A 244,248-nucleotide genomic window follows, 5' to 3' on the forward strand; every position below is an offset into this window, starting at 1 on the left:
TAAAATACACTATTTAAAGGGAGGGGATCAAATAATCCAAGAAAAACTGGCTCAAAATGGGATTATTTGCACACGTGTTGCCAACTCACAGGCAGACGCTGAATTGCACACGAACGTTAATGTATTGAGATACTGAGGCAGAATTGTAAATATGATCCGAGTCAAAAATCAATGCAGCAGGATGAGCAGACAGGCGGCTCCTCTGCGTCACAGTGTGTGTGTGTGTGTGTGTGTGTGTGCAACAAGAACAAGGAACAAAGTGAAACACACAGAAGTGTCAAATAAAGTCAAACTGATGCAAACATCAGCACTGTCTGATTTTTAAGTTATTGATAAATAAAGGTAATATAATTGGACATAATGTGTGTGTGTGTGTGTGTGTGTGTAGTCTGCACCACTGCTCAACAGCTGCAGCTGCTCTCCTCTCCATGTTCAGCTTTATTACAGCGTGAGCTACAAGCTGTGAGCTCCCCCTGCTGGTGGCAGCAAAGTCAGTCCCTGTCTCAGTCAAGGAGGCTGTTTGAATAGTGGCCCCTTATCAAGTGGTGTAATAAGCACACGCACGGCGAGCGATATATTTGGGCGTGATTAATGTCATCAAACTGTGTCCTCACTTTCATTTATTAAAAGTTCTTTTGGTGAAGCAGATTTGATCAATGCCACGGTCAGAGAGCTCTGTCGTCGCGACACATTCATTTACAGCGGCGCGTGATCAAACCTACGGGAGGCTGACGCATCACTTCAGCCTGACTAAGCCAAACCAATCAATCAATAAATGATAATAATCCACTGTCTTTGATTTACCGTGTCCACAGAATATGCTGAGTATTATTAGGATCTGGTATGGAAAATAAAAGCATTTTCTTTTTAATGACAGTGACAATAAAACAGTCAATTTAACGGCAATTTCCTCTGAGACTGTTTTACTTTAACAGCAAAAGAGTTAAATAAAGTCTATTAGCGCCAAACAAGTTAACTTTATTACTATTCTGGTGAATATTTGGTCTTAATTTGAAATTGGTGAGTTTTTTTTTTGAGTTTCTGAGAGGCTTAAATTTCCCAATTTATGATTTACATGAAAATCAGACAAGGAATCACGATCTTATTCAGAAAACAAAACAGCCGGAGCTGCAAACAGCGTAAAAAGTAACACTGACAAAGTCAATTTAACACATAATTCCCTTAAGGACCAAGAACATTCTGGACTAGTGTTATATTTAACTCTCAAAGTGTAACTTTAACGCTGCGAAATTCTGTGTAAAGTCCAAATTCAACAAGTTCCCGTCACAACACAAACTTATTTCCCCATTTTGTGATTGTCATCAAAGTCAGCCTCATGGAACAAACAACAAAATCATTATCTTAGAAAACAAAGGCCTCAGCTGTGCAGTTTTTTGCAGTGTGAAAGTTACACTAGAAGAATCAATTTATCACAAATTGCCATGAGGACCAAATACATTCTGGAATATTGTTAAAAGTAACTCTTTAAATGCTGCACTTTCCCGTCTTTGTTTTTTAAGCGAAAAGATTGTTGAACTCTTTTAGAGTCACTTTAGCGTCAAACTAGTGTTTTCTTTCTTACTATTGAGGAGTGTGTTTGGTCTTAATCAAAACTGGTGTTAAATTTACACTTTCTGAGTTTCTTGACTGCAACAAAAGTCCAAATACGGCAAGTTTCCCATCACAAAAACTAAAAGTCTTAGATTTGCCATTTTATGATTTACAATCAGAATCAGGAACGTAAAACAAACAACAAATCATTATCTCATCATAAACGGCATAAAAAGCAACAAGGAAAGAGTCAATTTAAGGACATTCCCCAAAATACATTGTGGACTAGTGTTAAATTTAAGTCTTTTGTGTTTTCAGTTAAATGGACACACAAAAAAAGTGTTAATTGAACTGTTTTAGTGTAACTTTGACAACAGACTAGTTTGTTTTTTTCTTAATTACTATTGGGCCTTTATCTGAACTGGTGTTACATTGACTGTTTTTGGGTTTCCTGAACGCAGCAAAATTCAGAACTTCTCCAGCTTAAAGGCTGAGCTTCTCCCATTTCCACCACAACCAGAACATTCTGAAGCGGTGTTCAATTCACTGGGAGGTACAATTTCAACACAGCTAAACGAAGGCGACGACAACAGCGGCAGCACAAACGCACTAAAAAGGCTCCGATTTCCCATTTGTATGATTTACATCAAAGTCAGCCACACAGAACAAAGCCTGCAAACCTCACAGTAAATGCCCTGAAGGTGTCTGTGCGTGTGAAAACCATACTCTTACCAGTAAAGAAAAAAGAAGAGAGCACTTGTGTTGGCTTTAATAACAGCTTTGGCTGCTCATGGGTTTGTTTGTCAGGCTGCGTGTTGAGTCTTGCCCTGTAAAGGTCTAACGTGTGACATGTTGCAAGTTCGGCTCGTCTGCTCCCGGGTGCAGGCAGCGAGCGCTGTCACCGAGCCGCGCTCAGTGATTTGTCTCCACGGCCTAATATGTTTGTGAGACGCATGCAAATGCTGCCTTCTCTGTGCCCTAGATTCTGCCAGATGTGTGTAACACACACACACACACACACACACACAAATGTGGTCAAAGTAAAATTTATGGTGTCATCAGCGCCGCTGAAGGTTTGAGGGGAATAAAAGAGAATCAGAGGGAAAAAGGTCATTTACGAAAGAAGGAGAGCCCACTTCAAACATAAACAACACGAGCGTACGCTTCCACTGATGGAAACGTAAAAGGGAAAAGTTTCGAGTGCGCCGCGTTCAATCCCCGCCTCTGTGGCAGCCGCAGTGACATTCTAAATATTAGCTGAGGGTGGATTTATTTTAATTAAAGCCGAGGCCGTGTTTACTCAGCGGCACGGCGCGCAATGTAAAGACGAGGGTGGGCGGAGGTTAAGCCTCACGGACGCCGTATTATGATATTATGCTTTGTTCCATTGTTGGACGAATGTCGCCGATCGCTAATGAGCGCCGCGTCTGTAATATCACAGACAAACATGTTTTTTTTAACGCTTGTTTAATTTCATGAATGAACGGCATCGTCTGGCACAGACGCACAAACAAGTGTGACGTTTAAACCATGGATGTTGTGTACAAAGTGGATATATTCGTCCAGTTTGCTGGGTGAATCTAACCAGGAAGTAATACTTTATTTAACAGCCACCAGGGGGCGATACTGCTAGCATTTTAGAGAATGAGCTTCTACTTCTCCGTTAACTTATAACGTCAGTAATCTGTAACTATTACTATTCTGATAATCAATGAATCATTATTGGATGTTTTTGGATGTTTTTCTGATTTGTCAGGCTCTTAAAAAGAAATATTCTCTTGTTTCTTTGCTCCATGTGATGAAGAAAATGTTCAAATCCAGTCCCAGTATTGATCGCTCTTCTTCAATAAAACATGATGTCAATTGTGTAAATTCTGTTCACACTTAGAGGCAAAATAGATTGAGTGGACACCAGTGTGATTGACAGCTGCTTTCGTCCAATAGGACCTTTGTGAACATCCAGGTTTCAAAATCACAAACCTCAAGGCAACCAAATTTTTGCAAAAGGAAGTCTACGCCCACTTCTTATATGTGGTTTAATTTAAACAGTGTTTTTGTCCAGTGCAGATTCACACCGTTCCAAAGACTGACGTTAATGACAGCTTTAAATGGCATATTTTTAGATCTTGGAAATCTTGGACAGAGCTCAATATCCTTGATTTCATCTTACTGATCATTTTATTGTAGTTTTTTTTTTGAAGCTCTTAATGGTTCGGCACCATTTCAGCTCTCGGTTGTTTGATTAAAAACCAGAGGCAATCGCTTGGGCTCTTTTCTGTGGCGGCCTTAAAACTTTGGAACCATTTACCCATGGAAACGAAATCTGCCCCCAACCACTGAACTTTTTAAATCACGTTTAAAGACCCCACCTCGTCTCCTTGGCCTTCACTTCAGGATAAAAACCTGGACACTTCAAGATTTTACCATTTTTCTATTTGACTTTTATGTTTTTATTGATTTTATGTTTGATACCTTTTATGTTGCTGCGCCTTTAACTCTGTAAATCACTCTGGTCGACCTTGGTTGTTTTTAAAATGTGCTCTAGAGATAAAGACGGCTTGACTTGATTGAGTTGAAAGATCAAGTGAAAGAGGGACCAAAGAAAATGACATAAAATACTAACCGCGGTATCACTGTCACTGACATCCATGGTGTTTATGTTCTTCCTCTAAAAGACTAGTTTGGTTTCCTGCGCATTCAAGAATAATCCCAGGTTTTACCATCTTATTCTTCGAGTTTAAGATGCTTCATACATGCGTTTACCAGCAGATGTCGAAACAGATCATTTGTTTTAACCTAAACTCATCATGTCACAATTAGTGTCACGTTCTTCTGCAATTATGTGTCTTTAATTGGTCAAAAACTAATAATCAATCAGATAATTTCCCATTATTGCTCTCAGAACATCTGCTCATTGATGGATCCTGGGGTGGAGACCACTTATTTGGGGAGGTCGGACCCCTCCATCCTCCATCCATCCTAATCCACTTTTTAAGTGACAGGACTTCAGGCGGTCAAGTTTAATCCCTGACAGCGAGGTTAGATTATTTCTTCTAAAATAAAAAAAGTAGCAGCGTAAGATTAAAGGGGTTAATGTGCTCACTTTACACAAAGTGCTGCAGCCTGTAATTACTGCATCCTCTAATCGTCCCCGTTAATGATTAAGAATCAGGTGGTTCCATTTAAAACGTGAGCACAACGTGCGGCAGTGTTGTTGTTTTTCAAAAAAGCACAGCTGAGGATCAATAGGGGGTCCCCGAGTGGAGTGAGGGAGCTATCGACGACACAATCAGCCGCGTGCGCAACAGCGGAACTCTCTGCGGGGGTTTGGAAATGGCACATTCCAGCACAGGCGCACTTCCTCTGCATTTTAATTGCCACCGCAACTCGCGGTGGCAATTCAAATGCGAGCGATGAATCACGGGGGCCCCGGCAGTGACAAAACGCACCGTTGCCACGGAACCCTAAACCCCTCCCCGCGCGTGTCTTGGGGAGGAAGAGGAAAGTGTTTTTAATTGTGCGCCAGGTCAGAGGTTCAGGTAGCAACATCACTCACGATCACATCAGAGTGGTATTTGGGGAGCTCTTAGCTGGAGATCTTTCATGGACGAGTATCCCCTTACTGGGTTTTGGGTCTGTGTGTAAGGGATGATTAGGAGCTGGAGGTTGGTGGGGTAGATGGTTGTGTGGAGGGGGTGATTAATGTAGATGTCAGTAGTGGCCCTGCCTCTTCTGCTCCCTCCCCAGCATCCATAATGACACCTGGGGAAGGCAGAAATGAGCCTGTACCTGCGGCCCAGGCTCCCTCAGCAGGGCATGATTCTTCCCCATGATCCTCCTCTGTCAGCAGTCCTGTCACTGGGCCGGGATCAGGCCCTTATTAATGGGCCTCTATGTCAAACATAGATATTAAGCTGTGCTCTGCTCTGCGCTATCCGCGGCAATAACACCCACAGAGACGCGCACACTCACACACAATCGTTCTTATACAATACGGTGACAGACACGAGCTCGACACACACACACACACACGCGGCACAGTATACACTCATAACTCAAACACATCGCCTACACGTGCGCTAACATCCGGCTGAGATATCACTTTCTTATTTAGCAAGTTTCACGTCACAGATGTGTGAGATATCTGTGTTTGCCTCCCCTCTTTTGACTCTTTAATGAACACAAACCCGCGTCGAATTACGCCGGGAAATAGTGACAGACCTCTCACTGCTGGTGATGTATCGTCCAGCAGTGCACGCACACGCACCTGCGCTTTGTAAATTCAATTGTTTCCGGGATTTCACAGGCTCCGAGCGTAAACGACTCAAATAAATGACATTGTGATCATTCCACAGGCTTTAGCTGAGATCACTCACAATATGATACCGTGTTTATGTGCTTGAATGTGAAATAATTACAGGTGTGGCTACTCTTTTTATATTTAGAAATGTAGTTAATGCAATTAAATACAGTAGTTATGCAGGAAAAAATCTAAGTAATATGGCATATTGAAGTGTATGGTGGAAAACAGTATTTATATGGAAGATATTGCTAATCACAGTATATACTTTTAAATAATTACTTTCTTTTCGCAGTAAAATACTGAACGTATATGCAATTACTGTTAAATTACTGTAATGTGACATAATATGTGGTATTACTATGAATTTACAGTAAAAACATGATTATACCGGAAGAAATAAGACTAAAATACTGTTTTTATTCAAGAAATACTGCTAAATTCTACTAATACTACAGTATTATGGCATAATATATGGGTAAATATTGCTTACCATTGTATATACTATGATGCAATTACTTTAAAGTTAAAGTAAAATGCATTTTATTATGCAAAAACTACTGCTTAATCACAGTAATATGACAATTATATGGCATTACTGTAACGTTCTACTAAGAAAAACTGTGTTTTTATAGGAAAATATTGCTAATCACTGTATATAGGATGACATTTGTGCTTTGAAAACATTTACAGTTAACATGTGTCTATTTAAAGTCGTTTTCTGTAAAAACGATGCAGTGATGAGGAAAGTAAATATAAATATTCATGGTAATTTGCCGTGAAAGTAAGCAAGTGTTGACAGAGCGACAGTATTTGTTGCTTTCACAGAGCGGGGAGACATTTAGAAGAGCCAAAGGTTTTGTAAACACCGGAAAACTGATGTGTTTTCTTTTTGCTTTTGTTTTTTTCAGGGACATAAAACATTTAGTGGATGCCAGAGTGACACATGTAAAACTCTGAAGTCTCTGCATCCCCCTCAGAGAGGCTTAAAGAGGAGAACGGACAGATGGAGAGAAAAGTACGGAGGCCGCGACACCTGAGCTCGGTGTGGAGAGAGGCTTCTATCAGCGGGACGTGAACTCTGGATGTAATGCATCTCTCTTCCTCCCCGTCTCCCTCCCTCGTCTTCTCCCACAGTCACTGACAAGCCACAGGAAGTGAGATAGAGGCTGAGGCGCCCGATCCAATGTTGCAAAAATGGGGATAACTGTGCAGGAATTTGCGCTTTTAACACAGAGTCATTTCCTGTTCTTCTCCTTCACTTTCTCTCCCCGGGTGAATAACTGAATAAATGATCTGTTTGTGGGATTTCTGTTACAAATTCTTCTTAACGTGCGATCGCTACGAGGCAGTTGTGTGTTTACTAACTGCCACAAGGTGAAGTAAGGATCCCTTCCCTCAAAGAATGGTAGTTTCCAATCAAATATTCATGACTTCACCATCAGCTCAGCCTTTAAATGTTTAAAAGGGTCTTTTTAGATAAGTTTTATTAAGAATTTAACCATAAAAACCTCAATTCATCAAGATTTAGAGGCTGTGGTTCGATCAGGTTTCTTTAAGAGAAGTCCAGAAAGGTCGAGAACAACCTAGTGGTAATGTTTTCCAGCATTTTACTGCAGATTTATGTGTACGTGTTAGAAATAATGCGTGCATTGAATAAAGCTGTGAATCGTTTGTCAAATACGCCATGAAAATGGCTGCTGTAGCGTCTCAAAAATAACATTATGTACAAGAGAAGTGGCCGTAAAGTCGTCAAAGGTATGCACAAATTTGCTCTTGCCACATTGTATATCGTGAATGTTTATGTTAGAGCTGTATTTTGGCAAAAATGTGGCGATACAATACAAATATTGGGATATTACAAGGAGCAAAAATGAATAAATTGCTATTTATTTGACCACAACATAGGCCAATTGAAGAAAAGCTCTCATTGTAACAATAACAATGTTATTTTTAAAATATAAAATATACAGTTTTCAGTAAAAGGAAGAAGCCTAAATCTGCTGCCAACTAGTGGTCAAAGGCTTAAATACAACACTAAACCACCACCATAGGAATATGTTAATTTCCTGTGCATCATTTAAACCGTGTGTATATTACTGACAAAAATGAATATGAACAAAATGAGAAAAAGAAAAAACAGAATATTTCCATATTGATATGACACTTTAAAGAATCAACGCAGGTTCACGTCGTGACATATCGCGACGCTTCATGACATGATGAGAATTTACGTATTTTCTTTCCTCTCTATACGATGTTAAAAAATGATTAAGTACAGTGCAAAAAACACTCTGCTGTGGAATAATAGTATAATTCTACTGTGCCCTTGCGTCTCTAATGAAGCTGCATTTATTCATGCACTTATATAACAGTCTATTTAAATCCTAACCCACTTTTACACAGTTGTACTGCATATACTGTTTCAACATGTATATATATATATAGATATATAAATCAACTTACACTTTTAAACCAGCGTTCCAGCTGCTGTATTTACAGTTTCTATAAAACGTATATTTGTATTTAAAGTGATCCAGTTGCTCTTCTTTTAATCCTCTTGTTTCATTTCTGATTCTGATTTCAAGAACATGTCAAACAAACTCACTACAGCCAAATAAGAGTGCACTAAGAGATGAGTTCAGCTGCAGGGAATCCACACAAAAAAAGATGACACAAGATGAAGCAACTTCTCCCTCCATTATTGTGAACTATTCCACGTCAACCTCTCTTTTTTTCCTCCTGCACTTCTTCTCCAACTACATTCCTGTCATTTATGGAATTTCCCTGCATGTCGAGGTGAAAAACAGTCGACTCCCTGAGCCCCGAGAGCTGCAGCTAATTAGCCGCGGCCTACTTTTTTTTTTTTTTTCCCCCCCTGAACACAGGCGCGTAATCTTCCTCTGTGGAAACTCATCACAACTGTCATCCTCCTCCTCCTCCACCTACAGGGCAGACCTTGATAACAGGGCGCTCGTCACTGTCATGACAGGACGGGGGTAAACAGTTTGGGCCAGTGAGTGAAGGGCAGCAGCCGCTAATGAGTGAGAAGTGAATACTTGAGCCTTGACGAGTCAGAGGAAGAGGAGGAGGAGGAGGAGGGAGGAGAGTTTCTCAAGTGTCTCTCCAACCGCCTTATCAGTTAGGACATTGTCCTTCGCCTCTGCCTTCCTCCTCCTCAGTCCTGCAGCTACAGACATCATTAGTCAGACTCTGTTGCCTCTGGTCTGCAAATCCTGCACAACTGACCAAACTACATATATATATATATATATATATATATATATATATATATATATATATATATATATATATATATATATATATATAAAAGAAACTGATAAGATAAGGTTCCACTGTGTCCACCTTCATTTTCATTAACCCTGAAGGAAATCCTGGGAAAACAAACGGTTACATAAACAAGGCGTCTCCCCTCCCCTCTCATGAAACTCTTTCGTATTAGGACTCACCAAAACTGCCATCAATCACCGAGTTCAAGACTTCACAAGTCGTGTTCGGTTGAATTAAAGAGTTTAACGAGACGGGAGCGACCACACGTGTACATGTCTGAGGTGTTACTGTGTCAGCATAAATATGGCTTTAACTCTCCTCACTTCATTTTGCCCTCGTAAAAATACAACCAGCGCACTTTTCTTTCCGTCGCTAGGGCGTTTTAGCTAAAGTCGCGAACAAAAGACACACGTGTTTGATGAGAGGAGAGAGAGAGAATCTAATTAAAATTCAATTTAAAAAGCCAAAAGGTTGCTGAAGAATTCAATTATTTCTTTGTCTTTCACAGAATGAACGCTGTGAAAAAAAAAAGAAAAGATATATACATTAATATGTGCAATTGTGCCAAAGTATGAGTGCCAAGGAGGGGGTGGTGATGTGTGTGTGAGGGGACGGGGGATGAGTGTGTGTTTACATGTGTGAGGACGAATTTTGATACAAACCTACACTGCGGGGACCTTTTGACCTAGTGAGGACATTGTGTTTGAAAAGACCTGGTTTTAGGATCAGCATTAAAATCAGGTTAATGTTATGTTTACTCATTTAGTTGTGAGTGTTATGGTAAGGGTACCCTAAAACAAAAAGCAAGCGTATTCACCTAAACCCGTTTGCATGTGGACGGCCCCTAAACCTCTTTTGCCAGGCCTCATCATGACTGTTCAGAAATCAGCCACTTTATTAGGCACACCTGTCTAACTGCTGGTCATCACATATAGATAGATAATAAATTAGCCAGTCTCATGGTAGCACCCTTAGGCACGATGTAGAAACGGTCAAAATGAATGAAATGTGATTTAAGTGACTTTCAGTGGATTTTCATATCTGTCGTTTACAGAGAAAAAAGGAGAACATATCCAGTGAGTAGCAGCATTATTGATGCCAGAGGTCAGAGGCCCAAAGTGATGATCATTAAAAACAAAGCGTGTCAAACCTTAAAGCGGATGAGCTACAACCCCTGCCACTTTACCAGGCATCTGGTAATAACCTAATTAAGTGTTTAATTAACTAATTTATTTATAAAATGAAATGAAAATAAAACTAAATTACATGGAGTCATGGTGCGGCAGAATGAAAACTACACCCACAAGAATAAACACATGGTAAAATAACAGATGCTCTAAAATCATAGACACATTTTTAATATGTTCATTAAAAAATACACCGAAAAATGACTAGGGAGTTATAAAACAAAAACCCCAACAAAGGTGTGCTTTTTTAACTCTGGTCCCATCTGTAACTTACATGGACATAATTAATCTGTATCCCTGAGCAATGCTGTTTATAATCTATACTGTAAATATACATTTGTTAGCTGTTGTACATTAAGTTCTTCTTATTATTTTACTGTGTGAGTGGGTGTGTGTGAGCAAGAACTCTGAGTTTAATTAAACCTCCTTTCCAGTGGTGGCATGTGATCGATAAATGGTATGAAAGAAATTTCTCCAGCTGCTGAGTCATGTAATTCATTATCTGTGTGTTAACATACAGCAAATAACAGTTTAAGTTTAGTACATTGTAACATTATATTATTGAGTGATGCTTATTCTGTCTCATATGGACCAGGAATGGAATAAAAAAGCAGACCTCCCAGTGCTGGCCCAAGTCTTTATGAGGCCCTAAGCAGAATTACATTTGGGGGCCCCCCACCTCCACAGGGAGTATTCTGTGCTTCACTGTTATTGATATAAATGGAACACAATAAATTTCATTAACCCTTTAACACCAAAATATCCGTCTGGACTTTTTTTTTTGGCTTATTGTTCCCATAAAAGGTCCAGAAAATGGCCTGTGAGTTTAGTGCTTTTGCCCATTTTTCAAGAACAACTGTCACTATCTGACAGTTATTTACAATTTACTGCATGTTAAAACAGTGCATTAACAATTTAAAATAAAAAAAACCACCATAGTTGTACATGCACACCACATTGTGCGAGTTAGATTAACATAAATTAAATAAAACATATTTAAAACAACATTTGTTTGAGTTTTTGTCTCAATGTCCAAAAAGTTTCGACTCTCTGGTGACAAAGACGCGGATTCTCCGGCTTCCTGTAACAGCGCGGACTAAATGACCATAATAACCACACGTTTGCTTTGATGTGCAACTTCTCAGCTTTCAGACACAGCTGAAATCTTTCGGATAACAGAAACCGTCACGTAAATACGGAGATGCAAAGTGCGCTCGCGCAAACCTGTCGTCTGCTATACGCTCGGTGTTAAAGGGTTAAATATAGTTGCATTAAATACACTAAACCAGTGTCACACCAGTGTTTTGTTTTTTTACCTTCGAAGGATGTGTGGTACACTGAATAAAAACATAAATAAATTACAAAAAACAACAGCAGACATTGTACACCAGTTTCAACCTCTTATGACCATCAAGATATTCAGTTTGTCTGGATTGATTTTGATTTTATGTTCAAAATCTAGATGTTCTGTTTTCTATTTCTAGATATGACAAACGGTTGTTACGGAGTTACGGAGTAATGAGAAGTATGCATGCCAAATACTGTCGGCGACGACGAGATGGTCACTGAAGGGTTAATGGCTTTAGTTTTTAAAATCTGCAATTTCTCAAGTGGTAAGAAAAATGTAGTATAAAATAAGACATCTAAATATATCTGGATTTCCTATATGGTAAAAACAAAAATGATCCAAATGCTTGAAAAGAAAATTCAAACTCAGAATGATTGAGTTCATCTATAGTTGTTTAACGAGACAAGGTTGTAATCTTAAAATAATCCCTGTCTTCAGCTGGAGTAACATGATTTATCAGTACATACAGTATATTATTATGACTAAAAAGCAGAATATACGACCGACTATTATGCTTCATTTTTCAGCACTCACCTCAGAGTCTAAACCTCAATATTTCGTCCAAACCGCAACAAGAGCACCGCGTGTTCCATTTTCAAGGAATGTGAATGTGTATAAACAGTTTTTTTTTTTTTTAATGAAAGTCAGCTTTTATCTGCTAACAGGCTGCACCGTTAAAGAAAAATAAAATAAAATAAAAAAAGATTAAGCTCAAAAGATGTAGTGTGCTATTACACTCTGGCTAAGCATTCGTCGGTTTTTGGAAGAGAGCCCAGAATTCAAACTGCTTCTGTCTCGTCTCCACTCAGACCTTTTCAATCACTCCAGTCCCCGTTTGAACGCTGTAAAGCAGCTGTAATGACGAATATAAAAACGGTATTTCTCCCATCATGGCCTTTAAATCATGTGCCTTGCTCGTTACCTTCGGGCAAAATTTTTAATCTCAATATTTGGACTTTAAAAAACCCCTTTTGGCCTCGGAGCAGCTTGGACATCTTAAAATTCAAATGATGCACAGTAAATAATAACAGTAAAAGTGTGAGTCTCACACGCATTTTGTCTGATTAAAGGACAACGTCCACATTACTGTTAGCTTAAGGCAGCTAACGTGGGTCTTGATGATTAGGCCCGAATATTGAATTGCTTACAAAGAAATTGGCCCTCGACCACATTTACTTGCCGATCCCTGGTCTATGTTTTCTCTGTGTTTCTCAGTGTAGCCGTGTTTAGCTCCAGGGTTGCCTGGCAACGTTCCCGAACTGCACACAGGAAGTGATTCCATTGCGCCAGTAAAGTGAGACGACTGCAAACACGTTGGTTTGTTGGTTCGTGTGACGGAAAAACACAAAGAAGAAGCGTCAAGAAATAAAAGTAGAATCTACTGAACAAAATTGATAGAATTAACACCCACTCATGTCTGTTCTGCTGCTGTATACACACAAATGCTCCCTTCAGCTTTAAGTGAGGCTGTTAGAAAGGAAAAAAATAAACCCACCTGGTGCCCAGAGACAAATAGTTAATGTGCGGTTAAAGGTCTGTGATGTTGTGATGAACAGATACATGGATTGATGTGCAAATTTCCCCAGGTTGGTGAACCAGGGATGTGACACGGCTGTGACACAACAATAGCAAACTCCACTCCCTGGAACATTTATATATATAAATGACCACGGCGGCTCTGGAATACAAAGCGCTATAGTGTGACACGTGACAATTTTAGCTGTCTAATCGACCACATTTACTCTAAACCATCAATACATGTGGATTGCGTTGAAGCAGTGAGTTGAATAAAACACATTGGCTCTTAAATTGAGGGCTATTCCACTTAAACACACAGCTCCCCCCATGCACGCTGAGTGCTATCGACGAAAATCACTGGAAGCCTGTGCAAATCAGAGGTTCAAACTTAATTGTCCCCCGGAATGGAAGGTGATTTAGAGCTCTGGGTCAGAGTCGGTCCCAAATGACACATTAGGGCACACCCCCTTCCCCATGCTTGACCAGAGACACGATGACCCTTTTGGGAGGCGGGCAAATATCCAGACAGTGGTGGGAGGGGAGGGCCCCCCGGGCACCCCAACTGCCATAAATGCCTCAATGTCACCAATCTGAGCTGAGTGATGGTTGGACACAGAAATGGCCTTGATGGACTATAATTATTTTAAAGGCATGAACGTGGAAAGTAATAATGTTTAAAGGACCATTTTGTAAGATTTAGGAAAAAAATATTCTCATTTGGCAGAAAGGGAATATAAAATAGTTTATTTGAGTGCACAATCACCTAAATAGTATAATTTGTTGTTGTTTTTTTTCATCATAAAATGAGTCCTTGCCATTGAAACTAAACACCTTTGGGGTTTTAATGCTAACACAGATTCTCCTACATGCTTGGAATGGAAGGTGAGGTGAGAGATATTGATAGCTGCTGGTAAATCCTACACACTGCACCTTTAAGGGGTCTCTCTCTAAAGATTTCCTTCCAAAATGCCCTTAGAGGATGATTCCGTTTGTATCTAGACACATGAGCTACAATACAACTCTATTATGGAACATTTCCATACACGTTTACCTTCAAATAGATATTTCACAAAAGACGAGAGCAGCTTATGATTATTTTTGACACACAAATCATTTCAGAAGTAACCACCTGTCATTGTGTTATCAGAATCAGAATCACTTTATTAATCCCCCGAGGGAGGGGGGATTGCTTTAAGGTTATATGTACGTGCTAAAAAATACAAATGGACACAGGTCTGTGTGATTGCTTAGTGAATGTGCTGCTGAGGCAATCTAATATCAAAGTAATTTGATTTCTCTTTTTGAATGGGTGTGTTATTTGGTGGTATAGCTAATGGAAACGCTAAAAGAATACATCTAGTACCGTACCAAACTGAACCGTTCCTCTCTGCACTCACTACCTCCCGTTTCCCAGGGAACTACGGTGGCCTTTGCACACCAGAACTCCTCCAAGTGCATCCTGTATTGCTCTAGGTCTAAAATCAGGTGTAGATCACAGCTAAGAGATTCAGCGGTGATGAAACCTTTTCTGTCGTGGCTCATCCAATTTAAAACACTTGGTGCTGGCTTTTTGCACTGGTTGATACTTTGGTTTTACTGAGCAGTGTTAGGGTTATTCAGAATTAACTTGTTTTAATGGTTCTTCTCCTTTTCAATTGCTGATTACAATTAGTTTTATTTGCATTTGTATCGTCCGTGCAGCACTTTGGTCAAATGAGGTCGTTTTTCTAAATGCGCTATATAGAAATAAACTTTACATTTACTGTGCAGTTCACTACATCTGTGGTTCTCAAACTTCTTATTATACCACCGGAGAAAATAATGAACCCTTGAAGTAACACCTTTTTCCCCTACATTAAAATACATGGTGTAAATAGTAGTCACAGGAGGCAGATTTATTCCCAATAAGATCATTTCCTCTCTCATCCCCCTCCTCTTCCTCACATATACTTCACCCACTGGTATAGTGACATTAGATTATGGATGCAGTGAGAGATAAGGTGACTCTAATTATTATTGTTTACTTTTTTTTCATTTTCTACAGTAGAAACTGGGATAAATAGCAGAACAGTATTTCTGGTTTTAGTACCACCAGAGGAAGCTTGTGGACCACTCGTAGTACACGTACCACAGTTTGATCGATACCGTGCTCCACATCCTAAGGTATTTGTATCTTTTACTTTATAATCAATTATTGATTTGTATCTCCATTGTGCCTGGCCGGTGAGTTGGGTTGGCACGTAGCGAGCAGCTTCACCTCAGCTGCATCGTTCAGGCACAGGTCTCACCGGTCTAGTAATAAAACAATGGAGGCATGTAAGTGGATTCCACAGGGTGTAAGTGGATTTCGATGCACGCAAGTGTCCACACGGGTACTCCCAACCTGTGACCTCTCTCTGTGTTTGCTAACTGTCTTCCACAAATAATTCCCGCCCCCGCCCCCCCCCGGCTGAATGAATTACGCCGACAGTATGGATCGTCATAGTCTCTTCAGGCTCTAATGAAACTGGGCTTGTGCCCCTGACATTTTCATCCCCCCAGGGCCGAGCCTGTGCACGGCTGCAGCCTCGTACCCTGGCCTTGCCACTTCACACTCTAATTGCAGCCTCATAAGCAAGCGCCACGGCAACAAATCCAGTTAACGACAGTGGCATATTGATCGCTGGCAGGCAGGCAGGCGGGCAGGCAGGCAGCACCCTGTCCCTAGGTACGGGAGGAGGGGCACTGTGGCTTTTACAACCTGAGGGATGGCCTGCACCCAATAAAGAGCAGGTCTCGGTGACAAAATAAAAACCAAAAGAGGGTCAGAGTGATACAATTACTGCTCCGAACCCAAACTGTAGGTGAACAATAGACTGCAGGGTGGTGGTGGAAGTGTGTGTGTGTGTGTGTGTGTGGGGAGGGGGAGCAGAGAAGAGGGAGGCCCTCATTACAGAGCCAGGCTGGGAGACCTGTTCAATTTGCTCCATTAATGAGCGCTGAAGAAGCACTTTCACGCCGTCCCAACAGAGCCATTACAGTGTGTGCACTTTTCGCAACACACACGCCACAAATACTGCCGGCAGCATCGGGACATTAAAGCCAAAACACTCCTGAAAGCTATATGGCTGCACAGCGGCGGCTTCAAACAGCCGCCGGTAAATCCCGCGGCGTCATCGGTGCTTCAAGTGCTTTACGGTGAACATAGCGTGTTCATCCGAATATCACTTATAGATTCACGGCGTTTTATTGTGTTTTTAAGTGTCGCAAACAACTGTAAACGTGTTTTACGGCGGTATCAGTCAAACACTCATTTATGTTATTTCTAAAGTTTCCTGTAATTTGATTATGTGGCAATAAAACAAAAAAAATAAAATGGCAAGCTGAGAGAACCCGCAACTTTAATCTGTGTTATTTTGAACAAATATTATATATTTCTACATTAGCTAAACATAATCATAAAATCCATTTTAATGCAACATAAATTGCAGGTTTTCTTCCCCCTTTGTACAGGACTTTAAACGCAGACTGTTACACACACACTGTAACTGTCTTTTCTTTTATTGCAGTCATATTACAAGTTCTGCCTCGGGCGTTTATTATTATACTAGTACACAGCCATAGTTTGTCGTCTGAATGCTCATTTTAAATGTTTGCAGTCGCATTCTCATCGACTGAGCTAATTTCTCCAGGAAAGAACTCATCAGAGGTTGTTCGGTGGCAAAAAAAAAAAAAGAGAGCATTTTATTTATTTAATGAATTGGGTTATTGGGTCCCAGTGGAAAAGGAAATTACGGCTAGAGAAAGTGGGTGAGGTGGAGATGTGGTGGTCGCGCCGCAGAACTAAAATATGGTCACATCTGGACTAATAATAGTAGATGCTGGTTCCTTTGGGTAAATCTTTGTTGTTACTACATAAACTAGACTGGTTTCTGGCATCATGACGACTTTGTCTCTCTGTGGAGCAACTCCTCTCTCTCTCTCTACATATATATAGATTGTATATATAAAGCGTTGAAGGGATAGGTCAGGCTTTTTGAATAGTGGTTGTATGAGGTGTTGACATATTACTAACACTGACTTCGCTGCACATGTCGGCGTTTCCGTGGACCCAGACACTTCCTCTCACTGATAACATGGCTGCCCTTCATAAATTCCCCCCATTGTGGGACTAATAAGGGTTTATCTTATGTTATTGCAAGAATATTTTTCTCCTGAACAGCCTTTTTTTTTGCCTGGAAACTAAAGTTTGTAAAGCGCTCACCCTCCCAAATCAAAGTCCTTAGAGAAAATCAGGGTTTCTATTTTTCGAGACACAGGAGTTACTGCTCGACTGCTGCCTCCTTTGGTAAGTTTGTGTCACTTTAGTAAAAATCAAACAAAGGTTTTCAAACACAGAAGTCACAAGACAACACATTTGAACTTAGTGATGGAGGCAGCAGTGGACCAACAACTCCTGTGTGCCATGATTGGTAGAAATCGCTGATTTTCTCTATGGACTTTGGTGTGGAAGAGCGTCCGGGAAAAACGCTGTCCAACTCTTAACAGAAGTGGCAAACATATTCAAAGAAAAAAAAATACTGCAGACTTAAGCAGATGTAGATTTTATTAGATGAGCCGAAAAACCAATTTTTGCTTCTGTCCCTTCTGGCAGCCGTGTTATCAGCGAGAGCCAGTGTCCGGGCGCCAGGTTGGTTCCCTGAAATGTCGGCCCACGCTTGGCAAATTCATTGTTGATAAAAAATGTGTCAATACCTCACACAACCACACTTGGGAAAATCTCTTTGAGCCATACCTGGTTCATGCGCTTACTCTACTGCACCTTATTTTAAATTTCATTTCATTTATTTATTTCTTTTTTTTTTTGGCAGGCAGAGACTTGTACAATAAAAGTTATTTCAAATTTATATCTGGCGAGCGTGTGGCTTGGCTGTCGCAGCTGCTTCAAAGGACACCTCTCTGTCCCCCACCAGGACCCTTTTTTTCCCCCCCAATTCCCTTTTTCCATTTTCACCACAGAGCAGTGAGACCTTCATGCTACATTTGAACCGCCGAGGCTTTTTAAACCATCACAGTCACACATGTATATATATGCCGTGTGCCGAGGCTTCCATCGACTGCAGCCACAGTCATCCTGACAACGCCGGTACATATCCATCACATCACACACACAAAAACAAAATAACTACCTCCCATTTAGCAGAGGTGGAAAAGCTGACAAGATGGAGGAGGATTGAGACGGTTTTAAAAATACACAAGGATGCTGAAAAACCTGTCGTTGCGTCTTCTTCTACTTATTATATCCTGCCACCCACTGTTACATGTCATCTACTCCACCACAAAGCCAAAAAAGTAGAAAATGAAACCGGAGAAGACGTTGTAAACATTAGATGCAATAACAGAAACGGAAGAAAAGGGAAACTGGGACTGCACATAGTCATGATAGTGCAGCAGTTCCCTCTAGCTCATTTACGTAGGGTGCAAATCACCAAAATGGATGCCAACATTCAAAATGGTCAACTTCCTGTTGAGTTGAGGCCACGGTTATGGTCGACTTTTTTGTTCGCCTTGGTCTGTAACATCTTCCCACCAAGTTTCGGGAAATTCGGTGGAACTCAATTTTGCCTCTGTGTTCACCTTAAGGCGCGCTGTAGAGCCCTTGAGCAACGCACGGGTCTAGGAACTATGCCAATATCGCATTTTCGCCAGACCTGACCTCCATGCCAAATTTCAAGAGTTTGTATGCACGTTAACCCCCTCAAAAATGATGACGACTGATGAATGAACTAGTGACTTTCCGTCGTACACCTACATACTTTACGAGAACGCACAATTCTGCCGCACAAGTGAGATCCATCTAACTAGAGTCGGACACACTTTAGGACAAAGCAGCATTTGGATGGACAAACATTTCGAGACAGAGGAATGTATCTTGTTCCTACACACTCAGAGCTGTTAATGCATATATCTGTGTTTGTGGAACGCTCCTCTTTGGCATTTCGAGGCATCTCATGCGTTACATAATAACACACTATACACTACAAACACTTTCACCTGCAGGAGCCGATTATGAATTCAGAGCGGAGGCAGAAACAGAAACGCCATGTGGGAGCGAACAGGTTCTGTGAAGAAGATCGGGGAGGAAAAGAAGCTGTTTGAAGGCTCCTCGTGTCCACCGTGTTGATACGGTTGCCATGGTCATGGTGACAAACATCCAGGAGGAAAACAGAAAGAACGTGTGGGCATGTGGCCTTCCCTCAAACAACATTATTTGGACTTTACTGTGCTGGTGAGGCTGTGCAGAGAGGCCGGCCATGACACTTTACTGTGAGACATAAAATGGAAAAAAAAGGTCATCGTTGCTCTAAAACCGCAAGGTTGTTACCTTTACAAGAAGAGAGGAAGATAAAGATAGAAGTGTGCTAAACTTAAAAATAGTGTGTAAAGTATTGAAATTTTAAAAACCAAAATTCTTTATATAAATCTGAGGTCACACCATGTTTTGTCCTGTATTATTTATGTAAATTTACATCTTCCTCAGCCTTTTTGATCATTGAACGATTCATTCAGTCACTCGGCTTAAATGGATCCCTCTGTGAGTGAAAAGAGCTTCACAAATAGAAGTGTCCTGCCTTTACGTTTGCAGCAGATGATGATCACGGTCCCACTATCTTCGCGATCGAAACGACAACAGTGGAGCGAGCGGGACAGGATGCGCGGGTCAGGAGGAATTGTAACAATTTAAAAACGTGGCGGACAGTTTGAGCAGAACTTAATGATTTCTGTGCGACAGCGTCATCCAAACACCTCACAGGAAAAAAAGGACCTGTTTTAATAAGGCTCCTTGTTCTGAAACTACCTATTGATTTTCACTGTGGCAGGTTGTGGGCCACTGACCTGAATGGGTTCCTGGCTCTCACAAAAGCTAAATTGAGCCATTTAGAAGTCGGATCTGTCTTTAGAGACTCCGGCTCAGGACCGACTCCGGCAGGCAATTTATTTCCATCAGGTGGAACTTTTCTTTTTTGTGGCATAATTTCACCACAATGCCGAAAAAATCCTGCCCAACAATCTTCTACTTCTTTCCATCTGCCCAAGTTCCGGTTTCCCCACCTTCGCATTATTAAAGTTCAACATTGGACTCCCTGTAACCTTTGACCCCGCAGCAGCACAATGTGTACCAATACAACAGAGCCGGGTTTTCCCTTGAAAACGCTCACAATGAAGTATTGTGGGCAGCAGAAAGCGGGAGGGGACGCTGTGAACTGCAGCTCATTTCCACTCACCCACTGCAGACTGTCACAGCTAGTGGACCTCTGCAGTGGGAATACACCGACTGCTCGACTTGACAAACAGATCCAGGGAGAGCGGAACAGCCGGCGCCGAGGGAACAATGCGACACAGAAATGATGAAGAAATACACACACACACATGCTTTATATGTCATATTACCCGTATTCAATCTGACTTTCCTAATGTATGAAACTAATACATCATGAATGTAAACAACTGATGGAGGAAATGAAAAGGGTAAAACTGTATTAAATTCATACAAGAGAACAATCCCATACACAAACACAAACACATACACACACACACAGGACACTGCATTGATTCCAATTCATCCCCAACTGTACTCATAACACAGTTAATGCCTACCACAATTCAAACACTAGCCTTAAATTTAGCCAGTTCCATAGAAATAATAATGTAAAAAGCACAAATACACCCATCCCCCAACCAATCCATATCCCTTTCTCATGCTTGGTGTCCTGGAGCCTACAACCTAACCATGAGATTGTCCACTGTCATAGTTTTAAAACAAAATGTCGTGCGTAGTTAAAAGACACCAGTTATGTTATCGACGACACGCGGCGGGAATAAGAGCGCGTGGGGAGATGAAATCACAGATGTCTTTGGCTGTCTCCTCTGAAGGGATTACAGATCACTTCAAATGTGTTCTCCGTCCTCGAGCAACGAAAGATCCAACAGGTGAATCCTTTCCAGCGCAACCAGACACAGGATTCACTGTCCACAAACAAAACAATCAATCAAGAACAACGGAACATCCAAAGAACACACTTATACCAAATATACGAGATTATATATGTCCATCCTTATCCTGTCAAGTCAACATTTACAAACAACCAGGGATCGCTTTAAAAGTAAGTAAAAGGTACAAAGTAAAACTGTGACATAGTAAGAAAATGGAGTGAAATATGTGTGGGTAGAATGTTCTCATCCTTGAGTGAAGGCCATGGAGAAGAGTGAGTCTTTGAAAGTGATTTGAAATGTTCAATAGTGGGGGCAGATTTACTTTCAATGACGAGATACGACGGTGCCAGTTCCATTAAGAGCTTTCAAAAACCAACAGTAACATTTTAAAATCAATCGTAAAACTAACTGACGTTAGAATGAGTGTTAAAAGGCTAAAAAATAAGAGCTCATGTCTGAGTGCCTGAGTATGCTTCGTTCCCTTTCACCACAGGGTCACAGTTTGCTGTGAGAGAGAGAGAGAGATGTGCAGCCGTGTGCCGCTGAAATCCCGGTCAAGGATCACGCACACAAACAAATCACATAACATCCTCTCTATTGTTGAAAGAGAGACGGGATGAAAGGAGGCAGAGGAATCGTCGCATAACTGATCTAAACCTACATTTTCAGAATAGAGCGTGTCATTCGGGGTTGAGACAACGGGAACAACGCGGCCGTTGGTCACCTGCGTTACAGCGTGGGTGTGGATATCAGAGGAACCATGAAACTCCGCTGAAATGGAAATAAAAGCCGCAATGAAAGTAAGAGAGGAGAGAAAAAAAAACCCACTGAAGGTCACCCTCACACTTCTTTCCCTCCAGGCTACAAAACATTTTCAGTGTACAGTGCTGCAGCACATTCATTGCTCAAACCAATTTTACCAGAGGAATCAATATGGCTGAAACATTGGGCTTTTATGAGTTGCTACATACATTCAGCTGGGGGCAATGTGAGGGAAGTAACGCGTTCAGCTAGATTACGTTCAAACAGCGCAGACGCCGAGAGGAGGAGAGACAAAGGCACGCACAGAAGGGCGCTGATTATTGAGATTTTTTTTTTGCTTGTGATTTTTTATCGCATTGATTACATCAATACACTCGTGGAGCTCACCTACAGTATATCACACCGGAGGCGAGCTGCTCGTGCTTATCAAAACCTAAAGTAAGAAAGTAAGTTATGTGAGTCTAAAGAGACGCAAGTGCAGACGTGCAGACAGTGTTGTTGGTGTTGAAACCCCCGCAACCCCGTCCACCACCACTTTAATTGATTGCCATTCATTTTTGATGTTGTTTAATTAGATAAACACAAGGCCCATATTTCCTTTTGCGATCCATTATTTATTGAACTCCACTTTCATGTGTGTCAGCACAGCGCTGCGAGGCGAGGGCCTAATGATTCGTGGAGTTTGTCTGTGTTTCTTTAGGCGCACCTTGATTTGTCCGCCTCACTCTGTGTGTGTGTGTGTGTGTGTGTGTGTGTGAGAGAGAAATAAATAAATAGGACACACATCAGTGTTCCTCATACACTATAGTGAGCTACAGTAAACACGTACAGTATCCAACACCAATTTAATGTCACAAAAATGAATGGAGATCGATGTGACTTTAACAAAAATAAATAAGAATGAAAAAACACTGTCTACATATATTCTTTTTTGTTTATTTGTTTGTTTATGTCTTTCTTAGTGACTTTAGTTGTTTTGTTCTATGTCCAATTCCTATGAAAAGTACATAACATTGGTGATAATGTTGTTACAATATTTTCTCATGTGGTTCTTGGTATAAAAAGGTTTCAGAACCACTGATCTGATGAGTATCTACAGCCAGTGTCTGTATCTCCAGTGTGTTTGTCGTCACGCTGTGATGCCCCGCCAAAAGTAAAAAGTCTCAACTCATATCTGAAAAGAGCAGCAGAGGAAGAAGCCATTACACGGCCATAATGCCAGAGAGGGGCCCCTACAGTGGCAGTGCTACAGTCATTAATGCCCTCAATTTGCCTTAATGGCTTTCTCAATCCCAGCCCTCAGTTCCACTCCCCCCCATGCCAGACTGTATTTCGTCTCCTCTCACTGCCTGTAATTAATCCATTCATCTCTGAAAGATCCGATCAATGCTGCCTGGAATGAAAGTTGCCACGCTGTGGGAAAAACATGAAGACCGCGCTTTGGTCAAACAGTGTCGGCCGAGCTCTGACACTGAGTTAAAGATATAATATGTAACATTTTTGCATTTAAATATCAAAAATATGACAAGGCTAATGTTACATATCCATAAAATCCGGATTTTTTATCCAAGGTGCAGTCACTGACCATTTCCTTTTGCTCATATTTAATGATGTTCACTCACAGGAATATATTGGAACCTATCAGTGATTGTGTGTTCTCTTTTGTTTTTGGGGCCATTCTGTTTGATTTGTCACTAATGGATCGCGTTGCCGCCTCCTAAGCTCTCGGCGTAAAGTGCAAACACACAAACACAGACAAACCAAATGAGACAGCAGGAGACAACAAACTCCCATGATGCCACGCTGCCTCATCAATCTCAGGGCTTCTTTTGTTGTTGTTTTGAAAGACCTCCTATAACAGCAGAAATACATCTCCACATACTGCGCTTTTAAACTTAAATTGTGGATAAAAGATATATGCAAATGCACATTTACTGTGAGACATCTGTGACATATACAATAACCAAACTGCTCAGCACCTGGGTGAACGTCTGACCTCCCACAGTGAGCTATTACAGAGCTCAATAGGATCATACAGTGAGCCATTCTATCTACTGCAGATGATTTTTCAATTCCACTCCGATCATATTACTTTTCTGGACTAAATGTCATGCACAGTGTACCTTCATATATCTGTATCTATATATATATATATCTATATGTATGTACAAAAATCAATTTCCAATTTATGTATCTTAAGAGGAAGAGGTGTTGCGCGCCTGCGGAGCTTTAAAACCAGATCCAGTTACCATTGTTTATTACCAGGACTCTTATAAGCAGTACATGTTTGGGCTGTAACTGATTCATTTTAGAGAGGGGGTTGTAATGCATGTATATATTTATGTGTGTGTGTATGTTTGCCATTTTCATGATTCACAAAGGTTGGCGAACAATCATGCACCACAGGCACCTCCCTCTGACCCCGCTACTAACCCCCCCCCCTCTATGTTCTGGCCCGGGATCAATAAGTAATTTTTTGGAGCTGATTAGTTTGCAAAAGGAATGTGGTCACTGTCTGATCTGTCCTAAGGATATAATCAAGCACTAAAAAAGAAAAGAAAAGAAAAAAAAAGAGTGGCATTATTGCCGCAGTAATGTGAGGAGGGGCGGGTGTGAGAGTGTGACGTGACGCCATGTTCTCTTGGAGATGGGGATTATGGGTCGTGATGTTGGAACTGACGACCGACACCACCCTCACAAAACAAGCTCTTCGGCATTTACGGAGATAAATATAACGCCTCTGAAATTAAAAAAAAGAAGCAATAAAAGTGAAGGATTCTTTTAACCCTTTAAACCTAAGCCTCAAAATGTCTGCCTGGACTTTTAGACTTATTTTAGCCATAAATTTAGTGAAAGAGTAAGTGCTTTTGCCCGTTTTTTCCAGAATAACTTTCAATATCTGGCAGTTGTTTACAATTTACTGCATGTTAAAATAGTGTCTTACACTGTAGTTGTACATGAACACCAGCCTTTGTGTGTTAAATTTGAAATCTGAACAGTATAAAACATATGCTTGAGTTTTGAATGTACAGGCATTTTTCCAACTCTTTCCTCTCTGGTGACAAAGATGACAACAGCGCGAGTCGACTTTGACATACGACTTCTCAGCTTTCAGAAATGTTTCCAAACGCACAAATCGTCGCGTAAATGTGGTCATGCAACGTGCACATGCGCAAACGTGTCGTCTGTGATACTCGGTGTTGAAGGTAGAGTCGTTCCGATTCCAATACCAGTATCGGAAATGCCTCCGATAGTGCCAAAAATGTGGGCATCAGTATCGGCGCGTACTGGAGTCCATACACCGATCCGATACTACGTAATTTATTAGACCTCCGTTAGCTCTGACACGGTTCTTCTTCGCCGCCCTTGAAACAGTTGCGCTGTGCTGTTTTAGAGGTGTGAAGAGGAACTGATCACCCGACACCTGTAGACAAGGAGCTAACGTTAGCTCATCATGTCGGCGGTTTGGCAGTATTTACCAGTTAGCTCCGTTAGCGTTGTTAGCTGCGCTAGCTCCGCCGCGCGCCTACAGTCAAACTGGAGCAGCCCGTTTATTAAACGAAAACAGCAGCGCTACAACTAACCAGCGTACCTGCGTATGTATGCTTCTGTTTTTACAGTTTAGCGTTACTTCAGAGACTCATTTTAACAATCTGGAGTCCCGCGTCTGCGTCCTTTCCCAGTCAGTCGTCATGGAAACATGGAGCTCTACGAGTGCTGCGGTGTTTGGACCAGAGTCAAAACAAACGTACAAGCTGAAAAACGAAATAACATATCACTGGTAAAAATAAATGGTGTCCATTTTTTGTATTCGTTTATGTTTTACAGAGAGTTTAACCTGAGCCAAACCTTACCACCAATGATAATCATATCACAGTCATGCAGGCGTAGTATGATATATATATTTTTTTTTATAACACACTGGTATCGGTATCGGTACTCTGTATCGGCCGATACCCACAGCACAAGTATCGGAATCGGTATCGGGAGGGAAAAAATGGTATCGGAACATCTCTAGTTGAAGGGTTAAAATCTGGTTTTAAAGGACAGAATATAATGAAAGTGACGGCCTCAAGGACGTTATTTAGAGGCTATAAAGCAATAAATCCCACCTTTCCGTTCACGGAGAGACTCTGGCGTGAAATAACTGTGGCGTGGATGAATATGGATGAACGAATGAACGAACAACGAACATCTCCTTTTAAGCACGCGCACATGTTTTTGTTTATCCAATGACACGACTTCATATAATGTTCAAAATAAGTGCTAACTTGTCTTTATTGCTCTTTAATTATCATACAGGCTGCAGTTGAGTTTCACAGTACATGAAAAATCACTGTGTATGACACAGAAAAGTAGGACACTTATTTGCATGCACACTTTACATGGTGGTGACCTGATTCAAACAAACTGAGGGAAAAAAAAAACCAGGACATACGCATCTGCATTTGCATTTTTATTTTATTTTTTTTCCACACTATGGCTACAACCAGATAAGTCAATCCAGATGAGACGCGATTAAACTGATCCAAGTCATTGGTCCATAAAACGTTGAATTTTAAATACAAGAAAATAGTTGTTTTTAAAGGCGTTTTATTTGAGGAAATAATGTTTTATGTATAGATAATAAAGATGCCAGGACTGGGTTATGTTTAACAGTTTGTTTCCTTTAAAGTCAGAATGCAAGGGCTGAGTTCACACTGAGAGAGTGAGAGGAAAATAAATGAGTCTGTTCTGGAGACTCTTACATTGCTTTTTTTTTGATTGATGAGTATCTGCTACAACTGTTGATTACAAACAGCAGGTCGTCTTACACGGACTACATTTCCCAGCGTGTGGAATTGCACTAACAGGCCACTTTATTAGGTACACATGACACCAAAAAAGAGAGGCAGGAGTCTGTTTTGGTGGATTCATGAATTATTATTTATATTTTATGTACATTTTTTATTTTTTAAACTGACTAAATGTCATAAAAAATCTGTCTTTTTATATTTTGGAGTTTTGCAAACAAATGCAGCCAAATCCAGAATTAAGGAAGAAGCAGACCTGTGTCAACAGCATTAATTGTTCATTTTTCATTCATTCATTGTCATTTTTCCTTGTTTTTTCATGTCAAATTTTGTCCTCTATACTTATCTCATGAAGGTTGTTGCTGCCAATAAAACTATTAGTTAAATAAGACTGTGTTGGTCTGTTGTTGTGACTTAGATGAAGATCAGATCCCATTTTATGACCATTTTTTGCAGAAATCCAGGTCATTGCAAAGGGTTCACATACGTTACTGTATGTACTTAAAGGAAGAAATCTATTAAGGAATCCCTTTTAACGTCAAATTACTTTTCCAGTATGAATATGACCATGAATGCAGCAGATACATGGTTGTACACATTCATATCTTTACAAGACAAGTGTCTTGTAAAGAAAAGTATTTTATACATCTGCCCTTATAAGCTGCTGCTTTTCTAGCTGGAGGCCAAACTGCAAACCCACACAAATATCCCTTTAAAAGGCCAGTGAATCTCCACTAATGGAGGCCGTGAACTCACAGGACCACGATCTCCATAGAAAAGCTTAAACACACAGAGCACATGCCGAGGCTTTTTTTTTTTTTAAAGTTCAGCACTGAGAATATCTCTGTGAGGTTTTACAGATTTGACTTTCAGGCCCCTGTGACAGAAAGGTGCCGCGTATTTGCCCTTTTTTGTGTTAGATTTCTCTCATTCTCTCTCTCTCTCTGGAGTCCCATGACGGTCGGTCGTAAATTGGGCATGTTTATAACAGAGAGGTGGCCGGGGGGGCAACGATGCTTCTCATATTTTAACCTTAATTCAGGTACACCACGGATGATTTACAGGCGCACTGTTAAAATGTCACATAAAGGGAAGTTTGGAAACATTCTGGACATATGGGAAACCTTTTTTTTTTTCTCTTTCCACGTCTTTCCCTTTCTTTCCTTTTTTTCTTGCTCACTCACACACCGAACTATAGGTCCTTTCAGCCCCAATCACAGGTTAGTATAGACCCGGAATAAAAGTGAAAATGAGAACTAACTGAAAGAGAATTAACTAAACTAACTACTTTCTAGTAAATTGGGTTGTCATGTGCGTCCAGGGGTAACGCCAGGGGTGTCAAACTCATTTTTAGTTCAGTGGCCACATACAGCGCAATTTAATCTCTACTGGGCCGGACCAGTCAAATAATAGCATAATAACAAAGTTTTTCACTTTGTTTTACACTAAATGAAACATCTTTACACAAGACCTGAAATTTCTTTAGAAAAAATAAGTGCAATTTCAACAATATTATGCTAAAGTTAACCATTTACAAAGGCACAAAACATTTAGCCGCAGGTATCTGGAACTGAAAAATGTTATAATTTTTACTTTATGATTGGATTCAAATCATAATCTGAAATATTCACAAATTCATCCTGGGGGGCCGGACTGGACCCAGTGGTGGGCCGGTTCTGGCTATCGGGCCATATGTTTGAGACCCCTGCGGTAGTCTTTTATTGGGTTTATTGTTGTTGTTTTTTAAATTCTACTCGTGTATTTTCCTCAGATTGAGCTGAAGGTGATTTATTACTACTATTAGTATTATTATTATTATTGTTGTTATATATTGTTATGTTCATGTGTGTCTTTACTGCATCCAACCTCAGCACTATGATGCACATTCTGACACTTCTTGTAGATTGTTATATTTGATTATATTTGATTTCAGGGATGGTTGTTCATCATTTGTCCAAATAAACTTTTCAAACGACATCTTTGCTGGGTTTTTATGGTGCACTTCCTACAGAATCATGACTTCTTTTAATCTTGTACCTGCCAAAAACTCCATATTACAAAAAAAAACAAAAGTCAAAACTAAACAAAAACTAAAACTAATGAAAAATCCCATCATAGGTTTGACCTCACATAAAGAAAGCGAGAACAAATAAAACCACAAACTGTGTTTTTACTCCATCATGTCAGCTTTGTGACTTCTATATCTTCCTTTACAAGCAGTCACTGCAGAGTGAAGAGCAGAAGGGAAGAAGTGACTTCCAATTAAAAACAATGTGTAAATGAAGAGGAAACCAGCAAGTGACATGTGCCCTCTACTGGATTCTGACTGAAATGTTTACAAACACAGATGAGAGATTCTGTTTTAATATAATGGTTCATGTGCTTATATATAAGACTTTATTCAAGGTTACATTCTGCGTTTCTGTTGAACTTTAAAAAAATACGTTCTCCACGTTAAAAAAAAAAAAGAAAGAAAGAAAGAAAAAGAAATTGGCCCTGCGAGAGAAAAATGGACTTGATTGAGGAAAACAATAGAGACAGGAAGTCTCCCGCTTCCACTGCAATTGTTCTGTGAAGAAGACGAATGAGCGGCTCCAATCTTTGACAAAACAATCTCACTTGATCAGGCGCGAGAACAAAGAAGACTTGCACTCAGCCAAGAGGAAACAGCTAAACTCTGCACTCATGAATCAAGAGTTCAAATCAATTAATCAAACTGCAATCAATAACGGGCTGAACGCGGTGCAATTTGGTGTCCATGCTGCGACGCTTACTCACCGGGTTAACAAATGCTCCGCGATACCTCTTTTTACGTCAGGCCTTTCAAGTTTATCAAGTCAGGGCTCATGAAAATGAATTTAATGACAGCTTAAATGTTTGAATCAGGGTTTAGTTTCTTAGCAAAACTGTATAAAGGCTGACGATAACTTCAAAGACAAAAGCCAAGTCATTAAAAATAAAAACATGTTCTACATGAGTTTGTGTTAGAATAACAAGCTTTTCGCAACAAGGAAAAACAAGTTTGAATGTTCCATTAATGCACTAACGGGGGGGAAAAAAACTTTGCAACCTTTCCTTGAACCCTGAGCCTTTTAAACCAATGTGTTTACATTTAAAAAACACACACAATTCTGTAAGTAATATTACTTCTACCAAAGTCATTTTCTGGTAAGATACTTGTACATATACTCCCTTTAAGGTACTTTATACAATACTTAAAGTACCAGATCCATATCAGAAACTCTAACCCCTGATGTGTAATCCCCACAACTGCGGAGTTAATATTTTGACAGGAAGTTGCGTGTAACTTCTATGAATAGGCTCAACAACATATGGAGACGTACAGAAAGTACTTTGTTAAAATGAAATGCGTACAACAAATTTGGTTCCAGGTACAAATTAGTTGTGAACAGAAACAAATACATGTGAGGGGTTAGGGTCAGGCTTTCTTCTTTCGTCGGTACCAGGGGGAAGTTGCACTTTTGCACACGTATAGAATGGCTCAGGTTGCTCCAGTTGCTCCAGTGTAGAGCACAAAGGTCTTCACCAGTGTTTAATCTATTCAATGTCAGGAGATCAGGCCTCAGGAGAGCCACTATACAGGTTGTTTCATGTGGTACACGGTCAACGCATGCACACACACACACACACACACACACACACACAGGTTTGCATGGCTATTCTTCTCCAGGCCACTGCATTGACTTCCATTCATTTGGACTTAACAAAGCCTTATCCTGAACTCTAACCATAACCAGTTATAGCGTAACCTTAACCTAACCACAATTCAAATCTGGGCTGTAAATTGAATTAAGCTCCTCAGAAATTAGGTTTTGCTTCATCAGGACCAGGTTTTGGTCTCCATGAGGACTACTGGTCCTGACAAGGTCAGTGTTTATGCCACAGAAGGTCCCAAAGAGGTAACAAATACAAGCGCGCACACACACACAGGAAAAAATACAAATTCATATTACATGCATGAGAAGATACAACAACAGAATGGAAGTGAATTAAGGGATTTTCTCCGAAGAACGATAGAAAGAATCGTGCGCCATGAATAATTGCGATCTGCACCTTCATCTCTGGAGAGGAAACTGATGAGAGGCACTTCTTCTTCCTCCTGCTCACCTACAGTCACAGGGAGTCAATGTAAGAGTGGGGGAGGTGGGGGGTGGCTCTTCTTTGAAGTGATGTGGAGACGGTCTGAAGAGCAGCAGCACCACCATCACCACAGGTTTGATTTTTACAAGCTGGATCCGAATCAAAGCAATTAGACCATAATGTGCTCCATAAAGCTCAGAGAGTGTGGGGCCACTGAGGGGAGAGGGAACATTTACATACTGTATACATATATATACATACGTATATATGCGTCTTTAAAGCTTCCTACAGACGGTGCAATTCCGGCAGATCTTATAACAATCTTATAAAAATCACACCGTGCGACACTGATCTAATGAACTTTTGTACAACATCTGGTAATGAAAACACCATTGACTCTGAGGCTACAACTCAAGGTAGTGGGTATTCAATAGATGAATAGTGAAATGATTCACTGATGAATCGTTTCACATTTAAAGACAAATATTTTTGACTAAAGCAGGTTTAATGCAGGACTAGAGACAAAAATGGGGAAAAACAAGATGATATTTTCACGGAATTTCAAAGTAAAAGTGCTTGTTGTGATATAGAATGACGTGAACTTCACAATAGAAACTCATAAATGATGTAAAACTGAATCTATCAATGTTAAAAACAGACAGAAATAAATCTAAAATGGTGTAAATATAAATATAAATGTGTATATATACATACATACACATACATATATATACATATATGTATATATATATATATATATATATATATATATATATATATATATATATATATATATATATATATATATATATATATATATATATATATATATATATATACATACACATATATGTATATATATACACACAAATATATACATATATATATACACTGTTCAGGAGCAACAACAACAACAACAACAACAAAATCAATACAATTGTTTCGCATTGATTGTCCCTTGTCTGGGATAGACCAAAATCATAAAAGTGCATACTGGGCTTGAATGGATTTCAGGCCATTTTAATGAGAAGAGGAAATTGATGGAGTCACAGCTCTGAGGGGGAATTCTTGGCTTCGGTAATGTATCACCACGCAAAAAAAAACACAAGCACTGCATCCCCTCTAACCTGCTGTGTCCCCTCGACACAAACCACAGGGGTCCAAATGTGACGAACAGGATTTCAAACAATCCGGGCTGCCATTTAGGGAGGTTAATTGGTTGCTCTGGTGCCAAACCGATCGGCTTGAAGCTGAATCTGAGCCGAGACTGTAAAAATTTTAACTTCAAGTGATGTAGGAATGTCAGAACGCTGCTACAAAGCAATCAGGCGCTGGCGAGCGTCCACGCGTCGCATCAAATCCCTGCACTCTTCTTAACGGCAACAGAGGATAAAAGGTCACGGCGCTCAAGTGGTGCTGTGATGTCTGACCACATCACAGATAAGTTACTGATAACTCAGTTAGTGACAACAGAGCGTTGACCAGTCACTGAGTGATTTGCCAAATAGAGGTTGCTTCCTTGCAGTGGACCCCCACCTCGTCCCCGGCCCTAACTGCAGCCATAAACCAAGACAGACTCAATAATGATGACAGGCTCGGCCCTGAGACAGGAGCAGGACTCTGTCCTTTGAAGACACAGGACGAGATTGTAAAATCCACAACAGTCACAATTACATACGAGTGTGGTAGAGTGTGTCTTTAAAGTGCCAGAAAAGTGATGAAATAGCTCTCGTGACTTTGTCACCTCACAGGAAGAATGTGTGAGTCACCACCAAAACAGAACTGAGTGATTAAAAAAGTGTTTTTTTTTTAAGGATTTTTAACCTCATTCAGAAGTTTAGGGCCAGATTTGTTATTTTTTTAACATACAAATGCACTGTTTTATAATAATTTTATTTCCCTTAACATAATTAGCATTTTTAAATGGCGATGTAACCAAATCCAAGCCACGCAGGAGTGAATTAAATGAAAGAATTATGCCTTTCTTTCACCTCTGGAGTCAGATAACAGCAAATCCAAGACTCTGGTTAAACAATATGTTATAAAACTGAAGCTGCGGGGCGTAAAAAATCCAGACTTTGGACACGCCTGCCCTAATTTAACAGCTTCAGAGTCACTGTGATGGTTAAATGGCTTGTTGTGGGGAGATTGCGGGGCTGTCTACGCTGCCCCCTACTGTCTGTTAGCAGAAAACTAGCATTGCTGCCGGCTACAAGTCCTCAGAGAACTCGCGGGAAACACAAATTCTTCACGGCACTACACACACACAAACACCCACACACACACACATGTTCGACATTCATGACTTGGGGGGACATTGCATTGACTTACATTCATTTCTTGGAGACTTACTCTAACCTTAACCACAATTACTACTGGCCTAATCCTAACCCTAACCCTAACCCTAACCTAAAAACATATCTTCACCTTAAAATGTAGTAATTTACGTTATGGGGACTTGCTTTTTGTCCCCACAAGGAGGACAAGTCCCCATAATGTGACTGTGTAAACAGGTTTAGGTCCCCACAACATTAGTAATACCTGGACACACACACACACACACACACACACACACACACACACACACACACACACACACACACACTCTCTATCCACGTACCAGCTATAAGATCAAGGCTGTGATTGCGTTATTTTATAATTTACAGAATGACCAACATACAGACATAGTGATTTATTTTGACGTGCCACGAGAGGGAGCCATTTCAATAGCACATGTTTTACATTTATTTTTTTTCCAGTTATCAATTGTCATTAATATTATTAGGAGTTTTTCCTAATATTTTTTTTGCAACATTTGAAACATTAGTTCATCCGTTTCCTCAGTATCTTTGCCATTTCAGATGTGCACAATTACAATAACATCGCAATACTATCATGAATTGCAATATTTCGGTCGGGATAATCGTGATTTTTTTTTTTACATCTATTTGATCGCTCAGAAAACATGTTCGCTATTTGAGATGCAAAAAGAAAAAAATACATTTGTTTTCTTACCTACTGCATATGTCAGAAGTCATTCCTACATTTATAGAATGCAAAAACATACATACGTTAGCTAAGTTAAGAGTTCAACGCATTTTTTTTTACAGTAATATTATGGTGAATTGTGATTATTTCAGTCGGTATAAACGCAACACACACACTGTGTTTCTCTGGATTCCGGTTTCCTACATTGCTTTGATGATAAAAAATAAATAAATAAATAAAAAAATGCTTGTTGCAGACACTTATACAGTATGTCCTCAACCTGGTCTAACCTCAACCCCACGTATAACTACAGTAGAGGTAGATACATAGCAGAACTCCTCGGCAGAGGTATTACATTTCTCCTAATCACTCGCCCGCACAATAAGAACCATAACAGATAGAGGCCACATCTCCTCCATGCCCTCATTCAGGACTGCACCTTATCTGCAGGGAAACACATTTCAGCCGCACCGGGTTTGTCCTCAACGCAGGAGAGCGGCCCTGCTGACGCCGGGCTCTGCGGGCTTAACCTGGACTTACTGCGACCCCCCGCCCAATAGATACTGACCCAGCTCTCCCAGAAATCCCCCGCACCTGTCCCTCCACAAGGCAAGAAACCGGCTCTGCACAAAGGGGGGTATTTACAGAGGCTGTCAAGTTATTAAACTTTAATCCCACTAAGAAGAAAAATATTCTGACAATGAATTATAGATGACACAGGTTAGAGTGTCCTGTGTGACCTCCATTTCGCCAAACACGCCGCCGCGGCTGGTTTTAATAAACTGCATTATCAACCGAGTAAGGCCGCTGCCGGCACAGAGATGGAGTTTCATATATTTTTATATATAAATATATACTATATACAGAGGCTATAGAGGCATGTGTGGAAATCTAATCCTGATGTGAATTACAGCTGTGGGAGGTCAGATTCCGGCTGAGCTGAATCCAGCAGCGGCACACACAATCTGGAACAATTACGAGAGCGCTAACGTTAATTCGGTCGCATAAGCTCGTCAGTGACCCCGCTGCATTTTATTTGTTTAGTCTATAGGGAGCTAAACAGAATTGCCACTTTCCCATCTGTCAAAAACTGGCAAAAGAGAGAAAATTAGATTTTAGGATTCAGTGGAGACCAATTGTCCTCGCGTGAAATTATTTTATCTGTGCTCCCACGAGACGCCGGACGCCGACTGTTCTCCTGGCAGAGCCCGTGCAGTGTGTGACTCACATTTGGAAAAGGTTGTGTTTCCAAATATTTGATTCAGTGTTTAAAACTGTAATCGTATTATAAACCACAGATTTGCTCCACGTCAGCTGTGTTGATTATTCCATCAAGGAATTACACAATTGTTCCCGCTTGCTCGTCGGATCTGCCAGCAGACCTTCAGCAAGTCTACATCATGTTTTAGACATTTTGAAGCTGAAACTTTGACATTTTAAAGGTCCAGCGTGTAAAAAAAAAAAGAGTGGTATCGAAAGGTGAAACGGCAGATTTCATCAAACCTCCCTTCCCAAGAACAACACAATCAAGATTGCGAGATGTCTGCCAATGAGGTTACCATAGATACAGCCGTTTTAAAAGTTGTGTTACATATTGGGTTTATGTGAGCAGAGCTGCTCACACGCTGTAAGCTTCCACTTTAAGAGCAACAAACACACTGTTTTCTGTTCAGGCTGCTGAAGAAACAGGGCAGCACAGGATGACAGATTCCGTTAAAACTCCACAATAATGCACTCACTCACGTGGTGCCAGCAGTTGCCACAGAAAATGTTGCACAATGGACGTTTCGAATAAAAAACGAGCTAATAGAAAAGGCTTTTTGAGACTTAATGTCATCATTGTCTAAGAGAAAACAAAGCCTTCTCCCTCCAGTAAACAGTAAAACACCACGACATCAGTGTGCGATGACTTATTCCTTAAATACGAGTCACAGTTTGGCTGAAATCACTGTGATTATTGGTGATTACCTCATAATTGTATTTTAAACATGCACTAAAACCAAAGTATTTGGATTCTTGGTACATGACTAGGTCGAAAAAGACCGAGATTATGAATGCTGTGACTCATCTGCGAGCGTTCACTGAATGGGTGGACAGTACGCCGTCACACTGAGGTCAGTGTGTTTGTTGTGTGACCCGGAGCCCGGGGTAACGTCCCGCGTCACGTGACTCTCCCATGCCGTCCATAGCGGGGCCTCTCATTACAGACCGGAGTCCTGCTTCTAAATTGCAGGGCACGGATGTCGACTCCCTGATCCTGAAGTAACAGGAACCAGGGTCATCATTATCAAGTACACAGGACCTACATCATGGAAGCATTTACCATCTTCAAACAGCTGCTTTTTTTTACCACTAAGAACCACATTTGACTCCCATCCCCTTTTTCGGAGAACTTCCCTTCCCCGCAGTGCTAATCCTGGCCAGTTGAGGAACCTTGTATTTATGGAAAGGACCAGGAGTAAACGTCTTGCAGCTGCAGGAAGAAGGGGAAAAAAAAGACATGTCGTGGAGCTCGTCGTGATACTCGGGACATTACAGTCAACTTGGGGGAGTCGAGTGTCTTCCTGTGTCTCAGTCGCACGGTGGCGACACAATTTACAGGAAGGAAAAAAAAGAAGATTGGTGACGATTTTGTACATATGTGTAAAAGCAAATACTGGAGAAGCACATATGGTACATATGTTGAGATGAGGCAGTAGCTGTCACCTCTGGACACATCAGCGTGGCGGAGACACAACAGTGTGGCAAACACAGTAATTACCTAGTCAGAGAGCAGGATTGTGTTTGTGGGTAAATGGCAGGTGGTTATGATAAGTGGTGAGGCTCCATTGTGCCAGCGGGTCTTGTCTAGTCCTGGTTAAAGGTGGGGAGTCATGCAGGAAACAAGATAAACACTGCAGCTCTGGCTCCTGGACTCCCTGCATGTGAGTCTCAGGAGGAAGAGCGGAAGGGGAGGGGGGGATTGATAGCTTGATAGATGTCATTATCATTTCAATAGTCAATTTAGAGGCAAAACACAACTTCATCAGCCGCTCCTCCCTCTGGAAAACTAAAAGAATGCATGTTTGACATTAAAATCTCAATCTCATTGGTAGAGTTTCACAGAGGGTCATAACTGTACAATTTCCATTTAAATGAGCCTCGCGGAACACTGTCGGGGGCTAAAGTTGCTCATGCTCTGACAGGGAGACGCGCTACGAACGCCGGCAAAGACGAAATTACCCTTTAAAACACTAGAGAAAAGTACAAACAAGGCAGAATCTCACGGCGTGACAAACGCAAAAAAAAAAGGCTAAGGTCATAATATCAATATCACCTGTGGGCATGCTAAAGAGTTAGCATCTAATTCTCCCTTAATACTGTCTCCCGGTAGACTGTGCACTTTCAGCTCCTGCACAGACAGAGAGCAGTGGGGGGGTTGCAGCGAGGCGGTGGTGAACAGTCCTGCTCAGAACACAGTGAGTGTGTGTGAGAGCTGCACAGTGGGGCTGCTACAATTGGTTGTGATCTAAACCCCAAGAGGCGAAACCAGAGCATGATCCTTAGGTCAGCTGTGCTCACCGCTCCGGTCTCGATGCTCTGCAGTGCTGTGCTCCTTTCATCCAGCTCTCTCTTCTCTCTCGACTAGTCATTACAGGAGACTTCCATTTCCCCCCCTGAGATGGAGGTGGAGACCAAATACTGCACGTCCCCGTGCTAGATGTTCAGTGTCAACACCAATTCCGCAGCAAAGAAAGACGGAAGGAAGTCCACAGTCGATTACGGGCTTGACTCAAGCGGCGCGGGGGAAAAAAAATGGCTTCTATTTTTAATGAGGTGCATGTGGTGGATTTATTGTAGATATAGACCAATTTATCATCATATATATGATAATTAGCATGTGTGTTTGTACGATGTAAGTTTACACATTTGTTCAGTGGAAAACGTGATGAATGCTGCTGAAACTTTATTTTCACTGAATCAGATATTGTAATAAAAAAGGAAAGAGTACCATAAAACATCAAATTTCACACAAAACACTTTACTAAATATAGATTGCAACACCGGGTGTTTATTTCCCTTTTATGGCGCAGAATAATTGTTATACAGTTGGGGCTTTATGTTTTAGAATGCTTAGTTTAAGGCCAGGTGGTAAATGAAAAGTGTTTTTGTTTAAAGTATGGTCGTTAAACAGAAGTAAAAATAACTGTATCAGCCAAATATCAGATATTGTGAAAAGGGTGTGAATGCACAAGGTGTTTAATATTTTAGTATGTATTGTTTTTATTGAAAATATGTAAGTGTAATGGAGCACCGACACATAATAAAGATTCAAAGACAGATTATAAGTGTGTTTTAACATAAGTTCAGCAGTGTTGCGTATACTTTGTCATCATTTAACTCTGGATGTTATGATCAGACGGAGTTAAAATAAGAATATTGGCTGCAAAGACACAAACAGCCTCTAATTCTCAAAGGTGCACAATGTTGCAGAGAACAAACGAAAACATATGGAACGTATTAATTTCGAGTGACGGGGGCCTGATGGATTGTTTAACACGACAGCATTTAGAAAACACACTGCAATAATTTCAGCTCTGCTGCAGCCCTGTGTGCAAAAAAAAAAAGTGGCTCTAAATTGAGCTGAGGATGAATTTGTGTTGGGGAAGAGAATCCACACTTTATGGCCAATCAATCATGAAAAAACAGTGAGAGGAATACAAATGCATTAACATACAGACAACGCGGAGGGGTTTTCTTTTTAGATGCACGGCTGGCTCGGGATACTGTATATGCAAAAACGCAACAACAATCCCCATCTGAACGCGCCGAGCGCCGCTTTCCCGCCCGCACAGATTTATCACAGATCTTCACCGCACTCTGTAATGGATGCCTCAAATTTATGGAGTCACAAAGGAATTTACAAGGTTGTGCATACTAGGACAATAAAGGAGCTTTCTGGATTCATGAAGCTGTCACTGTTACAAATCTAACGACTGAGAGAACGAGTGCCTCCCATTTTGCTGCTTTCAGCAAAAACAAGTCTGATGGAAAGATTGGGATGTAAAGGAGACGGAGGAGGGAGGGGAGGGCGGGAGGGAGGAGAGTGAAGACACCAAACAGCCATATCGTTAGATTAGAGAAAATTATTTTTCCTTGCATTACGGCTATTTTATCCCATTAATCGCTAATCACTCCATATGTGCGGCCTATAGCGAGATGTGGAAAATGTCCGTCCTGTGTCAATAATCTTCTATCAGGAGGCAATAAGGCAGCGTTAGCCCACCTGCCCGATGCTAACCCTCTGCTCCAGGATTTCATCAGAGCCTGAGCCTCGGCGAGCAAAGGAGCACACACCGTGGACCCCCTGCGCATTGCTTAGCCATATTACCCAGCATCCACCAGGCAAAATTTCATTACTTACTCATTACTGGATCCAGCTCAGCCATGAGAGAGCGGCACTGAATCATAAAGCGCCCATTTAGCATTTAGCACCACATCCAGCCACACATTATCTTTTATATTGGGGGGGGGATGGAAGAACAAAAGACAAATCATGTTTATTAAAGGTGTGGGAAAAAAAGAGTGTAAAATAAAACATCTAATGATGTAAGAAGTAAAGAGACAGACTTGGTTCTATGTGAGCTTCAGAGATTTGAGGTCTATTTTCCGATTTTAAACGAGTGCTTAGTTTGTGTTGGTTTCACAATCGCGTCAATCGGACGATTTTTGAGTGTTGCAGTTTCGACTGAAAGAGCTAAAACGTAGCACTGTGTCGTGACAAATCGCTATTCTTAAAACCACTATAAGGCTCAAAACACCGCTTCTCTTCTGTGGTAGAGAGGAGAGAGCTCCTACAGACAAACCACAGTGTCTATAACTTTGCAAGTGTGCAGACAGATTCTGTAGAAGGCTGTCTATGAAGCCAGTACTTGAAGTACCTGAAGTTGCAGTTCCGATCTTCAAAGTCCTTATAGCAGTCGATTGCAGACTGCATCGAGTGACATTTCACGACGCTACTGCTCGAGCTATCTCCACACAGACTATGCTGTTCTATGCAGCTCCCTTTCAATTCCGACCTCAATACTTAACTTAAATTGAAATATGGAAACACTCTCTTGCACTGGTGTCCACTGAGAGAGTGTCTGGCGCTGCAGTCTGCAGTCGACCATGGACCATCTTTACTGTCTTTAATAAACAAAAACAAACATGCCGAAATGTTGAGGAAAAAACATTTACGAGCACAAATGACCACAACATATTTACCGTATGCTGAATCACTCAATGGCCTCCATAATGAAGGCTTTGGAGAGGCCTCGTCATAGCACGGAATTAAATCTAATTGAAATTCTGTGGCTTGACCTTAAACCCTCCAATGTAGCTGAATTAAAACAAATCTGCAAAGAAGAGTGGGCCAAGAAGCCTCCACAGAGTTGTGGAAAACTCATTAGCAGTTATTGCAAATGGTTGATTGCAGTTGTGGGTGGTACAACCAGTTATTTCCAGGTAGTTTTAGAAACTTTTTTTTTTCCGTTAATATACAAAATCATAATTTAAAAACTGCATTTTGTATTTATTCGTGTAAGAAATAAGCAAAAATGGGAAAGGGGGCACATACTATTTTCATGGCGCTGTATCTCCAATTACACAGGACATTTCAAAAAGCTTGCGTTCCAACGTTGGAGATGTTATAATCTCAGTGACAGATGTGAATAAACCCGATGAAATGGCTCGGATTTGTTTTTTATGGCGCTCGGGGAAAAAAAAAGACAAAAGCGGCAGATTAACACCACAGTGGCAGCCATTTAGAATCAGCTCTAACAATCATAGGTCCTGCCCTCTCTCCACTCTCATATTTCATCAAGTGAAGGCAATTCTCCCGTGTTTCCTCTGGTTTATTATGCATATCAATAACTGTCACAGTAATGGAGCATGATGACTTACCTGGTTGGAATTAGGTCCACAGAGGAGCCATCCAGAGGCAAAACATAGAAGAAAAGGAAAACAAAGGAAGATTAGTGATTGGCTCGATGTCACGCACAACACATGAACAACAAGTATTAACGGTACAGTGTGTAAGAATTAGTGACATCTACTACAGTATGCAACAAACGAAGGGCTTGTATGTTCAAACCACACTTTATCAAACAAGGTACGGTGGCCTTCTCTGCCATTTTCTCCTTTATTACTGGTTTATTCATCGAGTTTTTGTAGGCAGAGTCGTTATACTTTGTTTGAGAAGTTAGCGTCCACTTCAGAATGTGAAATGCACACCTATACAGCCTCTGTAAAGCAAGGCCCTTGCTAAAAGCACATACAAAAGGCAAATTCCTAGTCTAGGAAAACCAGACACTTCATTTTAAAGCAATTATCCACTTAAACAAAGATAATTATGGGGAATATATTACATTTCTGCCAATAAACCCTCCTCAATGTTACACACTGGACATTTCATGCAGGTATGGAGAGCTGTTTCAGGCAAATTCCAAAGACATAAAGCTCTGCACATTAGGCTACTATTTAAAAACCACACAGTCAACTTCAAATTGACAGATTTCAACAAAAAGCCCCAAGAAGATTATCATCATAACTATGCATTCAGCGACACGATCAAATCAAGAACACTTTCAGGTCAGATTCCACAGACGTCCGGAATAATGAGTACACTAAAATTGGGAGCTATCGGGAAAACTACAGGAGGCTCACAGAATATGTTGGATTGCTGGAGGCAAAGGTAGAGATAGGTGTGCACACATTTGCCGTATGATTGTTGTTTCCATACAGTAATGGTCCCTTCATCTCAAACAACCTCTCAAAATTCACAGCATCTGCAGTTTACCAAGTGCGGCGCAATAAATTTAGGAAAATAAGCATTCTGGGGCTTCTGTGTGGGAGCAAATAACTTGTGAATATGAGGCACCAGAGGAAATGTGTGTTCAATCTCTACACGGCTCTGGGAAAATGACAGCAATTTTATTTTACTACAAAGGTTTGCACAGCGTCCAGAGCACGAACCGATACGAGATGTTTGGGAGGAGGCGCACATCATGAATGCAAGGCAGGGGCGGAAAATATCTGTGAAAAGAATCCATGACTTTATCATGTCAGCATGGAAGCTGAAGAAAAGTGTGTGAGAAGGTAAACAATTTCAGTTTGTTTGAAGACAAGAGGCGAAGAATTTTAAAATAAGAAAACACTTATGCCGTGGTTTGGTACAGTACAGTACAGTACAGTTTGGAAGGGTAAAGCCTTGGGTCAGGCTTGTATTTTGACTGAAAACAGTACCTTTACTTGATAGGTGGGGTGTGGGCTGTGCCGCGTAGCATGAATGGCAAACGGTGACAACAAACGACAATGGAGAACATCCAGTAGCTCTTTTTTTCCTGGTCGGTTTGTGGTTGTTTGTCGTCAAGACGTCAACCATTGTATGAGAATAGACTGTGTGCATTGAAGAAACACCGGTCACAAGGGTGTGACGTTTTTCTATCGGCCAATGAGCTGACTCTCCGCCCTGCAGATCAACCGTACCATTTCACCCTGGTGCCCCAAGGAAACGGCGCCAAAAATGGAAAAATCGATTTATTGAACGACGCGTGTCTGCCTCCACTACACCAGGTGGCGATGTGCTCCATTTCATCTTGTTTGTACAATAAGCATCACCTAGAACTTATGCTAAAATATAAGGCAACTCCTTATCTTCTTGTCACTAAGGGGAAAACTTGGACTTTGTAAGGTAAAGAGAGTGATCAAAACTCTCAATATCTATTGAAAACATTTACATGTTCCTTTAATCGTTGTTTAAGCATTTAGCCCTGAGGGATTTATTAGACGAAAACAGTTAGACGATTTAGACGAAAACAGCGTTTAAATTTCAGCGTAGTGAGGGAACAACAGCGTCCTCTAAATTCTACAATTTGTCGCTAAATACTTTTCCTGCCGACAGGCAGAAGTGGCCTCGTTGTCACAGACAACAATTTATCTGACGGCTAGCTGTTAGCATGTTGGGCACATTTCATGTCGTTCTACCATCCATTCATTTCCAAAATATCTAATTCTTTAGGTTGACAGACCATACATTATTTATTCTCGTCAGTCCGTTCTTCTTCTGTGTGCCTGCTTCTTGGGCCAAAGGCCTGAGGCAGGAACTGTGGAGCATGCGCAGAGTCTGACTGAACATATACTCTACATGCAACAGTAGTTTGATTCAGTCCAATTTTATTTTCTTCAGTCTGAATAACATTTCCACATGTATTTTAAGTCCTTGTTTAGTCATGACGAACACAAGAATTCATCTTCCTCTTACGTCACACAGACGCACCGACTGTCATCACGTCAATTGATACCTAAATGATGAACAAGACACTTTTTGTGAACCTCTGTTGAGACATATTGACTCATCAGACGATGACATATCTTCACAGAATGAAGAAACAATCCTCTTTTATGTTAGTGACCATTTCCCATTTCCATTTTTATAGCCGGAAAAGATCTGTTTAAAAGCCACTGTCCGTTCTAATGAGATGTCACTTGATTTAGGGCGAGGCCGCTTGAAGACTACAGTGTTTCACACAGGCCGCTCCCACAGTCAATAGAAATCAATACGGCCGATGCAATTATTAATACAGTCCTTGGCAGTTTGATGTGAATGAGACAGATGACATTAAGCCAGATTGATCTAGAGGGAAATGGATTTCATAAAGCACTCAATGCCTTCATTATATTCCACACAATGGAGAGTCTGGGGAGGCTCAAAAGCACGGACGAGGCAATTCTATGCTTCACAGTACGCTAACATGACGGGAAATTACACTGTTAAATCTAAACGTGGCATTATGGCACATTGTTAACGTGCGCTGTTACTTTTTGTTGTTAATCTTGTCCTTGTTAAATCAAACTGTGTTGCTGTATTTTTTAGCATTTAACCACTGTAACGTGGTATTTTTCCAGTCGCGTGTCACTTTTTACCAACCTTGCGGCGCTTAACAAGCCCATTTATACCGAAGCTTAACAATAATGATAATAATGTGGAATTAGAACTGAGGTGAATATGAATAAGTTGCCTACGGTGCATATCACATCTCTGAGGGAGAGCGAGGACATGTGTGTGTGTGTGTGTGTGTGTGATGGGGGGGGGTGAGTCTCAGGTGTCAGCCCCAAATGAATATTCACCTCTGAGATGAACCTTGCTCCCTGCAGTCTCGCGGCACCAAATAACAGAGCATTAACGCTGATCAACAAAAACAGAGCTGTGTGTTTGCTTTGAGGGGGGTTTGTGGAAATAACCTCTGCCTCTTCAGCTCAACCCAGAGAGCACAGCAATAAACCCCTGCTTATTGTCCCCAAATCCCTGAAGCTTCATTAACAATCATATGTATGGATAGTGAGTGACAACAGTGAAACTCGGCGTCCCCGTGTTTTTTTCTGTGCGTCTGAGGCTTAAAAGCAGCAGAGGCAAACGCATCAATGTGTGCAAGTTAGCCTCAAAAATCAGAAGATGTTTAATTAGTTAGTTGTAGAGTTTGCTCTGCTGCCGCCAAGTGGTTGAATTCAATTACATTCAATTATTCAATTATAGTGCAGATCAGTGCAATTTGGCAGCGGTATGGATTAAAAAAAAAAAAAAGACTGAATTGTGAGCCGTTATTCTACTCACACTCAGTAATGTCAGTTTGGTAAAAGCCTGGGGCGGTGTGAGAGCAGTGATGGGTTTAAACAGAATGAGTCAGAGTGTGTCGTGATATACGAGCCGTCCGTGACTGCTGCTCTGCTGTGGCCGAGCAAACAGTGTGGCTGCTGTGACTCTGCACAGGTACAGTAAAGATCGTATGAGCGTTCATATCCAGGCACACTAACAGATGTGTGCAGTCGCGCAAATTAAAAATGGTCACCATGTTCCTGCAAACTCCTGCAAGCTGCCGACATTTCCGCCCCGGCGCTAATCCAGCGTTTACATTTAAATCCTGTGTTGATGAAGTCTTACTAAAACCCAGTGATTCCATTTCTGCTGAGTCAATTTCCCTGAAACCTTCTCTTGGACAAAAAAGGTCTGAAAATCTAATTAAAATAGGACAATTTGCATTGTGATTTACATTAAAATGTAAGGCAGCAACTAATTGGCTGATTCATCTATTGATTATTCCTCAGTGATTAGTTGCATCACAACGTCAAAAATAAATGCTGACCAGTGTTTCCCAAACCTCAAAGTGATGATGCTCTCAAATGTATTTTGTCCACAAACCAAAATGATCCCAAAGAGCAAAAAAAACACACACAAATCACATTTAAGAAGCTGCAAAATCAGAAAACTTGTTCTAATTATATGACAAACATACTCCTAACAAATTAATTAATTAGTTGGTGATTAATTTAGTTATTGATTAATAATAGATGACTTGTTGCAGCCCTATTTAAAAGCCTGTCTGATCATTTTGAGCTTTGTAAGTATAAACTACATTAACACCATCATCCATACTTAATTTACATATGTATAACTGATGTTCCATTCAATTGGGAACTGTTTTAAATCAGTTTTGATTTAAAATAGATTAGCTGAAAGTAGGTCAGGTTTGCTTTTAACAAAAGTCAGTCAGTCATCATCTAACCGCTTTATCCTCAACCAGAGGGTCGCGGGGGGTGCCGTGCCAATCTCAGCTACATCGGGCGATAGGCGGGGTACACCCTGGACAGTTCGCCAGTCCATCGCAGGGCCACACACAACTAGAGACAAACAACCATTCGCTCTCACACTCGCTCCTACGGTCAATTTAGAGTGTCCAATTTACCTAATCCCCACATTGCATGTTTTTGGACTGTGGGAGGAAGCCGGAGAACCCGGAGAGAACCCACGCACACACGGGGAGAACATGCAAACTCCATGCAGAAAGGCCCTTGTTCCAACCGGGGCTCGAACCCGGGTCTTCTCGCTGCAAGGCGAGAGTGCTAACCACTACACCACCGTGTGGCCCCTTTTAACAAAAGTTTTTTAGTTAAATACAACAATGTGTCAAGAATCAGAACTTGTGTCTTTATTCCAGACGGAGGCAACATGTATCCCCATGTGATAAGTGTGACTGGCGGCGTTATCACTCAGCCCAAACACCATTTTCACTACAGACTAAACTTGGATAAGTCAGTGGCAGCTCGCGTTTAAATGAGATGTTTTAATGTCAGCACAATTCTAATCTAAATGATAGCACAGCTGTAATTATGTATCAGACGCTCCGTTTCAAAGATGAGAGAAGAAAAAAAGCTCAACATCACTTTTTTTTTAATCACCAGTGTCTGAAAACATGTGGAACAGCACTAATAACACAGCAGCGCTAATAATTCTTTAATTAAGACGCTGAAAAGAAAGGGCAGAGGGCGCCATCATGCTCCCCTCCCCCTGCTCACGCTCATGTGTTCTCTGTGTCATACAAGTACAACACACACACACACACACATTTGCACAGCTATTCTTCTGAGGACACTGCATTGATTTCCACTCATTTGTTCTGAACCACAACCGTGTAATGCCCAACCTTAATCCTAACCTAACCAGTGGTTCTGCCTCATAAGGACCAGGTTTTGGTCTCCATGAGGATTACTGGTCCTGATAAGGTCAGTTTTTGTGCAAGAAAATGTCCTAAAGAGGTAACAAATACAAGAACAACCAAACACGGTTCTATGTTCTTGTATTTACTGTACAAATTAACTGTATAAAGGTGGAGTTTATGCCTCAATACTACTGTCACAGCATTTGCTGCCACATTCATTCGACTGACACTCAGCATTGACAACATCAATATGCACCATTTTAACCATTTTGTGTTGACGCAGGCTTTTGCGCCACCTACTGCTCATCTCAGAGAGCTACGACCCAAACTGGCATTTTCTTTTAAAATGGGGTTTGACTTTTCCAATATATATATTTTATTTGAAACCCGGTGACACCGAGGTTATAGAGCTGCACATTCAGCCATGTAGGAACACGCGGCAAAGGCAAACCACAATTATCAGACTGTGGTGTAAACACTGCTCCTTTCACCCGCTCCGTGGTTGAGATGTTTTCAGGGTTAGTCCTGCCACAGCATCTCTGCACTGCATTTCAATCTCCTCCTTTTCTCTCCTCTACAGATGGGAGCAGAGAGCAGCTGGTGAAAGGAGATAAAGTCGTGTTCTGAGTGCTTCACTCTTCTCGTCTACCTTTGCACAGCACAGGCACGCTGAATACCTGGGAGGACAATAATAGAAGCCAGAGAGCCAGAAAGTAGATTAAGGCAAGCAGAGGTGCTCATTCCCATTACTGGCTGAACGTGAACGCTGTGAACTGGCGATGTTCCCTCCCTCTGTGATTCCTGCGGTCTAATCACGCGCACACACGCAGCTTGATTCCACTCGGCCAGCAGGTTCCCTGTTTTGGTACGAGCGCCTGCAGAACTATGTACTGATCATCCATTTCCTCTCTCACTCCAGCGCTGAATAAGTCTTTCATGATATAACTCTGAGGCAAACACAAGCCCCCACCCCCACCACACACACACACACACACACACACACACACACACACACACACACACACACACACACACACACACACACACACACACACACACACACACACACACACACACACACACACACACACCACGTCTTAATGAAATTAGCTTTTGCTTCACTGGAAAACGGTGCTGGTGGCAAAGCGAGGTGACAAAGAAGATCATCTTCAAAAGGTTACTCCCCACTTTCTTTGTTCTCGCTGCCTTTTCTCCCGCAATCAGTGCAAGTTCATCTGTGGCCTAAAGCTACGCTCAGAAATATGAAGGAGGCTTAAATTACTCCAATAAAACATTTTTATATGATTCCAGCGCATGAAGTGAATATTGAGAATGGTATAATATCTCAATAATCACATTCCTGTTTTTAATATTTTATGTTTAGCAGTCATAAGAGATCTATCCTCAAATGGCTCATAATTATGTGGATGGATGTCGGCTCTCCTGGGCTCATTACGACATCAGTCATGAAATGTGGCAAAGAAAGAAAAAAAAGAGAAAGATCTGATTAAACTTTTGCTAAATTGTAATTAAAAAAAGGGACATTATGAAACAGATGGGAGCAAACGCAGGATATGAACAGCCACAAAAACAGCTATAACACAACATGATGCCGCTGAACGAAAAACAACTCATTATCCTGATCAAAAAATTATTAAAGCAATCCATTAATTATGAATGGATTACTAAATGAATCGTCAATTATTTTGACAATCAATTAATTGATTTGAGGATTTTTCTTTTTCATTATTAAAAGAAGTTTTCTGCTTTCTTTGCTCCATACAACAAAATATATCATTTTTAGTATGTGGGCAAAACAAGACATCATCATTTCCAGATTTCATAAACACGGATCAACATTTTCTGACATATTATGGACCAAATGATTAGAATTGGGCAGAATTGCCCAAAGTGGGGCCCGAGGGCCATAAGTGGCACGCAAAAGGGTTTTATCTGGCCCGCCAGACTTATATTCAAAAAAGTAAATAGGTATTTATAGTAAAAAATGTGTGTATAAAACATAAAGGCAGAGCCATGAATGCTACGCAGGAAGTCGGCTCCACTCCATGTATCCCACTGGTGGTCAATTGGTCTAACCATATTAAAGCTAAAAGGATATTTAATTAGGGAGCCTGGGATCCCAGTACTAACTTGCTTGCATCAATATAATACAATACAAAAGGTGTTTATTTTGGTCCCACAGCCCAGTATGAGGTTTCCATTTTGGCCCCGTCAGGGGACCAAAAGATTGGCTGGCCCTGATTTAAAGGCTACTGCAGTTCAAAAACATGGCAGTGCTGAAGAGTCAGTTACTGAACATCTGACTTTATTGGAGCAGACATGTTTGGACCCAGTGGACTATAAATGACCCTGTGGGAGACAGACCCTCCCAAATGTAGCCTTCTGTTGATTAGCACATCCTGTCACTGAAGCAATCACCTCACACACTCGGATCCAGAGCTGTTATTGGATTCATTAGTCCTTGTCCTGGGTCCAGTGGTTTATACGATCACCTACTGGCCACTTGGCAACTGTCCTGGACTTCGTGCTAACACTTTACTCGATAGTGAGTGAGGGCATCTCCTCCTCAGCTGAGGCAGATGTTGGTAAACAAGCAGGTCGGCGGTTGAATTAATCTGCACCTCTGTATCAAGGAGGATTTTCTTTAACCGCTGTTCATATGAGCTGAAAACCTGGTGTCAGAAATGAGCACATATGTGCGGCGCAAATGGGCGATTTATCTTCAGTAGCCTTCACTGTACTGCCAGAATGAGCCGTTACTATAGCAACAAAAGAGGGAAAAGTCATTCATATAGCACAATATCTGATCCAACGGCAATGTCAATAAATATTTGAAAGATTATAATGGTCCGTCTTATTCTGGTGGATCAAAGTTTAGACGCGATGTCCTTGTAACGGTTTATGTCAACCTCTTCCCGACCTCTCATGTGCTTCATAAATGTACTCTCTGCTCTTCAAAACAGGGGTAAAGACAATAAAAAATGTACTTAATCTGGAGCAGTGGTGGAGTCTGCGCTGCCAATTATCAGGCTATAGAATATATTGGCTGTTATTTTATGTTGCTCTGCAAAGGGCTTCAGAGTGCACAAAAAGTGAAGGATTTCTTTTTTTTTTAGAATTTAAAAATAGTTCATATTTTTTCCACTATCATTTTGAATTTACTGATGCTTTCAAAACTCCTGTGAGCCGTGAAACTCGATCCTCAAGTGGATGTTATGAAAACATATTGCTGTTTTAGTTGAACATAGTTCAGAACAGTTTCACTCAAGTAAAGGAAGAGTTTCCCAAAAGACTATTTCTTTACATTGACATGACCCGCAGGCTACACGGCTACATTCATCCAGTTTTCACAACTTCATCATTTGAACACTTAACAAGTTGTTTTCCAAGATCCAATGGTGTAAACACAAATCCATGAGAACTGGACGTGAACAACGTAAAGAAGACAGTAGATAGTTGTGGTATAAAGCTGCAAAACAAGTTGCTGAAAGTACTGAGCTTCTGTCATGAACTGAGCTTCTGCAGTGAGTGACTGAGAGGAAGACATGTCTCCTCACACACACACAGAGGCAGAAGCTGTCTTCATGAGTGAGGGCTGTGAGGATTTGGGAGAAAACTTTTCATTCGAGCTTCTTCTTCTTGGTGTTTTCAGCAAAGGGAGGCGGGACAGTGACATCAGACTTTTCACACTCCTCAGGTGAGACTGCAGATCTTTCTGAAAGGACAAGGTCCATATTCCAGCCACTGGCAGCCATTTCAAATCTTGCCCCATCAGTCACGGTGCCAGGCAACAACATCAAACCCTGCTAATGTGGAGCTGATAGACTTCTGGCACTTTTCCACTACACAGGTCAAGCACGGCTCAACTTGGTGCTTTTTTTACTACCTGCTCTGATGAGGTTCCACGAGAGCTGAGCTGATACAATACGTGACATCATCAGAGTGCCGGCTACTGATTGGTCAGAGAGTGTCGTCACTGGAAGAGTCATGAGAGCGACGTACGACACAAGAATCAAACCGAACAATGCCAAACTGTGGCAAAAAAAAAGACTTAAAAATCCTGAAAACATGCGCTAATATCCAACATTTAGCAATGACATTTCTAAAATCTAGAGTCTGTCGTATTTGGTGACAGCATTGCTGAAAGCGGCGAATCATTTCATTTCAGCGACTGTGTCAGACGGAGCAGTACTAAATGATTCAGTTCTTAATGAACTGAGTCTAATGATTCAGTACACCGAAAAGAAATGCTTTACAAGTCACTCGACACTAGTTTGTGTGTGTCATGGCAGTTTCATGTAGCCGTGCTATGATGACTCCGCCCACATCAAGGAGGTACTACAGTAATGAAAAACCAAACGCAGAGTCGAGGCGAGCTGTACTGGAACTGTGCAGTGGGAAATTGCAGTATGTAATGAACTGAAGTGTAAAAGTTACGCACTACAGCTTTAACATGGATCCTGGAAAACCAAATCTGCTTTTGAAGAACTGAAAAAGCCTCTTTGATGAGAGGTAAAACTATGACCTGGATTTACGAGAATCTACACTGACAATCTGCTTTTGAATGTCATGTCATATAAATTAGAGTCATGAAAACATGACGCACTAAATTATGCTTCTATCTACTTTTTTCTGTTGTTTTTTATTCCTCTGTGTTTTCTTTCTCTAACCAGCTGTTTGCATTAATTGCTCCTCAAGTTGCCACTGTCGGACCCACATCCAGACTGCTCATACATCCTGAAATAGTCCATAACCTTTCTAATAAAACACTTAAGCTATTCCACAGGAAGACACCCAGTTACTCTTCCGAGTCACACGTCTGCATGCTGAAAAACAAGTCTGCTGTCGTTTTGATGGCAATCACTAACAAACACCAGGCAGCAAAATCTGCTTCTATCAACATTTAAAGTCCCAGCATGAGGAAGCATTTGCACTGTCAGTGTCTGTTTTTTTGTCCCTCATGGATGACACGCTCTCCGTCTCTTTCTCTAACCAGCTGTTTGCGCTAATTGCTTCTCAAGTCGCTACTGTCAGACTAACATGGCACCATCCTAACTGCCTGCGAATTGATGACAACAATGGGAATCAGCGGAGACAATGGAGCGAGATTACGTGCTGAAAGGGCTAATTCCTCGGAGCGGCGCGCATCGGGGTCCGAAAAAGGACGGCGTCTTCTAAATTTGAGCCTTTTTCATTACATGCTAAGCAAATGCAACAGCTGTAGAATTTAATCCTAAATGAGGGTATATAGCTACCACTTAGACCATCTGGCTCGGCCGGGGTATGTTAAAATGAAGAATGAATTGGCTGCGTGGAGCTGATGTGCACAGAGTGAGGACGATGCTTCTCTGGTTGTCAGTGGCTGCTCGTGGTGCGGAGAGAGTTATTGAGCACAGCTTGAATGCTGACTAATGGAGGTTTGTCACCGTGGTCATTTGAAGAGAGGCAACAACGGTGCCCTCTGTCTGGCCCGACCACAAAGAAAAAAAAGGAAAAGCCTCAGACTAAATATCAACAGAGATGCAGACGTGGATACAACTCAACGAATCCGGAAGGAGAAAATTAATAACGCAGTGAATGAGGGAGTTTAAGTGAATAACAGATGAGGCACAACACCGAAGATGAATCTAAATGAAAGTATTATAGTGGATGAATGATGATGTCATACACAATTTAACCGAGTACGGTTATTTAATGCTACAGCATGGGTGATTAATCTGGCTCATTTTAGCCACCATTTTATGTGATTGTTGTTCCTAAAGTTCAAATTGAGTTTTGAGGTTTTTGGCACCTGATACTGGGAATAAAAACAGCCTGATCATTAACTTCACAGCAAAGTAACGCTGAATGAGTGTCTGTGTTTTATATGAGCAGATTTTAACGCTGTTAATTTATGTGTTTCTGACGTTAACAGTAAATGTGCTGCTGTGATCTTGGCCAAATCTCCCTCATAAAAGAGATTCTTTATCTCTATGGGACCAACCTTTTAAAAAATCATGATAATAAACTAACAATTTTGTTCTCAGAAAATGACCTTTATCTTTCCTGTTTTGGATAACCTGTTTCATGTATTAAAAGCTGCGGTATGTAACATTTGTTGTTGTCATTGTGCGACACAAGCTCTAACCACAGCTATACTGCGAAACACAGAGACAGTTGTGTGGAGCTCGTTGGCTATGTCAGCATGTGAACTGATTTGACTTGAATCTAATGAACATTCGTTTATATTTCCTGGCTTTCATGATCAAACTATTATCATTTATCAGATGGCGGATGAAGAAAAACTGACCGAACAAAGTGGCATCATGTATCAGCCCTGATTTCTTAAGATTAGCATCTGCAATAGTAAAAGTCAGACTGTGACCATTAGCTAATGTTAGCATTATTGCTAATAGCTAGCAAGCTAATTTTTCTGCATTTCTCACCCACAACAGCGACTAACTGACGCCGCCGACAGTCCACCTCCGTGTCCGTTTATATTCTGAAGTCACATTAAATCATGTGTGTTTCTGTGAGATCCAAAATCCCCGAAATCCCCTCCCTGATATCATTTGATTAAACGCAAACTAGATCGTCTGAGCGTTTCTCAGTTTCTTGTGTCTGTGAAAATCCTCTAGACCAAAATGTGGGGGGAAAATAATACGAAATGACTGTTTTCACATTTCTCCTGCTCAGAGCAGCTATCGTAAACTGTAAAATCAGGGCGTGAGGAGTCTGAACAAGTTGACGACTTGGAATTACAACTCGAGGTGGCGCTTTAATCGAAACGCCCTCCTCCTAACTGGTAAAATACGACCTCCGAGGACAACTGGAAAGCACTATTAGTCCGATAAATGGCTTTTGGGTTCAGTAACCCTTGAATGTGCCACTCATCACACAAGGGTTTGGCCTCTCGAAACCCGTTTGCCAGTGAAGGAATCAGAAAAACTCTTGAGCACAAGTTTTCTTTCAGCCAGTGTTGTAAATCTGCTTCGTAAGAAATGAATATTACATGCGATGTGCTTCCTCACCCAGTGTTTTGTTCTCTTCTCCACCCTGCCAGGCAGACACAAAGAAGCAGAAGATTGGGTTTGGCCCATCAAGGACATAATGGTGCTGGTGGAAGAATATTAGATCTCAGCTACAGCTGGGGTACAATGAGCATGTGGCTCCTCCACAGGGACTAACTCCTAGCACCTAATGCAATCAACCACACAAATCACACTTATGTACGTGTGTGTGTGTGTGTGTGCGCGCGAGCGAGCACGTTCACCCGCACACGCACAGCACACAAAGACTTCTCAGCGTGTCTTGCTCTAACTCAAATCATCATCACTCAAATTTGATTTGGATCCCGAGTGTTCTGACTGCAATTCCCTTTATTAAAACAGTCGGATACACATCGAGACCTGTTCAGAGAGTTTGGGTTGAGCGGCGTTTTGCGAAATGAAAGGACAATCTGGAGGAGCGGGTTGGGCGGGTGGGGGGAGGGCAACAGATGTGTGTTTCCCAAGCTGCTTGATGACAGTTTTAATAGTGATGTGTGGCTCTAATGCGCACAATGCACTCGTCGAAAGAGTGAGAGCATCTGTCATTTTGGAATCGGAGATGCAGTTACACATGATCTAACAACACGAGTCAAACTATCTTACAGTGCTTTCTGGCACCGTGCTCGCTCAACACAAATCATTACTGCTGTTGGCAAGTGTGCTCCTCTTTAATTAAATGAGCAAATAAGGAAGTCGCTGCCTGAGAGGAGACGTGGAGGAAGAAGCTCTTGCAAACTTGCTAATACAGTATGCTTCCTCTTACACAGCTGTATTTATGGGATTATAATGTGCGATTGGGCGTTGATGACAATTAACCTCCAGAAGGTGTTGAATAAAAACGTCTGTTTGACCGAGACAGTAGATCATTTTCAGGGTAAACACAACAAAGTGACCCCCATCGCTCTCTTGATTATAAAAAGCACACAACAACCCCCTGAAAAGTGACCGCATTTACCATGCATCCAATCCCATGTGCCAGAACGTCCATCTGTTGTTGTAAATTATGAATAAACCCATTAAAGTTTCATCACCATTAAATGTCTTCAGTTTTTTTCATTAATTATGAGACATTGGGCATTTTCACAACCCTATGAAAATTGGATTTTTAATTTGAAATAGAGGAAAAATCAAAAATCCTTTGCCAAGCTGTAGAGTCTATAGGGCTGAGTGCAGCTCCAGTGAAGCTCCTGCCTACATTCTGTACATAAATACTGCCACCTGGTGATATATCACAGGCACAGGCAGTAAAGAAAAAAAAGAAAAGAAAAAAAACCTGGGCTGTAAATCTGTGAACAGACATCACGCACGGATCTGATGCGAGCTTCGGCGCCATTATCGTCACATGGAACGTGTCCACCTTTAATTGGAGGAACGCTGAGCAGCTGAATACAGATTAAAAAGGTCACGGCGAACCGACCACCACGTGCACACAAACACATTTCCTGCAGACTGCAACCTCAACTTCAAAACCTGCTCTTTTTCCGTCCCCGTAGAGAAGACGAGTGCCCATAATGTGACTGTGTAAACAAATCATTAAAAGAGTAATACTTTCATCACACACACACACGCTCCATTCACTTTTGTTCTCCCATCAATCAAAATGGCTGCTTTGGGAGGTAGGGTTAATGGTATTATTCGTCATGCCAACCAAGGACAAGTGCACGCGTGCCCGTTGGATGTGATGTCTTTATTAGCAGACATGACAGCAGCCAACTCACCAGTCTCTCTCCCTCTCTCTTCCATGTGGAGCGATGCCAACCAGTTCAACCCTCGGGCTTGTTTAACCAACACACATCTAAATCCGAACTGAGGAAATAAACTCATTCCCAGGGAAAAACATGTATATTTTGCACATCCAAAACAGATAAAGAAGAGATAGAGAATGTCATTTCCTTGACGCCGCAGAACACATTTGTTAATATGCATAAAAACCGATGTTGGTGAGCTCAAACATGGACGTTTTTAGTGCCCATTTCAACTACTGCCTGGATATATAAATATAAAAAAAACGTATTTACTCAAAGTCTGCCTCGTGTTGGATTATATCAGCCGTGACACAACCATTTTTTTCTGGTTTGATTCATAACACAATTGGCTCTAATGGTGCCTACTGGTGCAAAGCTGCTGTTTATGTGGACCATTTTTGTAAGTGATGTTTTTGTGTCTACACCTGTTGTGTTATTTTATGACTCTGTTGAACTCGCTCGCAGTAAGATGACAGAGTGTGGCAGCAGCCCAGGCTGTATTTACACAGATCAGGCATCACTATGTGTATGCGTGTGTACTTTTATCATTTGTTTATAATTTGTGTCTATATTTACATTCAAACATAAGACAATGAAGTATCTATCCGTTTGTTCTGCACTGATAAAAACACCAATATCTAGGTTTTTTGAGTCTCAGCCAATTACTTATGTGATACGAGTGTTTAATCAATAACCGACAGGCTTCATTGTGTGGTGTTCTGTAGGAGACTGTGATCTTTAGATGGATAATGTAAGGCTTTAGCTGAGCAAACTTTAATCATCGCTCCAATATTCCTAGTAATTCAACATGTATATGAGCAACAGAGACTGCAGTTGACATTAGATCTTCACTATACTTCAGTTTGAGGTGCTGCCAGTGATCTTATAAATGTTGTCTACAACATAATGTTGACATATGACCTCTATGTCGACTTTGATTATACCATCTATAAGGTCAGTGAAGGTTCTCAGTCATCTTCAGCAGTGAGCTGGAGGCGACTGGACTTGCTTATGTTGGAAGACGTTTCACCTTCCATCCAAGAACCGTCTTCACGAAGAACTGAAGGAGGTTCTTGGATCAGAGGTCAAAGGTCTTGATGACTAAATTATCGTATATTAGCTTTAATAAAAGTGTATGGTTTTTGTATAGCCTTAGAAAAAGCCTTTAATATGTACTTTTGTCTTGCTTTACAGAGGACTGCCATTTTGGAGTGACACGTTCCTACAGTACAGCCTGAAAGGGAAGTGTGTTCCACGTTCTGAAGCAGAAGTTTACCATGCAAACACAGAAGAACAGCTCCGCCCACATAATCCCGATGCATGTAAAGATAAAATGAAAGAGGAATCAGATGACAGAGCGGGACATGAAGGCCGCCGTATTCCCTGATGTGCTTAGGAAAGTGAGTGAAAGAGTTCTGCACTACTTCCTGTCAAAACAATGTAGGGCAGTCTGGGATTTAAAATATAATATTATATTTCATTTTAGAGGTTATACTTATACTATACTCTTCTTTCAGGTGGCAACTACACATGTCATAAAACAATGGCATAACAGGTAGTAGCTGCACTTGTAGTACATTGTAGTACTTGTACATTTGTAGAACAAATTAGATTTCCGTTATGAATTGGATTCTGCAGTATCACCACTAGATGTCACTAAATTTTATACACTGGACCTTAAAATGTAGAACGACAAAGAAAATAAAAACCTGCTCTGGTGCGTTTTCCAAGCGAGCTGAGCTGATACTAAAATGTGACGTCAACAGACTGCAGGTCACTGATTGTTCAGAGACTATCGTCACTTGAAGAGTCATGAGCGTGACGTCCCGACACAAGAATCCAACCCATCAGTTTTAAAAATGGACAAGAGCGCTACAGCAAGCGTTCATGGCTGCCGTCCACAAAAACACACCAAACAGTACACCATCTCCTCGATGTCCTCCATGTGTGTTTTGTGTTACGTATAAAACAACGTCACGGCACTTTTACAAAGTGGTGCTGTGACGGCCCCGCCCACATTGTACAGGTACTGTAATGTAGCGGAGAACGACGTGTCTGACACCAAACCGAGTCGAGTCGAGTCGAGTAGAGCCGAGAAGTGCTAGAGCTGTATAACGGAAAAGTGCCATGAAGACACTGGAGAAATGCATGTGTGTGTGTGTGTGTCTGACAAACAAACAACAACAACAACAACATAGTCAGCCCTCATCTGGCAGAGTGACAGTGTGAAGAAAACTATTTGGGAGGCTACGACCAGGAGCGTACACCACATACATCTACTTTCTATGTCCCCAGTGTATTACATTTGCATCGCTGTTATTTTTACCCCCACATTCACAAGCATCATGAATATGACCTTTATGAATGTGCTGTAAAAAAAAAAAGTAATTACAAGAACAATGACAAGGAAATTAACAAGGAAAGACTGCTGTCTTATTTTTAGAAATATTAAATACAAAGATGTTGTAAATGGAAGTGAGATAGAAGATGGAGATTGCCCTGAAATGATTGACTATCCTTGGGCTCTGCTTTATCAACAGCACGGGCATCAATTCCTTTTCCCATTGGAAAACTAAAAATAGTAACAAAAATGAAACAAAATGAAGACAACAAACACACACACATTGGTCATTGTTTTTATGGCTAAAATGGCAAATTATAGAAGGTTTTTCCATTCATGTAAACAGGATATTACCATAGAAATGGCCTCTTTTCTGCACATGTGACGGCCAAAGTGGGTGAGTGGGGGGATGGAGTTGTTAATCCTGTGCCTCTGAGCAGCTCCCACCACCAGCTAACATCCTGGGAGGACGCACACAATAATAACCCAGAGACAGTCGAGCACTGGTTCTCAGGTGCGACGGCTGCTGCAGGCTCAAAGTCAGCCGGTGAAAACTGGCGTTTCATTCCTCCTTGTTAATATGCAACTCTGGATTTCTCAGCGATTTAATGGCCGCCGAGCGCGGCGCAGCGGATCCCGCTGATTGCTGGATTCGTGTTTGAGAGAAAACCACAACACATATTGCAGGATTTCAGTCATGCTGTCAGGAAACTGCACAGTCAAAGTGCGTTTTTATGTTACAAAAATGGCCCTCGGGAAACTTAAAGCTGTTTTTCTGATTTTTCTTGGAGCTGCATTTTGAACCACGAGCTGCACTTTGTTCTGAAACTATATGAGCAGCCGTAGAATTACACAGAGCCCAGGGTAGAAGTCACACCTGATTATTGATAAAGCCATAATTCCCCTAATCTTAATCAGATTCATTCACTGATCTCATTGAACCTCGTTAGGTTTGACAAAAGCAGACCAGTGTGTCAGGTGATCGACAGGGAAACTGCAGCGAGGAACCAATAAAACGTCACTCAGGGAAAACTCCAGGGATCCATATCGATGATTGATAAATTTGACTGCTGTCACGACGCAGACACACCTACACACAGACCTTGTTATGCAGCTCTTGTTGGGATGTCAGCTGTCTCTGTCTCTTCACTGCACGTCTGACAACTGCTTTAAGCAACAGCCTATTTGAATTCCATCACGATACATGAGACGCGCACCAGAGAAACAACTCAACCACAAACCAAACTAAAAAACACTTATATTTAAGGACGGCTTAATATCTCATTTCAAGGCTAATTACGTCACAAGAGCATGTTGCCTGTGTTTAGTGTAGCACTTACATTATATTTTGGGTTTGCAGATTGAATCCAATGTCCAGTCTAAGGATTTTGGCCGGTATCGGACCCATACTGATAGAGAGTGTTGTATTGGCTGATTTCTAAACTGCCCAAAAAATTCCCCATATGAAGCAAAAATTATTAATCAACTGAGGAGAAAACTGCATGACCTCACAGATAATATATAATATAATAATATAAGTCAAAGAACTCAAATTGTGGAACAATTGCAATAATATACTGAAAATGCATCATTTAACAGATATATGATGGAAGTGAATGTGTCACTCTTTCTTCTCTTCCAGTCGTTTCCTGGTGAGTCTGAATAATTTATATTATAGACTATGGGTAACTGGAGTGGGAAGCTTGAAAAGTATTGTTTAATATTAAAGTTAAAAGACATAATGTAAAGAAAGGGGTGGGGCTTGGTGAGTTCCAACTCCTTCCAGACACAAAACAATGGAGTTATTGTTTCTTTCATTGTCTATGTTTGAGGAGTTAGATCTCTTATTTTTGCTGTGACTTGAATGTTTAATATCTCTTCGCCATTGATTACTTTGGTCTTTTTCTTTTAATATGTCTGAACAAAAATTAATTTAAACATTAAAGCAGAACCTGATTTCACTTTACTCCTCAAGTACTTGTTCTTTGCCGTTTCATTGCCTTTGAATGTGTGTGTGTGTGTGTGTGCGTGTTTTCTCCAAGCACATTTGCTAATGTTATTTATATCAGCATGTACATTTGCTGTTAGATGGATTGAGAAACCAAAGCCATTAGTTGATAATATGCTGTCTGTTTCTCGCCGGTGCCGATCTCTAAATTGCATTAATGTGGCACGCTGATGGAGGACACAGTTTGTCTTCCTTTCTTGTGTGTGTGTGTGTGTAAGTGTGTGTTTTTGTGTGTGTGTGTGTGTTTGGCCATTGTTCAGCCCTTTCTTGTTTGCGGCTGTGTTAATATGTCTCTTGTCAATTTTATGAAAGTTAATGTCAAACCAAAATTCCGGCTGAATATTAAATGTCTCAGCGATAGTTTAGTAAATTATAGTTTAGTGTCAGTCCCAAGTCATCGTTTAGTAAGTCGCCCAAAATGTGACAAAGTCAAGTTTAGTTTAGTATGTCGTCCAAAATGTGACGAAAAAGTCATAGGTTAGTATGTCGTCCAAAATCACTCAAAAAGGTCAGTATGACTTTTCTGTCAAAATTTGTACAATATACAAAACTATGACTTTTCTGTCAAAATTTGAACCACATACAAAAGTATGACTTTTTTTGTTAAAATTAGGATGACACACTAAGCTGTTACATTTTGGTACTTTTTGGGATATGGGACTTGAACTCAATCTCTACCTTGGAAGGCCAGTGACATAACCATTACTGCAATGTGACTGATACTCTCTTTGACACATTTTTTTAAACTATGACATTTTTTGTCAAGATTTGAATGACATTCTAAATATGACATTTTTGTCATATTTGTGTTCCTATCACTCCAGCAAAAAAGCCAGTCATGTTGGTAAAAACAGTCTCTTCATCATCATTTTTCCTCTTTGTGCAGATCCTGACCAAAGACTCAGTGACCGTCTCTGTGGACGGCGTGGTGTACTTCCGCATTCACTGTCCAATTTCAGCGGTGGCCAATGTGAGTAACGCTCACTCATCGACGCGTCTGCTCGCTCAAACCACCCTGAGGAACGCACTCGGCACCAAAAACCTGTCGGAGCTGCTGTCTGACAGAGAGGGCATATCTCTCAGTATGCAGGTGAGAGACATGTGAGCTGTGGAAATATTCAGTTTTGTCACGATTTGTTTGTTAGGAAAACAGTTGAACATAAAATCATAAAAATAATTGTCCATGGTCACTCACTGTTAAACTCATTTCTGATTTTGTGAGGGCAACAAAACAAATTCAAATCAAAACACAATTTGTTAGTTCACTAATCAAATGGATTATTTACTCCTCCTCGTGTAGTATGTCGTCCAAAATCACACAAAAATGTCATAGTCATGTCTGTCCATCTCTTCCACTCAAAGAACAGCCTATGAACAACCTCATTCATAACCATAAGCCAAACACTAACATTAACAACGCCGTAATTCACATCTCACCTCAACCAGAGACCACAAATGAGGTTCTGCCTCATTAGGACCAGGTTTTGGTCCCCATGAGGACTAGCGGACCTGACAAGGTCAGTGTTTATTCCAGAAAAGGTCCTAAAGAGGTGACAAACACGTGAAAACAAAGCATAATTGGCCCGCTGAAGGGATAAAACACTGTGTTCTCTGCAGGAATCCCTGGATGAAGCCACTGATCCGTGGGGCATTAAAGTGGAGCGTGTGGAGATCAAGGATGTGAAGTTACCCCAGCAGCTGCAGAGAGCCATGGCAGCTGAGGCGGAGGCCAGCCGCGAGGCCAGAGCCAAGGTCAACCACAGTTCATTCTTTCCAAATTCCAACCACAAGACGCTGGTTATGTGTGGGTAAAAAGTAAACTTAATAGCGTATGTACGTACATTTATGCTCTTTCAGATCATTGCTGCAGAAGGTGAGATGAAGGCGTCCCGCGCTCTGAAAGAAGCCTCTCTGGTGATCGCCGAGGCTCCTTCTGCTCTCCAGCTGCGATACCTGCAGACGCTCAACGCCATCGCGGCAGAGAAGAACTCCACCATCATCTTCCCTCTGCCCATAGATATGCTGCAGAGTTTCATGCCGAGCAAGTGACGAGTGAATCCTGTGAGGGTTGTTATTTTGCACTGATATTATATTATATTATAATGTTATTACAAGAACCTGCCACTTTATTAGGTACACAGGACAGCTCACTGAAACACGTGGCACCTGTGTTCTGCTGCTGAGGCCGAGCTGCTTTGAAGGTTTGACATGTTGTGCGTTCAGGACCCTCCGTCGTTGTGAGTCTGACGTCTGGAATCAACAATGCACTTTTACAGAGAGTGATTTGACGTCACTCTGAATTAGAGCTGAAACAATTACTCGATTAATCGATTGCTAAATTAATCGTCAACAATTTTGATAGTCGATTAATCGGTGTGAAGCTTTTTTCATTATTAAAGCAACGATTTCTGATTGGTTCAGCTTCTTAAATGTGAATACTTTCTGGTTTCTTTGCTCCAGATAACAAAGAAATCCTTTTGGTTTGAAAACAAGACTTTTGAGAACCTTATTATTTCCAGGTTTGACATTTTATGGACCAAACAATTGCTCGATTAATTGAGAAAATAATCGACATATTAATCGATTATGAAAATCTTATTGTTTCTTCTCTATTTTTATGTGATGTTTCAATTGCTGTGTTTTTATGCTTTTTTTTTAATTGCTTACTTTTAACTTTATTGAAGCATGTAAAGCACTTTATTTTGTCTTTTTAAAATGAGCTATATAACTAAATTTGACTTTTGATCTTAACGTGTTTAAAAGCATTTGAACAAGAACAATATTGAAACCTTGTGTTCCCAGTTTGTCAGCACAGCGCCACCTTCAGTATCATTACACTTTTATAGAAATGGTACGGTCTTTAGAGTTTTTTAAGGGAGTGGGGAGGTCCTTATTTTTAAACTTCACAACTTACAGACATGAGTTAAATGACTATATAGACTATATATATATAAACAATCACAATTAGTCAAGACAAATATCTGTTAGCTAGAGATTAAAAGTTAGAAATGTGTCATGATAAGTGGTGTTAAAGACAAGAAATTATGCAACAAGTAAATGGAAGAGTAAAAGTCACTTAAATCACCTTTCTTTTTATCCCGATGCTGAGTTTAAATCACTGCCGTGTGATTGTCTGATTGGGTTTTTGCATTATTGAGCAGTTGAGTGGGGGTACCTAATAAAGTGGCTCGTGTGTTTTTATTTTTTACTATCAAATAAAAAATCACATGTATCATATTTATGTTTATATATGAATGCGTATCCACTCTGAGTCTCCAGTTGCATGTTACTTTCATTCATGGTGATTTTAATACTTCAATACAAAGTGCAACGATAATTCGTCCAGCTAAAGCTACAGTTGCAGTTCTGGAGGAAATAAATAAATACATACATGTATGAAATGCAAAAGAAATGATACAAAAGATGTAAATTATAATAAATACAGTACGGAACCTTTTTAAAGACATGCTTTTCTTATAAACACATCCAGAGGGTGGATTTCTGAAATACTGAATACAATCTTGACAACATTGAATCTGGAGGTGAACTGTAAACAAAACCTCATTTTTTTTTTGTTGTTGTTGTCAGTTTGGAACACACACACACAATCATTCAGTAAATGAACACGTCGTTGTCGTCGTCGTCGTCGTCGTGTCCACAGGACACAGAGGCAGATCAGTGCAGTCACATTGTCCCTGATGGAGAAATGAATGTCCACTTCTGGTTTTAACACAGTAAAAACTCCATAACCAGCAACTGACTTTACATTTGAGCAGAGTTCCGATTTCCTTCAAACTAATATTCTGCAGCGTATTTGTTAGCTGCACATTCTGTACATCCAAATAATGCAGGACAGACATTGTCTTGATGTAAACATGAGTAAAATTAAGTTGACGTGATACTTTGGATGATTTGTAATCCTCTGAGCACGAACAAAAGCAAAGGCGTGATTCTTTGTTCTTCAAACAATATTTGGCATCAAGGTCGATCCCAGACACGGTTCTGGTTCTGGAGTCTGAGAACCTTGGTGCTTTCTGACAAACCAGCCTGCGTTAACACCAGTTTAAGAGAAACCAAAGTGGGAGGACCTTAGCACTTTTTTTCCCTCCATACTTCCTGCTTATCTATCTTAATATGACACGCCCACTGATGATGTCACAGTTCATGAGGAAGAACCAACTATTTTTGTTTGGTTCCAGCTGAGACCCGACTTCGGAGGTTCGGAACCGGAAAGTGCCGGTCGGTTTGAAATAAGAACGTACGAACGAACGTAGCCCTGCCAAAACCTCAATATTGCGATAAAAAAAACACCTACATTTGAAAAAAAAAAACTCTCAAATATCGCTAAAACATTCTTCCGCGTTCACTAAGTGGTTTTAGACATGTCGATATAAAAGTTTTTTACGCAAAACGGAAACACTTTTTCCGCCTCCATCTTCTGTTGAAAACAATCATAGCAAGTAGAAGTAGCAGCGTTCCGAAACCATGGAAACGCAAAAATGCTCATCGGCCATTTTCCTCAAAGTGGAGTCACGCGGGACGAGATATTTTTTCACGAGAAAAATGGGACGTCGCGAGACTAGAATTACAGAAAAACACCCTGCAAATAGCAATTGTACTTTGTTGAAAATTCGCGAAGTGTCGCTTTATTTTGTAAGCAGCCGTAAGAGCAGGGGTGTCAAAAGTACAGGCTGTGGGCCAGAACCGGCCCACAGGATGAATTTGTTAAAAATGTGTATATTTAATAAACAGCATAGACGAGCATGGAATGGGTAGAATCTAATTAGAGTGTGGGAAACTATATTTTTCAGTTCCAGATACCTGGGACTAAAGGTTTAACACGCACACGTGTAAATGTTTAAAAACGTAGGCGTAATATTGTAGAAATTGCACTTGTTTTCTTTTTGTTTATCGGTTATTATGCTATTATTTTCCTGGTCCTTACTACACTTCAGGGTTAGAGAGACAGGACCATTTCTAAAAACAGAAAATGTGTGTCAAAATGTGCTAATGTGACATGATGAAGAGATGTTGCATGTGCATGTGCACAAGTTAAATACTTTTTTGCACCATTTATGGCTGATTTCGCAACACACATTTTATGATTTCATCTTTGGTGAGAGGGGGGAATGAACTCACGGCATAAATGTGAGTTTCATCTAAAATGTGAAAAAGAATCTCCTGCTCCGTGTTATTACTGTAGAGGGAACTTCACTCTGTGTCGTCACAACTTAAAGTCCAACATAACTGGAAGACAGAACAATACATGAGCAGGATTTCTTTTTTTACAAATTATAATCTAAAATATAAAGTGGTTTGCATTCGAAATGGATAGATAATACATTTCAGGTCAGAGTTGAAAACTGGTCGCAGACTGAGGTTCGATGAGTGGTTCAGTCCTTCATCGTGTCCTTCCTGCTGTTGCTGGTGGCAGAGACGGGACAGCGAAGGCGCTTCATGTGTTCATTGTTGCTACGTCACATTAATCCTGAGCGCTGGAGATGAAGGTGGAGGCGATAAACGTGGATATGAGGCACTGTGACCTGCTCGTTTTGGATGGTTTTTGCTTCTTCAGAGTGGAATAGAAAAAGAGACGATGAAAGGAACGGCCACTTTTTAGAAATAAGAGGCGCGGTCATCCTAACGGTAATTTCAGATTAAAATTGAGATTAAAAGTCCTGTGGTTTGTTTTTTGAAAAATAGTGTAAAACACTACATTATTAGAACCAAGAAACACATTCATCAAAGTTTTGTTGTCCTTTTTAAAACTGGATTGCTTCCAGATAAAAGAAAACAAGTGATAGCAGAGAGAGTTTCCTCACATTGATGAGTGGGAGTCATTGATGGTAGGAGTGTGGACGTGCAGGAGATCCTGATCCCGGTGGAGGTCGGTGGACGGGGGAGGAGCAGGGGGACGGACTGAGCTCGCCCGTCTGAAGACGCCACATCAGCTCCTCGTTGGTGCGACTCAGCCGCTTCTTCTCTTTGCTCTCCTTCTCCACGTTCACCTGCAGGTTTGCATTTTCCTCAGAGAGTTGCCTTTGGAGGAGGAGACGGGAGAAAAGGAAAACATGGACACCAGATACAGAGCACAGATTAACCTGGAGTTACAGTAACTCCTTAACCTAAACTTACATGTTTCATTGCACTCATGTTTCAGAGAACCAGAGTTAACGCCTTAACCTAAACTTAAATGTTTCACCTCGTTCATGTTTCAGAGAACTGGGGTTAACGCCTTAACCTAAATGTACATGTTTCACCTCACTTATGTTTCAGAGAACCGGAGTTAACTTCTTAACCTAAACGTACATGTTTCACCTCACTCTTATTTCAGAGCACCGGGGTAAATTCCTTAACCAAACCTTACATGTTTCAGAGAACCGGACTTAACTCCTTAACCTAAACTTACATGTTTCACCTCACTCCTATTTCAGAGAATCGGGGTTAACTCCTTAACCTACACATACATTTGTTTCACCTCACTTATGTTTCAGAGAACCGGAGTTATTTCGTCAACCTAAAGTTCTGTTTCATCATCCGTTTCACCAGCGATCTTTAAAACTGACCTGGACACGGCGACGTTCTTGTAGATTTGTTCCTTCAGGTCCTCGTTCTGCTGCTGCAACACTTGCAGTCTCTCCTCCAGGTACACGTTCTTTTCAGCCTGCTCAAAGACACAGAGCAGAGGATGCACAACATTAAATTCTTCAAATGACCAAATGGAAAGAGAACAGACAAATACACCAAAAACAAACCCACTCATGGAATGCAAGAGCGCCACATTTTGACACATTTACGCACCTCTATTCTCATCATTGTACATAAAAGCCCTACTTTACTGAGTTATGTTCATTATAACACATAGGAAACATGAGTTTTGTAATTGTATGCGCCATCATGAGTAAATTTAAATGCACAACAGCTCCAGATTCCTTTGTTGCTATGAAAGAAAGCAGAAATTTGAAGCCTACTATTTTCTCCAATTCTGTAATCTTCAGATCCTGCTGATGAATCTGTTGGTTCTTCATCTCCAGAACTTCTTTGAGACTCTTCAGGTCCTCCTCGATGTGTTTATAAGGCGCCAAGGCGTCCTGGCAAAAGCAGATAATGATAATGCTTTTAATTTATTTTCTGTCTCAGTGAGGACACTGTCCTGTGTCGTGTGTCACGTGGCTGTTACCAATATCTGCTCATCTGTGCTCTTGCGAAGAGCTTCCTCAAACCGCTTGGCTCGATCTCTGAGGCTACGGTTCTGGAACGTCAGCGTGTCCACCTGATCCTGTGGACCCGAGAGATGTTACTGTCACTAACCACAACATGTGCCATTCTATATGTCTATAAAATGATATCATCATATTAGAGAAGTGTGAACCTGCAGTGACAGTCTGATCTTCTCAAAATCCACCTCCAGAGACCTCCTCTGCTGTTCGTGGGCCATCTTCAGATCTAACACATGAGATAACAAACTTATTTTTATTGCAGCATCTTTTAAACTGCAGCGGAGCGACTCCCTAAAGGGAGAGTGACGTGTTCTTCTGTGTCGCTCTTACTCTTCACAGTCCTGGTGTGCTCCTCCTGCAGAGTAGCCAGCGTGTCGCTGTGAGTCGCCTCCATCTCCACCAGAGACGCCTCATGGTTCTCAGTCATCTCCTCCATCTGAGGGTAAACAGTTTAATACATACAGACAATAAAGGATTAGGTTTTAATGGGGACACACAGAGATCTTTTAGTGGGAGTATGATTCTGGAAAGTGCAGATGTTCTTAGCTACATTATTCTCAAAGGTTATTGTAGAATTATTGATCAAAACATCACCTTTAAATGCTTTGAGGACCACACACACACAGACACACCATCAACATGTCACACCTGCTCTTGCTGCTGGTCCTGCAGCTCCTCCATCTCGGCCCTCTGTTGGGTCTGAAGGTTCTCCATCTCGGCCGCGTGCTGCGACCTCAGCCGCTCCTCCAGCGCTCCCAGCTCCCTCTGCTGGCGAGCCCGCAGCCGCTGCAGCTCAGCCTCGAAACGCCGCTCCTGTTCCTCCTTCTCCCGCTGCAGTTGCTCCCAGTGTGCGACACTGAAAGCTGGGACACGGCGTGAAGACACAGACTGAGTTTTGAAATTTGGGTCACACACACACACTAAAAATGAAGCAACTTTGTTTCAAGACATTCAAAAAAAGTTCATTTACCAATAACAATTTGTGTATTTAATTAATTTGACTTAAAGGTCCAGTATGTAAAATATACTTCGTCAAAATATGACAGAATATAGACGTACGATCACCTGATTGTATGAATTGTTGTTTTTCTTTAGGTCAGAATGAGCCTTTTGTATTTATATATATATATATATATAGGAGCAGGGTCAGCTCTACAGAGGCTGCCATTTTGGACCCCTACGTGTTTACAATAGCCCACAAGGGACAAACTTAATATCTTTCGATCATTCGAACTGAAGGCTACACAGGTTCACAAACACAAGTGGAGGAAGAATGAGGTGAGGGACATCCAGCTGCAAAAGGTTGTTTATATAAATGTATGATTTCTGAAAAATAAGCCTTATATAAAGTACTTTAGCTAAGAGCTTTGCTTTCCAGTGCTGGCCATCTTCACTTACCCACTTCATCCCTGATTCTGGCGAGCTCCAGGGACAGTTCCCTCTCTTTCACAATGGCACTCTCGCTCTGAAACACGAACACACAAACACACACACACACACACACACACACAGAACAACCATGAACACTTTGGTGCAACTGTACAAAATGGCATTTCTTGCACATGACAACAGCGACAGTGAGTAAAAGGAGGGTCGCGGCAGTTGTGGCTCAAACTGAAGCTGCAGCGAAGACGAAAAGGAACGGGATTTCAAAATGAACAGTATGACACAACAGTATGTTTTAATGTTTCACCAATGTAAATGAATAAAGAAGGTGTTAGGAAATGTTGCAGATTTATTAAAATGATAAATAATAACAATACTCAAACAAATATATTCCGCCTGTATAATTGTTTTTTAAATACTGTGTTAAATACTGTGTTATTCTTATTATTCATCACACCTGTTGCTCCTCCCATTTTAGAAATCTTATTGTTGGTTTCTTCAGACTGCTTCTCCTTGGCCTTCACTTCAGGATAAAAACAGTCAACCCGGACACTTCTATGCAGATTTTACTGATTTTTACTATTCTCTTATGGCACTCTTTTACTCTTTGACTATTTGTATTGATTTTATGTCGCTGTGCTGTGTCAAACTTGACTTATTAGTGTATAGAAGCAGTAAAAGCACCGGTAAAAGAAATGTAATTAAAAGTAACGCTTTTTTTAAAAAATAGTCTACATAAGAAAATGCATATATATGTAAAGTATATACAGCAAACAAAAAGCAGACCATCTTCTACATCAGTGAATGTTAGATGTGTTTCCACCTGGGACTCTTCATGCTCTTACGACCTCTGCTTCACACGTCCATCAGTTAAATGACTATTGATCACACGTTTAAAACACGCAGCAACATGTAGAGGATTTATGCACAGTGCATATACTGGATGTGTATATATATATATATATATATATATATTTAATGGCTTGCAGATAAATCTCCGTGTAACAATGCAGCGTCTACAGGAGACGCAGTGAATGCGGCACAGACAGACAGACGGAGAGCAGTGGGTGAAATATGTATGAGTCAGTCATGAGTTTGTCTCGCAGAGATGATGTCATCCTCTCCGAGAGGTTTTACTTGGAGCTCAGTCATCAGGGAGGCATTGCAGTGACCTCATGGAGGAGGAGGAGAAGGATGGTCATTTCTTTTATGACTCTCCAGCTCCACCTCTGCTCTTCACTCTCCTTCTGCCAAAACAACGACTCCCGACTCCTCTGATCACCAGAGATTTATGTGTGACATGAATTCTAATTTTTTTTTCTAACCCTCACCCACACACGCAGCATCAGTCATTTTACGGCTGCACCTGGCAGCTGATTCATCTTCATATTGGTTGTGCCGTTGATTGTCTTTCAGATTCATGAAAAGAAGAAGAGCAGCGTGTGTGGGTGAAAATCTGGAGGGTTAGGGTTATGATATGATACAGGAGTGACAATACAATAATCAAACAACCCTAACCCTCCCCAAAATTTAATTCAACATAAAACTGCTGTCAAGAAAATGTCCATACTGATGCAGCATTTCAAAGAATCTATATAACATTCAGTCAAGAGATATCACAATATTTTAGTGTATCAATAAGAGCTGAAACAATTACTCGATTCATACTTGATTAAATCAAGATTTCTGTTTGGCTTAGCTTCTTAAATGTGAACATTTTTTTAATTTCTTTGCACCACATAACAAAGAAATCATTCAAAGTGAATCATTTGAACGTTTTCTGACATTTTATTGACCAATCAAGTACTCGATTAATCGATTATGAATATAATCGTTAGTCGCAGCTCTAGTAACACAACTAGAAAACAACTTCTATTATTTATCTATCAGCATCTTTCCATCTCACCTCATCATTTTGCAATTTTGGTTTTATAATGACAATAAAGACCTTTCCTTTCCATCTATCAACCATAAATAAGAAATAAACAGCATTACAGTTCATACAAAGTGAAGTGGTGAATGTAATACGTAAGATTTGTTAAAAAATACATCAGATTTTCCTTTTTTTTTCCTTTTCCAACATCTGATCAGATGACTTTAACTGATACCAATACTGAATATCATATTGTCTCATCCCTGCAGCTCATTATAGGACCAACATGACACAGACAAACATAATTAACAACATAATCAGCGAGGCTTTGGACTGTGGCAGGAAATGTTCAGGCTGAACTATTATTGTTTTTTTTAAATCAAATTCAAAACAAGGCATTTAGCAGGTCACAAAGGCTCTGATTCAATCCTAAAATGTTTATTTGCTCTGTGTTCCAAGCCAATGTAGCACACACAAACTTAAAGGTTAAAAGCAAAGTTAAACTGCACAACAAACAGAAATCTCTGTCAGAACTGAGTACAAACAGAAATGTTACCCACATTATTCAGCAATACACAGATATGCACAGAACATGCAAACTCCACCCAGTCAGATCAGGATTTGAACCGCACACTAGTGTTAACCACAACACCACCGTGGCCCCTGATTACTTAACAAACAAATACCACATTCAAGAAGCTGAAAAACAAACAATCTCTTTCTCTTAATTATCATTTCCTCCTGGAAAAGGTGCTCAGGCTTGAGGAGATCCTGTAACGACCTCATTAACATCTCTGAAGACTGAACACTACAAGTAATTAGTCCACATTCAGAGGGACAATAAAGCTCATGTGCGACTGCTTTTTTTAGATAAAGACACTCCAGTGGACACACACACACAGGAAAACTGAACACGTGATTTCTCGAAGCTGAGGAAAATTCAATAACGTGCATCCCGTAAGTGAAAGTTCCCCAAATACAGTCGATGATGGAACACAGAGAATATAATGAGACAAATGCAGGGGAGACGCCAGCATCAGAGTCCATGTTCATGTCATTTCAGCTTTGACTCAGCACAATCCTGCACGCACACACACACACACACACACACACATTCACACCTCACATACAAGTGCACATGAAGGAAAACAAGCCTCTGCCGCCTGCGCAAGATTCAGTTTACTGCCTTTTTACCGTTTGCTCCAGACAGCGCAGTGGGAGGAGATGGAGGCTGCAGCAGCAATGGCCCATAGCAGGCTAACAGAGAGCAGCAGCATCAGCAGCAGCATCAGCATCACTGAGCCGGCCCGGGGAGGCAGCAGTGACACATGAAAGTGTCAGAAAAACACAGAGCAAGAGGTAGAAGTGGGGGAAGGAAGGAGAAGGAGGGGAAGGAGGGAGGGAAAAGCAAAGCCTCACCTTCTTTCCTGCTCACATTTATCCTTGCTAGAACAAAGACGGCTGGTCCCAGCCCCAGCTCTGCTGCCCACTGATAAAACCCCCGCCCTGATTCTCTCTCTCTCTCTCTCCCTCTCTCTCTCCCACACACACATATATATGGACATGTGTGGTGCGTTGCATCAAAATAAAAAAAGGACAGAGTGGAGCAGAGGAAGATGGGGGAGGGAGATTATCAATAAGAGTCCAATTATGTGCTCTGTTGCTCAGGGGAAAAGAATGGATTACAGCACATATCAATTTCATCTGTAATCGGGGAAAATCCCACACTAACACCAAATACCAAAACTGCAACTATACAAACACACCACAAATGACACAAAGCACTTTACATCAACAGTTAACCTATAGGCAATCTTCATTTTCACCAACTATATAAACACCTGAGCAAAAAGTATTTCAAATTTGTGAAATTTGGGAAACACATCGCAGTTCACTTGGCCCGTTGGCACGAAAAATGGTTTCTGATTTTGTGACTTCTGCACAAGTATTGCTCCTTTATATCATATTATGAATACAACAACACATAAGAAGACAAAAAAAACACATTTTTTAAACACACATCCCCAGGATGTCCATATAAAGTGAGGCCGTGTGAACACTAAGGGTTAATATCTGGCTCATTTTCTGCATTTTTATAAACTGTTCTTCAATAATTTTGTGGGAACTGAATTATACAATTATACGAAGTTGTGTCGTGTTGTCTGTATGATCTTCAACAAAAACATGTATGTACAGCCAAAGATACTATGATTTAAAAGAGCAGCTTCTGTTAATATTAACATGTGTTTTGTACAAATTCGATGGACCAATATATGGACCTGTGAAACGTGCTATATAAATAAACTTTACTTACTACTTATTTATATACAAATAAATATACAAAAACTAATAATTATGATATTAATCACTGAAACTGTACTTATTTACTGCAATTCATTCAACAGTGCTCGTTAAGTAAAGGAACATATACCTGCATAGGTATTACTTTCAGGGATATGTGATATACGCTTGTGGATGTTCTGCCTGTAGCCGACAATCAATCTCATCAACCAGACCCAAGCACGCAGCTCTAATCAGATTAGTAATCTCGTACTCTGGAGACAAACCCGTGGGTGGAGCTGGAAAATGGATGAGATGGTAAGCAGACGAGCAGGAAAAAAAGGCCACGATGAGAACTCTGGATCCTCAGAAACACGAGAACTCATCGTCACTATATGTTGCACTGTATAAAACAAATGTATGTGATATCACTTTACTAAAAGTCACTGGAAATCCTCAAACACGAGCGGTGACGTTTCAGGTTTCACGTGAAAACAGAACACTACACTCTGTAGTTTCTACTCTGTAGTCGATGACATCTTTCCTCGTGTCTTTGCTTTAATCAAGTCTTTGTTTTAAGGAAGTCTGTCTTTTCATCTCATTGTCAAATAAAAAAAGCAGCACAAAGAGATAAAGGCCTTGCTTTTATAGGCCATCATTTTCCAAACCTTTTAAATTGGGACACACTTTTTTTTAAAGATAAACTCTCATGACCTCATTCACAATCTAAACTGTTAAAAGAGCAAATATGTGCATTATTCAACATTTTCTGACTAGACAAACAAGTCATTTCCATGATATTTATTCTACTGTTTGCTGAACAAAGGACATCTTCCGTTTATGCACAAGTTATTGAAATTATATATGCATATAAAACTGCTGTGAGAAATATCATTTAAATGTTCATTGGAGTCAAACCACAGTCAAGTGAGTTCTGTGCTCTTTGATATGAAGACTGTTGGGTCAAAATTAACTGTTTTTTAAATTATGTTTTTTTAATACTGAAGTGATTCTGCTGCCTTTATTTTGGACTGAGTCAATTACTTTATGAGCATGAGGGCCAAAAAAAGAGCAAAAATAATAATATTTTGAGAATAAAGTAGTTATATTACAAGGAAAATGTTGTAATATTAGGAGAATACATTTGAAATATTATGAGAATAAAGTCATAATATTTCAAGAACAATGTCGTAAGATTAGGAAAATAAAGTCATAATATTTTGAGATTAAAGTGGTAAAAATGATGAGAATAAAATGGTAAGATTAGGAGAATAAAGTCATAAAAATAGGAGAATAAAGTCATAAAAATAGGAGAATAAAGTCATAATATTATGAGAATAAAGTGGTCAAATTATGAGAATAAAATGGTATGATTAAGAGAATAAAGTCATAAAATTAGGAGAATAAAGTCATAAAATTAAGAGAATAAAGTCATAAGATTAGAAGAATAAAGTTGTAAAATTAGGAGAATAAAGTCATAATATTTTGAGATTAAAGTGGTAAAATTAGGAGATTAAAGTCGTAATATTGCGAGAAACAAGTCAAAATATTATGAGAAAATATGTCATATTCATGAACTTTCTCAGGATGCAACAAAAATAATATTACATCATTTCTGAAAAAAGCATCAACAACAAAAATCTACAAAAAGTAGAAATTGTCAGCATTTTTGTTTCCTACCTACCAAATTGTGACTGTAACAGACAATGATGAATTAGATATTAACTTTCACTAGATAAACTGTTTTTATTCACTAAAATATCAAATTCATGACAAACATGAGCTTCTTTAAATCACAAAAGAGCCTCCAAAAATCGTCCGCAGATCATAAATCACTGGATCACCATTCACAGCTGCATTACATTCATGCACATTCAGTCAGACATTCATACGGTGAATCTACCACATGTGCAGCCGTTTTGCTCTCATACTCTTTCATAAAGTCGGGGATCAAACACACAACCTGAACCAGCTGAAAGACGACCCGCTCTGACTCCCCGTGGCTCGGTTGTGACGTACCTTGTGACAGAAGTGCTGTGTGGTGATGCTGAAAACATCCAGACACAGCGACGCTTTCTTCAGCTGAGCCTGGAGAGTCTGCAGCTGCAGTGTCTGCTGCTCACAGCGTTCACGCAGCTGCAGGATAAGAACCCGGTCCAACTCCTGCCCGGCCCGGTCCACCCGAACAGAAGCGGACACTGCTGCCGTCCGTCCACGCACTGGTCAAGACACGGAAGAGAGTGGGAATGTGAATGAATGAATGAACGAACATGTACTGTTTTTAAAAGTGTTTTAAATCACATGAAACTAACTTTAAATCTTAAAAGCATTTCTCTATTTGATGAAATATTTGACACAAAATTCCAGTTCTTACACTTGCTTCCTGTCAAATAAATTGATTTTACAAATTCAACACCTAACCCAATGTCCAAAATGACCTTCTGGACTATTTTTTTTGCTTATTTTCACCATAAAAGGACCAGAAAATGTCCTGTAACTGAGTGATTTTGCCCATTTTTCCAGAATAACTTACAGATTTATAGATTACTTATAGATTTGAAATTACAACAGTATAACACATATTTACAATAAAATTGTCTCTCAATGTGCAAAAACAGGCCATGAGAATGGAAACTATGTACAGCTGTGAAACAGAGCGAGTGAAATTACCATAATAACCACATGTTGGACTTAAACGTTTAAACAAGTAATAATTCAAGAAGAAGTTGCACGAATATACGAATATGAATATTACTAACATAATCTAATAATTTGAATTATTACGTTTAATTTAAGTAATAATTATTTAAAAAAATATTTTATTATATTATTTATTATAATATTCCTATTATATATCTCATGCCATTCTGTATCCTGAGTTTTAGTAGCCCATATGTGTATGTATTCAGTGGACCTTTCTGTTCTGTTTAATGTTATTTGAAGCCCATGCTTATAATTATTCATAAACATGCAGTGTCATAATAACTACATGAAAACTGAGCATGTTATGGTCATTTAAAAAGTCCATGTACCACTACAACAGTTATGGGTGAGCGAGCTGACCGTGGCAAGATGGCCGCTCTATGCGGACGTTCGACACTAGCCTTTAAATCTATGACAACAACAGCGTGTGCTAAATCAGAGGCTACGAAGCCGCACAGCGAGCGCGAGTTAGCCATTAGCACCACGCGAGCTCATCCTGAGGCGAGCTGCTAAAACAACATTATTTCATAAACCAGCGCCACCTGTCGACTTTCAACAGCCTCCGTTTGTTAATTATAGCCCAAAAACTAGCCATGCCAAGAGCTTTCTGTGTTTTAAATGTGTCCTGAAGCTCCGGTCCTCGGGCTCCGGATTTACCTGCCGGACGAGTCACTCACTCTGTGTGGGTTGGGCTAATCCAAAATAGCACTTGGTACTTTCCTCCTGATGAAATTAACCATCGACTGTATGCAATTAAAATGGCAAAAAATCGAATATTCTTGTGTTGAAGGTTAAAATGTATGTAACCCATTGGTTAATAAGTTATTCCTCATACCTACTGTTACTGACTATTGTTCTCTGTTTAAGTAATATTACTTGATCAAGCCTATTCTAACATTCCACACAACAAAATATGTAATTAAAGTATGTATGATTTGTGCTGATATTGTATCGGATCAATATCGGTATCGGCCAATACTCAAGGCTGCAATATCTGTATCTATTTTCTATATATCTTCTATATCTGGAAGTGAAAAAGTTGTATCAGGACATCCCTATTTTTATTTCTTTTAAAGTGTCTTTAGTATTGGTGTCAGTCTGATATTGGTCGAAAACACTGGATCGGATATCAGAAAGATAAACTTGCAAAACAAATCCTATATATAGCATGCTTCTGTAAATGTAAATTAAAAAGCAGCAGCAGCAGTGTTTAGCTGCTTTAGCTAATTTCTTCTTTATGAGAATAGAGGAGAAGAATATGTGTTGCACAGTTGGAGAGTTATTTTATTTAAAATGGCTGTAGGAGGTAAAAAGCATGAGCACAAATGTGTTTTTTTAACAGCTTTGTAGTTTAAAATGTGTAAAATAACAGATACAAGAAAAGTGATAATGAGCCATCTCTACAATTCTATTTATATATTTACGACTAATCATCTTGTATGTGGACCATGAAGGTTTGTCTTTGTCTTCACTGCTCACACTGATCTGCAGTCACGTCCACGTCTGAGTGTCTGTCTGTCAAAAGGACAAAATGATGACTCGTCTGCTGCTGCTGCTGTTGTAATCTGACCCAGCAGGATTTCCACCGGTTAACAGCTACTGTGGGGCTGTTGCTATGACAACAACACGGCTGCCTTGGGGCGTAGTAATAAAGTGTGTGGAGAAAAAGAGACAGTGGTGATAAATTTTAACGAACGCACACGCACACAGTAGTGTTATGTATACAAGACTCACCTGGAGAATGAGGTTTGGGTGAAACCACCGCAAATCTTTTAGGGGAGGATGATTTTGGTGTAGTCGCCGCCTCTGCATCTTTCAGTATCTCTCTTCTCGACGCTATGTAGTAAAAAAAAAAATGTTTTAAATTACATCAATTTCAGATTATTCAATTGTGAATCCATCCCTTTATTATCTATTCCCTTAACCTAGAGGATTTTGTATTAAAGTCATATATATTATACTGTATATTAGTATTTTCCATACCTAAAATGTAAATAAAATGTTAATTTAATACAATTATCTTAAATAAAACCATGATAAATGGACAAACACAGGTTGTGTTCTTTGATGGCCACGAGGTGAAGCTGCTGCTCCACTTGTTCTCACGGGTTCTTGTCCACGCTGACACAGAAGTACAGTACACGTGTGTGGCCACTGGGTGATGCTGAAGATCCACATTAACCACAGAGACACTGAGCAGCTCCCAAGGAAACAGCTCACAGAAAATGTTGCATATGGTGTTTTATCAGCGATATGATGCAACGATAAGCAACAGTGAAGACGCATGAAAGAAAGAAAGACTTTCAGGTTCAATATTTATCTTCCTGAAATTAATGTCAAATGGAAAACTTAAAATTCAGTTTTCAGACGACAGATATTGTGTGGGAGCTCAAGTGTGTTTTATTTTCAGGTGATGTATGTGTGTAGAATTCAATGAAATTAGGACATATTTTGTTATTTTTCACGTTTTTGTTGTTGTCTTACACTTGTACTTTCCTTTTGTTTATTGTCTTTACCGACTTCTCCGACTGTTATTTTTAGTCTTTGCGCTCTTTATTTTCTGTGAACACAGGCGACTCATTTAGAGACTTGGACACAGAAACATCTGTCCGTAGATGTTTTGCTTCACATTCTGTGTATTCCATCTGTACCTTTATTTTTGTATGCTGTAATATTGTTCTGAATAGTCTAAAACCTAAATGTACAGATGCTTTCCTGGTCAGGACACAAGGTTTTTCATTTTAATGACCTTTAATAGCGATCATTCTACATTAAATAACCTTAGTACATATGTGAGTACATTTTATGTAAGTGGTTGTCATCAATATTCTGTATTTGGGTTTGGAAACTCTTCACAGATGCAAGTTAAAAAAAATCTAATGGATATAATTGTTCATTACAAAAATGATTTTGCTAAAAGTATTCACATTTACCTTGTGATTAGCTTTCAACCATTTTGTATTTGAAACAAACATACACAAATACAATGAGTACACTATTAGATTTAATTTTTTTTTATTTTAAAAACTGGGAACAAGTCTTTTGTCATCCAGTTCAGTCCTGGATAACTGTGGAAATGTCAGTTTAATTCTAGACTAAGAAAAATCCCCAACACAGACAGCATTTCCACTGTGAAGTGTCTTCCTGTTTCTGCGACTCAGCGACGTCACCAAAGAGAGAAGTCTTTACATTTTTTTTGCACAGAAATCACAGCCAACGTGTGAAGTGAAGGCTGTGACTGTATGTGTGGTCACGAGCTGGTGTTGGACGGTTGACGCCTTCCTGTTTCCTAGCACATATTCACTCACACACTCACCCACTCACATGCTCACGCACCCACTCACACGCTCGTACACTCACACACCTGCACGCTGACTGACCTTGAATTGGGAGTTATGGAAACAGCAACAAGTGTGTTGTTTTTGGAGCGAGAGGAGCAGAAAACCAGACGTGGATACATGAAAATGTATTTCAAAATAAAGCACCAAATACCCAACTAATCAAAATAAACATAGCAGCCACTCCATGTATCAAAATAAAATACATTTTCCTCCTTCTGCCTCTGGTGCCATCAGCGGTCACGTGTCAGTCTGTGTGTGTGCGTACGTACCCACAGGAGAGCAGCGTTGTGGGGGCAGAGTGCGGCGCTGCAGACTGGGGGCGTTTGGAGGTTGAGTCCTGCTGTGACCATGAGAAGCTTCAGCAGCCGCCGCTCTGTGTGCAGGTGCTTCATCGCTGCCACTGCTCTGATCTGTAGAGAAGGAGAGGTGACAGGGAACGGACACACGGTCAACGTTTGGAAAGGTTCATTTGAACGAGTGAATGAGTGCATAATTTAATTTGAATACTTAATTATTAGCAGGTTAATTGTTTGAAATGTGGTGAAATGTCCAGGGTCCGACCTTCTCTTTACTCAATGTCAGCGTAAAGATCCTCAAAGATTGACTCACATAAGTCAGAGTTTATTAATCTTTTTTTAAAAGATGACACACTAACTTAACCCAATTCACTAAAGAACTGTGACAGAAGGTTTTCAATTTCTGTAAAACCAAATATGACTTTATATACCTATATTTGTTAGATAATAAGTTAACCCTTAGAACACAGAGCAAGTTGCTTTTTTTCCAATTTCTATATTGAAAGATACATAGGCGATAAGAATGTGCAATATAGAGTTTCTTATTGCCTTTTTTTCAGCACATCCTATAGGAAACTGATGATCTTATATCCATATAAATATATGTATATGTATGTATGTATGTACATACATACATATATATATATATATATAACTAGTGTATATAAACACACCTGAGCAAAATCTACTCAAAATCTTTAAAATTAGACTGAATTTGTGAAATTTGGAAATCTGTCATCATTCAAAGTTCACTTGTTTTTATAAAAAAATAGAAAGAAAATGTATCCATTTTGTGACACAATTATCACTATAATGTGATAATTCCCGTATAATGTATTATCACCAATGTTAAAATACAGTGGTGCAAATTGACTGAGCAAATAGCGGTGTACTTTTCACAAAGGCAGATTTATTCCCAATAAGATCATTTATGCTCTCTCATCATCTTTCTCCTCCTCACATATACTTCACACACTGGTATAGTGAAGTTAGATTAAGATGGGGCCAGTAATGAGGTCACTCTAATTGTTATTTGTTTCATTTTCTACACACTTTTCTACACACAAAATTCCTCCAATTTCCGATGACATACCCTGGTATAAAGAATAAAACAGTATTTTGGAGGATTATCCTCCAAGTGCCACCAGAGGAAGCTTGTGTACCACTGCTGGTACACATACCACACTTTGAGAACCAAGGATTTGGAATCAAGGCTTCAAAATGTGAGTTAGTTTTGCAACTGGAGAACTAGCTCTGTCAGTGAATCACAGAGGTATGGCATATCTAAGGTGTTTTCTAGGTATCAGCCTTCTTCTGCTGATACCTAGAGTCGACCTTGGGAAGAACTGCGTAGCTGAGTTGTCTCTGTCGTCTTCTGCCCCAGTTAGGTTAGGTTCAACAAAGATATGATAAAGTGGATAGAATAAAATAGAATAAAGTGGCTGCTGTAGCCCTCTTTATACCTCGGTTCTTGTCTGACCTTTGTGGCAACAATAAAGCATTTCAGTGCTGCTCACTGGATATTTTCTTTTTTTCCACACACACCATTCTCTGTAAATCCCTGGAGACGGTTATGTGTGAAAATCCCAGTAGATCAGCACTTCCTAAAAATACTCCAGCAGCCCGTCTGGCCCCAACAACCATGCCACGTTCAAAGTCATTGAAATCATCCTTCAGCCTCGTTCTGATGCTTGGTTGGAACATCTACGGGCCTAAATGTACAGAGATGCTGCCATGTCATTGATATTTGCTTTTACAGAGGTGTACCTAATATAGTGACCAAGATTGTGCACATTAATATTTCAGTAGAGCTAATTTACTTTGATAACACTGAGGTGATTCTGGTTGCTGACTTGAAATTGCTTGACTATGGTCGTAGTCTTGCAGTTATTTATCTGAAATGTTTTAGATGTACCATGTTGATTTATTTTTGTGTTTTAAGGAATAGCAGATCCCTTTCCTTAGAGAGTAATTTTTTCTTCATAGACTCCAGAAAAAAAAGCAGGCAAACATCTTAATTATTCATAACAGCTGTTATTACGCCTGAAGCTTCTATCTGTAGATAAAAAAAGGCTTTGATTCATTCTGTTTCCAACAGGAAAACAACATCAACGGTTTTAGATTCCCTGTAAACCGTCAAACATCAACGTTATGCTTTATAGAATTTCATCAGGACAAACTCTTATCTGTTTCTCAGACAACAATAACTCAGCTTTTAGCTCTCCTGTGTCAGTCTAGCTCTAATTACTCATCATTAAGTATTTAACTCCTCAATCAATTACTTTGTAACGCAACACCCTGGAAGAAGGTAGAGAACGACAGGATTGTGCCTTAAAATCATCACGATTCTGGAGGACGATTCAAAGATGCTGCAATCGCATTAAAAACAAGAAAGAGAATCAAACTTTAATCACAGCTTCATTCAAAACTAGAGCAGATGGTGAAAAAAATAGTCGGTTAAGATGCGAAAGACTGGTGTAGAAACCGCCAGTGGTTTCACAGTAACGCGTCAGATTCATCTGTGAGAGTCAGATTACAGAGACGAGAGTGTGATTGGCTGTGAGAGACGACTGGAGACTGACTCACTGCTGAAGTCAGCCGGAAAAACTCAGAACAAATCCATGCCCTGCTGTAAGAATCCTGTGATCAGTGTTAACACCAGTGAGAGCGAGGAGGGCTCCACTCCACTGGTAACTCATTCATAACAATTCAGATGATGAGAAAAGAAACACAAGCATTCTGTTTTGGATTTGCAGTAAGGCTTTTCCTTATTGTATTTTCTTCTTCTATTTGCTAATAACTCTCATTTTATCTGATTTAGAGTACATTTTGTATGATTCTACTAAGAAAATGAATGCGTTTTTTTTAATTAGGCTGTCTGGAAAATTGAAAAATCTGTCCAAAAGACAATATTGGTCTTACATATGTATTATTGTTAAAATTGAATGTTATATGTTATGCTATACATACCACATTTTTACGCTATGTTACATTACATTATGTTGCATTATTGTAAGTATACTATCATGTAATGTTATCTTATGACATGGCATGCTGTTATTTTATATGCTATGATAAATTATGTTGTGCTATGTTATTTTATAATATTGTATGTTAAATTGTTATGTCATATTATATTATCTTAGCTCATGTTGTGCTACGTTATTTTATGCTATGCTGTGTCATGCTATGTTACCTTATATTGTGCTATTCTGTGCTATGTTATTTTATAATATGCTATGTTATATTATGTTAGCTTATGTTGTGCGTGTTATTTTATGCTACTGTATGCTATGTGATGCTTTTATTTTGTATACTTTGCTCATATGTTATTTTATCTTATGTTGTGCTATGCTATGTCATGCTATGTTAATTATATAGTTCTATGCTATGCTGTGTTATTTTATAAGCTATGCTATGTCATATTATAATATGCTGTTGTTATCTTATGTCGGGCTACGCTATGTCATGCTACATATTTTTATGTTATGCTCTTGTGTTATATATGCTATTCTGTGCTATGTTATGTTATAATATGCTATGTTATATTATGTTAGCTTATGGTGTGCTGTGTTATTTCATGCTACTGTATGCTATGTGATGCTATTATTTTATAATATGCTACGTTACATTACACGACCCGGACCTGAGACTGGATGAGCAGATGAAGATGAAGACATTATGCTAGGTTAAGTGTTTGATAAGTTACCTTATGTTAATCTTATATTATGCTATGCTATGTCTTTATGTATCTTATTCTCTATTTAATCTCATTTTCTTGTCACTGTGTTTGTTGTGCACAATCAAACAGAGTCTAGTTAACTGTAGCTATAAACATAAAGAAATAAAGCTTGTCAATATCACCACAGAACAACAGACACATGAGCATACACTGGGCTCACGCTCAAAAAAACTGCACAGATAAATAAAGCGTGTCATCAACAGCCTGAAGTTCATTACTGCATCATCTTCCCCTGAGAAGACAGACTCACTGTCAGTCACAACGTTTAACTGGAGCTCATCCTGCAAACATACGGCTATTTACGAACAGAGCAGAGTTTTCTGAGCCAAGAGTCTGACGGGAAACACAAGCTGCCAGTCATATTCAGAATATCCTGTCGGTACAGTACATCCTCCCATGGACGTAACACATGAACACGCTCCATAAACAAACGTCAACAACAGGCACTTACATGACTGCAGGTCATCATCCTGAGCTGTGCTTGTTTTCTGCAGAATCAGCGTTAAAAACGGCACAAAATGGCCCAATAATGTGTACATCAGAGCCTTTATGGGAGGAGACTGAAGCCGGAGACACCATCATCTGCGCTGACTCCAGAGAAAGTTTGAGGAGAAGATCCACAGGCGAGAAACAGGCGCACCAGAGGTGTGTGGAATGAAAACAGCTGCAGGTGGAACTCGTACCACACCCTGACATATACTGTAGTGCAGCCACCGAAACCACCACTTCTTCATTTCAAGGATTATATATAGTGAAGAGAGGACTGTCACACACACAGATATGTGAAGCAGCAGCTGTTTTTTTTTTTTTTTTACAGTCTGAGGAGCATTTCTGCTCCAGCAGCTTGAGGAATCTTTTCTATCAGCCAGTCTAAGCAGGGAGCAGAGGAAAGCTGCAGTCAGCTGTCAGTGAGTGGAACAAATGTGGTGACACTTGAGCAGAGGATGCTGACGACGACCCATCACCATATACATATTTATATATATATCTACTGTATCTGAGGAGACACTGTGTCCGTGTTCATGTTAAAGAAACACAATGGAGACTGACTTTTGGTAAATGGATACATTTTGTCATGGCAATATTCACATCTCTTATTTATCATAATATAATTTTCCTCAATAGTTCAACAAATGTAGATATAATGTTGAACTGTACACATATTGTATGTGTTTTTGTTTTTATTTATTTTAGTTTTGATTGTGTTTTATTGTATTGCTGTTAATTTTACCCATGTTCTATATCTTTTAACATATTTTTGTTGTTTTGTTTAGATGTATTCTATTGCTTTTATGTCTTTTATTTACTATTCTGTACAGTACATTTTGTCCACTTTACAGTGGTTTACACATAAAGTTGGATTGGACACACAGAATAACCAACAGAAAATTACAGATATGGTTAAGTATTACACTTAAATATTAATTATGTTACATATATATATATGGTCCCCACATCATCTCAAACACATCATACTTTAAATTGTTAACCCCTTTTTTGTCTATGATCCAATTATGATTATTGTTATTACAAGTTTGCATCAACATTTGTGAGAAGAGGCACATGTTTAATATGATAAATAATATCAATAATTACTTCAAATGTCTTATCTCAGATTGTTGTTTTGTGCACATACAATAAGCCTGTTTTCAACTGTGACTAAGTTTAAAGTATTTCATTCAATAATCTTTTGCGTTGCATTTGACTGAATCCTCCATTGTGGGACTAATATAGGATTATCTTATCTTATTTTGAAAATAAAACTGTATATCTAAGCATATTCAGACAGAGTTGAGTTAGCATTATGAACGAATGCATCTGCAGCAGCTTCATTTCCGGAGCCCAACTACTAATACGGCGTTAAAGCTGAGTGTAAGAACAGATTATAGGTGTCATGACTCATTTCTCTGTGATCCCCATTTCACACAGACTCATAATCAGCTCATCAGTGGATTTCTTTTTTTTACTACTGCTGTTGATTCTTTTTAAATGAAAACTGTGGGAAGTTTATGAGAGAGAGGGGAAAACACCAGAATGTGACTCAGTGTGTGGATTTATTCCTCGAAGGCCTCTGTGGTGCAGCAGCGTTCATCATCTGCTCGTGATAATGGAGGAGAAATGAAATGAAGTGACTGGCTGTTGCTATAGCAACAGGGGAAGCCATAACTGCTGGAGGACATGAAGATATGATAAGACATTTGATGGTCTTTTAATCAGCCGGTAACAATTATTAGGTCTTTTTCTTAAAGCTGAGGCAGTAGTAAAGAAGAGTAATGACACAAGAGTGTGACTCACGCTGAGAGGGTCGAGAGGAATCGCTGTGGCCGCTGTCATTCGACTGGTGGCTCGACACAGATGAGATGCTGGAGCTGTGGACGAAGCCGAAGGCGGCCAAGCGCGCGACTGGCAGAGCGGAGAAGCCCGGCGGACGAAGACCGGACTGACCTGGTTTGAGCGGAAAACTCTTGGGCATAGTTTCTGGGCCGGACCTCTTTTGCTCTCCTGGAGGTAGAAGGGAAAATAACAATAATAACAAGTACAAATTGTCTAGTGTGCAAACTGCCAAAATGGCCCAATTTACTTTTTTGTTCATCTTGGGCGATTAAAAGTTCCCACCATGTTCTGTGAAATTTGGTGCAACTTAATCTTTGCTCTGAGCCCTATGCCAATATCGCATTTTCGCAAAACCTGACCTCCGTGCAAAGTTTCAAGAGTTTTTATGCACGTTAACCCCCTCAAAAATGGCCGCAATGACACGGAATAATAATAACAATCTGAAGGATAACAATAGGTTTCTAGTGAGTCCAAGTTCCATATGTGTAGTGAGAGGGAATTCCAGAGGGTAGGGTCAGGGGGTTGGAATCGGTAGACCAGAGAAGGGTGGGGGGATGGCTGTGGAAAAGCTAAGTGAGGTAAGAGGGGCCAAGGTTATTATTGAGGGTACTTTGTAGGTGATGAGGAGGCGTTTGTAGGGAATACTGAATTGGACAGGGAGCCAGTGGAGCTGCTGGAGGATGGGCATAATGTGGTCTCTGGAGTGAGAGCAGGTGAGTAACTGGGGCAGCTGAATTTTGGATGTATTGCAGTTTTTGGAGGTACAGTAGAGGGAAGACCATAGAACGTTGTTACAGTTACAGTCAAGTCTGGAAGTTATAAAGGTGTGGACGAGTCATAAGCAAATAAATAGGCAACACATCAAATGTGATCATCTTCTCCCACTGAATCAAATCTCACCTGCAGAGTCCTGGGTGGAGACAGCGGCAGCCTGAGCAGATGAGCTTGGAGCCAGGGTTGACTTCTGACCTGCTTGCTGGACTCTGGTCTTTGCTGGAGGCTGCCTGGAGACGGCCCCTAACCCCAGCTGAGGCCTCAGAGTTCTGGGTGAGCGGTAGACATTAGTTCCGTCTTGGGAAACATGCTGTTGAAGGGCATATCCAAAAAAATGAGGGTTAGGGGTAGGGTTCCTAGGTTGATTTCTCAGAGGACACTGAAGTTGATCTTAAGTAACTTTTCTAGCAATGTATTTTTAGCATCACTGTTAGCATGACTGGGTCGAATTTTGACTTGACTGTTGAAAAATATCATAATTTTAGCCTAAAATGAGATGTTTCCCAAAATACTGTTACAAATTTCCAGGTCAAATGTGACCCACACGTATTCAGGTGTTTTTTAGATCCACTTGTTTGAGTAACATTCATGCTACACCAACGCAAACTCCATACAGAAAGCAGTGTCATATAGTCTATTTAAATGTTACCTCTTGAGAATATTTCTCTGGCCCCTCCTCATGAAAGTTGCCCGACTTCCCAGTCAAACCTCGAGTGCTTGGAGGCTTCACTCCAGACGTAGTCATGCCTGGAGGAAAGTACCCCGTCTTCTGCATCTCCTGTCGATATTTGTCAAACAGCAGGTTGGAGGAACACAGTACCGGTGTTGATTTCGGTTGGGGAGGAACCTTTGGATCTTTATGAGCTGGTGGGCTGGAGTAAGACGACAGTCTAAGTTGGGATGCGGCAGCTTCATGTGGGGAATCTGTGACCTGCGGTTTGGCTTGATTCGCACGAACATAGGTGATGATTTTCGGTCTAATGTTTTTCGCCTTCTGCGGAGAAGAAGACCTGCTGGGTTCAGGTTCTTTGTGCTGAGCCATGACCGGTTTGGGGATGCCACTGCTCAACATCATCTTACCCGGTGGTTTAACTGTTTGACTGAAACCTCTCTGTGGAGAGTCACTTCGCTCCAGGCTCAGGGCCCTAATGCCCTGGACCTTCGCTGGAGAACCAGACGGTCGTCTCTTAGGTGAACAGGAGGTAGCTTTGGAGGGAGGAGGAGTTGCCGATCGACTGGGGCTTCCCCATGGCTTCCTCCGTTCCAGACTTGCTGAGCTGGAGGCAACCGTGTTCTCAAAAGAGCCCTGCTTTTTTATGGAGTTATCAAAGGAGAGCTGCTTCTTGAAAGTATTCTCAAACGATGGCTGCTTTTTAGAAGACCGGTCAAAGGAGTTTTGTTTTTTGAGCGTGTTGTCAAAAGATCCTTGTTTCCTTATGGCTTTGGATTGAATTGACGACTGAGTCTCTTTTGTACTCATTTTGGACGGACTGATATTCACATCAGGGGCTTCGTCAGCTTGTGTGCTTTTATCCATTTTGGTGTTGCTTTCCTCCTGGGATGCTTTGGTAGAAGGTAAAGTCTTGTGCGGACTTGTGCTTTGATCACGCTCTCCCTCTGAGATGGAACTGTCTGCCTTATGTCTCTGGTTATTATTGTGCTTCCTGTGCTCATCAAAGACGTCCTTACACGGAACAGCTCCACTACCCACTTGTTCCGGCAATACCACGTCGTCTAAATCAAGTGTTGAATTCAAATTAATATCCGTTTTGTGCATTGTGCTTTGTGTTGAGGAGAGACAAGGGTTGTCTGCCTTGCAAGTTGGAGAAGCCAGAGTCAGGTCCTCAGAGGCGGTCGAGTAAGGACCAGAGACGATGTGCCAAGAGTCTGTCGTCTGGGACCTAACAACAGGGTCTACAGCGGTGGTCATGCTGGAAATGGTGGACAGACAGGACACGTAGGCATCTGTTTCAGAGCTTAACTCAGTCCTGGATGCCTCTTTGCCCTCAAAAACCTGAACACCACTGGATACCTGCTCACCGGCACAGTGAAGGAGGGACGTCCTCTCCTCCCCACTCTTTAATTCCTTGTGGTCTGCAAGCCCGACAAAGTCCTCGCCGTCCTCGGCCAGGTACGCCTCCAACTCCTGACACTCCAGCATCTCAAACTCCGCCAGTTCTGGATCGTCACACTGGGAGTCCGTGCCCCAGATGATGACTTTGTCTTGCTCTGCTGTTTTGGTCGTCTGCCCCGACAGAGTGACGGTGTCGCCCATCCTCCCGCAATCTTCGGTCCGGATCTCATTAGCATTGGCGTCGCCATCAGACAGCACAGCGTCCTGCTGGTTGTTATTCCTTAGCTCGCCTCCGCCGAAGGGTTCTCCACGTTCACACATTTTGGAAACAGTTCTGGAAAAATCAGCACCCTCAAGAGAAGAGCACTTTAAAAATCAATCATCCATGGCATCGGTTTACGAGAGAAGTCCAATCAAAGTGTCTCGCTGGCACAGCAGGAGACGGGAGCAGATTTCCACATTTCTTCTCAGTAATCACACTCTTGAGTATCATGACAAATTTTAGAGGTGGAACTTCATGATGCCTGGAGTCCTTATCCTGTATGAAAACATGTGGGAAAGAAAACTATAGATAAAGTGACTTGATGAGAAACAGGCATCATCTCATTAAGTGTTGAACTGATTTGGGTTTTTCCCAAGACTTGGCAAAGTTAGTTCCAGGAGAGCACCATGAAATGATTATAATAATAATAAAAAAAAAGTTTTGTCACAGAGCACCACATTTGGAGCGTGACTTTCATTGTTGGATGATAACATGCTTGTAAAAACACCAGGAACGTTCACAGTCAACAATATAAGTCCCACTTTGACATGAAAAGAAGTGTCTTTTTTAACATCTCTGCAGAGGAGCTGCGGCATAATGACGGCGTGCTGTGCCGTGGAGATTTCTCATTTCCCCCATTTTGGGTTTTCACTGTCTTTATCTGCATTTTTAAAAGGTTTTGTTACGCGTTTATCTCTGGACATGACACACACTGTTAGCTCCACGTCATGTGACCTACCCATGCCAGAATTTTTTTTTTTTCCAAATTTAAATTATATACAGTACTTATGTATATTTACAGCAGTATCATGTGGGACTAAAGAGATGGAAGTGAGAGAGAAAAGTCCAAAAATTCTGCTTTATTATAATTATAATAAAGCTTATACATCGCTTGTGTAAATTAGAATATAATATATTTCATTCTATTAAGAAAATGGGCTTTTTTCTAAATGAAATTGTCTGAAATAGAGACAAATTCTCTCCACAGCAAAAAGAGCAATCGGTCTATACACTAATGCCTGCCTCGACGTTTGTATATATTTTAAACTTTATTTAATTGCTGATAAACACGACAGGCAGAGCGATGGACTAAACCTGTTTAAAATATGTGTTTTTTTAGCAATACAAAACCTAAAATTTGCCATGGGGGGCAGCCCTTGGCCAAGTGGAAAGGGAACCTGGCTTGTCGCCGGTTCAAGTCCCCACCAGAGACAATGCAGAGAAATAATTTACCTAAGGGGATTAATAAAGTGTATATATTATATTTAAATTTGACCTCACGTAAGTTTTCTTAATGAGGCGTTGATAGTTAGCTTCACTGTTTAACCTTTACAAACACTGTTTGGCACCTAACATTTGACACCAGGAATTGTGGCAACATATACAAAATAAAGTATTTGTATTAGAATTTTCTACAGGTCAAATTGAACCTCATCAGATGGATTTTACTGCTGACAATTTACACAACACACACGTCAGGGCCTCAGGTTTAAGGTGGAACTCAACTGTGCCTGCACTTTCTCCACCATCACAGACACTAATCGAGCAGAGAGAGGACATAAAATGTCAAGTCAGACGTGTGTGTCTGTGTGTGTGTGTGTGTTGCTGCTAAGGACCTGAGGAGCTCAGCAGCAGCAGCGAGTGTGAAGAGTGTGAAGCTGGGACTAAACAGAGGCCGAGCAATCAGTCACTGCGCTGCAGTTTCTCTTCAGCCTGAAGCACAGAATAGAAAACTGTCTGCAGCTAACATATTTCCTCAGTGGAAACACGGCTGCACGGCACAGAGAAACCTGACGGACTCATGTTTTTAACTCACACACCTCAGGTTGTGAAGTTCAGAAATGCACCATGAATCAACCTGAGAGCAAAGTCGCTTTTTTTATTCATTTCTTTCACTTTAGAAAAATATGGAAAAACATGCTTCAAACAGCTTGACGGGCAAATAAAACTGGCGGATTCTACGTTTGTTCTCATCGGATGGATACGTGAATACGAGGGACTAAAGCACACATGGGCAACATAAGGGCCTGGGGCCGGATGTGGCCCGCAAACCAGCTCTATCCGGGCCCGCAAAGGCCTCACAGGTGCTAGCTCAATTCGGACATCTAAATATAAAGTGAAGAGACAACGCTCGGGATCCGTGGAGCGCTACACAAACCAGACTTTTATTTTGAAATTTTGACATTTTATATGTATTTCAACAGCATTTTTACTTTTACGAAGTATTATGTTGAATATACATATTAGTTTAATGATTGGAGAGTATGTTTGCAGCAAAGACCAACAGTCTCTGGAGTAAATGCTGTTTCAGATTCTCGTTCTTCCCTTTGCTGCCTCACACAGGCGGTTACTCTTTACTCGGACATTAAAGAATCTTGGATATCTTTGGTCTCGTTTCAAATGAGAGAGAATCTGGAAATGACTTGTAATCCTTTCATCTTTAGGAGGTGAAGTGTGTAAGAATGTGACGACCGCCATCGTATTTTGTGTTTCTTTTCTCTTTTTCCTCTTCTGAATGAACGGGTGTGTGTGTGTGTAAGTAGGACAAAGTAAGACTCCATTAGGCCGCGGTCCAGTTTACAGCCACATTGTTGTGACTCATGTCATTCTATAATAATTCTTTGGACCCATTTTCCTCCCGTTTATATTTAATTATGGAGGTCGTTTGCTGTATTTCAATTTCGAGAATCGTCAGAGAAGATTATTTTCTGGTTTGTTAGATAGTTTTTCTCATTTTTTTTTATCCTCACTGGTGGGCAGAACATAGGTGGTAGGAGTAAATAAGCCTGCTTCTGCCAGATGTTTCTTCCCGTTAAGAGGTCATAAGGTCACCATGTACAGTGACCTGGTGCTGCACAAATGAAATTAGACTTCTGATTTGATGAACGTGTTGGCCAAATCATTGTCACTGCATCACAAATGAAGATGGACTCAACGTTAGAGCTTGAAAATCCGTCACAACCCTCTCTTTCTCCGAGTCATCGATGACACCTTGCCTCTGTTTGTGCTTTTAGAATTTCATTTTATCGTCATCTTCCAACATAAAATCAATATTACAGACATAATTAAACACCTCTTCTTCTGTCTTCTTCTTCTGAAAAGTCTCCCGTCTCTAATTCCACTTGCAATTTCTCCCACACACTCACAGCACACACACTTGTACAGTTTTACTGTACACAAAGGCCCATTTCTCATCTCCTCCCCCTTCTTCTTCTTCTTCTTCTTCTTTATTGTTATTACCTTTTTTCATTTACATTCCCCCGGCTGCTTTGCTCTCATGTTTCCTTCTTCTTCTTCTTCTTCCTCCTCCTGCAGCAGCTGATAATGTTCCTGCCCGTGACACCATTATTCACACAAGGAGGGAGGAGGAGGAGAATATTGAGGAAATGCATGTATGTTCTCACGCCGTGCAGCAACATGCTTCCCTGAGCATGATGACGTGTCCCCATCCCCCCCTCCTCTGCTCGGCAGCTCACCCTGCCACCTGCCTCCTCATATGCAGCCTTCACCGGGGGCCTCTGATGAAATCTGTGCATCCTCACACTCGCACACACTGTGACACACACTGTGACACACACTTTGACACACACACACACACACACACTGTAACACACAGTAAAGCTGAGGCTCCTCCAGCTCTTTTTTCATAACGCAGAGCACAGATCGAGGCTTTTATTCGTCCGCCGATTGCCTCCAACTTGACGCTTTAACCGGAATACTCATGAAATATTGAGGACGAGGAGGGGAAAATGGAGGAACCCCGATTTTAATGCATGAGTAGCTTGTGCATGTGTGTGTGTGTGTGTGCGTGTGTGTGTGCGATTGGAGCAGAAGCAAAGGTGAGAGAAACCCAATTTAGTGCATATACATGCATTTTAAGCTCCTGCTGGTTCACCACCATCTTATACTACTATTTTTTTAAATGTAATATTCTTTTATATTGTATATTTTCACATTATTTTTTCATGTATTATCTTTTCCTTTGATTGTTTTTTGCTGTTAAAACAGTGTTAAATTACTAATAAAGGACTATTTTATCTTATTTTGAGAGGGAAAAGAATGGCATTATTTTCCACACTTGAGCCTCCACCCATCGCAGGGCAACTGAGGCCTGAGTGGGTGTGGACACTGCACACATGCTCCTCACTGTCACATCTTACATAACACAACAACAGCCAGGTGTGTGTGTGTGTGTGTGTGTGTGGAGAACTGGAGGAGCAGAAGTCTGACAGTGACACTTCTCCATGATTACTAATGCAGCTTTTTTTCTTTTTTTAATGGAGCAGATTTACGCACATAATCCCCCACACGAGCAGACGATATTTAACAAATAAAGAGATAAAGAGATTAGAAAACACACACTTACAGTGTCAGGTCAGCCTTCATGTAAACACGTGCAACATTCAAACTCCTGCAAACTGGACAAGAACCTCAGATAACAGGAGGATCTGCAGTGACACCAGCACCAGAGGGGACGCTGCAGCTGTGCCAAAATTAATCCAGTGATCTGTGATCACTGCCACCGCTGATCTGAGATTGAGACTAAGACGGAGAGGTTTTTAGACAACCAAAGGCTCCCTGCAGAGAAATGAATCCTTACCTGGTGGATGCTGGTGATGATGATGAGCTGCTGCTGCTGCGGAGGAGGAGAAGCTGCTGGACAGTGAAGAGGAGCAGAGGGAGCAGTGATGGAGAGGAGACCGTCTGCAGCATCGCTCCTGCTGCTGCTGATGCTGGAAAACAGGGAGGAGAATGAGGAGAGAGGAGAGACTCGACGCCCAGCTGAACATGTGCCCACGTCGCCCCCTGCTGGACAAACCATCACGTTATCTCCCCTTCAGTGTCACACATACAAACCCAAGTGAAATGGAAACCAACAGCAGCAGTGTAACTATGTTTTTGTGTGCAATGAAAGTAAGTGACAACTTTCAGTTTCTTAAATGTGAATATTTTTTAATATATTTTCCAAGAAAATCATTAAAACTGAGTCATTATAGTAGTTTGTGGACAAAAAACTAATATTTTGTGGTCTGGGAAAACATATTTCAGCAAATTTCTGACAGACAATCCACTAAATGATTATTTAAAACAGTTTGTTGTGGCACTAACCCAAATACAAACAGATCAAACACTCTCTCCATGTGATTTGCATTTTATGTTATTAGTTAAATGACCTTACCTTCAGCAACTTAGTTTAATCCACCTTGTTTTGCATGACTGTGAGTATCTCGCATCATTTTTGAATATTTTATGCCGTGACACACATCATTATCAAGTCAAAACAGCTTTTATTTGAGCAACTTAATCATGATTGTAGATCTTTTCTTTGGCTTTTTTATCTTAGTTTGTTGTTTTTGTTGCTCACGTGTACGAATTATAAGTGATAGCCACCAGTGTCAGACGAAAGATAAATAAAGTTAATGTTTGTACAGTATAAGAAATGCTGTATAATTGGAGCGGCTATAAAAACGTGGATTTTAATATTATTCTTAGGAAGTAAAAGCTTTGTAGGAACAATAATCGTCTACGTACGCTTCTCTTCATAGTCTTTTTTATTTTACACCCACATCCCCTTTTAAAAATTCAAATTTTCAACACACATACAAAAAAAACAACAACATAATACAACTTAACCCAAAGGAAAAGTAAAGAAAAGAACAAGGGACTTTCAAAATAAGAGCCAATATGTTTTAAAAGTTAAAACTTAAGAAATGAAAAAGTCAACGACTTCAGGACATGCAATGGTGCCAGAAAAATAAAATAAAAACAGAATAATCAACACTGTATGTTTACAAGATGAATTAATTCTGCAGACAATACAAAGTCTTGTCACTTATCTCTTCTAAAATGTATCCATATATTAACTCCAAAGTTAATAATAACTCACAAACGTTCCCAGTTACTTTATCAGGTAACGCAGGAAAAGTGGACTAAAAGCAGCGCAAAGAAACATTTAAATACAAACTTGAGCAGCACTTTATTTACAGCAGAATCTGTACAAACAGAATAGGAGCATTATCATATTTAAACTTTTATCGTCCAAAACCATAAAACTCACAGCCCAAGAGAAACCAAACAAACTGGTTTGAGAATTCATTTTTTTGATGTAACATGAAAAAAATAAGACAAAATATGAGTGAAATTGTACAAGTGAAAGTCAATGCGTCACTTCAATACTGTTACCAAACGTCTGTGTTTAAAATACGTTTTAAAGCACGCGTATTTAAGAGTATTTACATAAACATAATTTAACACTGGAGATTTTTACGTAAGTATTTAATGTGATTTTTTATCCAAGTTTTTTTCCCCAAAAATCATCTAGATTCTCTCTTGTTCAGGGCTATGAAATAATAATAAAAAAAAAAACAATCTTGCAGCTTTATCTTAACAGTGATAATTATATGAACGTCCACTTTGTCTCATTATAATCCAATTTGTTTTACGTGAGACGTCAGAAGAGCGACAACTAATTAACAGCGAGACGGTCAGTAGTTTTCAGATATTTAATTAATCTGTACATTCTCATTATCAGTAACCAGCATCTGACACATCTGTAACTGCTGGAGGTAAAGTTACTGTCAGTGTGATAGGCTTCTGTTTATACAGTTCTCAAAATGATGTATGTATGTATGTATGTACAGATATATATATATACACACACACACATATATACACGTGTATATATATATATATAAATATATATATACATATACACATACATACATATACATGTATATATGTATATATATATATATATATATACGTATGTATGTATATATATATATATATATATATATATATATATATATATCTCACTGTATATATAAAGGGCCCCGTTTATATCTGCTTCTAACATTTGTCCAAACTGAGAGATCTGATCACAAGAGGGCAGCGTTGAGTCCACACGTGTGCACGAGTCTCCTGTGACATCACATGTGAGTTTGTGTCACAGAGAGAGAGAACGCTCTAATCACGCTGATGAACAGTTCAACTACAGTGCTTAACACATTTATTAGAGCAACAACCAAAGCTACAGCTGCACTAAATGAACAAAACTGGAAATTAGATTATCAAAATCATTTTTTTTTTACAATTACAAAAAACTAGCACATTATTATTTCTTGATTAAAAGGCTAAATTAAAGTTATTTACTTGCCTTTTTAAAGTGGAAAATGTGTTTTAGTGGCTGAATGTTATGCTTCATTTCTCAGAGTAGAAGCCCAGTGAGTCTGCATGAACACATGTATTAAGTTGCCAAATAAATAACAAAAATATTTTTTAGTTTTAAACCAGTTTTTGAAATATTTATTCGTTTCATGACAGGACTGTGCTGTAGGTCAAAATTAGGACATTTTAGAAGTAAAAATACTGCAGTAAATCAGAAGATGAGCTGGTGATAGACTGTCTCTGCAGACACAGGAATGTCGTTAAACCATTAAAAACCTCCTAATGTTTTTTTTATGATCAAATCTTACGACACACTCAAGCGTGGACTTGGCGCTGTGATCGGATTACTCAGGCGAGGACGTTAAGACCAGGTCTAACCGGGGTCCGAATTCGTTCAGTGTCACCGACCATTTGTGCCTCAACCCATTTTTACATTCTCTTTACACATAAAACGATACACATTCTCTCTCTTATTCTCTCTCTCTTAACAGTCATAGGTGATCACACCTCTCGAGGCTCGACATTCACTTGGGAAATCAGAACTTACAATACATTCATTTTAAAATATCCAATAAGATTTGCTTTTCTCGGAATTTAAAGTGCAATATCCCACGAGAGACGACACCGGTGAATCTGATTAATATCAACCAACTAGAAGACACTTATTTAAGATACTAATTTAATGTAAAAATGGCACAGATGTTTGTTTTCTATACCTTTACTCAGTAACAGTTAAATAACTCTTAAACGTAAAGTTGCACCATAGGAGATGAAGATACAGTGAAACTTTCAGCTGCGTTTAAGGATTAGAAATGACCACTTCTTTTATAAATTTATAAATTATAAATGACCACGTCTTTACCCGAGTAATTAAAGCTGGGGTAGGCAACATTTTTGATCAGTAATTCCATAGAAATCAGCATCAACTAAAATCATGTGATCTGAAAAAGACACAGTTTTCCAGATTTGGGGAAACTTGAATCGCGATGACAGATTGTGACCAATCACAGGGAAGAACAGAGACGGTGAGGGCGCCTCCTACTGGCTCTTCTACTTTACAGTTTCAGCAGTTAATGCACAGACGCTTTGGATAAAAGCGTCTTACAATAAGTGCATTTCTAAATGCTAAATGACATGTTATGTAATGTAACGTGGCGCACGATTGCAGACTCAATATCGAGCAAGTATTTACAGATTCTGACAGTCTGAGCGACCTCACAAACCACGACAGAGCCACTCGTCGCAATAGTAAAAACACTGTAATTAGCACTTCAGTCTCAGGCCACGTCCACACGGAAACGGCACAACAACGATATTTTTTCTTTGCCCAGTTTCAGGAAATATCTCCGCCCACACGGAACCCCCGACGACTCAAAACCCTGACGTGCATATGAGAAAATGACGTTGTACACATTCAATATAATAACAGAAACCCCCGGCCACTTTTTTTTTGTTTTTTTCAAAATAGAAACTTGTTGGGGCGGCGTTTAGCTCTTGGTAGAGCTGCAGAATAAAAAGCCCCAAAAATATACGTTAAAAAAAGAAACTTGCGACATATCTAGCGACTTTCTGTCGTAAACCTAAACACTTTCCGAGAAGGAAAAGCACAATTCTGCCGCACGAGTGAGATCCATCCAATTGTATTAACTGTGGGCGGAGATTCAGACACACACGCACAGACAAGAGTGAGCTGTGGATGTTCAGTGCACTCGACTGAGTGTGGAACTGAAGCTGAAAGCTAAAAATAGCTTTTGTTTTCTCCTGTCTTTATTTTTTACGATTCAACACTTTTTTTTTTACCCCTGTGTGTGAAATCTCTAAAGACAGGACGTGTTCTAGTGATATCTAGTGTCAACATTTTCCTAAAAGTAGCGGGCTGGCGTTTTTGAGAAAAATACAATTTTCACATCCCGTAAAACGCTGTTTCCATGTGGACGGAATGCATCTGTAAACATGTTGCTACGCTGTTTCTATGTGCAAAATATCACGTAACTGGTATTTCTAAGATTAGCTAGGCCCGAGACACGTTCGTCGGACTAACATACCCGAATAACGTAATCCATAGTCCAATTACTGTATATTTTTTAAATGGGATTACCACTGTGCCGACTGAATGACGGAAATATAAACTGGTTTCTGCAAACAAACTACTTAAAGATGAGCTGCAATAAAGACTTTGTAATTTATAAGAATAATTAAGATAAAAAATTAACCACTTCCCATTGTAACGTTTATCAAAACCGCAGCTGATAAAAGTCATGTCTAAAGTTCTATTACTTGTTGATTTTGTGCTCCATCCAACTGTGGCTCTGCTGCGCAGCAAGTATTGAAAATAAGTTTAAACTTAAAAATGTAACAATAATAACAATAATAATAATAATAATAATAATAATAATGATAGAGTTTATCCTGTGGATTTAGGAACCAAAATGAAGTTTAACATTACATACAGTCAACACACTGCATAGCTTTAAAAAAATTGGTTCCTTTCCACAGTTTAATTTCTGTTTACCGAAGTGGCAAAAACATATCAAATTGTTTTAATTTAGAAGCTAAAACTTTTCATCCACTAAAATCTACATCCTGTTTCTTCCCTCATGTCGTCTCATATTTGGCCGCCAAACTAAATGAGACAATATGTCCGGCTGAAATTAGGAAACGACTCAACGCGCCGAGGACAAACACGCCGCCGTATGTCTCCAGGATTTGCAGCCATTTTTTTGGGGGGGAGAATTTAACATATGTCAGTGTTTGATGAAGCGATCAGAGCCAAAATAAATTAGTGAACCTCCTGTTTCATCAGCAATCTGCGTCATCGTCTTTGGCGGCGTTGGCCGTTTCGCGTAGAAAGGCTTCCTTCTCCGTCGTCATGGGCTGGCCTTTGATGGTGCACGCCGGCGCGTACGCGTCGTCCGACCTAGTCAGCGACGCCTCGGCGCTGTTTCGAATGCCGTAGCAGAAGTAGATGATGAAACCTACAGATTGTGTAAACACACAAACGCAAACGTATTCCTTTTAACAACAACTTATGAGCAGTGCAGGTCATTTTTACACCACACACGGAAAAAACCCCACAACATAAGTACCTAAGGCCATCCAGATGGCAAAGCGGAGCCAGGTTCCTTTGTCGAGCTGCATCATCAGGTACACGTTAATAAACATACTAATGACGGGCACAAAGGGCAGCAGGGGAACCTGTGATGAGAGAGATGATAACAATAGATCAGCACGTCACGTTGACACTGAAGATTTTAGCAGTGGACGCCTACTTTACGAGCAGCCGAGGTCCCGAAAATCCATGTAAAAAAAAGAGTTTAAAGCCTGGAAACAGCTGCTGGAAGTAACATTGGGTTAGGTGTTAAAGGGTTAATAATATTTGTATTTATAAAGCACCTAAAACGCAGTCAACATAAACATAAAACATGTGAGAAGATATTACGTGAAGACAAACAGACATCAAAATAAAACAAAAACCCAATAAAAAGGTAAAAAAAATGGTCTTTTAAAAACATATGAAAACATTTAAATTACAATAAATTTCAGCTGTTTCTAAAAAATATCAACAGAACCATTACAGTGTTATAATACAGTATATTTGAATCCAATAACAATATGTTCTTATTCCAGTGTTGCATTCAAGTACAAGAACATTTGTGGGAAATAATATTTCATAGCGTCTTTTTAATAATTGTTGCAAACATTAAAGTCGCAGCAAGCTCGATGAATGAAAGACGTCGCTGTAACAGCTGAGGATTGTGGGTATTGTAGTACTCTTTACCATAACCAACACTAAACAACTGTTTTTAGTGCAACTAAAGAACTGTGATGATGTAAAAGTCAATACGTGTTCAAAATGTTAGGTTCATGCAATTTGATTTTAACCAAATAAAAAACATGCAATTAATCTTTAAAAAAAACATGAATTCCATAAACAGTCAGTATAAATGCTAATGTTGACACCATTTTTAAAGGTCTAGTGTGTAAAAATTAGCGACATCCAATGGTGAGAGTGCATTTATTTTTATTCAAAAGCAATACGTCAATATAGAGAGACACAGCGCCACCTACGGAGGCGGAGTCAGGCGTATAATAACTATATTTTACGTGGATTTCTTGTCAATAATAATAATAACAACAATAATAATAATAATAATAATAATATTCTTACACACTGGATCTTCAACTTTTGAAAAAAAAAGATGCACGTGTCATTTAATTTATTCAGTTGATTCATTTAGTTTGGGTCATAAAAGTGTCTCATTTTCTAGTTTTTCACATAAATTAAACAAATCTATCTGATTTGTTTAATTGAATCATTACAATTTAATTACAATAAAAGATTGCACCGAGCTATTTGCTTTAAATGTGGTGAGAGAACAGACTTTACCTTGAAGGAAAGCTTGGCCTTGCTCTGCGGCTGCCTGCACACGACGACGCACAGAATCAAACACATGAGCATGATGATGACGAGGAGAGTCACTGACCAGGAGGCCAGGCCTCCTTGTACCGCGATGACACTGAAGACAAACACCAGCACACCTAAAGTGGAGAAAATAAGCCAGGAAAGATTGAACATCAGTGTATGTGCAGATGAATCATTCAGAGATAATCCAGTTTTTCCTTGGGCTGTGTGTTTTTATGGGTGCGTGTCCCCCTCTCTCACCGAGTATACTTGTGCAAATGTTGACGGCAAAGCCAGAGAGCGGTGTCGGCTCCGTGTTCGCAGGGCAAAGGAGATTCTTGACGGTGAACCGATCTTCTGGCTGTGGCAACATGTCCATGTTCACCTCGTTGTACGACTCGGCATTTTCAGGCTCGTCCTGAGTGTTGGCCATCTCGTACGCGAGGTTGGGCTGCTCAGGCTGATACCTGAAAAACAGCAAACAACAACATCGGTGCGGTTACGTGCAGGTTAAAAGTCTGATATTAGTCTGACTATTAATAAAATAAATAATAATGTCACGTATGGCTGAAAACTAAGTGTTTTGAGTTTTCTGATATTGGTGATCAAAGACGGGATCATGGCGACATGATCTCAGTGTTAAACCTTAATGTAACGGCTTCAGAATCACAATGGTGCCTCTGTAGTTTAGTTCTTTAGTAGATCAGGTGACATCATTTTATCACATATTAGTCATTTTCAGTACAGTTTAATGGAGCCAAGGCCGTAGTGGATGTAAGTCGGACTAAAATCAAGCTAGTCCTAGTCTTAGTCAGACTAACACCTGGATAATGTGATTTATTGTCCAATTACACTTAGTCAGACTGGAGTTGGACTTGGCATTCTGATCTGTGCCCGCATCAAAATTTGCTCCCCTGATTTGGACCCGAAAGTAGAAGGAGACGACATATAAACTGCAGAACTGTTGCCGGAAATCATACAGCGGCGGCGTCTTTCTTCGGACAACACAGCAACCACAAAGGCAATGCTCTCTATCTCATTCAAATTTCAATATGCATTAAGCTTATAGAGAGAGATACAGCACCACCTATGGAGGCGCAGTCAGACGTATAATAAACCACCAATATATTGATTTTCCTCCGCATGTATTCTCAGACTCCGCAAGTTGTCCGATTGCCTGTCTTAGTCAGACTATGGCCTTAGCTTGATTAAACTGTACATGTAAACGTACTGACTGTAAATATGCCATAAAATGATTGTTGATGATTGACTGTTCTACAGTTATGTGATCCACAGTTCAGCATTTCTCTTGCAATTGCCAGGCCTCATAAGCTGCATTTCTCACAGTTACATAACACTGAGAACTACAGAGGCACCATAGTGATTCTGAAGCCGTCATATTAAGGTTTTAACGCTGAGATCATGTTGCTTTAAAGCCGCCATAATCCCGTCTTTGATCACCAATATCAGAATACTCACAAAACCGCTTAGTTTTCAGACATGTAATCCTTCAGCGGTGTATGAAACCTAACCTCTGCATGTAGATAGAGAGAGTGAGAGAGGTGAAGAATACCTGAGGACAAGCACACAGGCAGCAACCAGAGTGTAGGCCAGCAAGGTGCCAATGGACATGAGGTCAACCAGGTCCTTCAAGTCGAACAGGAACGCCATCACAGCTGCAGGAAACACAAGAGAAGAAAACGCACATCAGCAAGAGGTTTAAATATAAAGACACGGACATTTAATTTTGAGAGAATATTCAGAGTTCTGCAAGCGCGTGTGATTTCACCATCCTCCTCCCACAAGAGGGCACTGTTGCGACTGGCCTCATCTCAGCCACCTACCAGACATGAGCCCGGCCATCAAGGTGGAGATGATGGGCGTCTTCTTCTCGCCGACACGGGCCAGAAACGAGAAGAGCAGACCATCGCGGGCCATAGCAAAGATAATGCGCGGCAGTGGAAACATGGAACCAAGGAGACTGAGTCAAGGGTGAAGCAAGAGGGAGGAGGAGGAGGAGGAGGAGGAGGCAGAGGTTTACAACGGTGAAAAAGAAAATGTTACTGAACCCTGGTTTCTCACACATGAACTCAACTGCAGCCTGATCGAGACAGAACGCTGGACTCAGGTTCCTGCAGCGTCACATTTAGACTAAGCAGTGTGGTCTTGGTCTTGTGTTAAGACCACGTGCACGCAGACTCTCACAGCTTTCTAAGAGTAAGACCCCCACCTACTGAGGACGTTAGTAGTTTTAAGTCAAAACCTCACCTGCCACAACGCCTGATGTTATTGTAGCTGTTAGAGGGGTTTTGGTTCGTTCACTGGTTTTAGCCAAACATTTGAAGAGCAGACCATCTTCTGCCATGGCCCAGATCACTCTGGGCATTGGGAACATGGCACCTAGTAAACTAATAAGAAGACAGAGAGAGAAAGAGAAAAAAGGCATGCTGTGTAAGTGAATGCACACAACTAGCGCAAAGAATAGTCATGGATTCATGGATTGTTGCCACGGATCTCTCATTTCATTTGAAGTCAGAACTTTCATTTGAGGTCAAATTTCCAAGGTCAGATGGCTGAACTCTGAGCTCTGACTCACAAACTGCATTAATCCATTAATCAGTGTTTTAAATTGTCCCAAAGGACTTAGATGAGTTTAAGGTCAAGACTTTGTTTGTTGTAGCGTGTATGTTAAAAAAAAAGTGATTAAAACCTAAACATGTGAGACCAGAGAACTCATCCAAGGAATAACATTATAATACATGAATTTTACTCCTCTTATAAAGGAACACATACACTAAAGTTTGGCATATAAAGGTTCAAAGTATGTGAATGATGGATAAGGACAATAAAGAATAATGCAATTCTCAAAAATCCAATTTTCAAAGTTTCAAAACTAAATAACAATTTTTCTGTGACTGCGAAATACACTAAATTTAAACCAAAATGAAAGCAGTGTGATATTAGTTATTAACTGATTAGTTCACATTAGTGTAAAAGCGACAAGGAATTCTACCCACATATACAGGACATGATCAAATCACAACATTATTCTATAAACAGATTATGGGGGTGAATATGGGTGGGTGGAAAGACTTTTCAATTTACTTCCAGTTATATTTAGATAGATATGTAAACTGTTGGCTGAGATTGTACAAAAATGGCTATAAATGTCTCTCATTTTCAACTTCACTGTTCACAAGGTGACAGGAAAATAGAAGTCTTAGTGTGGATATCTGCCGAGTAGCATTTAATCGCCAGACGATATAGCTAATGGGTTCCATTTCAAGACTGGCACACCATTAGAATGAGAGACTCTTACCTGGTTGACAGGGCACACAAAGAGCCCACAGCCACTGCATAGGTGGCTCCATCCCAGCCCACGTATTTAAATGCCACCGGCAGAGGGCTGTTTTCGTCCAGCAGGTAGTACGGCATCATGGCGGTGAGGGCGGCGGACACACCGAAGTACGCCACGAAACAGATAAGCAGCGAGGCCACGATCCCAATAGGAATGGCCCTCTGGGGATTCTTCACCTCTTCACCTGCAGAGGACACAGGCGAGGAGATATCAAAGGGATGCTGTTCACGAGTGTGTTTATTATTTATTTGACTGCATTTCCTCTTACCTGTGGTGGCAATGCAGTCAAAACCGATGAAGGCATAAAAACAGGTGGCTGCACCAGAGAGGACTCCGGTGACGCCAAAAGGCATGAAACCACCTTCACCAAGAACTTCCTTTGTTGGTACAAGACCAGATTCACTGGAAAAAGAAAAAGAGTATTTGTTTAGAAATGATTACATCAGCATTCTGACATTTTTGTGGAACACGTTTTTGATTGAACTGACTTGAGGCTCGAGTTTCTGGTGGCATTGAGGATCTTCTCAGGATCCAAGTTCCAGTTCTCTAGGTTTCCTTTGATGATGCCAGAGATGAAGACAAAGAGCAGCACCAGCACGTTGACGCAGGTGAACACTTTATTTACCAATGCCGACTCCTTCACTCCAAATACAAGCAGTCCTGCAAACAGTCAAAAAAAGAAAGACAAAGTGAAGATGAGTCATGTCTTATTCAAAAGGGTTATACAAGATAACAAAGTACAAATAACACATCAAATCTGCAACAGCATTAAAAGCTGGAGTTGTAAGAAGCAGGACCAGCTCAGGAAGACCATCATCTAAGCAGTTATTAAGGATAGGAAATGTTGTTTTGTCTTTCTGGTACATAACACTGAGTGTCATCTGCATATCAATGAACAAATATATCTTAAGATAAATAAAGTTAAATAAGAGAATAATATATCCTGACCTGTCAAAGTTATTATGATGAGGACAGCAAATATGTCTGGATATTCTGCCAGGACACCGGGGGCCCTGATGGTCATGTATCTTCTGCAGAATTCCTCAATGTGTCCTCCAATCAGTTCATCGAAGGTTGCACTCCACGCTCTGGCGACGCTTGAAGTTCCTGTACGGAGGATAAAAGTTTACATCAAGTCAGTATCTGGTGAAGGAGCCAACTCATTTCCTTCCCTATTTAAAAGTGTCCTACCAATGACATAAGCGAGGATGAGGTTCCAGCCAGTGATGAAGGCCCACAGTTCTCCCACCGTGACATAGCTGTAGAGGTAAGCGGAGCCTGTTTTGGGAACACGGGCTCCAAACTCGGCGTAGCACAGACCAGCCAGCACGGAGGCCAAGGCGGCAATGAAGAAGGAGAGGATGATGGCGGGTCCAGAGTCGGTTCGCGCTACGGCGCCTGCAAGCACGTAAACGCCGGCCCCGAGCGTGCTGCCCACACCCAGAGCCACCAGGTCAAACGTGTTGAGGCATCGACACAAGCGGGACTCGTCCGTATTATAGTCGACAACCTTCACCCGCAGGAGCTGCTTCCCGATGCCTTTCAATGTCCCCAGAATCATCCTGGCTGGCACGTGGTACCAATGCCCGACAGTAGATAATTGTCCTGTTGACACAAATACACAACAGCCAGAGCAAGGACGTTTAAAAAAAGAAGAAGCTCACTATGTTCCCGTTGACTCTGACAAGATTTAGATTTTATGAGACCAAGGCTCAAAGATGTCCATCAATGTCATACTTGACGGTACCGGTTCTGCTAATGAGGGAGGAGCAGGAGGAGATGGACCCAGGTATGGGGGAGGAGAAATACTCCGAAGTCACTAGTTACAGTAAGTTTCCATCAGCTACACAGTTACAAAAATTGAAACGTGTTAGTCTGGTTTTTCTCATTGTTTCTGGTGGGACCACTCAGGGGTTGCCTTTGGGCCACATGTGGCCTGTGGGCCACCATTTGAAATGGCTGACTGTGGACATTGTCCCATTACAAGCCCACAGCTATGAAAACTTCAAAAAAGGATGACATAATCTGATTTAGATGTGCACATGTGACCAAGATCAGTAAAATCAAACCACTGAGTCAGACTTTACTCCATGTAGAAATAATTCAGACTTGTGTCTAAATCTGGTTAATATCATAACTATGGATGCAATAAATATTTAATTACTAACTTAATTGTCAACTATTTAGATAATTAAAACTAGGTTTCTGACATTTTATGGATCAAACAAGTACTTGCTTAAATCGACACAATAATAAGACAGATTAATAGATGATGAAAAATAATCGTGAGTTGCGGACCTAATCAGAATATCAACGTAAACATGTAAACAGTGAACCAGAGGAACTGTCCAAGTGTCCTCTCAAACAGAACAACGACTAAGTACTCACTTTAACTCAATACACCGCAGGAGCTTCTGTCGCTGATGAACTTTCACTTTATAAATCCACTCCACTGCTGTCTCTATGGCGTCACTGCCGTCAGGTTTGTGACAACAAAATAATCAGAGCAGAGATGGACGTTTCACAAACAGTGCCGCCTTCGACATGTGACTCCTCTTTTGTGTACAAACCATTCAGGTTCCCGGCTCTCAAATAGAACGGTGACACATGACGTGGCCTTAGGGGCCTGGACATTGTAAGGAGTGCCTTCATGTCCAAAGCTGTCGGACTCTAAGTGATTATCACAAGGTCATAAATTATTTCTTAAGGCAATAAAAGTGAATATAAAAAGACGTGGATGTGTCTACCAAAGATTATGAAGTGTCAAATACTTTTCCAAAGATAACAAGACTGAAGGACTAAACCAGCCAAAGCTGTTTTGGTTACGATGACCTGGCCAGATATTAGACGCAGTTGTGGAAGCCAGTAAATGTCAATAATAGTACGTCAGGCAGGAAAAACACTGTGTGTCCTTTTACATTGTGCAAGGTTGAGGTTTTTTTTTTTCCATCACAGTCAGAAGGAAAAAACAAAGGGGGGTGTGAACAGCCAGTGGTTCAGGACTCAATCACAGACACGCGCTGTAGTACGCACATGACGAGACCAGCAGAGGCTGAGCTAAAAAAAGGAAGATGGTGGGCAGGTCGAGCCCTGCCCACCTGTCAGCCAATCACAGACAATCACCATCTGCTCGTGACACACAAGGGCATGTTGGAGAATATGAAACAGCAGCCGCTCACATGCTCGTCTTCACCCTTGTGAATTGGTGTTTCAGTTCCTTCAAACGTCTCCCGAGTTGGCCGCGTTCACGCTCGACATAAATCAGGCAGGTGAGAGCACATTCCTGTGTCAACAACGCGGCGCTGACAAACTGCCAGAGCCACTTTTGCTCAACACTAAAGAATTAAAGTTAAAGCGTCTCCAACTGAAGAGGCTGAAAGAAAATCATGCTTTGTTTTCCCAGACAATTGTCAAGTCGCAGTTGAGAACTCGCTTTGTTTTTCTCACGTAATGGAGGAGACGGGTATTGCATATACTGCAATTAGAATGGCAACAATTAATTGATTACTTAAGTATTCGGATTTATTTTAATAACTAAAACAGCCTTTTAAGCTGAATATTTTCTTGTTTCTTTGCTCCACACACACATTGAATATTTTTGGTTTGTGGGCAAAAGCGTCGACTTTTGAGATTGTGAAACATTTTAGCCGTAGGAAACACTGATGAACATTTTATCCCCAATTACGAGATTAATTCAGAAATGAATCGAAAGATTCAGCCGATTATCTAATCCAAATTTATTTAGACAGCATATTTTTAGATCACATCGCATACATCCATAAAATAGACATGATTTGAAACAAAAACAACAATAAACACAGTAATAAAACCACTTGTGTGTGTCATCTGTCTTTGTCATTTTCTGGCCTGTTTTTGGACACTGAGACAAAGACTCAAACACATGTTGTATTGTTTATACTGTTCACGTTTCAAATTTAACACACAAAATCTGGTGGTCATGTACAACTACAGTGTTTTTTTCAACTTAATTCTTCATATTAAATTGTTAATAAACTATTTTAACATGCAGTAAATTGTAAATAAGTACCAGATATTGAAAGTTACTCAGGGAAATAGGCAAAAGCACTTACTCGCAGGACATTTTCTGGCCCCTTTATGATTAATATAACCACTGTGAGACATTTAGAGGCTTAGGTGTTATATAATATAATAATAGAACATAAAAACAATATATGCAAAAAAAAACAACAACTTGATTTTTGCTGACACACTAAACGAGGCCTATAAACATTTTTCCAAGCATGAATTTGAGAAAAGTTGCAGAGAGTTGCTTTGATTACAACTTCCCTCTAACAAATTCAAGAGACAATTACTGCCGGGAGCCAACTCAGACGCCACTGCGCTCCTGCTTGGCATGAGAAGGGCATTTAGCAGTGCGACAAAAAGCCCACCTGTTCTCGTGGTGTAGCTGGGGAATGAGCAAACTGAGTGCCATGTAAAACAGACAGCTTACACAAGCCAAACTAACTTTTCCTATCATGGGGGATTTGAGCCTTTGTGACTCCTCTAGGGCCACAACGACCTTGTTATGTTAAAGCTATGAAGTGCAAAACCAAAAAACAACAACAAAACCGTGCTTTATCATGAAAAGGAAAATAACAGTTTCTATTTGTTGCTGCTGCTACGTTCGTAAGTTCACAGTCAGGAGCTTCAGTGCGTCCCAAATCCAAATAACGTCTGTACTAGGGCTGCAAATAAAGTCCGACACTAAATAAGAATGTCCACATTCACAAAGGGCACTAAATTAAACTGTTTCAGTTCTCTTTGTCACATGATTAATATCATTTACACAGTGTGCAGCCAACACACATGTTGTCACCTTGGTTTTAAAGCGGAGTGTAATGTCACAGCGAGGCCTCACCGTCAGAGCTCAGCTGACATGACCTTGCAGGCCTTTCCCTGACTCTGTGTTTACACTCTATTCCTTCCACGTGGTTTGTATTTATAAATGTCAGGCTGACACCAGACTGACAGCCTTTGTCCCCCCCCCCCAAATACTGTCACAGACACAGACATTTACTTTGCAAGATCAGTGGCAGAGTTTTTAACATAAATGACGTAAATGGTTATTTAAGCCACACAAACGCTTTAAATTTATTAAGACTGGCATATAGAGGTCGACAGATTAATCAGATGTTAGCATTAGTAATTGTGCAATAATTGAAATTGCAATATCTAATTCCAAACTCAGACAATGTGCTGCTGACTGACTGCACGCAGAAATGACCTTGACATGAAACATGTGGTTAGAGGTATAACATGTTACACCCTCTATAATAATGCATATGGTCAAATTGACCGCTATGGTAATTAAAAGGTAGATATTACCAGAACCTTTTTATAATATAACATTGTTAAAATGAACAATATACACAATTCTATCACACAACTATCTTTTTGCCTCTATTTGATAAAATATAACAATTAAATGTTAAAAAATAATTCAGAAACAATTGTTTGACTTCACTAACCAATTATTGAACAACAGTAATGGCTATTTCTCAGCTCTTTCCTGCCATTTTTAGACTTGTCTAGTTTAGTCTAGGATCATTGGTTTTATGTCATGATAACTCGTTTGCATACATAATATCATTCACCACACATTAAAATATCGCAAAGTTTCACTATCGATTTCTCCCCCCACCCCTTTTTTTAAATGCAAATTATTAATACACTTAATATAGAATAGAGGAAATCAAGGTAATCAAAATTGAAAAAAAACAAAACACCTTTGCATAAAAGAATACTTAAAGTTTCTGGGAACAATAATTATACAGTAATAATTGGCAGAATAATAAGAAAGTGACCAATTTTAATCTTAGTGTTAATGACATATTTATTTTATTTTATTTTAGATTCTAGTTGATACAAAGCTGGAGGGTTAGTAACACAGCTCAGTAACAGCTTTGTCTGGATTGTCTAGTTACTTTTAAATATTAAAATTACTTTTATTGCACATCCTTAAAATTCATGCCCTGATACAAAAAAAACAAAACCCTGATAAAACAAGGCGTCAAAACCACTTATAACTGAAGCGTCACTAACATGGAATTATTGCAACCAAAACTCAATGAGACACTTTTCTTCTTATCGCTCAACCCTAACAAATTTCAGTTTTTATGGATCGGGCCACTTAATCAACAACAAACTTTAGGCAATGTATTTAATCCCTTTTACACCTAAGCCTCAAAATGTCCGTCTGGACTTTTTTTTTACTACTTTAACTATAACAGGGCCAGAAAATGTCCTGTGACTAAGTGCTTTTTCCCAATTTTCCAGAATCATTTTCAATATCTGGCAGTTATTTACAATTGACTGCATGATAACATTTTGTATTAACAAATGAAATAAAGTTTTAATTAGAAAAAAAAAAACACTACACAAACACCAGATTTTGTGGAAAAAAATGGAAACTATGCACAGGAGTTTCTTTCCTCTCTGGTGACAAAGACAAAAGACACTGATTCTCCGTCTTCCTACAACAGCGCAAGTGAAACTACCGTAATAACCACACCTTTGAAGTGCAACGTCTCCACTTTGAGAAACTATTGGAATCTTTCCGACAGCACAAACTGTCACTAAATACACCAGACTCCTCTGTTAAATATTGAGATTTTAGACATTCACCTAGTAATTGTTGTAGATTAACCCACGTTGTTAGGATTGTTACTGATCTACAGCTTGGCACTGTACGGCTTGATTTCTGTGTCGGACGTCTCTTCCTGTGACGGCACTCTGGCCAGTCAGTGGCCAACAGTCTGACGTATGACGACGTATCTGCGCTCAATTGTCTGTCACAGTAAATTGAAATTGAATTGTGAGAACTGAATGTGAAAATATATTGAATTTTCCCAATGTGAGTCCAATTAATCAATAAAAATTTAAATTATGTGATTCAAATTCCGTTTTTTTGAATGCAATTATTCAAGTTTAGCAATTTAAATTCAAATATAAACGATTCAAATTCATTTTCTGTGCAGAGACTTCTGCCAAGGCTTTAACACAGACTTTGTCAATGTTTACATTGCATCTACATGGCACTTGATCTGCGTAAAATATTACCTGCTACCATCACCTTTCTATTTTAACATAAGCATGACAAAATACATCCTGATCTGTCAAGATATTACTGATTTTATATATATATATATATACATATATATACATATATATATACACACACACACGTGAATTTGTCAAAAATTGTGGACTTGTGCGTTCAATTTAAACCGGCGCAAAAACCTGTAAACTAAATCAAATCCAGGTAAAACTTAGTCTGAGGGTAGAGCGTCTGATCCTACACAAACTAAATCCCGTTCAAATCAGATGACTTTTCACAGAGATATCACTTCTTTTTATTTTAAACTTTTGTCAATTATATTTGTGATGTCATCAATGAATGTGAACACACTTGGGTGATCACCGACCCGTCACAAAAATTTCAGACTGATGAAGACACTGATGAAGACATAACGCCCTTAGTGGACAGAACCAGGCTAAACAATTTGAGGCTAAGTGCGTTTCACTGCAGGAAAATGACAATTCGTTCAATTCATTTAACTAAGCTGTTGGTGAGTAATTGTTGTCATGGGAGTTCAAACAAACTAATAATAAAGAAAATAATGACACAACATGACATCATTACTGTTTAGATTTGTGTCATCTCTTATTTAAGTAATAACATATTAATTTCAGGGTCATTTATCAAACATAGATCTTTTGGAAATGTCAATAATATTGGGTGTAAAATAATAGAGACGTTTTTATCATGCACAAATTTGCTTTTGTCAAGATTCATAATCAGTGGTGGTCAGAACAGGCGTGCCAGTTTTGGCCCACGAGCCACCAGTTGCTGACGTTATTAATATCTGGCCCAGTAGATCTTTCTTCACAAAAAAATCTGTCAATAAAATGGAGCATTTTCATTTGTACATATACACTGTAAATAAAAGCTACTATTATAGCATTTTACAGTTTTTTTTTACAATAATCGACTTTCCTGGTTCGTTTTGCAGAATTTATGTAGAATTAACTGGACCTGACTCTTGTTTCAAAGACCAGGTTTGTGGACAAAACAAAGACATGTGAGAAAATCATCATTTCCACGTTGGAGAAAAACTAATCAGCATTTTATGGACCACATGATTACTCGATTAATCAAGAAAATCTAATACATTGTGAAAATAATCGTTAGTTGTAGCCCTTTATCGGACTGAAAAGTGGTATTGTTTAAACCTACACGTCTCTTCAATTTACCATTTATGTACAATATTAAATTAATTTACAATCATTTTGCCCTAATACAAAATTGACTAATAAACCTGGTTTATAATACGACATGGTTCTTCATAATAAGTTGTGGAAACACTGGTTTATGTCACATTTTCTCAACAAACAGAGAGAAATTAGAACGACACAGCGATGCAGGAAGTTACGTGTATTTACAATGTGTGTGTGTGTACGTGTGCTGTGTTTTCTCGTGGTCAGACGCGTGTTCGCGATACTTCGACGCGCGGGGAAAACTTTTCTTTGGTGTTGTTGCATCAGCCATGTGCTGCTAATGTTGCTGCTGCTCCTCGTGCGCTACAATGAAACCGCGGCTTCTTTATTTTCCCTTTCATTTACATTCAACGCTACATTTTTTGTGTTTTGTAATACGTTCAAAAATAAGTGTCAGAACATGAGCGTACGTCTTACCTTCCTCAGGACTTCCCCGCGCAGCGCGTTTGCTTTGACTCACTCCGCCTCTGCGTGAACGTGCCTGATTTGTATTTTAGTGGACTCGTAACCTCCTCTAACCTCTTCCTTTCACTGACAGAGGGAAACCCCGCCCCCCTCTCTGAGGCTCCACCTTTTTGTTAGGTCTTCTTCTCTTCCTTTAGAAGCCAAACACATTTTTATCAAGAAAATAATGACTGGTTGTAATTATAAGGTAATATTTGGGTCAGAATGATTCAAACGTACACATCCCATCAATATATTATACCTTATTGGTGGGAGTTTTTCTGAAATAGTGATTATATTTGTGTACATTTGCTTGTGTTTTTCATTGTAAACATTTTATAAGGTGGCGGTGCCATATCCACATGCTTTGACAGGGAAATTTTGTCTCACCTAAAAAAAACTTTGTGGCACATTTTTTCCACAAAAGAACAACAAACAAGACAAGAGCCGACTCGTTTCGTGAATATCACAGCTCTAGTGGAAAGAGTACTGACATAGTCTACTCAAGTAAAAGTACCACTATTTTGCTTTTTAATATTTTACTTGAGTTCAAGTAAAAGTACGGGTCTAAAAATGTACTCAAGTTAAAGTAAAAACAGAATCTTGTTTAAAATTTAATCAGGTTATTTCCTTTTCTATCAAGGTTCTTTCTTGTCTACCTACCTACAGTACCTGCTTACCTACCCACCTACCTTCCTACCTACCTACCTACTTACCTGCCTACCTACCTGCCTACCTTCCTACCCGCCACATTTGATCATAATTAGACTCAGAGGTGTCTTTTCCCCCCCTTTAGTGAGGAAGAGAAGGTCCTATTGAGATCTCTTCTTCCAGGGAGTCCTAGTTAAGACAGCTGCACAAATAGTACAAATAGTTATAGAGACAATACAATTTCAGATCTAAAACTCACAACAGAATATAAATTAAAGTAGTTATAGGAGAGAAAAAAAAGTGCAGAAGTATACAGGCCATACCAACAGTATCCTTAATCCAAATCTCTTAAAGAGGCAACTTGGTCCTCAACAACTACCCCAACAATCTAAGGTTGACTTCATACATCAACTGGGACAGCGTGGAGACGGTCTCTAGTTTTAAGTTTATGAATTTGCACCTGGATGATGACCAACACAGTGACTTCACTTCCTGAGTGTCCTGAAAAACAACGACAGGTGTCCTTCTACAGATACTGCGTCCCAGTGCGGTTCACCAGTCACACAGAGGAGCTGCACATGTCCCACTGATGCAGAAAAGCCTGCTGTAATCCTGAAGGACACGTGTCACCCGCACATCACCTGTTCCAACCACTGCCCTCAGGGAGGCAATACAGGCCAATAAACGCCAGAGCAGACTGTAAAACAGCACATAATCCCAGGGCTGTTATTATGTTACTAATAATAAATGCACACTGAAGGGTTTAACTCTTTTTTATTCTGCATGAGATTAAACTGTTCAGAAAAAAATATGTGGTGTTTTAATCCCTAAGAGAACAGTTTTAAACCATACAATATGAGAGGTAGTATCCCTGCTAAAAATGTATGTTCCTTGTCTATAACTCAAAAACATTGTTTTTACACATATTTATTTATACACTGATCTATTCATTTTTTATTAGGATTTTTCTCCTTTTCTATTTTTAATCCTTGTACACAGTTTTAGTAATATAATTCCAAGGCTGTTTTCAAATTTTTTTCTTTTATTTAAACATTTGTCCCTAATCCTCCTCCGTACTTTTGAAAGCTGTCAGCACATGATTTACAAAACAAAAACCTCTTAAAAATATCAAGAAAAACACATTCATCTGTTTTTCTTGATGTTTGTCCTAAATGTTGTTGTTTTTTTGAACATTTAATTTCCTCTGAGTTGATCTTGTTTCCCAAATTGATGTCCCTCATTCTGCAGGACCACCGTCTGCCATGAGGTGGCACTATGTACAAGCAAATGTCTCCCGCCCCTTCAGGTCTCTGTGAGCTTCTCATTCAGCAGCAAACAAAGCCTGTAGTGTTGTCTTCATTTTAAATGAGGCTCTAAGTCGTCAGCGCGCTTCACTGTCGCCCGAAAAGCACTCAGATCACGGTTATTGCTTGTGAAGTTGCAGAAACTCTCAGTGGGAGAAAACAAAGCTGTTACGCTCCGTTCTCCTCCAAGATCCGTGATCCTCTTACTCTTAGACGTAGATACACAGGGAGCTAAACCCCTTCACCAGGATGTGTGGGATTTATCAGGAGAAGGTGATCCGATCGTCAGCACAAAAAAAAAAAGGACCTCAATCCAGAGATTCCCTTCAGCTCGATCAGTAACTTTTAGGCCCAGAGCTGCTGAGACTAACAGCAGGGGTTGCTGAGATGAGCTGGGTATTGGCTGCTTCATGATTCCCATCTTTGCTTTGACTATAACTGCTACATGTATCAAAGCTTTGCTAAGACATAATTGGTGAGAGGAGCGCCCGCATACTCTGCCTTATCTGACATTTCGAGATTTACGGTTGACTGCCGCTCACCCTGAGGGCCAATTGTGGCTCGCCTTGATAAATGGGAGTCAGTGCTCTAAGGTGATTTTTGAAGTAATGCCGCTCCTGTGGGACTCTGGAGAGGCGAGCGTGTGCTTCATAAGAGATACTTGCACACTCTCACTTTCCTGGTTATTGCAGCAATTTTCTTTGCTCCTTTAAGATAGAGAATCTGTACATTTGTGACGGAGCGCCTTCCACATAGCATGAGCTAATCTCAGACACTTGTGTAAGTGGCAGGTCAGCTGATTCTGTGTTAATGCATACATTTTTGGGATTATTATGGGATATTAGCTTCATTTTCTGCTTTAAAATGGTTTCAATCCAAATCAAAGTTTTTTTAAAACTGTTTTAATCCAGATCGAAGCAGTTTTAAAACTGATTTAATCCCAGCGCAAGATGTTTTTGGGCCGTCTTAATCCCAGTGTAAGCAGTTTTAAAATGGTTTAAATCCCATTTGAAACTGTTTTAGAGCTGCCTTAATCCCAGTGGAAACTGTTATAAAACAGTTTTAATGCAAATGGATGCTGTTTTTAAACTGATTTAATCCCAGTGGAAGCTGTTTTAATCCAAATCGAAGATGTTTTAAAATAGTTTTAATCTCTACATACTCTTCAGTATGTCCACAGCATGAACTAATCTCAGACACTTGTGTAAGTGGAAGGTCATCTGATTCTGTGTTAATGCACTTTCACAAGACATTTTTGGGATTATTATGGGATATTAGCTTCATTTTCTGCTTTAAAATGGTTTCAATCCAAATCAAAGTTTTTTTTAAAACTGTTTTAATCCAGATCGAAGCAGTTTTAAAATTGATTTAATCCCAGCGCAAGATGTTTTTGGGCCGTCTTAATCCCAGTGTAAACAGTTTTAAAATGGTTTAAATCCCATTTGAAACTGTTTTAGAGCTGCCTTAATCCCAGTGGAAACTGTTATAAAACAGATTTAATGCAAATGGATGCTGTTTTTAAACTGATTTAATCCCAGTGGAAGCTGTTTTAATCCAAATCGAAGATGTTTTAAAATAGTTTTAATCTCTACATACTCTTCAGTATGTCCACAGCATGAACTAATCTCAGACACTTGTGTAAGTAGCAGGTCCTTAAATGTTGTAGCATTTTCCCAAATGTAGTGTTTGCTATAGCGTTTTCTTAAATGTTGTAGCATGTTCTCAAAAGTAACGTTTTCTTAAACGTTGTAGCATTTTCTTAAATGTTGTAGCGTTTTCTTAAATGTTGTAGCATTTTCTCAAATGTAACGTTTTCTTAAATGTTGTAGCATTTTCTCAAATGTAGTGTTTCCTTAAATGTTGTAGCATTTTCTCAAATGTAAATGTTGTAGCATTTTCAAATGTAGTGTTTCCTTAAAAGTTGTAGCATTTTCTCAAATGTAACGTTTTCTTAAATGTTGTAGCATTTTCTCAAATGCAGCGTTTTCTTAAATGTAGTGTTTCCTTAAATGTTGTAGCGTTTTCTTTAATCTTGTAGCATTTTCTCAAATGCAGCATTTTCTTATATGTTGTAGCATGTTTTCAAATGTAACGTTTCCTTAAATGTTGTAGCATTTTCTCAAATGTAGCGTTTTTTTAAATGTAGTGTTTCCTTAAATGTTGTAGCGTTTCCTTAAAGGTTGTAGTGTTTTCTTAAATGTTGTAGCGTTTTCTTAAATGTTGTAGTGTTTGGCACTCCAGGGCCACCATACCTAAATCCTGCAGTATCAGCAGATTAAATACCGTGTGACTGAACATTTCTAATGTTATAGCCAAACATATCTAATTAACCTAATTAACTGTGCATTCATGATTTCATAAACACGTGCATTAGCTTTTATTTGGAATAAACTGCAGTAACAGCGTTGTTTCCTGACACGTGGGGTCAGACTTGGTTCATGTTTCACTTCAACATCTGATGATGACAACAATCCCTCCAGGGATTATAGACTAACTATAGAGCACAGGTGGGAACATTTATTTTTCCCCCAGAGAGAAACACTGACATGAATAAAGCATGCAAATAAAAGGTTTAAAGAGATAATAATCATTAAAACCCATCTTTATATGCAACGTTTACTTTTTAAAAGTACACATGTACACAACATGTACTCTCCCATGAGTATTTCAAAATAAAAGTCTGGCTGTGTTTCACAAATTAAATCCCATTAATGTGAATTTTATGTTTTCATCTCGCAATGTTTTTTTGTTTGAAAAACGACGTGAAGCTTGTCGTTCTTTTTCTGACAGGTTATGATTTTAGGTTTCCTGAGGATTGGCGCTCTTACGATGTATTACTAACAAAACTAAAAAAGAATCCCAGTGGTTTATGGTGCAACAGTTGCTGTGTGTGAGGCATCAGTCGTACTTCTGAGAACAAAAGCAGAGCATTTATTTTGGCAGACGTAATCTGACAGGGACATGATCTGATGAGCGATGATTAAACACTCGGCTTCTTTCTCGCAACCTTGGAGCTTGAAATTTATGCAGAGTGATCTTTTTCCAGAGGCGGAGAGAAAAGCATTTGTGAGAAAAGAAATGACATGTTCAAGATACTTTTGGCTAAACACAGGAGACTCTTCCTGAATATAAATGTGTGTCTTTTGTTTTTTGTTTCTTTAGCTGCAGAGGAGGAAGATCTCAACCTGCCATATGTTACAATGATCAAAAACCACAATCTGCACTAATTCAGTAGGAGGGAAAGCAGAATGATTATATTCATGGTAATAATTCAAAACATTATTTTATAGCCGGAATAATCAGCCCCTGTTTTACTCACAGTAGTATTTACTTTGATACATGTTTTAGATTTGTTTTAATCCCAGTGGTAGCTGTTTTAAAACTTTTTTAATCCCAAATGAAGCTGTTTTATTTTTTTAAATCCCAATTCAAGTGAAAACTGTTTAAATCCAAATCAAAGCTGTTCAAGAAAATTTTAATCCCAGTTGAAGCTGTTTGAAAACTGTTTAATCCAAATCAAAGCCATCCATTTTAGCCTGTTTTAATCACAATTTAAACTGTTTTAAAACTCTTTGTAGCTGTTGTACAACTGTTTTAATCCAAATCAAAGCTGTTTTGATTTTTTTTTTTTTAAACAAATTGTTTAAAAAAAAAATTGTCCTAAAAGTTTTAATCCAAAATCAAAGCCCTTTTAGAACTGTATCAATCCAAATTGAGTCCCCACCAGGTCAAAAAGGGCTGGGGTTCCTCTGAGCATGGTACCCAACCCCCATTGCTCCTAATTCTAAGAAGGATTGTAGTGGAGGCTGGGTTAAATGCAGAGAAGGAATTTCCCTATGAGGATTAAAAAGGATCCAAAAAATCCAAAAAAACAAGTTGAGGGCAGAGTGGTGCTAGAACTGTATAATGGAAGTGTTGACCGGAGCCACAAGGGGAACCACATCCAGTGAACTCCTAATGCCAATCCCAACCCTGGATAAATGGGAGGGTTGCGTCAGAAGGGGCATCCGGTGTAAATAATTTCTGCCAAATCAAATCTGTGGATCATCCCCCCCGAGAGAGGGAGAAGCCAAAAAGAAGAGAAATAAAAAAAGAAAAGGAGAAACTGGTGATTGATTGAGTGTTTCCGGTTTCTTATTTATGACAGGACACTGAATTCAACACACAGTGGATGTTTTTCCTCCACAGCAACTCAAAATAAACCGAGATGGTCGGATGATGTAAATAGTTTCAGTCCAACAAGAGTTAATAAAGAGAGAACTGATGGTACCTTTATTATACTAATCAGTAGGGGTAAGAATCACGATACGATACATGGTCCACGATACCAATAATATCACGATACAGCGATCAGTATAGTAAAGCGACACGTCGCGATATCGCAGCGAGTGAAACTGGTTTAATTTAGAGTTCCTTAATTTGATAATTAAAATATATGGATTACAGTATCGCGTAATGGAGGACAACGACATGTCACCAAATCGATATTTTCACGCACCCCTACCGATCAGTACGCTAGCTTCAGTTCACTGTAACTGACAAAAAAAAACAAAAAAACAGAGCATATTTTTTTTGGATATTTGTGAATTGTGTAGGACAGCTCACAATTCTTGTCTTGAGGCCTTTTTTACTCCTAATTTTTCGAAACCTCTGTCGAGTCACTGCCAGCTTTGACATCGGCAGTTGACTCGACAGTGACAGTGAGAATATTCCAGTCAGCAAAGAGCACACAGCAGGGAGAGTCTGACACATCGTCCTGAAGCAGTGAAGTGATACACTTTAAAACCCTCCTCTCTTCTTCAGTGTCACTGTGACCAGGTTGTTTCTTTTTAAAATGACTCAGCACCAACACTTAAGATGCTGACTCCACCCGTTTCTTCTTAGTCTGTGATTTTTTCTTTTGTTTTCTTGGTAATCTCTAAATTATTGATGTGCAAAGCCCCTTTATTTTAGGAGTCAAGTTTAAGATTCTACTGTTTTCCCAACAAATCATCACCCACCCTAACCTTAAAGTAGGGGTTGGAGATCCTGGAAACAGTTGGAGAAGGCTACATTTTGAATTCAAAAGTCCAACCCCAGACTTCAGACTTCCCCCCCGAAGCCACGCCTCGAAAGCACCGATTCACTAGCACCGGTGGCAGCATTGGTAACTTTTCGGTACTTCTCGGTGATGCTGACTTTTTTGTATACTTGATGCCGAAAAACAACAAATACTCTCAAAAGATCACAAAGACCTAAAGTTAACCCACCTGTGCCGTAGAAACAGTTTTCTGGGCTTTCAGCGGTCGCCACCGTTCAAACGCAGCATCGACCGATGTTCACTCAGGTGTTGGTTTTCTTGGCAGTAGCTTTTCCTGAAGAACACGTCTTGCGTTTCGTTAATTTTGGTTAAAGATGATGATTTTCATTATATTTTGGTCAACAAAAGAGAGATTTATACTGTATAGGTCACGCTTTATTCTGACAGTCAGAGTTAAGATAAGAATCAAAGTTTCCTCAGAGATTCCATTGGAAATGCTTGGGGCCATTTTTGACCCTGCTTATGGAAAAGTGGGGTAGTGACACAGAAACTGCACTTTCTTAAAATGAATGTAGAAAAATGCAAATGGCCTCATGTCATAAGCATGTTTTATGAGGAATACCTGGAATATGAACTTATAGAAACTTTTTCTAAGGGTTAAGCGATTTACTCCAGAAAATGATCTCCCACTTGACCTTTAAGTGCCTAATCCTAACCCTTATTCTGTGCTTTTTGGACTCCACAAACACGCAGATTCAAATTCCTATGTTTTGCTTAGTTTATCAAAATATTTGCAAACTCTTGTTTTTCTCCCCTCTCGATTGTGTTGCATGTTTGTCCTCTTTTACCCTCTATCACCTGTCTCCTTTGTCTGTTTGACCCTCCACCCTCAACCTCCCCAACCCCCCCCCGGAGGCTTTCAATACCAAAGATAGAGAAAGTAAATAAATAAATAAAAATACCGACCTAACAACAGGAGGGGGCGTGTGTCAGACTCCCTCCTGTGCACGGTGAAGTGTCCATAAGGCATCCGGTCAACCAAACTGTCTGCAGAAGTCTCTGGACAGGACAGGTCAGAAAAACTAAACAACCAAAACACAAAACTCTCTGACCTTTTGCATCCACGCAGACCTGATGACCACGCAGAACTCCAGATGAAGGTTGAACCACAGGGGGGCGTCGTCATTTGCAGCAGCGGGCCCTTGAACTCTGATAGGAGTACGTCGACGCTGCCCGACGTTAAATGCTTTTGACTCCGTAGGAGAGCTGCCGTTGTCTTTTGAACGCCTCTCTCTGGTTGTTACTCGGACGTGATGGTCAACTGTACTCTCCGCTTTGACTGTGCTCCATAAGTATTTCACTTGACGAGTTAATCGATGCGCTTGTCACAGGATGGACCAGTTCTCTGTGATCCTCAATCATCGAGTGTGCTGAGACAGAGCTAATTGGACGAGGCCCGCATCAGAGATTTAAGGCCTTTTTCCCCCCCCGAGGAATCTGAGAGAAAATCTGATTAACACGGTGCACAAAAGTCACGTGCGTGTGTGTGTGTGTGTAAAAGTGTCTCCTCCCACACAAAATGTGTTATATAACTGGCATCCGTTTATTTTTCGCTGAAACTGACAACATAAATGACTTCACGTGATTCTTGTTTTGAGGGAAAAAAGCTCAGCATCTCTTTATGCAAAGTGGAAATTACCGTGTAATTCAGCTAATGTGTCGTTTGTGTGTGTTACGACACACACGCACAAAAAATGTGCAAATTTATCACAATACCTAGGCCACAAATAACCGTATTAATGCTCGTCGTCGCTGCGTGAATTCAAATGACATTTGAGTGATTTAGACACACAATCATCGTGTGATAATTTTAAAGCAGCCTCTTATTTTTTTTGTGTGCAAATTACAATATTTACGGACATTTCATGTCCCCCCCCGAACAGAAATGAATTAATATGGATTACACATGTTGACTGGTGAAAGTATAAATTGCTTTTGCTTCCTGTGTTATTTGCATTTACATACAAAAATAAGTGAATGAAAACAATCTGAAATACTCTCATCTCTCAGTTTTTTTTTTTTGCGTCTCCTCCCTCGTCCACAGTCGCCGGCCGCGTGTGTCAGGTGACAGATGACACACCCGATTCAACGGAGCCTATAAATGGCTGCTGGCTGCCGGAGGACGGACTCAGCGGGGTTTGGAGTTTTAGCATCTAGCTGCTGGTTATTTTGGACGCTTTCCAAATGGACCAATCTGTGGTAAATGGGGTTACGCAGCATCTAATGTTGCAGATGGTGTTTGAAAGCACACAATGCTTCTTCTTCTTTTTTTCTAACCCATTTAGAAGAAGTCTCAAACACAAAAAAGTGGGTTCGGGTGGCATGCAAGGTTGACACTTTGAGATGGAGGTGATTGTTAACACTCGGTCGGGGTTAGAATCCTTTCTCGCTCGCCGTCTCTGTGGAGACAATCATCCTCTAATAACAGTAATCTATCTCCTCGTTGGCCAGGACAATGGCTGTTCTGCAGGGGATGTAGACCTGAGAGGGACAGAGAAGAGGAAGAGGAGACAAAGGGGGGGGGAAAAGTGAAGATGACAGTTGAAGATTAATGACGTTAAGACAGTCACTGATTTTAAAGATTACTGAATCTTGAGGCTGATTCTTTTCTTCTTCTTCTTGTTTTCTTAGTGAGGCACAGGTGTGATTGCTCTCTCGCAATCAAGGTGGATGTGACGGCTAAACGAAGAGGCGGGGGTGAAGAATAAAGACTGGGTTTAGTGGCCACGCCCACTTTTACAACAGCTCTGATTCAGGAAGTGGTATTTCCCACTTAATCTGTATACCATTGGTTGTCACAGCCTGTGCTGCCACTGCTTAAGTCTACTAAATGTTTGGAAACTGAACTGAACCAAATTCCATAGAGAAAATGAGCGTTTTTAGCGCGCAGGGTCACGCGAGTTGCTGTGCGACCGCTGCCTCGTTCAGTAGATCTGTGTCATCTATTGAAGTCCAAACGCAGCAGTACCAACACAGAAGTCACAAGATGATTCAGTTTAAATTACAGATTTTTTCTATGGACTTTGGTGCACAGAGTCGACTGTGAATAATCCACAGTTTCAAGATGAAAACGGCTGTTAAACGGCATGAAAGCAGCGGCACACATATCATTCACATGATATCACAGGCGTAAACAGGTTTGGATTTGATTAGTTTCAATAAGTCAAGTGGGTGAAACCTGTTTTTATTTCATTGTGGAAGCGATAAGAGCGAGTACCCGGCTCCCAGGAGGGTTTTTTACGGAAACTGTGGTGAAGTCAGTGTTGATAACGTACTGGAAAAAGGACATAAATGTAAAGGTACATCCCATAACTCGTGTGGCAGATTGTAGCCAACATGACTTTTGTGGTTGCACTGTAAAACCAGACACATTTGTTAAACTGTTTGAAGAAAGTAGTTGTCTTAATTTAAGTTTATTAATAAAAATAATGACTCAAGTATTTATTGCTAAGGAAACTTTGTACTGCAAGGTTCTACAATGTGTAGTGAATATTTCCATGGTTACAGCGAGACATCCCTGTTACACCTGAGGATTCAAATGCAGTTGATATCACACAGACCTTCTACATATGACTTCTGATATGTTGTTTTATAATCTTGTATTCTAACTTCAGTGGTTATAATATTATTATAACTATAGTAAAAGTACTGTTACTTTAAGATAATAATTACTCGAGTACGAGTAAAAAAGTAAACACAAATAGTACAAAATAGACACAACATAATATAAAACAGCAATGTTCAAATTAAGATAATGTTAAATAATAGATTTTAAATAAAACAATAAATACAGTCTTTATAATAAAATAAATAACCCTTGAACTAAAACATGAATACATTAATTCTTTAGGAAATTAAATACATCACCCTTTAACTAAAAGTACAATAAATTAGGATTATCCAATTCAGATGTATCGGCACAGTAAAAGTATGGCTTGGCTCGGCTGACAGCTGAGAGCTGAAACAACTGATAGCTCAAACCCGGCGTCCAGAGTGTACAACAGAAACCCAGAGACAGGAGACCAGAAACCCGGAGACAGGAGACCAGAAACCCGGAGACAGGAGACCAGAGCCTCGGTGTCGGACACAGTAAACAACGAGCCGCTTAAGTCCACTTGGAGCCGAAATCTGTGGCTAACAGCTGGTGCCGTGACACGGAGTCACATGACAACACTTGTCATGTGACTCAACTGGCTGCATTTGATTGGAAAGGTTTTTGTCAGCCCTAGCCAACAGGGAGAGACACTGTCCCACACTCTGTCGAGCTCCTTGTTTACATATTGAAAGTTGTGTGATGAGAAGCGCTGCTCAAAATGTCACATGACGGATAGTCATTTGCATATTCATGATGTCACTGCGTGCTATTTGCATTCTGTTAACCGTCAGCTGGTTTTAACCCGTTATCCGACTTCATTCTGCACTTTAATCACGTTAAAGCCGTGCTCATTTACATGTTTCTGCTGTTAGAAAGTACGTGTAGATCGGTCTGTGGGGCAAATCTGTGGTGAACGATTCACAGCTGGAGGTAAAAAAACCATAAAACAGTGTATAAATATAAATGTACAGAATGTGGGAGGTGAAATCTGGGTGTGGCCATGCATGAATAATGTGTTTTATATGGTATATGTTAACATTAGTGTTTTTTTCTGTTCTTTAGAAACAGGGACCGTCTAAAAAATATTGCAGCACCGACAAAGCAAATGTTTAATATCATGACTATGATACAGTGTTGTGACTCTAAAATGGACACACACTTCATTAGTCTTCTCTAAATTATACAGCAACAACTATTTGGGAAAAAAACCCTTGTAATTAGTGGAAATATTTGTTCAATATTTATTTGTTCATATTTGTTAAATTTTATTCAGATTATTAGCTAAAATCATTACCATAATATAATGTAGTCTCTATACAATCATTACAGTTGTCCCTCCACGCTCATATCACAGTCAGATGTTCATGAAGGACGGTTTTGTTCAGATGAAAACGAGGTTGTAGCTGATTGTCGACCTTATTTAGTCGGACAAATCCACCCTTCGTGTCACAATAACACCAACAATAACAATAAAAGTAAAAGCAACATGTGTGACCATAAAGTTATGTATCTCACTCCCAAATTATTAATTTGTTTTTATATACATATGTCACCTCTTGGGCTTTGTATAAATCAGTTTAAAAAACTTGTACAACATTTTTATGAGTAAATGTGTTGATTTTTAATTGTTATAATAATTGTATTGCATGGGGTTGTACACAGCAGTAAAGTTACAGTACATCAGTCGTGAACTGATGAGGTGAAAAGGGTTTTCCTTCTTACCATTTTTTTTTCCAATTCTACTATGCAATTCTTTATTTTTGTTTCTTGTAGATGTTGTGACTTAATTCCCCTGATTATTTAGTGAATAAAAATAAGGGCTAACAGCTGCTGCTATCTGCTATCCAGACTTGTTCCTTTAATGTGCAAATTCAGGCTACTGTCTGTTTACATCAGTGATATATTTAGTTTTAGATAGATTTATTAGAATTAGATATAATAGGATTAAATGATGCTGTGACTTAATTCTCCTGATTCTCCTGAATGATGTGTCGGTGAATGCTAAACACTAACTGCAGCTAACCGCTAACCTGTTCTATGAATGTGCAAATTCAGGCTACTTCCTGTTTATCTTAGTGTTATATTTAGTATAGTATACTTAGTATGTTTAGTAATTATTCCTTTAAAAAAACACACATTAGGGATAAAGGTAAGGGTTTTTATTGCTTCAGATTTATCACAACTGTCATAAAATTGGTGGTAACAGGAAGTAACTGCTCTTTAGCGACAGTGACAAATGGCATCTAACTTCTGGTTTAGTCCTTTTTTTAAAGCAAAACAAACTATCTGCACTCTGGAAGTATTTGCTATACTTATCTCAAATAAGACAAATGACGTATACATCTGTTAAATCACAATAATGTTGTAACAGTATATTGTTTTTTGCCTCACACGACAACAGAACACATCTGAATTAATATTACGTGGTACAGCAGAGTGAAGGTTTGTACCGTATAAAACACTAGAGTAGTCTTGAGGGCTCGTCACTGCACGATCCCCTGATGACGTAACAGAAAGTGCCGCATTAAGACATCTGGGTGGCAGATCTGTGCCGAGGAGGGAAGTCACAACTTGTGCCTGTGAACTGATGCTGATGGCGGGTTTTTATTTTAAGCTCTGACCAAAGGGGAATTTGCATCTGCGAGTCGCTGCCGCTTCAACTTTCTCCATGATTAATTTACACCGTCTCATATTCATTACATTAGCATCACATTACATTATGAGCTTGTGCATTCATGTGAACCATGTGAAAATGAGCAACCTTGACTAGAGTGAGCCCAAAAAAAGAAAGATATAATTTTAATTCCCTAGTCTTGGATCAATGCAATAACACTGTGTTTCATCATCGCTAAATAGAAGTGTAAATATGGGTTTCAGTGAAAGACGCTACAAGAATCTACGAGCTTTACTGGACTGAGGAAAATAAAAATGTCAGCAGATAAATAAGAGCACCACAAATAAGAGAAGAAACATAGTCTGGAAATGTCAGACACCTTATATATACAGTACGAGTGTGTTCAGTTGGAGCGCTGGATAGTTAATAAAAGCTGTGATCTATCCTTTTGATATTCACAGCACCATTAGTCATGTCAGATTAACGCCAAAGGAAGAGCCGAGTGCACATGAATGACCCCCGTTAGAAAAGTGAAAAAGAGAGTAGAGCCGTAAACAATTCAATCACCGGCGGAACTCTTCAAGCCACCCCTGGGCATCAAGACATCTGAGCTTTGCTTTGGATGTGTTTCTTTGGCAACAGTTTGTCACAGAGGGACACAAACACGCACACACACGATGGTGACTAATTAAACAGTCACAGTAGGAGAGTCTCCGCGCAGAGAAACAAGGAACGGCAGAATGATTCACTGCACCTGTTCGCACAAAAGCTACCACTGCTTCTAACCTTGAACATGTCAACAAGCTCTCAATTCCACCAAATCAACGCCAACGGCGACAAAGTCTGAATCAATCTGTGAACAAAGAGCAGCAGATAGTCCCGAGTGTCGGCGCGGCAATTTGTAGGAGATCAACTCCTCGCAACAGGAAATTGTAAATTATTGGACATACTCGACATGACGTCTGCCAACTATTAGATGCAATTATGTAGGAAATGTGGACGTGGAATTGAAATAGTGACTCGACTGATAACAAGTTTTCTCACAATTTTTCATTTGCGGCCCGCAGACTCAGTAGCCCAGGAACACTTTGACACCTGGGTTGACAAGAGACAGCAAGTGTAGAGACTATGTGCTATGTCCTATGGGACATTTTGACCAACCCCTGAATACGACCCATAGCTATGTTTTTAGCGCACCGTTCCGGTATTTTTCAACTAAATTAGTGTTAGGCAGTCAAAATTAAAATGAGTAAAAATAAGTGTGCGTAAAAGTCTAATGTAGGAGTTGAACCTAGAAAAAGAAGATTGTAGAAGATGGATGGAAAGCAGAGAAATAGAGCTTTGCGCTCATATACTTCACCAGCGCGTCACATGTTTGTGTGACCAAAATTCCTAAATGGTTGAATAACCGCCAGATATCGAAAGTGAAAGCACTCACTCATTGAACATTTATTTGACAATTCTACAGCCATAAAATCAAAATAAATGCAGGCGGCCTGATTATCATGATGGTCATAAGTGGGTCAACCTCTAAGTGAACTGCTGGTGGAAACAAGACAACACATCGACACATCGAAGGTACCAGATTGATGTCATTTATACTTTAGGGCGCAGGTTTTGTTGGAGAACAGTCTCAGCTGTCGCCATGTTTCGATTCCCCTCTCAAAGACATCTCACCCAGAGAAGAGCAAAACGAGTCGATGCTGCTAATTTTCTCCTCCTGAACGCGTCGTCGGTCGATATTTATGTACGTAACGTTTTTACAGTACTTCTCCATTGTTGTGAATAAATAGAGAAATCCTGCACTTTTAACTTTTCATGGACATTTTGTCTGTAGCAGGTTCAATGTTTATAAAAAAAATTAACAGACAATGGGGCCGTTCCAAAATTCACACTACGGTGGAAACACAAGCCAGATCAACGCATCTTCAGGCCTGGTTCCCAGCAGACACGTCGTGCTTGTGTTCCGTCATGTTTTTAGCGTTGGTGTTCATGTTAGCACATTAGAGTGTTCACACTGCACACAGGAGACACGTGGTGCGAGACACGCCTGTGAAACGCGTTGATAAAGACAGTGACGCACATGAAACTGTCACTAGTTTTTAACCCTTCTTTCCACTAGCACAGCACGGCACGCCTCGGCACAACGCGGGTATTTTGTGTTTCTATTAGCGATACTACCTGGTACCTCACCGGCGTGAGCGAGACGTCCGACTTGAATCAAGCTGAACAATGCCAAACTGTAAATCAGTTAAAAAGACTGAACAATCCTGAAAACGTGGGTTAATCTCCAACAATCACTAAAGAAAATGTCTAAAATCTCAATATTTAACAAAAGAGTCTAGTGTTTTAGCAAAAGCACTTCCAATGATTCAGTTACACTTAAAATAAATTCTTTACAAGTCTCCAGTTTGTTACGGCAGTTTCATGCAGCCGAGCAGTGGTGACTCCGCCCACATTGAGGAGGTGCTAATGGAAACACAACCTAAACCGAGTCGAGGCGAGCTAGGACCATGTCGTGGAAACACGGCATTAGTGTCTTGGCTGAAAAACAAATATGATATCTTTCAAACTATTTTAGCAGAACTTCAAAGAAGACAACATTTACATTTTTTCCCATTTTCTTGTGAAAGAAAGGGAAGTTAACTTTACAGTCGGACAGTTTGCACAGTCCAAGTTTATTCGACCCAAACGGCCCACATAATGATGGAACAGTCAATAAAGCTGCAGTCGGCTGTAAACCCACAGCACTACAGGTGCAACCTGTGAATTATGGCCCTCATTTTACATGGAAACAACAATAAAGTTTGCACTTCAGGACTTTTTCCTGCTCCAGCCACACAAACATTTAGCAAACTCAAGGTAGACGTTGCTGTAAAACAGACAATGAGTTGATGCACTGACTTTATAACTGAGCACTACTCGGGCGTCTGTGTCTACATATTCACATCTATCTCATTACGTGCCCACAGTGAAAGTGCTCGGGAAAAGTTACACTGAGTTAAATTGCTTTGGCACAAAGTGATGTAGCTTTGGCCAAAAAAGAAGAAGAAGAAAAAAAAAGAAGAAGTTAGAAATGTGATGTTCACCGTAATGGATCACACTGCTCAAACAAGTTTCATGGAGCTTCTAATAGACTTTAATATTGTATGTAAATGAATGGAAACAAATGGATGCCTGGAGCTGGGAGAAATGCATTAAAGATTCATATCTCCAAAGTGCAGCGGGATGGTTTATGGGATGGTTGGATGTAACATAAAACCCACATGATTTGTAGTGAATTGGTTAAAAAGAAGCTAAACTAATAGTATAACCATTTTAACCCATCTCTGTATAATTCACCATCCTAGTGCAGCTATTGAATGATTTCTTCATGAGGGCCAGACTTAAAAAAAAGGTAAATGGTTAAGCGAGGAAAATCAAATGTGTCCTTCTTCTTCTTTGAAAAGGAAAAACCTAACTCCCCTCTGCTGGGTTAAAAAACTTACAAATACTTTGCAAATCTCTTCCAAGAGAAAGCTGCATATGTCATCAAAATGAGGCTCTGGTACCAAAATGATGAATGCATTAATGCAGATTAGACAGTGTGTGTGTGAGATTCCCTGTTTGCTATTTCAAAGAATTTCAATAAGATAAAAAGTTCTGTGCTTATAAGCTCACTCTTTAGAAAATGGGCTACATAGCAAAACGATGATCCTCTAGTAACCAAGCAATATCAGTAAACTTAGGACTAGGCTGCTTTTGTCACCAGTGTTTGTTGTCGCCAACATTCCTGGATTCAAACTTTTCAATCATTCTGAGAAAACTGACACTTGTCCATCAACGAGGTTGAAATTTAAAAAATCTGCGGACGCAGCTGTTAGCGACAGAGTCGGTGGCGGCATCAAAGTTTGTCACTCACAGCAGAGATGGGTAGGAAGTGAGATGACTCACTCACAAATAATAGTTGTTGTTTTTTTTCCTGCTCTCGACAATTATTGACAAGAAAATATGTTGGCAGCTAATTCTGTCGTCATTTTTTGTCAACAACAGCAGCACAAAGGGGAAAGGGAAATGGAATATTTACAAAAACTACATCACAGGCATCACAGAGCAGTAGCGGCTAGCAGTGTTGCCTTGTCTGTGTCCAAACGAGGGCGTTTGCATGTTTTGAATCGGCTCCAGCTACCCTCAGGATTAAGCGGTAGACACTCGTGCTTTTACATATATATGTTAAAAGTCTGATTTTAGTTGGACTAAGACATTGACTAAAATCGAGCTAGTCTTAGTCGGACTAACATACCTGGATGATGTGATTCCTAGTCCGATTACTCTTACATGTATATACTTAGTCGGAACGGAGTCGGACTTGACGTTCTGCGCAAACATTTCCTCCCCTTTCAAAAGACACATGCTCGATCTAATTTGTATCACGATCAACATGAACAACAGGTCCGAAACATGCAGAACCACAGCACCGCCCATCTCGCCTTTCACTGTTTGTTTGTCTGTGACGTAAAGGTCAACAGGAAACTGATTCAATAAAAAAACTAGCTTATAGAGAGTTACAGCGCCACCTACGGAGGCGGAGTCACGCGCACACGGACAATAAATCGATTTTCTCCTCATGCATGTATACTCTGTACCTGTCTTAGTCGGACTATGACCTTAGTTTGATTAAACTCAGCAGGTAAATGTATGCTCATGCTTTTTTTTTTATTGAATATAAGACACTAGAAATGGTGTCTTCCCCTGGTGGCCAGTGAGGAGATTACAGCTTTCAGGCACTACAGCATTGGCTTCACTTTCCAGACTGAGCGAATGAAGCCAATTCTTTTACAGTCGATGAGTAAAACTGAAGGTCTGAGTTGGTGGGTGGTATATTTTTAAGCTTACACTTAATGTTGGTGCGAAAAGGTGGATGTGCAGCAACTAACCCTGGACTTCATCTGCTCCCACTTGTTCATATACATCCACACTGCCACTGCTTCCTGATGACTCATTTCTGATGAGTAGGTGTTTACCACTTCACTGGCAAACACCTTCATATCCAAGCAACAGCGGCTGTTTCCAGCCGTCAAGTTCAGCGGCAGATACTTAACAGCAGAAACAACAGATGACTGGCCCCTAATGTTTCGGTGAGAGCTTGCGCAATAGTTCGTCAAGTAGACGAAGTGCGTTAGTAGAAAGTTCGTCAGGACAGTCTGTCCTTTTTCTGACTCCTTCTTTTGTTTCAGCCAAACGTACTCGCAGAGATCGCCTCGCGCATTTGAGAATTCAGATTTTCCACTCGCTTCGAGAGTGGGGCCCGAGCCTTCGGGCTAATATCCGCAGCTGATCAATGTTCACACAGACACACAAAGATAAAGGATTCATGAGGCACGTTTGCAGGGAACCATCAGCCACCAGGTGCCTGACTCCTGACCCTGGCTGCTGGCGAGGCGATCTGGTGCACTTAAAGTCGGCAGCCACGTCTCTGCTTCTCTCCATTACCACCTTAACGAGGATCGGCTCACAGTTAAACACCTCTGCACATACAGGTTGTACTTTAGGCAAAGGCTGAGGATCTGTGTGAGAAACACCGCGGACCTGACTTGGATGGTTAATAACGTCGGCGATCAATAAAAGCCTTAGTCTTACTCTCGTAGTTCACATTCACGCAGGACGTCTGATTATATAATACTACCATAGGGCTATACATCAATATCTATATCATGACATGAGATGAGGTATTTGGATATCGTCATATCGTGATAAGCCCTCTGTGATTAATCCATTTTATAAATGTAACATTATACATATTGATTAAAACATGTACATTCCATTATTAAAAAGTCATTTTAAGCCTAATTGTTTGTGTCGTAGCAAAGTTTGACCACATGTATAGGGAATCTCATTGTTTCTAACACTAAATAGAAACATAATATTATAATATAATATTATTCTAATATTAAAAAAGGCAAAGAAACAAACCAGGTATTATTTAAGATCATGTCATACAGGTCATAAACAGTATTTTATTATTATTAACAGTGTAATGAGAAGCTCAAACGTCAAAAATAATAACTTTTCATGAGCCCAGAGAAACAACATGTGTGCAGCTTTATATCCATACAGTAAATATCTTGTATATATATATATATATGTATATTGTATATATAATATTTATAGGCCATATTGGCCGACCTTAACTACTACAGCTACTATGACTCAAATCCAAAAATGTTAAAAGGACTGATAAAGATAGTTACATTTAAAGGACTGTGAGTAAAAGCTGGTGACATCTAGTGGTCAGACTGCATACGACACACATAGTAAACACATTTTGTGTAATAGTACACAAAATTCATTCACTCATTCACTGCTGCTTTATAGGTTTTAAGAATCTTATCTTAAAACCCACTTCTACTTTCCGTCATGTGACCCAGTTATGAGACTTTGATTTTACTTGTTTTTATTGTTTTTATTGCATGACTTGTTTTTATTTGTGGCGCTTTTATGTTTGTTTTGGGGTCTTTTTCAGTCTTATGTTTCTATATTTTATTCATTCAGCACTTAGTTTCTTTTTTTTTAAAGTGCTTTATAAATAAAGTTGCACTGGAATCAGATGTGACCCACGCAAAAGTAATGGAAATAAAAGGCTATAATTATCAACACTGCCGTGATCACTTACTTGACACTCCTGGGGGAAACTTTTGTTAAAGTAGAGATCGTGATACCGTGTCGAAACTTTTCTCCCACTCTTCAGTTCACAGGATGATTTACACTACAAACGGTTTCAAGAGAGTAAGTTCAAATTGATGTGATCTGTCTCACATAAATTATACTCTAAAGTCACAAATGAATGCCAATCAGAGCGCGTTTCATGCCGTATAAGGATTTTATTTTGCGCCTTACTGTAAATGTGCGCATGTACTGTATGTACAGTGCAAAGCAGGTCCCGTCACAGTTTTGTTCACACTTCAGCGTTCAGGCCTTAGATCTTTCTGATGGGAAAGTGCGTCTTTTGATCATTTGCATCATTTTTTCCCTGCTACATTTCCGTCTCTTTCTTTTTTTTCCTCCCAGACTTCTGCTGGATGCCTTTTCTTTTTTTTTGTGTGTGTGAAATTGTCAAAGGAGACGACCGCTTTGAAGCGTGCAAAGTTTATCAAAAGGTTCTGAAGCGGCTAATTACTCATCAGTGTGTCATAGTGTTATGTCTGACATTATAACACTCAAACAGAACTGGAAATGTGACAAATACCAGAGGGGGTTAAGCTAAAATACACTTTCACATTCAGGGATTTTTTTTTAGTCTCAGACAAGTTTATTTTTTTTTTTTCTGCTTTGTGAAATTTGAGCAATTGTAATAATTCATTAGCAGATGACAAGATGACAAGCCCTCCTGAGTGTCAAGCTGTCGGCTCACACAAACAACTCAAGTGTTTTTTGTGTGTGTCTTTACCAGTATTTTAAAAGAAGTTAACATTTTCACCACAAACTACAGTGCGTGCTACGTTTGCCGGCTACAAAACTTGTAGTCTCAGACAAAGTCTCAGAGTCTACAAGTAGCCAGCAAAAAAAATGTGATTTTTAAATTTTAATCAGACCTACCAGGGTGATATTGATTACATATAATAAGGAACGCGGGTTGTGTTATTTTGTACGTGCTGCTTCAGGATAACAGCCAAGAAAAAAACAGAAAAATCAATAATTTCAGAGTGAGAGAGGTCTTTTATAAAGGAAAAGTGACTATTCATACCTGAATAAGCACTTCAACGACACAGTGCACTCTTGGGTTACTGATGCCTTTATATGATTTTTAACCAGTCATTAACAAGGCATTTTCACCCTAGTGCTCTAAGACAACAAGTGAAGCTCGGCGTCTTCTAAAATGTTGTTGAATATGTTCTGTATTGTATATTTCAATACGAAACAGGAGCTAGAAAGCAATTCGAACGTGTCACAAGTGCGTTCACGATGGTTGACAGAACTGAGAATTGGATTGTCTTATGCCGCCGCAATTAAAACTACGTGAAGCTCAGCTTCAACTGTTCTCTATGGGACGACACAGAAAAGGGTGTTTTCACGTCAAGTACCTGCTGTATTGTTATAGCGTTTCAGTTTCACATAATTAAACTACTTCATTTGCAGAATTTATGTATAAATAACTGGGCCTGAAATGAGCCCCCCAACCGCCACTGTTTCACCCACAGAAGTTCTGCTCACTACAGTATATACTTTCTCCCTCTTGGGGTCCATTCTCTGTAAACACGAGAGATGGATGTGTTTGAAAATCCCAGTAGATCAACAGTTCCTGGAATACACTCTCTGGCACCAAACAAACAAAATACTCTGAACTTCAGCAGGTCATCTTGACCATGTCCCCAAGACTAAATGCACCTGGAGTGGCTGCCACATGATTAGCTGATTAGATGTCTGTACCTAATAAAGTGAACCACCATGAATGCAACGGCTATTACTCTCCTCTCGAGCACCTGTGTCATGTCCAACAGTTTCTCTGTGCCACTAATCCTGAATAGGTGGTGGCATTTTTCTCATTTAAAAAGGACGGAGGGAAACGCACTGAAAGAACCAAAGAGATCAATTGACCACAGTCCTGCACCACATTTGGAATCACTACGATCCACCAAGCCACCTGAGTTCTCTCCTACTCTGGGGGTGAGTCATTCTTGGAGGATATGAGATTTCATTATGGTTTAGTGCCGAGGAAGATGGAGCTTTTTGAAATCAACATTTGTTAAATTAAACGCGGGTTTGGGTGGACATGTTTTCACAGCAAGCCCCCCGAGGAAGCTACGGCCTGATTATTCCCGTCATCAGCGGGCAGGTTTGGGAGAAGCAGATTTCGCGCTCTGCACTGTGCAGTCTCTATAAAAGGGGCCTACCTACCTACGGACGGTAAGTAAAAATGGATGCACTCCCGCGGTGAAGCCTCGAGATCCTCCGTTTGATTGGCACCACGTCAGCTTTTGAAACTAGAAAAACACAGATGTCACCTGCAACCAGGCACCTATTGTCAATCACATGGCTGCTCACACATATGCTGTTTTTATGGTCTATTTTCATCTAAACGGGGAAATAATTTACTAAATTGACATCATGTGCTGTTGAAAAAGAGCTCAAAGTAGTGACAGATAGGATATCTTCAACTCCTCAGGGGAATGTTCCCTTAGACTTCCTTTCAAACTGAGTACTTTTTGCAACCTGCGGAGCTAAATGCTAGTTCTGTCCCACTTCCTATAAGGTAAAGACTGCATCCACTTATATACACAATCTATGGGCCGACAAGGAGACTGTGCAGGGTCCCCAGCTTGGCCTCAGCCCCTCCCTCCTTCCCCGTCCACTCCATTTCCCCCTCACTTCCTTTCATTCCACATTAATCCATGACGGCGTCAACATTAGCAGACGACTTGTTAACTAAACTTCACATTCTGGCCGAGGGGGACGCGCGGGTGAAGCAGTGCCGCGTGAATTAATTAAGAGTTGAAAGAAGATTTGAGAGAATGTGGAATGGAATTAGACTTCTTACCTGATGAAACCGACGCCGATGCGATGAAGGATCTCAGTCGGCATCGAAGAGGAAGAGGCTTTTTAACTGGGGCGCGATGGGCACCTTAAATAATGTTGAACCAACGCTCTTTTAAATCCAATAATGAAACCCTGTCTACCTGTTAATATAAAGTAATACCCGCCACCCCTTTCCTATTGCGACTGCGATACCTTCAGTGGTAAACGAACATCTGATAAACAGAATCACGCCAGGTGCTACGTCAACTCTGGACATCACTGTCCTCACATTGATTGGATTCATTAACGGCGGAGATGTAATCAGCGTCTTATTGCCTTTTAGCATTTTAATCAAGAAAACACTTACAACCGGAGAGAAAAGGGAGGCGAACCTGGGAGATACTCAAGCACGCTGCTTAAAATGCACATCAGAGTTACTGTCTATATTTGCAGCTCTGTCCTCCTGTATATTACTCTAATAGCCTTAAGCTGTCTCCACAACAGAGGCCCAGCGCTCCACTATATGCCAGGTACACGATGCTGAGGTGCGAGCTTGCGGGTCAAACCCATGAAAAGGTGAAACTCTAACGCCATCAATAATGCACACTGTTTGTCGGAGAAGCGGAGGAAAATGAATAGACATCAAATATGATATTCACAAAACATTGGATGGAGGAGTCAAAAAAAACCCAGCAGGTACCAAACGCAGACAGGCAGGCGAGCGGCCCCTCTTTGCTAATGTTATGGATTGTGCATTAAAGACGATCACATTAATGCAGAAGACGTTGAATTATAGAGCAGCGTTTAGGGCGGACGAGGCCCAGAGCGGGGAGACGGGGGGCACTTTTTCCATGAAAACCCACCAACACCTCATTAAAGCGGCTCTAAAAGACCCTCGCACTGCATTTCAGGCTAATTAAAGTGATTCATGAAATCAAACATGCGGCACAAAAAGGACAAAACACGAACACACTGACAGTTGACATTTTGGTAAAATGTGAGCCGGTTGTGTGTACACCGAGGATTTCTGCATAAAGGATGGAACTAAACGACCGTATAACTCCATCAATATTCATCTGATTAGCAGATACTAGTTTGAGAAAGACTACTTTTGATAAACTCTCATGTGCAACAGTTCATGGGGGATTTCTTTTATTATACGTAGAAGAGAAGGTGGTGACGGCGGTCTTTTAGTCGTCTTTCAAATGTGAGGGTTACATTTGTGTATAAGAGACGTCTTGTGTGAGTGAACGGAGGGGAATGGCGAAACTGTAGCGTGTAACAGCTTTGAGTGTTAGCGAGCTTGTTCTGTACCACAACCCCAAAGCAAATCCTTTGTATGTTATCGACCTGACAGTGAAAATACAGATTCTGATTGCACTGTTAACACCTTTTTTTTGCTTATTTTAAGGTCCAGAAAACATCCTGTGAGTAAGCACTTTTGCCCAATTTTCCAGAATAACTGTCACTATCTTATTTACAATTTACTGCATGTTAAAATAGTCTATTAACAATTTAAAATGAAGAAAAAAACACTGCAGTTATAATTAAAATAACATTTGGTTGAGACGCTGATTCGCCGGCTTCCTGCAACAGCACGAGTGAAATTACGAGTGAAACTAACGTCGGCTTTGACGTGCAAACTTCCCAGCTTTCAGGAACGGTTGGAATATTTCCGATAGCACAAACCGCCGTGTAATTATGGTAATGCAAAGTTAAATAGAAGAATAAAAGAATGAGGTCAGATTATTGGCGTCCATATAAACGCAATCAATCAGGGACGATTCTACGAGTGGATGTTGAGGTTTACTAGGAAATGTGAGTTTTTCATTATTCACACCTCCACCATTTAAACCTGAGACATGGAACGCGGCCATTATCTATGCTCTTATACGTTTGTCGAGTCAAAATATAATATAACGTGAAAAAAGACTAAAAATCAACACAACATGAGAATAACAGAAGCTTTGCACCTGTAGGCTATTCTTCAGTGAAATTATCCAAAGTTTTCTGTTCACCAGTTTTTATTTCCCTAGATATTTGTGGAGCTGTCTCATCATCGCCCACAACTCCTTTTGATGTTGTTCAGCAGCGAGCGGCGCCTCTATTACACACACGCATTGGATTGTGGGACAAAAGTGCCCATCAATGGTGCTCTCAAAAACCATTTAGTATGCACACTGACATTTTTGAGTACCCTTAATTTTTGTCACATTTTCCGCGCGAGTGTTTCAACATCCTCCAAGCCTTGTTGGAATTTGTATGCAGAGTGGGATGGTGATACAGCGTAGGTTATTAGAAGAGTGGTCTAGAAACTGGACTCGACTACAATGGCCCTGGACTGATAACTGGAGTGCACTCCACGTGTGGGACTCGCTGACATTCAGCAAATTGTGACCTCTGATGAGTCAAAAGTGTGGTGCTGGAAACACTCACCTGCATGGAGTTGGAGCGACCGTTGTAGGGCTGCGCCTCGGTGAAGAACTCTGTGTTGTGGTCCAGGCGTCCGTGACCTCCATACAGAGCCTCATCCGAGTCCAGCTTGATCTTGTATCTGAGGGAGGCAGCGGCGTTAAGGTGCAACAGCTGTGGGAAACTTGATTATGAGATTTAAAGACATGTGGAAAACAGGAGAGCGTTTCATCGCCAGTGATTTCGGTGCGCAGACTTGGTTTAGCTAGTTTATGCGGATGGAAATCCTCACATCCATCAGCATTCATCTCCTTCTCCTTCTCCTCCTCCGCCGCCGCTGCTGCACTGCAGAGTTAACAGTTCAGAGCTCTAACACACAAAAGAGAACACTGCCTGAAATTAACATAAACACAAAAGCGCGATTCAGTCACGGCTGCAGCATCCAGCTTCCCCGTCTAATTCATCTAATATGCTGCATAAATAATGAATTTGATCAAAAAAAAAGTGATCCAAATGAGTGACATACACACAACACACGCACAAAGAAAGTATCCACTCCTCCTCCTCCTCCTCCTCCTCCAGGATGAGTGGTATTGTGTCACAATTTCAAACCGCAGGGTAATAATGAAGCTTTTTTTGACACGGAGATCAGAGAGAAGAGATTCATTAATGTCATATAGTAAAAGGAAATCACTGGAAATTAAATACAGAACTCGCATTAGAGCGACTGACGCATTCATGATCCCGCTCATGTTAGGCTACATCAACAACACTGTGAATTCATTTGAAAACGCCGCAGCCTTTAGACATAAACAAATGTCCACGACATTCTAATCACAATCAAATGGATTCCCACACTGTGGGTTGACATTAAAGGACCAGTTCCTTCAAATTCAAATTAAGAATGTGCCTGACACAGATGGGAGGGAAACATAGAAGAGCCGCTTCGCCCACTGCGTCCACTTTCAAGGGATTGTCCTTGGGATCGTGGTCAAACTCAGTCTTTGTAATTTTCTTTGGTGAGACAGAGATCTTGGAATTTTCTATTTACATCGAGCAACAACATTTACTTAAATTTCCTTCTAGCACAAAATTGAAGCACTTTCAATGACCGATCTCTATTTAGGGTGATTTTCAAAAACTTTCAAGGGCCTTGATTTTTTTCTCTGTTTTTTTCAAATTCACAAACTTTCAAGGATTTCAAGGACCAATTCTAGTGCTCCCTATAAGCCACTGCCTACATGAGCCAAAATAAAACACAGCTGCTGTTGCTGCTGTTCACTGAATCACGCAGCTCCAACTTTCCTAAATCAAGCCTGGACGAATGACGCTACGTTAAAAGACCGATAAACATGCAACATAATGAAGTAGCAGTGGAAGATAGGAGCCTTTTCTGCACTAGTGTAAGAAAGGGGGGCAGTTGGTAGAGAAAAGCCACAGTTTTTTGGTTTTTAGTCCTATAAAATGTTTAATTTTATCTTGTTCATACATGGTTTTAAAGTATCATTTCCTTACATGCTATCGGACTGCAATAAAACTTAAACTTTTGTGTTCCCAGTGGAACACAATGGGTATTTTTATTATATTTTTAATGTACCTTTGTCACTTTTGACTTATAAACAGCTTTCTGACTCAATCCACTGTGATTGAAAGTTGTAAAGTGACGAGGCATGTCAGGGAGTAGTGAGGTGTGTGTGTGTGTGTGTAACAAATATAAATAGCACTAAAATGTCAATTGAATGTCACAGACAATAAATATGCATACACTGTATATGTGCAGTCACTATAGAAGTGTCTCACTGTGCTTGTTAACACAATGCAGAGCTTACGGAGTTTAATGAAACATGTGTGTTGAAGCGTAACGGACGTGAAAAGCCACTGCATTAAATATAATATATAAATCACTCCATAGGCTCCAGTGGGCGACTCTGCATATTATTCACCTTCCAACTAAAGTACCAAGATGGAATTGATTACATGCAGCGGGGGGAATGGAGAATACTGTCTAATGTGATGTCTAAATTGTTAGGAGAGTGTCCCTGAAGTCTGTTTGAAGAAAGCGCTTTCTGGAGAGACTTTGAGCATCAGCTTGACATAAGAACGTCTCTTTTTTTTTTGCTTGACACAAAACAAAAGCGATAGATGGCAGAGTCGGTTACAAGGCTGTTATTACTGCAAAATACTTAAGGCAGTTTAAAAGCTGGAGGGACACTTTGACAAGTTTGTACATAAATTAATATCCTTATTTGAAAACTTAACTCCAGGCAAAGTTGAGCCTTTTGCTCGCGCCAGTCACAAACGCTTAAATATGTGCCACTTTAACGCCCATGTAAAATGTAAATAGCCTTAAAAACGTCGTGCCGCGCGTTATCGACTCTCAGAGACGAGGAGCAGGGAGGAGGAGGAGGAGGAGAGGAGGCGCCGTGACAAACGCCAGGAGAGGGGAGTGCACATGCAAACAGGAGCCTAATTGGCTGGCTGAATATTCACCTTTATCTCCCTACAGGCGACACTGCGGAGTGTGATCCTCAAACACCGCCGCGTTCTGCCCCTGAGCCGGGGAAAAAGAAAAAAAAAGAAAAGAAAAGTGCGCGTTTGCTGCCTGCGTGTCTGCTTTGATAGCGATGATTAAAAAGAAGTGCTGCTCTGTGCATTGTTTCTGCCGAGAAGCCCGCCCACCCACCCACCACCATGCTTCTTCACACCTCCTCTGACCGCGATGGTGGCTTATTAACAGAACAAACCCACTTTTCTGCGGGGATTTTACCAGGTAAATATCAGAGGAATATGGAAATAGTGGTAGGCTCAAGGGCTTCAGTGCTTCTGGGAAAGTGATGACGTGCGATTTCAAATGTTAATCCTCATAATAGAAACCTTTAACTATGATGGCGCGGGTAGAAGGACTCTTGTGGAGTAATAAGGCAAGTCGATGCTTAGTTTTGAATCCAGATTTGACTAAATCTGCATGCGTTAAGGGTCCAATCCACTCACCCCTCCCTTACCCAAGCATGTGAGGTACGTGAAGTATGGCCCTTGTCTGACGTACATATGAAAGACTGATTCGGAAAGTACTGGGTTTGAAAAAAAGGGACTTTCCTTCTCTTGCATGTTGCACATTTTTGGCGCTTTTCCACTATACAGTTGTATCACGGCTCGGCACGGTTTGGATTGTTTTCCATTACTGTAGTACCGCTTCAATGTGGGCAGAGCCGTCACAGCGCGGCTGCACGGAAATGTCGTGAACACACAAAAGCAAAGCAGTTCTTTTCGGGGTATGAATCATTCGGCTCGCGATCATTCGGCTCAGGATCATTCGGCTCACGATCATTCGGCTCACGATCATTCGGCTCGCGATCGCCGCCATTCCTCACCAGAGCAGGTACTAAAAAAGCAAAAAAAGCAAAAAAATCGAGCACAGTCGAGCCGAGCGAGAACAGTATAATGGAAAAACGCCATCTGTTTCTGCCCCACAATTAACTACAGTGAAAAAATAAATTCACTGGCAGTGGTAGAGGACTCACTAACCTTCCCAGCGTTAAAAAACACTGTATATGGCTGCGAAAAATGGTGTGAAAGTATATGTTGAAAGTGCGATAAGCTTGTGACCTGTTATTTCTTTCTGTAGTTGTTTTTGAGTCATTAGCCCTGGGGGATTTAACGTGGCCTAAAATGAGAATGTGATTAAAAATAAGCATGTTAAGCCTCTGTGCACGGCCTTAACTCTATAATTTGCCGCTAAATACTCGCGGTAACTTCTGCAGACGCCGACTTTTAAACATCTCTGCATCTTTGGCTGACAGCTGACCAGAAATAGTCGGGCTGGCTTATTAAAAACTAGAAAGTGACCGTACATATAGTCAGTTCCAAGTGTCGCTAACACTAGTACATTGCATGTGCACAGAGATCACAGGACATGAGGTGTAGCTGGAGTCATTCCTGGCGAAACCAGGACAAATTGGTAGTTGGGAACTTGGAGTGATTACATCTTTGTTCGAGGCAACAAATGACTGCAATTAACGCTTGGAAGCTCAGCTGTAAAGTATTGTTATCAATACAGGCTTTGTGAATAAAGGGGAAACCTTAACCACTATCAGTATTGTCATGCAGCATGAAAATAAAGGCACTACGTAGTTTGATGATTAAAGCCATCGATGACCTGAAAACAATCTGGCCCCGGTTGTGATTGCAGACCGAGCCACCTTTTAGTTTCTCCACTGTCATTCCCCCCCCCACCCACCCACCCCCACCTGACTTTATGATAGTAGCAGAGCTCTGCTTTGAGAGTTAAGCTGTGAGTGCACATCTGAAGAATGTGGCAAGGCCATGTAAGCATTCTAAATACCGTGTCTTGGGGTTGACTTCTCCACGCTTTCTGCTCAGCCGGTGCATGTTACATCAGAGTGGAAGAAATGGTATGAAATATAGTTTTTTTTACCAAAGAGGAATGGGAGATTACAGCAGCTGAAAGACACAAAGTGAACATCTATACCGCGTCTGCAGTGAGGCTATGAAATATTTAACACTTAACCACATTATACATCATTGTTCATCACTTTCAATAGCACTTTTCTGTTGGAACAGGTCTGGGGAGCTACTGACGCACTTGCTTTTGGACACATTTACTGAACTGCATTCATATATCTAGTCTTTTTCTAGTCCCGACGTGACTCTGCACAATACATCACAGTTCACCTTCATCCATTTCTCCACTTTCATGAGACTTTGGGGTAAAAAGGAACATGAACTTTGACTCAGAGCGAAGAATACGACTGCCAAACGGCCTCATTAGAGTGTTTTTATCTGTGGTGTCACTGCGGTCTCATATACGCGGCTGCATGAGAGATTTTAAAGGTGTTCTCCAAAATCATTGTTGCTGTGGACTTATGTAATCAAGCCATTCCCAGGGGGCCCATCTCAACTCGGGTCCCCACACATTTACCTGCTCTACTGTAACTCTAACACTTCTAAACCAACTGCATTGTTCAACTTAAGCACAGAAATGAAATGTATAAAAGCAATAACAGGTCTTTTTTAATAAAAATATTAGGGCCAGAGCACTCACACTGTTGTGCAAGAGCCAATTGGAATTCCTGGACTTATTATTTTTCTCCCCAAAGGATCACATTTTACTAAACGTTGGTGAAAACGGACAAAATTGTGAATAATAAAAATAACTCAGTAGTGCTCCCAAAAGATAGGTACAAAGCCAAAACCAAGTTGCACCAAATGTTTATGAAACTTGGTGGGAACACGTCCCAGGCCAAGACAAACAAAAAAGTCTATCGTGACCATGGCCTCAACGCAACAGGAAGTCGGCCATTTTGAATTTACATCTTAACAATTTGCACTAACTGAAGTTTCCTAAATTAAGAAACTCTTAACCATAGCAACATGAATATGACAATTTGCACTAGACACATCGAAATATGAAAAGTCATCACCAGGTTTCACAAATTCAAAAGGGGCGTGGCCACGGCAATGGTCGGAATTTTTTATTGAATTTCGTCAATTCGCCACGAAACAGGAAGTGGCCTGTAACTTCACCACACGTGGACCGGTCGGCTCGAAACTTCACATGTGATATAAGAGACCGGGCCAGAAAACAACAGCACATAAAAACTGAGTCAAGGGAATAGCGCCACCTGCTGGCAGTGAATTGCGGCATTGTGATAAAATGGCCCGAACATATGAAAGTCATTTTAAACAATTTATAACCCTAAGTTAAAGTTTCTTTCTGGATGTCTTTGTTGATATTCCGTCTCTCTGTGTTAAAATAAACCTATCATAAAGATTTTGGACTGTTCATTTCTTTGTAAGGGGGTAAATTTACAAATTTAGCAGGGGATCAAACCATTATTTCCCCCACCGTATGAGCCAGACTTCAAAAATCTTAACAAATCCATCACAGTTTACCATCCACCCTTTTGGATAAACTGTACAGTATATATATTCATATTATTTAGTTTTATTTCCTTCTTAAAATGTTTGAAATAAAGTTCAATCAATCAATCAAAACAAAAAAACAACTCCTATGTTCTCTTCTTTACATGAAGTGTTGGGGAAGGATTCTTCTCTGGAAGTTTGGGTGCAAATGGTTTTAAGTACTTTCGCTGACAAATGAGGATTTATATAATACGTGACAACACTTGCAGTCACCGCAGAAATGGAGCATGATCTGTTGTTTTACTGGAAACTCACGGCACACTCTCTCTCTGTGACGAGTGACGAGTCTTTGCTGGGACAATGTTTTTGACAATGTCCCAGAGTGGCACGCCAAAAAACATTCTACAACTGCTAATAAAATTCGGGGGTTTTAGAGTTGTGGTTTATGCCCTTAAATTTATTGTTAATGGACGTCAGACAAAAAAAAAATTGCTGCAACATAATAACAGATGTCAGGGAGCTGTTAGCATGACTTTAATTTATCAGTAAAGTGTAACTCTCGTCACTTGACTGCATCAAACACCGTTAATGATGTCAGTATAATACCAGAAATATGCAATTTAATGAGTAAAATATCAGTAAAACAATGGTCTGCACAAGCAAGACCAATCGTATAATAAAACTGAATGATCCTTTAGTGCACGAGGCATCCAGAGTTACAACTAAATGTGATCGCATGCAGAGAAATGTTTATGTCGCCATTACTCATAGGGTTTTTTTCTTGAGATAATATCCAAGAAAATAAATGTCATCTATGCACAGGACTGCGTATTTTTACTCTAAGTCTTGGTTATAGTGTCAGTGTGTCTGTGGCTGAATTATTTCACATGGCGCTCAAGAAGTAGCTCAGACAGAAAAGAAGAAGAAGAAGAATGATGACCTGACACACTCGCTGCTGCCTATTGGCTCAGTGTGAATCAAAGACCAATCTGCCCTGACAGGTACAGCTTTCATGACAGCGTCCACCTGGGATTTCAAACACCCCAACCAGCCAGATAAAGCCCAACCGCTCGAAAAACGAGTGAAAATAATAACATAAAAGAACAATAATAATAATAATAATAATAATAATATTAAAAAAGAAAAACCCTCTGACAGTTTGAGAGGCTGTCACAAAGCTGACATTGACTGCGTTTTAATGACCCAACATTTTCAGTGAGGTGCTCCGAGTCTCTCTTGTTCCTCATGAAGGGAAAAAAAAACATTCAAAAGAGGACAATGAGAAACAGCAAAAACAGCTTGTCTAAAAAAAGGAAGAGGACGAACAGTCACTGAGAACATCCACCTGCGGACTCACACTGCAACATGATGACTATATAGTGGCAAAGTTGGTCTGACATTATACCCCACACACTAAAAGCACAACACACAACACTCCAGGTGTTGAATTGACGACTCCTTTTTCTTGTCTGCACAGTTTAGTGATACAGTTACTACGGAAAAAAAGAGATAGTTACCAAATATGCCAAAGTAGTACAACAATAGGTTGACAAAAATTTCAAAACTAGTTTGCGGACACATTTAACTTCTGTGGATCTGAGTAACAACATTTTTTACACAGGTCGCACAATACTACTTTTTTTCAGAGCGATCAGTCAATGTATGGTGAAGTTACATGCCACTTCCTGTTGTGTGGCGATTTGTCGAAATTCACCAACATTTCCCGACGATTGCCGTGGCCACGCCCCTTTTGAATTCGTGAAACCTTGTGATGACTTTTCATATTTCGACGAATTGTTGCATTTCTCATGTTGCTACAATTAAGTGCTCGGACGAGTTTGTTAATTTAGGAGACGTGAATTAAAATGACTAAATTGGAGGCTAAATTCAAAACGGCCGACTTCCTGTTCAGTCATTTTAAACCTTTTAACTATTTCAAAAGGCATATGATTCCTTTGCGCCATATAAGGAAAGACATTTAATTTGAATTTTGGAAACTGTAATAACAACAATAGGGCTTTTTTCAATTATTCAAACAAGTTTTCTTATTTTTTTGCTTCTTAAACAAGTAGAATATTTTCTGGTTTAAAAAAAATCATCAAAATTGAATAATTTTGTGGACAAAACACACGTCATCATTTCCAACACTGATCAACATTTTCTGACATTTTTACGGACCAAAAAAGGACTCGTTTAAGCTGAGAAAATAATGGACAGTTTAATTGTATTATAAAAATAACTGTCAGTTGCAGCCCGAGTTTCAACGTCATTCGCTTTGTTCCAATAATCAATGACTAATGGACAATCAAGAGTAATTAGGTGCAGCCATGGCATAGCAAGCACTGATCCAGTGTGTGCTATAAGGCACGTAAAGATAAACACCTTACTGGTGTTTCTGCTGGACATGGCCACACTTTGGTTTCATAGACATTTTGCCAAATTGGATCCATTTTCGGCGGCACACACATCATTGTCAGCTGCAGCCAGCTACAGCATTATTTCCAGATAGAGCAGTATTGAGCAGGACACCTGTGACATCCCTGACCCTCACACGGGCAGAAGAAAGTTTAAGTATATGACAGCTGAGTGTAATGAAAAAGCACTTTTGGACTCATTGAGCTTGTCTTGTTTACCTCCTCTGCCTCTGAGTGGCACTTTCATCTGTCTTCTCCCCTAATTGGATCCTCTGCACACATTCCCATCGGAGGATCGGCATCTCCTCGTGCACATGGCGCATTTACCTTCTCTCACACACAGCACATTTGCCTTTATGTGTTTACTGCTTCTCCGTATAATGACAGCCAGAGCTTTGCCCCTCACATTTATTTGCATTTCCTCTCAACCCACCCGGTGTCTGAGGCCTCCTCTCAAAACATCAAAAGTAGCACCGGGAGGAAAAGATGCGGCTCCATCTAAATGAAAATAAACCCTCAAAAATGGTGTTATAGACACTGTGCAGCACGGCTATTAGTGCGGTGCCTGAGATTTAGCTCATCAAGGCAACAGACGGGAGTGTGCTGTAACTGCACATCAAACAAGCTTTCAAACAAACACATATTTAAAGTTAAGGGCTGACGCACCTGATTACAGGTTATTATTCACATTTAAACATGTTTTGAACAGTGGTAGAGCAGGTTGTCCTGCAAAGATCAGGGCTCTACATACTCATGTGTCCTTGGGCAGTTAGGCGTCAAGAAAAATCCACTGTGGCGCCCCCTATGGCTGAACCAAAAGAAAATAACATTTTTGATAATATCATGTTTCCCACTTTCCCACTGCCCCACTGTGGTCTTAACCACTGAGCCACTCCACCCCCAGCTGATAGCTGGGGGAAAAACATCATGGTCGCAATGGTCGCAAGTTCGATTCCACCCCTCGCTGATTGTACTCAATACCATTGTAAGTCGCTTTGGATAAAAGCGTCTGCTAAATGACATGTAATGTAATGATAACTGGAGCAGCTGTGGATGAGTGGTAGAGTGGGTCTACAAACCCGAAAAATTGGGGGTTCAATCCCGGCACTATATGAATAAGTGAATGGCTAAAGCCTAGTGTAAAGCACTTTTGAGTCAAAACTAAAAAAAGTAGGCTTTTGTTTAAGTGGGCGTGAGCCTAACTGAGAACTTGTCCACTGTATGACCATCTACAACTGTAACCACGCACCTATTGGACAGCACTAGCTGTCAATCACACAATGTCCACGCCCTCGTACCTGCAGTTCTTTTTAAATCAACTATTGGACTCTGCACGTGACGATAAACTCCATTCAAACATTGCACTTCTTGCCTTGGAGTCGCCCCCTGATGGCCATTCAAGAGAAAGGTTTCATGCCCGTCTGCGGCTTTACTTTCATGACTCCACTCGACTCGGTTTGGGTGATCAGGTACATTGTTTTCCAGTACTTTAAAATGTTACAGGGGTTTTTGATGATCAGGTGATGGAACCTCTGGAGTCAGTGATGACTTAAGTTGAAGTAAGGCGTCATCGCAGACTCGTGCGAGCGGCGTACAGTTCGACACAGTTAGTGAGATAGTGTCTCCGGTCCGGATGTCTGGCACTTTGTTATCTAGTGAGGGAACCTTGAAAGGTGACTAGATCCTGTCTTATCCTAAGTTATGGCTGTTAATATTGTACACCAGGTCTGGTTATAAGATTATATGAGTAATTAAACTTCAAGTTGGCTGAAGATTAGAATTTTTGGACAGCAGCCATGAACGCTTGCTGTGGTTTTAAAAAATAGCGGACGTCGCGCTCATGACTCTAATCAATCAGTGGCCGGCAGTCTGTTGATGTCACATTTTAGTATCGGCTTAGCTCGCTTAGAACCAGGTACTATCACCAAAAACCAGTAGTAGAACCGAGCTGAGTAGTGCTAGAGCTGAATAAGAGAAAAGCACAATAAAACTTCATCCATTGTTTATTTTTTATGATCTGTGTAATATTAAAGTTGCTAGATAATGATATTACCAAGCAAATTGCAATAAATTTCCCAGTGAAATTATTTTGGAACGTAATAAAGCACATTCCCGGTTGATGTTATGATACCATCGGGCCGATTCCGATTGAGTTTTATTTCATTTTAATTATGACTTATCAGTTAGAGGAAACAAAAAGAAAATACAGGAACAACTGCTGTTTAACGGCCTCATTGTCAGCCAGACAAACCATAATAATTTGAGACCGAATTGCTGCCGAGATCTGAGCCGCTGGCATCCGCAGAAGACCAACGCTCTCTGTCTGGGTTTTGACTCAGCATCGCATTATTTAAGCCGCGGTCGAAGAAGCGACACAGCTTCGCGTCTATTCCGGTGAACTGTTGGGGTGAGCGGCAGTGGGCCCCCGAAGACAGAGATGTCCGTTATAATAAATACAAACGTGTCACGTTTCTGTCCCCCCTCCGCCACCCTGATCATTAAGCCCGCTGTAATCACAACTGTGGGTCTCATTAAATTCCCCGGCACTGCTTGCTGAGAAGACAGACAGCCGTTGCTGCTAAAGAGAGCACTTTCTGAATCATTGGGTTCCCACTATTATTTCTCTGTAATCGCATAACAACAGCACTATAAACAACCGGCTTAAATTCCCCCTCAACAGAGACTGCTGAAATTACATCACAGAAGTATTCTCCTTGCAGGGACGAAAAAAAAAAAAGCACAGTTAAATCTGTAAGTCTTTACAACTTACATTTACTTGAAACAAGTGTTCAGATGACTCATTCACGTCTTCTCTGAGGCGATTTGTGTTGTCTTTTAAATCCATTACTAGACTCACTGTGACCCTGATTTGGCCTTTGGACTCATATCAGCTGTAGTTCTCAGGGAAGCACAGTACGACACAGCCACGAGTGATTAACAAATACACAATAGAGGACGTTTACTTTGGACGTCTCGCCCTGCAAAAGGACATCAACAGCGGTATTAACAAAGGATTCTAGGTCGTGCTGTGCAACACACTGGATACCAGCAGAGCAAGAAATCACAAACACTGAATGATTAAAAACCCAAAAAGCCCCGGGACCCCTCTCAAAAATGTCTTAACCGGAGAAGAAGTAGAACATTTAATGTACAGTAAATAATGTTTTTACTGCTTCTAATCATCGCCTGGTTGTCTCCTCTCATCATGTAATACGTCTCCGCTGCTGCTCTTAATCAGACACACTATCACTTACAATCACCGCCTGTTGCTGATGAGCTGAAATGAACCAAATAAGGTAAACATTTCTAAAACTAAAACAGACTCATGCCCGTGAAAGTGTATGTGCATGAACGCAGTTTTAATCCACGCATGAGTGCATATTGATTGCACCATTTGACGAAATCTAGTCGCTCCACTTGAACCACGCTGATGCAGTGTTTTGAATTTGGATTTCAGCAGTGGTGTGTATGAGGGGACAATAGCCCTAATGGACAAACACGCAGCGCACTGAAGTGCCCTTGTGAGTCACAAGACGCACGCTAAAGCACCCGCTGGAGTGGTACGAACCTGAGGAAGCCGTTCATGCAGCGATGTGGCCTCTAAAAACAAAATATACAATTAAAAAAAGTGGGGAAAGATGCCCTTGCAACTTTGTTTCCTATGGGTGTCCTTCCAATCAAAAAGGGTGATGTGATAAAGTCCCCTACTGTCCCTACATGACAGTGTCCCAAAGGGTGTCTTTAGAGGAAATGATATTCACTAAAAACGTCCATCTCGGTGATAGAAAGTGATGCTGTGCTGTTAAGGATGTTCCTGTATAGATAGACACAAGTGTGTGGGAATGTGGGGAAATTACATACTAGGGGCCCCTGCCCTTCCAAATGTCATTATCATTTTATTTTGTCTGAGAAGCAAAAATATATGTTAGTTAACCACCTGAGCGGAAACAAACCATGATTCATTAGCAGCGCTAGATGAAAAGTCACAGGTTGGTAAGGATTTCCATGGCTTCACGAGTATGAAAATAATAAATGAATCTGCTGATCAGTTTATCTCTACATGTCCCAGAGATTCCCATCATTCCCTTTTCCAGACATTTACTGTCTTGGTTATAATATCCTCATTTAGTGGCGCTGTCAAACCCAACAAGATTAATCATGTTATTGTGCAAAAAAGAAGTAACTAACAAAAGCATCATTACTGCTGCTGCTGCTGCTGCTGCTGCTGCGAGTGTGCACTGTCGCGTGACAGAGGGAAAAGCCAATGTCTCAAGATTCTGAGAGAAACAAGTGGTGACATGACAGGCGGCGAAAAAAAGGATACCTTCCCGGTGCTTCCACAGCCACTCGGTAGTCCTGGAAACTCTTACTGGGGTGGAAGTTGAAGATAAAGAGCACATTTGCCCTGTCAAACACTATGACCTTGTCCTCCTCATGCTGGGCGCTGACAAAAGCCTGGAAGGGGGGAAAAAAAACACGGGAAAAGCTAATGAATGAGTTCTTCATGAATAGTCATTACCTTTCTCATCTTGGATTTAGAGAGTTATAATGGGGCACATTATATCACCGGACTACACATTTCCAAAATGACTGAGTAAAAACTCCCACATCAATTTTCAGGTGGCACTCGCGAGCAGAAAACAGCGGCACGGGCGGCGCTGTCAGCTCCCGTCAGCGGCACATTATAAAGGTGCCAATCTCCAGCGGGGGGGGAGCTACTGTTAACGTGTCATTAGCAGAGATTATCAATGTCACCCAAAGCCGCTATTTTTAGCACCTCGTGCCCAAAGCCAATTTCTGGGCGGCATATTCACGTCTGAGCGAGAAGATAAGCGCACGCCAACCTGACGGAGGTTAAGCAATGAGGTGACACTTTTACCTAGAGGTCTGCGTAGTTGTGTTAATGCCACACACCTGGCTGACAGAGACCGCGTTAGCAATGGGAAACAAATATAACCTGCATTCTTCATTTTTTCTGTATAAGAACATTTATACCTTTTAGGGCTGCAGCTATTATTCAGTTAATTAAGTTAAGTTATTATTTTGATAACTGATGAATCCATTTGAGTGTGTTTTCAATCATTCAAGCTAGTTTTCTTATTGTTTCGCTTCTTAAATGAGAATATTTTCGGGTTTCTTTGCACCAGAAAAACATCAGAACTGAATGATTTGGGTTTGCGGACAAATTTCCGAACACTTTTCAACATTTTAGGGACCAAACCAGTGCTCGATTAATCGAGAAGATAATAGCTGCAGCACTAAAAGATATTACAGTTTTCTAAATTCAGTGTTTTCTCTCCATTATTAGGTCCTGAGCTCTCACACAGTGATGCGTGGTGTGAATTATTGATACTTCAATTCCCTTGCTTGTGTTCTGGATTCATCAGAATTAGTTTTATTCGCACACACACACAAATAGAGATCGTGACTTTGACCTCTGCATTTAACCCACACTTTTCACCGCTGCAATTAGCGATGAATTGAGAGTACTCCATCGTATCATATTTTTTATCAATATTATAAGGAACCTGATCCTGATTCATTGAAGGCACATGATGTGTTAGAAATATTGTATTAGAGCTGAAACAATGACTTGTTTTTGAAGTGCGAAGCTTTTATCGTGATGAAAACAAGATTTCTGATTGTTTCAGCTTCTTCAGAGTGAATATGTTCTGGTTTCTTTGCTCCTGATCACAAAGACATCATTCAAAACGGAATCATTTCGGTTTGTGGACAAAAAACAAGACATTTGAGAACATCATCATTGCCCGGTTTGACGAACACTGATTTTTTTAAAGTTTTCTGACATTTTATGGAACAAACGTTTACTCGAGAAAACAATCTACGGATGAATCGATTATGAAAACGGTCGCTAGTTGCAGCTCTACATGAAATGACCATTACATGTAAGGAAACCTGGTATTTCAAATTGGGTCTCCTTTAATTTGGTCCCTAATAAGCGCCAATAAAAATACATGAAAATGCAACTCTTACAATAATTCTGGTTATATTCAAATTTATTAGGCAAACAAATATCAAGCAGATAAAAATCCTCCGTGTGTGATGTCAGCTACTGTGTATGAGTGTGAAGTTTGGCTTTCTAACTGTCTATTCCGGTCACTGCCTGCAGCGTCACGCTGCACTGGAACAACAGTCTTGGGCGAGACGTATCCAGGCGATGAGAGCAAGCGCGAGGCCCCGCAGAAGCCCCATTTGTGACCTCGGCGCTTTCGAATGAAAATATTTTTGTGAAAGCACAGATCAAATGCAATATTACCACAAACTGGCGCCCCTGACTCTCTGCTCCTCTCTTCTTCTCCCTTCACTGCATCTCACGTCAAGTCAGCTGCAAGTGCATTCGACGCAGTGTGTGGAAAAATTGGATTTAAACATTGGTTTAGCCCCGGGTAAACATTTTATGTTTCCAGGGAGATGGGAGACATGGGAAAAAAAAAAAAAAACACATTTGGAGATGCAACCTGCTATAAAATAATGCTTTGACTTTCACTCCCTGAAGGTTTTCTTAGGGAGGACTGACCAGTGACCGAATCACAGCCTCGCGTGTGTGTGTGCGACGTGCTCCGGTTGCAGATGTCGCCTCGGTAAATCCCTCCACTGACCTCAGCGTTACCAAACAGTGCGACTCTCTAATATGATCGTAAAAGTTTAACGCCGAGATTCACAGGCCACTTTTACAACAACAGATAAAGGCCGATTTAACTCACACGGCGAGTCGACACCGGAGTCGAGCGGAAATTGGTGTCATTTAAAAAACAGACGACACTTGCACGTGGCAGTTGAACACCTGGTGCAGTGATACCCGGGACAACGCCGCTCTGCTGCGCCTCGTTTCTCGACTGCAGCGCGTCCTTGGATCCTCCCACCACAGTGAAATATTGAACCGCGCCATAGAATATTCCCACTAAGCCTGATTACCTTGGCAATGTCATTGATAAGCCGTACAGAGGCCTCAGACTCGTCTGGTCGTTACGGCGGCATCGCGGAGCAGTTTATTGGCGTTATCTGTGAGTGATGTTCTATGGGAGTCTTTTTTTTTTGTGATATTGTATCAATCGCTGAATTATTCCTTTGTCTCGGCCCAAGGACAGAGAGCAGAGCACGGAGGAAGCCATTTGTTACGGCGTAGAACTCGAGACAATATTGTTTTTGTTGGGCCGTTTAGAGAGTGTTTTTCACATTTTTTTGAAATATGGACAGTCCTTCATCCTGTTTTTCATTATTATTATTATTATTGTTGTTATTATTACTGATAGAATATAATAACTGTGTTTTATGTACTTGTGCAACTCGTGTGACCATAAAAGTGTTGACATCGTGATTATTTGGCAGCTTTATATCACAAACACTACTATTTTGATGATCGGTTCATAAAATGTTTGTTTTTCTCTCAGATTTCGCAGCTTCTTTAATATATTTCCTTCTTTCTTTGCTCCACATAGCAACATAAATCAGTAAAACTGAATCATTTTGGTTCCTGTTGGACATTTATCAACATTTTATGGAGCAAACGTCTCATCGATTAATCGAGTGAACACTTTTATGCACTAATTACGCCCTCTAATACCATGTTGTGCTCTGGGATATTTCAACAAAAGGGACAAATCTTTATCTGTTATACGGCGCGCTATTCATTATCCTTAATTATCGCTTGTGACGGATGAACTTCCTGCTCCTCCCGACACACACACACACACACACACACATCCCAGCTGCACGGAGCTTTTACACGTAATTTACCTGAGCGGAAATGATGATCTTTAGACTTTAGAAAACTGTTTTCCTCATCAGTCTGACGTCTTAAGACAATGATATTTCACTGAACTTCAAAGTAAAAGTGCTTGTTTTGAAACGGAACTGTGTATCATTCACAATAATAACAGATTTATTATGCAAAAAATGGAGAAACACACCCCAAATCAACTAAACTATAATGTGCACAAATGTTCTCAAAACACCTCACAAGCTCATATATCTTTATGTCATTTTATGTTGAATGTAATATGTTTAAAAGTGTGAGAATTACAAAGGAATGTCTTTGTGTTTTTAACGCAAGAGGAGGTCACGTTTTCAAGATAAGATAGTGTTAACAAGATATTCATACGCGGGGCGCATGCAATCGATTGGGGGGGGCCACATATGACCCACGGGCCGCCAGTTTGACACCTATGTCTTAAGCGAACGAGTGGTGTCGTTTGCTACCGTAAAATAAGCAGCCAATAAAAGCGGTGGCCAGTGTTTAGTGGGTCAGCGCCGCTGCCAAACACGTGTGTCGTCCCTGCCAATAGCATCCGTGGGGATCAGCGAGATCCATTGCATTCACATGTAAAAGGACTTTAAGTCAGAACACGTCTCTGATTGAAAGACCGACGTGCACAAATTATCCCCCGTGAAGCAGACATCGTCTCTCATTTCCTCGCCGATACGTTCCGTTCTGACTCGACTCCGTTTGTCGGTCTGCTGCGGGGGAAGATACGCCAGGTCAGGGTGCAACACGGGCAAGGTGAAGGAGTTCTAATCTTCACACGGATTCCCAGGGTTGTGAGGGGAGTTTTTTTTTTTTAAATCAATTACACAGACTTACTTCTAATCCCTGTCAGTTCAGCCTTACTCACCATTTGCATTATCCCATCGCTTCGCTACCACAGCCTCAAGAGAAAACCACTTATTTTTCTCTGTTTCTCTCTCCTCCTTCCACGGCAAACACACAAGCTAATGAAGTTTATTACTGCTCACCTTGACAACAGGCAGAAAAACAAGACATTTCAAAACTCTCTTTATGGTGCATTTACCTTCTGTTTCAGGAATCAAGCACCCGCGGTGATAAAGCCGTACGTGTTTGTGAAGATACAGTTACAGCTGTTTAAAACCATTCCCTCCTCCCCACAGACTCCGGGTTGCCAGGTCATTTGATGAATCAAAATGAATCCTGAACATGTGAATATACTGTGATAAGCCAACATTCAACGCATACAGTGCTTAACAAATGTATTAGGCCACAGCTGCCCTAAATTAACAGCATTAGTAATTATGAAAATCAATTTTTTTATCTTTCTCTAATGGTTAATCCACCAGTATGTGGACACTTATGTATGTAAAGCACTTATTATTTCTTGATTAATCATTGATTAAGATGTCAAATTATTAGTTATTTACTTGAATTTCTGAACAGAAACGTTAGTTTTAGTGGTTGAATGTTCTGCTTGATTAATTTCTGACTTCTCAGAGAAGAAACCCAGTGATTTATGTATCTATATCTTGTTTGGTGTTTCAATTACACTTGCCCATGGCATAATTTACTTCATTTTACATTTACTGCTCTGATTTTGACATTAAAAGATCTATTTTGCTTCGTTCCATATCAAAAAAACTAACACTTATACTTTGAAATTCGGCGAAAAATCAACATCAATATCTGAAATAAATAGCTATTTCTCGACAAAGATGATTTACTTGAATTCCGGAAAAGAAACATTCGTTTTTAGTGGTTGGATGTTATGCTTATGATTAATTTCTGACTTCTCAGAGAAGAAGCCCAGTGAGGAGGCTCATATTTGGATATAAAAGGTGAATCCAGTTTGTTTAACTTTAGTTTAAACAAGTATTTGATAGATTTGTAAAACATGTATATTTTCTTCTGTTCATGACAGGTGGTCTAATACATTTGTTAAGCACTGTGTGTGACATATACCTTACTTTCTTATAACCTCGACGCATCCTGAATAATAAATACATTTAAAAAAAAAAAAAACTGTCCTCAATGTAATATTAAAAGATCTATTTTGCATCGTTCCATATCAAAACTAACACTTTTACTTTTACTCTCAACGTTGCAGTGATATCATGACTCCAGCTGAAACAATTACTCGATGAACCGATTATTAATCGTTTACTAAATGAATCGCAAACTATTTGCTAATCGTTTAATCGGTTTGAAGCTTTTTTCATGATTAAAACAAGATTTCTGATTGTTTCAGCTTCTTAAATGGGAATATTTTCTTGGTGTCTTTGCTCCACACAACAAAGAAATCATTACACCAAAGCGGAGAAGTGAGTCAGTAAAATGGCAGAGAAGGTGGAGCCAAAATGATCACATTTCTGTTAAAGCGTTGACAAAAAGGTGGACGGGAGTGTGTATCGCCGGCTATAAAGCATCCCCAGACTTGCAGTCACTCGCTTCTTTTAATATTGAAGACGTCTTACATAATCTAACCCACTGAAGAATTTATTCCACAAGAAACTATGAAATATTTTCATGTGATGATTTTTGTGTGTGTGTGTGTGTGTGAGATGTACTCACAGGTGACGCGGAGAGCCAGCCGTACTTGTCCTCGGTCCGGTTCATGTCCCGGTCAAAGGCGTAGAGCTGACCGTAGCGGAGGTCGTGGTGATCCAGCAGATCAAACTGCCGCCGGGCGTAGTGATAACTATTATTGTTCCCTTCTCTGGGGAAATCCAGCCACTCAGGATGGCCAAACTCGTTCCCTGTAACAGAGAGAAAGAGAGTGAGTGAGTTATTAAAGAATACTGAAGAATACTGTGCATAATGAAGGGGAAGACACAGAGTCGCTGTGAATTAGCATGCCTGTGACCGCACCGTGCTACGTGAGTTTCTTTTTTTTTCTCAACGAGAAGAAAAAGAAGACACATCAAAGAGACCGCGGTGACATTCTCTGGCTTTGTTTTTTTATATAACCCCAGCAGAGGTTTGTATACTCCATATTAAATCTGGTGCACACAACTGCAGTGTTCCTGTCGCAGAGGAACCAACGCATTCATGAACCGCATAGAGGTCAACGCAAGTAAAACCCTGCAAATAGATGCCATAAGTCTTAATTTATGGAATTAGGAAGCTGCCTGCTGATTGGCTAAGGAGTTTTGGAACGACAGCTCAATGGACCAGAAGTAGTCACTGTTCTTGGAGTCGCTGTCTGTCTGGAACTCGTCCCCCAAGTTTTCCCAGTTGACCAACAAAATAATTGTATCTATAAAAAGTCGTTGTCCATATCTAACGTTTGTCAGATTATAAACGTTAGATACGGACAACGATTCCAAGCCCAAAACTCAGTAGCCAATCAGCAGGCAGCTTCCTAAGAATGGTCAGGCAGCTTCCTAAGAATGGTCAGAATCACAAACAAAAAACCTCGGCGGGAAGAAAAAATCAGGGAGCGCAAAGAACAAGTGAGAGAGCGTAAAGAATAAGTGAGGGAGAGTCAAGAATAAGTGAGGGAGCGTAAACAATAAGTGAGGGAGTACAAAGAATAAGTGAGGGAGTGTAAAGAATAAGTAAGGGAGGCAAGAATAAGTGAGGGAGTGTAAAAAAATAAAGGGAGGGAGTACAAAGAATAAGTGAGGGAGGCATAAAAATAAGTGAGAGAGAAAAAGAAAAAGTGAGGGTTAAGAATAGAGTGAGGGGTAAAGAATAAAGAATAAGTGAGGGAGTAAAGAATAAGTGAGGGGAGGCGTAAAAATAAGAATGAGGAGTGCAAAGGGAAAGCGCAAAGAATAAGTGAGAGAAAAATAAGTCAAGAATGAAGGAGCGTAAAGAATAAGTGAAGGAGCTAAGAATATAAGTGAGGTGTAAAGAATAAGTGAGAGTAAAAGACAAGTAAAGGAGGCGTAAGAAGTTAAGGAGAATAAAGAATAAGTGAAGGAGCTTAAAGAATAAGTGAGGGAGTGTAAAGAATAAGTGAGGGAGTGTAAAGAATAAGTAAGGCGTAAGAATAAGTTAAGGAAAAAAGAATAAGTGAAGGAGCTTAAAGAGAGGAGTGTAAAGAATAAGTGAGTGAGCGTAAAGAATAAGTGAAGGAGCTTAAAGAATAAGTGAGGGGTGTAAAGAATAAGTGAGGTGTAAAGAATAAGTAGTGTGTAAAGAATAAGTGAAGGAGCTTAAAGAATAAGTGAGGGAGTGAAAAGAATAAGTGAGGGAGTGTAAAGAATAAGTGAGGGAGCGTAAAGAATAAGTGAGGGAGCGTAATAGTTCTAATTGCGTAGTAATTGAGTCTCACTTTTCCAACAAACGTAGAGATGATTATTTAATGACATATTTATTATATGGCTTTTTTTTTACATACTAGAGCCAAATTAGAAAGTGCGTGTAAATGATTGTATAATTCTGACTCAAAGTGAGACTTTGTCTTTGACAGCTCGTGGGTTGATTCCACCGTTATTGAAGCAACATCTGATATCCTTAATCACTCTTCCTGTAACGCACCTGAACACCTGAACGCCGCTCATTTCCTTGGAAGACGAAGAAGGAGAAAACAAATAATAACGCCGAGTATTTTATAGTACGACGAGCGCCACTGATTTACAAAGTCACAGAGGTGACGAGACGAATACGAGCCAAATTCATACCGAGTGAGACGGTCGGGAAGCGGCGTTCCCCGTCGCTACGACGACGCTGTCACGAGACGAGATAATGAATCCGTCATCGGATGTCACGACAACATCGCAAAGCAACAGCCGGGATAATTGAATTCCCGGCAGAGCAAGAAATAAACAGACAAGAGACAGAGGAAGATGCACGACAATAGAATGGAGGCCAGTTGTTTATTTGCTGCTAAGCACTCCCTCCTTCTTAAAGAGAGAGAGAGAGAGAGAGGGAAACTCAGAGTGATGGGATGAAGTGGAACAGACAGCGAGCGACAGCTGATTCTAATGAAGTACATTATGTAGGTGTTAAAAAAAAAGTACCAGGCGATAAAGCGTGGCGTGCCTGCAGAAACACTTGCAGCAGAGAGTGAACGCACAGACAGACAGACAGACAGACAGGCGGCGTTCCGTGTGGCTTTTTCTTGTGACATCTGCATGAATAACGAGCCTCCCACACATGGAGTTGAAAACTAAAGGAGAGAATTAGGAGAGAACGTCACCGACTGTGCGTCTGAAAAAATAACCACTTGAAATATTTTTTTATTTTCCCGTTACAGATCGGTGCCGTGATGCAGAATTAAAATCGAAAATGTTCAATCTTGAGTTCAATGTTCAATCAATCAAGTTCATCATCTGCGTCTATATGTCTGTTAACCGCTGAATGTGAGTGGGAAAAAGAGAGCGTGTCACTATAAACAATAACATTTTCCTTATTTTAAACAAAAGAATGAACTTCTGTAAAGTGGAGAGGTTGCATTCATGTGCGAGCCTCAGAACAGAGGTCACATACAGCCCCACCCCCATCCATTTCACTTAATATAAGTTATAATGAGTGATTTCTGTATGTTTCTTTAATTAATAGATTCATTTTGCATCATAAATACATTTATATTGTGAATGATTTATCGCTCCCTATCTAAACTGTGAAATACCATCAGAAATATTAGAAATCTTGTTTGACCTCAAAAGTTTGGATTGCCTAGCGCCCAACTAGACACTCTCTCTACATATTTGGACAAGGGCCTTGCATTACGACGGTGGACATGTTGTCTCATCATGTCTCGACAGCAGCCGGGATGCAGCCGTCCTTTTTTTGGGTTTTCAGAGTGGAAGCATCTGGACATCTGGTGAAAACATTCCGCCACAATTTCTTCCTTGTTGCAATACACTCTGAGCTATTTAACTACACTGCCCCCACATGGTCTCTCGCGGCGCTGCTCAGCTTTTCCTCCGTTTCATCAACAGCCACATCCTTAAATGCAAATCACAACGAGACAGCGCTCTCTCTCCATATCTAGCGTTAAGTACAAATGAGCCTGAAGGAGTAAACGTGTTGGTAAGGTCAGCAGAAATCAATAAGACTCTTCTGCATAGTCACATTTGTTGTGTTTTTTGAGGCCGGATGATTTTTTTAATTCCGGCGCACTCTTGTCTTGTGCGAGGAGGAAAAGGTCAGAAGATTAACGGAATCATCCGGGAGTGTGAAACGATGTAATAACGCAAAACACGAGCGTGGCTGCTAATTTTTTATACACAACCAATGAAAGCCAAAATATAACGTCCTGGAGGTGAATGTACAATAAAATAAACCGCCGTCAACATGACAGGGTGAAATGTTGTGGGCGGTTTATTTGGATCTACGTGGCTTCATTATACACACACACACACATAAAAGAAAGTTCATCCGAGTTAGTGAAGAAGTTCTGCTTCATCATCCGATCCCAGAAATAGCCACTCTGCATTTCTACACGCGGAAAGTTGGCTGCGCTCTCCGTGCTCAGCCAGTCAGAATGAGTTTATCCTCCCCGGTGAGCGCGTGTTAAGGGGCAGCGGTGATGCTGCTCTTCATTTACTTTCCTTTACTCCGGCTCGCCGGTGTCACTCGGCTGCTGACAACGCTGCCCAGGGAATGAACCGGCAGTCAGGAGTGTAAGGATCACATGCCTTTGTTGTGAGATGACAGCGCGACAGCTGTGCTCTCCTGCTGTATGACACAGTCACTATGGATGAAGCTCCAGTATAATCACAGCCGGGTATAGTGAACTACAGTGTGGCCCTTCTGTCTCTACCCCTCATCCTTTGCTGCCGTGTCCTCCCTTTGGGGGACGGAGACAACTCGGCGCCTCCTGGGAGAGCAGGAGACAATTCCCTCTCATCGCGCTCACACCACACTGGGATGTTGGTGAGGAGGCTCAGTGGGACATTCCCAGCGTTTTGAAGTCTGTGTTGCAGCTTCACCCTCGTGTCCCAGAGGGCACCTCCAAGCCAGTGTTCATCCCACCAGTGCCTAAATCATCTCTACAAGTGCACGGAGGTGTCATGGCGGATATGTCCCGGGGGTTTTTATTGCACCTCTGCTTGACAAGAGCTGCATTTTGCATCCGCCGCAGCCAAGAAAATGAGCAATTTCAGGGCAGATTTCACAGCCACGGTCCGCCGTGTTGTGGCCCTGGCTACGGGCGGCAGGTGGTACGTCTGGAACGCTTTCCTGCCCTGTAGCTAAAGGAAGATGTCGAGAGAGCTCAGCTGCCACTAGGGGGACTGTGTAGTGTCAATCTCCCTAACCACCCCGGTGTCTTTAGAGGCTTGTGGAAGAAGAAAAAGGCGATTTCACGCGCCTCCCTGCAGCTGTGCAAGGCGTCCTAACTCTCTGCTGAAGCACAACAAGACTTTTCAGCAAAACTTTTTGGTGCCTAGTTTGATTATCAGTGTGTGTTGAACTATAGTAACTGCATCAGACAATACAATGTAATGTTAGGCATTTGTTCCCTCTCCGCATCTACGTATCTGAACTCTGTGAAAATAAATCCTGGCAGCAGCAGCAGCAGCAGCAGCAGCTCTGAGATGAACAACCTCAGGCATAGGTGGGCATTTTATACAGGCCAGTGGTGCCTAATACTGCACATCAGAAGTGTGGAGACATATCAAGTGACAGTTTTAAAACATTAATAAACTGTATCTGCTACACGAGGATGAGGAGCAGGAGCAGGAGCAGACACGGCGCCCCTTTCCCTGACAGTCAATCACAACTTAATGCAGGATTTGGTGACTGGGCCAGAAACCGAGATGATGACAGCCATGTAACGACTGACCCTCCACCAGATTTTAAATTTTAATACTGACGCGCTCCGAGCAGTGCTGTGCGATGAAGTCTCAAGTCTCATGGGGTGAAAGGCCCAGTGTGTAAGTAGCATTAGTTAACAGGTTGTTAGTATGGAGGCAGATCATCTCGTCAAGCCGTAATCCAGATTAAAAGCAAGAAAGATTCCCAAAGAGAGAGCGATAATAGATGCGAGCGAATGGTCCGAGACGTCCAGGTGAAGTACATCTACTGTATGTATCACAATTTAAAACATATTCCCCTCAGATTTGGTTTTAACACTCTCCGCCGCGTGAAACCATAGTTCCACTCATTCTCTGTTAAGTGAAGAATGCAAAATATTCATTACATTTCTTATCAAATCTTCCAAAGAAAAAAAAAGAAGTAGTGTTTCTTTGTGTTTGTGGTATTTTAAAGGTTTCCTAAGGATAACTATGGACCAACGTTTAATGTTGTTGTTGTTGTTGAAGCGTGCAAAAAAGGTATCAATAAGTGAACGTGCACCTGTGTGGAGAAGGCAGTCACGTTCACATGAAGGTCAGATACAAGACACTTGTAGTTATTAATGTGAACAGTCAAATCTGATCTGAAATAAATCAGATTTTGTTCGTATTTGAAGAATTTGGCAGGGATTTTGAACGTAGCCAAATGGCGTTTGTCCATTATACAGTTCTGGCACGGCGCGGCGTGGCTTTTCCATTAGGCATAGTACCTTTATTTAAAAAAAAAAAGCAAAATAATGATAAATAAAAATAAAAACTAGAGTTGAAAAAACCTGATAACGAACTGAAATTGAATTGTGTTTATTGTGTGTTTATAAAACTAGCTAAAATTGTAATTGTCCATCAGTCCTAGTACATTTTTAAAATGAAGTCTTTGGCTACGTCACAATACTCTTTACATCTTGCATACTCTATATTACAAAAAACTAACATTAAAACTAATAAAAAAAAACACTTTTATAAAAACTAAAACTAACATGTGACATCATCAGACTGCCGGCCACTGATCGCTCAGAGAGTGTCGTCACTGGAAGAGTCATGAGCGCGACGTCCGACTCAAGAATCAAACCGAACAATTCTGAACTCAGTTAAAAAGACTTAAAAATCCTAAAAACGTGTGTCAGTTTTTGACATTTAGTAAAGGGAATGTTTAAAATCCGGCGTATTTAGCGACAGCACAGCTGCAAGCCGACGGTCGTGAGTTCGAAACACGATCCGTTCAGTTCAGTGACTGTCATCAATGAACTGATTCTAATGATTCACTTACACCGGAAACAACTGCGTCGCTTCACTAGTTTGAGTGTTTGTGTCGCGTATAAAACGACGTCGCGGCGGTTTCGTGCGTCCCACCTGGACGAGGTACTATAGTCATGGAAAACGGCGTGACTGATACCAAGCTGAGTAGAGTAGAGCCGAGTCGTGCTGGAACTCCTTAATGGAAAAGCGCCAATACACGTCTACACACAGCTGTTTGGTAGGGAATCCTTCCCTAAACAGACCAGTGATTCATGAAAGTCTCCCATCATGGGACAGCAGTCTGGCTCTCTCTCAGATCACTTCCCTGTTGTTATGGAATTTTTTTTTTTTTTTTAAATAATGCCAATATGTTGCCTACGCCGTCTCTAAACGAGGATAGGTTATGGATGATTTCCTCGAGGGAATAAAATAAATAAAAACAGATATGGATTTCCCTGTCAGACATCAATACGTGATGTTCGATGCATAATTTAATATTTTGGTGTATCCGCTCTCTATCCCGGCTTGTCAACATCTACAGTACGTCTGAGCTCCTACATATCCCAGAATGACTTCCGACGCACTCCAGGGAAATCTGTGTTGCACTGGATTGCGAGACGGAACGTGTAGGTGGTAGGAATGAGAGCAACCACAAAAGGTTTTTCTTTTGTGGGGAGAGGGATCAATGCAGTGGCTGCTAACAAGGCTGCTGTACTTTACTATAGCACTGTTAACACACCCAGGAAAATGCAAGGTACAAATGGATTACACAGGCATCCAGGTACGTGCTGTGCATGAGCGCCGAGTGCATCCTGCTGCGTCTTTGAGTGTCGAGTATTCACGCGTGGGGGGGGTGGAAAAAAAAAAAAGGAGAAAAGGAAAATGGAGCATTATTAAAGATGTAAGAATGCACGGAAATCTGCTTGATTTGTGAACATGCTGTTCGTGAACTCGCTTGAACAGATGGGAGGCTGCTCGCACCGTTTCATATTAATTAAAAGGTACATTTGTTAGCGTAAATGCAGAAATCTATACTTGTTCACTATGGAAATGAATATGCATGTGATTTGACTGACTGGTTCCTGTTCTCTGATTGAAGACGTCAATATCCGTGAAATCATCTGTTGCAGTCTTCTGGATAATGAAATATTCAGCCTTTGAAGGCTCATCATGTCCATGTAAGTCAATGTGGAGGAACTTTGGTATTATTATTTTTACATTTGGTCGATTATTAAATCAACTAATTAACTAATGAAATAATCTAGATGAGTTAGTGATACACATAAAGAACCATAAATAGAATAATATGAATGAAGAGATAAACCATAGGGTCCGGTTTTCTAAGAATTATAAGAAAATAAAAACCATCAGGGTTTGTGCAGATACATTAATAACTGTATATTTTCTGGTTTCTTTGCTCCAAATCATTAAAAATGAATCATTTCCAGGTTTGAGAACCACTGATCAACATTTATCACGATTTTTCTGACATTTTTCAAGATTTTTATGACATTTTTCTATGATTTTTATGACATTGCATGGTTTTGGACTGTGGGAGGAAACCCACACACACATGGGGAGAACATGCAAACTCCATGCAGAAAGACCCTTGTTCTTGCTGCAGAAGGCCAACCACTACACCCTAACCGTGTGGCCCTGACGGGTTAATCGATTAATCCATTATGCAAATAATTGTTTGTTTGGTTTCGTGTTTCACCAATAGACTGTTTTCCTAAGTGGCAACACACTGATGCCATCAATCCTCTTTTGGATTCCTGTTTTAAAGACCGACGAGCACCATTTTGTTGTTTTTAAAAGAACAAGAAGAAGGGAGCATATTGTCTAGAAGAAGACCCTTATATTAGCAACTGAGAGCATAATAGAAAGGTTTTTGTGACATTATTTTTATGCTCCCTCCATCTCAAAAACAGGCTCTTTTTTCCTTTGAGCAGAAGAAAACACTTCTGAATCTCCTTCGTGTTTTCAGTCTGATGGACATTTATTTATATGTACCGGTGACGTGCTACTATTTTAAATAACCACTTGTTACAACCGAGGTCTGCAGAGCAGATGGACTCCAGCAGCAGCAGCAGCAGCAAAGCACACTTTATTCTTAACACATAATCTCTAATGAACTGTCTGGTGAGTGTTAAAATAATGTTCCACAAACATGGAAACACTATCTGCTCATCTACTGGAGCCACACTTGCGCCCAGCCACAGTGATATGACAGGTAAGTCTTAAAGTGAATTGTTCCTCCCCTAATGATGGCAACAATCGCCTTCTCTCGTACCGTCGTATAAAAATAAATCATTTCCATCTGCAGTCTCTCGCCATCTGTCACTATTTCCAAATGCCAAATAAAATCACATTGCCAGTCTGACCTGCTGCTCATGACCAACTGTTCCTCTTTGTGTAAGTTTTTGGTTTTTTTCCTTTTTTATGATCACCGAGGGAAAAGAAGTGAAGACTTCAAGCGCAACTAAGCACGGTGTCACATGCTGTCGGTCAGTGAAATAAATTTTGTTTTGATTTACCCCCCCCCGCGGGCCCGGGAGGCAGTGATGATGCAGAGCAGGTCAGTGAAAAGTGTCCAATGAGTGAGTCACATGTCAGTCCAAGAGACTCCGAGTCTGCGATGACTGCTTCGTTTGTAAGAAGTCACAGTGGAAACAAAAGGAAATAGATTTCTTTCTCTTTTTTTTCCCACGAGGATTCAGAGAAAGAGAGAGAGAGAAGTACAGACAGGTATAATAAATAATGAGCAGAAGAACTTTACACCACGCTCTTTTTTTTTTTCCAGCACAACCTATAGGCATAATTATCACCAACTATATAAACACACGAGAGCAAAAAGTACTCAGAATGTTTCAAATCGGATTGAATTTGTGAAATGTGGAAAAAGCAGTTCAAAGTTCACTTGGCAAACAAAAAGAAAATAAAAACGGTCTAATTTTGTGACTTCTGCACAATTATTGCTACTTTATATCGCTACAAAAAATACTAAAATCAGAACTTTGACTCAACAACACAAAAATGAATATTTAAAACCGCGTGAGCACTAAGGGTTATTTGGACATTGAGACAAAGGCTCAACACAATTTTATTTTAAATAGGTTTTATATTGTCCAAATTTCAAATTGAACAACTACAGTGTTTTTTCTAAATAAAAGTAAATTGAAAATAAATGTCAGATATTGAAAGTTATTCTGGAAAAGCACTTATTTTAACACAGGTTAAAATAAGTGCAGACAGACATTTTGAGGTTTAGGTGTTAAAGGGTTAATGAGAAACACAGGACTGAGCCCCACTTCATTAACAGTAAAAGGTGCACCAGCTCCCGCTTTTGCCCGCGTATTAACTCAGTTTCCCTGCGTCATTATTTCATAAAGTCTGGCTGATCGATTCCCTGCAAAGGCTGATTCAGGAAGTCATGGGAGTCTCTGACTCATCGTTTCATTTTCAGCTTTAAAAGAAACACATTGGTCACACCTCCATTAGGTAATAATTTCCCTCTCCTCTCAGATAACACGGCAATGTTCCTCCCATATGCCCGAATTAATCACCATGATAATCACCTTCCTCTGCTCCCGTCGCTGCTCAAACCAACCAGACATCACAGGCTGCACGGGAACCTTACCTCAACACACACACACACACACAGACACACACACTAAATAAAAATCATCACTTGTGTCCAATAGTATTTCACTGACACTTTTAAATACTGCAAAGGTTTGTATGAAATGTTATACATGTTAAGATTGCCACTTTTCTTAACATCCTAATGCAATGAATTAGTCAGGAAATTAATAAATAATCACATTATGAAACGTGATCAACTATGTTTTATATAAATGACACAAACACGTGGTGCCTTTATCTCCAGTCTGCGTTTGTCTATGTTCATCACATGCTCAAAGTTGTATTTATATGCAATTTGCAACCGTCTTGAAGTCCACATTAACGATGTAAAGCAACTTTTACTTATTTATTGGGTTGCCTTCTCTGTGCCATACATCTGTTTTACATTTGTTTTAACTAGGTTTTTAAACTGTTTCCATGTTTTACGTAAGTCTTTACCGTGTTAAATTTTTTTAATAAAATAAAAAAAATAAAATAAAAAAAAATAAAAAAATAAAAAAATAAAAAATAAAAAATAAAAAATAAAAAATAAAAAATAAAAAATAAAAAATAAAAATAAAGGTTACATAAATAAAATAAAAAAAACTTTGTAAGCATATCCCATCAAAATCTGATCTTTCTGACCAACATTAGTCTAGTCTAGTGTGTATCGGTATTTGACTTCCTGTCGCACTCGTGCTGATTTCCGCTGGACTGAAGACTCAAGGATTTCCGCGGGGGCAGCGGCGCAGCGACGGCGCAAAGACAGAGCCGCAACGCGACGCAAATGGACTCGGTGGAAGCGGACACGACGACTAAAGCGGATGTAAATCCCTTCTGATGCCAAGACGGAGACGCTACGCGACGGATACGCAGTGGAATCCCAGGGGAAGACACTTTGAAATCATATCTGAACGACATTCAGATTGAAACGGATCTGTAAAACATCAGAATCGCATTCGAAACTGTATGTGGTTTGAGTCAGTTTAGGAAAAATCCGTCTAAACAAGAGCTTAGTTCCACTTTAGCGACAAACCTCACGATCAGAAAAACAACTCTTTTTTGTGAAGTTCTATTTAAAATTTAAAGTCAGAGCTCTGAGACTCGGAGAGACACTCTAGTCCGTGAGCGAAACACTCCAGATCGGTGACCGCTGTCAGAACAGAGAACTATTTCAGTTAAGTATTTCCAATAAAACGGAAGATTCCTAACAGCGGCTTTAAATTCAGAGCCATTCCAGTGATGATATGATTAACTGTGTTTACACAAGGTTACCGCGGGCCACGCTTTCAGCTGGCACGTCCCATTAGTCCTCTACACAGGCCGGCATCAGATAAGAGCCGGACAGTGACACAGTCCCCTCAGTAATTAGCAGCACAAGACGGAGCCAAGGATCAATGTGTTTTCCAATGAAGGGATTCTGACAAAGGAAGATCAATAATGTGAATCAGAGGAGGTGGGAAGAGAGGGCTTTTAGATGCAGCACGACAACAACAACAACAACAACAACAACAACGACAACAACAAAAAAGTGAGACGAAAGAGGTGATGCAATGTTCATTTCCACTTTCTAGCCTTTATCTGTACACATGTACTCTCAAAGCAAAGGTGGGTTTTGTGCAACCGAAACCTGCAGTTAACTTTCCGAGAGATCATCTGTGTATAAAAATGTAAGAGGAGGAAGCGCTGCTCCTCCATTCATCATCCAGGGCCTCGGCATAATGGCTGCCTGTTGCACACCCGACACTCGGTGAATACAGAGTGCAGGGGCGCGAGAGAGTGAGAGAGAGAAGTTTTTAGCTCAGTAATTTAAGCTGTAAATCTGCAAGGTTATCTCAAACCTCTGCGAGCCCTGAAAGTCAGGCAGTGCGAGCGTGCGGTTCCATTCTGCCCCCGCCGATGTAATGATAAAACCCACCAAGGCGTTTCATTACTGCCACGCTACTTGGGCGCTTTAATGTCATCGACACTCCGGCATCCTTAGCGGTATCCGTTGCTCAGCATCTCAAATGAATAACTCGCTCTCTCGCCTCCGTTTTGTGTGCAGTTTGGAAGTGGTCACGAGTAAATAAACGTTGTTGTTTTTTTTTCAAATGGATTCGCTTGCTGGAATAATTTGCTCAGCGCGGGCGAAATGACTCTCCTGTCACCGAGGCACTGACACGGCATGTCATCTCAGATTAACTTGATTTTATTCTCTTTCCCCTTGGATTTCCTTTCCCGCCCCACCCGATGACTCAGCAGTGTGTCATTCTATAATTTTAAAACTTTATTTATAACACTGGTGTATGATTCAAATTCCTGCTCATTAAAAGTTTTGTCTGAATTTTTCTGAATAATTCAAATACAAGGAGATTTTTAATTGTTAGACGGTAACAAAAACTTGCCTTTCCTCTAAATCTACGACACAACGCTTAATAAACCGATAAACCAGCTGATACATAAAAGATTTACTCACTACTGTCTGTTTCACTAAGGATCATGAATTGAACTGCATAACCATTTGCGATAAAATGCCGTGTAGGTTCTCATAAAGTCGGCGCGGAGAAAAACAGAATAACTGAGGATGTGAAGGACAGTCGCATACGGTGTGTGATAGACTATCCATTAGTTCCTGCAGTAAAACTGATGATAAATGGCTTCCAGTCTGGACCGAGGCAAAAGAGGAATTATCTCTGATCTGGATTAAAAAAAAAAAGCAGAAGCAAGAAGTTAGAAGGAGAAGAAGAAGAAGAAGCAGACATTTAGGGACTGTGTGAAAAATGTGGTGAAATTAAGGGATTCACAAACACAAACTCAGTGTAGTGCTATCTTTACTTTTAGAAGGCAAGAGTATTGATAATTACACAAATATCTAACCAGCCAATCACACGGCAGCAGCTGAGTACTTTAGGCCACGTCCAGATGTGAAAAAGTTCCCCGCAAAAACGCTGTAGTACATATGCCAGGACTGTAAGTGGCGCTGTAACGTTACACCAAAGAAACGGAAGAAGAAGACGTTGTTAGACATCGTTAGATATAATAACAGAAACGGAGACCGAGAATAAATCGAGCCAGAGGACAGAAAGGAAAATAATGTCCTTTGTTTGTTTGAGTTTCAGGTTGGTGTCGTGTCTGTGTGAACATTTAGCGACGGTTACAAATCTAGCGAATTTTTTCAGCCTCGTGTGTGAAATCTCTAAAGACGGGACGTGTTTCAGTGATAGCTAGCGTCTTTTCCGGCTGACTTGTTTGTTACTTTTCAAACAATCTCCAAACACAAGACAATGACTGAGAGCTGGGAATATGACGTCATCGTTTCCTAAAGGATCGTATTTGCCGTTTATTTTTTACTTTGCATTTTATTTATTATTTACCTCTGCTTCCATTCATTTGGAAAAACAGAAATATATTAATGAATACAAAGTTTCTAGTGATAAATCTCCTGTTTCTTGCTTACTAAGAGAACAGATTCTGCTCAGCATAAACCGGACTGGACTTGGGTAAATAAAAGCGTTGGTGAATTAAATTTGTATAATGAGTTTCTTGCCCTTTTCACACTTGTTTATTACTGCCTTATTTGGGCCCGATTGAAGCGTGCTGATCTGCCCGAGGACGGACTCTTGTTGATGAGCTGCCAATTAAGACTTAAAAACTGAAACACCACATCTGGAGAAACACAATTTGTTTTTAAGTACGTGACTTAAAAGTGACGCGTGTTATTAAAAATGAAATACAGTCATTGATTAAAAGCTGCAAAGCGTCACTATTTTAATATTGATCATTGGCAAAGTAGGAGGAGACAGAAGTCCTGCGCTGTTATTAAATGAGACGGTTGCACGCGCTTCCCTTCTTCTTTTTCCTATTAAATCCATCAGGCTGTACACCGAGAGGCTAAACACTGCCCTCTACAGTTCAAAGTCAGACTGGCATAGTTACACATATCTGATGTTAAAATGTGTTTTATGTTTAAACATAGTTGTATTTTTTGTGTTGTACCAATTTATTAGTTTAGAATTTTCCTTATATGCTGTTAACCTGAAATATGATCTACAATTATTTTTTTCTTAGTATTATTGTTGTTGTTGTTATAATAATATTATTATTTCTACAACAATAGTTTAACAATAATATGTAAGTCGACTCTATTATTATAATAATACTAATACTAATAATAATACTACTACTAACAATAATCATAATAATAACAATAATAATCATCATCATTACTGATTAGTCATTTTACCACAATTTCACTTAATCCACCTTTCAGTCACACACAGCAGGCACTTTTAAGCATTACTGCACAAGAGAGCAAAATGTTCTATCTTTATAACAAAAGATTCAATTCTTTTTTTCCCTCTTTTTTGCTACTCAAGATAATCAGCTCCTCACGCCTAATGCCGCGCTGATTGAATGAGTAAAATGTGAAACAGGAGTCCACGGGAGACAGAGCAAAGTGTGCCGTTTAGCTCGACTTTACTCTGAAAAAAAAATCCCGTATAATCACTACGCGATTCTGCCCATATGGGGTCAGGACTCCCGACATCCTGTTGATTATGAGCGGCCCTGTTACGAACGTCCATCAAGAACAACTGCCTTGATTGCAAGCCCACCTCCAGCAGCCACACCTACTGTCTGGCAGAGTAGAATGAGCGTGAAATTATTACTACGATTCCATTATGTGAGACGGAGTGAGATTTCTTTGGACTTGGAGCTGAATCAGATCATCCAGGTGGAGCTAGGCTGTGTTTACATTAAACCAGGCAGCAGCACACGCAGGAAAACACAGTCCCTTCCACCAAGGTCACTCATTAATTATCACTTGATTATCCACAGCAGCAGGCCTTGACAAAAATCGTGTCATGGCTCAGATGGAGCGTCCCGACAGTGAGTGAGAACTGGATCCATCTGATCTACGGCAGCCTTTGTCCTGGATTTCAATACCAGCCACGGAGAGTGAGTATTCATGTTCGTTTCAAAAGGCTCCTTTATTTTTTTATAACACTCGCCGTGTGTGTCAAACTCAATGGTGGCAAATGACTCCAGAGGAATTTGTCATTAAAGAAATAGGACAAATCCAGCCAACCTCGCTGTGCCGCTCTATTTTAAACCTTTATGAATTAGAACGTGATTATGAGTATTGCAAAATGTGTTTTTTGTTTTTTTTTCCATGTGTGAAAATAAATTACACTTTAACACGTGCGGTAACACCCCGAAAGAGAAGTGCAAATGAGTCCTTTCACACTCACACACACATACAGCTGGACATTATTAATCATAAACACTTTTTAGGACATTTTCACCGTTTCAACGTCTCCCGCTGGTTCCTCGTCTGAACTGTCCTCGTCAGAATTTTGGGACTGCAGAGGATAGAGGCTCTGGTTTCTTTTTTTTTTTTTTTTGAGAGGATCTGTGTCGGAACCCTGTCCTCCAGCTACTGGGGTCCCTCAGGGTTCTGTCTTGGGCCCTCTCCTCTTCTCTCTATACACCAACTCTCTTGGTTCTGTTATTTTCTCTCATGGTTTTTCCTATCACAGCTACGCCGATGACACCCAACTCATTCTCTCTTTTCCCAGCTCCGACACACATGTAGCAGAACGGATCTCCGCTTGTCTGACTGACATCTCTCAGTGGATGTGTGACCATGTTTAAATGCACTCATTATAAGTCGCTTTGGATAAAAGCGTCTGCTAAATGACATGTAATGTAATATAATGTATGTTGGCACATAAAGAGACTTTCAGTTTCACTGGCATCAAAGGGCGGAGCCAAGCGGACGACCAGACACATATGACACCATATATGAACCCTTCTGCTCAACAATCCCTCTCCTGTCGCTCCATCTTCAGCTCTTCTCTCCTACAGTATCTGACTGACTTCAGGCAAACTGCGAATAATTCCAGGCTTTCGTGTCAGAGGTCAGCGCACACCAGAATAAACAAACGCCCTAATTATTAGTTTTGAGGTAAAGTTTCCAACTGCTAAAAGTTCCCCTGACAACAGAATCAACATTTTGGTGCTTTAATTTAATATAGGTGTAAAGAAATAGCTCCTGTACTGTATGCTACTTGAAATGTCACCTACACACCTGTACCACCCAGACGTCGTAGGGCGAAAGGCCAACATAGTGTATAGAGAAGAACGACCATTCACTCTCATACTGAACTGAACATTGAGGCAACAGTGGTACCCGTGTGTGCCACTGAAAAGAGCCACTTTTCTAAGGTTCCTAATGGATTTTAAAGGTCGTTATGCCCTCAAATCTGCCTTGAGATGGTTTTTATGACGCGTCAAGTACCCGGCGAGTTTACTGACTTACATCCAATTAAGTGCCGCGTGAGTCTTTCCTGCAGCGCCCTGCCAAATCTCAACGTGCAAATTCCGACGTGTGATTGACAGAGAACTCGGCGTTTCTTTGTTCTCTCCCTCCTCGGCAGCTCCACCGGCATCGCTTCATGTTTGAAACGTATGCGGTACGGCCTCACTCCGGAGACTTCCTCATCATCACGCTCATCATCCCCAGACACGTCACTCTACCTCTTCAGTTATCTCTGTACAGCGACATTGTCGTGTTGTGTCTAAACACCCGTCCTGATGGCGGTAAGACACTCTCCTGGGGATAATAGTTTTAAACGAAAAAAAAAAAAAAAAAAAAAAGGTTAATATTGGAATGCTCCTAGCTCTCCAAGAGGCTAGACTTTAGGTTTGTCAGGGAGGAGACGATCTCAGACGAACGATTCACCTCATTTCCTTTAAATAAAAATAAACCCAACAGCAGAAGGCTTCATTATCACGACCTTTATCACCATTCCACTGTTCTCCAACATCCACTCAAGCACAAAGTGACCAGTCTGTATGTTTACTGTGTATGACAGCAGGAGACTGGGTGAATGACGTATTAAAATACATATACAGGCCTTTTTATATGGAGTTGGCCCCCTTTTTGCAGCTATAACGTCTTCTTGCAAGATGTTCTTCAAGATTTTGAAGTGTTTCTGTGTGAATTTGTGCCCATTCGTTCTGTAGAGCATTTATGAGGTCAGATGTACAGTATATTTTTAAGGTTGGAAGACCAGCTGCGCCAAAGTGCAAAGCTAATGGGCATCCAAATAAATACATTTTTAAAAACAAGCACATTTGTTGAATTTACGATGGTGTAAAAATGCAAAACAGAGCAAACTGTCACAACTGAGAGGCTCGGAGAGAAAAAGTTTGGCATTTTGTTTGCTATTAAAATTGCAAATGGATTATTGCAATAGCTTTGGATTAAATATTTCACTCGTAAAAACATTTTATGGCGCCGCCGTAAAAGAACGGGGATCTTACTGAATGGCACATAACAAGAAGTATTACCATCGCGTCTAAACGACTGCGTTCTTTTTATTTACTCCGACATTCAGCTTATTTATTTTTTTACTGCGCGTGGAGCTGTGACTTTAGCTGCTGTTACTTTCTAATACGATGACTCACCCATGAAGTTGAGGTAGCCCTCGCCGCCCAGACTATGAGTGAGGAGGCGAATCATCTTGTGGAGCTGCATGCCGCGGTCAATGATGGATGTCATGGGAATCAGGGAGCTCATGTTAGTGTACATCTCCTTGTCCATCAACCAGAAGGCCAGAGTCTTATCCCCGACCAGAGCCTGCACGTGAAAGGCACAGCGATGCGTTATTATCCGCAACGAGATCGGGCCGCACTTGGGAGAGAGTGAAATCATGGGAGAAATGACCCACCTGATCGTGACTTTCTGCATAGGCTATGCATTTCTCTCCGTAGCGCCTGTTGGTCAGTGTGTAGACAATATGGCCCATGCTCCAGTCCTCATCCTTTAACTCCTTCAGGATCTACACGGCGACAGAGAGGGGTTATTGAAAATGGGGATGACAGATGTGTGGCCGTGAGATCCAGCCTCGCTCTGACTGAGTGATATCTGAGGCTCGGCATTTCAGTTTGCAGCCGTCTCTCTACCCTTGCCTAAGTTTTCTCTGGGTTACACACTTCACTTTTCTCAGATCAATCTCTTGTTATGACATCTCTATATCCACACGATGAGTTATGTCTATCTCTGAATGGCGGTAATGGAGTTTTTAATAACTTCAATACAGCCTATGGGTATAAGGCATCAGCTCTCCCCCACCTGAGATGGGCAAGGTCAGAGCCTCTCCTCGGGATTCAACAATAAATCCAAACCGTGGAATCAATGCCCCGACGCTGGCTTGCCTACATGCACACTTCCTGCCAAAGGAGCCATTTCCAGGGGTCAGAAGGAAACGAGGCCACCACAACATGTATTTAGATGCACATCTGCCCACACAGTGCTGCTATACGCCGCCTAATAACTCCGCCATACTGGCGAATAATAGCACAGGGCAAAGTAAAGACAAGCGTGTGCAGTGCGGTGGGCAAACGGGTGATTTAACAAACAAATACAGAAGCCACAGTATCAATAAGATTCCTGGATGTATAAAAAAAAATAGAGAGATTCTCTTCTCCAGGAACTCTCTGTGAAAGACATGCAGCCTGTGTGATTGTCCGGGGGAGGGAAGGGTGTCGAGTCCAAATGGGTGACAGGCTGACGTCGGTTCCATGGAATAAGCTGTGACAGGTGATTGACATGTCAGGAAACCTTTATATTACTCTACAGCGCAATAATCCTGCGAGTAAAGGGAGTAAATTGTGGCGATCAATATGTCGGAGATGGACTGGCTGGTCCGACTAAATAGAGGCTTTCTACGCTCTCTCTATATACATCAGCGTCTGTTCACGATCGCTCTTCTTCACCTTAGCCCCCTGTGTGGCCCCATTAGTCAGCGGCGACTCCACCTCACTGAGGCAAATAAAGCATCATCTACATGAACAACAAATCGTAAGGCCTTTTAACTCCCCGTGCCCTCGGCGTATCGCCTGAGGTCCTGCAGACAAATCAGCGCTGCATTCTTCCATTTAGCAACAGAACACTGTTTTCTCCCTTTCTTGTGGCGATGTGGACAGAGTTTCTTTGAGATTATACACGTGGTAACAGACAATAGGTGATGTGTGAGGGAATAACTAAAAAAGTAACTAAAAAGCTAAGGAAAAACACATTTTATTTGGAAAAAATAAAACGTTGTGGCATAGGGTATAAATTAATAATGAAAACAATGTCAATGATTTCATACTTTACTTTAAATTGCCTGTAAGAAAAATGTAATATATAAGAACATAACCCCAAAAAACAAACAAAACAAATTAAAATCCGTCTCTGATCCAGTGTGGAACTTTCAGGAGGGTTTATTGGCAGTAATTGAATATACTACCCATAATATATGTTTGTATAATTATACTGTATAATCATTTTGAAGCAAAAAATAGCCTTGGAAAATATAGGTTTTCATAGCCTCGGAAAATAAATAAATAAGAGAAGTAGCTGTAATGAAAGTAGTATATTATATATGGTCACAGACGTAAGAAAATGTGGGAATAACTAATTTGGCATGAGATATCAATATTTATGAACTGATGACTAAATAAATAGATCAATTAATATATGAATGAATCAAGAAGGAATAGGCATCTCATGCTTTTATTTTAAAAATGCTCATAATCTACCATACATTTCTACTCATACATAAATCTAGTATTTGCAGTGTCAGTTTCAGGTACTGTGCACCGCTAAAATGAAATCCAAACTAAAAAATGAAAACATGAACGCTGCATCTGACGTGTTTCTGACCAAGTGAATATTAAATATAAACCAAACTCTACATCTAATTAATACTGGATAATACAATAAATCAAATTCCTAATGATCAAAGCAAGTGGGTCAACAAACACAAAGTGTCTTGTTAAACATGCAGTATGCAATTTCTGCCACTAGGTGTCTCGCAGTCTAAACAATAACAAAAGCCCTAGTTTGATGACGTCATGTAGAACCATGGGAACCGATCGACATGAGAATATAAAGCTGACCGTGTCATTAAAAGGCAGCCAAGATGAAACAGCTTGTTAAATTGAAAAGAAATATGGATTTCTATGGATGTCTATGGATTAGCGACACCTAATTGTGAGACTGGAGGCCTCCTCAGCTGCATGTCGGGGAACTAGAGTGGCTTTCTCATGTCAATGTCGTAGTTGTTTGTGAGGTTCAGTAAGAAAAAACAAAATGTAAAACATGTGCTGCTCTTGCTGGTTCGTCTTTCCGGTAGTGTTGTAGTCAAGACCACCTAAACCGAGACCAAGTCGAGACCAAGACCGCAGTGTATCGAGACCAAGACAAGACCAAGACTTTGAGGGGTCGAGACCGAGACAAGACCAAGACTTTGAGGGGTCGAGACAAGACCAAGACTTTGAGGGGTCGAGACCGAGACAAGACCAAGACTTTGACGAGACAAGACCAAGACTTTGAGGGATGAGACAAGACCAAGACTTTGAGGGATGAGACAAGACCAAGACTTTGAGGGATGGAGACGAGACAAGACCAAGACTTTGAGGGATCAGACAAGACCAAGACTTTGAGGATCAAGAGAGACAAGACCAAGACTTTGAGGGATCAGAGAGACAAGACCAAGACTTTGAGGGATCCGAGACAAGACCAAGACTTTGAGGATCGAGACCGAGACAAGACCAAGACTGAGGGTTAGTGTAAGACCAAGACCGTTAGTGTCGCTTTGCAGAATTTACACGTTGCACTGTGTTTTTTTTGGAGGTATTTATGCACAAAAAGTCTTTGTGGATCAGGTAACCAAATTTTAATAAAGATGAGTTGGCTGACATCTTCTCACGGCCTCTTCTCCTGTCACTCACATGCACTTTTGTGGGGGGCGTGTGAAAGGGGGCGGGAGGGGTGAACATTTCAAACGATAAATGAGTCAAGTTATTGGTTGTACCTGAAGCGATACGATTCACCGAGACCTTCAAAAGGTGGTCTCTGGTACTACAACACTACTTTCCGGGTTGCTGTGGTAACATAGCGGCACAAGATGGCTGCTGCCATAAAGCAAGGCCCTTGCCTTAAGTATAAAGACCAAACAGGGTTTTTGTCCTCTCTCCTGTGTCCCTCAACACCAACTGTCCTCCTACACAACATCTATGTGGTCTTCCTCTGGTCCTCCTGCCCCGGCAGCGACATCTTCATCATCCTTCGCCCAGTACCATCTCAACCACCTCTTACATAACCCGAGGTGTCTCACCCTCTGGAGACTCCCAACGACAACAGCGCCACCGTCTCCAAACCGTACCTCACAGCTGCTCTCCTCTTTACACACTTAGTATGTATATACTTATTCAACTCTACCAATTACCCTGAGTGTTGGAGAAGCCTTGGCTTATATAAGTACACCACTCAACAAAATGGGTCCGTCTTGTCATTTTTTATAGTTATTTAATGCAGAACTGTAACATATTATAAATGCATGATATTCCAATACAGCACTGCACTTTAAATTGAACATTAATATAAAGTTTAATAAGAAAATTCTTTCCCGCGGCTCAACGGAGATGCAAAATAAAATAAATCCTGCCAAAATGCTAGTGTAATTCCTCCCGAATTTCAGTTATAAAAGCCAAACAAGTGAATCTAGTAGAAAGTCCCCCGGAGATCATCCCGGCCGCCTCCACATCCACCTACAATCAGACACTTTACACTTCCTTATGAATCATTACAATTCAATTCAACCGCAAAAGTGGTCCGGGAGCAATTAATCCGGCAGTGCGACTGTCGGAGCGGAGACAGGAGTGACTGGGTTGACGACTTCCCTCTCCCAGCAGCTCACCCACATCAGCCCCGACCAGCCGAGCTTCCTGGCGCCGCTGACAGTCCACTTCATCAATGATAATGAGCAGTGCACAAATCTTACTTTACAAGCCTGCTGTCAGGAGCCAACCAGAGTGCCCAGATTAATTAGCCAGAGCCCGAATAAAAAAATAATAAAAAGAAGAGGATGTAGCGGTGCAGGATGAGGTCATCTCCCTGGCTCTGACATGACGGATTTAAAAGCCGCCTCTGCTGCATCACGCGGCGCTCGGACGGTCTGGTTTTTTTTTCGCATTTAGCTCCTGTTTTACTTCTGTCCGGCTTCCTGCTTCTCAAGTGTTTGCAAACACCCACTGCGGAGTTGAGTCTGCGTTGCCATGGGGACGTCCTCTCCTCACACGTCTGTCCCCAGACGGCGAACGGAGAATAAAAGGTGTACGAGAGCTAAATCCCACGGATCGACCCCGATGCCGCTGTCTCTTTATTTATTTATTTTTTTTCCTCCACAGTTTTAGAGATTAATGAACTTTGATGCCCACTCAGATTTCTCCGTCAGGAGATTGGATGAGTTGAAAGGAGGCCTCTGAGCTCTCCTGTAGAAGCTGAAGGCGCCTACGCCGTCTCAGTCCTGCACCGCCGCTTAACAGGGACCTCACAGGGCGCTACCTGATCCCTCACAGAAACACTATTTCTTCTATGCATGTGCAAACTACAGCTATTTCCTATTTTTGTCAAAACTTACGACAGTTTGAGGGATTTTAAATACATTTCTAGTTACTATTATTATTATTGTTATTATTCTACACATGAGGGGTCAGGGTTATGTGAGGGTCTCCTTTTCCTCCCCTTTTTCTCAACAGCAGGAGCAGGAAGTAGCCGACATAAAAGCAGTTGTCCGTCATTGCTTACCAGAAGCCGGACTTTTTATTAAATCATTCTAATTGAAAGTGTTTCCAGTATATGACCGACAGAGTGTTCAAGAACCGCAAATTGATTTTATTTCCCCCCCAGAAATTAGGGTGCGAGAGAGAGTCGGGCCGGCTGATATTTTAATTAAATTAAATGGAAAAAAAAAACGGAGCAAAAAAAACGGAGGCATTTGACTCCGAGGTCAGAGGAGTTGGACGGAGAAACGGAGGGATGCCAGAAAAATTCTCTGCATTGCCCTCTTCCAATCCGAGCCGCGACCGGCGAGCTCTCCGCTTCCGCCGCCTCTAATTGTTTCAATTACAACGCAATTTACTGTAGCTGGAGGGAAGCGTGCTTGTTAAATTAGAGGGCTTTTGTGAAATGATCCATTAGAAGTGACAGCATTTTATGCTCACAGCCCGATCACATCATCCAAACTTGAGCCTCATCTGATCCTCTCATTAGGATATCTTGATTTTTTTTTTGTGTGTTTTTTTTTACAAAGCCTGTTAGTCTTCCGCAGCCAGCAAATGAGTCACATCAATCAGTCATGCAGGGGTCGCAGCACAGCATGAGGCCCCGAGGAGCCAAGAGCAGTTCATTCACGCACACGTGCGAAACTATAAATAAGCTCAAACGGCTCTCTTTCCATCTGTTTCCTCCTGCATGTCTGTCTATCTCGCTGAATCCCTGTCTTCACTGCGTCCCCGCGACACACACACACACACACACCTCACTGGAGGCTCCACTTCAGCCCATTCAAATCCCTCCCTAATTGACACTCTGTGAGAAGAGGCGAGGCGAGCCCCGAGTGCACTCCACCGACTCCACCGAACGCCTGCCTACATGAATTTGGCCGCGCGCTCGCTTTGATCGGACGATTCGCGCGGCATCGCGCCTCGTCGAGGAAGCGGCGCGTTTAATTGACAAAAAAGGGAAAACACACGACCAGAAGAGGCATCTAAATATTGTTAAAAAACAACTATCCTGAGGATAATCCCGTGAAAGGAGGCTGGTTCTCAGCAGTGCGGCACTGCCACTGCCACTGCCAGTGCAAGCATCGCCAAGGAAGGTCAAGTCTGGGACTATCCCTCCTTCTGCCCTTCTGTTCTGTTCCCTCCATCCCTCACTGCAGAGTAAAACCCACTGCTGTGATGTACAGACTTGATTAACGATGCGTAGACTCCCCCCATCGAGAAACACACAAAACCGTAGTGCAAGAGCACGCATGTGGTGCCGAGGTCACGCGCTTTTGCTCTGCCTTTTTTTTTTTTACCCGGAATATGGCGAGTGCAGGGCAGCGTAGGAAGATGTTACAACAGAAAACCTCATTCTTTGGACTCACTTAGTCTTAATAGTACATGATTACATCTTAACACACACACAGACTCTTGTACAGAACGCTATGAGGACACCCACAGACAAAATTTATGACCATAACCTCAAGCCTTACAACTAAATGCCTAAATCTAACCCTGAACCTAAAGTCAATTCAAAAACTCACCCTGAAACCCAAGTCCTAACCCTGAAACAACACTTTTATGGTGTTTCCCTTTCATGGGAAAGGTCAGAGGTCAGGACGTTTAGAAGGCTGGACATGGCATATAAGAGATGGTATAAAACGCAGACTTTTGAATTGTTGTTAAGGCTTTTAGAACGTTGACTTAAGTGTCCTGTCTGAATGCCGTGACTTTGTTTTACACGCACACACACACGATCAGCTGTGCTGTCGCTAAATACACCAGACTGCTCTGTTAAATATTGCGATGTTACATATTTCCCTGGTAATTGCTGGAGATTAACCCACATTTTCTAGGATTGTTAAATCTTTTCAAACTGTCAAAATCTCCCAGCAGCTCGCCCACATTTAAATCTACACTTTTGGCATAATTCGGCTTGATTCCCGCGTCGGACTTTTGCTCATGTCTCTTGCAGTCCGGCGACGTCACGTGTCGTATCAGCTCAGCTCGTTTGGAACCGTCGCCAGAGGAGGTACTAAAAAAAGTACCAGGTATAACCGTGCCGTGCCAAGGCGAGGCGAGGCGAGCCAGTGGAAACACGGCATTAAGTTTGGGAGACAAGGGGCAAAGGAGCGAAGTCAGGTCCTCGAGAGTCGACCTTGGGGAGGACTGCGTAGTTGAGTTATCGGTCCTCTGCCCCAGTTAGGTTCAACAAAGATATAATGAGGAACACTCGACAGACAAATTATGGCTGCCAGGGTTACACAGAGGCCTTTGTGATTTGCTAATTTGAAGAAGTTCGAATTATAAGTTTTTCTCTGACAATAAGTAGTTTCCGGTAAATTGTCCTCACAAAATATCCTCACCCAGCCGTGAACAGCCGAACCACAACTGTATGTCTAACCTTAACCATAACCACTTAACTTAACTTAACTTAACTTAACTTAACTTAACCAGAATTCACATATTAGGCCTAAACTTGAACAGAAATGTTTCGACCTCATTAGCCTGCCTATGCTCAGGACCAGTTGTCCTCACGGAGACCAAAACCTGGTCCCGAGCAGACGAGTGAGCAAATATACACACATACATATACAGTAAAAGAAAACAATGCAAAATCAAACAGACGGACGCGTCGTCCCCAGAGATAACAGCTGCCGGTCTCCTTCTCCAAAAACATATTTCTAAACTCATATTTGCTGATTTAAGAAAAAAACTAACACAAAACACTGTGGCATATTGATGATGATGAATGGGTGGCATTTTTATTAATGCAGACTTTGAAGAAAACACCAAAGGGGCCAAGAAAACAAATTGTGACTTATGTACTGATACCAGTACAGTAGATTTATCCAAGTTTTTTTTTAGAGGAGGCAGAAAATGGCTCCAAAAAAACCCTTTGCTGAACAAGACTTAACACATACAGCAGAATGTTGGCGTCATCAGTGCAGAGAGCAAAGAACAAGAAAACTTTCCCGAAACAAACCAAAAAAAACCCCCCAACAACAAACACTTTGTTCATATTTATAACCTTTATATATCCCCGGACGTTGACTATAAACGCACGCGTCTTCCGTGTACTTCAACATCAAACAGATATGGACTTTTATACCCGATGGCTGCACAGTTATAACCAATGTTTTCCCATCGTGGGCCATTAAGTACTTTCACAGTGGCAGTTGGGGCTGAAGTGCGGCGCTAAAGGGTGCTTCAGCAGTTGTTGTGGAAGGACGGAGGATATTTGGCGCCCAGAAATTTCCCATCCAGTCTGGAGCGAAAGCTGGACGCTAACATCTCACTCAAGAGCATCATCTTGTTTGCCAGTCATGATTACAAAGTACTCTTAGCAGTGATATTAAATATTTAGGTTGTTTTTGTAACATTACAAGTTTGACAATAAAGTTACTCTTCCTGTTATTAGGCCATGTGAAGACTTTTCTTTTTTTTTTTAAATTAGGTTAGGTAAATTCTAGTGTTTAAATTCTTCATATTTGCATGGAACACTATTTTAATTATTTGACTTCAATTACAAATCTACATCCTCTAAATTAAAACCACCATGTTTGCCCAAGTGAAATGCTTTTGTCAATTATATATGAGATGTAAGAGTTTAACACAAAGAGCAGTGAGAAGGTCTTGATGCGGCGTGTGTGTGTGTGTGTGTGCGCGCGCCGCTAATTAAAACCACTTTAAAGTCATATTCGGGGTATTTACATAAAAGATATCCTGCTCTCGCTTTGCTGCAGCTATCAGTATGCAAAGTAAAGAGAGAGAGATGAAATAATGTCATTTTCAGACGCTGCAGTGGGGAAAGAATCGTGGCAATGAATAAAGACGGCCTTCTGTGCCGGATAAAAGCTTGGATTCTGTACAATATTGATCACCGCACCAGGAAACAAAATGTGCTTGTGATTTAAGAGGGTCAATGATTTTCGCCCTATCCGGAACGAAACGTAAACGATCTTTTTCATCGTCTTGAAAAAGTCTGCTACAGGAAATATCTTCATCGGCACAAAAACGCCTATAAAAGCTGTAGTACATATGCCAGGCGGGTAGGTGGTGCTGTAACAATGCTACACCCGAAACATTGAGGAAAACATTGAGCATTGCGCGGTCTTGTTTTGTTTTTTTAAATAAAGCTTTTCTCGAAGGGGTGAGTCCATGACATCATCATTTTCCCAAAGTTGTTGGGTGGTTGTCAACGGTCAGATATCAGCGAGTATTCAACAGGGACTAGCGACAAATCTAGCGACTTTTTCGGGTTAGCCGTTGTCTACAATAAATCACTGCACTGAAAAACTAAAAACTATGAAACAAAATCTAAGTAACTCCTCTTTTGGGTCACAAGTCCGGATAAAGTTGGAATTGTGACAAAAAAACAAAACAAGAATCGACGTCAGAAAGTCAATTTGTAATTCTAGACATATTTAGGGTGTTTTTTTTACTCACTTTTTGCCTCTCCCGTGACATTATTTCACTCTTCTACAGTGTCCATTACTAATACGTACACATAGCCAATTATGCAAATTAGGTGATGACATCATTTAGCGACTTTTAGGACGGCCTATAGCTAGTTTCTTTACTGAAGAGTTGGCAAAACTGCACGAAAACACACACGGGTGGCGTTTTGAGATTTCAAATTCAGTTTTTCCAAAACGCGCGTGGATGAAACGGCGACCCGATTAAAAACTTTTCACCTATATTTGTATCTGTGCGGACAGCCCCCAGTGTAAAATGTACTGTAAAAATGTAAATTAACCCTTAGAACACAGAGCATTTTGGCTGCTTTTTTCCATTTCTATGTTTACGGAAAAAACACATTTTTTAAAAGCCTGAATATGTGACCTATAAACACACACACCCAGGATGTCCATATAAGGAGTTGTGTATTATTCCTACGCCAAATTATCATGGGTGCCCTTGTGGCACAGAACCGCAACGTGTGAGCACTAAGGGTTAAAAGTGAAAGATAGACGCTTTCAGACGTTTGTATTTCAAACGCATCTCTGCTTGTTTTTCTTCTCCTCTGGTCGAGACGTTTTTGAGAAAGGTACTGAGGATTTTTCAGCTCCAGTATCGTTCAGTATTTACGTTGCTGAGCAGCTCTCTGCTCGCGCTGCTGGCTGTTGAAGCGCTATGAGCCGTGTTTATGTACAGTATGTGACACGACAGACCAGAACATAAACGCAGTTTTACGGCCCAGAGAAGGAACATTTATTTTACAAATATACTTGGCTGTACCATTGTTTTCAGGGAAGCCAGTATTTCAGTTTAACATTATTCCCGCAAAACTCTGGTGTCACGTCATAATCGTTTTATGACTTTGTAGAATACACAACTTACATATATCACCTTTAATGTTATTTCCTGGTATTTATGTGTGTGAGATGAGTCACCGCTGCTGCTACTGTGTGAAGTAGTGTTTTGAGTGAAAATGAGCTTAAAGCCACAAACCGTCTTCCTTTTTGTCCTGTTTCTTCTGGGGTTTTTCTTCTCTGTGCTACAGTGTGGACACATTACTGTGACTGACGCTAACCTTCACAAAACAGGGGGAAAACACTAAAATAAACCACTAAAAATGAGACAGAAAACTGCTTCGCCCGACAGTGTTTACACACTCCTCCAAACAAAGAAAGGAAAACGTGGTGAACGTGTTAAATAATGTTCAAATTTGTACGACTACAGAAGAAAAATAGGATTAAAAGTGAAGAGAAAAAAGAAAATGGAAGTTCAAATCACTCTCTATTTCAACTCTGTTCAAATGCAATTAGACTTTCAAAATATCAACTTAAGTTGAAAGGCTCATTGAAGTCTGAAAAGCAACAGAAATCTGGTCAAGGGAACTCGCGCTGCAATGACTGTCCAGGCTTTACGGCGATAAACTGTCATGCTCTAGTGCCATTTAATGAAAAGCATTAATCGAAAACTCAGTTCACTTCAATTAAAACTTATATTAAATCAAAAAGGGACAAAAAAAAAAACAATTGGTCATTTTCTTCTTTAATTCATTAGAGGGGAAAAAAATTATTCTCTATATTTCCCCTGTGTGGAGGAGGATGACGCGAGGACGAGGATCTGTTTTTGTTGGGCTCTGGCTTTGAATTCAATATATAAAAAAAAGGAAATAACTTTTTCTGTCGCATCCTTTAAAAGTTCCCCAAGGACAGACATTTCAGACTGAATAATGAACTGAAGTGAAATGCAAGAGCGACAGTCGGCTTATTCAAACGCTCCACTTCCGAAAAAAAAAGAAAATCAAATAATAATCACAAGAAATTTCCTCCTGGATCCGTGTTTAGATGCCCTTCATGTTAACACAATCAAAGCACCGGCAACCTTCACACTCACATCAAGTGAATGTATACATTTAAATCATTTCTGATCGACGGGAAAAAGCTAATTATGGACACGTACGGCTAATGCTTTTAGTGTCCTGACACGGAAACACAACAGGAGACCACGTACATGGAGATATGTCATGCCTCTTTCTCCAGAACGACAATTATGTTTTACATTTCTCCAAGATGTACATGTATTTACTGTAGGAAATTCAAATACGAGAGTGAGAAACTCGATCATCATATCCCCCCCTACCAGGATATGCTGCATCATAAGCGTGAAAGACTAAATATTATCCTTATAGAAACAGCAAACAGAGGAACATCAGTGTAGGAAAAAAACAAAAAACACTTTATTTTCTACTTCACCTGGCGCCATTTATTTTATTATTAGCGGAGCAGCTAAATGTAGCAGTTAAAAAACCATTCTGCTGGCTTCTGTATGAACCACTGTCCCGTTCAATTTAGATAAACGTCAGACTAACGTGGGAACGTGACTTGTGCGTTATTGTATCATTACAATGTGGTTTACAAAGATGTGGTTTACAAAGATTACAAAGATGTATCATTACAATGTGGTTTAAAAAAAAAAAGAAAGAAAGAAAACTAAATGTAATTATTGATACTATTGAAGTGCAACACAGGCAGAATTGCAATAAATCAGAATTGAATCTGCACCCATGTATCGTGACACAATACAATTGTGACCAGAGCGCACGGCCTGAGAGCAGCATTACGTTTGGTTTGTCATCATCGTAGAAGACGTATAATGCAATTTCAAATTCCGAGTCGTATAAAGCAACTTCATACAAAAAACATCAATTGAATAACTTTACGACGCGGGTCTTTAAAACTGAAAACTATCGGCTTAAATCAGGATTCACGCTATTGGATTGGAATTAAATACACGGTTCAGGCCTGTGTCGTTTTTCTAATCTTTAGAGTTTTCGCGAACTCCCGACAGTTCAGAAGGCAGTCGACAATGTTTGGACCGCTCATCTCTCTGCATCTTGCCATTCATTGCTTTGTGTATCGAGCCTTGCTGTCCGTTCTTGTTACACCAGTGCAGAACAGTGCACAACAGACATGATCCTGAAACATTTCTGTACACTTGAAAGTGTCTTAAAAGCGCCCAAAGCTAGGTAAGAGTAATACATCACAAGGCTACTTTGTCTCTCACAGGTTTCTTTATAGATTTTAAGGCAACCGTGTCTGTAAAGGTGGCTGGGAAGGGAAATAAGAACAAGAGGGACATTCAAAGAGTAACTCATCTTACCTGAATCCACTTGTCAGGAATGGCCATTGCCAGTCTGTAGTCAAACCCGAGCCCTCCTTCCTGCACCGCTCTGCAGAGAGCGGGCATCCCCGACACATCCTGCAGAGAAGTCACACTATTTCATATCTTATTTTTCTCTCTCTGTGTGCACAGGTGTTTTTCCCAGGAGTCGGCTCGAGCGAGATCACGTCAATACCACTCCACCGCTCACATAATAAAAAGGAAAAAAAAAAAAAAATACTATATCACAGAGCAGAAAAGAAAAAAAACCAGGGGGGTGAGGTGACATCCCATTTCCTTCTTAAATTGCTTGTTAATCTCACCTATGAATACGTAAGTGAGGTAACTAATAAGTGGTTTTAATGAATTGTAGCTGTGGGCAGTGTCTTTGCAGAGTGAGTGGATGCTGACGGTGTGTGTGTGTGTGTGTGTGTGTGTGTGTGTGTGTGTGTGTTTTACCTCTGCCACGGTGATGCAATCAGGGTAGAGGGTGTGGAGAACGTGATTGGCAAGCATCAGGTAAACCAAAGAGTCTTCATCCACCTGAAGGCCAAAATACTCGCTGTAGTCCCCGGTGAAGCCCACGCCTGAGGGTTAAACACCCACGCAGTCAACACTCATCATGTTTTCCAGCCCTCAAAACTTCGAAAATCCTCATGTCGGCAGCTGTATTTTTTTTTTTTTTAGTTCTGCAGCTGATTTAATGTCATTTTCTGTGATATTATTTCTGCGTCGAGAACATACGAACATGGATTTTTTTCAGTATTTACTTTGCTGTCATCGTCAGCACTGTGGTTGCACTGTGAAGTAACACCTATGCGTCGGCTTTATAATAACATAACACACATATAATCCACATTTTTTTTTACTGTACACTCAACAGCTTTTAGGTCTATCTTTAAGTTCACACTTCACACTTGTTACGCACGCGTTTTCCTCATAATAAAAAACGTGCGATCCGTCCTTGATATGTATGATATTTCCATTTGTTTTGTATCCTCGGACTGAATTTAGATGTAAGACTTCTCAGTGATTCCAACACAAATGCATCACAAATACTCTGGGTAATATTGTTAATTAACTGGCTCTGTCTGTTGGGGATCAGTTTAAGAAGTCATTTTAATTGTCAAATCTGTTTCGTATTAAAATCATGCTTTTCCTCTCTGAAACCCAAAAGAATGCTACTGTTGGTCCATAAAGCTCTGGATAATCTTACTCAATGTCCTCTCTGATCTCGTAACTGCTTATTCTGCTCCGGGGTCACATTACTCATCCTCAAAACAACTCACAGAATCTTTTTAATCTTTCTTTTAATCCCGTGTGCCGCTGTTTAAATGTGGTAATCTGTACTTTGCCTTATTTTGACTTCCTTGTCTGATCTAGCCCTTTGTATTTTTTTACCTCCTGTTGTTGTTTTTTTTCTATACTTTATAAATAAATATGACTTGACTGAAGTTTTATAATAATAGAATTTCACGCATCCATCAGAAGAATTTCATGCATTTACAAACATAATATAAACAATGTTTTTTCTTTCTTCACAATATTCCCTAGTGTAGATATGGGTTTATTTAAGTTACACACACCTGTTTTTACAAACTGGAAAAAGCTTGTTTTGCTGGAACATTTACAAAATATCAATATCCACAACTCACACTTTGCAATAAACATAACAAAAATATCACGTAATTGAGCTCCATGTGCATTTTTGTATTTCTGTATGCATTTCTTTCTAGTTTAATAAAATATTAATCACAAATGCACCGCCGACATTTTGTCTGCCCACATGTCACTGAGTCACTTCACAAGAGTAGAGCTGTATGTATGATTTGTATACTGGATATTGCCATTCAGTGATATGACTGGCACTGCCAATCTGATGGTCTGAACTTTGATTTGACACACACTCATCAAGCTGGCGGCAGCGCAACTGTTTGACAACTAATTGGCAAATAATAATTTAGTGTTAGAAGGGGCGGAACACGTCTGAGTTTGATTGGAGAAAGCTGACCCCTGTTTTAAAGACTAATGTGACCCAAATTTAGTCATATTTTTGAAATGGTAACCAAATGTTTCCTGGGAGACGCTCAATAAATGATTTACAAGTTCTTTTTATGCACATTATTTCATTATAATTTACAGATAAATGGTAAACAACTCCAGTCTTACCGATGCCGTGGTGATGGTACAGCATGGACGTGATGCCGTCAAATCTGAAGCCGTCAAAGCGGAACTCCTCCATCCACCAGCGCAGGTTTGACAACAGGAACCGCAGCACTTCCCAGCTACAACACACACACACACACACACATGCCCACACAAGGTCAGATAAACATGCGCCTGTGATTTATTTACACATCTCATCATCAGCACTTTAGCCACCAGAGAGATTAATTTTCACAGCTCGGGGACACTCACATACTGATCAGCAGAGCTCCCATTATGATGTTGATGGGAGTGTCACTGGGCGAAGATTTCATTAAGTGCGCTGTGAAAGGAGACGCCGTCTTTCACGCGTCCATTTGTTGAGACGAGAAATCAGTGGCTTCAAAAACAAAAAAAAGTTTTTCCCGAAACACACAAGTGACCACAGGGCAAATGTTTACTGATGAGCGTTTTTCATCTCTGTATCAGACACAATCTGCATCCATGGCAACACCCTAAAAATGGGACCAAAGGCTCCTGGTTATCCTTGAGATGCTTATTATTTGTATTTTCTCCACCGATGTGTGCATTTTTGAGGGGTTTAACGTGTCTAAAAACTCTTAAAGGAACACTTCACTGATTTGCAATTAGCTTTGTATTACTAGAAGAGGGGTAGCATTTTTGAAAAATGGTGCTTCCCAACCCCAGTTTCGCCTGAGTCGAGAAATATCTTCATTCTTTTTTTGTTACGTGCCCACCAGTGACGCTTGGTCTGAGGCTTGAAACACCCAAGCTAATTCCGCACTTTTTAGACCCACTCGTAGGGGGGCGGGACCTCATTCCCAGAATGTAAACAGTGTCCGCCATCTTTGCTAACAGTTACGCTAACAGGACCAAGTGTCAGCGTAGGGCACGTAACAAAGAAAATAATGAAGATATTTCTCAACTCAGGGGAAACTGAGGTTGGGAGGCAAGAATACTACCCCTATGCTAGTAATACAAAGCTAAATGCAAATTGGTGAAGTATTCCTTTAAGGGTTGAAATGGAGGTCAAAAATGTGTGAAAGCGGCATTGTACTTGGACCCATGTGTAGCTCCAGGGCTCTATAGCGCCCCCAAAATAGTATAATGGCAAGACAAGTGGGCCAAACTCAGTGAGTAGTAGAGAAATTTTTTTCCGGAATTTTCAGGAACAGGAAGTCGGCCATTTTGTGCTAACTGTGCCATTTTGGATTTTACGAAACTCAAAATGTTATTAAACCTTGCACAAACATTAAAAATCATATTTAATTTGATATATGCCACACTTGGACCTGGGCGTAGCATGTTGCCTCTTTAGCGCCCCAATGTGTTCCCATGGTTATTACAACCTCAGTGTAAACTTTCGCTTAGTTTTCAGAAAGTACCACTCAACAGCGGTGAAAGTAGGTCGCAGGTATTTGTCTTTCATGACGCACGACGACATTCACTCATACCTTTCTTTTTATCTTGATGTCGTGATGACAGCAAAATGTCTTTTGGAGGTGAGAGCTCGACAATCAAACACAATAACGAATAGCACAATAAAGCAACGGATACAAATAATCAGGCAGTAAAACAAAGCGCGAGGCAGCAGTAATTATGTCATCATTTATCAGTTAATTAAAGCAGCTCCAGCTCTCGGTAATGACTTACTCTGTTCTTCATTTAAAATTATTCAGACGGATAAGGGGCCCCGAGTTTTCGTCTAAAGGTCATTTCAGTAGCAGGGGCCCTTGATAGTTCTAAATAACGGATCTTAACTGAGTTTTTCCCGCTCATAGCTGATCGTCACGTTGTTGCCAATAAGAACTCATTAGGTGACGTGAAATTGGGTAAATGCTTCGGTCTTTGTTTCTGCCGGCAGGTGTACGCGGCGGAAGAATTTATGAACAAAAACCAAGTATGGGATTTGAGTCTGTGTTGCTGCTGAGAAGACCAAGTCGCTTTAAGTCTCTTTGGCTTCCGATGACGATGGAATGAGCTCCTCTGGGGTAAAGGGGGGAGGGGGAATGGATCAAACCAACAAATCCTCTGAATATGAAATCATTACTTGTGACTGTTCCGTTGCCCGAGCCGTGCTACAAAGCATGAAAACACTCTGGACTGTGTTGGTGGAGGCTCGAGGAGGTGGATTCCATAAATGGCCCCAGTCCCCGTCTCTGAGTAAGCGATGGGGGAATCATCTGGATCTGAACAGGCACTCAAGGCAAAGTACACTACGCACCTCACCTCATTCCCATTCGGCGGCGTGTTGCCATGGAGACGTCAGTTATAACTCGAAGATTTTGGTCTTCTGGTCTATCCAGTGTGCGTAATGAGCACCAAATGAAACGCTGCACTCGCTGCAAACCTGCTGGAGAGCAGCAGCAGTGGCGAGGATGTGACACAAATGACACATCCACGCTGCTGATTAACTCTGAACCGCTGCCTTTTTGCTTACAGGCGGGAATTCACTATTCAGTTATTTGCTCTACACTAACAATAGTTTTAATGATACGTGTCCAGAGAACTGATAACAATAAACCACAATCCATCCCTGAGTCTACACATTGTTTGCAAGGTTGACACAACTTTAAATAATGGTTTAATAATATTTCTTCATTTATTTTAATATTACTATACTTTTATACTATACAATTAGTTGAAGGCCTTCTATGTGGTCTTCCTCTTTTCCTCCTTCTCCAACATCTTTTTGTCCAATATCATCACTATCCGTCCTCTGGACATGGCCAAACCACTTCAACCTTGACTCTCCTACTTTCTTCCTACTGATCAACCCTCCATCTGACCTCGACATTTCGTTATGCAACACCAGTTGTTGTATAATGACAAATAAAGATCCTTTCCTTTCCTTATTTCCAAACTGTTCAACCTGATCTGTCCCTCAAATATGCTCATTCCTAACCCTGTCCATCCTGGTCACTCCCAACGAAAACCTCAGGGGTCTTCAGCTCTGCCGCCTCCAGCTCCACTTATACGGTCTTTTAAGGCGTGGTTCCGCTGAGTGGAATGGTTCCATTTGGTACAGTTAGGTACATATTTTTAAAGTTTCCATTAGGAATAGTATCAAAATAACCCAACCGTTGGTACCCTTCCCTTAAGGGAACCAGAGTAGAATGGTATGGTATGGTTGGAGCTAGACTGGCTGCTGTGTTGTGTTCAATGTTGTCGTTAAACCGGTACGATATCACGCAAGTGAAGGTATTCTTCTCGGTCGAAATGCCACTGTCTCCAAGCCATACAACACCATATTTCACTTTTGCTGCCGTCCGTCTGTCACACATCACCCCTGACACTCGTCTCCACCCACTCCACCCTGCCTGCACTCTCTTCTTCACCTCTCTCGTGCACTGGCCATTACCTACTGACCTTCATTCCTCTACTCTCCACGCTCTCTTCCTCCTGTCCCCCCCACACTCTCACTGCCGACAGGAAACCAGAGCATGCCGGCCACTTCACTTCCACTTTAATGTTCAGTGCAAACGAATAGATAGATGTCAAAGCAACATAAATTTGTGTTATAATATTCATGTCAATGCATCTTAAACATTTAATGATTTTGTAATTTTGAGCTCAATTTAGAGCAAAAACAATATGGTTATTAAACAGTTGTATACATGTATATAACTTTACTTATCCTATTATTTATACAGACACCACTGGAGCTGCGACGGTGACTTTTACATCCCAGAAACTTGGTGAAATATAATTTGACCAGCACAGCTTCACAGTAACCTCCACTGAAACACACTGTTTAAAGTTTATTACCACTATTAAAAAGAAGGGGGAGAGGACGGCAGCACTGCAGGCCCTGAACCCTCCCATAAATACCACGGACTTCTATGTCTATCTATTACAGCACTTTCTATTATGAACTGGACCCCCTCATAATTTCAACAAAGTTAATAATTAATAGGCCTGCGTTAAAAAAAAACAAGAAAAAAACTGCTGCTTCCACGAAATTTCACCATGGCTACAGCCAGCATGCACAACTGTCTTCCCTCTTATTTATCACCCACTATTTTCTATGGTCAGTAGGCGGCACCAGAGTTAGTGGAATTTGCATGTTTTTGTAAGGCATTTATTTAAAATGTTTAAAATTTGATTTGTTCTTTGTGCTCTGCCCATGGGTGGGGCTACTGAGTTTTGGAGCGACTGCTCAGTCTATCCGGAACATATAACTAAGTATCTAACGTTTATCAGATTATAAACTTTAGATACTTACAATTATTTTGTCAGATTTCGACGGGGAAAACTTGGGGAACGAGTTCCAGACGGACATCGACTTCAAGCCCATGACTCCTTTTTATTTATTCATGTATTTTTTCTATTCTGTGTACATTTTATATATACATATTTCTATATTTCACTACTTTCCACAGTTCTGGTATATATTTCAGTTCTGTATATTGTACTTTTCACACTTTTATGTCTCTATTTTAAGAGAATGCCTCTTTTTAATCTTGTTTGTCTTTTTGTGGTTGGTGCTTGGTGGCTCTGTGGGAGCACCCTTACTATCGTTGTACCAGACAATAAAGACTACTCTATTCTACTTCAGGTCCACTGAGCTGTCGCCAATCAGAAACTCAGTAGCCAATAAGCAGGCAGCTTGCTAAGCCCCGCCCATGGGCAGAATCGCAAACAAAACACCTCGGCGCAAAAAGCAAGTGTATTTTCAAACAATAAAATACAATATTTTTGAATGATGAAATCGATATTTTATTTGCAATTGGTGTATTTTGATGTTGTGGTTCAACAAGTGTTGCTTGCTTCGTGTGTGTGTTGTTTGGAAACCACAAATCTAATTCCATAGATTTAGAAGCATATGGAGGTAAAGTTGGTGCAATTTAAATACACAACTGACAGTGTTTGTGTCCCTGGCGGCTCATGTTTGGCCAGTGGCACTCATAATAAGCACCTTTGTGGGGAAAAACACACATTTAAATGATTGTTTTGGATGGAGAATGGTGGGAGAAAGGCCTATAAGGGATCACCTTGAACACGGATAGCATAATTTCCGTATCCATCAGTTTTGACATCATAATGACAAGTTTAGACAAAAAGGTTGTCTCTCTTTTGTTTAGCTTCAACTAAACATAAGTCCCTTTTACAGGCTACTGTAGACGACCCGCCACCACAGAAGATAAAAGGCTTCCTCTGTGTCACAAAACACAATGATTATATTATTATTATATCACATTTCTGCCGGTAGATAAACCCCGTCCTCTTTAAATTCTCCACATCCTGCTCCTACTGACACCTCTCACAGAGTCAACATCATCTTTTTAATGCCTATATATTTTTGTTCAATCCCTGTAGAAGTGGATATGAATAAAAAAAAAAAAAAAAAATGTTTGTGTTTGATCTTGTGTGGCAGATTTTATTTGCACTGCTTAGGATAGAAGATGAGAAATCTTATGTGTGCCTTGTGACGCTGGATGTGGGCTATGGGGTCATGAAGAAGTTCTGATTTGTTATAAGGTTATTTGTCTTATATACCCGATTACCCTTTTGGACACAGAGGGAACTGCACAAGAGGCGAGGTGAGAAGGGCTAAAAGCGTAAGGCTGAATTTCCATTATTAATCAATTCATTTGATCCATTTACTACACTATTTATCTTTGAGTGGGATCCGGAAGCTGCTGCCAATTCCAGCCGACGTTGGGTGAGAGGCAGTGTACACCTTGGACATGTATATGTATATGTATATATATATATATATATATATATATACACATATATATATATATATATATACATATACATATACAGTAACAGTGGAAAAAAAACACAACAAACCAGACTCTGAATTAGAAAAGTTTGACACCGCACTGCATTTGTTTTCCCTTCTCCGATTTGACGCCACACTGAAGGGCAGCTCAACACTTTTTTGCTTGAATGATGCAATTTCCTCGTGTCAAGAAGTTAGCGAAGCAGCGAGGAGTCCCGCGCTCATGCCTCAGCAACACTTCAGAACACATTTCCAAACGCAGACGTTCACCGAAACACAAGAGTATGTGTCGTCTCAATAATAATAAAAAATATATATCATTGTTTCATCCCCGTGAATATCCAGGGGAGGATTAACATTACTTCTACTATAGTAAGAGACAAAGGACTGACCCGGTTTTCTATTCTTTTTTTGGGTGAGTCAAGAAAAGCACGGCACAAAATAGATATAAGTGTCTTGCCGTCTGCACTCCAACCCCAACACTGTCTGACAGGTGTGAAGCTGCATGTTACATCAGCACTTCCTCCTTCCCTAGGGGGTATGCACAAGGGAGCCCAGTCTGATCCGATATAGCAGCCTGGCTGGGTGGTCACGCAGACCCTGTGATTAATAGATTAGGTCCTCCACTCCGCTGTGCAGAGCCAACAAAGGCTCAGACACAATGTAACCCCACGGGACGCAGATAATAGCCAGCGAGAGCCAGAGGTGTGAGATGAAACCATACTGCCACATTAGGAGCCACAATGCCATTCATCATCAAGTCCAATTACAGTGGGGGAAAGTTGGATCTCGGTACCTGACGCAACACGCCACTTATCTATGCAGTTCAATGAAGTTATCACTCAGCGCGCCGTGTTAATGCAAAAGCAAATTGCAAACTGCGCCGTCGTCGTGTTCGAACTCAGCGGTGACAGTGAATCCCCGGCTAATGAAGTAAAGCGCTAATCTCGTTGCGTGTATTTGAAGATAAAGTAATCCGTCATCTGTGCTGTTGTTTTCCTTTTCCACCACCCTTGCTATAAAAGCCACCGCGCGACGATTTAAACAACACGCGTGCGTCCTTTATGCCGAGTTGCTCCTTATCAGAGTTTATTTTCCCCGTTCAGCTGAACGCGGCCGCAGCTAATGATGTGGTCCTTACATCCTGTCGCGATCAAGGCAGCTACGTAAACACCTTGTGTTTCCAGATGTCAATTTTCTTTTTTGTCTTAACATAAAAGGCGTCATGGCAACTTATTGCCCCCGAATGGCAGAGATTTAAGTCCCTGTTTTCACAACATCACAGGTGAGCTGCAGATAAGTGCAAATAAATTTAAGCAGCTGGCAGGTCATTCCACAAGTGTGACGCTCAAACAACAACGCCAGACAGCCTGATGGATGAAGTGCATTTGTTCGGCCAAAAAGGACAAATAAGGTCCTTTATTTAACACTTTTCAAACTTTTCTCCAGCTCCTGCAGCAGTAACCCTCCTCCTACCCCTCCTGATATCACAGGACAGGAAAAAGAACAACTCTACCACTATTTACTATGACTACTACTACTATTATTACTATTACCATTACTAGGCACGAGCAAGACGTCCGACACAAAATCAAGGCGAACAATGCCAAACTGTAGATTGGTTAAAAAGACTTAACAATCCTAAATAAACGTGGGTTCATCTCCAAGAATTACCAAGGAAATCTCAATATTTTTCAGGTGTATTTAGTGACAGCACTTCCGAAAGCGGCGATCGCACCACAACAAACCCTGCCGTGACTCATGGAGGAAGTACTGAACAAATCTTTTTATTGAACTGATTCTAATGATTCAGTTCCACTGAAAACAACAACAAAGCCACGGCTGCATGTGATGACTCCGCCCACGTTGAGGAGGTACTATATTGGAATGGCAACACAACCAAACCATGTAAAGGCGAGGAGAGTCGATGTAGTGGAAACACGGCATTAAATGCTTTGCTGATACTGTCGTGAATTTTATTGTCTAACTTTTTTCCCTTTTTTTAGGTTTCTTTGCAACATCAATAGCCGTGCTCCTTTCCACCAGAGGGATATAAACTGAGCCTTAAGAAGGAGAAGACATCTAGTTATCCCTCGGATCACTCGATTTATATTATGCTGAAAGGCTATTATGGAATAATTAATAAATAGTACCCTCCAAAATAATTCTGCTTAGCACACATTTGGAGCACAATTTATTCATGGAACTTCACAATTTCATTCATGAAAACAGTTAAGTCAGCTGGTGGATACATTAAGCACACGTGGAATTATGGAAATGTATAAGCGGCCAATGCCTTGTAATGTATTTTAATTACTTATGTGACTAAAAGTTTAATAAAAAAAAAAAATCTACATTTAGATGTCACTATTACTCCAGTAAAACACACAGCAGAGTTGGCCAGTCAGCATTGTGTGCATGTTTATGCTTGGTATCATTGTATCATTGGATTGTTAAGCAGCCTTTCAGGCAGACTGGTGAGTCTGGCTGCCTCACAGGGTAAACTCTCCTCTCGCTGTCTGACAGACTGTCCCTGTATTGCTGTGCTTTGTGTCAGCTATCTGCCATTTGTCTGGCATTCTTCGGGCAGCCTGGCAGCTAGCTGTTTGTGCCTGGCATCCGAGGAGAGATGTTTTCGGCCGCCCGCGAGACCGTCTGAATGTGTTGCAACCGGTAATTAGTATCACCTTGTATGTCGTTTGGTGCCTTTCAGGAATCAATTGAAGTCTGTATTTTAACATCACCTATAGGTCCAGTCCATTGAATACGAGCATACACAGGTTTGTTTGCGTAAGTGTGGGTTTGCTTTAACATAACACCCGCCTTAAAATAACCCTTTTCATGTGCACTTCATTAAGGACGCAGGCTTAAGGGAGGCTGCCACGGTGTGCAATTTGAATTTTGAAGCAGAGGCTTTTGACGCGAAGGAAAGAAAAGTCCTTTCTGATGTGCAGAGGCAGCCATAGTTCACACGTATGTTTTTGATAGGGAGATGTAAAGGAGGAGGACGTTTGTATTTGTCACGCACACAGACAGAGAGACAGACAGTTCTGTTTCAATATCACGCAAACATTAGATATGTTGGAATGTATCGTTTTACAAAATATAATGAAATAATTCTGTGTATTCAAATTGCATTTTACAATTTGAATAAAGTGACATGCTTGATGATGTGAGTGAAGTGGCAATTATTAATAAGGTGACAGATTGACAGCTTTCTTTAAATTGACAAATTGACAGTGTCTGATGAGTTCTCTTTTTTGTGTAATTTGCCGTGGGAATAACACACAATTCAGTTCCTTATATGGACATCCTGGGGGTGTGTCTTCTTATGTGTTTGTTGAGTCAAAGTTTAATTGGTTATCAAAATAGTTGACGATTCATTTAGTAATCGATTAATCGAGTAAGTGTTTAAGTGTTGAAACATAGTCATGGAAAAAAGCAGCCAAAATCCTCCGTGTCCTGAGGGTTAAGATCCTGATTACCTTAAGTCGTTAACTCTTCTTCACTTACTCCATTTTGGTTTCTGTTGTGTTATCTTTAAATGACAATTGTGACAAAAAAAAAAACAAAGAAAGAGGCAAATCACAGCTTTACAAATAAGCGCCTCGCTAGTTTGCCAACACGGCTATTGTGTGCTGCTATGTGTACCAAACCACTTGCAAACGGTTAATTACAAAAACAGGCCAAGTGGAACTTGGCAGCGAGCCTTGAGGGAGAGTGCAGCCTTGCAGACTTTATTGAGGAAGTAACAGTCCCTGGGGTCGTGAGAGCAGAGAAGGGAGGATAGGCAACACTGGGCACCACTCAATTAGTATTTGTTAGTATGGAATTAAACACCACTTACAAAACTGTTGCTAGATCAGCGGCGATGGGAAATATTTATTGGCAAAATAATAAAAAAAATCTGTTTTTTTACAGTCGTAGAAAACAAATCCCTTGTAATAATAATAATACCAACATACTCTAATTAATACAGATCATGTACACAAGTAAAAAAAAACATAAATGCCCGATCCCTGTGCTGGGGAATAAACTCTTTGCTCATGCAGAGTTAGTATTTTCTTCTTTGTGTCACACAGGTTTATGAAGGTAGAGAGCTGCTGGGTTCTTACCATCCAGCACCTTCTGGTAGCTCCGACTATCCACCATGCACACCTACAGCTAAGCTGAGCTCATTAGCTAAAGCTCACCAGAGGGGAAAAACAGCTTTTCCCCTCCCTGTGTGACCTGATGGGGCAGAGGCAGCGCTCTATATCATGGGTACTAAATACTGACATGACTGGAATCTGGACTTTAGTTGAAATCTGAGGACAGTGTGCTGAAGAACAGACACACTATTCTTTTGTGATGGTTTCTATTCTGTTTCATTTGTTTGCTTCCGTTACATAATAATAATAATTGTGATTTTCATACACATTTCATTTGCATTTAGCCAACAAGCCAAAGTGAGAGCGACACAAAAAAAACACCTCAGATTCTTTTTACGTTACACAGGGTTCTAGCAAGGATTTCAGCCTATTTTTTACCTTTTTGTTAGATATTTGTTGTCTGTGTGCGTTATAGCTTATGAATGGTGTTGTGTTCCGTGTTTGTGGCAGATTTTGATGCCGACAGGCAAACGTTAAGTTTATACACTTACACTTAAAACATACACTTTAATAGGCAGCTGTTATCATAAATTAAGTGATATGATTAAAGTAAATCACGAAACCTGTGCACGCATTCACACGCGTTCCTGCGCCTCCATGGAATTAGTACTTGTGGCGGAAACCTATTTTCAGACTTTCCCCAGCAACAAGCAATGACATTTTCTGATTGGCTGATAGGTTGCTAATTCAAGACAACTACGCAGAGTAATGTGGCTTTGCATCATCGATTCATAGATTGCCAATTTATGTGTGGTATCACTTCTCAGCGTGAGAAATGTCATGTATGGCGTAACTGCACAGCACTGCACAAAATTGAGGACTGTTACACTAACGACAAATATAGAGTAAAGGTCCTCAATTAAGCGTGTCAGCCTCAAATCATAGCGTAACGGGCCGCCATGCTAAAATGCACTAGCTAGAACCCTGTAAAATACGTACACTGACCAGAGACACTTGCATTTAGCTTTGTATTACTAGAATACTGTAGGGGTAGTATTTTCGAAAAAATGTGCTTCCCAATCTCATTTTCTCCTGAGTTGAGAAATATCTTCAGGCGTTTCTTTGTTATGCGCCCACCAGTTATGCTAGTTATGCTAACTTGGTCCTGTTAGCATAACTGTTAGCAAAGATGGCAGACACTTTTTACATTCTGGGAATGAGGTCTCGTCCTCCTATGAGGGGGTCTAAAAAGTGCAGAATTAGCGTTGCACTCGGACCAAGTGTCACTGGTGGGCACGTAAAACAACACAAACAAAAGAAGATATTTCTTATCTTATAGTATAAGGGGAAACTGAGGTTGGGAAGCACAAAGCTAAAGGCAAATCGGTATTCCTTTATTTATATACACCTATTCAGCTGCTTGTTAATGCAAATATCTAATCAGCCAATCACACAGAAGCAACTCAATGCATTTAGGTGAAGACAAGCAGACGAGGTTCAAACTGAGCATCAGAAATGAAAAAGAATGGCAGATCTACTGGGATGTTTACACACAGCCATCTCTAGTGTTTATAGAAAGTGGTCAAAGCAAGAGAGAATATGGCCGTGAGTGACAGTTCTCTGGGAGAAAATGCCTGGATGCCATAGATTAGAGCCAGACGGTTTTAAAATGACAGAAATCTGACAATAACCCAAAAAACAAAACAAAAAAAAACACACTTTATTACTTTTCCTCTGTACCCACTTGTGTAAATTGCATAATTTATACATACGGCTCTTCAAAAAGCAGCATGTAAGTGGATGATAATAGAGAAATAAAGATGGAAATAGAGAAAGTTATTAAGCAAGACTGTGGCCTCTAATAGGGAAGTCTATATTATTACAGTCACCATGCTATAGCATATATTTATAATCACTATAAAACATAATTACAATATCACTATTGCCCAATTCACACGTCATTAACAAACATCTGAATGTAATAAAAACACACATATGGAATAATCTCATAAAAGAGTGAATTATTGGCCCTGAAACACAGAGACGATCTCTTCAGAGCTTCAGAGCATGAAGCTGAGAGAGAGAGAGAGAGAGAGGAGAGAGAGAAAAAGAGTTTTTTCAAAAGCCTGGCCACAGGCCCGCTTTTCATATCTTATGAATTCACACAAAGATTGATGAAAAATGGATGCAAATCATCCAAACCAGTGAGGGGGGAGGGATTACAGAACGAACCCACATCAAGCTTCTCACAACTCTCTCATCTCAAGGCCCTGATCTCCAGAAAGAGGCTCGGCTTCAGAGGCTGCCAACCCCACACGACCCGACCAGCCACCGTCTCAAGGTGACCTTGTCTTTGAAAAACACTTGTGACGGTAACACAAAGTGCAGATGCACACTGGTTTTGGTGCAGTTTGATGATTTTCGGTACGTCGTCTCAGGGCACCGCCACCAGCTTTGTTTTGTCTTGAATAAACCCGGAGTCACAACAGACATTTCACAGGTGTTACCAATAACATTAAAGTGAAACTAAACCCTGAGACCACTTCTTTATGTGCGTATCATGTTATTTGTTGATGCAGGTGCAAATATTCACAAATGTTGTGATACAAATCTGCTGCCTCTCCAAACTCCAGCTACTGCATTCAGATTTAGCCATTGGCCTTCTCCACTCTCGCTGGTACAAGCCCTCATCCCCTCCCCATAAACGCTGGAGGTGTCGCTTCGTCGTCTTTCCGTTTCCCCCACTTGCAACGCGGTGTTATCAACTGAGGCCCGATCCACACGGGAATGGAAAAAGAAACAATATTTTTCTTCGTCATTCCAACGAAGTTCTCCGAAAATGGCGTCGTTTCAGGAAATGACTTCATCCACACAAAACAACTCAAAACGCTGCAGTACATATGCCAGGACTGCTTGTGGCGCTATACACTGCTCCACCAAAAACAGAGAAGAAGACGCCAAGCATGCACATGTGTGCAAACTACAAGTACAATCACAGAGACAGAGACAGAATGAACTAAGTCGAGGGAAAGGAAGGAAATAAAGGAAAGAAAATAGAAGTTATCATAAAGCGAACAGTGCATGTTCTCCACGTGTGTGTTTGTTTTCTCCAGGTTCTCCGGTTTCCTCCTGCTGTTATGATACATTTTTGAAACTTGAAAAGCCTCTGAGAGGCTCGTCTCACTGAAAAAAATCCACTCAAAAGTGGAAAAGGTTCTTTTTTATGTATCCTTTATTTACCCTAATTAGAATTCCACTTCTGTTTTAAGAAAGCCCGGGTCGTGCTATTGCTCAAACGTGATAGTAGGTCACACTACATCGTTGACACTGTGTTTTTTTTTTTTTTTAAATTGTTTCCTGTATTTTCTGGACGTCTTCCAATGTATGGTCATGGTAGCGTTACGAAAACAACAAACCTAATAGCGTCCAAAGACTTTGGCGCAGCTCTGTGCATAAACCCTCTCGCCAGAAAGGCGAACATCGAGACTGAGAGCAAATTGTTTTTGACGCAGCTCAGTCCTTCAACAATCACGTCGGTCTTCAGTCACCTCAAAACTACTTCTCGGATATCAACAGCTTGGAACCAATATTCTTAACACATTTGACTCCAACGCAATTGAATTTAACACACGCAGGACGGCCTAGGAATCTATCTCAACATCCTCCTCTCCACACTGAGGTGAATGTCATATGAGGGAAAGCTGAAGAGAAACACTCGCCGACTTAAAATAAATAAAAGGCGCTCTTAGATCAAGATGCAGCACTGGAAGCAAGCGGCACGTAAGAGGCAGCGACCAGGAAATATATCTTTGCTCTTCCGTGATAGCCGGCATCAGTCGGCTTCTTTCAACCTAATAAGAACATCATGGTCGGACGGCGATGGCTGATAGCGCGGCGGCTTGATTAAAAACAGGCCGTGTTTCACACAAGGTTCACGGCTAGCCTCCAAGGTTCATTTCCTTCTGAAGGGAGAAGCAGAAAAGCTTGACACGAACGACACGTCCAAACAACCTGCGCGAGGCAGAGAAGACAAATGAAGCGACTATGACACTGCAGAGCTCCTTTGGGCTTTTACAAATGACTCCTCATATGCCTCCCAGTCGTGGCATATGTCTGCACCGTGTCTAATGAGTGCTTCTGATATGAGGAGAGTTCAATAACTAATGAAAGAAGAAAAAAAAAAACTCTTGCTCTCTTATTATAGCCTCCATGCCTGACACTAAGCATTGTGTAATGCATTGCAAATGGCTGCACACTGACACACACTTATTAAAAGCGTCTGATAGACTCAACACTGCCCCTTTTTCTAAAGTGCACTGGGATCCTTCTGTGGGCACCGAGGCAAGAGGAGAGACACTTAATTACGAGGGCCTACAACAACAGCGCGCCGCGGTTTGGTCGGAAAAAACGGCCTCCCTGGACATCCGACTTCTCACCTTTCTCTTCACACTGTTGTAATTAGCTGGTAATGTGAATATAACCGGAGTCCAACAACAGTGTGACATCAAAAGTGATACAGGTCCCTGATTGGTCAAAAGTGAAGTATCCGGACAAAAGATTCCACGGTTGATGTTGTTACTGTTATTCTAACTTCATGTTAGAACGGTTAGGAATGAGAAAATGGTAATGGCTTATCAAGAGTAAAACGTAGCTGGGAGTTAACGGGTGGCTCTCACAACGCCATTCTACATCAAGAAATACTAGGGGTTAAAAAATCTGTCGCGCTTAGTATGTACGTCACAGTTTGGGGCGTATCCAAGTGTATCCATTGTACCGTGGTCCAACCAGTAGCCTTGCTGCGAGGCAACAATGCTAGCCACTGGTCAACCGTCCCATCGTATGTGTATTTTTAAAATAAATTAAAAAAATGATGTCATCAAAGAGCAAAACTCATATGAAGAATAAAGTTGTAGTATGTATACATTTATACTGTTTCTTAGAACAAAAGTGTGTAATCATCAGCCAATGGTTATTAGAAAATGGCAAATATCAGCTCAACTAAGGTCATTTTCACACCCGAGTCAAATAATGAACAAGAAAATGTGCTCATCTATTGCTTAATGCAGGACAACCTCTGTTTCCTCCACATCAGAGTTGCATCAAATCCTATCGGCCTAATTTTTACGTGAACATACGACACATAAACGCTGCAACAATGGGCTAAGCCATTTTTCCCGGCTATCATTCTACACGTGCATATGTTTTGGTTGTGTTTACCCACAATGCCCTGCATCGTAGTCCACTTCAGAGTTCGGTTGCTCATTCACACGTCCCTAAATGAACCGGACTCTCCGAGCAAACGAACTCGGGTTTGATTAAGAAGGGCTGGCGTGGATGCACCTTAAACGGTCGACCGCTTGTATGACTAAGCAACTGTAAGGAGTATCGATATCAAAAACCAGTCATGATGAAAAAAATCCCCATCGCTACAGGTGAAACAAAAAAGAATGTGAACTCATAAATCTCTCATCTCTCACAGGAATATCAGATTAACAGCAAATCCAAGTGCACGGCCACTTCGGCGAGAGATTTGATCCGTCATTTTTTTTTCCCATCCCATCTTGCTTTTGACCTTCAACACTTCACGCTGCATCAGATACGTAGGCTCAGAAAATAAAAAACGAAATTGTATGTCAGCTACCATTCAGCCTCATTTATCAATCCCATCGTAAATGTCACTTTTTTGTGTGTTTTTTTACCATTTTTGGGGGTTTCAAATTCAGAACCTTTGCAACACGGCTGCTCATTAATCAATCTCGTTCTTAAAGGTTGAGTGTATATTTTATACACCTGATGAACCCGGAGCTAGTTCAGCCTCATATATAACACTCAAAAACTCCTCCATATGGAGTTAAAAGTGCAGTAATCTGTGGGCAGTTACTTGCTTTTGTAACAGAAGTGGAACTAAAAGTATAAGAATTAAAAAAACTGGCTGTTATATCAGATCATGAAAAAGGTCGATTGAGGCAGATCTATTGTTAATGGTACAAATACATTAGTGTGTCATTTTATTCCTCACCTAATTACAATGTGCAGCATTCTGTATTAAATATGCTCTTAAGGCTCTTGCAGCTTCTATAAAAGACTTCACAATCACCTGTCATCCCCGTGAACACTCCCCCCCCCCACCGTTGTCCAAGTGAAAATGTTAATTGGACTTTGCTTCAAACTCACATCCGTCGTGCTTTAACCGTTGTACACTAATGCTGATCTAAAAATATGTGGTGCATCGCTGCCGACACACTTGATGCATAATTATGCTAAACAGAACACAGCTCGAGGTGAGGCGGTGTAGGAGGATGAATTCGAACTTGAAAGGTACAGATCGTATACATTTAAAAAAAAAAAAGTAGAACACTTTAATGTCAATTTCAAAAGACAGCAAATGGTTTATTTAATGTAACAAAAGTCATAGAGTACTGTGCAAAGGAGGAACCCAAAGAAAACCCATGCACACGGGCAGTTCTCCTCGTGTATGCATGGTTCTGCGGTTTCCTCCCACAGTCCAAAAACTGTGGGAGCAAATTGGACACTCTAAATCAGGGGTGTCAAACATACGGCCCGGGGGCCAGAACCGGCCCGCCAGAGGGTCCAATCGGCCCACAGGATGAATTTGTTAAAATTTCACACTAATCTAAACGTAATGTCAAATGCTCCAGATACCCATGACTAAATGTTTGTGCCTTTATAGATCCAGTGTGCTGTGTAAATAGTAAATTTAGGCATGATATTGTTGAAATTGCACTTATATTTCTCAAGAAATTTCATGTTTTGTAAAATGATCCTTCAGTAAATGTAAAACAAAAGAGAAAAAACAAAGGGGTTCTTGTTCATAGGTTATTATGCTATTATTTTACTATTTTTACTGGTCCGGCCCCCTTGAGATCAAATTGTGCTGTATGTGGCCCCCGGACAAAAATGAGTTTGACACCCCTGCTCTAAATTGACCATAAGTGTGTGAGTGGATGGTTGTTTGACTCTATATGTGTCCCTGTGATGGTCTGGCGATCTGTCCAGGGTGTATCCTCAGGTGGAGGATAAAGCAGTAGAAGATGGATGGATAGATATATATTATCAGCACGATATCGGTATCTGCTTGGCTTTTAAAATGTATTATCAGATGTTGGCAAACACACCAGGATCTGCCAATATGACTAATGACTACAACAGTAGGCTTAACAGGCCGCTACGTCTTTGAGTTCTATGCTGGAGCCCTCTACAATAATTATTTTTTTTATTTTGCTCAATAAAGAACATGTATATTTACATTTGCTGCAGGATGAGAAGGTAAAATATGATGATAATTTCACTACAGAAGAGACAAAATAACCTCTGCAGATGGGAGCAGGGAAAAAAGTATATATATACCGTATATATATAGTATATACGGTATATATATATATATATATATATATACCTATATATATATATATATACATATATACATACATATATATACTTATATATATACATATATATATACATATATATATATATATATACATATATATACATATACATATACATATATATATACATATATATACATATACACATATATGTATATGTATATATATATATATATTCATAAGCTGTATCGGCTTAAGCACTTCTGATTTATCGGCATATCAAATATCGGCCAAAAAGTCCAATATTGTTCTTCCCTACATGGATTATTAGAACAAACACAGGTTTTACCGGTAACATTAATGTGGGTTCGAGCCCAGGTTTCAGTCGCACTGTGTTAGAAAAGGAGGCGGGGAAAGGTGGTACCTGGAGTAGTTGAAGAGGCGGCTGTCCCAGAGGCTGTGCTCCCCTCGGGGTGGAGAGTGGAAGAAACACGCGTCGGAGCCATCAAAGCGGTTCAGTCCATCCTCCGTGTTCTTGGAGGCGTGACTGTGAACAACGTCCAGCAGCACCACGATGCCCATGGAATGCGCCACGTCTACCAGCTGCTTCAACTCATCTGGGGTACCGTAGCGACTGCAGACGTACAGAGACTTGTGTCAGTTCACCACGTCCACACACATTTCAACAGAAGAGTTTAAAAAAAAAAGTGTTCCAGGAAGAAATTACAGAGAGTCATTTGGGACTATATCACATAATATACGCTTACTGGTCTCTTTAGCTAAAGTGTTAGGTGTTCGACTGCACATGGACACAAAAATCTAATCAGCCAAATCACATGGCAGCAACTCGGGCATGTAGACACGGTCGAGACGACCTGAAATGAGTACTTCAGGAAGTGAGCTAATGGGAGTTTCAAGCCCGTCCATGAAATGATTGGTCAGTTAAGAATGGCCAGACTGGTTAAAAAAAATGAAGACAATTGGCAAGAAAATCTCAAATAACCACTGTTTTCAACAAAGTTATGCAAAAGACCATCTTTGAAGACACAACATGTCAAACCTTGAACCTAACTTGTACCTAATAAAGTGGCTGGTGAGTGTATGGCGGAGAAAGTTCAGCCAGAATTTCAATTTAATACCAGTAATAGCACTTATTCCCGGTCCTAATGTCACTATGTTCACACACATTTAGATACGTCATTGCAGTCCCTGTTGTTGTAACAGTCAGGTGTCCAAACACGTTTACGTCTATATCGCGCAGGGAGAGGAAGCGTGCATAGATGTTATACTTCCTCTAACGACAACACGGCATGTTATCCGAGTAAACACTTTCCCCCGAAAATAAACCTGGTTGATGACTTATGTAAGGTGATGACACCAACAAAAGTCTTCCCCCTCCCTCAATGAACAATCACAGCGTCAGCAGGTTATAATGAAGTAGCACTGACTGAATTTAAATTTGCACCAAAATGTGTTTGTGCTCGGAATAACAACAGGAACATTATCTTGTGATCGCTCATCGTCATTTGATAGCATTAATATAACTTGTCTACTGCGCTTAATTGTTTATTTAAAGAATAACGAAGAAGACACAGTGGAACAAAGAAAACCACAGAGTAAATTTATGCACGTCTACACACACACACACACACACACACATCTGTGTGTACAGTCCTGATCTTGTCTAATAACGACTTTCTGTCCTTGCAGCTATCGTCATATCAGCTTCCTTACAAAACAGGACACAGCGGCAGTATTAGCCGCCTTCCCGCTACTCATCCGCTCAGGTTTTAAATGACACCGAGGGATCAATCATGGGTGAAATTACACCATATACATTACACTTTGGGTTTATGCGCTATTCCGACAGAAGGAGGGATCTCTGAAAGGAGATAGATATTCCGACTAGTCCTCCTTTATCTAAAAACCTTCCTCCACTTCCTGGATTAAAGGCTAAGGGTATTTACAGAGTGTGTTTCTCTGATATCAGACTTCCTAACCTTGAGTTGAGGTGACTGAGCTGAGTAGGAAGTCGCTCACTTTGTTTGATTTCATGACAGCGAGCAGTTGCTCAATCAACTGCACAAAGTATATCGCGCTCAAACTATTCCAGGTTTTGGTAGACGCCGCTTGTGGCAGGTGAAAGTGATGCAAATGAGGACGGAAGTGTAACGAGTGTTTCAGTTTTCGGCGCATCCAAACAAACCGTGAGCTGAGAGCATCTGTCATGTTCCATTGTTTTAGAAGGAAGGAGAAGAAGATGGGAGGGGAGGATGGCGTCCAACTCAATGATATTTGATATAACCTGATATTTCCTACTGTGTCCAATTCAGGCGAAATTATTTTGGCAGAAAATGACTTTTGTATTATAAGTGGCAGAGGCGGCCAATTTTACACACTGTGTCTTTAAATTGACCAAATGCATCTGTCTTAGCTTAGTATTATTTCTGTCTGAATCCAGCACATGAAGAGCAAAGTGGCAACACACTGTGACCTCACCCACTGACATTTTCTTTTTTTCTCTGCTTTAAATAGAAGACAACATATTTGGAGGAATGTAGTGATGGAGAAGAAGCTAGGGGCGGATCTAACCCAGAGAGCACTTTGTAAGAAGAAGCGGCGTCAGGTCACGGTGCCTGACATCCCCTGTCAATCACACCATGGCCACACACACCACACACTACAGCTCGCACCGTTTTATCGGGCATTTTTTCCATCATTTACAAAGTGGACATCATGTTGTATCGAGGAAGACCTTCAACTAGCGACTCAGGCTATAAAGTCCTCAAAAGAATGTTTACTAATGTTATAAATCAAGAAAAGAAGTGCGATAATTGTCTCGTAGACTAACACACAGACTGACTTCAAGTCGCCCTTGATGGACATTGAACAGAACGCGAGGTTGAGACTGGAGATGAAACAGTTACTCGATTCATCAATTATTGATCGATTACTAAATAAGTTGTCAACTATTTTGATAATCGATTAATCGGTTTGAAGCTTTTTTTCATTATTTAAACAAGATTTCTGATTGTTTTTGCTTCTTAAATGTGAATATTATCATCAATTATCAGCAATTCCAGGCTTGACCAACACTGATCAACCTTTTTTAATGTTTTCTGACATTTTGTGGATCAAAGGATTACTCGATTAATCGTGAAAATAATCGACAGATTAATCGATTATGAAAATAATCTTTAGTTGAAACTCTAGTTTCTTTATTTATACATAGTCTATAGTAGAGATCTCGCTTTTAACTAGAGATAGTTAATTAGTTGATTGGGCCAATATTTGCCATCTACATTGGCAGATTATTATTTATTAACCAGCCAATTATTAAAAATGATACATTTTGTTTTCAGAAACTTCATACATCGCTAAGTCACTAAAATGTGTATCTATTAACCCTTTAACACCAAGCGTATCACAGACGACACGTTTGTGCAATTTGCATTACTGTAATTACATGACGGTTTGTGTTATTGGAAAAATTCCAACAGTTTCTGAAAGTGGAGAAGTTGCATGTCAAAGGCAATGTGTAGTTATTTGGTAATGTCATCTGTGCTGTTGCAGGAAGCCAGTGAATCAACGTCTTTGTCACAAGAGAGGAAAGACTTGGTAAAAAGGGCCTGTTTTTGGACATTGAATTAGGTGTTACAGGCTTAAGTTTATACATATTTTTTTCATTGAAAATACTGTGTACAACTGCAATGCAGTGCAGACATAAAATGTAGATTGGAGAGACAGTCCATTAGAGTTTTTAATTTAGTTATTTCTCATAAATGAAAAGCTGTATTTTATTAGATGGCGTAAAATAAAGTAAAACGTGGGCCAAAAATATAGCCATCAATTATCTGCCTTCTGCTGCCCTTCTTTTTTTTTTTCCTTAAAATTCAGCACTGGCATCAGTTTTAGAAAAATCTGTCAACTCCGTCCTACCTATAAATAGTCAAATACATGGGAGTTAATATTAGAAAAATCAATATGATACAAATCGTACAGTGAAAGAGAGGACATATTTACCTGGAGGCAGCAAAGAAACTGGTAATCTGATATCCAAAGCTCGCATAGTAGGCGTGCTCCATGATAGCCATCATCTGAATACAGTTGTAACCTGAATATGAACGGGGAAAGAGCAGAAACAATATCACTACTACTGTACATATCACTACTGCAACGACCCGCTAACTGTGCTATGAAACTATCAGCCCTCTGTTTATTGAGCTTTACTGGCTACCCCAGTGGTACCAGGTACTTTTTTTTAGTACCTGCTCTGAGGCTTGAGGTTCCAAGCGCTATGCGTGACGTGTAAAACAAAGTCACCGCAATTTCATGCAGCGGTGCTGTGATGACTCCGCCCACGTTGAGTAGGTACTATTCTCACGGAAAGGCAACATAAACTGGGCCATACCACCTACTTAAATGCTTTCCTAAAGACTTATCTTACCCCTCGACTACTCCGTCCGTCAAAGGATTGTCGTCTGGCGGTGCCGACACCCCCGCGCAAGACAATCCAGACTCTTTTCATGGGTCGTTCCATGCTGGTGGAATGACCTACCGAGCACTAACAGAACAGGAGACATCTCTGTCTGTCTTCAAGAAGCTCTTGAAGACCCAGCTCTTCCAAGAGCATCTTCTGTCCTACTCACTCCCCTGCACTATACACTACTTCTATGTAGCTTATTCCTCTTTTGTAAGTCGCTTTTGGATAAAAGCATCTTCTAAATAGCTTAATAGAAAAAAGAACTTGAATGCTCCCCTGCTAGATCACAGCTATGGCATTGTCTAACTGTAAATACTTAAGAAATTGGCTGAGTTTAAACCACTGGAACACGTACGATCTGTTATGCAGTGCGTGTGTAAAAAAATAGCTCAGCATCTTTATTATGAGGCACGACATCCTGTCTTTAAGGACGGTCTAATTTCCTGCAGTTACCCGAGGGACTCTCATTCTTGCCAGCTCATAATTTCTCTTTAAATAACTAATTGCTGCTTAGATCATACAGCAAAAAAAAAGAAGAAAAAAATGCAAATAACCCTCATAATAGATGAGGAGTACGGCAGTTTTTCAAATAACAAAATATTCATTTAAAAATCCCCCCGTAGTCCGCGTCGAGAAATATTACAGCTTGATTGTACTTGACCTCTTATCAGTCACACTGTGATTCCGTGAGCTCCAGGCTTTCACTTTTTTTGCCTCTTTTTTTTTTTTGCGTCATATCTAAAGACAAGCTGTGGCTACGGGGGAAACACCATCTATCAGAGTCACGAGGTCATGTAAAACATTTCAAAAACAAGCCACACACACACACACACACAAAAAAAATGCTCCTATGAATAAGAGAACAACCGGCTTTTAAACTGCCACTGAGCACTCCAGAGGGTTTTTTTTCCCTCTGTTGTGTAAAACACAGTTATTTATTTATAACACACTTTAGGGTAGAGAGTGAGTAAAAAGACATTTGAAGGAGTATGACAAAGAACTGAGGTGAGAGGAAGATTCTCTCTTTGTTATATATATTTATTTATATGAAAATGAAATGGCAGGCATCACTACAGATAGTCGGAGTTTACCCTCCTGGAGGATCTTATTGTGTACATTCCCTCGGCTGCTGCAGGTGCAATTTTTTTTTTCTTTGCCACGAAACACGGTGACACGACCAAGGAAGACGAGCGTCGATCAGATTTCTCGTGCTTTTGCTCTGCCAGTCATATCTGTACCTTTTAATAATGTCACTGCCGCCGCAGCAGCAGCAGCAGCAGCAGCAGCAGCGGGGCTGTATTTAAATGCAAAATAATGCCACATCTCGTGCGAGCTGAAAGGCAAACAACGATAGGGATCTGTTCCATAAGGTTAAAGTCACATTTGAATTCGTATCTGTGCGGCGGTTTGAGTTTATTATGAAAATTAAATCATACATCAACGATAGAGATCAGCGGCATGTCAAGATTACAAAATGTTTGCGGGTATTTTTTTCCCATGTGAGGAAACTGTTTCCTGAAGCATGTTTGATTCATTTTCATCAGTGCAAGGCACAGAGAGTGAAGAAAAGAAAATCTGATTATCATTAGGGTTGGTAGATATATATCGCGATAAACACTTCCACGATATCAATAGAAAAAACGTTTTGATAGGATGTTCAATAAAAAAAAAAAAGCGCTAGAAAAATAGACGAAGCAGGTTTGGTTGCATGAACAAACTCAGTCCCTCCCTCGAAAACCAAGTTGCTACCGTGCAACAGTCAGTCACTGAAGAGATGTATGAAGTACTATAGAGACCAAGGCTTGGGTAAAAGTACAAGTATTCAAGTATCAAACAGAGCCTTCAGTAGAAGTTGAAGTGTTCTTTAAGCACCACACTTAAGTGGAAGTACTAAAGTACTGCAAGTAGCTTATTTTAAAGTGTACTACTCACGCGCTGAAAGCAAAAGTAGAAGTATTGTGTTGTTTATAAAACACTACACTATAATAAATACAGGCATGTGATTAGGCAGCATGATTTATATTTGGTAAACAGTAAGCTATATAGGTCATAAAACAAAAGATAGTTGACATAAGCTTTATGAGAGCCAGTTAGTTAACTTTAGCTTAGCTGCTAAGTGAACACCACAGCATGTCAGGAACCACAGGTAGCTAGCTACTGAGCTAGCGCTTACGGCCCTTACTTTAGATTTAGATAATAGAGTAGCCTACTTATATTTTTTATGAAACAGCAACTAGGGTTAGGGTTAACTTTCAGAAACTGTTGAAATTTCCCAAATAGCACAAACCATTGTGTAATTACGGTAAAGCAAAGTGACGTCTGTGTTAAAGAGTTAATGTTTTTGACTTCTTTAGTTGCTTTTTTCCTATGGTGTTCTCCCTGTGTGAGGGAGCCAGATGCCCTTCCTGACACAACCTTCCCATTTATCCAGGTTTGGGACCAGCACTAGGAGCACACTTGATGTGGCTTCCTGTGGCTGGGGTCAGCTAGAGTGTCCAATTAACAATGAGCAATGGGGATTGGGTACCTTGCTCCGGGGTGCCCCAGTCCTTGACCTGGCGTGGATTTGGACCTACTGCTTACAAGCCTAATTCCCTTCCACTTGTCCACACTAACCGTAACCCTTATTGCAGTAATGTCACTCGCGTTGTTTGCCGTGTTTTTGGACATTTTAAGACAAAGGCTAAATATGTGTTATACTGTTGAAATGTGTGTATTTTTTCCTCAACAAAACTTATTATAAATTATAAATCAATACACTATTTTGACATGCAGTAAACTGTAAATAACTGCCAGATAATTCTTGAAAATGGGCAAAAGAACTTAGGACATCTGTCCCTTTAATGGTTAAAATAAGCTCAGGTATTAAAGGGTTAAACAAAATGATTTAGAAATACACGTCATTATGTATTTCATAGTAGCAGTTGGTTTTTTTTTTAATCCTTGCTTGACTGGATGATACGAGAATGCGGGGAAATGGCTTTCCTCCACTATTGGCAGCCCGAGTCAAGATCATGGAAATGAAAACAAGTTGTCAGTTTTGGCGGCATAACTGCCGTGTGCTGTGGAGCCCACTTTACAAAACACTAACGGTCAGATATCCCCTTCAGGCCATGCTGGTAAACATGATGTTGACTTGCTGATGTGGTTTTTGTGCAGAGGGAGTGTGACAGCTCTGCCACTGGAAATCCTGCTGCAGCATTCAGAGGAGCCGGGGAACGCGAGTCGGTTTGTGGCCCGGCGTTGACAGAGATGGCGCACGACACAGGGCAGCTAAAAATGGCTCTGTGACCCCCTCCCTCCCCCTCCTCAACTATTGTTTCTCCAAAATAAAAATCACACATTCGTGGCTGATTCCGACCTGAGATATTGGGTGTATGAGGTGTTTACAAATATCACTGAGACAGAGGAGATGAGGAGAATCACTGCAGGATGATTGCTGTGCATTTTATTACGCACCAAGACAATGAGAGTGGGGTCAGAAGGGGAGACAGCAGTCGTGTGTGTGTGTGTGTTGGGGTAGAAAGAGCTTTCATGTCTTACCCAGGTCTTTTATTCGAGGGAGCACGTTGACGGTGAAGTTGGTGTATGAGGCGACCTTTCCCTCTGGCGAAGCGATGCCAACATGAGCCTCATATATTCTTAGGCTCGTGGGCTTCTTTGGCCGCGGGTGAATTTGCTGGAAGAGAGAAGCAACAGCACATGATGTGATCATGAGTTTAACGTGTTGTTTTCTTAACCTTTCTCCCATGTTCCATGAACCCTTCCTTGTTGCAATGTGAGCAGTCCAACATGACCAATGTACTTTAACTGTTTTTATATTAACACACGCAAAAAAATGACAACTTGAATTTGTTTTTACCTTTTTTTAAACTATAAAGTACAAAGTAATGTACCATCTAGTGGTTGACATGTGTAACTGCAAGGTAATAACAGGTGAAAGGTAATAAAAATAAGTTTTGAACTTTCAGTTTTGTAATTAAGTTTCAAACTGCTGTAAAATGTATAAGATAGACTCAAATTAAATTAAATTAAATTAAATTAAATTAAATTAAATTAAATTAAATTAAATTAATTTATGTTATTTTTATTTCATCTAACCTGGTGTAACACACACACATACAGTAGCATCCAGGCCATACATTTCAGTATTTGCACAGTGTTAATTTGTTTATTTTAATTCCTAAATGGTTACTGACTTTATTGTGAAGCTAAACCTTTCAAATAATACATGGACCCGCATTTATTCCATCATCACATATCAAAAATGAAAAGATCTGTATGTTTTTGACATAGAGCCGCGGGTCTTGTTGAAACCCTCGGGTTCAGAGATGATTGTTGAGCTTACATCTGACTTTGGTCTGACATGGTAATTTCAAGTTCTTTCAGTGATACACAGAGTATAATTGGGTGAATTTGACTGAAGTTTTAATAATACATTGACCCTCTTTCTGCAACAGGTTTTGCTACTTATGAAGCACATTGAACGCAGCATACAGGTGACTGAAGCCATCCACGGTGGACCCGTTTTTTTTTCCTCCACAGCAACTCAAATTACACTAAAATACTTCCATACATTATGATACCCATAACTTCCTTGAGATTATTACGATAACTTTAATAAACACAAAAGCCAGACACCATGTGTGTGACAGACAGCGCATCCTTCAGCTCACTCTAACTGTGTCGGGTTCATGTGTCAGGACTGGACCGGGTCAATATTCTGTCTGGCTCAGTGGAGTTCAGACATAAAATAAAAGCCCCACTCTGTTGGTGTAAGTGTGTATGAGAGTGATTTTCCATCTGCTGCGTGAACATTATATAGTCTTACCCATTAATTTCTTATGACTGGGAACATCAAAAGTCAGTCAGTCAGTCATCATCTAACCGCTTTATCCTCCACCAGAGGGTCGCGGGGGGTGCTGTGCCAATCTAAGCTACATCGGGCGATAGGCGGGGTACACCCTGGACAGTTCGCCAGTCCATCACAGGGCCACACACAACTAGAGACAAACAACCGTTCACTCTCACACTCAATCCTATGGCCAATTCACCTAATCCCCACATTGCATGTTTTTGGACTGTGGGAGGAAGCCGGAGAACCCGGAGAGAACCCACACACACACGGGGAGAACATGCAAACTCCATGCAGAAAGGCCCTTGTTCCAACCGGGGCTCGAACCCGGGTCTTCTCGCTGCAAGGCGAGAGTGCTAACCACTACAACACCGTGTGACCCAACATCAAAAGTGAGACTCATAAACCACTCGAAATGTATTGAAAGTGTTGATTTTCTCTTCTAATTATTCGGATAATATAACAAGGCCAATAAGATGAAAAACACAATATTTATGCTTTAGGAAAGTTTTTAAAATTCAGATTAAACTGAAAAATTGGAGGGAAGGTTAAAGATGCTAAAATTAAAAGCACATTGGTTGATTTATTCTTAACCAGAAGGTCAAAGACAAAGTGTGAGCCTCAGCACCAGTCTCTTACGGCAGCAGAGGCTGATAATAGTTCTGCGCTTTAAATATTAAAATATCTATGATTCACTGTGGTGGAGTTGCACAACAGGAGAGGGATTTGTTTTATACATAGAACAAATTTCCTGATGGCTGCCCACCAGGCCTTCTGAGCCCACTATCTGAAGCACATGATTGCCACTTGAAACTAAAGTGAACATACTGCTGGTAGAAGAGCTCCTGTAATTAAAATGATGACAAATAACAAACAATAAAGACAGCAAGGGGGTCTTGAATAGCCTCTTAATGTTTGACTTGCATATACTTGTAGGGCTGCAATGATTATTTGATGATTAATCAATGGCTAAATGAATCGTCAACTACTTCGATAACCGACTAATCGGTTTGATTGCTTTGTTTTTCATAACTAAAACAAGCTTTCCTGATCTTACATCTTCTTAAATGTGAATATTATTCTGGATTGTTCCTACATATAACAAAGTAGTATTACTTTGTAATATGGAGGAGTATTGCTTATTAGAGCGACATGTACAAAAAAAACAACATGTAAGTCATAATTCAGAGATTAGAGTCATAATTCTTACATTAATCACAGAATGAGGACCTTCATCTCAGAATTCTGACTTTTTTCGCACAGACTTCTGATTTTAATCTTAGAATTATGACTTAAATCTCAGAATTATGACCTTAATCTCAGAATTATGACTTCAATCTCAGAATTATGACTTTAATCTCAAAATTCATGCTGCTTTACATGTGGCCCTAATACTCTTCAGTAACAAAGAAATCATTAAATCTGAATAATTTTAATTAGTGGACAAAACAAGACATTCAAGGTTTGGCAAACACAATGATCAACCTTTGTCAACACTTGCTGACATTTTATGGACCAAACAAGTAATTTGATTAATCAAGGAAAGAATCGACAGATGAATCGATGATGAAAATCATCCTTAGCTGCAGCCCTACACACTTGTGCCAAGGACATCACCCAGCAATGAGATGCTCTCTGCTCAGCAACACTGAGAAACCAAGTTAGACATGAGATTGAAAGACTGCTGTGATGGAAAGAGCAGAACATGGGATAAACAAGCAAAACAAAGAAGTCTGAGTGTCTAACAAGAGAGGATTACCTTCAAATCCAACCACGGATGTTATTAAAATAAATCCTTCCGTAATGTGTTTTTTAAAAATGAAACTGCCTCATTTTGACCCAGACTTCTCTCCACTTTTACCTCTCCTAGAACCCAAAATTCTGCTGATGCAAAACACACCAATCATTGCTGTTTTCATTAAACAAGGTTCACTGGCAACATTGACAGCTCAGAAAAAGCTTCCTGTAGCAAAAAAAAAAAATCTTTCCCTCTATGACTCAGTGAGGCATTTTTTTACTAAACAAAAAACAGATAAATGATTCTCCAAAAAGTTGTACATTCAAATAATAACTTACAATATAAGGCTGAAGAGGGTCCCAGTGAACCCAGTCGTAGATGACCGATTTCTCTTCCTTGGTCACATACTTTGCCCATGGTGAGATGCGGTACAGTCGCTGACCGTCCTTAGTGTGGACTACCACCTGGAAAAAAATAAGATGAATGAGTGTTCTGTGACAGGGAGGAACTTAAACAATGACACAGAGAGGGAAGAATCGTAAGACACGACAGGCACTTTACATAAAAAGAGAGGAAAGGGACAGCAACACCGTCGGTAATGAGCAGACAAAAGATACGGAGCAGTAGAAATCTGCGATAAAACTTACAGAATGTCTCCTTCTTGTACAATGAATAGAATATAATATAAACCAGCTGAAGTTAAAGGCTCTGAAAACACAGGTGTCACGTGTTCTCTGTTATTACTGCACGCTCCTGTGCTTCAATGTGCACGTTTTAATGTCAACATTTATTTATATCTTGCAGGAAAATGCTGATGTAAAACTGTCCAGTTATTACACAGAAAAAGAAACGCCCTCGTTCACAACACACCTTTGTCTTTATTACTTGGATCCCCATTAGCCGCCACTATGGTGACAGCTCGTCTTTCTGGGGTCATATACATATCGAGTATATATACAGTACATCTAAATAAATAATATATATACGTATATATATGTACATATACATATATATATATATATCACGTCAAAACATCAGTATGTATGCATCTTTTCTTAAAAAAATTTAAATAATCCTGCAAAATTGAAGTAAAAATCAAGTGAAAGACAGCCAGAAGAAACAAAAAACAAGGTAAAAAACAAAAAGTCAAAACAGACCATCGTGATTTCATGTGTTGGTTGAGAGCTTTGAAGCTCTCAAAGCCTTTTCACGGGACTCTCAGTGGGTCACTGATGACAAAAAGCTGCAGGATTTAGCCGAAAATCCTGTTGTTGTGGATCTGGATTAAATTGTAATTATGCTGTGTTTTGTTTTGTAAAAAGGTGCAGGCTTCTCCATTTTAGCCCCTCTCTTGGTAAAAGGGATTGGAGCCAGGGATCAATTTGGAAGAATCAGAAATGTGAATCATTATCAGTTTGCCTCTCGTCCAGTATGTCCTCGATTCGAGGATTGGAAAGGAGTCAAAGTATAGTTTGGAAATCTAACTGGAAAGCTACTTTGCCGCCATCAGTAAAATAAGAGAGGAGAAAGCCAGCGTGAGAGTTCAAAAAGCCCACCAAGAAAATCGATCTTGAAGAGTTATCCACAGCATGTGTTCGTCCTGAGAAATGGGCATTAGAACTTGGCTAATTCTGGCAACTGTTGTGAAGTAATGACTGTTCCAATGCCACCTGCCTGTGAGCCTTTGGCCAGGCCCCCCCTCTGGGGTTTTTTCATTATGGCCAGGCCACCTGGGGGTGAGCTGCCTGGCTCTGCTTATGACATGCTTCACAGTTTATAGGATTAGGAAAAGATAGTTGGATAAATGGACTGGCATTAAGCCTGACAGAGCCAGGGCCCTTCAGACAAATTGGCCAGCATTAGGCACATTAAAGAAAAATCAGACTGCTCGAAAGACTAAGGGTTGCATGCCCAAGAAAAAGAAAAAAATAAACTAAAGTGCCAACCAATTTGCAAGCAGTTAGGTGTGGATGAAAATGGGAGCATTCAATCACTTCAGTTCGCCGGTCTTTAAAGTCACGAACAATCATGACCATAAGATCTGGGTGTAAAAAAAACTGTACCCACAAACATTGATTGTGCGTGGACACAAAACTGGGCCCCGAACAAAGGGGACGGAAGGGCAAACTGCTCTACATGAGAGTGATTGCAGCGAAGCGTGTGCTTCCACGAGGGAGTGCTGTGGAACTAATTCTGAAGTGGGGCTCTCAGTGCGACAGCCATTCATAGGCAGCGGGGGTGCACATGGGAAGGCCAGGTGCCAGCATTTCCATCTGCTTCTTATCGTCCTTAGACTGACCTCCGCTGACAATGGGAGCTGGGCAGCCTGTCTAGGGCGCGGGAGCATGCCAACGCTGACCCAGTCCCAAGGAGAGTGGCGCCGCGCTGCCATCCACTCCTCGTCTGGCATCTCACTTCAAGATTATTTCTCGTCCATGCTGTTTACTTGGGAGACAATGCATAATGGGAGGTGTGTCTTGTGCATTTAACCCTGATGAATTATTTACAAGCGCTCAAAAACAATCGTCTACATCCGCCGCGGCTGGCGTTTTGCACCAAACAAACACAGCACTGTGTCCTGAGGGTTACCTGCCGCAGATGGGAGTTGAAACAAAAGCCCGCAGTTGGGCTCCTCAGGTGTATCTACTCTCCACTGTGCAGACTGTGTACACACGGTAATCTCCCTTCTGTGCGCTGTCACTGTGACATGTCGGTGACGGCGACACGCCAGGTTTCCTCTTGGTTCATAAGACACCACACATGACAGGCAATCTCCCTTTGCACATTACCGTGACACGTTCCCATACCGCCGTGGCAACATGACACCTACTGAGGGAGCGAAAATAGGCATAAAGATGTTCTGTTCTCTACCTTGAGTTTGGAGTTATGATCCACAGCTGGAGACTTGTCATGTTTGGGCGGTATGATCAGTTCCCACTTTCCAAAGTCTTTCTTCTGGTAGGGGTGAGAGAATTTGTCCCAGGCATCTGTGTGGACACAGAGAGGATTTAAACAACACTGACACAAATGGTTTTTGCATCATGGAATCATATTTTGTCTGAAATACAGCATGTATATACATTATGGATGTCACTTTTCTCAAACAAAATATAACGTGTCACACATTTCCTTCAAAGGTAAGAAGAAAATTCCTTCGATATGAGGATAATTAGCTCCCACACACACAAAAATTACAAAATTATATATTATTATCAACACATGTTGCGTTGCTCATCCACAATGCCTCTGCCGCCTCACTGGGGTGAATATAACACTTCGAAGAGCCTATAGCTTTGTTCATCTTCAGTGGACAACCATGAATTTACCTTTTCAGTGGCTAAGCTAACTGATTTAAGGTCAAGCTGCGCTCAAAAGCGCCCTCTGCTGCTTCACCCGGTTTTCTGTAATTCCAGGAAATTTGAATTTGAATTCAAATGACAGCCCTTGTGGGTTTTTTTAATAGAATAATCAAAAATAGAATAGTTCAGAAGTAAGATTAGCATGACTGAATTATAAATCAAATAAGCTAATATGATAGTGATGCCATTGTTATTTTCAGCTGCAAGCTTGGTAATGAGAAATAAAATAGGCTCGAATGAATGAAGAATGAGAATGAACTCCTTTAAATGGAAATCAAAGTATAGTTGTATGTTTGTATTGAGTTCAATTTGTAGGAACTAGTGACATCTAGGGATAGCCCATGACCAAGTGGAAAGGGAACTTGACTTGTAACCAGAGTGTCGCCGGTTCAAATCCCCACCCAGCCAAAAAGGGCAAGGTACCCCTGAGCAAGGTACCCAATCCCCAAATGCTCCCCGGCGCGACTCAGTGTGGCAGCCCACTGCTCCTAATTCTAGGATGGGTCAAAATGCAAAGAAATACTTTCCCTAAGGGGATTAATAAAAAACTAACTTTAGGACTGCAGATTATGTTACATACATACTAAGGAACTCCCTAATCCTGTTCCTAACCAAACTGTACTATATGTTTGTAGGCAGCATATTGGTTGACTCCTTTCTGTGTGGACAGCCCCTTAGTAAAATGTAGCACTATGCTAGCATCCACAGCATAATGCTATATTATGCTACATGATGTAGCATACATAACTTCACCGTTCTCCATCGCCTATGCTCGCTTCAAACATTGTTTTATGGGAGTGATCCACCTATGCCCGTCTCTCAGAGTCTTTGGCGATCTGGTAAAATGCTCTCCCTATGCTGTGTTTCCATCATGGTAGAGTACGGTATGATATGGTTTGGAATGGTACAGCCCTGGGTTAGGCTTGCTTTTGGATTGATAACAGGACCTTTACTTGGTAGGCGGGGTATGGGCCGTGCCCAGTGGCCACGTAGCTGTACTGGTGCGACGGTAATGAAAAAACAACATCGAACACGACGCGACAGACAACACTAGACAATGGACAACAGTGGAGGACATCCAGCAACTTGTGTGAGAATAGAATGTGGTTGTTGAAGAAACACTGATCGCAAGTGAGTTGCGTTTTTCTGTCGCCCAATCAGCCAACTGTCGGATTACTCTGGTAAACCCAAGGGAAGGGTACCAAAAATGGAACTTTGGTGGCCTTAACTCACCACACAGGATGTCGTTCTTTGTGTAGTTAGTGCAAAACATTGTCCGTCCAGGCTGCTGGCTGCAGGGTAATCTTACGGGGCAATCGTGCCATTCTGAGTTACATCCACAAGTGCTTGTTCTCACCAATAAATGGCTCAGATTGTTATTGTAAGAGTCTTGCAACCTTACTGGAGCAGTAGGGTCACTCAAAGTACTCACTCCTCTCTGAGACACAAATGATTTTTATTTCAAAGTAATTAAACATTTATCCAAACATTAAAAAATGACAAGTATATGACATTTCTGCCATTAAAACCTCCTAAATGTCACACACGTTGGACCTTTCAAGTCTCTATATGGGGCTGGGCGTTATGGCCAAAAAGAGCATCACAATCACAATAAAACTAACCTCGATGTGGATTTGCACCATCTATATTGTCATAATCATTATTGTGTTATCGCCAAGACCAAACTATATAATTACTATGTGATTATACGCTATATTGTAGCAACCCTGAGGCGTGTAATTATTTCCGAGTGTAAATAGAATAGTTAACAACTTCATGCTGCAATAGTACAGTGATGTTTTGTCACTTTTCCTTCAGCATCGACTCTCCACTGTGGCTTTCGCACTATTTCAATATCCCTGTGTGGTCACAGGACCTCTTTTTTTTTTTCCCCGACACTCGCTCTTCACACATTTTGTGTCTCTGCGTTTCCCTCCTCTAAACCCTTTTACACACTTCTATGTGGTTGTTTTTTTTAGCTTGATGCTGCTCCCTCTGTATTCTCTGACTTTTGCGACAGTGTGTAAAAGCAGCAGACTCAGTGATCTAAAAGGCAATCTGATAAAAACACCACTTCACCGCTCATTGAATTATACCTCCTGAGTGAACAATGGCGAGGCATTAAATTCATAACCTGCTGATACCACATTACCGACCATCATTGACTGACAGGGATATATAACAACTCAAAACATTTATTATAAAGTGACCACAATTGGCACATCAATTTAAGGCTTTTGTTTATACCATCTAATCCATATCTGCTTGCGATGCATGAGCAGAAACAACGAGGACAGAAAATTAATCACTGCAGATGCTTCAGAAGTGACCGGCACAACACCAGCACTTTTCACAGGTTGGCCAAGTCCTTTATTTCTTTTTCTCAATTTATTTCTCTTCCGAAGCTTAAAATCCTGAGGAGAAAGAAAGAATAAAGATAAAATAAAGCGTATAAAACCTGCCAACATATTCATGAATAGGGCTGCTGGGCTGTTCTCACATTTACTACGGCATTGAAATCAAATAATATGACTGAGCTGTGTCAAAATATAATCTCTCTCAGAATTGAATGTTGGAATTGAGCTGCTGCCCAAGGTCCCGAGAAGACAATTATAAAAAAAAATGAAAGTGAACAGGAATAATGTGGATGGACAGAACGGCGGCAGCAGCAGAAGTAGAAAATGTTAACAGACCATAAAAAAAGAGACAAATCTCTGCTTTTGCAAACACTATCAATCTCGGGATATTACTATTAGCATTTGCTTTCCTTTATCATTATCTGCAGGGCGTCAGTTCAGAAAAGCAGAGGCACTGAGGTAAGTAGTATTTGTGCGGCTGTGCATGGAGCATGACAAATGGTATTTGAGTTATGTGCACAGGTCTAAAATCTTTCACCTTGATGTATTTTTTCCTCAAATTTCTACATTTTATGTCCCCAGTATTAATCCAATGAGAGTTATATATTGCCACTGGCACGTGTTATAGATCTCCTAATAAAAGGAAAAGAAAAACAAATAAAGTAAATGACACTAAGTGCTTGTTTTACAGTGTATATGTGTTTGACAGATGAAAGCGAGTCTCATTTAATCTCACTAATGATGATAAAAAATTAATTATGTTGCTGCTTTTTTCTCAGCCCATATTATCCCCCGCCCCCCGACCAAAAAAACCCCCATAAAACTCAAAAGACCATTAACCTGAAATTACTTTCAAAGTTCAGACTGGTGGGGATAGATATTTCAGTGCAAACACAGAGGTTGCACTCTCTCAACAACTTTGCAGGCAATGATGAAATAACCAGCTACTAAAATATTAACAAACACTCCCACATTCAAAAGAACCCCCTTAAGTATGCAAGTTTATCCCGCGTAATCAATATTTTCCACATCTCCTGCTCCCAGGTCGGCTGATCAAAAGGGCTGATACTCTTGTACCAGGGGCTGCTGGGCTTTTTCTTAATTGTTGGCCCTTTTGTGTTCATAAGTGCAGAAATGTCAGAATTTCTTAGTGAATGCACCATGAAGATACGCAACATTTGTGTTTGTATTGAAATCTCTCTTTCCTTTTACTTTTATTTATAGGATTATTTCCTCTATAGGGAGATTTTATTCCATTCATTAGGGATTTTATTGGCAAATGTATTGGCTTTACGCAAGTACAGAGCTGTGAGTATCATGCGACTCATTTTATTTACACCTCCATGTTGGCAGTGGAAGCTTCCTCGAAAAATAAATGTCATTAGTGCCGGTTTCAAGCCATTATAGTTCACTGTGCACTTCAAATCCACGGAGATCGAGCAATACACCGCAGAACTCGGCACACTGACTATATCTGAACCTTAAGATACCCACGCCGTGCTTTTCATTAGTATGGCAACAGCCAGAGCAAACATGATTCCAGACCTGCAGTATCCTGACACCTTCAACCTTCTGAGATTCTTTATTTCATCGTATTCCCTGAAAGTTTGCCCTGGGGGACAGACATGGACGCAATCTGACTTTATGACAAACATTTAACTTTGGTAAAGATAGTCACTTTTAGGGTAAGTGTTACTCAGACCCTAACCACAAGGAAATGGAAGCATAAACGACCTTTTTCTTCATCGTCCTGGGAAAAGCAACCGTCCACCATCTTCACATTTTATGAATACAGTTGGTGAAGAGACAAGTTGCCTGGCAGATTTGAACACGGTGGCTTCCTGCCAAAATGGCTTTGTTTTGATTCCGACTGTTGCATGACGGGATTGCATGACATCAGCTACTGGAGCTCTATTGGCCAACATTAACCTTGTAGACTACTCAGAAAAAAGATGACAATCACTGATTATCTTGGCAACAGCAACTATTCTGAAAAAACTTGAATAAGTAGTCGAATAGAGGCTCTAAAACTTGTTTTTGTTACTGAAGATGGTAAGTTTTATGACAGATTAGTGAATAATCAAAGATACTGTGATAGTTTGACATATTATAGTTATTTTCATAAAGAAGACATCTTTGTGTCGCAGTCAGAAAAGAACCAAAAAATAAATAAAACAAACACAACATTGATGTCAGTACCAGGTCTTGGACAAATAGGTATTTTAAACATCCGAATTGGCTTTTAATTCCCCAATCTGTGCATCATTAATATTTATTATTGCAAATTGATGACTGTTGTGGCATTGGAATAGAAAAAATCCTTTCATCTGTCAACCTGTTTCATGCACTTCTAAATCATAATGAGGAGGCCTGCTGAGCTACAAAGAAATTAAGATTTTTAAATGCCTCAGTAATTTATACAATTATCGCTCGTTTTCAAAAGCAAAAAGCGACAAGGTTGAAGCTTTAAATTTCAGGTAGGATGATTGGTGGTGGTTGGCTTCAGTCTTGCTGCCGGTTCCTATCTTGTAAGAACCGTGGACTGTGCAGCACATAATATTAACAGCAATATAAGAAGAAAAGAAAAAGCCCTGCATATCACAGTGGTGTTGTGTTTCTTCAGGAGCTGTCAGCTCTCCTCAAGTTAACTTACTGAAGTCGCCAGTGAGGAAGAGAGCCTCTGCTGCCGGAGCCCACTCTTTAAAGCAGAGGCTGTTGTCAGGCCGTCGCTGCACACCAAAGGTCCTGTAGCTGCGTGTGAACTGGTCGACGCCTCCCTCCGTCTCCTCCAGCTGAAACAGCTGCTTCTGGAGCAGCTCATACCTTCAAACGACAGGAAACACAGACACACGCCTGAATGAAACCACTGGATACATGCAATCTTACATATGTGTAAGATTGTGTGTGTTAGGGGTGTGCGTGCAATATATATACATATATATATATATATATATATATATATATATATATATATATATATATATATACATATATATATATATATATATATATATATATATATACACATATACATATACATATGATCTACGATAGTATCTTAATTGTTGTTTTAATGATGTGTGAAATCATATATATATATATATATATATATATATATATATATATATATACATATACATATGATCTACGATAGTATCTTAATTGTTGTTTTAATGATGTGTGAAATCACAATATCAAGTATGTCGAAATCATTTTGCAAGAACCAATCAAAACACGCCTTTTTGAGAGGCCACGCGCCACATGATCAAGCCTAGTAAGACAGACTGCGGCGCATGCGCATTGACAACACATGCCGTATCCGCGCTTCACAACAAACCATGTATGGCTGAAGTTAAACATGAGTGAACAAACAGCACCAGGAGACAAAACACAAACTCAACCAGCCTCAGAATAGACGCCAATTATCGTCATCGTTAAAAAAAAAAAATCAGGATATTGGTTTTCATCAATATCGCACACCCCGACTGTGTGTGTGAATTTCCACCTCCTCCTCCTATTTTCCTCCTTGACAAACTATTTACATTTAAATTTTCAGATTTTTTGCGTAAATATAGTGATTTTAGTGACAGTGATATTACCTGTTGCTTATAAGCTAAACAATAAATCTTTTTCAAATTGAAATGGTAATTTTAAAGGCAAACATGAAATTGCAAGTTATTATTGAATGTTCTGTGTCTTATGCCAAATAAATAAATATGGATAAACAATTTAAGACAGTACTATTCATAACAAAACTCATATAACCTGTTGATTAGTTTGCCAATTATTCGATTTGTTTCAGAAAATGGTGCAACATGTCAATAAAACTTCAAATTGCCAAAAGAAATATTCAGTTTACTGTCATAGATGAGCAAATAAACCAGAAAATATTCATATTTAAGAAGATGAAAACAGATTTTTTTTTTATTGTATTGACAAAAAGTTTGTAGCTGTGATTAATTTAGTAATGAATTATTCATAGTAATTGACTCATGTTTGTTGCCCTAACTGAATACAAGTGTTGATGGTTGTCATATAAAAACATGGCAAACCTCATTTTCATTTACAAATAACGGCTACTTCATTTTTTAAATTATTTTGTATTTGTATTTACAACAAACGCACACACATTTTTGTCATCTTAATTTGTCATCAAATTAAAATTACAGGGGAAGAAGATATCAATCAGTAATTACCATTGTAAGTTAAAAGAGCAGGCTCTTGAAAATGTACACACTAATTGTTATCACTTCTGACTGACAACTAATCTTAAGAAAACAGCAGTTAAAGCAATTTAAAAATCGTTGGCCACACTAGCACGTCACTTCAACACAAATAAATAATCAATTTCAGTGACTAATTAATTACTTACAATCATCTGTACATATTTGTTTCATTTATTTTCTTTTGCTATAAAGCAGCCAAAGGAAGGAAATGTTTGCCTTGATCACGTTGGGTAATAACCAATGCCAACAGCCACAGAACAGAAAAATAGTGTATATGCGCACTGTCCTTTCAGTAAATTACTACTTATTCTACGAAAACTCTGTAAAATGTTGAGTATTGAATAAAAACACCTGGAAAGAAGAGACAAATTAAACAACTGAAATATCTGTGTTCCGCATGTATGTGGCCTAAAATACAGATATTAACAGACAATACTGCAGCACATGCGGCGCGGCAGTGCACAGTTGTGCATCTTAATGTTTCCATGGAAAAACGTTATCTTTCCGAGGTTCAACCTCAGGATGCAAACCTGTCTCATTCCCCCCACGAATGTGTGACTACAGGCATATCCTGAGAGATAAACCTCTGTCTGTTGCCTTCAGCTGGGAAAGGATAGGCTAACTACTTTGCAATTTATCTCACTTAAGTTCCTGCAGCCAGCTGGTGTCCATATCAGATTCCCCCCGGTACAGAGAGCCTCTTTCAGCCAGCTGAGTTAAGTGCACTCTCTCCCCTATAGCCCTGAAGCCAAGCTCAGACTGGCCTGTGAATGCCCTGGGGCTAGTGATGATGGGCTGGAGTAACAGCGCCATTTCTCAGCAGCTGCTCCCTGTGTTGAGTGCAGTGGATACAGACAGTGCTCTGCCAAATGTAAACCTTTAAAGTCCAGCGAATGCTGCCACATGCCTCCTTTGCCTCCTTTGCCTCCTTTGTCACCATTTCAACAACGCGGCGAAAGAGCGAACGGCGAGGGGAGGATTCATTAAAGGCCAGAGCTGCACTGCCCACAGTATTAATAAGCATGAGAGTCATGGCTATATGATTCTAACAAATGGGCTTGAAACCGTGAGCCAAAATCCTGTATTGGGTGCAGGACTCACTGCACACCTCATGTGTTCGTTTCCACCTGAAATCGTAGCAAGGAGGCAAAAAAAAGAAATCAGCAGCATACCGCAAATGAATTGTGCCTGCGAGGACTCAGTTCATTTCAGAATGTCATTAACAGAGTTGAAGCCATCAACCGAATTGAAACTTTGATTTATTTTCCCATTATTGATAATCGGGCATCTGTAGACTGACGTACTTGTGCTTCTAAACTTATCTGCATGTTTTCATGAAGCCGTCACTCTCTCTCTCTCTCTCTCTCTCTCTCTCATCCACGCACGATGACACCACATCTCCAGTTTACTAAAACATCTACTGCACATGGTATCCATGGGCAACATTTGGCCGTCAAAGCCTCTCCCATCAAGCTGGGAAGAGCGGAGCCTCAGAGTGTGACCATTTCATAACATATGGCAAACCTTTTTTTTCCCCTGCAGCACAAGCCCTGAATTCCTAATAAAGTCAAGTCAATGTTAGAATAGCAGAAGTGGAGTTAAGGCAACAACTTAACTATCTCTTCCATATTCATTTGAACTTCTAAAATCTTGAAGTACAGAAAACACTTTGTCCACGTCAGCTCAGTTCCCCACATCACCATCAAAATCTTATTATTTCTCCCTTCGGTCATAACCTACATCCTCAGGAAATGCTATCAAAATCTGTCTCTTTACTTTTTGATTCATGCTGCTCACAGTCAAACAAACATAGTAAAAAACACAACCTCCTTGGGGGAGGTGATTACAGCCAGACTGAATATGAATATTGAATATGAATCCCAATTCCTGTATGTCCAAAGCAAGCAGTAAATTGAACTGTCCAACTGGGCGGAGACCTCAGAGCAGACCAAGGACTAGATGGAGAGATTATACCCCCTTGGCCTGGGAGCACCTGGAGATCCCCCAGTCAGAGTTTGACGAGCCAGGGCAAGGGAAGTCTTGGGGCCACTGCTAGAGCTGGTGCCCCCGCAACTTGATCTCAGATAAGCGGTTGACAATGGATGGATGGATTGAATATGAATCAAGCAAACTACAACGCCAATGATTCAATGGTTAATTTCAGAGTGTAAACACGATCCTTCTGTTGCCTGCTGTAGCAGTTTTAGTGTGCACCGCTACACAAGCCACCATTAAAATGATTCTGCTGGATCACATACTGGTTTACATTGCCATTAGCATAAGATATCTAGAACTAAATAAAGTCCTAAGAATGTGACATTTAAGAGTTAAATTACTAAGAACTTTGAATTCCTGGCCTGATGTTTCATTCAACTGCTTCCAAATTTTTCCCAGGTGTGCATTAAAAATGCAAGTTGACAAATTGCTTGTTTACACAGCCAGCAGACATAGAGCAACATTATTATTCATTTGGAGTCCTGTATTTGTTCAATAAGCAAAGGTAATCCAATATACACCCCCAAAGCATTGCCATTTTCTTTCCCATTTGCAAGCAAATCCCATGATACGAATTATTTTCCTCATATGATGTCGGCTTAAAAATCTTAATGTCACGATTTAGGTCAGTTGTTTTCTTTTTTGATATTCTTAGTACAGACCAGCTGAACTCCGTAACTTCTTCATACACTCACGGTTAGACAACAGGGTTGTCTAAATTTAGAGCGAGTTTTCAGGTCTGTTGTGTTGTGTGTGACTGATGGTGACAGCTGAAGCACAAAGGTGTCAGGACAGTCTGCATCAGCCTGAAGAAGTGGAAAGTAGAATTACAACCAAGCAAGTGTTTGCCTCTGCCAACCAGTCAAGTTGCAACAAAATAAGGTCAACCACTCTTATTTTTCCTTTGTAAGTTATGGTTCTATATAATGTCCAGAATAGCATTTTATCAAAACAGTATGGTGTCACAGTGAAGAGAATTTCACTTGTTCATCATTTCACCCCATCAGTGAGTTAAAGTGGACATTCGTACCAGTTCCTTGCAGGTATCAGCATTCACAAAAATGGTACAAACACAGTGACATTGGCCTTTGACCTTGAAAACCTAATCAGGTCATGTTTGTGTCAAACATTATGAAATACCAACAGGTCGATCTGGGGGCTTTTGCAAAATGGAGCTGACAAAAGAATGGACAAGCGAAAACCCCAATGCCTTTAGCTACAGCTGTACAGAACGTAGAACGCAAGTGTAGAACGTGTTAAATTCATCTCAGCGTCCGGATCTCAGCTGGCCTAAAGGGCTTCCATACAGCCCAGAAGCAAGGTGACTTCCAAATGATTCATTCTTCCATTTAATTCCAGTCTTTGACAAAGTGCATGAATGAAGCTAAAGAGGGACCTGAACATTTGCAGAGAGGTTGATTGATGAAAGCTTGAAATTCCCTGCTAACTTCAGCCCTTTGTTGACCCTCAAGCAAAATGACGGTGGAAAAAATGCTGCCAAAGAAAGAACAGATCTATAATTCATCATAGTTCAACCGTAATATTCAGATATATGATTTGGTCTAATATTTCTATTATGTAAAAGAACTAAAAATGTTTTGATTCCTCTTTTATCCTCAGCCTTTTACCCTTCAGTCAGAGCACATGCACTGCTCATTATCAATTCAAAGTCAATAATCAATGTTGCCAAAAATAAACTACATCGCCATCGCAAAGGCTACTAATGATTAGTTTCATGAATTATTATCTATTGATCATTTTCACAACTAAACGAGTATTGATCAGTAATTCCCAAAACAAATGATCTGAATTTGTCCTCAAACCAAAAGTAATCAGTTTCAATGATTTCTCTATTGCATGGAGCAATGAAAATGTTCACATTTAACTCATTGGCTGCCAGCCATTTTCAACGCAGTGGCCGAATTGTCTATAGCAGCCAATGAGTTTTAAGAAGCTGAAAAATCAAAGAGCTAGTTTTAATAATTAAAAAAACGCTCAAACCGATCTAACTGATTATCACAATAGTACAGTTTAGTTGAAATTATTAACCGATTAATCGTTAGGGTTAGTTCAGTCTGTCTATACCTTTCATTGCAAGTGATCAACTGCGCGTATAAAAACTGACCAGTTTGTCTGTCACTGTTTTGAGTCGTGTTAAGAGTGATGCAAAACACAATTTGAAATCCAATTTGAGCGGCCAAAATGTTCAGATTGAGATACATCTGTTGAAATCCAATTCAAATCACATTTCAAAACCGACTCTTGACTCTAATCTATTTTCATGTCTTGTTTTCTGCCGCCCAGACTCTCAAAACTAGTCAAAATCAGAAACTATTTTTTCTGGCAGTCTGAACGAGGTCAAAGACTATTATTGCTGCTGCATCTTGATTTAGAAATGAGTTGTGATGACATTCTCAAATCTCTGCAAACACCCTTTGCCATAATAAGCAGCAGGCCCAGTGCTCCCTACTTCTATTTGGTCCAATTTAGGAGATTCGTGGCGCCACACGTTTCATATTCCTGGTAGCACTTTCTCCATACTTTAGCAACAGGAAGAGTAAATAATGAAGCACGTCAACAGAGTGCTGCTGCACGCTAGGGCTGTAACCTGTACGCAGCATCAACGGCTGTTTTTTTCGCAACCAATCTCTAAACTTACATTCTGGTAGAAATAAAAATAAGAGCTGCCTGCAGCCACAGAATAACTAATTGGAGTGGGAGGTACTGTATATGCTGCCTGTTCATACCAGCTGTATCTGGTGTGCACCAAAGTTCAACAAACCTGAGGCGTGGGCAGCCTTGAGCCATGACATAGTGGTGAAATCTAAAGAATGGGTCTGTGTGGTCATAGGTCTGCTGATAAGGCAGCTGATTTCTTAGAGTTCTGCAGCTCAGTGGGAGACTCAGTGTGACAACGCAGCTGGAGAAGGCTCTTGATTTCTACGCTGGTGCTCATAATATGGTGTTTGGATGCCAAGCCTTAGAACACCGGGGGCTTACCAAGAATTAACCTTCACACAGCGGTGATCCTATACGTATCATTTGCGTACCACTTTCATCAGTGAGGCAGGTGTTTGAGACACGTCTAGAGCTCCGTGAAGCCTGACAATCCCAAGCTGTGTCTGAGATAGAGCTGACACGCTCATCTCTCTGGAAGGCAGTAGCCCTGCACACATGTTTCAAATACAAAGCAGGTGGTCCCTTACCTGCCACATTAAAGATGGGATCAGACAAGGTAATGAAAATGGATAAAACTATATGGCCCCAAAGCAGAGCTTTTAGGTCTAGTTTTGGAGACGAGCCAACTGCGAGCTGTATATCATTATCACATTCACACTTTATGTAAATTAGAAAACACATTACACATTTTCTTTTTCTTTTCTTTTTTTTAAATTCAACAGGTGAAGTTAATGTGACATGAGGTAGGGGAATTCAGCAGAAGAATTAAACTGTCACTGTATGTGCCAAGTCGCCTTCCAACCGGAATACACTCAGGATCGGTTCAAAGAAAAATAAATGATCACTGCATCAGCATTGGCATTCCATACCGCCGTTTCAGTCTGTTTATCTGGTTAAAGCCAGAGCTCTGATCAAAGCCATTTAAACTACACAAGAACTAAAAGCAAATTAATGTCATGTGAAGCTTAAAAAAAACTAATAAAGTGTGTGATTGGCTGGGGCGAGCCTGGGTCAAATTATCACACTTTCTGTCACAAAAATTAATGAAATTTTACAGTCAGATTTGGTCATGAAAGAAACCAGTGGAACGGAAATTGCCTTTGTCTCTCATCACAATTAATGGAGATTTGGTTTTAAGAGTTGGGAATATACTTAAGGAGACTTTTTAACTTTGACTGCCTATTATTTGCTTGCAATGTGTCACAGAGGAGTGATTTCTCCTATCACCTCCACACCTAAATAAGCTATCCACGATATACAGAATTATTATAACTGCAGTGTTACAGTTTTTTACTTTAAGTTAAATAGCAAAATAATAATAAAAAAATCTTCAAACATTCCCATAATACCCTGACACCATGGTGCGCCATGCGATAGTCAACCAGGATGACCTGATGGTAGCTGAACCTATGATGGCAGCAAGAGTGATAAACAGAAGAGGTCAAAACTGAGGCAAATCCTGCGGCAAAGCAAAATGAACTCATCCTCATTGAAATATTTGAATATTTGAAAAATTCAAGTGACACCATATTGCAAAAGCCAAACAGCGCCGAGATTCTTCTGAAATACTGATGCTGTATGAGAAATGGAGGAGTTGTTGCGAGGCCTGGAATCTGTTATTAAATAAGTGTGATGGATTCTTTTGAAATAATCAGTAACTGCTGTTTAACAATATGGTGAGGAATTAGTGATATAGACGCATAGACGGCTCAAACATGAAACCTCCCGAAGCTACGTTTAACCTTAATAATAACGCCAAATTCTTTATTTCTTTAATTCATACTATTTCAGTTAACATGTAGCAATAGTGAAAGTAAACATACAATTTTGGTTCTGTGTGTTTTTATATGATTCTTTGATGATGATTATTTTATCTAGATTAACCTTAAAAGCAGTTGTTGATTTACAGCCGATTGGGGTTCTGTTTACTTTCAGAGATTAGTGAGATCAGCGAGGATGAAGGTCAGTCCATTTGCCACCGAGAGAAACACGTTAGTTCATCTCAGGTGCCGCACTAACTTGAACCCAATTGCATTTAGAAACACAATTTTTGATTCAGTGTTGACGATAAGCAAACATTTATTCAATAATTTCGTGTACATATTTCGCAGCGAGTAAAGGTCACTGAATTGACAAATTAGAAATTCAAATTTAGTCAATTAAAATGGATTCCATTAAACAGATTTAGTATGCGCTCTCTCTCCCTCTCTCTGAGTGTAATTAAAACTAATCATGGTAACAAGCAAATGGCAAAAAAAATAAAATAAATTACAGTCACTTTGTTATTCAGTTGCTACAGAAAAGCTTTAAAAACATAAGCTATAATCTGAACTACAACATTACTTTCAGTGCATGTGCACTGAAAGTAATGTAAATCTCAAAGACAACTATTAAAACATTTCAAGTAAGGCAACAAGACTATTTTATTATTCATCACAACTTTCTACTCTGGCTTCTCTATTACTGGCATCAGTACATGCCCCAATTAAGAAGATGCATCAAGCAAGCATATTCTAGATTGATAATAAAAAGCCTGGAATCCTCTATGTGCAGTTTGATACCATCAACCGTCAGAGTTTTGGCAACTGCAGGAAAATGTGATTGGAATTAATGCGGGACATAATCCATAATAAATGCACCAGCCCACACACACACAATGTACCGTCACTGCTGCCACACACACACTGTCAGCTACTTAAGACTTCCACCCTAATAATTAATTTGTATGGTGGCCAAATCGAGGCTGAAGGGGAAAATCGTGCGGCATACGAGTGCTGCATAAAGTCAATTAAAGTCGGAGGGGTCATTTATTTTGCAGAGCCGTGCACACTGCAAGCAGCAAACCCATCAGCTTCTTGTACAGTGGGAAGCACCCAATTCTGAATTTTAACTGAATGAGTTAGAGGAAAACTGTCAATGAGGACCATGGCCTACAAACAAGTGCGTCGCAACAAAGAGCTGGCCCAAAATTGGTTCCAAGCTCAGAGGGGGCCATCGGGAAAGGCTGTTAACAACAATGCATTTCTCTAATCAGCGTCATGTACAGGAGATTATAACTACACTGTGGTCAGGAAAACCATTAACAAGGCCCCATGCAAGCTTCCGTGTCAACCGATTAACCACAAAGTGCACTTATGCTTTTGTGAGTCAAAAAGGTAAAGTGAAGGCAACGGCTTTGTTCAATAAATTAGTCATGACAAAGATTTCATTTAATTTAAAACAGAAAGCTGTTTCAGAATGAGTTGGTTGTCAACAGTCAGCTCAGTGCCAATATAATAATTGATCAGGAAATAAACTACACCAGCATTTACATTAAGACGCCTCTCCAGTTTGAATTATACACCTTCAAATATCCAATCACTCACATCTTTCTGCATATTTAAGACACTGCACATCTGATCTCAATATTGATTATACCTCTGCAATCACTAATGATTATTATCATTAGCACTATATCCTATCATTGTGATGAATATATGATTATTTAACACTGAACATGCACATTGTAAATATACAATACCATATCCAGCTTTATGGGGATCAAAATGTAAGTGTTTGCTATGTGTATGAGAGAATTTAAATTATGACAACTGTGTGATATTGGTGCATGGTCATCGAATATTAAAAATGTCAAAATGAAAGAATAAATAAAGTAGTAATATTATGAGAATAAAGTCATTATTATTAATCAAGTAAAATTTCAGATGATCAGCTGCAACCTGCGTTAAGATGAGAAACGTGAAGCATTTATGTGAAGTTACTTTGATTGGGGCTTAAAAATAAAGAAATACCCAATATTTTTGGCACATCAGCACCGCATTATCTTAAGCATCAGGACTTCAGGAGAAATACAAGAAACTGAGTCTGGCTGCTAGTGGTCGACTGCAGGCTATCACAGGTTACATCTGTGTTATGTAGCTCTTTAATAATAATACAAAGATTCTCCATAATGTGACTTTATTCTCGTAATATTACGACTTTATTCTTGTAAAATTAAGACTTTATTCTTGTAGAATTATGACTTTTATCTCGTAATATTATAACTTTATTCTTGTACTACTACGAAGTTATTCTTGTAAAATTTAATTGTGTAAACTTAATTGTGACTTTTATCTTGTAATATTATGAATATGTATATGATATTTATATTACAATTTTATTGTCGTAATATAAACAATTTATTCTCTTAATATTACGACTTTATTCTAATAATATTGCAACTTTATTCTCGTAGAATTTTTACTTTTATATTTAATCTTTCGAGAATAGAAAATATTATGAGAATAAAGTCACAATATTACGAATATTCTCTAAAGATTAAATATTTTGACACCAATACTCCATCGTACGGCCTTATATCAAAAAAGTGTTGTGTTAGTACCGCCCCAAAAATGAGACGTCTGACACGTCATCTGACACATGACCAAGAAAAACATGAGCCTGCCCCTTTAACTGTCAAACACCGGAAGTAGTGAGAGTAGTGAGGGAACGTGTATTTGTGGATGTAAATGTCTCGCAAACAATGCACGTGCTGAACATCCTTTACATGCATGTTATTCAGTGAAAGTAGGAGGAGGAAAGCAGCGTGTGTGTGTGTGAGAGAGAGAGAGACAGAGAATGACTCAGCTCTCTGTGACCTCTGTGTAACATGGCAGCAGCAGAGCAGAGGTCGAAGTTCTCACGGGTTGGAAAACTTTAGTTGCCAAACGCTCCTTGTTTTGTGTGATTTCACGTCGTGACACGTATGACAGAATAGGCCTCGGCTCGCTTTACCGGGGACTCCGTTTTAACGACAAACCCCGTGGGAAAAACCCGCCGTGTGGTGTTTTTCTTTACCTCCTCTTGAAGTCCTTCTCGTACGGTTTGAGGTACGGGTCCATTTGAAGGAGACAGTTGAACTCGGGGATTGTAACACTATCCGACTCGGAGTCTGCCATGGCTGCAGCAGACCGGACCAATCGAGCACAGAACGCTGCTGCTGCCGCTGCTGTGATGATGAGCAGTGCCGTGTGCTCGTGTGTCCTCTGTTTGTGTGCGTGCGTGCGTGCGTGCCTTTATTGTCCCGAGACAACAGCGAATCAGGCTGCTCGCTGACAAGCCCGTCCCATTACAACAACAGGGTCAAAGATGAGAGGAGCCGATTGCGCCAACTGAGCCAGGCTGTGTTGGGGCGCAGTGTGGCTTTAAGATGACAGATGGGGAAGCAAGTGCCGCGTCAGAGGACTCGCTTTTGAATGTGTACGTGCATGTTTGAAGGTTTGGTAACAGTCAGTCCCCTTTATTCATTACTGTATTCACCCCTGTGACATGTGCATCACGTTTTAGCATTAAAAATACCATTTCAGTTAAAGAGCTTCTACATATTGCTGATATTGGTGTATTAAGAGACATAAAAAAAATATTTTGATAAGCTTGATTTTATTTTCATTTTAATTTTTATTTTGTTTATTGAAAATAAAACTTTGTAAATCATATCAACTTTGCCTGTTCATTCATCCAAGACTGCAAGTGTGAGTACGAATGTGCAGAAAGTAAAAAAAATAATATATAAAATGTTTACAGCTGTTTACAAATGTTATTATAAAATATAACATTTGTATAATGTCTAACAAATGCTGTCATGTTAGTGCAACCAAAAGAATGTTCTGCAGTGTTTGTATGAACAAACAAAGTAACATTAGTGGAACGTTCTATAAAGGTTGTACAAAGGTTATGACAAAGTAATGTTAGAGGAACATTATGGGGACCAAAAGAGGACGTTCTATAAAGGTTGTATGAAGGTTGTGACAAGGTAACGTCAGGTGAATATTCTGGGAACCGAATGTGCAACCAAAACATTACTGTCGTCTGTTTACTGTGCTGGTGAGCCAAAGAAAATGTTCCACCCTGGTGGACAATAAAGACTTATTCTATTCTATTCTATTCTATTCTATCATCCACAGGACAACCTAGCGGGGGAACCTTCAGGAAACGTTCCCACAACTGAAAGGTTACTGGGATCCAGAAATTGTTAGCTGGTTGTGATCATACAAAACACCCCAACATGCAGCATACATCTGACATATGCTTATTCAACACTGTACTACATCCTCATCGTCATCTTTCAGCCCCACTGAACTGACAGCAGCCTGAACACCAGCACGTGTGATAACACTGTCAGAAATACTGCCTGTGCCATAATCCATTCACTATGTATGTGCAATAATTCTGTGCCACTGCAGTCTCTCCTGATGTTTTGCTTTTGTATTTTTATTTTGCTTATTTCTATATCCCATTTTAGTACGTTGTCAACCTTTACCTCTGCCCCTTCTGCTGCTGTAACAAGTGCATTTCCCAAATGATGGATCAATGAAGTCAAATCTAATCTAATGTAATAATAAGACTGTCATACGCTGGAGGAATGTGTCCGTGGAGCTTGATATTGTGCAACTAACTGGATTAATTGTTAATATGAATACCAGTTACTCACACATCAAGTGTCCTTTTTCTACGGGTCTCAAACTGTGGTACGTGTACTGTAAGTGGTACACTGAGGAATTTAGTCACGTTCAGCCTGTAACAAACAGCGGTGACATTTTCCGCCACTTTGGTTAAAAACAATCAAAAACAGTTGCAAAACTCACATGTTGGCACAAAGACAATGAAATTTGGAACATGAAAAAAACATCACTGGCATTCACTAAATAGCATAATTACTCAAACACAAGTTAAATGCAATAGTACACAAAGCATGCTGGGAAACACCAACCACAAACACCCAGTATGTCACAATATATGTCAAACTTGGTTTTGTTTGGTTAGGTTAGACTAGGTTAGGAGCGGTTTATTGTCTACAGTGTGGAAAATTGTCTTTGGCTCCACAAAAATCACAGAAACAACACAGCATGAATTATAAACACAACTATTTACAAAAAAGACAGTAGAAACCGGAGAGCTCAGAGTTCAATTACAGACAATTATATTCAGTTTTAGCAATTTCCTATTTTGTGCATGATTTTCAGTTATAAACTGTTGCATTCAGACTCAATTGAGTTCACACTATGTGTTTTTGGCCTCTCATGACTCTGTCTGGCCCTCTTATACCTTTTCTGTGACCGTATAATGATCAGATCAGCACCACCATATGCATTTACACCTGGTATTAACATGCATCTCCGGTGTCCACATCAAGATCAGACTGCTATCCACACGTGAACTCACACTATTAGATGGACTCCTCTTTTGCTTTTGGAAGCAGGGACAGAAGTCGTGTTCGACAAGCGGAAAACTGACGAAATCAAAGGAGACTCATTGCATTTACACTTCTGTTCAATATGGACAGATCTGCCAAACCTGAAGTGGTTTGGCAGATTGGATAACCTTAATACAAGCCCATTTCCACATAAAGGACACAGGATACAAATAATTTTACACCATTTCTGTTCAAAAATACCAAACAGAGGCAGAATCGTAACGTCAAAACCTAAAAATAACAAACCCCACAAAGCGTTAAAATAACAGCTTCAGGAATTATTTTTTCCCACTCTTTACCTGAACCCCTGACCTTGCGCTGTGTAAGTTCGGCAAGCGATTGTGATGCGCGGAGTGTCGCGTGAAGCAGATAAGTGTGTAATTCAATGAGTAGCGTCATAAATATTCAGCGACTCAAAGTGCCAGAATCGGGCCCCACAAGTTCAAGAGTGATGTTGAACTGTCAGTCAGTAAAAAGTAAAACTTAGAAGTCATCAAGAATCTGATTTTAATTGCAGCATGTTTGCGACTGCAATAAAACATCCAGCAAATGTTGCTTTAAACAACTGTCCCTCAGGATTTGTTTTGTCGGTGATCCCCATGACCTTAACTCTGGCTGCGAATGCTAAGTTAAACTTCAAAGTCCAGAGTATCATTTATCTACACCCACTGACCAGTTTGTTGTCCTCTCAGTGTGGTTTCTAATTATTTTTGGTGACCTCGTGATCTTTTCTGGAGCAGACGAGTGTGTTAGGTCATTATTCTGACAAGCTATTTTCAGAGCGATTGGTTGAAATATGGTGCAATATGCTATAAATGTCCATTGTCCATCGAAGATAAGAAGCTTTGCAAAGGTTCTGATGGATACCCAGACCTTTATATTGGGCAACACTTTCCGTTTTAGAGATATATAACATAAACTGGTGTATTTTTTGTGGAATTATTTGCTGACCACATCCATTCTTCACAGAGGGCGACACCTCGTTATCGACACTCCCCAAGCCTATCACCTTCCAGCCAAAATGTCAGCTTCTCACGGGAGACTTCTCACTATCCATCTGGGGCGGATTACAATTAAATCTCCATGCTCCTGAAAGGATGAACCTCTTTGGTTTCAATGACCGCTTCACTTTTTATCTGGTGCTTCCCACAGGACACTTTAACCCCTCCACAGTTGAGTTGCTAAAAATAAAAGTCCCTCTTTTTGTTGGTTGTTATGACAAACTCTTTCATAATTTGAGGTGTAATGAACAGAGCGGCCTCTCGGGGGCCACTACTGGGGCTTTAAACCCCTTTGGTGAGCAGAGTTGCCGTAATGCAGCTTTCAATTTTTTATTTTTTTTTATTAAAGTCATGCAGTGTAGTTACATTTCAGTTAATGCAAGTTGACAATTAAACACAGGGCCTTGCACAACGGTGGCTTTATCTTTTGGAGGTTTGGGGAATGGGACATGAAACATACACTCTCCAGCCACTGTATAAAGTACACCAGTTTAGTTTCTTCCATCCATTCATTTTCTACTGCTTTATCCTCCCCATGAGGATCATGGGGGTGCTGTGCCAATCTCAGCTGGCATAGGGCGATAGGCGGGGTACACCCTGGACAGATGGCCAGTCCACCACAAGGCTACATAGAGACAAACAACCGGTTCACTTTCTTGTCAATGATTATATCTATTATATCAGACAATCACATGGCATTATCTCAATGAATGCATTCAGGCATGTAGACATGGTCAAGTCGACCTGCTGAAGCTTCAACTGAGCGTCACTGTGTGTGGCTGTGGATTTAGCTCTCAAAAAAGCATTGCAGGAAATGTTAGACGGTACATAAATATACATTCTGATTGTTTATTTTACCAACTTACACACTGCAGAGTGAGGTAAGAGAAGACACATCCAAATCAATATTGGGTGTGACCTCCCCTTAGCAAATTATTCTCATAGATACACTTGCACAAAGTCAGGGATTTTGTAGCATTATAGTCAGGTGTACGATTAATCTACTTTACCAAACCACCCGTAATGATCATTATTTTCATATGTAGGTTGAAACACATTCATGAAATGAAAGAGACACATGCTGAGGAACTGGAATGAGGAACAGTCAGACTCTGCTCCCAGGGTGAGGCTGTGGAAGACAGTTTCATGTCACAGGTTATTCACTATGGAGAGTACAGCAACTGGACACAAGGTAGTTATACTACACCAGCAAGGTCTCTCCCAGGCAAATATTTTAAAATCAGACTAGGGTTTTAAGATGTGCAAAGAAACGGGTAACATTGAGGACCATGGACGCAGGTGGTCAGCCAAGAAGCCTTCGTGTGGCACATGAAAGACACGTCGTGCTTTCTGTCCTTCCAAACTGGAAGATGTCCAGTTAGTGCCATCGGCTCAGAACTGGCAAAAACCTGTCAGACCCAGGTATACATCCATTTACTGTCTGGAGAAGTCTGGCCAGAAGTGGTCTTCACGGAAGAAACAAAGCCAAGCAATTGAACTATGCACAAAAACACAAGAACCTGGGTGCAGAGTAATTGCAGTTACTCATGTCCACAATGTTAGGAAATACAAGACGATGCTTATCCATCATGCGATTCCCTCTGCAGCAGGACACTAACCCAAACATACAGCCAATGTTATTAAGAACATGGAGTCCTGGAAGTGATGGTATGATCTCAACATGGTATTATATGAAGAGACAGAAGGATTTCCGGTTTCACACCAGAAATGATGACCTTCTTCTTTGCTTTGGAAGTAAGCTTCCACTTCAAAATGCAAAAAAGCATTGTCCTATCAGGCTGCTGTAGGAACATGGTGGTGCAAGCTGTAAATTTTTATAGTGCTTTTCTAATGTCGATGACCACTCAGAGCATGCTTTACACTTCCATTTACTCACACTTTCATACAGCGTATCTATGTGCAGCGCATTTTCTATCACTCATCTTTCATACCCATTCACACGCCGCAGGCACGACCCAACGTGGGGTTAAGTGTCTTGCCTGCATGTAGACTAGCAGAGCTAGTAACACATTGGACATTTTTGTTAACATGATGAGAGGGGGTTTTGGTAGCAGGGTGTCCACCAAGCAGGAGACAAAACATTGCAATGTCGTATCATGAGGACATCCCATTGTGTTTTTAACGAGAGGGTGTTAACACCAAGACAGAAATCAATAATCTGTCCCTGGTTTATCCTCACCCTCATTTCCTTAAATCAGCCAAAAGAACCTCAAGCAGTTAAAACACTGTCACTCTGACGCGCACCTCTGCAAACAAGAAACTATATTTAGGTTCATGAAACATGAGCTCACACATACAGTATCTGTGGTTTGTAGACACGTACAGTGGCAATATGATCATGGAGCGACAGAGGTGAGTGAGGGAATTGTCTTTAAAGACACCGAGTTGGTTTATGTATTCATATACCGCTCGAAATGTGTGTGTTTTTCCTCTTCACTTTCAGCATACTTTGGTTAAACTGCCCTTGTTTTCTTTTAATCCGCCTGTGTCTCTCTGAAATACCGCTCTCACACTGTTATGATCGTATTGTCTGTGGCCTCAGTAACTTTCACCACAATCTACTTCACAGAAGTGGCAGAACTAACTTAATGGACTCGAGACGGGTAACCTTGCAATAATTTACATCAAATCCCTCTCGGAAAGGGCTGATAAATAAAATATGCAAGCTGACTGAAGAAATAGTGTGGCTCTTGAAAGTGCCGTCCTTGTCACAAAATAAAACTGTCCAAACTAAAGGTCACAGCGTGAGCGTCATTCTAAAGAGCTATCCGCGGGTAATAGATGGGACAAGTGTGTCACTGTCCTCCCCACAAAGTTGTCCTAATAAAAATACTTTCTCTTCGAATCAAAACTAAGTGACACACGTTTACACAAATTTATGAAAAGACACAGAAACAAACAATAATACTAGATTTTAGCTGCACGGAAGAAAAAAAAACAGCCACTCTCAAAAGTATCATATATTTCATTCAGATAAACTGCTTTCTCTGGACTGCCTTGGACGCCAAAAAAAATAAAAGATACTGTATTTGTTTTGCCAACAGCGGCCATTGACAAAATCATTTTTTCCCTGCCAACAATAATCGAGCACAGAACAGTTTGCCTGTCCCCGTTTCTCCTGCATTTAGTGTGACCAGAGGGAAATCTGAGTCATCCGATTGGATATCAATCTGTCCCAAAAGTTATACTCTCTGAAGAGTCTGAGCTAAAATATTTCCACACTGAAATAAAGAAAGAAAACTTCACAGTCTGTGCTGGTGTCACAGTTGGACTTATTCTTCCACTTCCACAGAATCTAAATGAGGAAGGCAGATGATACACTCACCAGTCTTTTTATGAGGTACACCTGTACGTACATGTAGACATGGTCAAGACAACCTGTTTTTTTCATTATTTGGCAGCTAGTCCATTGGTGGATATAGAGAACAGCTCATTACTTGGCAGTCAGTCTGTTGTTGGATATAGATTTAAAATTGAACATTTATTGGTGAAGATGCAGCTGATTATCCCTCACCTTCTCCTTCCTTTCCAAGTGTGTTGTAGAACCTTTGTAATAGTGTTTATTTTGTCCATTGTGGTCTATTGTAAGAACTGGTGATCCAAAATGGCGGCCTCAGAAGGGCTGACTCGGTTCCTGATATAAATATAAAAGGCTCATTCTAGGGTAATGAAAAACAACAATGCAAACACTCATGGCACACTTATGAATAATTAATCATAACTATTTTATCTTCAATTTCTGCAAAATTGAAATATTTTCAATAACACTGTGGACCTTTACATTCTTCTTTCACATGAATTGAAATGATTTTTGAATTGGTGTCTAAGTTTAGCGCTCTCCCTCCCTGTGGTAGTGAACTGGATGTTCCATCACAGAATCCTATTTTAAGTCTCAAAGACTAACAGAGATGCAGAACACAACACAATCAATATGTCACTTTAAATGGAGGCCGACACAATCAGGTTTCCTGTTAAACTTGAATGACATCAGTACACTGATATCTTCTGTAATCAAAACAAGTATACAACAGGTCTTTCAGTTCCTGTAATTAGCATGACAATGCATCCACGCTGGGAGAATTATTGTCATCCCCCGTTCGACACCTCCAAGGCTGAATAACAGCTGCTGCGAGATGACTGAGGACTGAGCAGTGGAGCCAGAGAATTATATAAAAAAAAAATGTCAATGTTTATGGACAGACAGAGAAGCTGAACAAATTAACAACATTTGAAAGTGATGAAAAACAAAGTGGTGTGCAGCTCAGCTTCAGCAAATCCTTGTTTTTGTTTATAGTGATATGCACAGACTGTTAAAAGAAAATGCCACAAAAAGAACTAACCACACTGTAAACGGTCTGTATTATAGTTTTCCTTCTTTATTTAGTAACATTTAACTTGCTATGTAGGACGACATGGAGGGATTTTTTTATTTCATACATTCATTGTTTGCTTCCTGTGCTTTGCTTTATAAAACAGAAAAAAAAATAATAACGAAGTGTGACTTAGATTACAGAAAAAATAAGATAATGAACATGTGGGCATGAGAACTGTTTTAAAAAAGCACAGGCAAAGACAAAAATCAATGCCTAAGCTTAGATCTCTTTGTCTCAGTGGTGTTTTTGTCTCCAACATGTGACTGCATGCAGTGATATAAATATGGAGCAGGACAATGCCTAAAAAAGACGGTGTATATTCAGCAAAAATCTTGGATAAAATGAAAGTTAAAAGGGGAAAAAAAAATGGAATGTGCGTAGGCAGCTTGTGGGCAGCATCTGACAGAAGCACAACAGGTATTATACTGTGTTACTGTGTTTTTCCCTGGTCCTTTCATTTGTCTCATTACCTACACAACATATGGCAAAACTCAACAATTATATGAAAAATGATAAGGACATGCTATAATGTTCCTTTTCTTTAGAGGTATACAGCAATTTATTAGACTTTTGGAGACAAAGTTGAACTTGTTTTGTGAAAAAGTATACCAGGGCCTTAAGGCAACAGTGCTAGCCACTACTCCACCATGTGGCCCACTCAACCTGATCTTGTTAAGATAATTTTTATGGAACCAAAAAATACAGTAGGGTGAAAAATGTGAGTGAATAGTGAGATCAATTCAGTGTCAATATGAGAAAAGGAGACCCCAGTCTGTCATTCTAATCCATATTTGCACACAGTCTCCTGACACACGAGCACAGTCACTGTGAATTTTAACTCTGGATCCATGCGCCTGCAGCACATGATTAAGATTCGGCGTATTTGAACGGGGGGGGAAACAACGGCATCACAGCGGCACGTCTGCGGAGGCAAGATATTTTCAGAAAGGCAAGTTTTCAAATCAACAGACATTTTCCTTGACTCCAGCTGTCAGACAGGAGCAGAGTCATCTCCTCCGTTTGTGAATCGAGGGTTGGGTGTGGGGGGGGGGTTGGCCAATTTACTTGCAAAATGCAAAATACATCAATCACACTAAACAAAAGCATAAGGCAATGGTTTTCATAACCACATTCATCCAACAACATAATTAGTATACATTTTCTGTCTC

The 244,248-nt window shown here is 40.4% G+C and overlaps 5 protein-coding genes across 6 annotated transcripts; 1 reads left to right on the forward strand and 4 right to left on the reverse strand.

Annotated features, from left to right (window-relative positions):
• Positions 1–60,264: 60,264 nt before the first annotated feature.
• LOC122773730 (stomatin-like) lies at positions 60,265–61,897 on the forward strand. The gene is made up of 3 exons (XM_044032613.1): positions 60,265–60,561; positions 61,089–61,223; positions 61,329–61,897. Exons 1-3 carry the CDS (start codon positions 60,310–60,312, stop codon positions 61,518–61,520), a joined length of 579 nt encoding a protein of 192 aa, XP_043888548.1. The 5' UTR covers positions 60,265–60,309; the 3' UTR covers positions 61,521–61,897.
• Positions 61,898–62,750: 853 nt separating this feature from the next.
• LOC122773209 (microtubule-associated tumor suppressor candidate 2-like) lies at positions 62,751–71,234 on the reverse strand. Of its 2 annotated transcripts, none has more exons than XM_044031710.1 (9): positions 71,145–71,234; positions 68,090–68,156; positions 67,340–67,554; positions 67,022–67,127; positions 66,844–66,917; positions 66,652–66,750; positions 66,443–66,562; positions 66,038–66,135; positions 62,751–65,510 (listed from the first exon to the last, which is right to left on the reverse strand). In XM_044031710.1, the coding sequence occupies exons 1-9, from the start codon at positions 71,199–71,201 to the stop codon at positions 65,309–65,311; spliced, it is 1,038 nt and encodes a 345-aa protein (XP_043887645.1). In that variant the 5' UTR covers positions 71,202–71,234; the 3' UTR covers positions 62,751–65,308. The 2 variants fall into 2 exon arrangements, with proteins under 2 accessions (XP_043887645.1, XP_043887644.1); XM_044031709.1 differs by having other exon boundaries at positions 66,038–66,138.
• A 4,977-nt stretch (positions 71,235–76,211) lies between these two features.
• LOC122773207 (microtubule-associated tumor suppressor candidate 2 homolog) lies at positions 76,212–92,387 on the reverse strand. Its single transcript, XM_044031707.1, has 7 exons — positions 92,357–92,387; positions 86,070–88,032; positions 85,547–85,730; positions 84,608–84,814; positions 78,544–78,684; positions 76,668–76,769; positions 76,212–76,567 (listed from the first exon to the last, which is right to left on the reverse strand). Exons 2-7 carry the CDS (start codon positions 87,813–87,815, stop codon positions 76,530–76,532), a joined length of 2,418 nt encoding a protein of 805 aa, XP_043887642.1. The 5' UTR covers positions 87,816–88,032; positions 92,357–92,387; the 3' UTR covers positions 76,212–76,529.
• Positions 92,388–94,648: 2,261 nt separating this feature from the next.
• Positions 94,649–111,499, reverse strand: LOC122773208 (high affinity cationic amino acid transporter 1-like). The gene is made up of 12 exons (XM_044031708.1): positions 111,402–111,499; positions 103,875–104,288; positions 103,632–103,790; positions 103,172–103,343; positions 102,952–103,085; positions 102,645–102,867; positions 101,594–101,733; positions 100,899–101,001; positions 99,587–99,792; positions 99,311–99,462; positions 98,010–98,118; positions 94,649–97,898 (listed from the first exon to the last, which is right to left on the reverse strand). Exons 2-12 carry the CDS (start codon positions 104,242–104,244, stop codon positions 97,723–97,725), a joined length of 1,944 nt encoding a protein of 647 aa, XP_043887643.1. The 5' UTR covers positions 104,245–104,288; positions 111,402–111,499; the 3' UTR covers positions 94,649–97,722.
• Positions 111,500–119,983: 8,484 nt separating this feature from the next.
• Positions 119,984–235,685, reverse strand: gbe1b (glucan (1,4-alpha-), branching enzyme 1b). Its single transcript, XM_044032060.1, has 16 exons — positions 235,290–235,685; positions 224,207–224,376; positions 218,709–218,824; positions 216,176–216,301; positions 212,788–212,923; positions 208,785–208,875; positions 205,186–205,395; positions 187,594–187,709; positions 185,884–186,011; positions 185,425–185,523; positions 172,944–173,054; positions 172,681–172,852; positions 155,192–155,376; positions 149,198–149,328; positions 136,601–136,718; positions 119,984–120,944 (listed from the first exon to the last, which is right to left on the reverse strand). The coding sequence occupies exons 1-16, from the start codon at positions 235,388–235,390 to the stop codon at positions 120,882–120,884; spliced, it is 2,073 nt and encodes a 690-aa protein (XP_043887995.1). The 5' UTR covers positions 235,391–235,685; the 3' UTR covers positions 119,984–120,881.
• Between the last annotated feature and the right edge of the window lie 8,563 nt (positions 235,686–244,248).

Source organism: Solea senegalensis, linkage group LG8, assembly GCF_019176455.1.
Source record: "Solea senegalensis isolate Sse05_10M linkage group LG8, IFAPA_SoseM_1, whole genome shotgun sequence".
Lineage (NCBI taxonomy): Eukaryota > Metazoa > Chordata > Actinopteri > Pleuronectiformes > Soleidae > Solea > Solea senegalensis.

Excerpts from the sequence above, each read along its gene's own strand:
- LOC122773209 (XM_044031709.1), bottom strand. The coding sequence starts at position 71,201 with ATGGGCCATTGCTGCTGCAGCCTCCATCTCCTCCCACTGCGCTGTCTG. Across the intron at positions 67,555-68,089 it reads CAGAATCAGGGATGAAGTGG|CTTTCAGTGTCGCACACTGG; the intron begins GTAAGTGAAGAT and ends GCCGTGTCCCAG. Across the intron at positions 66,918-67,021 it reads GCACACCAGGACTGTGAAGA|ATCTGAAGATGGCCCACGAA; the intron begins GTAAGAGCGACA and ends CTCATGTGTTAG.
- gbe1b (XM_044032060.1), bottom strand. The coding sequence starts at position 235,390 with ATGGCAGACTCCGAGTCGGATAGTGTTACAATCCCCGAGTTCAACTGT. Across the intron at positions 208,876-212,787 it reads CCCTCGAATAAAAGACCTGG|GTTACAACTGTATTCAGATG; the intron begins GTAAGACATGAA and ends GTTCATATTCAG. Across the intron at positions 172,853-172,943 it reads ATGCAGAAAGTCACGATCAG|GCTCTGGTCGGGGATAAGAC; the intron begins GTGGGTCATTTC and ends TTTCACGTGCAG.
- LOC122773730 (XM_044032613.1), top strand. The coding sequence starts at position 60,310 with ATGTTGGTAAAAACAGTCTCTTCATCATCATTTTTCCTCTTTGTGCAG. Across the intron at positions 60,562-61,088 it reads GCATATCTCTCAGTATGCAG|GAATCCCTGGATGAAGCCAC; the intron begins GTGAGAGACATG and ends TGTTCTCTGCAG. Across the intron at positions 61,224-61,328 it reads GCCGCGAGGCCAGAGCCAAG|ATCATTGCTGCAGAAGGTGA; the intron begins GTCAACCACAGT and ends ATGCTCTTTCAG.
- LOC122773207 (XM_044031707.1), bottom strand. The coding sequence starts at position 87,815 with ATGTGTGAACGTGGAGAACCCTTCGGCGGAGGCGAGCTAAGGAATAAC. Across the intron at positions 84,815-85,546 it reads CTCCACCCAGGACTCTGCAG|GAGAGCAAAAGAGGTCCGGC; the intron begins GTGAGATTTGAT and ends TTCTACCTCCAG. Across the intron at positions 76,770-78,543 it reads ACAACGCTGCTCTCCTGTGG|CGTCGAGAAGAGAGATACTG; the intron begins GTACGTACGCAC and ends TTTACTACATAG.
- LOC122773208 (XM_044031708.1), bottom strand. The coding sequence starts at position 104,244 with ATGATTCTGGGGACATTGAAAGGCATCGGGAAGCAGCTCCTGCGGGTG. Across the intron at positions 103,344-103,631 it reads CATCATAATAACTTTGACAG|GACTGCTTGTATTTGGAGTG; the intron begins GTCAGGATATAT and ends GACTGTTTGCAG. Across the intron at positions 102,868-102,951 it reads TGACTGCATTGCCACCACAG|GTGAAGAGGTGAAGAATCCC; the intron begins GTAAGAGGAAAT and ends TGTCCTCTGCAG.